The sequence below is a fragment of the Bos javanicus genome, chromosome 1, assembly GCF_032452875.1.
Source record: "Bos javanicus breed banteng chromosome 1, ARS-OSU_banteng_1.0, whole genome shotgun sequence".
NCBI lineage: Eukaryota > Metazoa > Chordata > Mammalia > Artiodactyla > Bovidae > Bos > Bos javanicus.
Genome location: NC_083868.1, coordinates 57,143,623 through 57,355,358, shown reverse-complemented (window position 1 = coordinate 57,355,358; position 211,736 = coordinate 57,143,623). Strand labels below are relative to the sequence as shown.

The window sequence follows — 211,736 nt, the reverse complement described above, 5'->3', positions numbered from 1 at the left end:
AAGACAATTAAAGCACCCCTAAATTATTATTTAAATTATTATTCTTAGATAGATTTGAGAAGATATTATTTCCTTAAAGTAGGAGGATAATTTGTAAAATTAATTTTAAATTATAAAAGCAATTCAGAATTATAAACTTGATTATCAAAAGAAGGAAACAGTTAATAAAGAGTTTGAAGGCAAATTTTAGAAACTTTCTCAGTAGTCTGAAGAAAAGGAAAAGAGACATTAATGTTAAAGAAAAAATAAAATCCAAACTAAATATTTTAATGGCCGCTTAATAAAGTTTATCAAAAGAGAATGTTATATGAATGGGGGGAAAGTCTCAAAGATATGAGAAGGTTGTCAGAGTTGAAGGATTTGAGTCTCTGGATTGAATGAACCTACCAAATAAATGCCCATCACATTAAAGGATTTTTAAAAAGACAACTATTAATAAAAATAGCACTAGAAAGTTTCAAAAGTCTAATAGTAGAAGAGCCTATGTTACCAATGAGAAGTAATATTTACTATCACAATTATCAGGTTGACATTTGGCTTCTTATCAATAACAACTGATAATCTGCCTGCGATGCAAAAGACACCAGTTCAATTCCTGGGTCAGGAAGATCCCCTGGAGAAGGGATAGGCTACCCACTCCAGTATTCTTGGGCTTCCCTTGTGGTTCAGCTGGTAAAGAATCTGCCTGAAATGCGGGAGACCTGGGTTCAATCCCTGTTTAACGGAGAAGGCAATGGGACCCCTCTCCAGTACTCTTGCCTGGAAAATCCCATAGATGGAGGAGCCTGGTAGGCTGTAGTCCATGGGGTCGCTAAGAGTCGGACATGACTGAGTGACTTCCCTTTCACTTTTCACTTTCATGCATTGGAGAAGGAAATGGCAACCCACTCCAGTGTTCTTGACTGGATAATCCCAGGGATGGGGGAGCCTGGTGGGCTGCCATCTGTGGGGTCGCACAGAGTTGGACATGACTGAAGTGACTTAGCAGCAGCAGCAGCAATAACAATAGATGGTCAAGGTAACAGAGAAATACTCTGTTCTGAGGCCAAAACGATGCTTAAAGTTGTATAACAAGCAAGATATCATCACATGTAAAAGCATTCTAAGACCATGGGATAGATCCTGTGGTCTGTTAGCATGACCAACAGAGTCACTAGGAAAACTGCTGCTTGTTCTAATCTACAGCATTGAGTTTTGAACTCAATTCTAGACTAGTATTCTAGTCTAGAATACTAGACTGGGCTGCCATTTCCTTCTCTAGGGGATATTCCTGATCCAGGGATTGGACCCACATCTCCTGAATTGGCAGGTGGATTCTTTACTGCTGAGCTACCTGGGAAGCCCTGAGTTTTTTTTTAATTCAGAGCTTGATGAGATTTCCTAGGCCTAAATGAGGTTATATTTAGCTCATCTGGACTGCTTACTAGACTACTCATTTCAATACTTTAACAGTTGGCTATATACAAAACTGTTAGATTTCCAAAAGATATGATGTCTCCTTCACTCATTCAAAATTTATGATTCAATATCACCGAAAGCTAGTGATGCTTTTGTTTCTTGGGTGGATGTGACAAATTATGGAGGTACTTTACTGTTTTCATCATTTTCTTGCATTTATAAAAACCAAAAATACAGATTATATTAAAGATATCTTAATAAAATAGAATAAGTAGGCTAACTAATGTGACTTACTCAATACTGTCACCAACTCTGAATATAACATTAAGTTATACTGCAAGCTGTCCAGTCAAATAAGATTCTGGGAAAGTTATTAGCTTGTGCTTTCTGCAAATGATATGCAGAGGTGCTATAGTTTTTTTCCTAAAATAATCTGTAATAAATGACTTGCCTTCTCCATGTGCATTTTGAAGAAAGAAAATATTTCACTCATTATAAAGCCTAGACTTTGAAGTACTACTCTCTGAATAGTGAAGTCGCTCAGTCGTGTCTGACTCTTTGCCCATGGACTGTAGCCCATGGACTTTAGCCTACCAGGTTTCTCTGTCCATGGGATTTTCCAGGCAAGAGTATTGGAGTGGGGTGCCATTTCCTTCTCCAACTCTCTGAATAGTAAACACTTAACAGTAGATTTCTTCTGTGAACTCTAGTTGGCAGATAAGCAAAGAGCCCTCCTCTTTCTGTTAAAAATATTTAAGGCTATGCAATGAGGGCAGGAAACTCCTTTTTTTAATTTCTGGAAACTTGAATCAAAGCATATTAATTCTTTATTGTGGTGACAAGACCCTGTTGACATTGAAGCTGTGGAAATGCAGCTATAAAAGATGAATAAATGATGGCCAGTATAAAACTTGATAGTAAGAGAAGATTTCAAGGATATATGTTACAATCTCCAAGTCAGCCACTTAAAGGGTATAGAAGTGTATAGGAATGTATAATTAACAAAGAGGGGGGAAATGAAATAAAAACAAATAATTAATCTAAAAGAATTCAGGAAGAGATAAAAAGAGACATAAAACTGGTCAGATAGTAAATAATAAGATGGTAGATTAAAATCTCAACATATCAGTACTTACACCAACTTTAAAGAGTTTAAAGATTTTAGTTTTAAAAGATTATCAGGTGGAACTTGAAAACAATTATTTAAAGTCTATAGAAAATTATGCTATTTTAATATTTAGAGAAGATTGCAGAGGAATAGGACATGGAGACCATTTTCTCCCCTACAAACTCATCGAAAGAACATTTCAACGCTGAGCAAATTCCACAAAACAACTTCTGAATGCTGGCAGAGGACATCAGGAACCCAGAAGGGTAGCTCATTGTCTTCAGAAGGAGGTAGGACAACATATAAAAGATAAAAAGAGAGACAAAAGAGGTAGGGACGGAGATCCGTCCAGGAAAGGGAGTCTTAAAAGAGAAGTTTCCAAACACCAGGAAACACTCTCACTTGCAGGTCTGTGGGGAATCTTGGAATCTCAGAGGGCAAAATAACTGGGAGGAGAAATAAATAAGTAATTAAAACCCCTAGATTACATGCCTAACGGAAACTCCCAGCACTTGCAGCCACCACCAGCAAGCAGGGGCTGAACATTGCTTAGGGTAAGGACTGGGCTGAATGCCCTGAGGGCAATCTGAGGGAACTAACCTGAGATAGCAGCCCAAACTGTGGTATAGCCAGAGAGAGAGAGAAAAAAAATAGAGAGAGAGAGAGAACTATCCTGCGAAAAGCCCTAACCTGAGGCACCGCCAGGCCCGCTCACAGAACAAATGACTGAGCAAACATCAGAGGAGAGCTAGCAGGCTGTGGACTGGCCCATCCCCCACTGGAGACAAGCAGGCATTGGGGTGGCGGGGGGGAGGGTGGAGCCAGAGCTGGAAAGGGGCAGTCAGGGCCCCAGAGAGGCATCCTCTACCAAACTGCAAACAGGCTCCATTGCTAACCAAGAGTTCTTGGGCTTCTGGACAGTTGACATCTGCTAGGAGGGTCACAGCGAGAGATCAGCTCCCCAGAAGAGACACACGGCACACCTGAGAAGGCACACCCATTGTACACCCAGAAAAATGAACGGGCTGGGATGTGGGAGGCAATAAGACACACTGCCCACCTGAGGGTGACTGCACTCACCAAGCACCTGGTCACCTGAGCTGCTCAGACCTGGGAAGGGCACAAAACGCAGGCCCAACCAAGTCTGCGCCTTTGGGGAGTACTCAAGAACCTGAATCTGAGCAGCTTAGACCTGGAAAGTGTACGCAACCCAGGGCCCACCTCAGACAGTTCCCGGCAGAGCAACCTAGAGGCTGAGAAATGTAGACCATGAAAGCACACACGCAGTGAGCAGAGGAAAACCCAGTGAGGCTGAAACACTGCAAGCACTCCCCGCACACGCCAGTGATACTTGTTTGCAGTGCTCCTCCCTCCCCACAGCACAACTGAACAAGTAAGCCTAAATAAGTGACCACCTTCACCCCCTTGTGACAGGGCAGAAATTAAACACTGAAGAGACTAGCAAACAGAAGAAGCTAAAATAAACAGAGGGAACCACTTTGAAAGTGACAGGTGCAACAGATTAAAACCCTGTAGTTAGCACCGACTACATTGGAAGGGGCCTATAGAAGTTGAGAAGTATAAGCCAGATCAAGGAACTATCTGAAACTGAACTGACCCCACACTGTCCACAACAGCTCCAGAGAAATTCCTAGATATATTTTTACTACTATCATTTTTTAAATTAAGAACTTTTTTTTCATTTTAAGTCCTCTATTACTCCTTTAATTTTCATTTTTATAATCTATTACCTTTCCAAAAAAAAGACCTTATTTTTAAAGCAAACTTTATCTATATATTTTATAATTTTTGTGACTTTGTATTTTTTTTTAATATTGTGTTTTTGAGAGTCTAACCTCTGCTCTAGATTTTTAATCTTTGCTTTTTGGTATTTGTTATCAATTTTATACCTTTAAGAACCCAATCTTCAGTACCCATTTTTACTTGGGAGTGTGATTACTGGCTTGATTGCTCTCTCCCCATTTTGACTCTCCTTCTTCTCCACCAGGTCATTTCTATCTCCTCCCTCTCCTTTCTCTTCTCTACCCAACTCTGTAAATCTCTTTGTGTGTTCCAGGCTGTGGAGAAGACTTAGGGAACTGATTACTGGCTGGATCTGTCTCTCTCTTTTTGAGTCCCCCTTTTCTCCTCCTGATCACCTCTGTCTCCTTCCTCCCTCTTCTCTTTGTCTAACTCTGTGAACATCTCTGAGGGGTCCAGACTGTGAAGAGCACATAGGGAATTGATTACTGGCTAGCTTGCTCTTTCCCCTTTTGATTCCCCCTCTTCTCCTCCTGGTTACCTCTATCTTCCTCCTCCCTCGTCTCTTCTCCATGTAACTCTGTGAACCTCTCTGGGTGTCCCTTACTGTGGAGAAACTTTTCATCATTAACCTAGATATTTTATCATCGGTGCTGTATAGATGGAGAAGTCTTGAGGCTACCGTAAGAATAATTTTGAAATCCAGAGGCAGGAGGCTTAAGTTCAAAACTTGAGAACACCAAAGAACTCCTGACTCCAGGGAACATTAATTGGTAAGAGCTCATCCAAAAGCCTCCATATCTACACTGAAACCAAGCGCCACCCAAGAGCCAACAAGTTCCAGAGCAAGACACAGCATGCAAATTCTCCAGCAACACAGGAACATAGCCCTGAGCTGCAATATACAGGCTGCCCAGTCACACCAAACCCACTGATATCTCAAAACTCACTACTGGACACTTGATTGCACTCCAGAGAGAAGAAATCCAGCTCCACCCACCAGAACACCGACACAAACTTCCCTAACCAGGAAACCTTGACAAGCCACCCGTCCAACGCCACCCACCGTGAGGAACCTCCACAATAAAGAGGAACCACAAACTGCCAGAATATAGATAGGCCACCCCAAACACAGCAATATAAACAAGATGAAAAGGCAGAGAAATACTCAGCAGGTAAAGGAACAGGATAAATGCCCACCAAACCAAACCAAAGAGGAAGAGATAGGGAATCTACCTGAAAAAGAATTCAGAATAATGATAGTGAAAATGATCCAAAATCTTGAAAACAAAATGGAGTTACAGATAAATAGCCTGGAGACAAGGATTGAGAAGATGCAAGAAATGTTTAACAAGGACCTAGAAGAAATAAAAAAGAGTCAATATATAATGAATAATGCAATAAACAAGATAAAAAACACTCTGGAGGGAACCAACAGTAGAATAACGGAAGCAGAAGATAGGATAAGTGAGGTAGAAGATAGAATGGTAGAAATAAATGAAACAGAGAGGAAAAAAGAAAAAAGAATTAAAAGAAATGAGGACAACCTCAGAGACCTCGGGGACAATGTTAAACATATCAACAATCAAATCATAGGAATCCCAGAAGAAGAAGACAAAAAAAAAAAAAGACCATGAGAAAATACTTGAGGAGATAATATTTGAAAACGTCCCTAAAATGGGGAAGGAAATAGCCACCCAAGTCCAAGAAACCCAGAGAGTTCCAAACAGGATAAACCCAAGGTGAAACACCCCAAGACACATATTAATCAAATTAACAAAGATCAAACACAAAGAACAAATATTAAAAGCAGCAAGGGAAAAACAACAAATAACACACAAGGGGATTCCAATAAGGATAACAGCTTATCTTTCAATAGAAACTCTTTAGGCCAGAAGGGAATGGCAGGACATACTTCAAGTGATGAAAGAGAAAAACCTACAGCCCAGATTACTGTACCCACCAAGGATCTCATTCAAATATGAAGGAGAAATCAAAAGATTTACAGACAAGCAAAAGCTGAAAGAATTCAGCACCACCAAACCAGCTCTCCAACAAATGCTAAAGGTTCTTCTCTAGACAGGAACACAGAAATGGTGTATAAACTCAAACTCAAAACAACAAAGTAAAGGGCAATGGGATCATACTTATCAATAATTACCTTAAATGTAAGTGGGTTGAATGCCCCAACCAAAAGACAAAGACTGGCTGAGCGGATACAAAAAATAAGACCCCTATATGTGTTGTCTACAAGAGACCCACCTCAAAATAAGGGACACATACAGACTGAAAGTGAAGGGCTGGAAAAAGATATTCCACGCAAATAGAGACCAAAAGAAAGCAGGAGTAGCAATACTCATATCAGATAAAATAGACTTTGAAACAAAGGCTGTGAAAAGAGACAAAGAAGGACACTACATAATGATTAAAGGATCAAGAAGAAGATATAACAATTATAAATATATATGCACCCAACATAGGAGCACCGCAGTATGTAAGGCAAATGCTAACAAGTATGAAAGGGGAAATTAACAATAACACAATAATAGTGGGAGATTTTGATACCCCACTCACACCTATGGATAGATCAACTAAACAGAAAATTAACAAGGAAACACAAACTTTAGATGATACAATAGACCAGTTAGACCTAATTGATATCTATAGGACATTTCACCCCAAAACAATGATTTTCACCTTTTTCTCAAGTGCACACGGAACCTTCTCCAGGATAGATCACATCCTGGGCCATAAATCTAGCCTTGGTAAATTCAAAAACATTGAAATCATTCCAAGCATCTTTTCTGACCACAATGCAGTAAGATTAGATGTCAATTATGGGAGAAAAACTAATAAAAATTCTAATAGATGGAAGCTGAACAACACATGGCTGAATAACCAACAAATCACAAAAGAAATCAAAATATGTATAGAAACAAATGAAAATGAAGACAAAACAACCCAAAACCTATGGGACACTGTGAAAGCAATGCTAAGGGGAAGGTTCATAGCAATACAGGCTTACCTCAAGAAACAAGAAAAAAGTCAAATAAATAACCTAACTCTACACCTAAAGCAACTAGAAAAGGAAGAAATGGAGAACCCCAGGGTTAGTAGAAGGAAAGAAATCTCAAAAATTAGGGCAGAAATAAATGCAAAAGAAACAAAAGAGACCATAGCAAAAATCAACAAAGGTTGATTGAAACACAAACTGAAATCAAGATTGCCGGGAGAAATATCAATAACCTCAGATATGCAGATGACACCACCCTATGGCAGAAAGTGAAGAGGAACTAAAAAGCCTCTTGGTGAAAGTGAAAGAGGAGAGTGAAAAAGTTGGCTTAGAGCTCAACATTCAGAAAACTAAGATCATGGCATCCGGTCCCATCACTTCATGGGAAATAGATGGGGAAACAGTGGAAACAGTGTCAGACTTTATTTTTCTGGGCTCCAAAATCACTGCAGATGGTGATTGCAGCCATGAAATTAGAAGATGCTTACTCCTTGAAAAGAAAGTCATGACCAACCTAGATAGCATATTCAAAAGCAGAGACATTACTTTGCCAACAAAGGTCCGTCTAGTCAAGGCTATGGTTTTTCCAGTGGTCATGTATGGATGTGAGAGTTGGACTGTGAAGAAAGCTGAGTGCCAAAGAACTGATGCTTTTGAACTGTGGTGTTGGAGAAGACTGCAAGGAGATCCAACCAGTCCCTTCTAAAGGAGATCAGCCCTGGGATTTCTTTGGAAGGAATGATGCTAAAGCTGTAACTCCAGTACTTTGGCCACATCATGTGAAGAGTTGACTCATTGGAGGGACTCTGATGGTGGAAGGGATTGGGGGCAGGAGGAGAAGGGGACGACAGAGGATGAGATGGCTGGATGGCATCACTGACTCGATGGACTTGAGTTTGTGTGAACTCCGGGAGTTGGTGATGGACAGGGAGGCCTGGCGTGCTGCGATTCATGGGGTCGCAAAGAGTCGGACACGACTGAGTGACTGAACTGAACTGAACTGAAACATTTATATACTTATAATGGTAAGGCAGATTTGTCCTCCATGGCTTCCATGTAGGAACACATTAAATAAACATTTGTAGCAGGCTTCATCTTCAAATGTCACCTCTTGGATAGTCATGAATGAGGAATTGGGTTCAATGGCCTTGCAGTGCAGCCGATCTGTGTATGGTGGAAGAATCTTTTCTCCGTATTTACAGTATATGTGCCAATATTTTGTGGCAAAGAATCTTGGATCTTCTGCCAGGTAATTTGGACAACATCTGCTGGAGTTGTTAAATTGCAGAAAATCATCACATTTTCTCCCAATAAGGCTGTCTCATTATTTTTGTGCTTTATCCTATATGGATAATATGAAAATAAAACCCAGTATGAATCAAGAGAAATGTACTTTCATATTACCCTATACGTGCCTGCTCAGTCGCTTCAGTCCTGTCCTACTCTTTGCAAAGCTATGGACTGGAGCTTGCCAGATTCCTCCATCCATGGGATTTTCCAGGCAAGAATACTGGAGTTGATTGCTATAACCTCCTCCAGGGGATCTTCCCAACCCTGAGGTCGAACCCACATCTCCTGCATTGCAGGCAGATTCTTTACCACTGAGCCACTGGGGAAGCCCTCATACTACCCTAGACTTACCCTTATCATAGCACTTATCTCTCTGTTTTATAATTATCTTTTTATTTCTCTCTCTTCCCCCATTAGAAAATGAACCCTCCTATCTTATTCACCATTGATAAATAGTTTCTGCTATATAATACCTAATCAACAAATATTTATCAAATTCAAAAGTTACAATATAAATTAACCTACTAAAATGAGTAATGGTAATTTCAATAAATTTCTGGAGGCTAGGTGTGACCTAGATAGGTGACAAACTACTCAGGGCCTCAGTCTTAGGGAAGATCACGATATTCCATAGGTTTCACCAGCAGAAATTCCACCAGGTTCTCATGATGAAGAGCCAAAAAAATCACCTCCTAATCTTTTGCAAGAAAAGAGGAAAGTCTCCATTTTAAGATAAGGCCACTGCATTTTCCATAAAAAGACCTTCTGTCCAGGGGAAAAGACTTTACCAGAGGCCTAGCTCATGTGGTGGAAGGACAATGACTTAATTCCAGTTTCCTTTAGCTTCATGCAAAAACAATTCAAAAAAGAAAAAAGTCTTTATAACAAATGAGGTGGTTGTGATACTTGGGTGTCTAATTACTTTCCTAGGGATGCCATAAGAAACTATTACACACTTGATTGATTAAAACAATAGAATATTTTTACATCTAGAAGTTGTTGTTATTGTTATTTTTCAGTTGCTAAGTCATGTCCAACTCTCTGTGACCCCATGGACTGTGGGACAACAGGCTTCTGTGTTCTCCATTGTTTCCCATAGTTTGCTCAAATTCCTGTCCATTGAGTCAGTGACACTATCTAACCATCTCATTCTCTGTTTGCCCCTTCTTCTGCCTCCAATCTTTCCCAGCATCAGGATCTTTTTCAATAGTCGGCTCTTTGGGTCAGGTGACCAAAGTATTGGAGCTTCAGCTTCAATATCAGTCCTTCCAAAGAACATTCGAAGTTGATTTCCTTTAGAATTGACTGATTTGATCTCTTCACAGTTCAAGCAACTCTCAAGAGTCTTCTCCAACACCACAGCTCAAAAGCATCAATTCTTAAGTGCTCAACCTTCTTTATGGGCCAACTCTCACAGCCATACATGACTACTGGATAAACCATAGCTTTGACTGTACAGACCCTTGTTAGCAAAGTGTTGTCTCTCCTTTTAATATGCTGTCTAGGTTTGTTGTAGCTTTCCCTCTGAGGAGCAAGTGTCTTTTAACTTCATGGCTGAAGTCACCATCTACAGTGATTTTGGAGCCCAAGAAAAGAAAATCTATCACTGCTTCCACTTTCTCCCCTACTCATTTGAAACGACCCTGATGTTGGGAAAGATTGAAGGCCGGAGGAGAAGGGGACAACAGAGGATGAGATGGTTGGATGGCATCACTGACTCAATGGACATGAGTTTGAGTAAACTCTGGGAGTTGGTGCTAGACAGGGAGACCTGGCGTGCTACAGTCCATGGGGTCGCAAAGAGTCGGACACTATTGAGTGACTGAACTGAACTGAATCTGCTGTGAAGTGATGGAACCAGATGCCGTGATTTTAGTTTGTTGAACATTGAGTCTTAAGCCAGCTTTTTCACTCTCCTCTTTTACCCTCATTAAAAGGCTCTTTAGTTCCTCTTCACTTGCTACCATTAGAGTGGTATCATCTGCATATCTTAGGTTGTTGATATTTCTCCCAGCAGTCTTGATTCTAGCTTGTGATTCATCCAAGCTAGCATTTCACAGGATGTACTCTGCATATAAGTTAAATAAGCAGGGTGTACAGTATACACCCTTGTCATACTCTTTTCCCAATTTTGAATCAGTCTGTTTTTTCATGTCTCACTCTGTTATTTCTTGACCTGTATACAAGTTTCTCCTAAGTCAAGGTGACAGCAGTGTTGGTTCCTTCTCTCCAAGCTTCTAATGGTTTCCAGTAAATCTTGGCATTCCTTGATTTGTAGATGCATCACTGTAACATCTGCCTCCATCTTCATATGCTGTTCTACTCTGTCTCTGTTTGTCCTATTCTATTCTTTAAGGACATCAGTTTCTGGTGTCCTTAACCCTAACCCAGGATGATTTCATCCTGAGATTCTTATTGCAAAGACCCTATTTCTAAGTAAGATCATGTCTAAGGTTCCAGGTAGATATAAATTTGGGAGTAAGGGGGTTGTTATTAACCTTTCAAAACATCAATATGCTAAAAAAATTAACAGACATCTAACTTTCACAAAATTGACTCAAATAGATTTACAGATCAGTAAAAAAATGCAGAGCTGTAAAACATCTAGAAAAAATAAGAGGAAATCTAGGTAATCTTGGGATTGGTGATGAGCCATTAGATACAATACAAAAAGTATGATCCATGAATGAAAAAAAAAATGGAAGAGTTGGACATCATTAAAATTAAAAACTTTTGTTTTGTGAAAGACAATTTTTAAAGACTATAAGGACAAGCCACAGATTGGAAGAACATATTTGTAAAATATGTATGTAAGGTAGGACTTTTTTCTTAGTTCTTTCAGGCTGCTTTAACAAAATACCACATACTGGGTGGCTTATAAACAACTGAAATATATTTCTCACAGTTCTGAAAGTGGAAGTGCAAGATTAGGGTGCCAGCATGATTGGGTGAGGGCCTTTTGTGGTTTGTTGACTTCTCATTGTATTTTCTTATGGTGATGGGGCCAAATTCTTTGTGGATCTTTCTTTAGTGTGCTAATCCCATGCATCAGAGCTCTACCCTCATGACCTGACCACCTCCCAAAGTCCCCGTCTGCTCATACCATAACTTTTGGGAGTTAGGATTTTAATATATGAATTTGGAGGGGGTCATGAACATTTAGACCAAAGAAGACTTGTATCCAAAACATTTTTTTTTTAATGAGAAAACAGACAACTTAATTAAAAATTAGGCTAAAGTCTAAACAGACACCTCATTGAAGAAGATATATTGATACAAATGGTAAATGAGCACAGGAAAAAATGCACAAAATCTCTTGTAATCTGGAAACTGAAAATTAAAACAATAGTGAAATTCTACTACAGAATTATTGGAGTGGTTTAAAAAAATTACAGTACTAAATGCTGGTGAGAATGTGGCCAAAAACAGGAGCCCTCATTCATTGCTAATGATAATGTAAAATGGTGTAGTTACTTTGCATGACAGTTTCTTACAAAACTAAAGATATGCTTACTATATAATCCAACACTTGTGTTTCTAGGTATTCACCCAACTTCTTCTAAAACACATATCCACACAGAAATATGCATGAAAATGTTTATAACCTCCTTACTTGTAATCACAAAAAATTGAAAACAACCAAGACGCCTTTGGTAGGTAAATGTTTAAAAAAATGACATTTATACTACAATATTTTTCAGCCATAAAAAGAACTGAGCTACTAAACCACAAAAGGACATGGATAAACTTTTCAAAAACCTAGACAGTGTTTTAAAAAGCAGAGACATCACTTTGTTCACAAAGGTCCACATAGTCAAAGCTATGGTTTTTCCAGTAGTCATGTAGAGATGTGAGAGTTGGACCATAAAGCAGGCTGAGCATCAAAGAACTGATGCTTTCAAGCTGCGGTGCTGAAGGACCCTTGAGGGTCCTTTGGATAGGAAGGAGGTCAAACCAGTCAATCCTAAAGGAAATCAACCCTAAATATTCATTGGAAGGACTGATGCTAAAGCTGAAGCTCCAATACTTTGGCCACCTGATGTGAAGAGCAGACTCATTGGAAAAGACCCTGATGCTGGGAAAGATTGAGGGCAGGAGGAGAAGAGGGTGACAGATACTATGTATATTTAACATGATATAATTAAAATGACGTTTTACCTTTGTGATCTTCCTCCCCAGAATTCATAACCCATCTAATAATGAGAAAAACATCAGACAAATTTTGATTGAGGGTAATTCTATGAAGTACTCGACCAACACACCTCAAGATAATCAAGACCATCAGAAACAAGTAAATTCTGAGAAGCTGCCAGGTGATAGAAGCCTAAGAAGAAACAAAAAAAAATGTAATGTATGTTGGATGGGATACTTAAGCAGAAAAAGACTTTAAATAAAAACTAAGGAAATCTGAATAAACTGTAGATTTCAGTTATGAACCATGTATCAAATTTGATTTAATAATTATTACAAATGTACCATACTAATGCAAGATGTTAATAGAGCAAACCTGGTAAGGGGTGTACATATACACACACACACACACACACACACACATATATATATCTTCAATAATTAAATGTAAAATATAAACTTGAAAGTACTGTTTGCAATACCCTCCATAAATTAAAAAAAAAATCCATAGGAATAGACAGATACATAAAGATACATAAAACTTCTTCACTGAAATCTACAAAACATATTTGAAAAATTAAAGTGGAAAGATATATTAGATTATAAATAGGAAAAAGCATAAAGATGCCAATACTTTCCAAGCTACTTTTTAGACTTTATACAAATCTGATATAACTTAAAGCAGTTTAAAAAAATTTTTAATTCTGGAAAATGACAAGTTGACTCTAAAAATGTCAAAGTAATAAACTGAAGACTTGCTATCCAGATATAAACTAAGTAATACAATGTGATACTGATTTAAGGATAAGCAAATAGATAAATATGATGAAATAAGTAAGAAATAGACCCAGACATATATAGTCATCTAATTGTTGTTGTTTAGTCGCTAAATCATGTCTGGCTCTTTGCAAGCCCATGTTCTATAGCCCACCAGGCTCCTTTGTCCATGTTATTTCCCAGGCAAGAATCCTGGAATGGGTTGCCATTTCCGTCTCCAGGGAATCTTTCCAACTCAGAGATTACACACGCATCTCCTGTATTGTCAGGTGGATTCTTTACCATTGAACCACCAGGGAAACCCATAGTATCTGATATTTATGACAAATGAAACAGAGAGTACATAGAATTGGGGAAAAGATGATCTTTCCAATAAATGATGTGTAAATTGGACAACTCTTTGGAAAACTTATATGTGAACCTCCATTGTAGACCAGAGGCAAAAAATCTATTTCAAATGCATTAAATATACGTGAAAGATAAAACAGAGCTTTAAAAATAAAGTGTTGTGAAGCATTTATTTGGCTGGAGTAGCCAGTGATTTCTTAGACAGGACACACATCATTATCTGATGTCTTATTCCATTCATAAGAATATAAAATGATAAAGAAATGAAAATTGACCCGTTTAAAAAATACATTTTCAGAAGTAAAAAGGCAACCCACAGAGTGAAAGAAGATATTTACTATATATAAAACAAAAAACTTGTATTCTAATGTATGTATACTTCTACAAATCAGTAAGACAAAGTCAAGCAACTCAATAGACAGTTGAAGGACTTCTGTGGCAATCCAGTAGTTAAGACTCTGCATTCCCACTGTAGGAGGCATGTGCTTGATTCCTGGTTGGGGAACTAAGATTCCATGTGGAGATGGCCAAAAAAATAATAATTATTATGCAAAATATTTGAGTATGCTCATCACAAGAGAGAATGTCTAAATGGCTGGTAAATATTTAAGATGTCTGGCTTCTTTACTCATCAAAAAAATGCAAACCAAACCCTGAACAACACCTGCACCAGAATAACTAACATGGAAGGTGGACAATATCATGTTTGGTAAGAGAGAGTTAATGACAGATAAAATGAATCCACAGTGTAAGCAGTTAAGACGGTGGCACTCTTAGGAGAGGACAGTGAAAGGGAGTGGGCAGGAGTAAGGCTTTGGGATGCTGTTAATGTTCTGTTCTTGATCTGTGCTGGATATATTGGTGTGATCACTATGCAAATGAATCAAACTATATCCTTACATTTATACACTTCCATGTATTTCTGTTTTACTGAAATGTGAAAGTTGAAAAAAAAAATCTTCATGTACTTTATTTACCTCAGGATATGTTCTCTGTTTTCATCTACTTCTCTTGATTTTTCATGTTCAAATTATGAACACATAATTTCAAAACTGTATTAGCCTGGAACTATGTACACAACATTGTAGAATATTTAAATACAGATAACACATTTGTTGCATACACAGTATTTCATCAGTCAACAAGAGACTGTGATGATGTCCTACCTGGGTTACTTTCAGGAAGTGTAGTCTTTTAGCATTTACCTTCCTGCTTAGGATTTTCATCTGAAAAAATGGGCTTAATGGTACCTGACTCACAGGGCATTGTGAATATCAAAAGAGAACATATAGATACAACGCCAGTTATAAATAACCATAGATATTTTAGTTATTATGGGTGATGTAGTCCCTGCCCTCAAGGAAAGACCCCTGCCCTCAAGGAAAGACAGAAAATACCAAGAGAAGTCAAAAGAGAAACATGCAAGAGTAACAAGCTAACTATCATTCATTCCGTAACACTCTATAATTGTGCTTAACACTCCCCTTCATTATTATTTTTTTACATACTGGTCACTAGATTCTGAATTATCTGGTGACAATCTTCTCCATTTTGCATTTTAGAAGCAGCAGTAAGTTAAGAAGAAGAAACCTTAACATAATGATTTCTTTACCTATCACACTTTTTGTCCTCAGCATGTCACCCCACATTCAACTTTTGATTAAACCATCTAGCTAAATTCAAATGATACTTCCCCCATGAAAAAATCCTTAACAAGAAGTTATCATGATATTTTTAAATTCTGCTGTTCCTTATAGAACATTAGTTATTGCCTTTACCATTAATCAAACTGACTTAAGATGGATTTGAGTTAAATATCTTTAATAAAATTATTTTTAAATGACCAGAAAACAACAGGTCTTGAGTACTTATTACATCATTCATGTGTTTCAGGTATATCTCAGTTTGTAATGATAAGCAAACCCACCAAAAATCCCAACAGATTTGACTACACAAAAAAATGAAGAACTTCTTAATGATCAAGAAGAGCCTAAGAACAAATCAAACTTAAAAGGCAAGTGAGTTGCAAGTAATAATACAAACCCAACTAACTAATGTGCAAATAATTCATTTGCTTCCAATAGGTTTCTGGCTGCCCAGTTTGAGTTACTTGGGCTCACTTCAGAAGCAGTGCTTATTACATTTCTTTCATTTTCTGTTTACTAAGTCACCATTTCAAATACATTAAACTTAAACTGCTAGTTACCAACAATTTGGATAGCTACATGGTTAACATGCAGACCCAAAAATAATGTCCTCTTCATCTAACCTTATATAGGTAAAGAGACTACAGGCTGGCATTTATTTGTCATTGATTTTGAGCCAAGTGCATTTGAGAGAAAAAGTGAAAAGTGACCTGATCCTTGTACCCAGAGGGGAAGCATGAGGAGCTGGATAACAGGAATGGAGTGGAAAGCCCATGAAATTTGATGATAAAACCTTCACCAGCATTTGGAGTATTTCATTCTCTGAATTCTGAAACTAAAAGGAGCATTTCCTGCCAAAAATGTTACTCAATAACCACTTGCAATGAAAATTCGTTAAAATGTAATCTTGATTTTTGAACTTCCTTGTGTGACAATTCTATTCAACCTCCGGTCAGTGCATAAAATTTTACTTAACCGTATCTGCCTGCTGTCCTGTTGCAGGATTTATATACAGGGTCTTAAAAGTTACCTGCTGACTTGCAAGAAAATTTAGTTAGCTCTTCTTTTGGGGGTGTTACTAACATTTCCCAGTCTTTATGTCCTGTTACTTAAGTATGCCATGCATATGTTTATCTACAATGAGATCAAGTGAAAAGACTGCTTTCCACAGAAGTATGGTAAATTTCTAAAAATCTTTCCTCTCAGCATCTAAATCCCTAATATCCACCTCCTCAAACAGCTGGAGTGGGAAAATTAAAAAATAACTTTCCTGTAAAATCATCAAGCAGTTTCAAAGTTAATACTATTTATGTATTAAAGTGAAAAAAAAAAAAAACAGACACAAATCACTTTGATCTTCCTATAAACTCATTTCTCTATGTACAATTTTAAATAGAGGGAAAGCACTTCTCACCTGGTGCTTATGGTTTCCATTTTTCTCCTTTAATGTCTTCTTCTTGTTGGAATCCTGGAAAAGCAATTCTCTATCAGTTCACAGCATAGTTTAAGATGAATAGTTCGTTTGAAAGTGAGTTCCTTCTTCACGTCTGTTATTGCTGGTCTATTTAGTGTCTTTTGGACTCTTATGTTCTGTCTTACAAGTTACGGTTGGTGATCTTTACCCAGAGCCTCCTAGAATTACACTTAATTAGCCAAATGGACCAGGGTTAGGGAACTGAAACCAGGGCTACCTAATCCTTGTACCCAGACGGGAAGCATGAGGAGCTGGATAATGGGGTGGAGTGGAATGGGCTAGGACTTGGGGCAAGTACTGTTCTCAGAAAAAGTACAGTTGGGCTTAGCTTCTCTGGAGTGGGATCATTAACCAGCCTCCAGTTACTACATACGTAGCCATTCCTCCCCACTCCCATCCACGCGCACATAATAATGTATTCACACACAAAACATATTTTGAGCACTAAGCCTTCTCTTTTCTCTTTTTGTCTCTCATGAAAGAAAGTGAAAGTGAAGTCACTCAGTCATGTCCGACTCATTGCGACCCAATGGATTGTAACCTACCAGGCTCCTCTGTCCAAGAATACTGGAGTGGGTTGCCATTTCCTTCTCCAGGAGATCTTCCCGATCCAGGGATCGAACCCGGGTCTCCGGCATTGTAGGCAGATTCTATACCGTCTGAGCCACCAGGGGAGTCTCTTCTCTTTTTGTCTCTCATGAATCTCTATAAAAATCACCTTCTCCTCTCATAACTTCTCCCTCAGCTCCTGAGTCAGGAAAATAAAAAGCTTTATTGGCATGGGTTGTCACCACTCCCTATCCACCCCCCGCCCCCACCACCTCATGTGACAATATTCATCTCTTTCCTATGGCTCTAGGTATCAAAAGTCTTCCCTGATTTCTCTTAGGACAGAACTTCCTTCTATTTATATTCCAGCTTCTAAGCCCACACTCAAGAGTCTGCTACCCACGTGAGTGATATTGCCTTGGTTAATGAGGCAGAGAAAACTCAGTTTTCAAAAGGAAATGGAAACAGATACTATGAATATATTATGCCTGGTTTTGGGAACTGTTTCTGAGATGGAGAAAGAATTCATTGTGAATAAAAGGTATTAGGATTAGATGCCCAGCAGTCTCTGAGTCAGTGAGAAGTACTGCTGCTATGTTGAGGAACAGGAAGCTTTCTTATGGTGAAAACCCTGCCCCTAATTCTTTTCTTGTGAGTAATAAAGATGTGAACACAAGCATTACAATTTTAAAGAATAACTGGGAAATCCCAGAAAAATATTCTAAAAGAAACCATGTCTAAAAAATTAAAGAAAAGTATATTAAGGGTGATGTATCACTAAATATCAATAAACAGGTAAAAAATTATAAAAAGGAATGTATAGAAATTCTGGATTAGAAAAGTATAACCAAAATGAAAAATTTACTAGCTCAACAACTGGTTCAAGGAGACAGAAATTAGAATCCATAAACTTAAACATAGATCAATTGAGATTACCCTCTGAGCCACCAGGGAAGCTTTATCTAGTCTAAGAAGCAGGGAAAAAAAGACTGAAAAAAATTAAACAGAACCTCAGAGATCTGTGATGAGACAGATAAGATAAGACAGCTTGGACAACTCAGGACACTCACCAGTGGGCCAACATCTGCTTTGAGGCAGCCTGAATCCAACAACCAGCCACATCAAGAACCAATCCTACCCACCAACAAGCCAATACTAGATCTGAGATTGTTGGCACCATATTCATGCACTCCAGAACCCATCTATTACCACCAGTAGATCAGAACTACACTGGGACTGCCTGAGGTAATGTGGCCAGCAGCCTTGTGACTCAACCCTGCCCTCTAATGGCTGGGAGCCTCCTCTGAAGGCAAGGCATGACAACCAACCAAATCCAGGGCCAGAAGGACCCACATAACCCAAATAAGGAGCACCTCTAAAATATATAGCTCTGGTGACCAGAGGGGAATGTGCTGCTGAGTTGCATAGGACATTTCCTACAAAAAGCCATTTCTCTAAGGTCAGGAAACACAACCAACCTGTTAAATATAGTCTATCTGACTCTTTGCAACCCCATGGATTATAGACTCCATGGAATTCTCCAGGCCAGAATACTGGAGTGGGTATTCCCTTCTCCAGGGGATATTCCCAACCCAGGGATCAAACACAGGTATCCCACATTGCAGGTGGATTTTTTAGCAGCTGAACCACCAGGGAAGCCCAGATAGACAGCAAAAGCAAGTTAGGTAAAATGAGGCAACAGAAGAAATAATCCCAAAGAAGGAAAAAGATAAAATCCCAGAAGAGGAAATAAGTGAAGTGGAGATAGACAATTAACTTGATAAATAGTCCAAGATAATGATAATAGAACTTGGGACAAAAATGGATGAACATGGTGAAAAGTTAACAAAGAGTCAGAAGATATAAAGAAGAACCAAACAGAGCTGAAGAATATAATAATTGAAATAAAAAATAAAGAAGTAGGAGTCAACATTAGATTAGATGGTGCAGCAGAATGGATCATTGAATTAGAGGACAGAATAGTTGAAGTCACTGAAACTGAGCAGGAAAAAATAATAAAAAGAAATGAAGACAATTTAAAGGAACTTTGAGACAACATCAAGCATACCAATATTTGCATTATAGAGGCCTCATAGGAAAAGAGAGAGAAAGAGACAGAGAACATATTTGAAGACATAACAACTGAACACATCCTTAACCTGGGAAATTAAACAGACATACAGGTCCAGGAAATACAGAGAGTCTTGAATAGAATCAACCCAAAAAGGAACTCACAAAAACACCTTTTAATTAAAATGCCAAAGTAAAGATAAGAGAGAATATTAAAATCTGCAAGGGAAAAACAAAAATTTACACACAAGGAAATTCTCATAAGACTATCAGCTGACTTCTCAGCAGAAAATCTGCAGGCCAGAAAGGGGTGGCATGATATATTTAAAGCGATGAAGAGAAAAACTTATAACCAAGAATACTCTACCTGGTAAGTATTTCATTGAGATTCAATGGAGAGATCAAAATTTTATAAACAAGCAAAAACTAAAAGAAGTCAACACCACTAAACCAACTTTACAACAAATGTTAAATGTTAAAAACAAAAAAGAAAAGGCTACAACTCAAAATATAAAATTTTACAAGCCAATCACAAAAGTAAAAATCTCATTGGTGAAAGCAAATATGCAGTAAAGGTAGTAAATAAACAATGTATAAAGTATAAGGAAGGTTAAAAGACAAAGGGGGTAAAATTATCTATATCCACAATGAGTAGTTTAAGAATTGTTGTTGTTTTAGTTGCTAAGTCATGTCTGCCTCTTTTACGACCTCATGAACTGTAGCCCACCAGGCTCCTTTGTCCTTGGGACTTCCCAGGCAAGAATACTGGAGTGAGTTGCCATTTCCTTCTCAAAGGGAATCTTCCTGACCCAGGGATCAAACCTGTTTCTCTTGCATTGGCAGATGGAGTCTTTACCACAGAGTTACCTGGGAGGCTATATTAAGGGATACACAAAACAAAATGGTGTAAAATATGATGTAAAATCTGCACACATTGTGAGGGAAAATGCAGAGTTGTAAAAATGCATTTAAATAGATAAGTAACTTAAGATAACCATACATATATCAGTTCAGTTCAGTTTGAAAGGTTGTTGTTGAATCACGCGAATACACCGGGATTCTTGGCCCCCGGAGGAGAAGAATTCAATCCGGGGCCAGAGACAAGGCTTGATCACTCAGAGCTTTTGTGTAATAAAGTTTTATTAAAGTATAAAGGAGATAGAGAAAGCTTCTGACATAGGCATCAGAAGAGGGTAGAAAGAGTACCCCCTTGCTAGTGTTAACCATGAAGTTATATACTCCAAAGAATGTCTGGAGGTTGTAAACACCTCCCATAATTTACATTTTAAGATAACAGAATTAGCCAGAAGGTTTGATCCAGAGACTGTCCTTAGGCAGGATACATTATTGTTATATAATCCTAAGGAATGTGGAGAAAGAAAAAAAGTTTGTCCTTTCTTCCTCCTTGAGAATTCCAGACCCCTCTCTCCTTGGGGACCCCTAGACTCCCTATCAACCTGCCTAGGAAATGACTCTCTCAAGTTCAGTTACTCAGTCATGTCCGACTCTTTGTGACTTCATGGACTGCAACATGCCAGGTCTCCCTGTCCACCACCAACTCCCGGAGCCTACTCAAATTCATGTCCATCGCGTCAGTGATGCCATCCAACCGTCTCATCCTCTGTTGTCCCCTTCTCCTCCCACCTTCAATCTTTCCCAGCATCAGGGTCTTTCCAATGACCCGGTTCTTCACATCAGGTGGCCAAAGTATTGGAGTTTCAGCTTCAGCCCCAGTCCTTCCAATGAATATTCAGGACTGATTTCCTTTAGGATTGACTGGTTAGATCTCCTTGCAGTCCAAGGGACTCTCAAGAGTCTTCTCCAACACCACAATTCAAAAGCATCAATTCTTCGGAGCTCAGCTTTCTTTATAGGCAAACTCTCACATCCATACATGACTACTGGAAAAACCATAGCTTTGACTAGATGGACCTTTGTTAGCAAAGTAATGCTCTGCTTTTTAATATGCTGTCTAGGTTGGTCATAACTTTTCTTCCAAAGAGCAAGTGTCTTTTAATTTCATGGCTGCAGTTACCATCTGCAGTGATTTTGGAGCCTGAAAAAAATAAAGTCTCTCATTGTTTCTACTGTTTTCTCACCTATTTGCCATGAAGTGCTGGGACCAGATGCCACGATCTTAGTTTTCTGAATGTTTAGTTTTAAGCCAACTTCTTCACTCTCCTTTTTCACTTTCATCAAGAGGCTCTTTAGTTCTTCTTCACTTTCTGCCATAAGGGTGGTGTCATCTGTACAACTGAGGTTATGGACATTTCTCCTGGCAATCTTGGTTCTAGCTTGAGCTTCATCCAGCCTGGAATTCTGCATGATGTACTGTGCATATGTTAAATAAGCAGGATGACAATATACAGCCTTGACATACTCCTTTCCCAATTTGGAACCAGTCTGTTGTTCCATGTCCAGTTCTAACTGTTGCTTCTTGATCTGCAAACAGATTTCTCAGGAGGCAGGTCAGGCGGTCTGGTATTTTCATTTCTTGTGAATTTTCCGCTGTTTATTGTAAGCCACACAGTCAAAGGCTTTGGTATAGTCAATAAAGCAAAAGTAGATGTTTTTCTAGAACTCTTGCTTTTTTGATGATCCTTCAGATGTTGGCAATTTGACCTCTGGTTCCTCTGCCTTTTCTAAATCCAGCTTGAACATCTGGAAGTTCACAGTTCATGTACTGTTGAAGCCTGGCTTGGAGAATTTTGAGAATTACTTTGCTAGCATGTGAGATGAGTGCAACTGTGCGGTAGTTTGAGCATTCTTTGGCTTTACCTTTCTTGGGATTGGAATGAAAACTGACCTTTTCCAGTCTTGTGGCCACTGCTGAGTTTTCCAAATTTGCTGGCATATTGAGTGCAGCACTTTCACAGCATCATCTTTCAGGATTTGGAATAGTTCAACTGGAATTCCATTACCTCCACTAGCTTTGTTCATAGTGATGCTTTCTAAGGTCCACTTGACTTCACATTCCAGGATGTCTGGCTCTAGGTCAGTGATCACATCATTGTGATTATCTGGGTCGTGAAGATCTATTTTGTACAGTTCTTCTGTGTATTCTTGCCATCTCTTCTTAATATCTTCTGCTTCTGTTAGGGCCATACCATTTCTGTCCTTTATCGAGCCCATCTTTGCATGAAATGTTCCCTTGGTAGCTCTGATTTTCTTGAAGAGATCCCTAGTCTTTCCCATTCTGTTGTTTTCCTCTATTTCTTTGCATTGATCGCTGAAGAAGGCTTTCTTATGTCTTCTTGCTATTCTTTGAAACTCTGCATTCAGATACTTATATCTTTCCTTTTCTCCTTTGCTTTTTGCTTCTCTTCTTTTCACAGCTATTTGTAAGGCCTCCCCAGACAGCCATTTTGCTTTTTTGCATGTCGTTTCCATGGAGATAGTCTTGATCCCTGTCTCCTATACAATGTCACCAACCTCAGTCCATAGTTCATCAGGTACTCTTTCTATCAGATCTAGGCCCTTAAATCTAATTCTCATTTCCACTGTATAATCATAAGGGATTTGATTTAGGTCATACCTGAATGGTCTAGTGGTTTTCCCTACTTTCTTCAATTTAAGTCTGAATTTGGCAATAAGGAGTTCATGGTCTGAGCCACAGTCAGCTCCTGGTCTTGTTTTTGCTGACTGTATAGAGCTTCTCCATCTTTGACTGCAAAGAATATAATCAATCTGATTTTGGTGTTGACCATCTGGTGATGTCCATGTATAGAGTCTTCTCTTGTATTGTTGGAAGAGGGTGTTTGTTATGACCAGTGCATTTTCTTGGCAAAACTCTATTAGTCTTTGCCCTGCTTCATTGCGTATTCCAAGGCCAAATTTGCCTGTTACTCCAGGTGTTTCTTGACTTCCTACTTTTGCATTCCAGTCCCCTATAATGAAAAGGACATCTTTTTTGGGTGTTAGTTCTAAAAGGTCTTGTAGTTCTTCATAGAACCATTCAACTTCAGCTTCTTCAGCGTTACTGGTTGGGGCATAGACTTGGATTACTGTGATATTTAATGGTTTGCCTTGGAAACGAACAGAGATCATTCTGTCGTTTTTGAGATTGCATCCAAGTACTGCATTTTGGACTCTTTTGTTGCCCATGATAGCCGCTCCATTTTTTCTGAGGGATTCCTGCCCGCAGTAGTAGATATAATGGTCATCTGAGTTAAATTCACCCATTCCAGTCCATTTCAGTTCACTGATTCCTAGAATGTTGACATTCACTCTTGCCATCTCTTGTTTGGCCACTTCCAATTTGCCTTGATTCATGGACCTGACATTCCAGGTTCCTCTGCAATATTGCTCTTTACAGCATCAGACCTTGCTTCTATCACCAGTCATATCCACAGCTGGGTATTGTTTTTGCTTTGGCTCCATCCCTTCATTCTTTCTGCAATTAGTTCTCCACTGATCTCCAGTAGCATATTGGGCACCTACTGACCTGGGGAGTTTCTCTTTCAGTATCCTATCATTTTGCCTTTTCATACTATTCATGGGGTTCTCAAGGCAAGAATACTGAAGTGGTTTGCCATTCCCTTCTCCAGTGGACCACATTCTGTCAAATCTCTCCACCATGACCCACCCGTCTTGGGTTGCCCCAGGGGCATGGCTTAGTTTCATTGAGTTAGACAAGGCTGTGGTCCTAGTGTGATTAGATTGACCTCCTCCATAGTTTGGCCTCAGATCAAGCAACAGGGAGGGAACACAGCCTGGCCCATCAACAGAAAATTGGATTAAAGATTTACTGAACATGGCCCCACCCATCAGAACAAGACCCAGTTTCCCCCTCAGTTTCCCCCTCTCTCCCATCAGGTAGCTTTCATAACCCTCTTATCCTTATCCATCAGAGGGCAGACAAAATGAAAAACCATAATCACAGAAAACAAACCAAACTGATTACATGGACCACAACCTTGTCTAGCTCAATGAAACTATGAGCCATGCTGTGTAGGGTCACCCAAGATGCACCCAAGGGTCATGGAGGAGAGTTCTGACAAAACGTGGTCCACTGGAGAAGAGAATGGCAAATCACTTCAGTATTCTTGCCTTGAGAACCCCATGAACAGTATGAAAAGGCAAAAAGGTATGACACTGAATGATGAACTCCCCAGGTCAGTAAGTGCCCAATATATGACTGGAGAAGAGTGGAGAAATAACTCCAGAAAGAATGAAGAGACAGAGCCAAAGCAAGCCAACAACCAGTTGTGGATGTGACCAGTGATGGAAGTAAAGTCTGATGCTGTAAAGAGCAATATTGCATAGGAACCTGGAATGTTAGGTTCATGAACCAAGGCAAAATCAAGGAAGTGGTCAAACAGGAGATGGTAAGGGTGAATGTCAATATTTTAGGAATCAGTGAACTAAAATGGACTGGAATGGGTGAATTTAACTCAGATGGCCATTATATCTACTATTTTGGGCAAGAATCCCTTAGAAGAAATGGAGTAGCCATCATAGTCAACAAAAGAGTCCAAAATGCATACTTGGATCAATCTCAAAAACAACAGAATGATCTCTGTTCTTTTCCAAGACAAACCATTAAATATCACAGTAATCCAAGTCTATGCCCCAACCAGTAGTGCTGAAGAAGCTGAAATTGAATGGTTCTCTGAAGACCTACAAGACCTTCTAGAACTAACACCCAAAAATGATGTCCTTTGCATTATAGGGGACTGGAATGCAAAAGTAGGAAGTCAAGAGCTACCTGGAGTAACACCCTACTTAGATAAATGGATAGATCAACCAGGAAGAAAGTAATAAGGAAGCACTTGCTTTAAATGACACATTAGCCAGATTGACTTAGTAGAATTATAGAAAATATTCCATCCAAAAGGAACAGAATATACATTATTTTCAAGTGCACTTGGAATATGCTCCAGGATAGATCACATTCTAGGATACAAAGTTTGTCTCAATAAATGTAAGAAAATTAAAATCATATCAAAAATCTTTTCTGACCACAATGCTTTGAGACCAGAAATCAATTGCAAGGAAAAAATACAAAAGCCCACCAATACATGGAGGCTAAACAATATGCTACTAAGCAACCATAGATTACTGAAAAAAATCAAAGGAATCAAAAAGTACCTTAAGATAAAAATAAACACACAAGGATCCCAAATCTATGGGACATAGCAAAAACATTTCTATAATGGAATTTTAGAAGATCATTCACAGTAGATACTGTAGAAACAAACCATAATTATCTTCCATTGAATTCCACACAAATAAAAAAAGAAAAAAGAATGATACAGGTACTTGTTCCTTGTAGTTTTAGGGGTGGAATTCAGTTGGCCTGGAAAAAGCGATAAAATACAGAGAACAGAAAATAAAATAAAAATATATTTCTCACAAGTAAATAGATATATTGATTGCTTCATTTATTAGTTTAATTCTAGCTGTAATAGAAGGTCTTCCCTGGTGGTTCAGCAGTAAAGAATCTGCTTGCAATTCAGGAGATGCAAGTTTGATACCAGGGTAGGGATGATCCCCTGGAGAAGTAAATGGCAACCCATGCTAGTATTCTTGCCTGGGAAATCCCATGGACAGAGGAGCCTGGCAGGCTACAGTCCATGAGGTGGCAAAAGAGTCAGACACAACTTAGCAACTAAACAACAACAAAACAATCCTGCATGTGTTACTTATATTTCCACTTAAATGATTTACTCAGAAACAATCTTGTCTTTTATTTCATTAAAACATTATGTGAACTTTATCACTTTAAAAAGCTTTACTTAGTTTCTTTTGATTAACCATCCCCAAAATGGATTTACATGGTTAACTTTAGGAAGATTATTTTCTTCAACAAAGACTACTGTTTTGTGGCCACTACAAGTACACATATGAAGGTTCTGAATGCTTTTCTGCCCACCAGAAGGATCATTTGATCAGCACTTCTTTAGCTTTTACTTCTGTCTTTGATGAGTTCACGTTTCACTCCCTATTCTTTGACCTTTCTTCTCTGCACATCCCTTTTGTAGCCATCCAAAGAGCCTCACAGACTTTGAGTGAGTAGAATTATAAAGAAGTATCACACATGCCAAATAAGTATTTAATTTCAAAATCATTCCAGTATTCCTCCCCAAATATTTTACTATGAGAGTGGGAATATGAAAATTTGCTCTATGGTATTGTAACTAAGCAATTTCAATGAAAATATCCTTTTCATAGTATGTTTAGAAAAAAGAAATGGGTCTATTATTATTCCTAAAAATTTCCCTAGATAAGGAACTGTGGGGAGTTAAATTCTATCTTGCCTGTCTTGATTGCATTCTCCTACATGGCTAGAATGGGATTTCCCTGGTGGCTCAGTTGGTAAAGAATCTGCCTGCAATCCAGGAGTCCCGAGCTCAATCTCCGTGTCAGGAAGCTCCCCTGGAGAAGGGAATGGCTGCTCTGCTCACTCCAGTATTCTTGCCTGAAGAATTCCATGCACAAAGGAGCCTAGCCGGCTACAGTTCATGGGCTCACAAAGAGTCAGACAGGGCTAAGTGACTAACACTTTCACTTTATGTTCATACGGCTAGCAGCTAAGTCGCTTCAGTAGTGTCCTACTCTGCGCGACCCCATAGACGGCAACCCACCAGGCTCCTCTGTCCCTAGGATTCTCCAGGCAAGAATACTGGAGTGGGTTGCCATTTCCTTCTGCAATGCATGCACGCATGCTAAGTCGCTTCAGTCGTGTCTGTGTGCGATCCCATAGACCGCAGCCCACCAAGCTCCATCCACAGGATTCTCTAAGCAAGAATACTGGAGTGGGTTGCCATTTCCTTCTCCATCATACAGCTAGACTAGCCACTCTCTCTCTTTCTCGTTTCCTAATTCAGCAACCTGTATCTTCATATTTCAAATTTTCTACAACTCTATCTTATCTAGGAATCTCACTTCCACTAGAATTCTGGGAAAACAGTGTTCATTGGCTCTTTGCCACTAATCTACTGTTCCTAAGCTTTAAATTAATATAGCAACACAATTTCTAGAGTTTCCTTTTCACCCTTGCTTAGGTACTTACTTATTTTTAAAATACAACAGGCTTAATACTTCAAGGATTGCCACAGATGTTCAGAGGTAATGATGCTGTGTATCTTCTATGGAGAAGGCATCGGCACCCACTCCAGTACTCTTGCCTGGAAAATCCCATGCACAGAGGAGCCTGGTAGGCTGCAATCCATGGGGTCGCTAGGAGTCGGACATAACTGAGCGACTTCACTTTCACTTTTCACTTTCATGCATTGGAGAAGGAAATGGCAACCCACTCCAGTGTTCTTGCCTAGAGAATCCCAGGGACGGGGAAGCCTGGTGGGCTGCCGTCTATGGGGTTGCACAGAGTCGGACACGACTGAAGCGACTTAGCAGCAGCTGCAGCACTTTCTAAGACTGTACTGTGTCAGCCAATCAAGTCATGGGTTGTGAACCTAAAGCCAATGGGTGCAGGCCAGGGGCGGGGCTTAGAGCAAGTAACTGTCAATGAGGTTGCAGTTGGTTGTGGCTGTTTCTGGATGAACAGATTAGCTACCTTCCACCTATCACTTACATACTACATAATACTCCTCCTGAAGCTCTGGATGGTGAGTCTCCTTTAGCTTCCCATTCAGGAAATTGCCCTTCCCCGCTGGTACTTTGTTCCTCAAAGAGGAAACAAATGCTTTCACAGTATTCCAGCTACAGATCCAGCAACCATTCGTCTTGTAGTTTCCACTTTTTCTATGGCAGCCAATCACAGACTTTCCCGAAGATCAACCAGCCTCTCCGTGTGACTTTCTGTTCCTTAGCCCCTGCCCCTCCTCCATTACACTTCCCGTATCAACTTTCCAAACTGCTCACCTACCTAGTATTTATTCCCTTTGCCTTACAAGGCACTAAGAGGAAACCACACTGTCGCCGTGGCTAATCTTAGGTGTATGGAGCAGAGCCGAGAGCAAGGAAGGGCTCATTCTAGTGAAGAAATCCTAGGAAGGCAACAGACCGCCTACTTTCACAGCTCTGTTGTGTGATCAGAGAGTCCAACTCCAGTTTTTTATCTGTCATAAATCCTGAGCACTTTGCAGCTTCTTAAGATTACTGGGCTTCCACAGCACTTTTTTCAGGATACTTTTGTCACTTAATTCCTGCAAAAAGTAGTGATTAAAAGGAAGAAATATTTACCATTTTCAGGGACAGAGTGAATCAGTATGATTTCCACACCATGAGAAAGAGAATTTCTCAAGGCTGACTGATGTTGGGGACAAATCCATGGGCCATTTGAGAGGACAGTTATTAACCTCACACAGAAAGAGATTTGAGGCATTATTTAATTTTCCTGATAAGTTAATGTAGGAAACCCATGTGGCAATTTTAAGACAAATCAGTATTTTTTTCCTTAATGCATGTGACATGGACTCATAAACTTATTCAAAGTTGTTTAAAGTCAATTTAAGCTGAATAATAATAATTGTAATTACATTGAAAGTCTGTTTAATCTAAACTGCTACTTCTTTATCCATATTTTTAAAAGTGTCTTGAATAATATTAGCATTTACATGCTAACTTAACATGAGATCATTTTGTGGGAGTAAAGTTTTGTTAGGTGAATTTGGAGTGGAAATTGAAGAAACTAATTTGAGTTTTCACAGCCAAACAGTGAAATTCTGCTGATTTTGATCTTATATTTCCCTAAAGTTCAAGTATAATTAAGATTTGGAGTAATTTTATTCTTTTATAAAAGGGTTTTATTAGAATTGAATATACAAACACTTATTAAGGTTTTCAAATAAGCTATTTTAGAAATGAGAAACCTGCTTATGGGATCATGTATCCCTGCTTTTAGTTTGGAAAACAATCGACTCCTTAACTGTATTAAATTCTGCAAGCATATAGGAGTATACAACTATGATGCAGAAAATATTTTCCTTTTTTGTTCAAGCCCTTTTGCTTTGTAACAGTGAGAAAATTAATAGGTGACATTGACAATATTTTACTAACCAGTTTGATTCTGAGAGCAAATACACCAGTCTTTCAGTGTTCTTCCCTAATGGCACAGATTTCTCCTAGAGCAGTGCTTCTAAATAGGCTGACTATTAGAATCACTGGGAAGCTTTTAAGGTTCCCAATACTCAGTCTGCACTTTATACCAATTAAATTAACCTCTGGGGATCCACCCAGGTAAATACCTATATTTTTAAAACAATCTGATTCTAATATGTAGCCAAGGTTAAAAATGTCTGTCTTAGAAGGATAACTGAGCTTACTCTGCTGTATCACTATACTATTATCAAGATCCCCTGGTCTACTTCCAGTTCTTAACATGTTACAATGAGGTTAAGGAATTTAGAAATTCTTCTAGGGAAAACGAAACCAACAAGTAAAAAAAAAAAAAAGCAGCCCCAGACACTGGGAAACTGGTCTGACACTTAGGGCTAGATATCACTCAGTGTTACCACAAGCTGGTGTGATGTTCACAGCTAGTCCATGTTGTTCTCTCATTTGACATAAATAATCTCACAGAACATCAAAATCAAATGAGGTCACTATGAGATGATAATAAAATTGGACAGAACAAGTCACCATGCAACCCATCCAATACCAAACACCTCTCATTCTTGTCTAAAATGAGTGGCTGCTGCTTCTGTACTCAATACAGCTTTATCCCCATTCCTGTTTGCTTTCCCTATAGATAAGAGTTATTGAGTACCCAACCACAGAATTGTCCTTGCTTTCTGACAGCACCCAAGTTAGAATAAAGTCTCACTTCCTTAGACCCTCCTTCTCCAATATTACCAAGATCCATAATTAGTTCTTTCTAATTTTTTGGGCTCCAAAATCACTGCCGATGGTGACTGCAGCCATGAAATTAAAAGACGCTTACTCCTTGGAAGGAAAGTTATGACCAACCTAGATAGCATATTCAAAAGCAGAGACATTACTTTGCCAACAAAGATCCGTCTAGTCAAGGCTATGTTTTTCCCAGTGGTCATGTTTGGATGTGAGAGTTGGACTGTGAAGAAAGCTGAGTGCCGAAGAATTGATGCCTTTGAACTGTGCTGTTGGAGAAGACTCTTGAGAGTCCCTTGGACTGAAAGGAGATCCAACCAGTCCATTCTGAAGGAGATCAGCCCTGGGATTTCTTTGGAAAGAATGGTGCTAAAGCTGAAACTCCAGTACTTTGGCCACCTGATGCAAAGAGTTGACTCATTGGAAAAGACTCTGATGTTGGGAGGGATTGAGGGCAAGAGGAGAAGGGGACAACACAGGATGAGATGGCTGGATGGCATCACTGACTCGGTGGACATGAGTCTGAGTGAATTCCAGGAGTTGGTGATGGACAGGGAGGCCTGGCATGCTGTGATTCATGGGGTCGCAAAGAGTTGGACACGACTGAGGAACTGAACTGAACTGAATATCCTTTAATTGATGCTTTTGAACTGTGGTGTTGGAGAAGACTCTTGAGAGTCCCTTGGACTGCAAGGAGATCCAACCAGTCCATTCCAAAGGAGATCAGCCCTGGGTGTTCTTTGGAAGGAATGATGCTAAAGCTGAAAGTCCAGTACTTTGGCCACCTCATGCGAAGAGTTGACTCATTGGAAAAGACTCTGATGCTGGGAGGGATTGGGGGCAGGAGGAGACGGGATGAGATGGCTGGATGGCATCACCAACTTGATGGATGTGAGTTTGAGTGAACTCCGGGAGATGGTGATGGACAGGGAGGCCTGACGTGCTGTGATTCATGGGGTCGCAAAGAGTCAGACACAACTGAGCAACTGAACTGAACTGAACTGAACTGACTATCCTTTTACTGAAACCCCCTACCACAGTTCCCCAGGGTGGATATGTCTCCCTCACTGAGACACATAATACACCAAACTTGTCAACTACAGATGTGTTTCTGGGGTCTTCACCAGAAGGACACTGATACCCTTTCTCAAAATACCTGACTCAAGAATATTGGAAAAAAATGTTGGCTTAGAGACAGAAGATTGAGCAAGGTTGCCTTTGAATTGGGTGAAGCACAGTGGTTACTAACCTTAGCTACACATTAAAATCACTTGGGGAGCGAGGCTGCCATGCAGACTGATTTAAATAGGAATCGTGGGGATAAGACTCATCACCAGTGTTATCGTATCTCCCCAAGTGATTTCAAAGAAAGTTATAAATACAAGGAGAGAAATTACACAGACTGGGAAAGTATAGAAATTAGAAAACCGAAGCCAACAGCAGGTTGCCCAGAGTCTTTTCTGCTGTAAGCCTCAGCCCAGCAGATCTTTGCATGTGGACACTCAGACCAGAGAGCTGCCGCTTTCACATTGGTGTTAATATGGCACAGTGTTTGCAAGGCTCTTTGATGCTGGTGATATAATACCATGTGGAAAGAAGCAGAAAGTATGATTAGATAAAGATGAACCCAACTGTGTAAATAAAATACAGAAGAGCCACTAGATGACATGATAGTGCAAAAATTTTTGCTGTTTTTGAAATGTTTGTTTATATATTTATTTCAAAAATGTTCACAATAAGCATATATTTAATTAGTTTTCTTTCAAAAGGTTGTTTAGATAGTCAGAAAAGAGCATATAAGAAAACGTATAAGTATATGAAATATGAAACTGAAAAAGTCATTGCTGGATCATGAGAGGAAGTTTAGTAATAACTAATTGATTGCTTAGCAAGGCAGCAAGGTGAGATGCTAAGAGATGCTAGAAAATGTTAAACCAATATTAGGAGAGATAAAATTGAAAGAATTCCCTCCATGAGGTTTAAGACCCTGATGTAAAACGTTCCTTACCATGGGGAGCAAGTGAGATTGGCAGACTGCAGCTCTCACCTATTTCTTCAGACCAAGACACATCATGGCCCTTGTTCTTCTTCCAAGAAGTAACGATGGAAAATGTAACAATTCTCCTGTTTTAAATCATTTTGGTTTCAATATTTTTCTTAGGTCCTTAGTTGCTATAAAAATATTTAAAAATTAGAGAAAACCTAGCTCATGAATGTCTTAAAGCAGATAAAATATTATTATTGAATATCATCATGGTCTATTGATTTCTCTCTGGATATAACAAGAAAAGGGATCAGAATATTCTGCCCCCTCCACCACTTTCCACTTTGGAATAGCTGCCTGAACGTGCTTTCAGAAGCTCAGATAAGTGAGGGCAAACCCCTCAGTTGTCCATCCTGAGAAAAAAGTAACTAAACTTTTTCTTTATTATTTAAATAGAAAACATCGTAGAAGAGGAAAGCATCCCTAATTTTGGCAAACTCTAAGAAATTACTGGAAATAAGGACAAATATAGGCTTTTTTCTTTATTTTTTTAAGAAAAGCTTTAGGAGGCCACCAAGAAGAAAAATCTAACTTTCTTTTTGTTCTAGGCAAGTTTTGCAGAGTCCTGAGAGTTGGATTCAGACAGCCTGTGAGAAACCACAGGATGGATGGACAAATTTCTAATCTCACTTTTCATAGGAAAGAGTTTACTGATGAATGGCTGGAAGTTTTTAGGCATTCATTCTTGGAAACTTCTCAGGAACTCCCTAAAATCATTCTAATATTGTCTTTGATCTGTATGATTGGAGGTAGGTGCAATTCTGTTTATTTCAGTGTATTCTGTGGGTGTATTTTGTATATGTCACCGTATAGAATTAAGGAAGGAGAAGGCAATGGCACCCCACTCCAGTACTCTTGCCTGGAAAATCCCATGCACAGAGGAGCCTGGTGGGCCGCAGTCTATGGAGTCGCTATGAGTCGGACAAGACTCAGCGACTTCACTTCACTTTTCACTTTCATTGGAGAAGGAATGGCAACCCGCTCCAGTGTTCTTGCCTGGAGAATCCCAGGGATGGGGGAGCCTCATGGGTTGCCGTCTATAGGGTCGCACAGAGTCGGACACAACTGAAGTGATGCAGCAGCAGCAGCAGCAGAATTAAGGAAGGTAACAATAGTAGGAAATTAGTGTTTTTTTTTCTAAATTCATACCTCTATCCCAAGATTTCCAATCAAATGAATCCAATAATAATCTGCCCCTGAAGGGAGACCATGTAAATCTGATTCATATTCTTCACCTCTATTGGGCTCAGAGTATTCATACCTTCTTACTTGCTAAGTTATGGTTAGATTTAAGTGATGTGGTGAATTGAATCAGATTAACAGGAAATCAAAGGTTAGGGATTTTATTGTTAACCTGTATTATCATAAACTATAGTTTCATCCATATTTTTAAGTTAGCTGTCCCACATCTTTCTTTACTTGGAAAAAGAATTTTCAAAGTGATAGGTCTTCTGAATGATTCAGTTACTTTTTAACCCCTTGGCAATGGCACCCCACTCCAGTATTCTTGCCTGGAAAATCCCATGGATGGAGGAGCCTGGTAGGCTGCAGTCCATGGGATCTCAAAGAGTCGGACATGACCGAGCAACTTCACTTTCACTTTTCCTTTTCATGCGTTGGAGAAGGAAATGGCAACCCACTCCAGTGTTCTTGCCTGGAGAATCCCAGGGATGGCGAAGCCTGATGGGCTGCTGTCTGTGGGGTCGCACAGAGTCGGACACGACTGAAGCGACTTAGCAGCAGCAGCAGCAGCAGGAGCAGCAGCAGGTGTTCTCTTGGGATTCCTGTGTGACACTAGTGATAAAGAACCCGTCTGCCAGTGCAGGAGACATGAGACTTGGGTTTGATCCCTGGGTGGAGAAGATCCCCTGGAGGAGGGCATGACAACCCACTCCAGTGTTCTTGCTTGGAGAATCCCATGGACAGAGGAGCCTGGAGGGACACAGTCCATAGGGTGCCACAGAGTCCGGTCCTATTGAAGCAGCTTAGCACAGCACAGCACAGATGTTTTCTTAGGTTTTATCCAAATAGTAACATATGCTGAGAAGAACAGAACACTGTAGAAATCAAAAGAAAGCACAATTTTTGCATCCTTTGTCCTGATTAAGAATTGTATTACAAAGAATTAGGAAACATTAAACTGAAGGAAATGCTGTGATATTGTTTATTTATTGCACTTTGAGGGAATGAACAAAGTTAAGCATTCATTATAGGTTTTCTAATAGGTAGTGAAGTGAAAGTGTTAGTTACTCAGTCATGTCCAACTCTTTGTGACCCCATGGATTGTAGCCTGCCAGGCTCCTCCATCCATGGGACTTTCCAGGAAAGAATCCTTGAGTGGGTTGCCATTTCCTTCTCCAGGGGATATTCCCGACCCAGGGATCAAACCCAGGTCTCCTGTGTGTAGGCAGACTCTTTACTGTCTGAGCCACCAGGGAAGGTAGCTAGATTTTCTCATTGTTATACTAATTCCTCATTGTTATATTGAGAATCAGCCAGGATATTTCATTTTAGTTATTTATTAATCCCTTATTGCTGGATTGCTTAAAAAATGAAAGCTGATTTATAGCATGTACATATATTACTATAAATATTTTAGTAGTAACCCAAGAACCAATGATTACTAGCAATGTTTACTAAAGACTCTAAGGAAATAATACACATCATAAAACGAGTAAAGCATGAGTTTAGTAGATTACCAATTATACTGATTCTATGTGTTTAAGTGTGAGGGAGGGCTTCAGTTACTGTTTCGTCACTTACTTGCTATATTTCTATATTTCATTGTCTTCATATTAAGAAGTCATAACAAATTAAAGTTCTGTTAAGTGTGATACCTCATTGCCTTTCAATAGACATATTTTTTGCAGCACTTTTGAACCAACACTTGAAAGACTTTCCAATTCCTCTCCCTGTGATATTATTTTTACTTGGATGCAGTTTTGAAATGCTAAGTTTTACATCTGACAAGGTGTGTATAGTAAATATGTGTATTTTATTTTTGAGTATATCTAAGATTCATACAAAGATGGCTTAAGAAAATTTATAAGCATATCTTTTTACTGCTGTACCAGTTCATATATGCTTGTGATGTGAATAACATTAGATCAGCTGTGTAGAAAAAGGACCCAGGTATGAAAGAGCTGAAATCCAGCTTAACATCGTCAGAACAGAGCCTAGGTCTCAAACTTGGTAGGCAATTCAGAATGAATACACACATAGCTACTGAGAGTGTGAGTAGCTGAGTATTTAATCATAATTCAAAACCTTAGACAAGAAATTGGCTAACAAGATAGAAACCCAGAAAGACTTTGAACTACTGATACAAGACTCTATTACCAAGAGAATTCTGACATTGAACCAATCTATTGCCTCAGGAATGTTTCATAGGTTTTCCATTAGAATGGAGGTTCTCTGTATGCTTGGCTTGGAATATATCAAGAAACATACATTGAACCTCTTACATGGAGTTAGAAGTGAGAGAAAAAGCAAACTATATAGCCAAGGTATCTACAGTAATACTAAATAGTTGGGAACAGCTGTAGTCAGGTAGAGAAGAGAGAATATACTTACTACAAGGAATGTTGAATGCATTACTGGCACATTAAATAGTCCTCTAGCCCAGGGATTGGCAGCAAAGTTTTTTTCTGTAAAAAGTCATATAGTGCATATTCTGGACTAAGCAGGCTGTATGATCTCTATCACAGCTACTCAATTCTGCCATTGTAATTTAAAAGCAGCCACAGACAGTCCATAAGTAAATTGGCATAGCTGTATTCCAATAACACTTCATTTACCAAAAACAGGCATTGAGGCAGATTCGTTCCCAGGGACCATAGTTTGCCAATACCTGCCTTAGTTAATGGAGAAGGCAATGGCACGCCACCCCAGTACTCTTGCCTGGAAAATCCCATGGATGGAGGAGCCTGGTGGGCTGCTGTCCATGGGGTCGGCGCTAAGAGTCGGACACGACTCAGCGACTTCACTTCCACTTTTCACTTTCATGCATTGGAGAAGGAAATGGCAACCCACTCCAGTGTTCTTGCCTGGAGAATCCCAGGGACAGGGGAGCCTGGTGGGCTACCGTCTATGGGGTCGCGTAGAGTCGGACACGACTGAAGCGACTTAGCAGCAGCGGCAGCAACCTTAGTTAATCCATATGTAAATAGGAATGTGTGTAAAAATGATTGACTTTCTCAAACAAATTATATCAGTGATGTTAAAAATGATAATGGAAACCATGTATCCAGGCAAAAATCAGAAGCAGGTTACTACATTTGTTATGAACAGGTTTCATAATCATATGATATTTTACATAAATGTTACTTTAAATACTTCTATAAACTTTCCTATTTGTCAACAACTCTTAAAGGAAAGGCCCCTATGTCTAGAACTGTGAAGGGTCTAAGATTTTACTCAGGTTTCGATCTAATAAATTAACTTGCCACAGTTTCCCAATCCTGTCAAAACACACGGGACTCCTGGGCTAGAGACAAAGTACTCTGTTACTCATGGCAATAGCAGAATCCAGAGCCTAGGATTTTCTTGTTCCATTCTATGAACCCCATAAAGAGAAGTAAAGAGGGCAAGGTGAAATCTGCATACGCAATGGGTTACATTATAAGAGAGGAAATCTGAGTTTAGAGAACTTGAGTTATTTTATGATGGGCAGTGAGCTCATCTTCCCCCTTGCTCCAGAGAGAGATATTATCCTTATTACACTGGACAGTGATAGTAAACCTGCCCTTTGTTCTGGAGGGAGACATTTACTGTATCTTCCAAAGCTGTTAGTACATACAAATATTCTTGAAAGAAAATATTCCTGGAAAAAAAGCGATCAGTGCCTCCACCCATAAGGTACAGAGAAACACAAGAGACCAGAGAAGAATTATGTTCCAAATACAAGAGTATCACCTAACCAGTAGGTACTCAGTGTTTCCTTCATGAGTGAATGTTGAATGGATGTGTTAATGAACCAAACTTATCTCTGCTCACCGTCAAGCAGGAAAGCCAATTTACTGACAGTGGATTGTGGTGAAGGAAAGCATCTATTATAAGGTGCCATACAAGGAGTACCAGACATCTAGTGCTCAAAAAGTCTTCGCTGATGGGTTTCAGCAAAGCATTTTAAACGCAAGGCAAATGAGGGGAGTCCCAGGGTATGTGATCAACTTATGCACAATTCTCTGATTGGTTGATGGTGAAGTAAAGTAAAATCATTGCAAATATTTCCTGGTTCCAACCAGACTCCTGAGGGGACATGTTTATTTCTTTCATTTGGTGGGGATTTAGCATCTGTAAAATAACTCAGCAGATATTCGTCAGACACTATTATTTAGATACTTCAGAGAGGAGCTAAAGCAGAGGCTATGAGGGAGGGGTCTATCTGGGGAAGGCCCCATAGAATCCTGCTTAGTTACAGACACCCATAATAAGGTTTAAAAATTGCAACTAAATATTTTATGATAAAGGCCACTAATTAATTATTTCATGAACTGCATTAACTTCCTAGTCTCTTATTCCTACTGTTCTTCCGTGCACATTTACATAAGCCATGGCTAATTATGTAGTTTCTGGAATTTGATGTAATTGTTTACTCCTTTGTGGATTTTGTGCATGATGATCCATCTACCCAAAATCTCTTCTCTTGTATGCCTGAAAATCTCCTACATATCCTTTAGTACCTATGTCAATGTACTTCCTATGTTTGTTCCTTAAAAAGAAAGACTAGACATAAAGATGTCCATTAACTTTTTGCTGTAGCTGGTAATGACCTGATGGAAAACTATAAAAATCCAACAGAGTTAAGACTTAAGCACTTATTATGTTGTGATGTGTCTTTTTATTTTTTGCTAGAGATAGGAATGCCTGACATGTATTCTATGCTAACAGACTAATGGGTAAATGAGAAAATAACAGTCTTATATTATTAGGTCCAAGAATATGCAGATGCCATACAATGGATGGATTCACACTTATTTTTTAATCTATTTACACCGGTAATCATCTTTAGTGTTGCATTTGATATGGATGTTTACCTGCTCCACAAGTTATTTTGGCAGGTAAGAAGTTATTTTGGCAGGTGTTATTTTCAATAATATTATTTACTCACAAACTACTACATGTTATATATGTTCAGGTTTTTCTTACATTTTAAAAAACTTAAAAAATTTTTTCTTACAAAAATTCTTTTTTACATTTAAAAAACTATTTTGAGATATAATTTACATGCAGTACTGTGCATACATTTTGAACATACAGTTTGATGAGTTTTGACAAATACCTGTGTAACCATCACCCAATCCAGATAAAAAATTTTCATCAACCTAGAGAATTCCCTCCGAATTTCTTTGAAGTCAGTCCCTTACCAATGTATCAGTGAGGCAATCCCTAATCCAACCTTTTTTTTTTAATGATTCAATTTAATTTGATTTATCTTAGAAATTTGTCCAAATATTGATGCGACTTTCAGCATAGACAGTAATTTGCAAGGTCATGGGGTACAAGTAGAAAGACTAATTTTCTCATTATTTGTTATTTCCATATACTACATTTCTTTTGAATATTAATTAATAATCAGAAAAAAAGTAGGATATGGTTTCTATAGCTTTATTCTTAAAGTCTCAAGTAGATGCCAGGTGAAAAAAATTATATAGTGACTTTTACAGGCATTATTTTCAAAAATCATTCCTAAGAAAGATAAATTATATTCAATCAAATTGATTTTTAAAAATCCATTACGTATTGTTTTTCGCTGGTTCTTCAATAATTACATAATAGTTTCATTGTCTTCCATGTATGACTTAGATTCATGATCAAAAATAATAAATCTCTGCTTTGGTACCAATGTAGTTTTCTTTTTTCTAAAAGTTTTTATTTTTGATAAAGTCCAATTTGTCCAAATATTGAAAATTTTTTCTTTTAGAATTTGTGTTTTTATGTCATATTAAAAAATTATTTCCTAATTCAATGTCACTAAGATTTTCTCTTATGTTTTCTTCTAGAAGTTTAATAAGTTTAGATTTCACATTTAGGCCTATGATCTAATTTGAGCTAATTTTTTAATGACATGAGATGCATGTTCAGTTTCATTTTATTTTTTCATTTGGACTTTCAATTTTTACAGAATCTTTTTTTTCTTCAGTTTTATTGCGATATAATCAACTTGGATCACTATATAAGTTTAAGGGTACAGCATAATGATTAATATTCATCATGAAATAATTATAATAAGTTCAGTGAATATCCATCATTTCATGCAGTTACAAAATTAAAGAAATAGAAAAAATATTTTTCTTTGTAATGAGAATTCTTAGGATTTACTCTCTTAACAACTTATATAACTTACAGCAATGTTAATCATATTTATCATGTTATACATTATATTCCTATTACTTGTTTATCTCATAATTAGAAGTTTGTAAGTTTGTATCTTTGTACTGTCTTCATCCAATTCTCCTTCTCACTTCCCCTGTGGTTACCACTGTCTCTGGTAACCACAACTGTGGTCTCCTTTTCTATGAGTTTGTTTGCTTATTTACTTATTTTTGAAGTATAATTGACCTACATCACTATGCTAATTCCTGTTATACAACATAGTGATTCAATATTTATATACTTTTCGAAGTGGTCATCACAATAATTCTAGTTACAGTATGTCACCATACAAAAATATCAGTTTTTGACTGTATTCCCCTCACTGTACATTTCAAACCTGTGACTCATTTGTTTTGTGCTGAAGGTTTGTACTTCTTAATCTCCCACAGCTATTTCTTTCCTTCTCTCAATCCCTTCTCCAGGTGGTTACCTGTTTGCTCTCTTTATGCTTCTGTTTCTGTTCTGCTGTTTGTTCACTTAGCATACTACCCTCTAGGTCCATCCGTGTTGTTGCAAATGACGAGATTTCATTCTCTTTTGTTGCTCAGTAGTCTTCCATCGTGTGCATATGTGTGTATACCTCATCTTCTTTATCCACCTATCAATGAACATTTAGGTTGCTTCATATCTTGGCTATTGTAAATAATGCCGCAATGAACATAGAGTGCACATATTTTTTTGAATGAGCATTTTCATTTTCTTTGTATGAATACCCAAAAGTGGAATTGCTGGATTATATGGTAGTGCAATTTTTAATTTTTTGAGGAATCTCCATGTCTTTTTTCCACAGTGGCTGCACCAATTTACATTTTGCAAATGGTTCATGAGGTTTCCCTTTTCTCTACATCCTCACCAACACTTGTTATTGGTTGTCTTTTATCATAGCCCTTTTGATAGATGTGAGGTGATATCACATTGTTGAAATCAGGGATTTGCATTTCCCTGATGATTAGTGACGTTGAGCGTATTTTCATATATCTATCGGTCACTTGTATGTCTTCTTGGGAAAAATGACTATTCTGATCCTTTGCCCATTACTTAATGGGGTTGTTTGCTTGTTTTTGATGTTCAGTAGTATGAGTTCTTTGTACGTTTTAGATCTTAACCCCTTATTGGGTATATTGTTTGCAAATATCTTCATCCATTTAGTAGGTGACCTTTTTCTTTTGTTGATGATTTCCTTCACTATGCAAAAGCATTCTAGCTTCACGTAGTCGCATTTATTTACTTTTGCTTTTGTTTTTCTTGCATAAAGAGACAAAGCCAAAAAAAAAAGATTACTAAGATTGATGACAAGGATCTTACTATCTATGGTTTCTTCTGGAAGTTTTCCACGTGTTTAGTCCATTTTGAATTTATTTTTGTGCAGGATGTGAGAAAGTAGTACAGTTTAATTCTTTTGCATATAGCTATTCAGTTTTTCAACACTATTTATCAAATAGGCTGTCTTTCCCCTATTATATATTTCTTCCTCCTTTGTCATAGATTAACTGACCAAAGATTAATTGCATATACAATAATTATCTTTTTCCTTTTCTCAGGTTAGGGAAGTCTTCCCCTGTTATTTCTTTAAATATATCCTCTGTCCCTTTCTCTCTCTCTCTTCTCCTTCAGAGACTATTATGCTAATGTTAGTATGTTTAATGTTCTTTCAGAGATCTCTTAAACTGTCCTTTCTTTTTGTGTGTTTTTCTTTTTTGTGTTCGGCTTCAGTGATTTCTAGTACTCTGTTTTCCAGTTCCCTGCTCCATTCCTCTGTATCTTCTAATCTACTGTCGATTACTTCTGCTGCTGCTGCTAAGTCGATTCAGTCGTGTCCGACGCTGTGAGACCCCATCGACGGCAGCCCACCAGGCTCCTCTGTCCCTTGGATTCTCCAGGCAAGAACACTGGAGTGGGTTGCCATTTCCTTCTCCAATGCATGAAAAGTGAAAAGTGAAAGTGAAGTCGCTCAGTCGTGTCCAACTTTTAGCAACCGCATGGATTGCAGCCCACCAGGTTCCTCCGTCCATGGGATTTTCCAGGCAAGAGTACTGGAGTGGGATGCCATTGCCTTCCCCGGTTGATTACTTCTACTGCATTTTTAATTTTAATTATTACATTCTTCATCTCTGATTCTTCTTTATACTTTCTAACTCTTTGTTAAAAACTTCCATCTTCTCACTCTATTCATTTAATCTTCTCCTGGATTCTTGGATCGTCTTTATCAGGTAGATTGCTTATCTCTACTTCACTTAGTTCTGAGCTTTTATCTTCTTCCTTCAAATATATATTTGGAACATACTCCACATGCTTCATTCTGCCTAATATACTATCTTATTTATATGTATCTGATAGGTTCATCGCATTTTCCAACCTTGGGGAAGTGGTCTTTTTTAGGAGAAGTCCTCTGTGCCACAGTGACACACTCCCCTCTCTTCACCAGGGCTACATCCTCTAGGGGTTCTTCTTACATGAGCTACATGGGTCCATCTCTTGCAGCAGGCTGACCACCGTGGAAAGTCTGATAGATGTGGCTGGCCCCAGTTCAGTTGGTTTCTAGGCTCTGCCTTGTGTGGATGCTGCCAGCTGCTGGTGGGAAGGGCCTGGACTCAGGCAGCTGGCTGCAGATCCCTGGGGGGTCCTGGGGCTAGGGCTGGCCCACTGGTAGGCAGAGCTGTGTTCTGGAGTGGGTTTCTGTGGGACCAGGGATCCTGTATCTAGTGTCTACCTGCTGGTTGGTGGGTCCAGTTCCTGACACAGCTGATTACAGGGCCTGGGGTGCTCCAAAGTTCATGTTGACCTGTTGGTGAATAAGGCTGAATCCCAGGGGTGGGCAGCTGAGGCATAGAAAGTGTCTTGGAGCTGGTATCAGCTTGATGATATGCTGGGTGGTGGGGGTGCCAGGGCTACTATTGGCCTGCTGATGGGCAGGGCCATGATCCAGGGGGGCACCTGGAGCAAGTGCTGTCCTGTTCATCTGGATGGCTTTGGTGCTCTTGTGGTTCCTGGGTTCATGTCTACCCACTGGTGGGTGAGGATGCATCCTGGAGCTAGTGCCAGCTTGATGGTGGGTGAAACTAGGTTCCTCCAGCTGACTGTAGAGACCCAGAGGATCCTAGGACTAGTGCCAGTATATTGATATATGGGGTTGGATCCTAGCCTTTTTGATGAACAGGGCTGTGTCCCAGGTTAGCTGTACACTCAAGGAGTCTTAAGGAAACTAGCCTACGGGTAGGCAGAGCTGTATCCTCACCCAGGTAGCTGCTTGTCCTGAGGTGTTCCAATACTTTTTCGAACAAGCAGGGCCAGATTCTGCAGATTAATAAGCTAGACGAAAGATTCCAAAATGGCACTTGCCAGTACCAGTGTCCACGTGGTAGAACAAGTTCCCCGAAATGGCTACCAGCTATGTCTATGTCTCTGGGGCATCATTCCACTCTGAAAGACTTTTCAAGATCAGCAGGTGGGTCTGACCTTGGCTCCTTTCAAATTATTGCTTCTGCCTTGGGTCCCAGAGCATCTGAGATTTTGTGTGTGCCCTTTAAGAGTGGAGGTTCTATTTCTCACAGCCGTCTGTCTATCCCAAAAGCAAGTCCTGCTGGCCTTCAAAGCCAAATGTTCTAGTGATATCATCATCATGGTGCAGTACCCCCAGCCCGGGGATCCTGACGCAGGGCCTGGACTCTTCACTTCTAAGAGAGAAACTCTGCAATTGTAATTCTTCTAGCTGTGGCTCACTCACTGTGGATATGGGTCTTGACTCCATAGTGTTTCTGGCTCCTCTTCCCATCTTATGGTGTGTTTTCTTTTCTTTTTTTTTAATATAGTTGATTTAAAATATTATGTTAGTTTCAGGTATACAATGTAGTGAATCCATATATTTTGAGATTAAAAGATGATGGCTATAATTCTCTGTGCTATACAATATGTCTTTGTTGCTTATTTTATACATTCTATCAACCCCATACACTTAACTTGTCCCTACCTCACTTACCTTTCCCTTTTGGTAACCCCTAATTTGTTTTCTATATCTATGAATCTATTTCTCTTTTGCATATATATTCATTTGTATTTTTTTTTAGATTCCACATATAAATGATATATAGTATTTATCTTTCTCTGATTGATTTCTCTAAGCATAATGTTCTCTAAGTCTATCCACATTGCTGCAAATGGCAGAATTTTATTCTTGCATTGATTGTATAGTGGTGAGCATAGCTGCCTTCCATTCTTTTTATGGCTGAATAATATTCTATTGAATATAAAAACCACATCCCCTTATCTATTCATCTGTTAATAGGCACTTGAGTTGTCATGGTTTCTTTATATCTTTAGTTGTAGATCTTTCTCCTAGTCTTATGGCCTTTCTCAACAATAGCTACTGTTTTAAATAGGAATGAGTAATCAGTATACTGTTGGCTGTATATGAAATACATTATTGCTGTTAACTGTAGTCACCATACTGATATTATGCCCCTATGCTTTACTTCCGAGAAGGCAATGGCACCCCACTCCAGTACTCTTGCCTGGAAAATCCCATGGACCGAGGAGCCTGGTAGGCTGCAGTCCATGGGGTCGCTAAGAGTCGGACACGACTGAGCGACTTCACTTTCACTTTTCACTTTCATGCATTGGAGAAGGAAATGGTAACCCACTCCAGTGTTCTTGCCTGGAGAATCCCAGGGACGGGGGAGCCTTGTGGGCTGCCCTCTATGGGGTCACACAGAGTCGGACACGACTAAAATGACTTAGCATGTTTTACTTATTTTATAACTGGAAATTGGTGCCTTATGACCAATTTTATGCATTTCACACCTTCATCTCCCAACTAACCTGATTACCTGCCTCTGTCAACCATGAATCTGTTCTCCAAATCTATGAATTTGTTTTTTTAGATTCCACACATAAGTGAGATCATATGGCATTTGTCTTTCTCTGCATAATTTATTTCACTTAGTATATGCCCTCAAGATCCACTTATATTGTGGCAAATGGCAAGATTTCCTTCTTTTTCTTATGACTGAATAATATTCCATATATGTATATATATATATACATAATGCATATTCCTTATCCATTCATCTATAGATGGACATTTAGATTGCTTAATGTTTTGGCTGTTGTGAATAATGCTGTAGTGAACATGGGAGTATATTTGTGAATTCTCACAGGTACTTTAAGGAACAATCAGCATATTTTCCCAAGTCTGTTTGGTCATAAAATCATGCTAAATAGCCACCACAGAATAAGAGAAAATAGAAGGCAACTTCCCACTAGTGGGAAGGCAGAAGGCCAGGTTCCACTTCTGAAATAATAGAATTTTCCTTCCTATCTTTTCCCTGGTCCTCTGCCATTTCCATGCACTCTTTCTATTATTTTGTTTTCTCTTTCCTCCCCTGACCCCCACTCTTTTGTAACCTCTTTCTAAATTTTTTTTCTTTTTTCTGTGTTAATAAACTATGTCTCAGTTTTTATCCATTGTTAAATGTGTATATATATTATACATATGTAACATATTGGAGAAGACAATGGCACCCCACTCCAGTACTCTTGCTTGGAAAATCCCATGGATGGAGGAGCCTGGTAGGCTGCAGTCCATGGGGTCGCTAAGAGTCGGACATGACTGAGCGACTTCACTTTCACTTTTCAGTTTCATGTATTGGAGAAGGAAATGGCAACCCACTCCAGTGTTCTTGCCTGGAGAATCCCAGGGACGGGGGAGCTTGGTGGGCTGCCGTCTATGGGGTCGCACAGAGTCGGACACGACTGAAGCAACTTAGCAGCAGCAGCAGCAGCAACATATAGTATATTTATATGGTATCTACCTTCACAGATACATATCTATATTCAATGTCTTTATCAAGATAATTAAAAATTTGTTTTTTCCTTTATGGTTTGTTACAGGATATTGAATATAATTCCCTGTGCTTTATAGTAGGACCCTGTTGTTTATCTATTTTATATGTAGCAGTTTGTATAAAAGTTGTTTTTTAATTATAATATTTCCTATAACTAGTATTTCTTAGATTCTAAGACTCTCACTGCAACTTTTTCCCTTATTTCCAGAGTTTCAAGCACATAGTTGTTAAGTAATATAATAGAAAATTTCCCTTTGATGGATTTAATGTGATTCTACATCTTCAGTATCCTGATTTTGCTTTTAAAAATGTAATACAAATGCAATTTGATTTTTCTATCTTTGAAATTTCTTTGCAGATAGTTTTCATTACGGTTCCTGGCTTTCTGATTAACTATACCTTAATCCTTTGGTATCTGGCATCTGTGAATAAATTGCTTTTGAAAACCACCCCATGGTTATTATTTTCAGCTATACTTGTGAGTTTAGATCCCATGCTGACTTCATCTGCTATAAAAGATCTGGGTAGGTATATTTCTCTCTTTTCCTATATTTAAAATATATTCCGTGTTTAAATTGTCTAGTTTTAAGATCTTTGTTCATTATAGCTTCTTACTATGTGAAGTGGGGTGCTGGGACACTAAGGTTTGAGCATAGAGATTCATTTGGTGATTCTTAGAATAGGATGAAATGCCAGTGGTGGGCTTACTTAGTATTTTAAGTCTTACATTCAGTTGTGGAATGAAAGTGAAAGTGAAAGTCGATCAGTCATGTCCAACTCTTTGTGAGGGCATGAACTATACAGTTCATGGAATTCTCCAGGCCAGAATACTGGAGTGGGTAGCCTTTCCCTTCTCCAGGGGATCTTCCCAACCCAGGGATCAAACCCTGGTTTCCCACATTGCAGGCAGATTTTTTACTAGCTAAGCCACAAAAGAAGCCCAAAGAAAATAATCTGCCTTTTGCATTGGCTGGGAATCAATCCCCAGCCTCCCATGTGGCAAGTGAGAATTCTACCACCAATGCCTTGTAAGGCAGGGCATTATTTGGAATGCTTGACTTCATGCATGTGTCTGCCTTGAGCCAACAGAATAGTTATGGAAGCATTATAATATTGTATGTATTTCATGGTAACATTTTTATTGCCCAACACCTCTTTTCTGTTGAAAACGCTGTTCTTTGGATAATGCTATCTGTAAAAAAAAAAAATTATCTTTTAAGTCTTTGTCACCATTAAGACCAAAATTCTAAAGAGTCAAAAACAATAAAATCATTAATGATATAGTGTTTTCAGTGTGCACTGTTTTAGGAGAAAGAAACCTCTTTTGAAAAGTAAAATACCAAGTCAGTGTAACCCAGAAAAAAAAAAAATGCTAAGACTCACATTCAAAAAAAAGGAAAAATTACCTAATTTATGTTTGCTTGACTATTTTTTATAATGAGAATGGAAACATTTGTTTTATAATAGAATTTTAATGTGGCACATACATGCATACACACCCTCACAAGAACACTTTTTAATGGACAGTTAAAAAGGAAAGAGCTATCTGAGGCAAGTAGAAGGAGAGTAGGGGAGAAATATCAAGTGTATCTATATGAATAAAGAAAAGTCAGATCTTTAAGACAAGGAGATTAAGATTGTATCAGCATCTATCCCCCAACCCTGCTGCTATGGGACTCTGTCAATTCCTGCTCCTTTTCATACTCATAAGATTTGGAGGAGTTCTGTACTACCTGAGAGAATTCCATAATCCTCTTAACTTTATAATCTTAGAGTTTATAAAGTCAAACCATTGACTTCCTGGTTTACCATTGTTGAATTTAAATCATTTCTTTGGATTTACTTACAAAGTTATTCTTGTAATCTTTGGTCATCTTGCCGTTACTTTTGGAATTTTGCTTTTCTCCTCATTTTGCATCATTTTTAAAGTATAAAACATTTATTTTTCTCTTGGAAATATTTTTGCCTGAGTTTTCACAGAAAGACTTTTATACATTTTTTATTTCATTCTCAACAATAAAATCTGGCCAGGCCTAATGTTTGGAGTACATGGATACATTCATATTGTCTTGAGCTTTTTATGATCTATTGACTCCTCTTATGCTCCTTGTCTTTATTTCCAAATATTCATTTTGTTATAGCCCTATTTTCTAAGATGAAATAGTTATACAACAGTATCAGTTAGGGTTTGTTTTTGTCTTTGCCTTTGACTAAAAATAACTCCAAAGGGTAGTGGCTTAAAACTACGATCATTTTTTATTTCTCATGAGTTTGGTAGCTTTGATGGTATGAACTGGGCTCTGCTGATCTTGGCTAGGCTCACTAATGAATTTGCAGTCAGCTAGAGGGTTATCTGGAGCTAAATGATCTAGAATGCCCTCACCCGGAAGATCATTTCTCCCATATTATTTCTCACATTCCTCCAGAAGAGTAGCCAGGAAATTCTGCCATGATGGTGGCGGGGATCTAAGAGAGTAGAAGCAGAAATCTTTCTCAAGCCTCTCCTTGTATAAAGTCTTATTTAAAAAAAAAATCTCTTTGGTGATATAAACTTCAGTCTTAATGCAGAAGGCATGAATGCAGAGACAGGTGAGGAATTAGATCATGAAGGCAATGAGTTTCTACAGGGACAGACTGCCTTGGCTTTGCTTCTTTTCCAGTAGCATACTTACTGTATTAGATTGTGATCAGAAGGATAGGCTGATTGGTTCAAGAAAGGTTTTTACCATTTCCTTAATAATATTTCCTTCCTATGGACATTTTGAAAGTTATTAAAGAAGTTCAGTTATAGTGTTGCCCCACAGGAACATTGAATGGCAAAGAAAGAAAGAAATAATAATTGATAGATATCTAAACTTGGAATAATATCATAAATGGAGGAGATTAAGATGGAAATATATCAGAATGCTCTCCATTAATGGAGTTTGATTTCTAAAATCATTAAAAGTGATGTATGAGAAAGTCAGACAATTACTAATTACAGTCTGACTACCTGGACAACTGCATTAATACTTTGGTTAGTTACCATGGTATAGAGCTTTGGTTTATAAGTCTGCCTTATCCCTCTACTATCATTTTTTTGTCTTGTCTTAAATGCATGGTGTACATATTTATATAGACCAAGGCTCAGAATTAAAAAATAATAAATTTCACATTTTCATCTGTACTTTGAAACAAGAAATGAGAGCTCTAGTTGATCATCTTACATAAAACAAGCTCCCCCTGGTGAATCAGTGGCAAAGAGTCTGCATGCCAATGCAGGCGATGCAAGTTCTATTCCCTTGGAAGATTCCTTGGAATAGGAAATGGCAACCCACTCCAGTATTCTTGTCTGAAAAATCCTATGGACAGAGGATCCTAGGACTCTTAAGAGTCTTTTCCAGCACTAAAATTCAAAAGAATCAATTCTTTGGCACTCAGCCTTCCTTATGGTCCAAGTCTCACATTCATACAGGACTACTGGAAAAACCATTTGTGTGTGCGCTTAGTCATGTCCTAGTCTTTGGTTCCTCTCTCCATGGGATTTTCCAGGCAAGAATACTGGAGTGGGTTGCCATTTCCTACTCCAGGGAATCTTCCCGACTCAGGGATTGAACCCATGTCTCTTGTGTCTCCTACATTGGCAGGCAGATTCTTTACCACTGTGCCACCCAGGAAGCTCCCTTATTGGAAAAGCCATAGTTTTGACTATACAGACCTTTGTCAGTAAAGTGATGTCTCTGCTTTTTAATATGCTAGGTTTGTCATAACTTTTCTTCCAAGAAGCAAGCATCTTTTATTTATTTATTTAATTTAAATTTATTTATTTTAATTGGAGGCTAATTACTTTACAATATTGTATTGGTTTTGCCATACATCAACATGAATCCTCCACGGGTGTACACATTTTCCCCATCCTGAACCCCCCTCCCACCTCCCTCCCCGTACCATCCCTCTGGGTCATCCCAGTGCACCAGCCCCAAGCGTTTTTTAATTTTATCATCTATATTGATTTTGGAGTCCAAGAAAATAAAATTTGCCACTGTTTCCACTTTTTCCCTATTTGCCATGAAGTGATGGGACCAGATCTTAGTTTCTGAATGTTGAGTTTTAAGCCAGCTTTTTCACTCTCCTCTTTTATGCTCATCAAGAGACTCTTTAGGTCCTCTTCAGTTTCTGCCATTAGAGTGATATCATCTGTATATCTGAGGTTGTTGATATTTCTCCTGGCAATCTTGATTCAAGCTTGTGATTTATTCAACCCAGAATTTTACATGATGTACACTGTATATAAGTTAAATAAGCAGGGTGACAACATACAGCCTTTGAGATACTCTTTTCCCACTTTTGAACCAGTCTGTTTTTTCATGTCCAGTTCTAACTCTTTCTTCTTTACTTAAATACAGTTTTCTCAGAAGGCAGATTAGGGGGTCTGGTATTCCCATCTCTTTAAGAATTTCCACAGTTTGTTGTGATCCAGAAGTCAAAGGCTTAGCAGAAACAATGAAGCAGAAGTGGATATTTTTCTGGAATTCCCTTGGTTTTTCTCTGACCCAATAAATGTTAGCAATTTGATCTCTGGTTCCTCTGCCTTTTCTAAACCTAGCTTGTATATCTGAAAGTTCTTGGTTCATGTACTGTTGAAGCCTAGCTTGAAGGATTTTGAGCATTATCTTGCTGGTATGAGATAAGCGCAATTGATGTATGGATGTGAGAGTTGGACTGTGAAGAAGGCTGAGCGCCTAAGAATTGATGCTTTTGAACTGTGGTGTTGGAGAAGACTCTTGAGAGTCCCTTGGACTGCAAGGAGATCCAACCAGTCCAATCTGAAGGAGATCAGCCCTGGGATTTCTTTGGAAGGAATGATGCTAAAGCTGAAACTCCAGTACTTTGGCCACGTCATGCGAAGAGTTGACTCATTGGAAAAGACTCTGATGCTGGGAGGGATTGGGGGCAGGAGGAGAAGGGGACAACAGAGGATGAGATGGCTGGATGGCATCGCTGACTCAATGGACGTGAGTCTGAGTGAAGTCCGGGAGTTGGTGACAGACAGGGAGGCCTGGCGTGCTGCGATTCATGGGGTCGCAAAGAGTCGGACACGACTGAGCGACTGATCTGATCTGATTTGATGGTAGTTTGAACATTCTTTAGCATTGCCTTTCTTTGGGATTGGAATGAAAACTGATTTTTTCCAGTCCTGTGGCCATCCTTGGGTTTTCCAAATTTGATAGTATATTGAATGTGGCACTTTAACAATATCATCTTTTAGGATTTTAAATAACTCAGCTGGAATTCTATCACCTCCAATAGCTTTGTTCATAATAATGCTTCCTAAAAGTTCACTTAGAGTTCACACTCCAAGATGTCTGGCTGTAGGTAAGTGACCACACCGTCATGTTTATCTGGGTCTTTAAGACCTCTGTATATTCTCGCCACCTCTTCCTAATCTCTTCTGCCTCTGTTAGGTCCTTACCATTTCTGTCCTTTATCATGCCCATTCTTGCATGAAATGTTCCCTTGGTATCTCCAGTTTTCTTGAGTGAAGTAAGCCAGAAAGAAAAACACCAATACAGTATACTAACGCATATATATGGAATTTAGAAAGATGGTAACAATAACCCTGTGTACGAGACAGCAAAAGAGACACTGATGTATAGATCAGTCTTATGGACTCTGTGGGAGAGGGAGAGGGTGGGGAGATTTGGGAGAATGGCATTGAAACATGTAAAATATCATGTATGAAACGAGTTGCCAGTCCAGGTTCAATGCACGATACTGGATGCTTGGGGCTAGTGCACTGGGACGACCCAGAGGGATGGTATGGGGAGGGAGGAGGGAGGAGGGTTCAGGATGGGGAACACATGTATACCTGTGGCGGATTCATTTTGATATTTGGCAAAACTAATACAATTATGTAAAGTTTAAAAATAAAATAAAATTAAAAAAAATAATCTTTCCCATTCTATTGTTCTCTCTATTTCTTTGTATTGTTCAGTTCAGAAGACTCTCTTATCTCTACTTGCCATCTCTGGAACTCTGAAATCGATTGGGTATATCTTTTCTTTTCTCCTTTGCTTTTGGCATCTCTTCTTTTCTCAGCTATTTGTAAGGCCTTCTCAGACAACCATTTTGCCCTCTTGCATTTCTTTTTCTTGGGGATGGTCTTGATCCCTGTCTCCTATACAATGTCATGAACTTCCTTCCATAGTTCTTCAGGCATTCTATCAGATCTAATCCCTTGAATTTATTTGTCACCTCCTCTGTACAATCATAAGGGATTTAACTTAGGTCATACTTGAATGGTCTAGTGGTTTTCCCTACTTTCTTCAATTTAAATCTGAATTTTGCAATAAAGATCTCATGATGTGAGCCACAGTCAGCTCCAGGTCTTGTTTTTGCTGACTGTATAGAGCTTCTCCATCCTGGCTGCAAAGAATATAATGACTCTGATTTCGATATTGACTATCTGGTGATGTCCATGTGTAGAGTCATGTCTGGTGTTGCTGGAAGAGGGTGTTTGCTACATCCAGAGTGTTCTCTCAGCAAAACTCTATTAGCCTTTGTCCTGCTTCAATTTGTATTCCAAGGCCAAACTTGCCTGTTTTTCCAGGTATTTCTTGACTTCTTACTTTTGCATTCCAACCCCCTGTGATGAAAAGAACATCATTTTTTTGGTGTTAGTTCTAGAACGTCTTATAGATCTTAATAGACTGTTTGAGTACAGCTTCTTCAGCATTAGTGCTTGGGGCATAGACTTGGATACTGTGATGTTGAATGGTTTGCCTTGGAAATGAACTGAGATCATTCTGTTGTTTTTGAAGTTACACCCAAGTACTGCATTTCATACTCTTTTGTCAACTATGAGGGCCACTCCATTTCTTCTAAGGGATTCTTGCCCACAGTAGTAGATATAATGGTCATCTGAGTTAAATTCACCCATTCCTGTCCATTTTAGTTTGCAAGAATACTGGAGTGGGTAGCCATTCCCTTCTCCAGGGAATCTTCTCAACCCAGGGGTTGAACCCAAGTCTCCTGCATTGCAGGCAGATTAGTTACCATCTGAGCCACCAGGGAAGCCCTTTCTTTGATGCCTAATCAACCACAATTAATTTGGTACTTACTCATAATGATCTAGGCTTGTAAGTTAATACATAATGAAATCTTCTTGAACAGATTTTACAAACATGACTAACGTATATTTAAGTATGTAGAAAAAGTACATGATATAAATCCATGGCTGAAAATATCATTCTACTTGTTGATAAATTCTGTTCTTTAATATTTATGAAAATTTTTCCCTCCTTAAAAAAATTTTTTTCCCTCTGTAGGTCTTTCTAGAAGCCTCGTCAGTTTAATTAATGGAGAAAGTCTGATGACCTCTGTAATGTCTTTAATTACATTCACTGTTATTGTGAATATTGACCTTAGCTTGCACAAAAATACGATCCAGTCCTTAGGTAAGAACCTATTTTTTCCTAATTTTTTAAAAATTAGAATCCCATATTTTCTGAAATCTTAATTTCTTAAAACTAGAATACTGTATTTTCTGACCTCTGACATGGATTTTATAATACCAAAATTACACTTATGCAAACATAATCATATTAGTATAATTATTGGCCATTTACAAAGAGGTAACAAACATCCCTTATTTAATATTGGTTATGGTTTTGTTGTGAGGCTAAGTTGGGACTTTTCATGAGGATGCCTATAGAAGCAACATTCCTCAGACCTAGACTGAACCAGAATTATTGATAACAAGAGTGAGAGAATTTTTTTACCTGCCAAAGATGAACTCAAAAGATGAGTTGAGTAGAGAATCCAACAGTGCCAAGGGGAGGTGTCTTCCCTTCCCTTTACTCTGTGACCATCTCCCTGCAGGCAACACAGAAAGCTGTCAGCTCAGGGAGAAAGTGTGAGTTATATGGCCATCTACAGGGCCTGAGCACAGTGCTTGTAAGCAGAGAGATTTTAAAATGTCTAGAAGTTCATTTGCCACATTCAAATAGTCCTGAACCATACGTATTTTGTGCTTTATCATGTGTATGTGCATGCATGTGTATATAAGGTAAGTGATGTATGCACACTGCAATGAGTGATTATAAAGTATACAGATGAGTAATTATGACTTGGGACAAAAAATACAGTTGTCAGAACTCCTGTGAGCATCTTATATACCCCTTCCTAATCAAAACCTCATCCTTTCAGTAGTTTAGAGTGTAGTCTCAACAAAATTGGAAATAAAGAAGTTATAATTGACACCACAGAAACACAAAGGACCATAAGAGGCTACTTACTACAGGCAACTATATGCCACTAAAATGGACAAATTCTTAGAAAGATACATTCTCCCAAGATCAGACCAGGAAGAAATTGAAAATATGAATAAACTGACTACAAGTACTGAAATTGAATCTGTGATTTCAAAAACCAAAGAAACAGAAGTCCAAGACCAGATGGCTTCACAGGTGAATTCTATGGAACATTTAGAAAACAATTAACACCTATCCTTTTGAAACTATTTCAAAAAATTACAGAGGAAAGTACACTTCCAAACTTACTCTGCAAGACCACCATCACCCTGATACCACAACCAGACAAAGATACTACAAAAGAGAGAAAATTACAGACCAATATCACTGATGAACATAGATGCAAAAATCTCAGCCAAACAATAGCAAACCAAATCAAGCAATACATTAAAAAGGTCCTATCAGTTCGGTTCAGTTCAGTTGCTCAGTCGTGTCCGACTCTTTGTGACCCCATGAATCGCAGCACGCCAGGCCTCCCTGTCCATCACCAACTCCCGGAGCTCACTGAGACTCATGTCCATCGAGTCAGTGATGCCATCCAGCCATCTCATCCTCTGTCGTCCCCTTCTCCTCCTGCCCCAATCCCTCCCAGCATCAGAGTCTTTTCCAACGAATCAACTCTTTGCATGAGGTGGCCAAAGTACTGGAGTTTCAGCTTTAGCATCATTCCTTTCAAAGAAATCCCAGGGCTGATCTCCTTTAAAATGGTCAACACCGAAATCAGATTGATTATATTCTTTGCAGTCAAAGATGGAGAAGCTCTATACAGTCAACAAAAACAAGACCAGGTGCTGACTGTGGCTCAGATCATGAACTCCTTATTGCCACATTCAGACTTAAATTGAAGAAAGTAGGGAAAACCACTAGACCATTCAGGTATGACCTAAATCAAATCCCTTATGATTATACAGTGGAAGTGAGAAATAGATTTAAGGGCCTAGATCTGATAGATAGAGTGCCTGATGAACTATGGACGAAGGTTGGTGACATTGTACAGGAGACAGGGATCAAGACCATCCCCATGGAAAGGAAATGCAAAAAAGCAAAATGGCTGTCTGGGGAGGCCTTACAAATAGCTGTGAAAAGAAGAGAAGTGAAAAGCAAAGGAGAAAAGGAAAGATATAAGCATCTGAATGCAGAGTTCCAAAGAATAGCAAGGAGAGATAAGAAAGCCTTCCTCAGTGATCAATGCAAGGAAATAGAGGAAACAACAGAATGGGAAAGACTAGAGATCTCTTCAAGAAAATTAGAGATACCAAGGGAACATTTCACGCAAAGAATCACCTTACTCATGTCTTTCTCAAGGCCTGGTCCAGGCCGTGGACAACTACCCAACTTTGGCATAAGAAGCATCTACTTTCAGCCTTGTTTTTTGTATCCAATTAGTTTACTCAAGCCATGGCAGTTTAGAATATCTGTTGTGATCCTAGAACTCCAGTTTAGCAGAACAAGGTACATCCTCTTTAAATGCTTCATATAACCTTTCTGTGGTGTGTGAGAAAACCAAACTACATACATAGAATATTTTCCAAAATGCAGAGTACAAAAAGAAGTGACAGAATACAGTACTCAGAGAGTTTTTACCATAAAACCTGCTGCAGATATGGCCTTCCCATAGAGGACTGAGGTGAGGAAAAAGGAAATGTTTATATTCAAAAGCATCTTAAAAGCTCAAAAACCATCCTTGGGGGAAACTGAGAAATGTAAAGTGTAGTCATACATGCTGGTCAGAAGGATCAAAGTCCAGCCTCTATACCTGATCTAGTATTATGTGCAAGCTGCTCAGTGATGTCCAGCTCTTTGCAATCCCATGGACTGTAGCCCATCAGGCTCCTTTGTCAATGGAATTCTCCAGGCAAGAATCCTGGAATGGGTTTCCATTCCCTTCTCCAGGGGATTCTTCCAAACCCAGGTATTGAACCCAGGTCTCCTGCATTGCAGGCATATTCCTTACTATCTGAGCCACCAGAGAAGCCTGATCTAGTGTTATATGAGGTCCCATTTAAGATAGTAAATACCACTCATATTACTGAGTCCAAGCTTACTCTGCTCACCACATAAATAAATCCAAGAGACAGGTATTGAGGCAAGGAATATGAGTATATTTAGAAAGCTAGCTGACTGAGAAGATGGCAGACTAATGTCTCAAAATAACCATCTTATCAAGGTCTTAATGCCAGGTTCTTTTACAGAACAGGAGTGGGGGGAGGTAAGGGGATAAAGTAAAAGGCCATTAATCTTACAGATATCTCCTGGAATGGCTAGCCTCAGGGAGTGAATGTGTCCATTTTTTCTTTCCTATAGCCATCCACAGGTGGACATGGTCCTAAACAAAGGCATTTTGGTTTAACATTCAGGCAGAGAGGCAGGGTTCCCTGAGGGAGGCCACTCCATATGAACAGTATCCTTTTAATGAATAAAAGTAGTGGGAAGCAATGGTTAAAGTTAAAGAAACAGATCCAACATGGAGTCAGTTCTTCCCTATAACAATCATAGAATTTCAGGGAACTTTATCAGAGATGATATCCACAATATAATCAAAAGAACTCTCTATTCACTGGGGAATGAAAAATAAAGAGACAAAGAAAAATACTTATGTGGAAGATAATTCATTCAATAACCCAACAATTATTTGTTGATACGTACTAAGTGATAGCTCCTATTGTAGGCCCTGATGTTTCAGCCATGAACATAACTGTTCTTGCTTTTGTAGAGCTTGTGCCTCACAATTTTGACAATAATCAATGTAATAGAATTTTGCTTTTGTTTAGGTTTCAGAGGAGTAAAAACTGTTAAGTAATCACTCTTAAAATAGTAATAGTAACAACGACAATAAAACAGAAGGTCTGCTCTAGTATGACAACAGTGAATTTATTTTCTTCACCATTCAGACTTTCTCTGAATTTTTAGTAGAAGAATTCCTCTTAAGAAAGATGTTTGATAAGTTTTACTGGTATTTTATTTATATCCATTGGCATAATTGTGAAACAGTAATTTTTCTAGTATTGTATTGTATTGTTTGGTCACTCAGTCATGTACGACTCTGTGACCCCATGGACTGTAGCATGCCAGGCTTCCCTGTCCTTCACCATCTCCTGGAGCTTGCTCAAACTGAGGTCTGTTGAATCAGTGATGCTATCAACTATCTCATCCTCTATTGTCCCCTTCTCCTCCTGCCTTCAGTCTCTCCCAGCATCACTGTCTCTGCTAATAAGTCAGCTCTTTGCATCAGGTGGCCAAAGTATTGGAGCTTCAGCTTCAGCATCAGTCCTTCCAATGAATATTCAGGATTGGTTTCCTTCAAAATTGATTGGTTTGATCTACTTGCAGTCCAAGGCACTCTCAAGAGTCTTCTCCAATACTGCAGTTTCTTAGTAATCATTATTTTATAACTTGTAATTATTTAAACAGTGTTGCTATATCTTTGAAAGTGTTAGTCTCTCAGTCATGTCTGACTCTTTGTGACCCCATTGTCTGTAGCCCACCAGGTTCCTCTGTCCATGGAATTCTCCAGGCAAGAATACTGGAGTGGGTAGCCATTCCCTTCTTTAGGGGATCTTCCCAACACAGAGATCAAAGTCAGGTCTCCCACATTGCAGACAGATTCTTTACAATCTGAGCCACCAGGGAAGCCCAGAGTCACCAGAGAAGCTCTACTGTATCTTTGAAGTGAACATGTTTCATAATAGAAAAAAAACAAGAAGAGCTATTGTACTCAGAGTTCTTACCTTTTCCTTCTTGTATGTTAGAAGATTAAGAACATTGTAAGAAATAATGGATTTGCTTTGAGGCATTTCCTGGCCTAGTAAATCCATCCAGTAAATATTTTACTCTTTAAGAGCTCTTTTGCTTTTTTAAAAGAGAAAGCATCTTTTAAACTTGGTCTTTTAACTCCAGTTCTCTGCATCTTCTGAAATCAGAGTCAGTATCCAGTGTATGTTTCATTTACAGGAGGCACTGGATTCCTAAAACTATCACCATAGTCAACCCCATTCCTAGATTGAACAGGACCTAGAGTCATTCATAAAATTCTCTCAATTCACACTATCCCTACAAGTGTTAAATTTTTCTGCTTGGCACATCTAGAAACCATGGCTCTCTTTCAGTCATAGGAATGAGACTAGGTAGAGAAGGAATTTGGGTAACCTCAGGCATCTTAACAGTGCCGTCTCTACCAGTGGACATCTATGATTAAGGATTCATAAAAGGATTTTTTCTTCTTCATTTCACCACCTCAGAGCACTGTTCTGGGATTTACTTCCCCAAATTTAGCCTTGTTTTTTGATGTGGTTGCTATTGCTGTTTTCTGTTGGCCATCCTTCGTTTTGGTTTTGTTCTTGCTCTTCTCATATTCTATTGAAGTTGACCCTTCAGGCTTTTCTGCACCTAAGATCCACTTTCATCTGTGATTTAAAACTTTTCTCCTTTCTTCCTCACCCTACAAAGATGAGAAGGACTTCCTCATCCACTGAAAATGCCTGATTCCAGCCATCAATGCCCTCAAGGGTTTAGGCTTCCTGTTTACCTGGGAAGGGCATCATAATGACTGTTGAAAGAAATTTGGCAAAACGTAACAGTATCAGTAAGGGATCAACTATCCATTAGTGTAGTAATTCCACTTCTGGGGCCTAAGGAAGTAATCAGAGAAGTACAAAAATGTATGTATAGAAATATACACCACACCATTGCTTATCGGGAGAAAAACTGGAAACAATGAAATGTCCAATAGTAAGGAACCAATTGGATTGGTTTGGCAGGCCAATACAATACAGGAGATTCACTTAGCTGTGACCCAAAGGCATTCCCCTTTTTTTTTTTAATTTCTTGTGTATATAATTTTAGACGTAGATTCTAAATTCCGTGAAGTTAGAGAGCTCTACTTCTTATTCATTATTGTTTTTCCAAAATGTATTACACATTTTGGAACTAAATAAATATATATTCCTGAATTGGGACTTAAAAAGCTCTTAAACTAAACTGATCAAATTTTATCAATTTAATTGTGACCTTTGACGTTTGAAAAGAAACTCTTTCAACTTAAGAATAAGAAAATACCCTATATCTATCCCAAAGGCTATGAGCTATTTTAAAAGATATGTCAGAAACAAAAGTTGAACCAGATTATCATTTGAAATTAAAAGCACGTACATTCTATTAATTATTTTTTAATTTATTCCCTTTTCTTTCAGCCTATATCATCATGAGAGAAATTTGGTTACATCTTATAGTAAGTTTCTCGTTTGGAATTGTTAGTTCAAAACTGATTCAACTATGGATGTCTACTGTTTTTGGAGAGGATGTCAATCATATAAGTCTCAGCTTTTCATTTCTGTACCTCATCTTTTATATTTGTAAGTAAGGGGACTATGCCTAAAATTAAATAATATAAAAAGGTTCAAATTAAAGATATAAAGATGTGGGAAATATTTACCAGGTAAAAAGCAAAAACAAAAACAAAAAACCACCATGCAACTGATCTAGAAGGAATATTTTTGTAAAAAATTTATCAAAAGACATTAAAAATATTAATGTGTATACAATAGGAAACAATGTACCAAGGTACATAAAGGCAATTATAATAAGAGAAACTTGACAAAACCGTAATTACAAGGAGAAACTTTAACAGGCCTTTCCTAAATAATTTCATAACCAATTGGATTAAAAAAATGACTATGGCTATGATTTATATGAAAACTTAAATGCTTGGTTCCTAAGATATATAGAGAGTTTTATCTTCCAAAACAGAGTGCTTATTCTTTACACATACCTATAGGCATTAACAGAAATCAACTAGACTAGAAGAACATATCAATAAAACTTCAGACATTATTCACCCACAGTGCAATTAAATGCTTACTTCAAAAGGAAGACCTTTAAAGATGAATATTCTAACTGCCTGAATTTGAAAAAAAAAAACTGTCTTGGTAACTCTTAGATCAAGAAGGTAATAAAAATAGAAGTTACAGATCAAGGAAGGCTAATATTAAAAATTCTATCACATTACTAATCCATTTACCACAACTCCGCTCTCACAGAGGTACAGCAGACAATGCTAACCATATCACTGTTTCCTGATACTGCCTCAGAATCACTTTCCATTCATCCCTTTAGACAGCTCTACAAATGATTTGAAGTTGGCATGTGTGATAATACCAACTTCCCAACTGACTCTTTATCTTTCCATTACACTTAAGAATAAGACAATGTTGCCTAGCCTCATATCCATGATTAAAAATAATTCTGGAAGCTCTAGTTAATATAATAAGAAAAAATAAAGTTTATACATATTTTAAAGAAAAAATGGTTGCATTAGTCACAACATTTTAGAGTAAATAAAAACCCAAGAGACTTAATTAATAAACTAAGATAGCAAGGCTCTTTAATGGTTTGATAAAAGATAAATATTTTAAAAATTTATAAATCAAATAGCATTCTTACAAACCAGCAGTAATTAGTTACAAGGGCTTCCCCTGTGGCTCAACAGGTGAAGAATCCACCTGCAATCCTGGAGATATAGGGGATGCAGTTCTCTCCCTAGGTCAGGAAGATCCCCTGGAGAAGGAGAGGGCAACCCATGCCAGCATTCTTGCCTGGAGAATCTCATGAAAAAGGAGCCTGGCAGGCTACAGTTCATAGGGTCAGAAATATTTGGACACAACTGAAGTGACTGAGCACACACACACACAACTAGTATAAAACATAATGAAAATTGAGTCTCTTTACATTGACAAAAAAGTTAGAAAATATCAAGTAATAAACTTAAAATTTGGATCCAAACAGAAAACTACACAAGTTTTCTGAGGAGTAAAAATTTCAGTAGAGACAAAGGAAAACTTCTTTGTAGAAATGCTAGAGCAATAGAATTCATTATTTTCATGTCTCAGAAAGGAAAGGCATAACATAGATATTTGAGGTTTCCAAACCAATCTGGATTTAAGCCAATTAAAATCTAGTGAGTTTACAGAATCCATTAATGACTTAATAAATAGTGACAGAATGATCAGCCAGTACAAATGCATTCACTATGCACTACCTTTTACATACCTAAACCTACAAAGCATATATTTCAGCAAATATAATTTCCTTTAACATCATAAAGTAAGTAAGAATAGCCTCAAGATTAAGGGTTAAAATAAATGATGAGAAACCTTCTTAGATTATACTGTATGGGTGAATGTTATTAATATAACTGTTCTAGAAATTACATGAAGTTCCAAAAAATCTGATACATCCTGATACAATGCTATTATAATTCTAATTATGCTAAAATGTTGTATGTCACAGAAATAACTAAATTTCCTTGTAACAACGCCATTGTAATAAACTCTCATCTGATCTTTAACCATTAAAACAGGAAGATTAAGGGTTATGCTCAAGGAAATAATTTTATTTATTTAATTTTTAAAATTGAAGTAGAGTTGATTTACAGTATTTTATTATTTTCAAGGATGCACTATAGTGATTCAATATTTTTATAGATTATATTCCATTTAAAGTTATTACAAAATAATGGCTATATTTCCTTGTGTGGTACAATAGACTTCCTTGTTGCTTATTTAGTTTATACATACTAGTTTGTATTTTATAATCCCCTACCCCAATCTCCAAAAAAATAATTTAAATTTTTTAGAGTCAAGATGTCTCAATAAATACTTTAGAAAGCAGATAATAAGTAAGTATAAATCTAATGTAAAAAACTTTTACTCTGGGCTGTCAAATAAATGAATATTTTTAAAAGTTATCACAATCTGAATCAAATAATGATAGAAATTTGGAGGGAAGTGAAGTTTTACAGAAAGATTTAAAAAATTCATCTGGAAACATAAACTGTGGGACTATGAATTAATCTGGAAACATAAACTGTGGGACTATGTTTATGACATATGTCATATGGCATGACAATCTATTTAAATGAAGGATTTTTCCTACTAAGTGGATAATAAACATTTAATAAGCCTATAATAATTAAAATACAACTGCTGTAACAGAGGAATACAAAGTAAACCAAATAAACGGATCCATTTGATAAACATGTGCTGTGCTCAGTCGCTCGGTTGTGTCTGACTCTTTGCAACCCTATGGACTATAGCCCATCAGGCTTCTCTGTCCATGGGGACTCTCCAGGCAAGAATACTGGAGTGGGTTGCCATGCCCTCCTCCAAGGGATCTTCCCAACTCAGGGACAGAACCCAGGTCTCCTGCATTGCAAGTGGATTCTTTACCATCTGAGCCATCAGAGAAGCCCAAGAATACTGGAGTGGGTAACCTATCCCTTCTCCAGGGGATCTTGCCCCACCCAGGAATTCAAACCTGGGTCTCCTGCATTGCAGGCAGATTCTTTACCCGCTGAGCTACCAGAGAAGCCTATGGAAAGTGGCATATCTACAATATTCTTTAATATTAAAACAAAATTTTAATTTGTAACTGTTATCTAGAGCAATGTCTGCTAAACATTAAGAGAAAAAAAATTAGCCCATTCCAGAACAGTATTGCTCTACAATCCCTCTTTGGGTGTGTGTTCAGTCATTCAGTCATGTCTGACTCTTTGGGACCCCATGCAATGGGGCTCACCAGGCTCTTCTGTCCATGGGATTTCCCAGGCAAGAATACTGGAGGGGGTTGGCATTTCCTTCCCCAGGGATAATCCCTCTGTAGATTTTCTTAATGTGTGACTTTATGTATATGTATGCTGGATATGAGCTTCTGTGTGTTTACTGGGTACTCCACTCCTACAATCTTGATCCAGTTATCCTAAGCTTCCAATAGACACTCTCAGTTGTGTCCGACTCTTTGCGACCCCATGGACTATACAGTCCATGGAATTCTCCAGGCCAGAGTACTGGAATGGATAGCCATTCCCATCTCAAGGGGATCTTCCCAACCCAGGGATAAAACTCAGGTCTCCCACATTGCAGGCAGAGTTTTTACCAACTGAGCCACGAGGAAAACCCAACCTAAAGATACCTCCTCAAAATTTCTGAAAGTTTCTGGAGTTTTCTTCCTCATAATCTCTGCTGCCTCCTCCTAAATATATAACAATTTCTGCTTCGTGGTGAACTTCAGTGAAGGTGAGAACAAGGGGAGCTCACAGAGAAAATTACATTGTGCAGTTCACAATTCTGAGATCTGACAGCTACCATTATCTCCTCACTTTTCTATATTTCCTGCTTAATTTTTACCACTTGTCTCCTGTATAGAAATTCAGCAAACAGCCTTTAATGCTTGGAGTTGCCTTTTGGGTCTCATACTGTACTCTCAAATAGTGTATCAAATGACTTCTTCTGGCAAATATAGTCCTCTCCTCAATAGAAATTTCAATCAAAATTTTCTTCAAAATTTTACCTGAATTCTTGGCAGTGGAGTTATGGGTGTTCCCTCTTTCTAATCTGCCTGCAATGCAGAAGACCCCAGTTTGATTCCTGGGTCGGGAAGAATCCTGGGAAGAATTCCTGGGTTGAGAAGAATCTTGGAAAGGATTTCTGGGTCAGGAAGATCCCCTGGAGAAGGAAATGGCAACCCACTCCAGTATTCTTGCCTGGAGAATCCCATGGAAAGAGGAGCCTGGCAGGCTGCAGTCCATGGGGTTTCAAGAGTCGGACAGGACTTAGCAACTTAACTACCACCTTTTTCTTAAAAAAATATATTATCTATACTGTACTATATTATTTGAATTTTTCACAATGATAATATGTCACTTTCATACTGTTCAAAACTGAAACACTTTCAAAACTGTTTTCCCCTCTAATTCATGAAAGTTGACAATATTTAAGAGTTTCCACAGTTTTTTACACCTTTCCATCTCAGACAGTAAGTGCACCAAACCATAATTAAACTGGGAAGCAGATCTGTATTGGGTTTCTCTTGGCTCTACTCTCTTAGCCTTGCCACAAAAGCAAACCATTTCTGTCCCCTGCTGTCTCCCAATAAGAAGTATGTGAAGTAGGCTAGTCCATAGCGAGCTCATCAGCTTACTTCCACTTAATTGATCCAGAGCCGCTCTGGAAAAATCAGACCTATGGAGGGTGCTCTAGCCTCACTGGGGTACCTGAAAAGATTTGAGTTCCACATTGTTGCCGATGATCAGAAGCCACAGCAGTGCAAGGTTGTCCAGTACAGACTTTTCTGCACGCTGAACGTGAATCTGAGGAGGAAGGACAGTGCATGGTGGTGATAATTTGTGACATTATTCAGTGGAAACCAAGTGGGATACCCTCTCTATGAAGTCCCTACTGTCAGATATCAGGATGTTTTCATCTCTGGGAGTATTGGTACCACTCTTGATGTTAAATTAATACTTTTTATTTATTTCCTTAAAAAAATAGGTGAGCTAACTGAAATGTCTGGAACATTTACTCTTGTCGTTATGGGACTTTTTTTAAATTCTACAAATTTTAAACCAGGAGTTGAAGCACTTATTCTTGAGTAAGTGACTAGCATACTTTACTTTGTTTTCATACATTGAAGTTATAATATTATAATTGTAACTACATCTACATGGCCAAAATAAGATACTGACTTGGAAACTAGCCAAGTGAAAATAAAACCCCCCTTTTAAAAACTCTATTGCTTATGTTCTCTAAACCTCTAATTTCAGGTAAAATTTGTAACCTTACCTTGAGTTCCCATTGACTGTATTTCACTACTAATTCCCTTACATCCCTAACCATATTACCCAATAGTGTCCAGTCTGATCCCCTAGACAGGGCCAAGGTTAAAATAAGGCAAGTGAGGCCCTCTTCTCAGACACAAAATCTAAGAGGATGCCAAAAGACTCAGTAATCAAGATAAATATTTTAATGCAATATTTAAAAATTGAAATTACTGCAAAAAATCCATGGTGAAAATACAAAATTTTTAAAGATCAATATTACTAATAGTTCCTTTTGCCTCAGGCTCCAATATGGATCAGTATGGCAATGCCTCTAGAATGAAAGACCAAAATTCTAAGGACAGTGAAGAGGCCATGCAAAGTCAATTAAAAAAGTAAACCAGGGCATTTAAATACAATTGGCAGTGTTAAAAAAGAAAACAGAAAAGTGCAAATGGTGCCTTGCTCGAGGGCACCTACCTGAGGGGTCAGTGGAGTCTGTGTTAGTCTTGAAGAAAGATACTTTGTGAAATGTTTCAATATATGGGATGGAAACTTGGCCTAAATGACACAATAGCAACATATGTGTTAACAGAGGCCTTGAACTTAATCAGTGATTTTTTTTGGACATTTGGGAGAACATTGTGAAAGATGAAATGAGTTCAGAAGTCAGAAACTTAAAAATACAGATTACAGGCTTTGAAAGCATGTCACTAAAATTTCATGTCAATTATAATGGAAGCCAGTTGTATTAGCAGCTAGATAGCATTAGTTGGGCCACCACTGTAGGAAGAATTAAACATGTATTTATATCTATGGGGAGTGATTCCGTAGGCTCCCTTCATTCTTGCTCTAACTGAAACCTGGATCTCCCCTGAAGATATGATTTCCCTTGTGTTCCTTAAAGGTTATAGTGTCTTTCTCACCTGCATCCCTGGTACTACAAGCCTGGAGTTGAGGTGGGTGATCTTCCTGTACCTCAGTCATTTCTCTTCTATTTTTCTTCTTCCCCAGAAGCAGCCAATTTTGAAGCTCATGGCATCAGATTATACCACCTGCCACCCTCTTGGTTGCAGTTATCTCTAGAACCCTGAATCACACTCTCCATTTTGTGATGATTGTGGCCCCCTCTCACTGTGACATTCCAACATCACCCCGTCAACATTCTTAGTGATGTCAGTCAATACACAGTTAATGCTTCTATTCCCTCACCTTTCAATTCCAGGACTTCTTCTCCTCCTGGGATCATATTTCCCACTCTGCTTCAGCCACCCACTTTATGCTCATACAAATAATCACTTCATAATTTCAATTTCAACAATTATAATATTTAAAATATAATATGTACCAGCTCCTACTCTCCAAGAGAGTAGAAATCTAAGATAATAATGGTAAATCCTACTAAACCCTACAGTGGTCTACACTGTCTCCCATCTTTTCAGTTTACCCCCCTAGGACTCCAATTCTAACAATTATATAGTCACACTGAGAAGACAATGCATTGATTCTATGCTATTTTCTGACCATCATCCACCTCACTCCCTCCTTATCCAGATCATTTCTTGTGTTTAAAATCATCTAATAACTTCTCATCTCATTTGGCTACAAACCAAGGTTGTTTTCATGGCAAACAGGTGATCTATCTGTCCCCTTGTTACTACGGTAATTCACTTCTGCCACTCTCACCCTCGCCCACTCTGCTCTAACCACACTTGGCTATTCCTCGTACATACCAAAGAGGGTCCCTGTTTGACCTTGTGTCCTTGTGCTTCTGCTCTTGAAATGTGCTTCTTTACATATTAGCATAAGTGGCTGCCTTACTTCTTTCATGCTTCTATTCATACTTCACCTTTTTAGAAAGAAATCCCCAAATAAGAGATGTTTCCTTGTCAACTTGTATAATCTTCTATTCCTGGAAAACTGATGTTCCTAAAATGTCCAGGCCATAAGGTCTTCTCAGTCCTCTAGGCTAGGGGCTATGCAACATTAAGTTATAAAAATGACACATATGCTTAGATCCATAATATCAAAATCTATGAGGGTGAAGCATGGGATGTCTGATTTTAAAAAACTCTTCCCAGATAATACTTAAATACAGACAGTGTTGCAACCCTTTGCTCCTATAAAAGATCTAGATTTGTTAGGACAACTCATGATCACCAAATAAAGAAAAGGGACTTTTTAAAACAATTCAGAAGCTTTTTCACTGCATGCCTGACTGATTGCACACATGCACACACATGTGTACATGCACAGGTCTATTAGATGGTTTTGGAGCTTGGTTATTCGGCTCATATATACTGTGAATATAATGGGCACTGATTCCTTTGAGGATCTGGTTTCCTCCTCATCCAATTTCTCCCATTAATTTCTACTACATATGGAAGAGTCTTAATAACTCCTCAATATTTGTTGCTTAATTGATTTGATTACATTTTGTGCTAATTAATGAGACTGAGTTTTTTTCCCCTTCAATGTTTCATAATGAAATTTTCTCTGGTAATACCTAGGTATTTGTTTTTCAGGGACAGAGTCTGGCAGCATATGGGTAAAACCAAGCTCTATTTCCTCTCATGAAATAATATTCATGTGCCCTTTTAAGCTTTTCAATTTATTTTGCCATAAATATAATGTCAAATTAAAGACAGGAAATATACAAAGAGATAACTAGAAGTAAGTTTTAAATAGCTATGATCTCAACACCCAAAATGACAAATAATGGTGTCTGAATGTGCTGCTTTTTCTAACTGTTTTGCCTGCAACTGTTGAGAGCATGAGTTTTGGGAATGATGTCATTTTCCTAGGCTCTGGAGTACTTGAATAAGCACAGACTCAGAAACCACAAAGAATCTTCAAAGGGCATTCACGTGAACAAAAGATTCATTCACATTCTCTAAGTGCTAGCTAGATTTTGGGCAAAGGCTTAATTCTATCACTGTGTAAATCAGACTAAGAGTTCAGTATTTCCCTTTAAAATAAACAATTTTAGCTCTTCCTACTGATATAAGGACTAGCTACTTGAACCATAGAATTTTCTAACTACTTGAACCATAGTTCCTGAATGAGTTTGGTCAAATAGCATAGCTACAACTTAACATGTCTTTCAAAGTCAACCCCAAAAAGAGATACTAATTTATATTCAGTGCAAACTGGTTAAAATTGCTTTAGAAGTATTTGTTTACTTATCTTAGTGCTCCTTTCTTCCCAGTTAAATTACAAACTCCTTGAGTGTTGGTGAATGTCTTATTCATCTTTATTTTCTTCATAATGCCTAGCACAATGCCTCACATAGATAAGCCTTGCATTGACTATGTTAGCTTAATTAACTATACCAACTATATTTAATTTTTTTCTAAAAATGCAGATTCTGGAATTGTCTATCATTTGTTGCTTTTCTTATGGTGTTTACTTTCACTGGACTTCTAATTCCTGCACATACATATTTATATATATCATTTTCTGATATATATTATTCATTAAATATCTACTTAACACTTATTATGTTCAGGTAAGAAAGCCATTTGAATTTTTCTATTTATGTGACATTGACTAAGCCTGAAGATATTCTTTAAATGACAGAAATGTTTCATTCTGGAATGAAGAATTCACTCAAATTTTCCAAGGAATCATCAACAAATTAACACTTAGTGTTTTCGATTTTTAACTGCATTTCAAACCAATGCAAGCATGTTGTAAAGTTTTTGAAAAAAAGAAAAAAAAACTCTCATAATCTTTACTACCTAGAGGCGAACACTACTAATATTTCACATACTTCCTCCAGAATTTTATATTGTTTTTATTCTATGAGGTTTCATGAAGTTAGACACCTATTATAAATTAAAATGTTAACTTGTTTTATTTGCTTAATATTTTATGACAGATAATTTGTATTAATAAAGTATAGATGGAAATAGTTTTTTAAAAATCAGAGTGGGACAAATTGGGAGACCAGGATTGACATATACACACTGCCTGATGAAGAAGGCCCAGGTTTGATTCCTGGGTTGGGAAGATCCCCTGGAGAAAGAAATGGCAACCAACTCCAGTATTCTTGCCTGGGAAACTCCATGGACAGAGGAGTCTGGTGGGCTATAGTCCTGGGGTCGCAAGAGTGGGACATGACTTAGCAACTAAACCACCACCACCAGATATAAAATAGGTAATTAATAAAGACCTACTGGATAGCACAGGGAACTCTACTCAGTACTCTATAATGGCCTATATGGGAGAGAATAAAAAAAAGAGTGATATTTACTGATTCACTTTGCTGTATACCTAAAGCTAACACAGCATTGTAAATCAACTATACTCCAATAAACATTAAAAAAGAAAAATAGTCTTTCTTTCCTCTTAAATGGTTATTCACTATTATTTCATATCATTTATCTGCTCTGTTCAGTGTTCTTATGATTTTGGCATTCTGCTGTGTTGTTACTTTTCACTAAGATAAAGTGTTGAAGATCAAGGTACGATTTTTCCAGCTTTGATTCATAAAATATAAAAATAAAATTATCTCATGTCTAAATAAATAAATAAAAATGAAAATCATAAGGAAGTCCTCCTTATAAATGTCATTTTTGCCTGAATAAGTTTTGTGGCCCCTTTTCCAATGTTAAAAGGCTTTCAGAAAGCAGTCTGCTTATGTAACTGAAAAGGAGATAATATAGAAGAGGAAAACCACTATAACAATTATATCACCCAAATTGTTAGCATTCTAGGAAAATTAGTTGGGACTCAACTTCAAGTTGGGCTTCCCTGGTTGCTCAGTGGTAAAGAATCTGCCTGTCAATGCAGGAGATGTAGGCTTGATCCCTAGGTTGGGAAGATCCCCTGGAGAAGGAAATGGCAACCCATTCTAGTATTCTTGCCTGGAGAATTCCATGAACAGAGGAGCCTAGCTGGCTATAGTTCATGGGGCTGCAAAAGAGTCCAACACGACTTAGGGACTAAATAACAACATTAAGTCAGCCAGTGCCAAGTAAATGGAAATTAGTCGCAAATTATCAGATACAATTAGTGTAAAATATAAGAATTATCTGTGACTGAAAGAAGAAATAGAAATGAATTAACTAATACTGGGAAAATTCAGTATGATTAAAATCTAAGAAGAAAAAGAGAGAACATTGTTTTCTCTCCCATTTATTAAATTTGTTTTTATTTGTTTCTGGGTCCAGAGTAGAGTAGATCTATAAAAATGTCTAACACTTTCTTTTCTACCTGAAGAAGCACCACTTAAGAGTGATATGGAATTATTCTACTGCTTAGCCAACAGAAAGAAAGAAAAAGAATAACCCCATTCCCTTGGCATGTTTGTGCATGGGATGCCCTTCTGCTTTCCTTTGGTGCAATGCCAAAGGTGTGTGAAAGATGGCTCATTCTTCTGAGAGTTGGCCGTTTCACAGGGAATAGATTGGAGTAGTATAGAATGAGATGGAAAGAAATTTCTATGACAAAAATAACTTTTTAAAATCTGTTTTGCCTTTTAGACTTCTGGTCTTTCTATTACTGAGCCCTCTTTTGTCTCGACTTGGACATGGTTTCAGCTGGCGCTGGGCATTCATAATGGTCTGGAGTGAAATGAAAGGGACTCCTAATATAAACTTGGCTCTTCTGCTTGCCTACTTTGAAAACTCTTATGGATCTGAAAGGGAGAAATCTCAAGTAAAGAAAGATGTAGTTTTTCTATTTGAATATTTTATGAAAACTGTTTCTGTGTACTAAAATATGCTTTTGTAGTAGATCGCTCAACGCTACTTGGACTGTGGGATTGATTTAGCTATGATGGGGAAACCAGGGAGGGGAAAAACAACTGGAAACTTTCCTATTCCTCATTCTAGTTTAGATATCCTTAAACTCCTTCATCACACTCCTAAAAAATAGGTTTATTGTGAAAGTTAAGGGAATTAAAACTTATAAATCATTTAAAATAGTACCTGATACAGAGTATGCACTCAACAAATGTTTCTTTTTTTAATTTACTCCTAATGCCTACTTAGGAGAAGGCAATGGCAACCCACTCCAGTACTCTTGCCTGGAAAATCCCATGGGCGGAGGAGCCTGGTAGGCTACAGTCCATTCACTTTCACTTTTCACTTTCATGCATTGGGGAAGGAAATGGCAACCCACTCCAGTGTTCTTGCCTGGAGAATCCCAGGGACAGCAGAGCCTCATGGGCTGATGTCTATGGGGTCGCACAGAGTCGGACACGACTGAAACGACTTAGCAGCAGCAGCAGCAGCAATACCTACTTAAAAGCAGAAACCTATTTATGAATGGCTGTATTGTATTCTGTAACTTTATAAAGCCACATCTAGAAACCAAAACATTATAATTATCAAGGGAAGTTATCTCTTAAGATAGATCCCCCAAACTCTGCCCAATAGAACATAAAGTGTGACTATCCCTCTACCACATCTCAAGATAATTTCAAGGAACTCTTTAAGAAATATTCTATGTAGACATCACAACACATCTAACACTTCCATTGTTAGTTTTTTTTTAACATAAATTCTAAGAGTAAAGGGAACCGTGTCAAGGTTATTATTATGCTAATGCTAAGTCACTTCAGTCGTGTCCGACTCTGTGCGACCCCACAGACGGCAGCCCATCAGGCTCCGCTGTCCCTGGGATTCTCCAGGCAAGAACACTGGAGTGGGTTGCCATTTCCTTCTCCAATGTGTGAAAGTGAAAAGTAAAAGTGAAGTTGCTCAGTCGTGTCAGACTCTTAGCGACCCCATGGATTGCAGCCTACCAGGCTCCTCCGTCCAAGGGATTTTCCAGGCAAGAGTACTGGAGTGTGGTGCCATTGCCTTCTCCAGGTTATTATTATGTATCTAAGTAAATAATAATCAAGCATTTTAAAAAACTAAATATTCAAAGACTGCTTTAAAACCCAAAATATCTAACATTACATGACCTCCTCTTTCTTTTAGTCATCCCTAGTGGCTCAGATAGTAAAGAATCCACCTGCAATGCAGGAGACTCCGGTTCGATCCCTGGGTTAGGACGATCCCCTGGAGAAGGGAATGGCAACCTACTCCAGTATTCTTGCCTGGAAATTCCCATGGACAGATGAGCCTGGTGGGCCCCAACTCATGGGGTTTCAAAGAGTCGGACATGACTGTACAACGAACACATTCACACCCTTCTTTCCTTTTAACTAATTTCCACTTTGTCTGGATAATCAAAATCAGTGTCATCATCATATATCCTGACCAGTGTAATGATGAACTTTGCACTTGGATCTGGGTTCTGAAATTTTTAATTGCTATTTATTGTGTGGTCATCCACAAGTTATTTAATTCCGATCCCCCACCCCATGCCATGTGTCTGTTTCCTCATTCCAAAGCAGTCTGCAATAGTACCAATGGTTTACTAGCAAATATTTAACAGGTAACTATCTTGGAAAGGGGGAGTGTTTGCCAAATTTCTGTTCCATAATCATTGGCACCAACAAAACATAAGTCAGCCTATAAACTTCCTGAAAATGTAATGATTGGCATTCACAAACTGGTATGAGCCAGACCTATCTGGCGATCTTACTGTCTCTACTGTCTCAAAGGGTTCTTATGAGAAATTGAAAATATACATAAAAAGCTTAACACATTGTTTAGTATCTAGTACTGCTACTGCTAAGTTGCTTCAGTCGTGTCCGGCTCTGTGCGACCCCATAGACGGCAGCCCACCAGGCTCCCCCATCCCTGGGATTCTCCAGGCAAGAACACTGGAGTGGGTTGCCATTTCCTTCTCCAAGCCTCTAGTAAATGTACAGTAAATCTGAGTTCTGATGACGATGACGATGATGCCATGTAGACATCTTTCGAAATAACACTTTGGTCAATCAAATCATTTCGAGGGATGTTTTAGTAGTGGCAACTAGGTGAGAAGAAATTAGCAGTCCTTCTTTAATTCAATTTGGGTGACTCCTACAGTTAATTTATTAATACTAAAAAAGAGGCATTACAATGAAAGCTTAAGTTATTAACTTAATCCTGTCTGTACTACTCACAAGTTAAGTGACTGGATTGAATATGTTCCAAACAAGTGTATAGAATATATGAAGCAAAAACGGAGAGCTAAGGAGAAATAGACAAACTACACTTGGAGACTTTAACACTCCTTTCCATAATTTGTTTAGTGAAGTATTTTTGTTTGTTTGTTTAGTCACTAAGTGGTGTCTGACTCTATTGTAACCCCATGGGCTTTAGCCCACCAAACTCCTCTGTCCATGGGATTTCCCAGGCAAGAATACTGGAATGGGTTGCCATTTCCCTCTCTAAGGGATCTTCCCAACCTAATTTCACATCTCCTACATTAGCAGGCAAATTCTTTACCACTGAGCCATGAGGGAAGCTAGAACTACTAAAAAATTAGCAAGGATATGAAAGAACTAAGCAACACCATCAACCAACAGGATCTAATTGACATTTATAGAATCATATCAACTGATGAAGAAAAATCACTTAGCAAACAAAAATCAATATCCATTTATGATAAACCTCTCAAAAAGTAGAAATAAGAGGGAATTTCCTAAAGTAGATAAAGAACACCTACAAAAAAATCTGCAAGTAACATTATAATTAATAGTGAAAGATGCTTTCTCCTTATAATTGGGAACAATCCAAGAATGTCTCAACTAATTAACGAACAATCAAGAATCTCTACCTTCATTCTTTTTACTGAGCATCATGATAGAAATTCTATCTTGCTCCATAAGACCAAAAAGGAGAAAAAAAACCATAAATATTCAAAAGGAAGAGATAAAATATTCCTATTACAGATAGTATGATTATCTATATAGAATTCCAAGGGTCTTCAAAAAGAAGAGGGAAAAAACCTTCCTAGAACTAATAAGTGAATTTAGTATGGCCTCAAGATATAAGTATAAATAATCAAATATATTTCTATATACCAGCAATTGATTCAAGGAATCAAAAATTAAAGACACAATGCCATGTACAATCATTCAATAATAAAAAGCAAAGGAACTAAAATAACAAAACCAATTTTGAAAGAAAAAAATAAATGGGAAGAATCAGTATACCCAGTTTTAAGGTATTATTACAGCCATGGAGATTATGTAGTATTGCCAGAGAGAGAGAGAGAAACATGGAACAGGATAGAGAACTCAGAAATAGATTCACACAAATATCCCCAACAATTTTTGATAAATATACAAAAGTAATTCCATAGATGATGTCTTAAAAATGGTGCTTAAGAATGGTACATTCATATATGAAAAAAAAGAGAAGAACCTAGACCTAAGTCTCACTGCTTCTACAAATATTAATTCAAAGTGAATCACAGAATTAAATATAAAATGTAATGCCAGAAAAATTTTTTTAAACTTAGGGTAAAATCTTTAGGACCTATCGTAACACAAAGATACCAAGAGCATAATCCAGAAAAGAAAAGAAAAAAAAAGAAATTACACTTCTTCAAAATTGAAAACTTTTAACAGTACAACACACAGAATACAGAAAGAGACATTTCACTGAAGGGGATATACAGATGACCAATAAGGATAAAAAAGGTGGTCAATGTCATTAGCCATTCAGTTCAGTCACTCGGTCGTGTCCGACTCTTTGCGACCCCATGAATCACAGCACTCCAGGCCTCCCTGTCCATCACCAGCTCCTGGAGTTCACTCAGACTCACGTCCATCGAGTCAGTGATGCCATCCAGCCATCTCATCCTCTGTCATCCCCTTCTCCTCCTGCCCTCAATCCCTCCCAGCATCAGAGTCTTTTCCAATGAGTCAACTCTTCACACTGGGGACATGCAAACTGAGAAAACAAAGATACCATCTATTAGAAGGACTAAAATAAAATATGGTGATGACACCAAATGCTGGTAAGGATGCAGAGAAACTGACCACTCATAGATTGCTAGTAGAAATATCAAATAGTACAGTCACTCTGGGAAAGAATTTGGCAAGCAACACAACATTGTAAAGCAATTATCCCCCAATTAAAAATAAATAATAAACAAAAGAATTTGGCAGTTACATATGCAACTACCATACAGCAATTGCTGTCCCGGGGATTTAGCCTGGAAAAGGAAAATTTATGTCTACACACACCTGTACATGAATTTTTGTAGTAGCTATATTTATAATAACCAGACATCTGGAAACAATTCAGATGTCCTTCAGTAGGTAAATCTTTAATACATTGTAGCAACAACTTTGATAAATCTCCAGAGAATTATTCAAAACAGAATACATACTTCATGATTTGAATTGTATAACATTCTTATGAAAATGTAGAAGTTGAGAACGGATGAGTGGTTGCCAGACAAAAATATAGAAATTGAGAACAGATTAGTGATTAGAATAGGAACTGAAGAGCCCCTTGATGAAAGTGAAAGAGGAGAGTGAAAAAGTTGGCTTAAAATTCAACATTTAAAAAACCAAGATCATGGCATCCGGTCCCACCACTTCATGGCATATAGATGGGGAAACAATGGAAACTGTGACAGACTTTATTTTATTGGGCTCCAAAATCACTGCAGATGGTGACTGCAGCCATGAAATTAAAAGACGCTTGCTCCTTGAAAGAAAAGTTATAACCAACCTAGACAGCATATTAAAAACCAGAGACATTACTTTGCTGACAAATGTCCATCTAGTCAAAGCTATGATTTTTCCAGTAGTCACGTATGGATGTTAGAGTTGGACCTTAAAGAAAGCTGAGTGTCGAAGAATTGATGCTTTTGAACTGTGGTGTTGGAGAAGACTCTTGAGAGTCCCTTGGACTTTAGGAAGATCAAACGAATCAATCCTAAAGAAAAACAGTCCTGAATATTCAGGACTGATGCTGAAGCTGAAGCGCCAATACTTTGGCCACTTGATGTGAAAAACTATCAGAAAAGACCCTGATGCTGGGAAAGATTGAAGGCAGGAGAAGAAGGGGACAACAGAGGATGAGATGATTGGATGCCATCACCGATTCGATGGACATGAGTTTGAGCAAGCTATGGTAGTTCATGGACAGGGAGGCCTGGCATGCTGCAGTCCATGGAGTTGCAAAGAGTCAGATGTGACTGAACTGAACTGAACTAGTGGTTGCCAGGAATAAAGAGATGGGGACATGAGGGAAATAAAAGTGACTATAAAAGGCAACATGAGGAATACTTATGGTAAAAGAACTGTTCTGTATCTTGACTGAGTCATTGTCAATATCCTGGTTGTGATACTCTACTATAGCTTTGAAAAATGTTACCTTTGGGGGCAACTGGCTAAACATTACACAGGACCTATTTCTTAAGACTGTATGTGAATCTACAACTATCTTAAAATGTTAAACATTAAAAAAGAACACGAGAGGGAGAAAGAAAGAAGAAACAAATGATTGATATCAGTCATGAAAAAGACCATAACTATAAATTGTACAGCTATTAAAGGAGTAACAAATAAAAACTATACAAAACTTTTGTCCAAATAACTCAACACCTTAGGTGAAAGTGGTTAAATTCCTCAAAAAACACAATGTACCTAAACTGACTCAAAAGAAAATATAAAATCTTAATAGCCCTCTATGTGTTAAAGAAATTATATATATAAATTAAAACTTTCTCATAAGCTATAAGCCTAGATGGCTTGACCAGTGAATTCTTCCAAACATTTAATGAATAAATTATAACAATTCTAAACAAACTCTCTCATAAAATAGAGAATGATGAAACACTTTCTTATTTCATGTGGCCAGCCCAGTGTGATACTAACCACCAACAATGATAATTACAAACAATAAACTGATTAAACCACTGATTAAACATGATGCAAAAATTCTTTAAAAATATATAGCCAATTAATTTTAAATATATAAGAAATATAAGACATTATGGTCAAGTATTCATCCAAAAATATGTTCATAAATTTTAGTGTAACATTCAAAAAAGTGTTTGTAAAATCTACAAAAACTGAACTCATAGAACGAGAGAACATATTAGTGATTTCCATAGATGATAAGTGGAGATAGAGGAAATGGATAAAGGCAGTCTAAAGGTACAAAATTCCAGTTATAATATAAATAAAAGTAAAATCTTTTATTTTTTACCTCACACCATATGTAAAACTGATTGGAGATGGATCATAGTTTAAATAAAATGAAAAACGCTAAAGCTTCTGGAAGAAAACAAGAGAATACCTTTGCAGCCTTGGAATAGACAAAAGGTTTTAAAACAAAAAACAGTAATAATTGGAGTTCTCAACTTTAAAAATGTTTGCTTATCAAAAGATAACTTTTGAAATGGATAAGGAAAGTGGTCACAAACTGAGAGGAAATACTCATAATACATATATCATATATCTGATATGCACATTTTCTGTAGCTTTTTTAGATTCCACATATAAGTGATATCATATGATATTTGTCTTTGATTTATTTCACTTAGTATGTTAATCTCTAGGTCTATCCATGTTACTGAACTTACTGTTATTTCATTCATTCTTATGGCTGAGTAATATTCCACCATATATATGTACCACATTTTCTTTATCCTTTTATCTGCCAATGGACATTTAGGTTGCTTCCGTCTTGGCTGTCATACATAGTGCTGCAGTGAACACTGGGGCACAAGTATTTTTGAATTTGAGTTTTCTCCAGGTATATATCCAGGAATGGGATTGCAGAATCATATAGTAACTCAATTTTTAGTTTTTTAAGAAATTTCCATACTGTTCTCCATAGTGGCCTCACCAATTTATTGATATATTCCCACCAACCGTGTAGGAGGGTTCCTTTTTCTCCACACTCTTTCCAGCACTTATTATTCATAGACTTTTTAACCATGGCTATTCTGACTGGTGGAGAAGGCAATGGCACCGCACTCCAGTACTCTTGCCTGGAAAATCCCATGGATGGAGGAGCCTGGTAGGCTGCAGTCCATGGGGTCGCTGGGAGTCGGACACGACTGAGTGACTTCACTTTCACTTTTCACTTTCATGCATTGGAGAAGGAAACGGCAACCCACTCCAGTGTTCTTGCCTGGAGAATCCCAGGGATGGGGGAGCCTGTGGGCTGCGTCTATAGGGTCACACAGAGTTGGACACGACTGAAGTGACTTAGCAGCAGCAGCATTCTGACTGGTGTGAGGTAATATGTCAATGTAGTTTCAATTTGCATTTTTCTAATAACTGGCAATATTGAGTGTCTGTTGTCCATCTATATGACAACACACTTCTATCCAGAATATAATTTTCAAAATTTCTACAATTTTGTAACAAAAAAGCAACCCAATTTTAAAAACAAGTAAAAGAGTTGAACAAATATTTCAAAAGGAAATGTATATACCACTAAGTATATTAAAATGCTCAACATCATTACTCTAGGGAAATGCAAATTAAAACTACAATGAAAAACATAATATTCAGCTTAATTGAAGGTTTTAGAATTGGTGTATCCCATCTATAAAAATAGAAACAGTGGTTGTCTCTTGTCTGGTGAGGATTGATTGGAGCAGCCCTGGGGAAATTTAGAGGATATGAGAATATTATACATCGTGAAAGGATTGAGGGTAATATGGGTGTATGCACTGTCAAAACTGATCAGATACACAAGTACATTTCATTCTGTGTAGATTATACCTTGGTTTTCCTAATGACCATTGTTGGGGTGGCCCCCTTGAGGAATTAAATCAGAATATTCAGTGACAGCGTCCTGTGCACCAGTATTTAAAATTTCTCAAGTAATCATAGTGTGCAGCCATGAAAGCCTCTGGTGTGTTTCACATTCTGTCTCTAACTTCCATCTGTAGCCAAAGAATAGAGGACTGGCTAAGAGTTTAAAATAAATTCTGGAAGTTAGATTTCCATAAATCAATGGAAATATGTAATATCAGACTGAGAAGTGTTTCTGCATCTGTCTATGGAGACTAACTTGAGATATAAGAGGAGAAAAAAAAAAGTGACAGCAAAGGCATCAACTGCTCCTCCCTTCTGGTAATGATGGTAAAGAATCCGCCTGCAATGTGGGAGACCTGGGTTCGATCCCTGGATGGGAAGACCCCCCTGGAGAAGGGAAAGGTTGTCAACTCCGGCATTCTGGCCTGGAGAATTCCATGGACTGTATGGTCCATGGGGTTGCAAAGAGTCAGACATGACTGAGCAACTTCACTTTCACTTTTTTTCTGATAATGAAGGGATACCAGAAAGGCAAAGTATGTGGTAGAACAAACATACCAAGGCCTTGTATTGTTTCTTCTAGGTGGAGAGAAATATTTAACACAGATGTGCTGGTAATGTTGAACAGAGAACTGCATGGCTATGTACATGGAAGTGTATGTGGTGGATGAGAATTGATAAAGTACAGGGATATTCCCAAGATGCAAGAAGTTCAGAAATTGAAATTAAGAACAAAATTTTTTTCCTAATGTCTTTATAAGTATATAAATACTTGTCAAAGCAAGTCATTATATTTCCCAAATATTGACACAGTACAACTTAGCTTAATTCACACTGGTAAATATAGAGTATATTACATGAAATTATGATGAAACTTATTCTGGTTTGTTTTTCTATTCCAGATATTATTTCATGGAGTGTCAGTATCCTTGATTAGCTTGATTGTTAATAGATTTATTTTGCCAATGGCAGTTACTAAACTTGGTAAGCCCTGCTAATTCTTGAGTAAAAAGAAAAATATTCCAAATATACTAAAGAATTGCTAATAATGAAGAAGGAAGCCATATAAATACAAATCAAAGGTGTCTAGTTGAAAAGGAAATTGGATCTCAATATAAAGTCACATGAATCATTAAAGCCGATAAGTTCATTAGGCCAATAAGCAATAATCTTATAAATAAGATTACTTATCTACATTAGTCCAGTTTAAGTGAAATAATACAATGTCTATTTAATTATTCCACAAACTTTTTATTAAGAGCCTCTTACATGCCAGGCACTATTCTAACTGATAGTGATGCATTATGAAGACAGACAAGTCTGAATTGTTGAAGATAATTGGAGAGAGGAGAGACAGACTGTAAGCAAGTCAAATAAGGTAATATCAGAATGTCATTTGTGCATGAAAGTACTCACACCACATACAAAGAAAGTAAAAATACAACATGTGGTAGATTCCTGAGGAAGTTAGAAACCAAGCGTGTTCAAGGAAAGAAGGTAAGGTTCTGGAACCTTCGAGAACTATGTCAACAGTGGAGGAAGTCCAGGTGGGAGAGGTAGGGAAAGAGCTAGATCATGAAAGATCTTGAATTTTAAGATTTTATTCTAAGAGGTAAATGGATTTCTTGGTTGGTTTTAAGCAAGTAAGTGTAATTTTATGAATAAGGTCCTTAAAAAGACAACTCTGGATAGCAGACTGGGGCCTATGAAGAGAGTAGAAGCACAAATACCAGTTTTAGGAGGCAACTGCTTTATGCAGTATGACTGTTTCAACCTCCTACTTTTTAACAATCCAAAAATTGAAATCTAAAGAGTTAAAATTCCTTGTCTAAGATCACACAACTCAGTAATGGCAGTTAACAAACTAAAAATAAATTCCTCTAGTGCTTTTAATCCACTTTACTCTTCACTGCTCTATCACCCTTTCTGTTTCATTCATGTGGCATTTTCTTAACCAATCTTAAATTTCATCTTTATGGGTAATATTGAATTCTCATTCTCATGTTTGCAACCATATCCTTTTTACCATTTACTTTTTCCTTTTCTGGGCCTTAACATAGTAAAATGAGAAGAACAGATTAAAGAGGTAACATTTTGCAGAGTATCAGATCCTGTCCATGGGATTTCCCAGGCAAAAATAGTGGAGTGGGAAAAAAAAAAAAAAATAATAATAGTGGAGTGGGTCACCATTTCCTTCTCCAAGGGATCTCCCCAGCCCAGGGGTCGAACCCACGTCTTCTGCATGGCAAGCAGATTCTTTATCACTGAGACACCAGGGAAGCCCTTCAGATGTTCTACTTAGTAGCTAAATAAACCTAAAATTCTTATTGTAGAGCATCTGTTTACTTGTACTGAGAAAAGTGAACATTTGCTCATGGAATATTATTGCTTTTCGAAGAAACTTCTATGTCTCAAAAAAAGGAAATCTGTGTTTGATAGTAAGAGTCCTTCAAACCTTAACGAGGTCTGTATATATAGTATATATTATCACTGATCCTTGATCAAAATGAATTTGAACTATGTCGGTCCACTTATAAGTGGATGTGAATTTTTTTCATATGTACTTCAGTACAATCCGAACCTCAGTTTATTGAATCTGAGGATGCAGAACCACAGATATTGAGGGAAAACTGCAAAGTTATAGGCAGATTTTCAACTGCATGGAGGGTTGACGTCCCTGAATCCCATATTGTTCAAAGGTCAACTATATATATCTGGAGATAAATAAATATATATCAAATATATATATGATCTTACATATACATAGGAAATAAATATAAGTGCATATATTTCTGTGTACGTATATGTTTATCTATACCTCCTACGCATGTATCTCCTACACATTTATGTGTGTATATGTGCATATATTCTGTACATACTATCAAAATGATATCCACTATTTATAAAATGTGTTCTTTTTATCAAAGGTCTTCGTGATGTCACATCAACAAAGTATAAATCACTGTATTATACATTTCAACACTTTCAAGAACTAACCAAATCCGTAGCCTCTGCACTTAAATTTGACAGAGATCTTGCTAATGCAGATTGGAACATAGTTGAGAAAACAATTATACTTCAAAACCCATATGCAGTAAGCAAGTAGTATTTTTTGAAGTAATGTCTTCTGTTTATTCCTTCAAAGTGGATATGATTCATCATAAGTATGAATGTTATAAATGTTAATTCAGAATTCTTAGGGAATTTTATGATCACTGTGAGACAAAGTAGAAGTGACAACCCTTTTGGGTATATGAAAGTGAAAAGTGGGTGTTAATTGCTCAGTCATGTCCAACTCTTTGCAACCCCATAGACTGTAGCCTACCAGGCTCCTCTGTCCATGGGATTCTCCAGGCAAGAATACTGGAGTAGGTAGCCATTCCCTTCTCTGTGGGATCTTCCCTACCTAAGGATCGAACCTGGGTCTCCTGCATTGAAAGGCAGATTCTTTACTGTCTGAGCTTGCAGGGAAGACCCCCCCACCCCTCCTCCCAACACACACTTTGAGTATATAGCAAATGTGTATTGTTTTCCCAGTAGTCATGTATGGATGTGAGAGTTGGACTATAAAGAAAGCTGAGCTCTGAAGAATTGATGCTTTTGAACTGTGGTGTTGGAGAAGACTCTTGAAAGTCCCTTGGACTGCAAGGAGAGCAAACCAGTTAATCCTAAAGGAAATCAGTCCTGAATATTCATTAGAAGGAATGATGCTGAAGCTGAAGCTCCAATACTTTGGCCACCTGATGAGAAGAACTGACTGATCAGAAAAGACCCAGATGCTGGGAAAGATTGAAGGAAGGAGGAGAAGAGGCATACAGAGGATGAGATGCCTGGATGGCATCACTAACTCGATGGACATGAGTTTGAGCAAGCTCTGAGAGTTGGTGATGGACAGGGAAGCCTGGCATGCTGCAGTCCATGCGGTTGCAAAGAGTCAGACACAGCTGAGTGACTGAACTGAACTGAATATTGTAAATTCAAAAGAAAGAATAGTATATTAGAGCTACTTTAAAAAGATAGTATAAAAAGAAAAGAGTGAGCTTTAGAAAACAGCTAGATTTTTTTTGCTAGACTGAGGATGGACAGCATTTATTCAGTATTTATTTAGGCTATTATATATTGAAGTACTTGCTAAGCCTTGGTTTATGGTTACTGTTACATTTTTATCATAAAATAGAATTAAAAGCTAGTATCACAGAGAGTCGGACACAACTGAGTAACTAACACACACACACACATCATAAGATATAGATATCGTGAAATATCACCTCCTGCTTCTGAGACATACTTTAGAATCTCCATGGTCAGACTTCTTATTCATATATGAGAACATAATTCATCAGCAGTCATGACTACTGGAGGAATAATAAAAGTTGTCCTGTGATCTGCTCATTGCTTTTTCTGGTTTGTCATTGCCTATCGTGTCCAATTTTCACTGCCATTTTTCTGCATCACACAATATGAGGGGACAACTGCTAAGAGTGTGGACATAATTGGTTGCTATGAAATAGGATTTGCAAAACTCCATTTTATATCCTGTAAGAGGTGCTTGAGGCTTCAGATGGAGGTCCAGAATCAAGTCCTATGTTTGTGGAAATATTGATAGGATTTCTGGTTAAGAAAAGTACCAAATCTAAGGATTTTTTTTATAGTAGTTCTCAGTATCTAACTCTGGCCTTTTGCTAACCTGGCTGCATTAGAATCACCTGGAAAGCTTATTCAAAATATGGAATCCCTGCTGGTTCAGCGGTAATGAATCTGCCCACAATGCAGGAGACCACCTGCTGATGCAGGAGACTCTGGTTTGATCCCTGGGTGGGGAAGATCCCCTGGAGAAGGAAATGGCAACCCACTCCAGTATTCTTTCCTGGGAAATCCCATGGACAGAGGAGCCTGGTGGGCTACAATCCATGTGATCGCAAAGAGTCAGATATGACTGTAGTGACAGAGCACATAGCCTTGATTTCCCAACCTCTGTCCAGGAGGTTCTGATGCAGTTGGTCTGAGGAATATGTATTTTTAATCCATTTACCTACCTAATTCTAATGCAAACTCAAAGTTAAGGTCAAACTCTGGTATTTGATCTGTTTCAGAAGGCAGATAAATAAACAACTACATTCTCTTCTTTATGATGCAGAGATGAGAGATATTCTAGTATTACAGATAGAATGTTGGCCTTGGACTCAGAAAACCTGGGTTCATATCTTAGTTTTGTTACTTAATAAATAGCTTTGTGATTTTTTATAAAAGGTGTATTTTATCTAAGCTTCAACTTTTCTCATCTATAAAATGGAGGTATCCATATTCCCATCTCCTAACAGCCACATTCACTTGTTATCCTACTGTGAGTGGTTAGTTTCAAGTGTTGTCACACTTTAGCTGTAGCAGAATCATGGAATGTGTTTAAAAAACACAGGACAGTTTCTGCTTCAGCAGATCTGTGGCAGGCTTTGAGAATGTGTCTTTCTAACAGTACCCAGGTGATACTACAGAGCTGGGGTACCACACTTTCAGAACCAGTGGTTTAAAGTGTGATCAAAAATGTAGTCGTTTTTGTAAACTTTTACCAGTGCCATGCAAAGGTAAAGATATGATCTAATTCTTTCCCCAACAAACTGGCAATTATTTAGCCTTCTAGATGACTGTATAAGTGCAAAACTCATCTGAACATTTTTATGTAACTAGCAGATTTTCTGTGAGTTCTTAAACCAAACTGGTATTTGAATTTCTTGAGGTTTATGCTAAATGATACATTAATGTCCATGTACTATTATTTGGTTTTGATCTGTATTTTATTTAGTTGGGCCAAGGAGAAACAAAAGAACATCAAAAAGTGAAATGTCAACACTGCAACAAGGAAATAGATGATAACCTCAACGTTGAAGCAATGGAGTTGGCCAACAGACGTCTCTTGTCAGCACAAATAGTCAGTATTTTATTACCCATTTTTAAAAATTATTGGCCTGTTGTTTATATCACTTGCAAATTTTTTTCCATTTAGTACATTTTTTCATTTTGTCAATGGTTTCCTTTGCTGTGCAAAAGCTTTTAAGTTTAAATTAGGTCCCATTTGTTTATTTTTGTTTTTGCCTTTGGACAGAGACCCCAAAATGTTGCTACAATTTATGTCAAAGAGTGTACTGCCTGTGTTTTCTTCTAGGAGTTCTGTGGTTTCCAGTCTTACATTTAGGCCTTTAATTTTGAATTTATTTTTGTATTTTATCTATGGTGTGATAAAATGTTCTAATCTCATCCTTCAACATACAGCTGTCCAGCTTCCTTAGCACCTCTTATCTTAGACACTGTCTTTTCCCCAGTCTTGCCTCCTTTGTCATAGATTAATTGACCATAGGTGCATAGGTTTCTTTCTGGGGTCTCTACTCTGTTTCTTTGATTTACTTGTCTGTTTTTTGTGCCGGTACTATACGAAAAATTTAAGTTATTAGCCAAAATAATACTTAAATTGAAGAAAGTAGGGAAAACCACTAGACCATTCAGTTATGACCTAAATCAAATCCCTTATGATTATACAGTGGAAGTGAGAAATAGATTTAAGGGCCTAGATGTGATAGACAGAGTGCCTGATGAACTATGGAATGAGGTTCATGACATTGTACAGGAGACAGGGATCAAGACCATCCCCATGGAAAAGAAATGCAAAGAAGCAAAATGGCTGTCTGGGGAGGCCTTACAAATAGCTGTGAAAAGAAGAGAAGCGAAAAGCAAAGGAGAAAAGGAAAGATATAAACATCTGAATGCAGAGTTCCAAAGAATATCAAGAAGAGATAAGAAAGCCTTCTTCAGCCATCAATGCAAAGAAATAGAGGAAAACAACAGAATGGGAAAGACTAGGGATCCCTTCAAGAAAATCAGAGATACCAAAGGAACATTTCATGCAAAGATGGGCTCGATAAAGGACAGAAATGGTATGGCCCTAACAGAAGCAGAAGATATTAAGAAGAGATGGCAAGAATACACAGAAGAACTGTACAAAAAAGATCTTCATGACCCAGATAATCACGATAGTGTGATCACTCACCTAGAGCCAGACATCCTGGAATGTGAAGTCAAGTGGGCCTTAGAAAGCATCACTACGAACAAAGCTAGTGGAGGTGATGGAATTCCAGTTGAACTATTCCAAATCCTGAAAGATGATGCTGTGAAAGTGCTGCACTCAATATGCCAGCAAATTAGGAAAACTCAGCAGTGGCCACAGGACTGGAAAAGTCAGTTTTCATTCCAATCCCAAAGAAAGGCAATGCCAAAGAATGCTCAAACTACCACACAATTGCACTCATCTCACACGCTAGTAAAGTAATGCTCAACATTCTCCAAGCCAGGCTTCAGCAATATGTGAACCGTGAACTTCCAGATATTCAAGCTGGTTTTAGAAAAGGCAGAGGAACCAGAGATCAAATTGGCAACATCCACTGGATCATAGAAAAAGCAAGAGAGTTCTAGAAAAGCATCTGTTTCTGCTTTATTGACTATGCCAAAGCCTTTAGCTGTGTGGATCACAATAAACTGTGGAAAATTCTGAAAGAGATGGGAATACCAGACCACCTGATCTGCCTCTTGAGAAATTTGTATGCAGGTCAGGAAGCAACAGTTAGAGCTGGACATGGAACAACAGACTGGTTCTAAGTAGGAAAAGAAGTTCGTCAAGGCTGTATATTGTCACCCTGCTTATTTAACTTCTATGCAGAGTACATCATGAGAAACGCTGGACTGGAAGAAACACAAGCTGGAATCAAGATTGCCGGGAGAAATATCAATAACCTCAGATATGCAGATGACATCACCCTTATGGCAGAAAGTGAAGAGGAACTAAAAAGCCTCTTGATGAAAATGAAAGTGGAGAGTGAAAAAGTTGGTTTAAAGCTCAACATTCAGAAAACAAAGATCATGGCATCTGGTCCCATCACTTCATGGGAAATAGATGGGGAAACAGTGGAAACAGTGTCAGACTTTATTGTTCTGGGCTCCAAAATCACTACAGATGGTGACTGCAGCCATGAAATTAAAAGACGCTTACTCCTTGGAAGGAAAGTTATGACCAACCTAGATAGCATATTGAAAAGCAGAGACATTACTTTACCAACGAAGGTCCATCTAGTCAAGGTACGGTTTTTCCAATGGTCATGTATGGATGTGAGAGTTGGACTGTGAAGAAAGCTGAGTGCCAAAGAATTGATGCTTTTGAACTGTGGTGTTGGAGAAGACTCTTGAGAGTCCCTTGGACTGCAAGGACATCCAACCAGTCCATTCTGAAGGAGATCAGCCCTGGGATTTCTTTGGAAGGAATGATGCTAAAGCTGAAACTCCAGTACTTTGGCCACCTCATGTGAAGAGTTGACTCATTGGAAAAGACTCTGATGCTGGGAGGGATTGGGGGCAGGAGGAGAAGGGGACGACAGAGGATGAGATGGCTGGATGGCATAACCGACTCGATGGACGTGAGTCTGAGTGAACTCTGGGAGATGGTGATGGACAGGGAGGCCTGGCGTGCTGCGATTCATGGGGTCGCAAAGAGTCGGACACGACTGAGCGACTGATCTGATCTGATCTGATACTGAAAACTTTCTCCCTTGTTTAATACATCTTGGTTATGCTCACCTGCACAGTTTAATAGATAGTTTACAAAGGTAAAGGGAAGTTCAGCATTGTCTTAGGAATTTGTTTCACTGCAAAAAGAAAAGGGGAAAAATCCACTCAAATTAGCTTAAGCATAAGGTGTTTTATTTTGAGGAAAATACAGTATTCAGGAACCCTTAAAATCAATGCAGGAGACTCCATTTTGAGTCTTGCTTTCGTTATTAATATGATATGCGGCTCAGAACTTATTATTTTTTCTTTATTTTCCCCATCTGTAGAAGGAGAAACATGCTACCCAAATGACCTCTTACATTCCCCCTCCTGTGATATCCTATGTTTTCTATAATACATGCTTTCTGTATCTTTTTTATTTATTCCCATTAATTTTTTCCCCTATTTCTACTATTACATCTTCGTTGATTTTGTGCTGTTAGGTCTTAATCCAGAAGTCCTATTTTCAAAGTGCATTGAGTCTCTCTGTTCTATTCTCCAGATCTCATCTCACCTTGTACATTTTTAGTCCTTCTTTGTACTAGATGTATTTTCACGTGTATCTTGGCTTGTTGATTTGATTTCTGCCATCTCCATTCTAATAGTCACTGCTCCCAACAGTTGGCTATTATAGTTTTCAAAGCTTTGAGAGTTCTTTGTTTAAATCTCAGCCAGTTCAGGTTAATGGGAGCAATATCTCCTCCGCTCCTGTACATGTGAAGAGGGAACATAGCATGGCAAGATGGTGGCGAAGGACAGACAGCACAGTATAGTCGGAGGAAGGGAGGACAGGCTTTCAGTTCAGAAAGAACTGAGTTTCTAATATGGTCTTGAGAAAACTACTTAACTCCTTGAGGATTCTCATCTTTCTCATCTATCAAATACAGATTTGATGCCTTCATCATAAAGCTGTTGCAAGAATTAAATAATTTTATGTAAAACAAAAATTATTATGTTAATCCAATAGTATATTAGGGAGCTCATAGATGGCAGTTATTTTTAGGAATCAGCCATTCTCTAAATTCTTATGAATTGGTACGAATGATCATTTAAGAATTAACATTTTTCTAGTATTGAAGTGGTCAATTACTTGTGTTGCTAAGCTTTCATGAGTTCCATATTACTTTCAGCTTTCTTATTTTCCTTACAGACTGCAGTGTTTGTCTTTGAGAATACTGAAAATATTTTACATTTACATTATTTTATAGGTATTTTAATGAAGTTTAAGAAGAAATGATACTCTATTGAATTCTCGTTATTATGGACAACTAGCTTGTTGATCTTTCATCCTAAAATTTAGTTCTATCCCTTTCTGGTATCCTCCAAGAGCAAAACATGTTTCAATGTTCATAGATTGTGCAAACAGAATGTCTTCTATGGAACCGGGAATCTTTAGTCATATCATATGTTCCAAATCAGGAAGTAGATTCTCAACAGTGCTCAGCACACAGAAGCTGAGTGGGCTGTCAGTATATGGCCCAAATGAATGAATGAATGAATGTATTTTGCACCATAGCAGCAGGTCATCTCATGCTGGGAATAGATTGGAGACAAGAGAGTTCTGTTGTCAAAATATTTGGCTAAGTGAAGTTAAAGAAAGACATAAACTAGGATCCCTTACTGTAAAACTTCTCAGAGGCTTTAAAATTCAAATATGTATTATAAACTTCTAAGGTGGGGGTAGTTTGCAGCAGTTCCCATGCTTATTTGGCCACAGAACTCCACTTATTTTTGAAAACGTAATTAACATCTATCAGGAACCTAGTTTCTTGCATAATCTATTTCACTCCACACAAAGCTCAGACGTACCTTCTGCACTGACCTCATGGTCTAGACTCCACTGAAAAAAAATTTTTTTAATAAAGATACTGATATTTGGGGGTTTTGACTTCTCTCTCATAGATTATTTTTCCATAAATTGTCACTCTGATCCATATTATATAACAATTTGGTTCAACATTCCTTTTAGGCGAGCTACCAGAGACAATACAGGAGTGAGACTCTGTCCCAGAGTGCAATCCAGGTGCTGGTAGGTGCAGCAGGAAGCTTTGGAGAGAAGATGGTAGAGTAAGTATGATTTCAAGAGAAAGCTCTATTCTAAGCCACTGCATTTAGGAAATTGTGCGAGTGAGTTTCCGCTTTTGTCTGGTAATCTGAGATCATCCAGTATGATGCATTCGAGCCACTGCCTGTTCTCCATTCCACCAGCAGGCCAAGCCACCTGCTTCCAGTTTCCCGGACTTGCTCCACTCACTCACACCTCTATGCATTTGAACAAGCTGCTCCTCTGACTGATACTTTCTCTTTCTCCTTTTGTCCCCCTCCTAAAGCTAAGCTGTTGTAAACCACTCTTCTTTTAGACACCTAGCTGAGGTCAAAGACTTCCTTCAACCCTCCAGGCACATCTTCCCAATGAACACCCTCTTTTGACATATTTATATTGATTTCTTTGGATGTGAGCCTCCACAGCCAGCAGTGAGTTCCTGAGTCAGCGTATTAGTGAGTGCCCTCGGATCATCCCCTGAGGAAGGAGGAAGGCTACATGGTTGGGCAGAGGGAAGAGTTAAACTGCGGTGCAGCTGCAGTAGTGACCACTCCAAACCCAGACATTCCTTCTTGTTCTAGATCTCTCTTCTGGTACCATGAACACCAAAATTTCCTGCTCATATGGTCCTAGGATTGCTTGGACCTTTCCCCTAGATCATCATCTTACAAGCAAACCAGATCTTTGGTGTCCACTCCTCAAAACCTAAGATGTGGCAGCCTGGTGTCTACTCACATACACTGGCTTGAGGTTTGTTGTTGTTCAGTCACCCAGAAGTTTCCAACTTTTTGCAACCCCATAGACTGCAGTACACCAAGCCTCCCTGTCCTTCACCATCTCCTGAAGTTTGCCCAAGTTCATGTCCATTGCATCAATGATGCCATTCAGCCATCTCATCTTATGATGCCCTCTTCTTCTGCCCTCAATATTTCCCAGAAATAGGGACTTTTCCAATGAGTTGGCTGTTTGCATCAGGTGACCAGACTACTGGAGCTTCAGCTTCAGCATTAGTCCTTCCGATGAGTATTCAGGGTCGATTTCCCTTAAGATTGACTGGTTTGATTTCCTTGCTGTCCAAAGGACTTTCAGATGTCTTCAGCACCACAGTTGAAAGCATCAGTTCTTTAGCATTCTTTGGGCTTGAGGTTTCGTAGTGAGAGATAAAGCCCTGTGTGGGAAGAGAAGCAACCAGACACTGGGGTATGTTCCCATTGCAGTGCAAGTACAGATTGTCAAAGAGCCTAAGAGTTTTAATTTCAAGCCTAGCCATACAAATCATTATCACATTATATTTCCGTATATGATACAAGAGCCCCAACCTACCTTCTTGCTCTGGGCCCCTCCAGAAGCTTAGGGGACCTGATGGATGTTAGTGAAGTAGAAGGAGAGGGTTGGGCAGAAGTGATCAATTTAAAACAGAGTCATACTTTAAAGACAGATGCATTGTGTACAGCAGAAATTTTTAAATGAATGGAAAATGACATCTGAAAGTGTTATCACTGCATTGTCCAGGAGAGGTTAACATGTATGGAACACATATAAAACAGTATAGGGCAGTTCAGTCCACTCCCTTGATTTTTCCTCTTAAAATCCACAAAGGCAGAATCAGCATCTGCCTCTGAGGACCCAGAGTAAATGGATACAAAAAGGAGGTAAATTGTGGGGAAAGGGGGTTAAGGGTTGAAATGGTTCATAGTAGACAACAAAGGCAAATTTTGAAATGTATTACATTTTCATTTGGACATATATGAGATAAATATTGAATCCTAAATGTGTGCAAAACTATATGCCAGCCCCGGGAATATTGAGATCAGTGAAATGGCTTTCAAATCAGAGCAGAAGTTTCTCTTAATTACTCTTAAGTTCAGTACTTGCTTCTTTGCTGGGCTGCCTTGGAGCTGATTCTACCATTTGCTGATTATTCCTATCTGTAACCCCATGCGTTGAGGGTGTCCTGTGACAAGGAAACAAGTCTAAAGATAAAAAGAGTAGGGAGTTTAAACAGAGGTTCCAGGACCTGTACTAAGCACCTGTGTAACTACCTAATAAACAATACTCTGAATAGAGATTATGTTTATGGTCTTATGTCACATACAGTTTTAAATATATTACATGTATTACCCTTTCAAGGTGGTAAAAATCCTATAAGCGCTATTGTTACCTTTATTTTGCAAATGGGGAAAGTGAGGCACAGGGAGATTAAATAATTTACCCAAGGTTATTTGACTAATTAATTACAGAGCCCAGATTCAAAGCCAGGCTATCTCACTATCCAGTTAAAGAGATCATACTGTTTTCCTAAATCAAGTCTAAACAGTGAACATGTTTAGAGCATATCGAATAGGAACCCAGGAGCCTGATATACACGATAGTTTAGTCTGTTAAAATATCACATGCACTGATATCACAGAATTTTAGGATTCACAGGAACTTGTGAAATGATCACATCTTAACTTAGACATTAATTGGGGTTTCCTGGTTTCCCAGGACTATATTAAACGGCCCCTGTGTGGATCCAGAGTGCCCTTCTCTTTATTACCTGTGCAGGACACTTACTACACTTAACTGCAACTGTTGTTGGCATATTTTTACTCCACTAGTCTTCAGAAGTCTTGCAAACAGAGTTGCAATTTTTTTTAATTTTTTAATTAAATTTTTTTAATGGTTTACCCCATGCATTTATCAAGCATAATAGGTGCTCAATCAAATATTTTAACAATCAGAACTGAATCAAGTCATATATACATTCATGATTTTCCATTGTTATATTAATCACATAAAACAGATTAACTTCCTTCTTTTTAATTATGTCAGTATCTCTGTAACAGAGAAATTGCCCACCTTTTAGGGTAAGAACATTATAATCTATAGGAAAAACAAGACCTTCCTTTGAACTTAAGTCACCAATGCCCTTCTATTAAGCTGCATTTTAAGGTAGGGCCTCACACCCGGGGATGGAGCCCTAACCTCCTTCTGATGAAGAGCAAGACCTAAATGTAGCGCACAGATCTGAGCTGTCTCAAAAAAAAAAACCAACAACAACAGAAAAAACCTACCGGCAACTTGGGGACAAATGTCTTTGATGGGTTTATGAGCACCAAGTCTTCCAAGTAACCATTTTTACTTTTACTTCACCACTGGTATTTCCCCCATAAATTCCCTGATTACTTGCCCAGAAGGTGAAAGAAAAGAGATGGGGGGATATGTGAGGTGGGCCGGATGCCTCCTGTAGACGTTCTCGTTTAATTTTCCCAGGCTGGCATTAGTCATTTTACCTCCATTCTACAGATCAAACAAGTTAGTGAGGTATTTAGTTCATTGGCACCCAGATAGTGGAGGGTCCAACATGAAAACCCATATATATTTGAATCCCAGGTATTTTAATCATGGTGTGCTTTCTCTTCCTGAAACATGACTTCTCTATTTTGAACCACTTTTTTATACTCTGATTAATAAACCAATTTTTATTGAACCTTTTTTTATACTCTGATTAATAAACCAATTTTTATTGAACCTTTTTTTATACTCTCTGATTAATATTGAACCATTTTATACTCTCTAGTTAATAAGTGAATTTTTATACTCTCTAATTAATTAATTAAAGCTCCACAACCTAACTTCACAATTATATAATCCACCTTTATCAACATCTTTGTGACTTGGATCTATGCCTATGAAAGTGTCTCACTTCCTGTCATCACGGAACAAAATAGTTTTCCTGCTTTCTGATAATTCTGCATTAAACTTATCTCAAAAATTTTAAAGCATGTTTAAAGATTTCTTCTTCCTTTTTTAAGGTATATGAATGCTGAGACAATAAAGAATTATTCTGAAAGCAAAAAAATTCTTGTCTTTACAAGAAAAGTATTGCTCAATTGGGTGTATAATACGAAAAAGGAAAAAGGGATCCCATCAAGGTCAGTGCTTTTAAACCTTACTAGACATGTTATTATATTCATTTGCCATTTCCTTTTAATTTATTTTTTTAAATTTATATCCTGGATACTTTGTAAAATATTTTGAGGTAGTTTACAACTAAGTTGTTTATATATATATATACAAAAGTTACCTAAAGAAAAAAGATACAGTGTAATAACTTTTATTATAGATGTAAATTTCATACAAGATTAAACATTAAACATTTTATAGTGTACCATTCAGTGTTATTTAGGACATCTGCAAAATTGGACAACCATTTCCTCTATCAAGTTTCATAGCATTTCAATTGCCCCAAATGTGAACCCAGTACCCATTAAGCAGACACTCCCCATTCACTCTTCTCCCCAACTGCTGGAGAGCACTAGTCTGCTTTCTGTCTCTATGATAAATTTACCTATTCAACTGTTTCATATAGATATACAACATAACACCTTTGGTTTCTGTATTCTTTCACTCAGCATAAGGTTTCTTCCATATTGTAGCATCAGTAGCATAAGGTTCATCTACTTCATAGCAATAACAATACTTTATTTCTTCTGATGGCTGAATAATAACAGTCCATTGTATGCACGTGCTGTTTTTTCTTTATCCATTCTTTGGTTGATGGATAGTTGAGTTATTTTCACCCTTTGACTATTGTAAACAGTACTCCTCTGAATATTTATTGTAAACAGTGCTCCTATGGTCCTATGTACAGTTATTTTTTTGAATTCTTGCTTTCCATCTTTTGGGTATGCACCTAGGAGGAAAATTGGTGGATCATATGAAAATAAAAATTATTGAATTAATTTATTGAGGAAACACCAAATTGTTTTCCACAGTTGCTAGATAACTGTGAAATCAGGAAATGTGAGTCCATCTACCTTACTTTTCCTTTTCAAGATTAGTATAGCTATTCATATAGCTATACCAATTGATATAGCTATTGGTATAGCTATAGGAAACTATTCATAGAAGAACTGTACAGAAAAGAGCTTCATGACCAAGATAATAACGATGGTATGATCACTCACCTAGAGCCAGACATCCTGGAATGTGAAGTCAAGTGGGCCTTAGAAAGCATCACTACGAACAAAGCTAGTGGAGGTGATGGAATTCCAGTTGAGCTATTTCAAATCCTGAAAGATGATGCTGTGAAAGTGCTGCACTCAATATGCCAGCAAATTTGGAAAACTCAGAAGTGGCCACAGGACTGGAAAAGGTCAGTTTACATTCCAATCCCAAAGCAAGGCAATGCCAAAGAATGCTCAAACTACTGCACAATTGCACTCATCTCACACGCTAGTAAAGTAATGCTCAACATTCTCCAAGCCAGGCTTCAGCAATACATGAACTGTGAACTTCCAGATGTTCAAGCTGGTTTAGAAAAGGCAGAGGAACCAGAAATCAAATTGCCAACATCCGCTGGATCATGGAAAAAGCAAGAGAGTTCCAGAAAAGCATCTATTTCTGCTTTATTGACTATGCCAAAGCCTTTGACTGTGTAGATCACAATAAACTGTGGAAAATTCTGAAAGAGATGGGAATACCAGACCACCTGACCTGCCTCCTGAGAAACCTGTATGCAGGTCAGGAAGCAACAGTTAGAGCTGGACATGGAACAACAGACTGGTTCCAAATAGGAAAAGGAGTTCGTCAAGGCTGTATATTGTCACCCTGTTTATTTAACTTATATGCAGAGTACATCATGAGAAACGCTGGGCTGGAAGAAACACAAGCTGGAATCAAGACTGTCAGGGGAAATATCAATAACCTCAGATATGCAGATGACATCACCCTTATGGCAGAAAGTGAAGAGGAACTAAAAAGCCTCTTGATGAAAGTGAAAGAGGAGAGTGAAAAAGTTGGCTTAAAGCTCACCATTCAGAAAACGAAGATCATGGCATCTGGTCCCATCACTTCATGGGAAATAGATGGAGAAACAGTGGAAACAGTGTCAGACTTTATTTTTGGGGGCTCCAAAATCACTGCAGATGGTGACTGCAGCCATGAAATTAAAAGACGCTTACTCCTTGGAGGGAAAGTTATGACCAACGTAGATAGCATATTCAAAAGCAGAGACATTACTTTGCCAACAAAGGTCTGTCTAGTCAAGGCTATGGTTTTTCCTGTGGTCATGTATGGATGTGAGAGTTGGACTGTGAAGAAAGCTGAGTGCCGAAGAATCGATGCTTTTGAACTGTGGTGTTGGAGAAGACTCTTGAGAGTCCCTTGGACTGCAAGGAGATCCAACCAATCCATTCTAAAGGAGATTTCTTTGGAAGGAATGATGCTAAAGCTGAAACTCCAGTACTTTGGCCACCTCATGTGAAGAGTTGACTCATTGGAAAAGACTCTGATGCTGGGAGGGATTGTGGGCAGGAAGAGAAGGGGACAACAAAGGATGAGATGGCTGGATGGCATCACCAACTCAATGGACGTGAGTCTGAGTGAACTCCAGGAGATGGTGATGGACAGGGAGGCCTGGCGTGCTGCAATTCATGGGGTTGCAAAGAGTTGGACATGACTGAGTGACTGAACTGAACTGAACTGATAGCTATTCAGGATCCCTTGCAATTACATATGAACTTTAGGATTAGCTTGCCTTTCATTTGGATTTTCATAAGGATCGCCATCTAACTTGTAAATTGTCATGTTAAAATATTAAACTTTCTGATTTATGAAATAGAATGGCTTTTCATTTATTTAGATCTTAATTCCTATTAGAAATATCTTATAGTTTTCAGCATACATGTCTTTAGTAAAATTTAATCATATGTATTTTTATGCTATTTTAAATAAAATTTTGTTCCTAATTTCTTTTTTGTACTGTCCATTTCTTGTGTATAGAAATACAAATCATTTCTGTATATTGATCTTGTATCTTGAAGCTTTGCTGAATTCATTTAATACTTTTAGTTGCTTTTTGTGAATTCTCTAGCATTTTCTATATTTAAGATCCTATCATTGAGAAATAATTTTACTTCTTCCTTTCTAATTGGGATGTCTTTTCTTTACCTAGATTCAAGAGAGGTTTTCCTCTTTTCAATAGAAGTATCAATAAATACACAATGGTTCTTTTAAAGCCTTCCATAGTGACTTAAGCTGCAACTATCTGAGTAATTATTTCTGTTGATGTGACAAAGAAATGGAGATTCGAAAAACTAGGATTTATAGTCAATCTACCTTTTAGGCTGTCTCTTAAGTATCATTCATCTCACAGTAGGTAGTAGAGATTCTGGAGTCAGGTGGGTTAATTTAGAATCCCAGTCTTTATTAAATCATTTATTAGCTGAAGGAGCTTTACAGGTCTGTTTTTTCACTTGAAAAATGGGTGAAGTAATATTAATATCTATGTCATATTCTGAAAGCTAACTGATACAGTTAAAGCACTTGATAAAGTAACTGTCACATAGTAGATACTAGTATATGCTAGTTGAGTTCTCCTTTGCCTACCTTACAGGATTGTTGTAAAGATTACATAAATTGTGTGTGTAGAAGCACATAGTCCAGAGAATAACAATAGCTAAGCACTTAAATATTACCATTTACTGGTAAGCGCTAAATAGTGTTCGATTAAAAATTGAATTCTTTAGCCAATGGATGAAGTCACTATCAAAGATGAACAAGCACACTAGAAAAGAAATAATCATGAAAGTGAATCAGCAGAAATAATAGCAGCAGATTTATATCCCTAAGACTTCAGTTATTAAAATTATCCAATATGGACTATAAGTATTACTGAAATGTTGAAATTAGCAAGTGATGGAATCACAAACATGAGCAAAGTCAATCACCAAAAGAAAATGAATAGAAAAACGGAAAATACATGTAATTCTTAAAATTAAAAATTCAGCTTAAGTTTTCAGAATTAAAAGATAATACGCTTGTGTGCTTAGTCACTCAGTTGTGCCCAACTCTTTGTGATCCCATGTAGTCCACCAGGCTCCTCTCTGCATTGAATTTTCCAGGCAAGAATACTGCAGCTGATTGCCATTTCCTGCTCCAAGGGATCTTTCTGACCCAGGGATGGAACCTACATTTTCTGCATTGGCAGGCAGATTCCTTAGCACTGAGCCACCTGATATATCTAATTGGATGGGATGCAGGTAGAGCTGTACAATGACAATAAATGCAGGGCCTCTGTATCAGTGCTGGGCCTCTGACAGGAGAAGATCAGGACTATGAGATCTGAAGTGGTAACACCTGGGTGGGCAAATCTGAAAATCTTGAACTTCCGCATTCTCGTGAATACCCTGGCTTGACAGAAGTAGCCACCTCTCTTCTGCTGGAGAACAATAACAATAACCTTTTATCACCTTTAAGTGCTGCAAAGACATCATGAGATAAAGCTTGTTCTTAGTTTCTACCACCTTTCATTGCTTCCATGGTAATTACCCAGGTCGAGTCTCAACATAGCTGGAGGGGAAAATATAGTGGCTGCTTCAGAAAAAGTACAACTTATCAACTGAAAGAATTACAGGACTTGACTGATACCAGTAAATACTAATAGAACATATAAGGGAATGGATCTTGAGGATACTGAACCAGAGAGCTGCAACATAAGGCCAGATTGGGAAGAAATTTATTGGCACAGAGTTCTTAGCCATAATTCAGTTTTCAACATTCTGCTGAGGACATTTGGAGCTGGTGCAATTATATTCCTGAGATGGTTCTTGTTTGGAAGAAGAATCTTGATTCTTGGAAAGAAGGTTATGACAAACCAGACAGCATATTAAAAAGCAAAGACAGGACTTCCCTGGTGGTCCAGTGGTTAAGAATTCCACCTGCCAATGCAGGGGACACGGGTTCAGTCCCTGGAGTAGGAAGACTCCACGTGCTACAGGACAACTAAGCCTATGAGCCACAACTACTGAGCCTGCGAGCCCTAGATAGAGCCCATGTTCTGCCACAAGAGAAGCCACTGCAAGGAGAAGCCCAAGCACGGCAACAAAGAGTAGCCACCGCTCACCACAATTAGAGAGAGCCTGCATGCAGCAACAAAGACCCAGAGCAGCCAAAAGAAAATAAATAAAATTAAAAAAAAAAAAAGCAAAGACATCTCTTTGCTGACAAAGGTCTGTATTGTCAAAGCTAAGGTTTTTCCAGTAATCACGTACAGATGTAAGAGTTGAATCGTAAAGAAGGCTGAATGCCAAAGAATTGATGCATTCAAATAGTGGTGCTGGAGAAGACTCGAGAGTCCCTTAGAGAGCAAGGAGAACAAACTCATCAATCCTAAGGGAAATCAATCCTGAATATTAATTGGAAGGACTGATGCTGAGGCTGAAGCTCCAATACTTTGGCCACCTGATACAAAGAGCCGACGCATTGGAAAAGACCCTGATGCTCGGAAAGATTGAAGGCAAAAGAAGAAGAGGGTGGTAGAGGAGGAATGGCATCACTGATTCAATGGACATGAACTTGGGTGAACTCTGGGAGATGGTAAGGGAAAGAGAGGTCTGGCTTGCTGCAGTCCATGGGGTCTCAAAGAGTCTGACATGACTTAGCGACTGAACAACAACATACCTGATAAGGGGTTAGCATCCAAAATATATAAGGAATTCATACATTGAATAGCAAAAAACAAGCAATCCAATTAAAAATGGTCAGAGGAACTGAATAGACATTTTACCAAAGAGGACATACAAAAGGCCAATACAAACATGAAAAGGTGCTTAGGGAAGTACAAATCAAAATCACAATGAAATATCATCTCATATCTGTTAGAATGCCTATCATCAAAAACAAACAAACAAAAAAACCCAAGAAGTAGTAAGTATTGGCAAGAACATGAAAAAGAGGGAACAATATTACACTGTTGGTAGGAATGTAAACTGGTACACCCACTTTGGGAAACAGTATGCTGTGCTAAGTCACGTCAGTCGTGTCTGACTCTGTGTGACCCCATAGACGGCAGCCCACCAGGCTCCCCCGTCCCTGGGATTCTCCAGGCAAGAACACTGGAGTGGGTTGCCATTTCCTCCTCCAGTGCATGAAAGTGAAAAATGAAAGTGAAGTCGCTCAGTCGTGTCCGACTCTTAGCGACCCCATGGACTCTTCTATCCATGGGATTTTCCAGGCAAGAGTACTGGAGTGGGGTGCGGAGGTTCCTCAAATAATTAAAAATGAAACTACCATATGATCTAGCAGTCCCACTTCTGGGTATATATCCAAAAGAAATAAAAACAACATATCAGAAAGAAATCTGCAATCATATTTTATAGTAACATTATTCACAATAGTTAAGATATAAAAATAAACTAAGTATCCATCAATGGATGAATGGATAAAGAAAATACAGTGGAGAAAGAAGGAATTTTTGTCATTTGTGACAATATGGTTGGATTGTGACAGTTCTATGCTAAATGTAAGTCAGACCAAAAAAGACAAATACTGCATGGTATGACTTATATGTTGACTCTAAAAATAAGTAAAATGAAATGAAATAATAGATTTTTAAAAGTCAACTAATAGAAACAGGCATACACACTGAGGAAACCAGAATTGAAAGAGACACGTGTACCCCAATGTTCATCACAGCACTGTTTATAATAGCCAGGACATGGAAGCAACCTAGATGTCCATCAGCAGATGAATGGATAAGAAAGCAGTGGTACATATACACAATGGAGTATTACTCAGCCATTAAAAAGAATACATTTGAATCAGTTCTAATGAGGTGGATGAAACTGGAGCCAATTATACAGAGTGAAGTAAGCCAGAAAGAAAAACACCAAGACAGTATACTAACGCATATATATGGAATTTAGAAAGATGGTAATGATAACCCTGTATTCGAGACAGCAAAACAGACACAGATGTATAGAACAGTCTTTTGGACTCTGTGGGAGAGGGAGAGGGTGGGATGATTTGGGAGAATGACATTGAAACATGTATAATATCATATATGAAACGAGTCACTAGTCCAGGTTCAATGCACAATACTGGATGCTTGGGGCTGGTGCACTGGGACGACCCAGAGGGATGGTATGTGGAGGGAGGAGGGAGGAGGGCTCAGGATGGGGAACACACGTATACCTGTGGCAGATTCATTTTGATATATGGCAAAACCGATACAATATTGTAAAGTTAAAAAATAAAATAAAAAATTAAACCAGTAAAAAAAAAAAAAAAAAAGAAACAGAGAGTAGAAAAAGAGGCTACCAGAGCTGAGAGTTTAGGGAAATTGAGCTTAGTAAAAGGTTACAAACTTTCAGCTATAAGGTGAATAAAGTCTGAAGATGTAATGTAAGACATGGTGACTATAAAAGAAAAGAATTTAGTCATACCTCAAAATAGTCACACATCATGTGAGGCGATGCATGTATCAATTAACTAGATGGGAGGAATCCTTTCACAAAGTATATATACATATATTAAGCCACTAGGATAGATAGTTTCAATATCTACAATTTTACATGTCAGTTATACCTCAATATGACTGAGTTTTTTTAAAAGAAAAGAAAAACAATCTGAAGAGACAGCTGAGAGGGAAGTGTTATCTTGAAGTTAACAAGGCTTACATTCTATGGGTCTCCCTCTCTCTGGCACTGCCTGAGACCTTGGAGGATTTTGCAATTTGATGACAGGATCATATATGCATTTATGATTTATCTCATTTTTATTAAATAGGGATCCAAATCATAAATATTGTAAAAATTTCAGGTCCTGCATAACATGGGTCTAACTTTAAGAATAATGAAGTAATCAGCACTCACCTGCTCTTTAGTCAATAATTGATTAATCATTTTGTTTTAGTTTTAGCAATAATAATGCATTGTTATACTACTTGAATAATTTTAAAATAAAATTAAAATTGCATAAAGTAAATCCTTTCACCCATAATTCTACTCTCTAGCATACTCAGTATAAAAATAATTTTTCAAAGCACATATGTTAATTTAAAGTTTTTGATAAAATGTGGGCCTATCGTGTTTGACTCCCACACATATTAGGATTTGTGCCAGATTATATGCCTTGACAAGGAAAAATGCTCATGATCCATTGCTAAGAGAAAAATAAACAGGTTATAGAACAATATACATGATATAGTTCTTTTTGTATTCATAGATAATGATTATATAAACAAAAATATTGGAACAATATTAAAACTGATAATAGTAGCCATCTCTGAGAAGTGTATTGATTAGAAGGTGGGAGAGATTTTTTTAAATTAATATCCCCAGTTTGAATTATCTCTGTTATATGATCTGAAGTATTTCTACTAAAAGTATAAGCAAAAATGAATGAGACCGTGAGGAAAGAAAGAAAGAAAGAGGGGAAACTAGCCTGAAGACATTTACAGAGGAGGAAATTAAAGGACCAGTATCTGAAGTAGAATGCCAGCAAGTGTTTGGTAGTGACGACTACTTCTCAGAATTAAGCAGGGCTTTGTGGCTATTGATGATTAGATCAGGACTGAGTATATAATGAAATTAATTCAGTGTAATTATTTTATCAGATAAAACTATCTCTTTTTTTAAACTTTTTTTTTGCAGACATTGCTTTCTTCGTGCATGCCATAAAATAGTATTTACTGATGAATTTGAGTACATCGGATACCTTATCATACTAATGAATATGTTTCCTATTATAATTTCTTGTATATCTGTGTTAAACGATATCTATGAGACAGAATTAGCATATGCTAACTACTCTTTTCTTGCATTTTATATCATGGAGGCACTACTTAAGGTAAAGCTAAATGTGCTTTTGTGTGTGTGTGGTACGTCTAACAGGGAGGTTGCATAACTTCATTTTTCACCCTAGGTGCCCAGACAGTTTTCTAAAATTCTCCCTCACTCCTCAAACAACTTTTTTTTTAAAGGTGATTTTTACGGTGACAATAATAAATATTCACATTTTAAGTACTGATTTTGTATTTGTAAATGCTCAAATAATGTGTGTCAAAGAAGTGCAGAGTGAGTTACAAGGGTATTGGTAATGTTGTTCAGCTTGGCAGAGTGGTGAGCACCTGGATGTTTAAAATTTATTTTTATACTAGATAAATAAACAGATGGATAAGTAGACTGATAGAGATTCATTTATACTTAAAAAACATTTCATAGTTTGATTTTTTTAGTTTAGTGTAAAGATAGCTGTTAAATGATGGAAATATATGTCCACAAACTGACAACAGTGTTGTGTTATATGGGGCTTCCCTAGGGCCTCAGCCGTAAAGAATCCACCTGCCAATGAGGGAGACATGGGCTCAATCCCTGTGTTGGGAAGATTCCCTGGGGAGGAAAACAGCAACCGACTTCAGTATTCTTCTGCCTGGGAAATCCCATGGACAGAGGAGCCTCGCAGTCCACTCCATGGGGTCGCAAAGAATCAGACACAACTTAGCAATTAAACAACAACAAATTGTGTCATATGAATCAAATTGTATATAAAATATTTTTATCCAGATGATTTAAATAGAGGAATTAAGTTTGATATTTGGACAAAATGGATGAATCTCAAATCATTACTGGAAAATTAAAATACTAGAGCTATGATTACTGGGGGGAGTGAAATGGATTCATATTCAATCATTGTATGTAATAAATTCCAACTAGTTGGAATAACCATAGGAGATGTCACAAAGTTAAGAAAAAATAAAGCAATTCGAGTTAGCATTAGTACTAGGGTGAGGGTGAGAGTCAAGTGTTCCCTAAAATCATTTAATATGTACTATAGTGGAAAGAACAATGAGCCCAGTTGCAGACCTGACTCTGACTTTGGCTTTCTCCAACAAAATGTTAGCTGTTCACCAAGTCACTAAGCTTTTTTCAGCTTCAGTTTCTTCTTCTGTAAAATATCAAGGTTGGCCTAAATCTTCATAGCTGAGAGGACACTCCCAACTGTTCAATCCTGTGTTTGCCTGTCCTTTCTGTTTAACTCAAGATTCATCTTCACTGCCCAGTTTACGAACTTGCCGTCACTTATTTTCTTTGCCCTTTTTTCTATTTAGTTCAGTTCTCCCCCCTTTGTAGTATGCCTTTTAAAATATTCATTATATCAATAACAACAATAATAAATGATCACTGAGGTGCCAGGTATTACTGCAATTATAACATTTCAAATCCTTGTTTATACTTTAATATAGATATTATGCCTTGCATTTTACAGATGAGGGACCTGAGTCTCTGAGAAGTTTTGTAACTTGTTTAAGGTCACACAGCTAATGAATAGAAGAGTTGGGATCCAATCCCTCAAAGTTTGTGTTCTTTCTTATATATAATTCTGCCTTAAACTTTCCTTCTCGTATTTTCAAACTTTCCCCCAATACTCCTCAACCTATCAGAGTAATGAATCTTTTAAAACTTTCTCAGAGGAAGGATAACTACTCTTCTGCATCAGAGTGCCAGAGGCTTTAACAACTTATTTGACAGATCTCTCTTCCTTTGAAGCTTGTGCTATCACTTTATACCAAGCTCTTCCTCTCCTAGGGCTGTATTCTATCTCTTTCTCTCTCTCTCTCTCTCTCTCTCTCTCTCTTTCTGTGTGTGTGTGTGTGTGCGTGTGTGTGCATGTGTGTGTTAGCAGCTCAGTCATGTCCAACTCTTTGCAACCCCATGGACTGTAGCCCACAGGTTCCTCTGTCTATGGAATTCTCCCAGCAAGAATACTGGAGTAGGTTGCCATTCCCTTCTCCAGGGGGTCTTCTCAATCCCGGGATCAAACCATCCTTTCCTGTGCCTCCTGCACTGCGGGCAAATTCTTTACCATCTGAACCCCCAGAGAAGCCCGAGTGGCTGTATTCTTTGACCTCCAAATAACTCCTTCGTGTTTCTGAATACTTGGTATCTAGATAAAAGTCTTAATATTTATAACAGTTCTTCCAAGCTCCTAAGAGAAAGAACTCACCTATACTCTGTTGCAACAAGAAGGAAATGAGACTTACAATAGCTAAATTGTGTCTTGCACAGAACCTGGATCTGATCTTCTGCTCCCTAGATTCAGACATTGACTTTCCTCAGCCTGGCCAAATGAGAGCACACTCAAGAGAAATGACCCTATACCATTAAACCCTCTACCACTTGTCTGTTTACAAACAAGTATGACAATTTCTTTGGCCACCTGATGCAAAGAAGGGTCATTGGAAAAGACCCTAATGCTGGGAAAGATTGAAGGCAGCAGGAGAAGGGGATGACAGAAGATGAGATGGTTGGATGGCATCACTGATGTGATGGACATGAGTTTGAGTAGACTCTGGGAGTTGGTGTTGGACTGGGAAGCCTGGCGTGTTGAGGTCCATGGGTTCACAGAGTCGGACACAACTGAGTGACTGAACTGAACTAATGACAATTTCTTAATTTACAATGAAGCTTTTGCTCTCCCTGGCATAAATATGTCTATCTCCTTCACTTTCTCTGAATTATAGTGAGTAGGAGGATTGGGTTGCTAAAAAGACAGATTAATCAAAATTATAAATCAGTATATTAAGTATTATGATTAAGAAATATACAGGGTGCTATTGGAAAACATGGGAATTCCTTATACAGAATAGTAGGGTTAGAGAAACAAGTCTATTAAGGAAAGGAGATGCTTGAATTGAACTTTGAATAATGAATAGGAGTAAAAGTAGAGACTGAACATGTAAGTATGGAGCAGAATAGACAACAAGAACAAAGGAAAACTTAGAAGTGCCAATGTGACACACACAGGGAACCCGACTCCCAATGACAGGAGCTTAGAGATGGATTGGTCAGGATGAAGACTGGAGAGATGTTAAATTTGTGTGGAGGATATGGAAAATAAAGCAAGAGACACGGACATGAATTATAAGATAGGGTCTCATGGGCCAGGCTATGTCAGTCACTTCTCTGGCATCAACTACCATTCATGGTCTGATGACCCCCAAACTTATGTCTCCTGCTTGGACTTTGTTCAAAGCCTCAGATCATATAAACAACTGATGACTGGGTCTCTACAACAAAACAACATCTCAAATAATTTATTCAAAATAAGTTTATCATCTCTAAACCTACTCTTCCTTCAAAGTTCCACTGGAAATCTAATTTCACAGGCTAGAATCCACAATCATTTTTGACTGTTCCCACTCTTAGTTACAGTTGTTCTTCAGTCACTAAGTCCTGTCTGACTCTTTGCGACCCCATGGACTGCAGTACACCAGGCTTACCTATCCTTCACTATTTCCTGGAGTTTGCTCAAATTGATGTATATTGAGTTGGTGATGCTGTGCAACTGTCTCATCCTCTGTCACCCACTTCTCCTGCCCTCAGTCTTTCCCAGCATCAAAGTCTTTTCCAATGAGTTGACTCTGCATCTGGAGAAGGCAATGGCACCCCACTCCAGTACTCTTGCCTGGAAAATCCCATGGACGGAGGAGCCTGGTAGGCTGTAGACCATGGGGTCGCGAAGAGTTGGACACGACTGAGCGACTTCACTTTCACTTTTCCCTTTCATGCATTGGAGAAGGAAATGGCAACCCACTCCAGTGTTCTTGCCTGGAGAATCCCAGGGACGGGGGAGCCTGGTGGGCTGCCGTCTCTGGGTTCGCACAGAGTTGGACACGACTGAAGTGACTTAGCAGCAGCAGCAGCAGCAGACTCTGTATCAGGTGGCCAAGGTATTGGTGTTTCAGCTTCAGCATCAGTTCTTCCAGTGAATACTCAGAGTTGATTTCCTTAAGGATTAACTGGTTTGATCTCCCTGATATCCAAGGGACTCTCTAGAGTCTTCTCCAGCACAATTTGAACATATCACTTCTTCAGCCCTCAGCCTTCTTATGGTCCAACTCTCACATCTGTACATGACTACTGGAAATACCATAGCTTTGACTATGTGGACCTTTGTTGGCAAAGTAATGTCTCTGCTTTTTAATATGCTGTCTAGGTTTGTTATAGCTTTTCTTCCAAGGAGCAACATCTTTTAATTTCATGGTTGCCGTCAGCATCCACAGTGACTTGGACTTCTTTGGAGCCCAAGAAGATAATATCTAACACTGTTTCCACTTTTTGCCCATCTATTTGCCATGAAATGATGGGACCAGATGCTGTGATCTTTGTTTTTTGAATGTTGAGTTTTAAGCCTGCTCTTTCACTCTCCTCTTTCACCCTCATCAAGAGGCTCTTTAGTTCCTCTTCACTTTCTGCCATTAGAATGGATATCATCTGTATATCTGAGGTTGTTTATGTTTCTCCCAGCAATCTTGATTCCAGCTTGTGATTCATCCAGCCTGGCATTTTGCATGATGTACTCTGCATATAAGTTAAATAAACAGGGTGACAATATAGAGCCTTGATGTATTCCTTTCCCAATTTTGAACCAGTCCATTATTCCATGCCTGATTCTAACTGTTGCTTCTTGACCTGCTTATTTATATAGTAAGATTTCAATAAAATATTTTTAAATAAATAAAGAATGAATGAATTAGTAGGTATTTTAAATATTTTCTGTCTTGGAATAGATGCTTCAATGTTTTAACCATTTAATTTCAAGTTGATGTGATCACTTGCTAGTATTTCAGACAAGTAGAGTCTTAAGGTAGATCAGAGAAAAACTTAACTATTCATGTTTAAGTTATTATGGAAAATAATGTTGTGAAAGCAAAAACAAATAAGGTAGTACAATTTCTTTTTAAATCAACAGATAGCAGCAATGAGGAAGGAATATTTTTTCCATGCCTGGAATCTATTTGAGCTAACAATTACGTTAGTTGGCATCATAGATGTAATGCTGATTGAGACAAATTCCATTAACTATTATATTTTTGATTTGGTCCAAATAGTCATCATTATGAAAATTGTTAGATTTCTTCGCATCCTACGCATTTTGAAGGTAAAAAACTATTAAATCAAACAGTTTCAAATTTCTCCTAACTACTTCATGAAATATGGATGAAAATCAGCTTACTAGTTTTGTGGTTTCCACTTTCTGTTGGGCTGATGTTTATATTTAGATTCTTTTGACAAGTTAAGTCTCATAACAGATTATATTATGAATATCTAAATTATATTAGAAATTCATTTAGCACACGAAAGTAAAGAAATACTCATCACAGCCTTTCCTTTTAGTAGAAAGCACATGGAAATCCCAAAGTAACATTTATTCTTATGAATACCTGAAATAAATGATAGGAATTAGCAAAGCAAATCATGTATGTTTGTAGTGACAATGCAAGTAGTATATATTCATACAAATTAAGGAACTGAAAAATACACACTTTGTGTTCTATAAACTTACAGTATTATGAAATCACAGCATCTAAAATGACCTTTAATTGTCTAATGTGTCTTTCTATAGCAATATAACAAGTAATTGTTTTCTGTATGAGTGTGGAGCACTGTGGAGTAAAGACAGGAAAATGTAGGGGTTGGCCAGTTCTGCTGAAGTTAGGAGACAGACAGTACAGTGGTGACAGATAAGCTGGAGACTTAAACCCGCAGCAAAGAAACAATGAGAAGTTAATTGTGGGGTCAAATAAGGACCATAGTTGTGGTGAGCTCTAACTCAATTAACTATGAAGCATCTAGTGAAAATTTTAGTGGGAGGTTTAGTCGGTAAAAGTGGCAATACTTCATAGACAGTCATTTTGTGACCTAAGCCCAGAAGATCAACCACGTTGTTTTCCAAGAATAAAACCACTTAAAATATCGTGCAATTCTCTACAATGGAAATAAGTGGAAAACAAAGTCTTAACTTCACATAGGCATCTAATATTATTAGTTATGGGGAAGTAGCTCTAGCCACAAAATTACAGAGATTCTGTGCATAAAATAACTAAGAATCTTGACAAGTTGCTATAGTTACCAGAGAGAATGTCATTTCTTATTACTACCTATTTTAAACTAGCCAACATAAAATCAACCATAATTTGTATAAATTTTATTAAATATAGTCTTGTTTTTTCAGCTTGTAACACCAAGGTTGCTGCAAATATTAGATAAAAGGATGAGTCATCAGCTGTCCTTTAGATATGCTATACTAAAAGGATATGTCCAAGGCGAAGCAGATATAATGACTATAATTGATAAGATTGCAAGTTCTAAACAGGTTAAACAGGTGAGGAAAACTTTAAATACTAAGAAAATGGTTTATTTCCCTCACTCCTCAGTTGCCCTCACCCATCATGTCTTCTTTCTATATATGTAGAGGTGATCTCTGACTCCTGGTTTACTGAGAAATTTTTGCAAAAACAGAAACTAATCTACATTTATATTACTCAGGTGACTCCTTACTGAAGTATCTATGACACATTAGCAAGTTATGAGGCTCCTCTAGGTCCATCTATGTTTCTGTAAATAAGAGTATTTTCTTCTTCTTATGGCTAAATAGTATTCCATTGTGTATATGTGCCGCATCATCTTTATCCATTTATCTGTCAATGGACATTTAGGTTGCTTCCATGTCTTGACTATTATAAACAGCATTATTCATACCAGCCAAAAAGTTGAGACAACCCACATGTCTATCAGCTGTTGAACTGATAAATAAAATGTGATGTAATTGCACAATGGAATACTAATATTATTAAGCAATAAAAAGGATGAAATATCAATACTATAGCATGAATGAACTTTGAAAGCATGCTAACTGAAAGAAGATAGTCACAAAGCACTTATAGTATGATTCAATATATAAGAAATGTCCAGAACAGGCAAATCTGTACAGACAGAAAATAGACTACTGGTTGCCTATGGCTGGGGGTGGGGGGTTGGGTGTGGATGAGGAGGAACTGTAATGGTTATGAAATTTCTTTTTGGAGGATGAAGATGTTTTAAAATTGATTGTGAGGATGATTGCACAATACCATGAATGTATTAAAAACCATTTAATTGTATACTTTGAATGAGTTAAAAAAAAAAAGACAAGTTATGAGCCTCTTGGAACACACATTTTGGTCCTTTTGGAGCTATCATGAAACCCATGTGCACAAATCAGCTTCTCTCAAAGCAAGTTTCAGGATCTATCAGGCTAAGATGCATTAAATAGGAAATACTGCAGGATGATAAGTGATGGCAGGATTGAGCAGACAGACCCTCCTCATAATTTCCAAAGCTCCTTCTGTTTCTCTATATGCTTGATTTTCCCACAGTAAATAGTAAAAATGAAGGATGGGGATCTGACAAGTAGAAAGAAGTACCACTAACTTATTTAGAGGGAAACCATATCTAATTCCCTCATTTTACAGATTGTCAGGGAATGTTTAACAGGAGGATTCCTACATGCTGTTTCTCACAGGTCCTTTGTTTCTTTTTAAGCAGAACAGCACGCTGCTCCCACGAACTGGGGTCATTGTGTGAGACAGGCTTGAATCTCCTTTAGTAAACATTCTCTATACGACAAAACTGCTTAATCTCGATCCCCTTTCTTGAGATATGGATTGTCTCCTGACCTTGTGACCATCATCATCCCTTGTTCCCTTGGTAACAGTTACTGTACATTTGGTTTTCTGATCTTTATCATTGATGAAAGAAACTTCTTGTACTACAGCCTATATATACTCACAGAAAAATCATTAAGGCACCTTTGCTCCATCAGAGCTTGGGTCCCCATGTCTGTCTGTCTTTCTTTCTTTCTTTCTTTCTCTCTCTCCCTCTCTCTCTCTCTTTCTCTTTGGCTGATTCCTTGGAGTGCAGAGACCTGTCTTGCTCACTCTCCTGCCCGGGCTTCTAAGACTTTCTCAAGAAGGCGCCCTGTGCCTTCACCCTGCCTCAAGAGGGTGCCCAGTGCCTTCATGAGAGATGCAAGTCCTGTGTTAAGGACTTTATTGGTTTTCTGCGTAAACCAGGGAGTGTCAGCCTCTTTCTCTCTCTCACTTTTTTTTTAAAATATAAATTTATTTATTTTAATTGGAGGTTAATTACTTTACAATATTGTATTGGTTTTGCCATACGTCAACATGAATCTCCCACAGGTATACACGTGTTCCCCATCTCAAACCCCCCTCCCTCCACCCTCCCCGTACCATCCCTCTGGGTCGTCCCAGTGCACCAGCCCCAAGCATCCTGTATCATGCACTAAACTTGGACTGGCGATTCATTTCATATATGATATTATACATGTTTCAATGCCATTCTCCCAAATCATCCCACCCTCTCCCTCTCCCACAGTCCAAATGACTGTTCTATACATCTGTGTCTGTTTTGCTGTCTCGCATACAGGGTTATCATTACCATCTTTCTAAATTCCATATATATGTGTTAGTATACTGTGTTGGTGTTTTTCTTTCTGGCTTACTTCACTTTGTATAATTGGCTCCAGTTTCATCCACTTCATTAGAACTGATTCAAATGTATTCTTTTTAATGGCTGAGTAATACTCCATTGTGTATATGTACCACAGCTTTCTTATCCATTCATCTGCTGATGGGCATCTAGGTTGCTCCCATGTCCTGGCTATTATAAACAGTGCTGCGATGAACATTGGGGTACACGTGTCTCTTTCAGTTCTGGTTTCCTCGGTGTGTATGCCCAGCAGTGGGATTGCTGGGTCATATGGCAGTTCTATTTCCAGTTTTTTAAGGAATCTCCACACTGTTCTCCATAATGGCTGTACGAGTTTGCATTCCTACCAACAGTGTAAGAGAATTCCCTTTTCTCCACATCCTCTCCAGCATTTATTGCTTGTAGACTTTTGGATCACAGCCATTCTGACTGGCATGAAATGGTACCTCATTGTGGTTTTGATTTGCATTTCTCTGATAATGAGTGATGTTGAGCATCTTTTCATGTGTTTGTTAGCCATCTCTATGTCTTCTTTGGAGAAATGTGTATTTTGTTCTTTGGCCCATTTTTTGATTGGGTCGTTTATTTTTCTGGAATTGAGCTGCAGGAGTTGCTTGTATATTTTTGAGATTAGTTGTTTGTCAGTTGCTTCCTTGGCTATTATTTTCTCCCATTCTGAAGGCTGTCTTTTCACCTTGCCTATAGTTTCCTTTGTTGTGCAGAAGATTTTAACTTTAATTAGGTCCCATTTGTTTATTTTTGCTTTTATTTCCAATATTCTGGGAGGTGGGTCATAGAGGATCCTGCTGTGATTTATGTTGGAGAGTGTTTTGCCTATGTTCTCCTCTAGGAGAAGGCAATGGCACCCCACTCCAGTACTTTTGCCTGGAAAATCCCATGGATGGAGAAGCCTGGTAGGCTGCAGTCCATGGGGTCACTAGAGTCAGACATGACTGAGCAACTTCCCTTTCACTTTTCACTTTAATGCATTGGAGAAGGAAATGGCAACCCACTCCAGTGTTCTTGCCTGGAGAATCCCAGCGACGGGGGAGCCTGGTGGGCTGCTGTCTATGGGGTCGCACAGAGTCGGACACGACTGAAGCAACTTAGCAGCAGCAGCAGCAGCAGCAGCAGCAGCAGGAGTTTTATAGTTTCTGGTCTTACATTTAGATCTTTAATCCATTTTGAGTTTATTTTTGTGTATGGTGTTAGAAAATGTTCTAGTTTCATTCTTTTACAAGTGGTTGACCAGTTTTCCCAGCATCACTTGTTAAAGAGATTGTCTTTATTCCATTGTATATTCTTGCCTCCTTTGTCAAAGATAAGGTGTCCATAGGTGCATGGGTTTATCTCTGGGCTTTCTATTTTGTTCCATTGATCTCTATTTCTGTCTTTGTGCCAGTACCATACTGTCTTGATGACTGTGGCTTTGTAGTAGAGTCTGAAGTCAGGCAGGTTGATTCCTCCAGTTCCATTCTTCTTTCTCAAGATTGCTTTGGCTATTCGAGGTTTTTTGTATTTCCATACAAATTGTGAAATTATTTGTTCTAGCTCTGTGAAAAATCCATTGGTAGCTTGATAGGATCATCACCTCTGGACTGCCAGGTCCCAGTCCATTAAAGGACCCCAACAACAGATGAGAAAAATGAAGCCAAGAAATGAAGCCAATTTAATGGTTATGTCCAAAGTCACATACACAGCTAGTAAACAGCAAACAGAATGCTAGGGCCTAAGTTCTATATCTTATTTTTCATTTTCTCAATTGAGTCAGATTAACACTGTGCCCCTAAGTTTATCATCGAGTGAAATTAGACAGTCATCTTTCAAGATAATTTAGAACATTTTAATGCTATATGTCATGTGCCCAAAGTTATGTAGTTGAGAACATTGAACACTCAATATGTAGTTGAACACAAATCACTGTATCTTTTCTCTATTCATCACCTGTAACTTTAAAACAACTTTGCTGAATTTTGTTACCTTTTATACTCACTCATACTGAGGATACACAGTAGGAAATACAAAAGAACTTGAATATTTAAGATATTGGCCAGTTTCAGTCTTCATTTCTGCTCTCACATATTTTGGTTAAAACTTCTATCTCATTTAAGGTTGAAAACCACATGTATTTCCTAAATTCAGAGATTCTCAAAAATTGAATGGGAAATACCTCACATGCCTGTATTTTTCAGAATCAACAGTATCCTAAAGTAAGTTACTTTAAGAAAAAACATATGACTTACCTTTGGGCTTCTCAAAATCAGCCTAGGTAATGCCACTTCTCATCCTCTCCACCACTCTTGCTGGAGTAAAATAAAATTCATTGCACAAAATTCTCAGGTGGCACTAGTGATAGAGAACCCGCCTGGTAATGCAGGAGACACAAGAGACATGGGTTCAATTCCAGAGTCAGGATGATCCCCTGGAGGAGGACACGGCAACCCACTCCAGTATTCTTGCCTGAAGAATCCCATGGACAGAGGAGCCTGGTGGGTTACAGTCCATAGCATTGCAAAGAGTTGGACATGACTGAAGTGACTTGGCACACATGCACAAAATTCAATTCTAATTCCAGAAAAGTTTCCATCATATTTTTCTTGACAGTTATTAATTTAGGTAAAAAATTAATCAATTGTTTTCCAATAGGAATAACATTTCTTTTGTTCCGTAGATGTTATTAAGGAGGGTAACGAAGAACACAGGACATGCTATGAAAGAACTAGGTAGGTACCTCTCACCTTAAAGATCTAGCATGACCATCTGTTCATCATCATTCCTTTAGAGAGGAAATGGTTTTGATAACTAAACTGGTCTTGGAGGAGATCTACTTATTATCAATAATAAAGTGAATAACTCCAACAATCAACATGATCGTATCTTTGACTGAATGAGAATAGTGTAATATTACCCCTCCACATTTGTTTTTTCTGCCTTATGTGACAATGAAGACCTTTTCGTTTCTGTTTAAAGAAAACACATTAGCATGCCATGATTGTGCATGTCTTTATCACACTATAAATTCTATTTTCTTCCAAACGTACTATCTTGAGCAACACAAGGAAAGAAGTTATTTTTTTTCTCCTGTTGCCACAGAGTTGCCATCTGAGGATTTAGGCTTTAAAATGAGTTGAAATCAGAACAGAATCTCATGGAATTGCTGGTTTGGCTGCTAGAAGGCTCAGTGCTCAAACGTAACAACAGCCTGTTCTCTGAATTGTGCCAGGTCATGGTCCTAGTGCAAGACAAATCCTGGGAGTGAGACAGACATCTCTACGGCATAGTGTTTATATGTTCAGAAAAGGGAATTTGGTACCAGATGGTGGACAGTAAAAGAACACAGCAAATCTGCAATGAGCCCAATCATGAGAGATCTTTCACAGCAGATAGTTGTCAAGCCAGACAAGAGGTCATGACCAAGAAAAACTCCTAAGTGGATGAAACTCTCATGGGCACCCAGGAATCCACATCATATTAGCAGAAGAACATAGATGGATGCATCATCTAGATGCCCAGGCAGGATGGGTGGAAATGACCCAGAATGAGTGAGAGGATTTGATCAGAAGCCATGTTTAAGCACACAATCTATCATCTGAAATCTTGATTCTAACAGAATAAAAAATTGGGTCATAAACTTTAGACCTAGAGCCCAGGAGAGCCTCTCAGTGTCCAGTTTAGGTGCATTAGTATAACTGTTAATCTTAGGACTAGGGTTGTCTGTCCTTCTTCATGGGCTTAGACAGAGTATGGGCTGCCAACAAGGAAATGTCAGGCAGAACTCTGCAATTATGGATGAATTTTGATTGTTTGCAGAAATCTCTTTAGGGAGAGATACATTTCCCTGTGATAAGGGTTGTGCTCCATGGGTTTAGAAAATAAATATTAGCTTACTGCCCACAGGAAATATTTAAGCAATGTCCTATTTCATTTGAAAATATTTTGTTATTTTTCAGGCTACTTAGAGTATGATCACCCAGAAATTGCTGTCACTATGAAAACAAAGGAGGAGATTAATGTCATGCTCAGTTTGGCTAGAGAAATTGTTAAAGTTTTCAGATTAAAAGGCATTCTTCATAAAATTGAAGGTTCTGAAATTAATAAGGTATGGTGGAATATTTTCAAAGCAAATACACTTACTTGATGGTCATTTAAGGTCCGGCTAGTCAAGGCTATGGTTTTTCCTGTGGTCATGTATGGATGTGAGAGTTGGACTGTGAAGAAGGCTGAGCGCCAAAGAATTGATGCCTTTGAACTGTGGTGTTGGAGAAGACTCTTGAGAGTCCCTTGGACTGCAAGGAGATCCAACCAGTCCATTCTGAAGGAGATCAGCCCTGGGATTTCTTTGGAAGGAATGATGCTAAAGCTGAAACTCCAGTACTTTGGCCATCTCATGCGAAGAGTTGACTCATTGGAAAAGACTCTGATGCTGGGAGGGATTGGGGGCAGGAGGAGAAGGGGATGACAGAGGATGAGCTGACTGGATGGCATCACTGACTCGATGGACGTGAGTCTCAGTGAACTCCGGGAGTTGGTGATGGATAGGGAGGCCTGGCGTGCTACGATTCATGGGGTCTCAAAGAATCGGACATGACTGAGCGACTAATCTGATCTGATAGTCATTTATGATCTTCAAACCTGCTTTCAGTCCTTTCCAATATAGGCCATTTCTGCAAGGTAAATGCATAACTTAAAATAATTGTCTAAAGAAAAATACCTACCAGAAGAGCTTCCTTCCTGAAACTCTAGTGGTCACCTTCTCTTTCCTTTCTTGTCGCGATGAGGGACCACATCTTTCTATGCTTTGTACCCAAAACAAAGGTATAATGAAATCATTCCTCATCCTAGGCTAGACTGGGTATTAGTATGTTCCTGGCAATTATCTGTGACACCGAAATAATTTTCCAATAGAAATTGTGATTTAAAAAAAAAAAAAAAGAAAGAAATTGTGATTTATAAGAACACTCAATTATAGGGTAAAAATTAATTAAATTTTCTTTCTTCAAGTTGTTTAAATGGTATTGGGAAATGTAAAAAGATATAGAGGGTCCCAAATCATTCTGTAAGTATAAAATTTATGCCCCAAATTGGGAATAGTGTAAGAAAAAAAATAAGGCTATTATACTTGTGAATACATATATAAAACTTTTTTATCATAATAGTAGCTAATTTAATCTGGCAGTATAGGCAAAGCATGATATGCTATAACTAAAAAAGTTTTGTCTCCCGAAATAGCTATATAACTCACTTATTGAGAGATCAAAGAAGACAAGTCATTTGATAAAATTCAACTCTATTCAGAATGTTCAAAGGCTAATAAAAGAAATAGCAATTCTTAACTAGATAAAGAATATATATTAAAATATGAAGCAAACATTGTATTAGATGGCAAAACATTAAGCAATATTTCCATTAAAGTCAGGAAAAAATAAGAATGAATAGTTCATTCCAAGAAGTGAAAGCTGTCTTTGTAGGTCTTAGCAGAAAAACAAAAGGAACTTGAAACATGAAAGTTTTGGAGAGTGGACAAAACTATTAGTTTATTCATTGTTTAATCTAAAACCCTGAGAATTAACTTCAAATCAATAATATGGGACCAATAAAATAATTCAACAGGGCTTCCAGAAATAAGATCAACATTAAAAATATTCCACAACTAAAGAAAAAGTGGAAAAATATTGTATTCACAGTAGTAATTAGAAACTCTAAATCCTTAAGCTTGAACTCAAGGTAAAATATATGTAACACACATGTAGCAGGAACTAAAAGGCATATTTAATCAGGTAGAAAAACAAGTCACCTTGAAAACAGGACCATGGAAATTATATTATGTGAGGAATAGAAAGAAAAAGATTGAAGAAAAGTGAACAGAGTCTAAGGGACCAGTGAGAAACCATCAGTGGACCAACATATGCATTGTAGATGTCCCATGAAGACAAGAGAGAGAGAGAGAGAAAGGAACAGAGAGGAAATTTAAAGAAGTATTGGCTTAAAACTTTCTAAACTTTATACCAAGCATGAATATTAACATCTAAGAAGCTCAGTGAACTTCAAGTAAGATAAAATCAAATAGACCCACACCAAGACATATTATAACCAAATTGCTGAAGAGAACTTTGAAATCAGCAAAAGATTAAAAACTCATCACATACAAGGGATTCTCAATAAGATCATCATCAGATTTCTCATTAGAAATTTTGAAGACCAGAAGAAAGTGGGCTGATATGTTCAAAGTACTAAAAGAAAAAAAGTAGTCAAGTAAGAGGGCTTCCCAGCTGGCTAAGTGATAAAGAAGTTGCCTGCCAAGCAGAAGACACAGGTTTGACCCATGGGCTGGGAAGATCCTCTGAAGAAGAAAATAGCAACCCACTCCAGTGTTCTTGTCTGGGAAATCCCATGGATCCAGGAACCGGGTGGGCTACAGTCCCTGGGGTCGCAAAGAGTCAGACACAACTTAGTGACTACACAGCAGCAGCAGAAATCAACTAAGAACCTTATATCCAGCAAAACTGTCTTTTAGAAATGAGAGGAAAATGAAGACATTCTCAAACAAAAGCTGAGGGAGTTCATTACCACTATACCTGCCCTGAAAGAAATGCTAAAAGATGTCATGCAGATAGAAATGAAAGGACACTGGACAATAACTCAAATCCATATGAGGAAATAAAAACCTCAATACAGGTAAGTACATGGGCAATTATTAAAGCTAATAGTGTTGTAATAACAGTGTCTGACTCTACTTTTTGTTTTCTACATGATTTAAGACGCAAATACATTTTAAAAAGTAACTCTTTGTCTAAAAGCTAGCAGTATTATATCTTTGACTTATAATGTTATACTTTGTTTTCTACATAATTAAAGAGATGAAAGCGTTTAAAAAATATTCGTTTATGTTTTGGATAGACAACATACAAAGATGTCATTTTGTGACGTCAACTACAAGGGGTAAGGATGGAACTGTTAGAGGAACAGAGTTTTGTATGTTACAGGAGTTAAACTGGTATAAATTCAAATTACAGTGTTATATTTTAGGATGCTAAATGTAATTCAACATCCGTTGGATCATGGAAAAAGCAAGAGAGTTCCAGAAAAACATCTATTTCTGCTTTATTGACTATGCCAAAGCCTTTGACTGTGTGGATCACAATAAACTGTGGAAAATTCTGAAAGAGATGGGAATACCAGACCACCTGATCTGCCTTTTGAGAAATTTGTATGCAGGTCAGGAAGCAACAGTTAGAACTGGACATGAAACAACAGACTGGTTCCACATAGGAAAAGGAGTTCGTCAAGGCTGTATATTGTCACCCTGATTATTTAACTTATATGCAGAGTACATCATGAGAAATGCTGGACTGGAAGAAGGACAAGCTGGAATCAAGACTGCTGGGAGAAATATCAATAACCTCAGATATGCAGATGACATCACCCTTATGGCAGAAAGTGAAGAGGAACTAAAAAGCCTCTTGATGAAAGTGAAAGTGGAGAGTGAAAAAGTTGGCTTAAAGCTCGACATTCAGAAAACGAAGATCATGGCATCCAGTCCCATCACTTCATGGGAAATAGATGGGGAAACAGTGGAAACACTGTCAGACTTTATTTTTTTGGGCTCCAAAATCACTGCAGATGGTGACTGCAGCCATGAAATTAAAAGATGCTTACTCCTTGGAAGGAAAGTTATGACCAACCTAGACAGCATATTGAAAAGCAGAGACATTACTTTGCCAACAAAGGTCCATCTAGTCAAGGCTATGGTTTTTCCTGTGGTCATGTATGGATGTGAGAGTTGGACTGTGAAGAAGGCTGAGCACCGAAGAATTGATGCTTTTGAACTGTGGTGTTGGAGAAGACTCTTGAGAGTCCCTTGGACTGCAAGGAGATCCAACCAGGCCATTCTGAAGGAGATCAGCCCTGGGATTTCTTTGGAAGGAATGATGCTAAAGCTGAAACTCCAGTACTTTGGCCTCCTCATGCCAAGAGTTGACTCATTGGAAAAGACCCTGATGCTGGGAGGGATTGCGGGCAGGAGGAGAAGGGGACGACAGAGGATGAGATGGCTGGATGGCATCACTGACTCGATGGACGTGAATCTCAGTGAACTCCGGGAGTTGGTGATGGACAGGGAGGCCTGGCATGCTGCGATTCATGGGATCTCAAAGAGTCGGACATGACTGAGCGACTGAACTGAACTGGACATTATAGATGAACTTCAGAAACATAATGTTGAACAAATGAAACACAAACAAGTACATTCACTGATTTCATGCAGATACCACTCGAAACTAGACAAATGCTAAACTATGGTAATAGAAGAAGAGTGTTACTTTGGGGTAGATGTAATGACTAGAAGAGAACATCAAGGAGGATTCTAAGGTGCAATAGATGTTTTTAATCTTAGTTATGGTTACGTAGATGTTTTTATGTTGTAAATGTTCTTTGAGTGGACATTTAGGATTTGTGCACTTTTGCATGAGAAGGCAATGGCAACCCACTCCAGTACTCTTGCCTGGAAAATCCCATGGATGGAGGAACCTGGTAGGCTGCAGTCCATGGGGTCGAGAAGAGTCGGACACGACTGAGCGACGTCTCTGCTGCTGCTGCTAAGTCACTTCAGTTGTGTCCGACTGTGTGACCCCATAGATGGCAGCCCACCAGGCTCCACTGTGCCTGGAATTCTCCGGGCAAGAGAACACTGGAGTGGGTTGCCATTTCCTTCTCCAATGCTTGAAAGTGAAAAGTGAAAGTGAAGTCACTCAGTCGTGTCCAACTCTTTTCGACCCCATGGACTGCAGCCTACCAGGCTCCTCCATCCATGGGATTTTCCAGGCAAGAGTATACTTCAGTAAAAAGATTTACTTTTAAAAATAATCTATGACTTCAGAATAATGATAACATAGAAAAATGCTTCAAGAGGGGATAGGTTGAAATTTTCCATGGAAGAACAGAAATCTCAGGAGATCAAGAAAAGGAAATGGTACAAAATCATAATTGTTTTAAACATTTCATTAACACCAGTTTTGTTCATCTACTTTTTTAACTTTGGTGGTTTTAGATAATAATGGCCAAAAAAAGAGACATACTTGATTTTCAACCTACATATAAACCTCTTACTGTTGAAGAAGCACTCTATCATATCCCATGGCTAGATAAAGACGAAGAACATATAAGCTTTATTCAGGTAATATTTGTATTCCCTCCTAGTAATATCTTTAATGTACCAATAAATGATCTTTTAAAAATTAAAGGTTTAGCCATGATACTCTTTGTTATTGTTGATTACCTATAGAGTAAAATCAAAATCAAAATCCCTTTGAATGACATGCAAAGTTCTCCCATAATCTGCCCCCTACCTCTCTCTCCATCTTTACCTTTAGTTATCCATATGTCATATACCCCAACTCAGAGGGTAAAGAATCTGCCTGCAGTGCACGAGGCCCAGGTTCAATCCCTGGGTCAGGAAGATCTCCTGAAGAAGGCAATGGCTACCCACTCCACTATTCTTGCCTGGAAAATTCCATGGACAGAGGAGCCTGGCAGGCTACAGTCCATGGGGTTGCAAAGAATTGGACATGACTGAGTGACTAAATACTTTCACTTTTGTTTCACTCATGATACCCCAAGAACTTTATGCTTTTTAAATTCCATTCCTCCGTGAGTGCTCTATACTGATCATAAAATGTTTTCACCAATGCCCCCACCCCCACCCCACCAAACTGCCTCTGCTTATTTCTTCTCTGGAAACATTCTCTAAAAAGCAGGCTTTAGAGTCAAATACCAGTAAAAAAAAGACCAACCTATGTTTGGAGGACCAAAGATGTCACCATTGCATCCAGTATACCCCTTTATTATAGCATAATTACATTACAATTATTACCTTTACACCTCTCCCCCCTTCTATAATTTTTACCTCATCAAACTTTTGACTACTCAGGGCCTATCATGTTGTACCCATACTGGGTGTTCAATAAGTATTTCTGGGATGAACAAATAAATGGATTTAACCTGTTCTTACTATATCTAGTAAGTTCCAAAAGACCGATTATATTTTTTTCACCTGGTTAAAATATTTTGAATGATTGAATTTTTATTACCTCATCAGCTGTTTAGAGCATGAGTATGTCTAAGACATATATGTACCATTAGCTTGTATTTGTCCAGATTATTTTTCATCCAAAGAAATATTTTTACCTTTCCATATATTCTAATTCCTAAATTAGATTGTTTTCTAATTTATGTATAAATACCCAATCTGAAATTACATATATTCATTAATATCTACTTTCTCTTTTTTAGTCATAATTTCTATTTTCTCTTACAAATTTATTACTAATACAATGTCTCAGATCTTTTTGAGTAATATTTACTTTAAAAGCATAAAACTTTTATTAAAATGTAAACTCTAATCACTGCTAAAACATTATTTATAGCTTATGTATTTGGTGACATTTTTTAGGAAAGATCCAGAGTTGTAACATTTGATTGTGGAAATGATATATTTGAAGAAGGTGATGAGCCTAAAGGAATTTATGTAATTATTTCAGGCATGGTAAAGGTAAGGCAGAGATATTTATAAATGCACTTGTGAGCATTAGTTAAAAACATTACATAATTGAGAATAAATATCTTTAAATGGTAAGAATTTTATTAATCCTTTTTTTAGGACAGCAGCTACTATCCAAACAACAATTATCTTCCTCAAACACAATGAATAACAGCAGCTATCACTTGTTAAGCCATACTTTCCCATAGATAACAAGAAACTTTAAAAGGATCAGCATTAAGGTTGAAAGTTATAAAATAAGCTGTTATTTATCTTATATTTGAGTTATGCATTTAGCTATTCTATGACAGGTATTTATTGGTTGAGTTGGTAGAATCAGAAAGATGAGAGTATTTAAGAATGTTGTTTCCAAGTCATCGCTAATTTAATAAATTCACTTTAAAAGTTATGAGTAATACATATTTTCAGGCAATATGTAAATATTAAAATTGTTAAAGGGAAAAGCCATAAATTAAACAGTTTTGGTAAGTTAACTGGTACATGTATTTTTTTTTCTTTCTTTGTTCTTGAACAGCTTCAAAGATCAAAGCCAGGTTTGGGAATTGATCAAATAATCTGGGAGTCAGAGGAGAAAGATTACCAGATAACTTATACAGACTTTGTGATCAGTGGAGCAGTAATAGGAGAGCTAAACTGCTTGACTAATGCACCCATGAAATATTCTGCCACCTGCAAAACTGTAGTAGAGGTCAGAAAATGTCACCTTATGTCTTATTATTATAGCTTGTTAAATATCTAGTACAAAATTCAAAGTTCTTTTTGTATTTGTATATGTTTGTAGTCTAGTGAAAATATTTTAAGAAATAGGAATAATAAAGAAATAAAACTTGTTACAGAATTTTATGTATGCAATGTAATGTCCTAGCAAAATGGTTTGCAAAAGTTAACCTACCATATTGAAACAAGGATTTAACCAGAGAAACTGGTTATATGAGATGTCTCATGGGAAATTAGATGGGATATGTTAAATGTCAATACCATAATTTGGAGGGTAAAGAAGGGAAAAAGTCAAAGAGCTGGGATTTATTAATAGAAAGTTGAGCACAGTGAACAGAAGTTTCTGACACACAATTCACAACAAGATCCTCAAAGCAACAGGGGCTCCCACTGGCCTAATGTGAATTCAGAAAGAACAATGACTGTAAGTAATAAAACCACAAACATATAAAAATTCCTAAGTTGATAATGCTATCAAGTTTTTTATTTTAAAAAGATTGCTAAGATATCAACTTATGTCTCTGAAAATGGATTGCTTATTTTAAAAAAGAAATCATTAAACATTTATCTTGCCTTTCCTCTATGAACTCTTTCAAGGAAACTAAAAAAAAAAATAAGATGAGGAAAATTATTCTGATAGAAGAATTCAAGCCAATAAATGTAGAATAAGAGAATTAAAATATCTCCATTTAGTCAGCCTGAATGAAATAATGGACCTATGCAATAACCACCAACTGATACTAGAACTACTGAGTGGAATATTAGTGGAACACTTTATAATGAAAAAGCATGCTAACATCACCTACGGACAGTCTTAGCATCACTAAAATAATGGCAACTGGGCATCACATGCTTCATGATCTGATGCAACAGAAGTACTAGCACCATGGACTCTTCTTGCACAAGAAAAGAGAAAACCTGAATTCTAGTTCCAACCAGTTTACAGAAAATGCAGGAAACAAGTTAACTGACACCAAGAGAGAATAATTAGCTAAATCTAGAGTGTGGAATGTCAACAGGCCAATAACCCATTTATTTTTTAACAAATCAAAGGAATAAAAAGGGAAGAGGAAGGGGAGGAAGACGGCAAAGGAAAATTTTGCCTCTATCGTTCAACAATGCATATTAGAATATTTATAAGTGAAATTATATGATATCTGACATTTGCCTAAAAATACTTTAGCCTTTTGCTTCTGAATATAAGGAAGTTACTGAGAACATAGTGGCACACTTACCATAAATAACCATAACTTGACAAAATATATGAGGCAAATATTTTCAACCATCGGAAAACAGGCAGTGTTAAGTCTGGAAACCTCAAGAGCAGAGAAACTCATGAGATAAGCTCCACATCCACCTTCACCCTCTGACTGGGACAATTTCTGACCGCAGTTCAATAAGAATCCAAAAGGAAAATAATGATCCTGCTGCACTGAGATGGGAGAGATTAGAAATTGTGGCAACTAAAGTAGATTGGAATCTGTAGGGTGGGGCATAGGATCAGAGTTTACAGAGGGAGACCTGAGCAATCTGTGTGGTCCACAAGTCCTTGGTTGAGGGATAGGTTGCAAATGCACGAGGTGAGACAAAACTACATTACCAGATTGCTAAGAATGGAACAGAGATGTTAAAGGTCAAGGAGGGTCAGGGATTTGAGGTATTTTAAGGTTCTATCTTGATAGAAAAGAGAGACTTTTTAAAACCTCTGGCATGTAGGTGAGCACATAGGTGAGAGCAAATATCATGGCCTAGTGAGACTAACTATAAACTTGCTAAAACAAGCCTGAGAGCAAGCCCTGGCAGACTTCAGTTTGGAGGTTAAGTACCATGAAATTACACAATCATGGGAAATGCCTAGAGTTTTCTACTGATTAAACAAAACAAATCATAAAACACAACCTATACAAAGTCAAGGTTATCAGACAGTAAATGAAGGGGTCTACTGCAACAAACATCAACAATGATCACAGGAAGATAACAGAACCTGGAATATCAACAATTTATCTTCAGGAATCATGAATTACTAAGCAAGCAAAGAAACATGAAAATGTGACCCTTAATGTGGAAAGGGGGAGTGGAACAACCCTGAAATTACCCAGACTATGGACTAAATGAAGACACTAAGAGCTCAGAATAGATTCAAAGAACTAAAAGGAAACATGTTCAAACAACTAAAGAAAAATATAATCTTTATGAGAGAAGACATAGGAAATATTCAAGAAAGAATCAAATGAAAATTTTAAAACTAAAAAGAGTAGTTTGGGGATGGCAGTAAAAAAGGTCAAGAAAGGAACAATAACCCACTAGTAAAGGCGAATACATAGTAAAGCCTGTAGATCAGTCAATTAAGTTATTACAAGATTAAAAGACAAAAAAATTGTAAAGTTAACTAGGACTAGAATAAATAGTTAGGGATATGACATCAAAGACATAAAGCCTGGGAAAAGTAAAGAAAGTAATTTTAGGATATGTTTGAACTTAAATGACTATCTGTTTAAAACAAGTAGATCTAGTTACAGGTTAACATATATGAACCTGATAGTAAGCACAAGTCAAAAACCTACAATAGACACACATAAAACTAGAGAAAAAAGGAACAAAGCGTACCTCTAAAGAAAATCATCACACCACAAAGGAAGAAACTAAAAAAGGAGAAAGGGACAGAGAAGAACTGCAAAAACAACCAGAAAACAAGTGGCAATAAGCACACACCTATCAGTAATCATTTTAAATGTCAATAGACTAAATGCTCCAGTCAGAAGATATGGGTTAGTTGATTGGATAAAAAACAATGCTGATTACCAGAGACTCACTTCAGAGTTAAAGATATACACAGGTTGAAAGTGAAGGGATGGGAAAAAATATTTCATGCAAATAGAAATAAGAAAGCTGTGTAACAATATTAACATCAGGAATATAGACTTTGAAACAAAGTACTGATTTGTTAGGAATGTTAGGTCCATGAATCAAGGTAAATTAGAAGTGGTCAACAGAGAAGGCAATGGCACCCCACTCCAGTACTCTTGCCTGGAAATTCCCATGGACAGAGGAGCCTGGTAGGCTGCAGTCCATGGGGTTGCTAAGAGTCGGACACGACTGAGCGACCTCACTTTCACTTTTCACTTTCATGCATTGGAGAAGGAAATGGCAACCCACTCCAGTATTCTTGCCTGGAGAATCCCAGGGACAGAGGAGCCTGGTGGGCTGCTTTCTATGGGGTTGCACAGAGTTGGACACGACTGAAGCGACTTAGCAGCAGCAGCAGCAGCAGCAGCAGAAGTGGTCAAACAAGAGATGGCAAGAGTGAACATGGACATTTTAGAAATTAGTGAACTAAAATTAGTGAACGGGCAATTTTAATTCAGATGCCCGTTATATCTTCTACTGTGAGCAAGAATTCCTTAGAAGAAATGGAGTAGCCATCATAGTCAACGAAAGAGTCTAAAATGCAGTACTTGAGTGCAATCTCAAAAATGACAGAATGATCTCTGTTCATTTCCAAGGCAAACCATTCAATATCACAGTAATCCAAGTCTATGCCCTAACCAATAACACTGAAGAAGATGAAGTTGAACAGTTCTATGAAGACCTACAAGACCTTCTAGAACTAACACCCAAAGAAGATGTCCTTTTCATCATGGGGGCCTGGAATGCAAAAGTAGGAAGGCAAGAGATACCTGGGGTAACAGGCAAATTTGGCCTTGGAGTACAAAATGAAGCAGGGCAAAGGCTAATAGAGTTTTGCCAAGATAACGCACTGGTCATAGCAAACACCCTCTTCCAACAACACAAGAGAAGACTTTACATGTGGACATCACCAGATGGTCAATACCAAAATCAGACTGATTATATTCTTTTCAGCCAAAGATGGTGAAGCTCTATACAGTCAGCAAAAACAAGACCAGGAGCTGACTATGGCTCAGATCATGAACTCCTTATTGCCAAATTCAGACTGAAATTGAAGAAAGTAGGGAAAACCACTAGACCATTCAGGTATGACCTAAATCAAATCTCTTACGATTATACAGTGGAAGGGAGTAATAGATTGAAGGGATTAGATCTGATAGACAGAGTGCCTGAAAAACTATGGACAGAGGTTCGTGACATTGTACAGGAGGCAGGGATCAAGACCATCCCCAAGAAAAAGAAATGCAAAAAGACAAAATGGTTGTCTGGGAGCAGGGGGCCACCTTATAAATAGCTGAGAAAAGAAGAGAAGCTAAAGGCAAAAGAGACATAGATTAATAGAACAGAACAGAGAATCCAGAAATAAACCTATGTACTTGTGGTCAACTAATCTAAATCAAGGCAAAAATATACAATGGAGAAAATACAGATTCTTCAATAAGTGTTGCTGGGAAAACTGGACAGCTACATGTAAAAGAATGAAATTATAACTTTTTCTCACACCAAATACAAAATTGAAAATGAATTAAAGACCTAAATGTAAGGCTGTAAACTGTGAACTCTAGAAGGGATCATAGGCAGAACACTCTTTGACATAAACCTAGCAATATTTTTTTGAATATGTCTCCTAAGGCAAAGGAAACAACTGCAAAAACAAGCAAATGATACCTAATTAATCTTAAAAGCCTTTCCATGCAAAAGGAAACCATTGACAAAATAAAAAATCATCCTATTGATCAGTAGAAAATATTTGCAAACTGCATGATCAATAACAGATTAATATCCAAAACACATAAACAGTTCATACAACTCAATATCAAAACAACTCAATTATATAATGGGCAGAAGACCTGAATAGATATTTTTCCAAATAAGATATACAGAAGGTCAACAGGCACATGAAAAGATGCTCATCATTGGTAAATATCAGAGAAATGCAACTCAATATTACAGTGAGTTATCACCTCACCTCTGTCAGAATGGCTATCATCAAAAAGTCTACAAATAACAAATATTGTTGAGGATATGGATGAAGGGAATGCTCCAAGGTCTCCCTGGTGGCTCAGTAGTAAATAATCCACCTGCCAATGCCAGAGACGCAGGTTTGAGCCTTGGGTCAGGAAGATCCCCTGAAAAAGGAAGTGGCAACCCACTCCAGTATTCTTACTTGGGAAATCCCATGGACAGAGGAAGCTGGCAGGCTGCAGACCATGGGGTCACAAAAGAGTCAGACATGACTTAGTGACTGAACACCACCACCACCAACCTACACTGTTGGCAGGAATGTAAATTTGTGCCACTATTAAAAACAGTATGGAGGTTGCTCAAAAAAACTAAAAATAGAGCTATCACATGATCCAGGAATTCTGCTCTTAGATAGGTATTGAAGAAAATAAAAACATGAATTTGAAAAGATCCATGTTCCTCCATATTCACAGGAGTATTATTTATAACAGCCAAGATGTGAAAGCAACCAAAATGTCCATCAACAAATGAATGGATAAAGAAGATTTGAGATATATGTATATATCTCAAATACTGTGTGTGTGTGTATATATATATATATATACAGTATTACTAAACCAAAAAAGAATGAAATTATGCTATTTGCAACAACATGGATGGACTTGGAGGATATTATATTTAATGAAATAATAGAAAGACAGAGAAAGACAAGTACTGTAAGTTATCACTTTTATGCAGAATCTAAAAAATAAAACAAACAAGTTAATATGACAAAACAGAAACAGATTTACAGAAATGGAAAACAAAGTAGTGGTTATCAGTAGGGAGAGGAAAGGGAGTAGGACAAAATAGGGCAACCCACTTCAGTACTCTTGCTTAGGGCTTAAAAGGTACAAATTACCATGTGTGAAGGATATATTGTACAGCACAGGGAATAGAGTCAATACTCTGTAATAACTTTAAATGGAGTATAATCTATAATAATATTGGATCACTATGTTGTACACCTAAAACTAATGAAATATTGTAAATCAACTATGCTTCAGAATTTAAAGCTGGGCAATGGATTTGAACAGATACTTCATAAAAGAATATACAAATGGCCCATAAACATATGAAAAAGATGCTCAATATCATTAGTGCTCAGAGAAATGCATATTAAAATCATGATAAGGTATCAGTATATACATACTACATTGGCTAAAAATACATAGATTGAACACAAAGTATTAGCAAGGATGTCAATCAGCTGAAATTCTCATAAGTGGCTAGTTAAAGGGTAAATGTTACAGCCTCATCTGAAAACAGTTTAGCAGTTTATTATAAATACACATTTACTATATTACCCAGAAAACCTACTCATGGCTGATTACCGAGAGAATTTAAAACCAACAAACACAATCTCTTGTGTCTTCATAGCAGCTTATCCCTAAGAGTCAATAGTCTGATCATTGTTAGTATCAGAATTTTATTACTAACCAAAACATTTTCTCCCCCCAAATAATGTTTTTAGAAATACTTATGTCTTTAGTTTAAAAGGTTAAATGATATTTGAGTCTTTGTTTTCTATTTTTTTCAGAATCTATAAGAATAATAAAGAAGTCTCATTAAATCATACAGCCTTTTAATAGTTAGTATATGACAAGATTGTAAAAATATTTACTAAATAGATACATTTTATTAGGTTTCCAGGCAATAAAATGAATCTGCATAATTTAAATATTATTAGATTTAATGTTACATGTATATAAGAGAAAATCTCATTTCATTGAATCATGAATGCACAGAATGAAATAGTAAGTTGACATCCTCTTTTTTTCAGACATGTTTTATCCCCAAAAATCACTTGTATGAAGCTTTTGAACAATTTTATCCTCACATTGAATACAGAATGTGGCTAAAACTTGGACTTTCTATTACTGCCAAAAAAATCAGGGAACATTTATCTTATGAGGTAAGAGGTGCTTATGTGAAATTGTCCTTCTCTCTGAATGAAAATGAACTAAAGTATTGTTAGAAATTAACTCTTTAGGAATTTATATTAATCTTTATAAACAATAGACTATGAAATTGTATTTTTCTTATAGGATTGGAATTACAAGATGCAATTAAAACTCAGTAACATTTATGTAAAAGATATACCAAAGAACACCAAAACCGATATCTATGATGAAACAGTAATTTATGTCATCCTCATCCATGGAGCTGTGGAAGATTGTCAGTTACGAAAAGCTTATAAGGCTCCTTTCTTAATTCCTATAACATGTCATCAGGTAAAGAAATACTGATTCATATCTTCAGGTCAATATTCCATTTGTCCAACAATGAGTTAATAGTAGAAAAAGTGTCACTTTTCCACCTTCCCATTCTCCCCCATTCCCCTAACACTCCACGAACGCACACACAGCACACACACTCCCAGTTCACCAATTGTTTTGGCACTGGGTAGCCCAAACACCAACCTGTTCCCATTCACTATCAATGAATCAGGCCAAGCTATACATTTTGGTACAGTTGTAAATAGCAAAAGAGGACCTATTCAGTTCATGTACATATTGCAGGACTACTCTCTCTGGATTATATCAACAGTGCTGTAAAAAGGTTCTTTCAGTCCTAAGCTGAAGTGAGTATTACTGGTATTTCTTCAGCTACTTTGAAAGTGAATGTAAAAATAAAGGATGTTCTCATATTTAAGCTGTTGAGTTATGTGTGTGCTTAGTTGTTCAGTCATGTCCAACTCTTTGCAACCCCATGGATGTAGCCCAGCAGGCTCCTCTGTCCATGGGATTCTCCAGGCAAGAATCCTGGAGTGGGTTGCCATTCCCTTCCCCAGGACCTGGGTCTCCTGCATTGCAGGCAGTTTGTTTGCTGTCTGAGCCTCCAGGGAAGCCCAATTAAAATGAAAAGCTGTGCCATGAGAAGAAAGAGAGAATGAAGGAATATCGTAGTATATGTATGTGTTTGTGTGTGTATGTATGAGTACTGGGGTAGAGTAAGAGAGGTACATGTCTAGGAGAATCAGAGGACACATAAAATACTGCTAAAGAAAGTAAATTGAAAGAGAGACCAAGAGTTAATTAAAGTAAGCATATTTTTTATGCAACTATGACAGAAACAGTGCTAGATGCTAGAGTGATCAAAACAAATGAGTCTTGCAACTTACCCTCAAGAGATCTCTCAACCAAGCAAAAAGATATATATAAAAATAGACACATAAATGTTTACAGCTATGATCAGTTCAGTTCAGTCGCTCAGTTGTGTCCGATTCTTTGCCACCCCACGAACCGCAGCATGCCAGGCAGCCCTGTCCATCACCATCTCCCGGAGTCTACCCAGACTCATGTCCATCAAGTCGGTGATGCCATCCAACCATCTCATCCTCTGTTGTCCCCTTCTCCTCCTGCCTCAATCTTTCCCATCATCAGGGTCTTTTCAAATGAGTCACCTCTTTGCATCAGGTGGCCAAAGTATTGGAGCTTCAGTTTCAACATCAGTCCTTCCAGTGAACACTGATCTCCTTTAGGGTGGACTGGTTGGATCTCCTTGCAGTCCAAAGAACTCTCAAGAGTCTTCTCCAACACCACAGTTCAAAAGTATCAATTCTTCAGCACTCAGCTTTCTTTATAGTCCAACTCTCATATCCATACATGACCATTGGAAAAACCATAGCCTTGACTAGACTAACCTTTGTTGGCAAAGTAATGTCTCTGCTTTTGAATATGCTGTCTAGGTTGGTCATAACTTTCCTTCCATTCATGGCTGCAGTCACCATCTGCAGTGATTTTGGAGCCCAGAAAAATAAAGTCAGCCACTGTTTCCCCATCTATTTGCCACGACGTGATAGGACCGGATGCCGTGATCTTACTTTTCTGAATATTGAGCTTTAAGCCAACTTATTCACTCTCCTCTTTCAGTTTCATCAAGAGGCTTTTTAGTTCCTCTTCACTTTCTGCCATAACGGTGGTGTCATCTGCGTATCTGGGGTCATTGATATTTCTCCTGGCAATCTTGATTCCAGCTTGTGCTTCTTCCAGCCCAGCGTTTCTCATGATGTACTCTGCATATAAGTTAAATAAGCAGGGTGACAATATACAGCCTTGGTGTATTCCTTTTCCTATTTGGAACCAGTCTGTTGTTCCATGTCCAGTCATGATAGAAGTGCTTAAAAGGTAGATATGGGACACAAGAAAAATATATTGGAGGTATGAGGAATCCTGAGCTGAGAAATGGTCATAAGAAAAATTTCCACATGGGTACTACTAATCTGATAGCCAGTGAGAGGAAGTGAAACATTATTCTTAACTATGGTGCTTCCTACCTCTATCCCTGAATATGTGATAATAGAGCTTAGTTAGGGATGCTGGATTGGGAATTTAGATAACCAAGAAAGAGATTCTTTAGGCAATCCAAACCTGCCCAACTCTGTCTACTGTCCTGGGCATAAAGCTCTCCTCACTGTGGGTTTGGATTGGAAGATATCTTGAAATCCATTGACATTCAGACTTTCTTTATGCCACATAGAAAAATACTCTGGGCGATATTTTAAAGAGTCGTGGATGATTAAGTCTTCACTATTTTTCTCATTTGTAATAAAAATGGACAAAATAATTTAAAATCAGTGAGAGCATATAGAATATTGACTTTCACAAAGCTAACATACCCAAGTATTTGGCTATATCTAATGCCTATTTGGGCTTCCCTGGTGGCTCAGATGGTAAAGAATCCACCTGCAATGCGGGACACCTGGGTTCAATCCCTGAGTTGGGAAGATCTCCCGGAGAAGGGAAAGGCTACCACTCCAGTATTCTTGCCTGGAGAATTCCATGGACTGTACAGTCCATGGGGTCGCAAAGAGTCAGACAGAGCTGAGCGACTTTCACTTCACTTCACTTCAATATTTATTTACAATGTCAATTTTCAGGCCCAGATATTTAGAGAGGGTCTGAGATAGTAGCTTACTAGAGAACATTTAATTGTTAGATTTTTACTTAGAAATTAGCTTGTAATCTGTTGATTTTCAGATACAAGGCACTGAAGATTTCACAAAGGTAACAATTGTTCAAACTTCCATTTATTCAAAAAGATTCAGGTGGAACACTAGAAAGTATATAGCTTCACATAAACCAGCTGATCCAACAACATCAGGTATGTAACTTAGAATTCTTTGAATAATTGGGAACTTATTTTTCTTTTATGAAATAGTCCTATAGTATTTGGAAACTTGTATGCACTCTACCTAAAGTATTGAGGAATCTTTTAACTGCCATATTTGATATCCAATGTGTGAATTATGACTGACAATATATAAGTTATAGTTAGAAATTATTCTATATTTAATCTATAAAATAAGTACATAATTATAATAGGTATCATATATTATAAACATTATAAGTATATAAAAATAATATGAAGAAAAGATTGATGAGGAAATTTCTAGTTCTTTCCAAAAGTTAAAATATTTTATATAGCAGTAATAATGAAAATGCTGTTGTGTTGTCTGAATAACAGAGATATAAATCATAGAACTGAATAAATAAACTTATTATAAACCTATTCTCTGTACAAATTTTGCATGAATGAAACTGAATCATAATATAAATGATTATTTAATAACTGCTATAAGCTAGTGATTAAAATTTGAAAAATAAATTTGAGATAGTTTTAAAAATTGAGTTATATTTGAATTATGGAATAAATATTCTTTAATATTTTTCATTTCTCTGAAGGGAACATTGTTCTAAATTTAGAAATACAGAAATTAATTTTAAAATTCTGCATTGATAAGAATATTACCAATCAAGAGATCAACAAGGGACAGTTCATGGAAGAAAAGTTTTATTGAAAAAAAAATGTAGTCAAAAGTTCAACACTACTAATATTCAAAGAAACAGAAATTAAATGTTAGCCTATTTCATTCATGAGATTTTTAAAGAATTATAATGACTAAAGCTCAAAAAATGTAGTGAGTGGGAGAGAAGTTTAAGAGAAAGGGGGGATTATATATACTTATGCCTGATTCGTGTTGTTCAATGCAGAAACCAATACAACATTGTAAAACAATTATCTTCCAATTAAAAATAAATTCTAAAACTTTTAAAAATGTAGTTTTTCTGATATACATTCTTATCTTGACACCAATATAAATTGATCAAATAAGTTTATCACAAGATTCCAAAAGCCCTAAAAGTATTTCTATCCCTTGCTTAAATAATGTAATTTCTAAATATGTCAATTATATCTCAATAAAAATAAATTAATAATATAATTTCTAGATATTTATTGTAAATAAGTAAAGCAAAAAATAATTAAGGTAAGCATTATTTATAAAAATAAAAATTAGAAGTTATCAAATGTCCATACAATAGTAAAGATTAATAAAACTAAAGCTGGTTCTCTTGAGAAGATAAATAAAATTGACAAACCATTAGCCAGAATCATCAAGAAACAAAGAGAGAAGAGTCAAATCAACAAAGTCAGAAATGAAAAAGGAGAGGTTACAACAGACAATGCAGAAATACAAAGGCTTATAAGAGACTATTATGAACAACTATATGGCAATATAATGGATAACCTGGAAGAAATGAACAGATTCTCAGAAAAGTTCTATCTTCCAAGACTGAACCAGGAAGAAATAGAAATTATGAACAACCAAATTACAAGCACTGAAATTGAAGCTGTGGTAAAAATCTCCCAAAAGACAAAAGCCCAGGACCAGATGGCCTCACAGGAGAATTCTATCAAACATTTAGAGAAGAGCTAATGCCTATCCTTCTAAAACTCTTTCAAAAAACTGCAGAGGAAGGAACACTTCCAAACTCATTCTACAAGGCCACCATCACCCTGATACCAAAACCAGACAAAGACAACACAAAAAAGAAAACTATAGGCCGATATCACTGATGAACATAGATGCAAAAATCCTCAACAAAATTTTAGCAAACAGAATTCAGCAACACATCAAAAAGCTCATACAACATGATCAAGTTGTATTTATTCCAGGGATGCAAGGATTCTTCAATATATGCAAATCAACCAATGTGATACACCATATTAACAAATTGAAAGATAAAAACCATATGAAAATCTTATACATACAGAAAAGGCCCTTGACAAAATTCAACATCCGTTTATGATTAAAACTCTTCAAAAAATGGGCATAGAAGGAACCTACCTCAACATAGTAAAGGCCATATATGATAAGCCTAGAGCAAACATTATTCTCAATGGTCAAAAATTGAAAGCATTCCCCTAAGATCAATAACAAGACAAGGGTGTCCACTTTCACCACTATTATTCAACATAGTTCTGGAAGTCCTAGCTACAGCAATCAGAGAAGAAAAAGAAATAAAAGGAGTCCAGATCAGAAAAGAAGAAGTAAAGCTCTCACTGTTTGCAGATGACATGACATCAGATCAGATCAGATCAGTCGCTCAGTCGTGTCCGACTCTTTGCGACCCCATGAATCACAGCACGCCAGGCCTCCCTGTCCATCACTCACTCCTGGAGTTCACTCAGACTCACGTCCATCAAGTCAGCGATGCCATCCAGCCATCTCATCCTCTGTCGTCCCCTTCTCCTCCTGCCCCCAATCCCTCCCAGCATCAGAGTCTTTTCCAATGAGTCAACTCTTCGCATCAGGTGGCCAAAGTACTGGAGTTTCAGCTTTAGCATCATTCCTTCCAAAGAAATCCCAGGGCTGATCTCCTTCAGAATGGACTGGTTGGATCTCCTTGCAGTCCAAGGGACTCTCAAGAGTCTTCTCCAACACCACAGTTCAAAAGCATCAATTCTTTGGCGCTCAGCCTTCTTCACAGTCCAACTCTCACATCCATACATGACCACAGGAAAAATCATAGCCTTGACTAGACGAACCTTCGTTGGCAAAGTAATGTCTCTGCTTTTGAATATGCTCTCTAGGTTGGTCATAACTTTCCTTCCAAGGAGTAAGCGTCTTTTAATTTCATGGCTGCAGTCACCATCTGCAGTGATTTTGGAGCCCAGAACAATAAAGTCTGACACTGTTTCCACTGTTTCCCCATCTATTTCCCATGAAGTGGTGGGACCAGATGCCATGACATGACATAGAAAACCCTAAATATAGTCTCAGAAAATTACTAGAGCTAATCAGTGAATTTAGCAAAGTTGCAGGATATAAAATCAATACACAGAAATCACTTGCATTTCAATATACTAACAATGAAAAATCAGAAAAAGCAATTAAGGAATCAATCCCATCCACCATTGCAACGAAAAGAATTAAATACCTAGGAATACATTCACCTAAGGAGACAAAAGAACTGTACACAGAAAATTAAAAGACACTAATAAAAGAAATCAAAGATGACGTAAACAGATGGAGAGATATTCCATGGTCCTGGGTAGAAAGAATCAATATTTTGAAAATTACTCTACTACCAAGTGCAATCTACAGATTCAATGTGATCCCTACCAAATTACCAATAATTTTTTTCACAGAACTAGAATAAAAATTTGACAATTCATATGGAAACATAACAGACCCTGAATAGCCAAAGCAGTCTTGAGAAAGAAGAATGGAGTTGAAGGAATCAACCTTCCTGACTTCAGATTATACTACAAAGCTACAGTCATCAAGACAGTATGGTACTGGCACAAAAACAGAAATATAGACCAATGGAACAAGATAGAAAGCTCAGAAATAAACCCATGCATCTATGGGTACCTTATTTTTGACAAAGGAGGCAAGAATATACAATGGGGCAAAGACAGCCTCTTCAATAAATGGTGCTGGGAAAACTGGACCGCTACATGTGAAAGAATGAAATTATAACACTTCCTAACACCATACACAAAGATAAACTCAAAATGGATTAAAGACCTAAATGTAAGACCAGAAATTATAAAACTCTTAGAGGAAAACATAGACAGAACACATGATGACGTAAGTCAAAGCAGGATCCTCTATGATCCACCTCCTTGAGCAACGGAAATAAAAACAAAAGTAAACAAGTGGGACCTGATTAAACTTAAAAGCTTTTGCCCAGCAAAGGAAACTATAAGCAAGGTGAAAAGACAGCCCTCAGAATCAGATCAGATCAGATCAGATCAGTTGCTCAGTCGTGTCCGACTCTTTGCAACCCCATGAATCACAGCACGCCAGGCCTCCCTGTCCATCACCAACTCCCAGAGTTCACTCAGACTCATGTCCATCGAGTCAGTGATGCCATCCAGCCATCTCATCCTCTGTCGTCCCCTTCTCCTCCTGCCCCCAATCCCTCCCAGCATCAGAGTCTTTTCCAATGAGTCAACTCTTCGCATCAGGTGGCCAAAGTACTGGAGTTTCAGCTTTAGCATCATTCCTTCCAAAGAAATCCCAGGGCTGATCTCCTTCAGAATGGCCTGGTTGGATCTCCTTGCAGTCCAAGGGACTCTCAAGAGTCTTCTCCAACACCACAGTTCAAAAGCATCAATTCTTTGGCGCTCAGCCTTCTTCACAGTCCAACTCTCACATCCATACATGACCACAGGAAAAACCATAGCCTTGACTAGACGAACCTTTGTTGGCAAAGTAATGTCTCTGCTTTTGAATATGCTATCTAGGTTGGTCATAACTTTCCTTCAAGGAGTAAGCGTCTTTTAATTTCATGGCTGCAGTCACCATCTGCAGTGATTTTGGAGCCCAGAACAATAAAGTCTGACACTGTTTCCACTGTTTCTCCATCTATTTCCCATGAAGTGATGGGACCGGATGCCGTGATCTTCGTTTTCTGAATGTTGAGCTTTAAGCCAACTTTTTCACTCTCCACTTTCACTTTCATCAAGAGGCTTTTTAGTTCCTCTTCACTTTCTGCCATAAGGGTGGTGTCATCTGCATATCTGAGGTTATTGATATTTCTCCCGGCAATCTTGATTCCAGCTTGTGTTTCTTCCAGTCCAGTGTTTCTCATGAGGTACTCTGCATATAAGTTAAATAAACAGGGTGACAATATACAGCCTTGATGAACTCCTTTTCCTATGTGGAACCAGTCTGTTGTTCCATGTCCAGTTCTAACTGTTGCTTCCTGACCTGTGTACAAATTTCTCAAGAGGCAGATCAGGTGGTCTGGTATTCCCATCTCTTTCAGAATTTTCCACAGTTTATTGTGATCCACACAGTCAAAGGCTTTGGCATAGTCAATAAAGCAGAAATAGATCTTTGTACCCTCAGAATAGGAGAAAATAATAGCAAATGAAACAACTGCCAAAGGATTAATTTCCAATATACCCAAGCAGCTCATACAACTCAGTACCAGAAAAACAAACAACTCAGTCAAAAAGTGGGAAAAAAACCTAAACAAACATTTCTCCAAAGAAGACATACAGATGGCTTACAAACAAACACATGAAAAGATGCTCAATGTTGTTCATTATTAGAGAAATGCAAATCAAAACTACAATGAGGTATCACCTCACACCAGTCAGAATGGCCATCATAAAAATGTCTACACTCAGTAAATGCTGGAGAGGGTGTGGAGAAAAAGGAATACTCTTGCACTGTTGATAGTAATGTAAATAGATACAGCCACTATGGAAGACGGTATGGAGATTCCTAAAAAAACTAGGAATAAAACCACCATATGACCCAGAAATCCCACTCCTAGGCATATACTCTGAGGAAATCACAATTGAAAAATACCCATGTATCTCATTGTTCATTGCAGCACTATTTGCAATAGCTAGAACATGGGAGAAACCTACATGTGCCCATCGACAGATGAAGGGATAAAGAAGTTGTGGTACATATACACAATGAAATATTACCCAGCCATAAAAAGGAATACATTTCAGTCAGTTTTAATGAGATTGATGAACCTAGAACTTATTATACAGAATGAAGTAAGTCAGAAAGAGAAAGATAAACATCATATTCTAAGGCATATATATGTAATCTAGAAAAATGGTACTGAAGAAATTTATTTACTGGGCAGCAATGGAGAAACATAGATAATAGATTTATGGACATGGGGAGAGAGGAGGAGAAGGTGAGATGTATGGAAAGAGTAACATGGAAACTTACATTACTGTATGTAAAGTAGATAGCCAATGGGAATTTGCTGTATGGCTAAGGAAACTCAAACAGGGGTTCTGTATCAACCTAGAGGGGGGGGATGGAGAGGGAGATGGGTGGGGGCTTCAAAAGGGAGGGTATATATGTATACCTATGGCTGATTCATGTTGAGGTTTGACAGAAAACAACAAAATTCTGTAAAACAATTATCCTCCAATAAAAAAGTAATTAAAAAGTAATTAAGGTAATTAAGCATTATTTGTAAGAATAGAAATCAGAAGTTATCAAAACGTCTAATGATCAATGAATGGTTAATTAAATTAACACAATTGAATGCTTAATAAGCATTAAACAATTAATTTCCCAGGTAGAACCTTGGAAAAGACCAATGATACATGTGAAGTAAAAGTAGCACTGATACAACACTCTCTTGCTAATTTTAAACAAATTTTATCTTTATTGTGTTACAGTTATAAACCTTTGAATCCATGTGAACACAATACTGTCATTCCATGGGTCCCCACCGATCTTCACATTAAGCAGAAATAGGACATAGTATGGGAAACTTCATCATCTGCTCATTCTTCAGCCACCTTCCCTCCCCACAATCTAAAATGTGGCCATACCAAACGGCTAATGGTTCACATAATATAAGAGACCTCGTGGTCTCTCATTCCTGAACCTTTGCACATTTTTTCCCCTTCCTTCTGCCTAGAACCCTCTAAAAGTGCTTGCCCCCACATCTCCCCATTCCAGGGAGTTAACTTCTTATTCCTTAAATCTCAGCATCACTGATACATCCCAAATTCACAGAACTGCACTTTCCATGTGCTCCCATAGCCCATTATGCACACAGTCCTATTTTCCCATCATGTATTTTTTTATTCGTATATTTGCTGATCCGTCTTCTCCAAGAGAGCACGGATCATTACTCATTTGCTTTCTTATGTATCCCCATTGCTTACCAATGGGCCTGGCATGCTTAGTACATATTAATATAAAAGTACTTTGGGGATGGTGGGACAGTAAATGATTTTGTCTCTGTACTTTCCAAACTTTCTGCACATTTGTTACACAATCTTTATAATAAAAGACTTTTAATCTCTTTTTTTAAAGTGACCCCATTTCCTACCAACTAAAATTGCCACCAATTCCAGATCACAGTGACTTGAACTTGGTTGAATTGGATAGTTGGACTAGTTAATATGGTTGTTTGTTTCAGTGTTTGAATTAATGCAGTCTTTTCTGAAGGAGCTGAATCCAGAAGATGTGAATATCCCTTTCCAGAGGAGACACGTACTCAATTTGAAGCAGGTGAAAGTGGAACACGTGAAAATCTCTCTCAAGAAGAGACACATACTCAGGTAAACTGAGAAATACAATGAAAATACAGTCAGTTCTTCGTATCCTAGAACACAGAACATGTGGCTCCTGGGCCCTGACTGTACTATGTCATTCTATATAAGGGACTTGAGCATCCCTTGATTTTGGTATTCATGGGAAGAGGGAGTGCTGTCCTGGAACCAGGCCCCTGCAAATACCTAGAGACAACTGTACCTCACTAGATCTCCATCAGCCTATCTGAACCTCACTAGATCTCCATCAGCCTATCTGAACCTCACTAGATCTCCATCAGCCTATCTGAACCTCACTAGATCTCCATCAGCCTAACTGTAGACTGGATTTTAGGGAGTTCCAAGTGAGGTAGAGAATTTATTTTTATTTCTTGTCTTTTCCAAGCTGGTAGTATTGTCCCAGGAGATGCTAATTATAATACCCAGAATATGAGAAATATCTGCTACAAATGAATACATCAGAAAATTGTATATTTGGTTGTTAAAGATGTTTTACATCAATTCAGTCCACTTACTCTATTAGCAGAAGGCATCAAACTCAAAACACATTCTCCTTCTCCCCCAAAACTTGCCTCACGAGTATATATTGAATGAAAGCTTATTAAAGGTTCCACGAGGGACATTGAAGGTGTTTTCCTAATGTCCATGTTTAACTCAAATGTGTTCAAGTTCTCAGGTCTTGAAGAGCCCAACACTCTTCTTTAATATATAAGTTCTCATTCTACATAAAAGCAGGAATTTCAGTTTATCCTTGAGTTTCAGAGTCTTCCTGGGGAAGCTTTCCCTCAAACCCTCCCTAATTGTTGCCTCAAACTGCTGACCCAATAGCACAGGGGTTGAGAGTGTGGGATGTAGCATGAAAGTCTCTAGTTTGCTTCCTGATTCCATCACAATTAGCCATGAGACCTTGAACAAATTTCTCAACCTGCCTTAGCATCATTTTCCCTGTCTATAAAACTGATAAAATAATAAGTCATGTTCATATGGTGCTGCTATGGAGATTAAAGAAACGGGAGGCACACTACAAACTATTTCACACTGCTTCTTAACATTGTAAACTGCTTCTCCAAATGTCTTTTGCTCTTCCCATATTAACTTTCTTTAAAAAAAAAAAAACCATGAATATAGTCACCTCCTCTAATTCTCCCAAACATAGTTTCTGCTGAAGACTAGGAAAGAACAAAGGGAAATTACAGTTAATAAACAAACAAAAAATTATGAGGAAGACGCTTAAAATACAAGATGGCTCCTTTCAGCTTACTGATTAAGCCATCTTTCTCCTTAGCCTTGGTAGGCTGCCAAGCTTGTAGGATTTATCTTAATAGCGTGTTTGGGGGAATGAAGGGAGGAGCCAGGAAAGCTAATGCTCTCCCAGTACATAATGTCCCAAATTGCTGCTTTTACTTAATTAAAAAGAAAATGATTTGCATAAGAGTTGTTAACATAGAGGAAGCAGTTTGAAAGTGAGAGTCCAATAAATGGTAGAAACATCAGCTAGTTAGACATACAGAGAAGATCAACAAATTCTGTTATTTAATAAATGCTTGTTCTCCCTCATGTTAAATCTTGGTTGTGTTTCTGAGCCAACTCCCTTCCCTCTCCCCTCAAAGTTTTCCCTGATTACCACCAGCCCAGAACAGTAGCTTTACCTTTACATCATTAAAAACCTGTCACAACATTAAGTGGCTCCTTACAGAGCATTTTGATCCCCACACAGTGCTGCCACTGCCAGGAGTCCCAGCTGTAGGTCCCCCTGACCTACAGACCAGATTTGACACCAGCTCTGTTTTATAAATCTTACTAACCTTAACTCCTATCTCCATTTTTAGAATCAAGAGCCTACGAAATCAACTGCTAAGATCATGATGGATAAGAGCATCTATGGGAACGCCTCGAATAAGCCTAAACGGAAGTCTGGTAAGCTGGTTCCATTTTCCCAACATGAGTGGGAGCATACCCGTTCCTGGAGATGTAGATGGAAGCCAGTTTATTTGCCTTTGTGTGATAATATGCTTATACCACCTTCTACTAGCCAGAAGATTCTTCTACTGGCACTAATTCTAAATTCTAATTTGGAAAATTAATTCAAAATAAGATTCCTTTATCTGAATTTCTGAAAACTATAGCTTCATGGTTCCCTCTCTATATTCTGCCATTTAATCTCACATGCAACACTAGCTGCTCCCAGTTTGGTAGGTTGTTTTACAGGTAGCCATGTAATGTGGAAGATATAAGCAGACAATAAGCTATGACTTCATGTTCAAAAATTTATGTTCTAGTTAAGGAAGCAAAACATACCACACGGAAGGCAGTTAAATGACAATACAAGAAACACAGTGGACAGTGTCAACTGAAGTTAAATGAATTCAAAAACAGATAGCTACTAAGCATAGCAAAGTCTCTGTAGAGAAAAGAAGCTGATGCTTAGAACAGAAGACGCAAGAGACCAAGACTTTTAGGAAACGATGAGTAGACCAACCTGGCTGTTGGCAGTACAAAATGTCATGTCTGGGGAAATATTTGTGTTTATAAGTGCTTTATATGACCTCCAGATAAATTTTTTATCTCCATTTAGAAAACATTAACTGTTTAATACCACTTCCTATGACAAAGATCATATTTTAAAATAGACTTAAAGGCTAACAATACACCATGTAAAAAGTGTTTGAAAGAATTATTTGCAACACAATGAATATCTTTACCTGGGGAAAATGTGTACAAAATGATGAGGAAAATACTATGATACCAACAGGCAAACTTATAAACAGCCAATTCAGGGAAAAGACAATGCCCAAAATGTGGAGAAAATTAAAAAAGTAACACTAAACAACAACAAAGTATTAACATTTTTTAAAGAACTGTTTTTATTAAATGGTAGAATTACTTTCTTTGAAATAAATGAAAATAGAATGATACTTATTTTCTCATATTTAGCTAGTAGATAAGCAATTTGTCAACAAAAGTCATAAAAATACTCACACAGTTTGCCTCAGTGATTTCTCTTCTGAAAATCAATCCAAAGAAAGTAATACAAGGTATACAAGTAGACAAATGTGCAAAATGTCTAATACACTACTATTTCTAGTGACAAAAAATTTTAAGTAGCCAAAGTGTTCAACAGTGAAAAAATGTATAATTTCACTACAGAACATCCGTAGTACAAGGAGTGTCATACTACTACGGTTGAGTAGTTCAACATAAAATGTAAAAGCTGAATTCCATACTGTACATATAACATGTTTAGTGTAAACAAGGCCAGAAAAGATAAATCTAAATGATATAATTAAGAAAAGGGAGAATAGAGATGGTCTTCAGAGAAGGCAATGGCACCCCACTCCAGTACTCTTGCCTGGAAAATCCCATGGACGGAGGAGCCTGGTGGGCTGCAGTCCATGGGGTTGCTGAGGGTAGAACACGACTGAGTGACTTCACTTTCACTTTCATGCATTGCAGAAGGAAATGGCAAGCCACTCCAGCGTTCTTGCCTGGAGAATCCCAGGGACGGTGGAGCCTGGTGGGCTGCTGTCTATGGGGTCGAACAGAGTCGGACACAACTGAAGTGACTCAGCAGCAGCAGCAGCAGCAGAGATGGTCTTATTTACCCCTCTTGTTTTATGTGGCTTTGTTACTCATTATGAAAAATATGACTGTAAAACCATCAAGAATTATTCAAATATAAATTACTTGAAAGTTGTCTGTTGTCTTTTGTACCACACTTTACACTCAGAAATCCATAGTGTTAGGAAATGTGAAAGTGAAAGTGTTAGTTGCTTAGTCGTGTCCAGCTCTTTGCAACTGTAGCATGCCAGGCTCCTCTGTCCATGGAATTCTCCAGGCAAGAAGACTGGAATAGGTTGCCATTCCCTTCAGCTGGGGGATCTTCTTAACTCAAGGATAGGACCTTGGTCTCTTGCATTGCAGGCAGATTCTTAACCATCTGAGCCACCAGATAGTAATAGCCAGAGCCAAAATTCAATGAGTGATAATGACTCCAGTCAGTTATTCCCACAATGGTAAACCCTCCTCCTGCTGCTGCTGCTAAGTTGCTTCAGTCGTGTCCACTAGTCCATAAACTTCTGCACCCAGTTCAACAGACCCCAGGGGTTTCTTGGATTCATACTCCCAGTTTAAATCATGCTACCAACCCTTATGATGACAAGTGATTCACATTCACTTGCTCAGCTTCCTTCCTTGGTGTCATTAATAATGACCAGATATTTCTTGTGGGAATAAAACTGACGCTCTAGGACATCCTATTCTGGGTTGTGGGTCAGTGTTGAAAGATTCCAGAGCTCTTTTGCCTTGGATTGTTTTCCTTCATTTCCATTTCTTTTAGAAATGTTTGACAAGGCTGTTTAGAAGACTGACACATGTAAGAGCCCTGCTGTCATGAGATGCCTCCTGTTTTTGAAGCACGTTTCCCTACCTCAAGAGGGAGCAACTTTGAGCTGAATCCTATGTGGATCTTCTTGGTGCCACACTGAAAGAAGTTTGGACTTTGCAACTGTTTCATTCTGCAAAATTTCCTGGATTTAAAATATCTATTATTTAAAATATCTAAAACACCCCAGAATATCTTAGAGTAAGTTTTAGTTTTAGAACCAGAAAATAAGCTTGTGCTACCTGGATAGTTTGTATATTACTCTTAGAAAAAAAAATGGTTTGATTCACTTTATGAAAATTAAATGCTATTAAAAAGTATTTAAAATGTTGCTCTTGAACCAAGTGTTGATTTTTGTCATTCACTCAGTGAAGTGTCATTGCATTTCATTCATCCTGGAAGCCCTCAGTGATTTAAAATAGCAAATAGAAAGGATTTAATCCTTTCTAAAGGATTTAACCATAGAAAGACTTAACCATGTAACTTAACCTTAAATAAAACTTTTGGTGTTCATTTTCTTCATGATTATATTTACAATAGGCAGCACATGATTTTTTTAAATAATCTTAACAGTGAAGAGATATTGTACTGCTTCTGTATGCTGTTATATAACAAATGCTATACAGTTATAAACTTATGTAATCTTCATAGTAATCATATAAGGTAGGTACTATTATTTCCAATTTACAGATGAGTAAAGAGTGAATTCAGTACTTTGTGGAAAACCTCATAGCTAGTAAGAGGCAGAGCATAAATTTGAAAACAAGTCTACGATTAGCGATTATACCATATACACCTCCAGTATGGTAGGTCCTAAATAAGTACCTGAAGAATTAATAAAAATTTAAATATATATCTTCAGGATCATGCCTCCACCCGGGATTTGGGAAATGTTATTCCAAACTTTGTTCTTGCTACAACTGGTGGTAGGCACATTTTTCAAAGAAGCCAAGTGTAGAGATTCCATTCATAAAATCTGCTTGTGGAGGAGAAAGTTTGGTTTGTTGCTGTTGGGAAGTCAAATCAGACTGCTATTAGGCTTCTCAGGTGGTCCAGTGATTAAGAATCTACCTGCCAATGCAGAGGACGCGGGGTCAATTCCTGGTCTGGGAAGATTCCCCATGCCACAAGGCAGTTAAGCCCACGCACCCCAGCTACTAAAGCCTGTGAGCCCTAGAGCCTGTGTTCCACAAGAAAAGCCATCACAAGGAAAAGCCTGCACACCGCAACTAGAGAAAGCCCACGTGCAGCAACGAAGACCCAGTACAACCAGAAATTTAAAAAAAAAGAAAAACTGCTATCACTTCTCTCCAAAACTAACCTCAACAAGTTTCTTTCCAGTGCTAGTTACATGACAGCTATTTTAATACCTGAAGGACTTTTTTTATTACTGAGGTGTAGTTGATGTACGATATTATATGTTACAGGTGTACATCATAGTAATTCACAATTTTTAAGGTTATATTTCATTTTTAGTTATTATAAAATGTTGGATACACTTCCTGTATTGTAGCTTATTTATTTTTAAACATAATAGTTTGTATCTTTTAGGCCCCTACCCCTATATTGTCCCTCCCCTCTCCCCCACCTCACTGGTAACCACTGCTTTGTTCTCTATATCTGAGAGTCAGTTTCCTTTTTTTTTTATAGTCACTAGCTCATTTTATTTTTAGATTCCACATATAAGTTATAAGTATTTGCCTTTCTCTGTCTGACTTATTTCACTTAGCATAATACCATAAGGATCTTATTAATGAGTACCCTTTCCTGAATTCTAAACCAAGTGAAAATTAAGACAAAGGATTGAGGCAATTAGAACTTAAAACACACATATCCCACCCTGCCCTCCCCCCACACACCTCTTTATTAGTGACTGAGTTGACTTACAATACATGGTTGCCTTTTGACCCCAGATTTGGACAGTTTTACTACTGTGAGCATTTGTCATTAAGCTTACTACATAGCTGAGAACAGCAAAAACTAAGGTTTCTAAGGGTGAGATCTCTCCCAAAAGAAATCAGAAAGAAGGGGTCAAATATGAACATCCAGATTCTGCTTCCAAATTCAACCTGATAAGCCACTCCACCTCGGCAGAATGAATGAGGAGGTAGTGACAGGCCAGAAATGTTAAGGCAACAGAGAGTGAAACCCTTGATCTGGAACCAGACACCAGGAAGGAGAAGGGCTGTCCAACAGTAGTCACCACTGGAAGTGAGAGTAGTGTGCACTGGATACTCTTCTGAGAGCTTTGCCCTCATTTCAGCTTGGGCAATCACTACACAAACTGTGGGTGGTAGGCACTAGTAATGGAGCTTAAAGAATTCAGAAAATTACTCAAAGTCACAGCTAGACGTGAGGACGTTTGGACTTATATCCCCCGAATGAATTCAGAATAATTTACAATGTTTTTTAAGTTCTCTAGGTTTTATTTTGGAAATCTAAAATCACTGCAGATGGTGACTGCAGCCATGAAATTAAAAGATGCTTACTCCTTGGAAGGAAAGTTATGACCAACCTAGAGAGCATATTCAAAAGCAGAGACATTACTTTGCCAACAAAGGTCCGTCTAGTCAAGGCTATGGTTTTTCCAGTGGTCATGTATGGATGTGAGAGTTGGACTATGAAGAAAGCTGAGCGCCGAAGAATTGATGTTTTTGAACTGTGGTGTTGGAGAAGACTCTTGAGAGTTCCTTGGACAGCAAGGAGATCCAACCAGTCTATTCTGAAGAAGATCAGCCCTGGGTGTTCTTTGGAAGGAATGATGCTAAAGCTGAAACTCCAGTACTTTGGCCACCTCATGCGAAGAGTTGACTCACTGGAAAAGACTCTGATGCTGGGAAGGATTGGGGGCAGGAGGAGGTGGGGACAACAGAGGATGAGATGGCTGGATGGCATCACTGACTCAACGGGCGTGAGTCTGAGTGAACTCCGGGAGTTGGTGATGGACAGGGAGGCTTGGCGTGCTGCGATTCATGAGGTCGCAAAGAGTCGGACACGACTGAGTGACTGAACTGAACTGAACTGAAGCCATTGGAGAAGAGAAGGATATACTCCACAAATATTAGTCATTGTCAGTGTCTGACTAGGAACATGTCCTTGAGTGTAAACATCTCCACGTGGAGAAATAAGCCTGCACAAGGCACTGAGATGTGAAATAAACTCAGTACCTTGCAAGGTGTATACCCACCCTGCTCAGCATCATATGATGGGTGTGTGCCCAGAACTCCTCCTTCACCAGAAAGAATGTAATGCAGGTTTTGGACTGAGAAGGACGCTTAGAGCTCATCTCCCCTAGACTCCTCAGAGGAAACCTACATGTCTGCCTTTAATATTTTCAGACAAGGGCTTTATTTGGTCTTTTCACACTTGGGACTTTACTTGTGGCTTACTTTTTAACTTTTACAGTGCTTAAGCCTAGTTTGTATTTTTTCGCCATGTATATAACTTAATTTTCCATATTCCATGTTAGTATTACTAATGAAAGATAGGAAACTTTGCATAAAAAACAACATTCTTCCCAAGGGTCATTCATTCTGAAAAAATAGTCCAAACAATGACAAGGAAGAGTCCTATACCATCCACCAGCTTGGGTACATTGTAGGAGCCCTCTCATTGAACTGAAAAAGTTCCCATTTTGTGTCTAAACCATTCCCTTATTATTAAAAATAATCTTTAGTGGTATTATTGCCACCAGGAAGTCATATGCTAACACCCCTTCACCAGACAGCAAAATTCCAGCCCCAAATTCACTTAGAGGGATTGGAACTGTGTTACTGCCTCCTTTTAAAAACTAGAATTGCCATCATTAAAATGTCTGCAAATGACAAAAGCAGAAGGTGCAGAGAAAAAGGAACCCTCTTACACTGTTAGTGGGAATATAAATTGGTGCAGCTACAATGGAAAACAGTACAGAGGTTTCTAGAAAAACTAAAAATAGAGTTGCCACGTGATCCAGCAAGTCCACTCCTGGGCAAATACCCAGACAAAACTATAACTCAAAAAGATATATGCACCCCTATGTTCATAGTAGCTCTATTTGTAATAAACAAGAAATACGGAACCAACCTAAGTGTCCATCCACAGATGAATAAAGAAAATACAAGGTCTTACTATATAGCACAGGCAACTATATTCTGTATCATGTGATAAACCATAGTGGAGGAGAAGATGAAAAAGGATATATATATATACACATGGGACTTCCCTGGTGGTCCAGTGGTTAAGACTCTGGGGTCCCAATGCAGGGGGTCTGGGTTCCATCTCTGGTCAGGGAACTAGACCCTGCATGCCACAACTAAGACCCAGTGCAACCAAATAAAAGTAATTCATGAAAAAAAAAGATATGTGTGTATAACTGAGTCACTTTGCTGTATAGCAGAATATAACACATTGTAAATCAACTACATTGCAACAAAATTTTAAAAAATAAAAACAGCTAAAAACTCCTTAATGAGGAATAATAGCAATTAACAGTCATAGTTTTCGAACACATAACTCTCTGACATTAGCCAGGACTCCTAATCAACTCATATTCTGTACCCAAAAGTAAATAGAAAATTGTACTCAGGAAGACGTCTCAGTATTAACCCATCACACAGCCTTCACTCTCTCTATGAGACTTTTTGAAGGAAGAATGGTGAAGTCTTAACTAAACTATTATATTCCTGACTCTACAAGCATTCTTAAATAAACCAGATCTTTTCCTGTAATAAAATGTTCCAAAATTATTTTGCTTAGCATAAATAGCTTTCCCAGCTTCTATCTCTAATCACAAAGTCTAAAAAGGACTACCTAGAGCTAGATTTATACCATCTAGTTTTTTGAGACTGAAAAGTTCAAAGAATCACTGTTATCCAAAAGGCCTCTAACCTGCCTTGGCAGCTAAAGTCAGACTGGAGTTGAAAGCGCCAACTAAAAGTCATTCGCCTTCTGGTTATGCAAGGATTGAGTCATTAGCCACTGCAGTTGCTGACCTTCAACACACCCTGAAAGGAGTTCAAGGTGGAGATCAAGAATAAGGTACTCTGTGCTCTGGGAAAGCTGGCATATTGAATAAATATTAAACCAGAATGTAATGAGGATCATTGGCTATCCACTAAGGAGATTTCCAGACCTCCCTGGTGGCTCAAACAGTAAAGCGTCTGTCTACAATGCGGGAGACCTGGGTTTGATCCCTGGGTCGGGAAGATCCCCTGGAGAAGGCAATGGCACCCCACTCCAGTACCCTTGCCTGGAGAATACCATGGACAGAGGAACCTGGAAGGCTGCAGTCCATGGGGTCGCTGAGGGTTGGACACGACTGAGCGACTTCACTTTCACTTTTTACTCTCATGCATTGGAGAAGGAAATGGCAACCCACTCCAGTGTTCTTGCCTGGAGAATCCCAGGGACGGGGGAGCCTGGCGGGCTGCCATCTATGGGGTCGCACAGAGTCGGACACGACTGAAGCGACTTAGCAGCAGCAGCAAAATGCACACTTGGGGTATACAGCTCTGGGAATCATGAGAAATGCATACAGTCATGCCTCCACCACCACAAGATACAGAACAGCAACAAAAAAATTCCCTGGTCCCAGAAGTTCAAACCTTCTCCTACTCCTTTTCCTGGGCACCACTGGTGTGTTTTCTGTCCCTACAGTTTTGCCTCATCTTGAATGTCACAAAAGATAGGCTTTAAGACTGGATTCTTCCACTCATTCTCTTGAGATTCGTCCATGTTGTTGTATATATTAGTTGCTGTTATTCAGTCCCTAAGTCATGTCTGACTCTCTGTGATCCCATGGACTGCAGCATGTCAGGCTTCCCTGTCCTTCACTATCTCCCAGAGTTATTCAAACTCAAGTCCACTAAGCCAGTGATTTCATCGAACAATCTCATCCTCTGTCGTCCCCTTGTCCTCCTTTGAATATACATTATAAAAAGTATAATATTAGTAGCCCATTCCTTTTTATTACTGGGCCAAAGCCCATTGTGTGAATGTGACATGGTTTGTTTAGACATTTACTACTTGAGATTATTTGGGTTATTTCCAGGGTTTGGTTTTATTTGGCAATTATGAGTAAAGAAGCTATAAACATATGCATACAAATTCTTAGAGTTCTTGATTTCTTATTTCATTTGGGTTAATGCCTAGGAGCTAGGTTGTATGGTAAGGCTATGCCATACTGTTTTCCAAAGAGGCTGAAACATTTTGCATTCCCATCAGCAATACGTGAGACTTCCAGATGTTCTGTTTTCCTTGTCAGCAGTTAATAGTTACCAGTTTTTGCTTTCATTTTCAACTGTTAGGCTGTCTAATAGGTGTGCAAAAGTATTGCTTTGTGGTTTTGGTTTAAATCATTACACCCGCAATGACTATGATGTTCATCTTTTCATGAATTTGTTTGTCATCTGAATATTTTCTTTGATGAAAATCTTTTCAAATATTTTGCCCATCTTATTTGATGTTTGTTCCATTCCTATGGGGAGAAGGCAATGGCACCCCACTCCAGTACTTTTGCCTGGAAAATCCCATGGATGGAGGAGCCTGGTAGGCTGCAGTCCATGGGGTCGCTAAGAGTCAGACACAACTGAGCGACTTCACTTTCACTTTTCACTTTCATGCATTAGAGAAGGAAACGGCAACCCACTCCAGTGTTCTTGCCTGGAGAATCCCAGGGACGGGGGAGCCTGGTGGGCTGCCGTCTATGGGGTCGCACAGAGTCGGACACGACTGAAGCAGCAGTAGCAGCTATTCCTAGGGAGTCTTGAGAGTTCTTTGCATGCTTTGGATAAAAATCTTTTTATCAGATGTATGTTTTGCTAATATTTTTCTACTGGTCTATGACTTGATTTTTAAGCTTTTTTGTTTTAAAACAAAGTTCTCCTTCTGATGTTTCTAGGACTACTACAAAGTGGTTTAATAAGCTTAGGCATCTGAAGTGAAAAGCCCTTATGACCTGTTTACAATTGCAGATGGGGCTTCCCCATTCTTTCAAAACCCTCACTGACTAACGGCTTCTGGTTAAAAGTAATAACTGGGTTCGTTCAGCCTCTGACATTTTAGGAAGCTGTGCCTGTGTGCACTTCTGAATCTCCTCCCCCGGGGGCTCCTCCTCCCCTCCTCAGAGGATACATTCCCCTCAGCTCCCTCTGCCCTGGTGGCCAGAGCAACGCAGCCCCGTCTCTAAGTCAGGAGCAGCCTGCAGAGGGGAGGGTGCCAAGAGGACTGAGAGGATGGGGAACTTGCTGCCAAGGGAAGACAGGTGAGTCCAGACTCCCTAAGGGGGAGCAGGAGAGATGGGTTGGGGCAACAGGGCCAGAAAGAGAAAAAGAGGTTTGCTCTTTGGGAGAAGGCAACCAGGTAAGGGATTGACAAGAATGAAGTGCCTACTACATGCCAGGGATCATGTTCAGTTCCTTATTGGTTGGCCTTCTTCCCAGAATCATAGTAACCACCGGTGCAGAACAGCTGAAAGGCAGGACTTTATCAAGGAAGTTCTGTGCAGGCTACTCTAAGAAACAGAGCAACTTTCTGGGGCAGGAAGGGGATACTCTTTTGAGCTCTTAATGCCCCACAAACAGCATAAAAACACCACCACCCTGGTAGCTCGGCTGGCCTGCAATGAAGGAGACCTCAGCCTGATTCCTGGGTCAGGAAAATTCTCTGGAGAAGGGATAGGCTACCCACTCCAGTATTCTTGGGCTTCTCTGGCAGTTCAAATGGTAAAGAATTTGCCTGCAGTGCTAGAGACCTGACCACCCACACCAGTATTCTTGGGCTTCCCTAGTGGCTCAGACAGTAAAGAATCTGCCTGCAATTTGGAAGACCTGGTTTTGATCTCTGGGCTGAGAAGATCTCCTGGAAAAGGGAACAGCTACCCACTCCAGTACTCTTGCCTGGAGAATGTCATGGACAGAGGAGCCTGGCAGGCTACAGTCCATGGGGTTGCAAAGAGTCAGACACGACTGAGTGACTTTCACGTCTCTTCACTTCAAAGCTTGAAACAGCAAGCTTTCTGATAGTATAAGACCTTAGCTGGTATACAATCCTTGCAATGGGTGAGCAGGGGACATTGAAATTGGTAGGGAACTTGGCTTAACTTTTCTAAACCTTAGTTTCATTATTTTAAATGGAATTAGTAGCACAGTACTTACTTTGGAGGATTCTAGTGTGTGTGATGCTAGCATGGTACCTGGTATGTCAGTTCAGTTTAGTTCAGTCGCTCAGTCGTGTCCAACTCTTTGTGACCCCTTAGACTGCAGTATGTCAAGTTTCTCTGTCCATCACCAACTCCCAGAGCTTGCTCAAACTCATAGTACACAGTCAGGTTCAGTAACTAAGAGATACTAGTTAGTTTGACTATCACCTTCATTAACAGCAGCCACTATAAAAATGGCTTCCTTGGTGGCGCAGATGGTAAAATTGACTGCTTGCAATGCTGGAGACCTGAGTTCGATCCCTGGGTTGGGAAGATCCCTTGGAGAAGGAAACGGCAACCTACTCTAGCACTCTTGCCCGGAAAATTCCATGGATGGAGGAACCTTGTAGGCTACAGTCCATGGGGTCGCCAAGAGTCAGACATGACTGAGCGACTTCACTTTCTTCCTTTTTCTTTTACTGTAAAAATTAGTATCACTCTAAACAAAGGAGTCCCTCCAGTACAAAGTGAGATGGTGAAAATCAGTTAGCTGGGGAGGTGGAGGGTGGTCTTTACAGGATTATGTTTGGTGTCCCAGAGCTCAGTTCATGCTACTGAGATCTTGAACGTAGGATCCAAAAAGCTACCTGGCAAAAGGAGTCTTAGCAAAGCCATGGAATGTCTCCTGGCCCTCCATGAGGGTCAGTGTTTTCTAGGACTTCTCTCCAGATACTCCCAACCCTTTGTCAATCTGAAACTCTTGCATTCTTCTATCTGATTATAAATCCCTATTTTTATGTCTAGACGTGAGGTCGTCAAAAGTAGAGACTGTTTCTTATTCATCTTTGAATTTGTGTTTTCTAACATTGTTTCTGACATAGAAGAAGCACTCAATAAATGCTGAATGAATGCTTGTAAACCTAAATAAATGTCTTGAAAATAAAAATAAAATAAAATACCGATATGATGGACAGAAAGTTAAGATTGATGTTACATCTCTAATTTTGTTCTTTAGACCCTTGGTAAGACGGCAAAGGACTGTGACATTAATACATGTTTATTGTAAAAGAAATTGGAGAATAAATAAAATATAAACAAAAAAAGTAAACTGGAAAATTGAAGAACTACTTACAACATTAGAAGTGTTATCTTTATTTTACTGTCTTTATTTATCAGAGATTTGTATTTCTTCATCTATGAAGGGCTAGTATGCCTTCTGCCAATTTTTGTTTTGGATTTTGGTCTACTTTCTTTTATTTATTGTAAAAGATATTTTTACTTGAAGAAATGAGCATTTTTTCATAAATATTACAAAAAATTATTTTTCCAGTCCATGTGTCTTGTGTTATACAGAATTTTTGTTATTCTTGTATATTTAAACATAATTGCATTAAATCTAGAAAGCTTTTTGCTTTCTACCAATTTATGCTTTAAATTATTTCCTCATCCCAAGATAAGACAGATCCACAGTATAATTTTCATAGTTTTATTGCCTTACATTTTAGCATCATACACTTATTATATGATGTCAGATAGAAATACATATTTTTCCACATAATTACTCAGTTGGCCCAGAATCTTCATTTTTATACTGATTGAAAATATCTCCCTTAATATACTCAAAAGTCATATTTACTTGGATCTGATTTTCAACTTCACCCTTACTGCCTGGTTATCATCCAATCAGCACACTCCACCTTTTCTCTCCAGATCAAAATTGTTACAAAAATCCAGGAAATTCCCCCTCCTCAGGCAGAATGGCACCAATTCCCTTCATAAAAGGAGTTCAGAGTCTCAGAGGATGAGTCTGCCAGAAGTAAACTCAGTTTTCCCACTTACTCTCATTTATCTGTCCTCAGACAAGTTGCATAAGCTTTTTCATCTCAGTTTCTTCATGGACAAGACATAGACTCATAATGTCTACCTCATGGATTTATTCTGGGATTAAATGAAATGTAACATAGAAAATGTATCTGTTACTTACACTTAATAAGTAGTATGCTTAGTAAGTAATGTATATATAAAAACAAGTAGTATTTATAGGTCGTGTGCCTATATATATAGTAAGCACATAGTAAATTGTGCTTAATGTCTAGTTTCTTTTTCTCTATATCCCACACTCCCCACAAATCAAAGGACAGTTACACAGAAACCCAACCCAAACCTTGAGTCAATTTCTTTTCTTTATTTCATTCTTTCCTTCCCTTTTATTGTGTGCTCTCTGCCTCAGTACTTCTTGTGAAAACTGCAGTGTACATGAGACAAGGCCTGGGCCCTTCTCAGTTCCTGAGTGCAGTCCCTGAAACTGAGCTGAGCAGACAGGCCTCTCTGTGCACTGACATTCTCATGGTCATAAGGATGCCTGGATGTTTGGGAACAAATGATTGGGGCCTGGTTATGTACAGCAGTTGTTGGAGAAAATTGGCGGGGGGGAACTGTTGCAGGGGCAGTGGAGAAGAGGTCGAGTCAAGGACCGATTGGGGTGTTCCATTAACAAATGGAAGGGCAACAAGAGAAAGCCGAGGCAATGCCGGGGTTTTACCCACAAGTAGCAGAAGTGAGGAAAGCTGGAAAAATTATCAAGCAAGGTGGGAAGCCTGGAGAGCAAAGACTTAGCTCATTCTTGATATGCTGAGTTTCAGGTGGCAGCAGAACACTCAAGAGACACCCTGGAACCTGAGAAGTCAAAGCCCCAAACTGAGAATATCCAGGTGAGACCAAATCCAACAGCAATTCTCCCAGGCTTTACCTGTGAAGAATGAAGTGTGTTAGGTCTTGGGCTGCACACACCCCAGAATGGAAGACCTTGCTTCAACCCAACAGCAGTTGTAACAATAGTAAATGCAAAGACAAGACAAAAGACAAAAACACTCTGAACCTTTAGACAGGAGATGAGGCATTTTGCTGGGAACCTGTATAGCCCATAGAACTGGAAAGAAGACCCTTATTTCCTGTTGTCTCTTTATCTGTTAATCTTATGTCCCTTTCTTCTCCAGCCCCATTCTGGCCATTTCATTTTAAGCTCTGAGTTTCTATTTCTGAGGTAACCACATTCCCCACATGGCTACAGTTGTTGAAAGTTTTGTGGCGAGAGACACTTGTGATTACCATGATGCTCTTAAATGCAGTCTTCCTCATCAGTCCCTTCTGATCAGGTCTTTTTCTCCCCTTAATTTTATTTATTTGGCTTTGTTAAGTCTTGGTTGCGGTATGCAAACTATTAGTTGTGGCGTGTGGGATCTAGTTCCCTGGTCAAAGATTGAACCTGGGCCCCCTGTGTTGGGATCACAGAGTCTTAGCCACTGGACCTCTAGGGAAATCCCCTGACCAGGACTTTTGAGTGTCAAGGAATCACTAAAATATGAAATGAGTGTTCCTGAATCCAAGAATCCCAAAGTATGGTAGAGCCAGTTGTTCAGTGGCTTGAAGAGTTATCTGCACTTTTCCCACGGTTTCAGGAGAAGCTTTTGAAAAAGCCACTGCACAGTCAAAGCCTACATAGGCAACCCCCCCTAAAAAGGATGTTTTTCTTCAGTACAAACAAAGGCTCATATATTTGGTGTATATCACTGGACACATGCTAAAGTAATCAGTCCAAATGATGAAACAGACAAGTAGGGCCATGGGCATTATAAGGAGGGAGAAACTGGGCAGACTTCAGGGGCTAGGGAAGCTTTGTGTTAAGAGAGAGGAACCTGGAATTGCCAGCACATAGCCCACATTGTAGGACTTCCCACATGGCTCATTTGGTAAAGAATTCGCCTGCAATGCATGAGAACCAGGTTTGATCCCTGGCTTGGGAAGATCCCCTGGAGAAGGAAATAGCAACCCACACAGTATTCTTGGCTGGGGAATTCCATGAACAGAGGAGTCTGGCAGGCTATAGTCCATGGCATTGCAGGAGTCAGACACGACTTAGTGACTAAACCACCACCAGCCCACATTGTAGAGATTCATCTGGTTTCAGAGGAGGTTGTCTGAACCTAGCCTAGACCAAAACTCCAAACTGAAATGCAAAAATACATTGCAGAAAAGTTGACTGGGGGAAATAACCAGTTTAAAAATAGCTTTTGTCCATATTTAACTTTATTTGATCCTTACACTTAGGGCAATATATTTTTGCATTCTAGGCAAGAACACTGAAGTGAGTTGTCATTTCCTTCACCAGGGGATCTTCCCAACCCAGGGATTGAACCCCAGTCACCTGCACCGGCATGTGGATTCTTTACCACTGAGTCACCAGGGAAGCCCTTATATAGCTACCTTGGGGTCAGTAAGGCAGATCTGATGATCTGAGCCAGTTAGAGTTGCTCTGTTCTTAGTTACTCCTTCATTTATCACATACTTATTGAAAATATATTTACTATGTGCCGGACACTGTAGCATACGCTGGTAATCTGTGCCATGATGAACAGACAAATATGATCCCTGACCTTGTGACATTCATGTTCTAGTGTAGGATATAGACCAATGAGCAGACAAATGTTAATATAGTAGTTCAGTCACTCAGTCATGTCCGACTCTTTGTGACCCCATGGACTACAGCATGCCACACTTCCCTGTCCATCACCAACTCTCGGAGCTTGCTCAAACTAATGTCCATCAAGTCAGTGATGCCATCCAACCATCTCATCCTCTGTCATCCCCTTCTCCTCTTGCCTTCAATCTCTTCCAGCATCAGGGTCTTTTCCAATGAGTCCATTCTTCACATCAGGTGGCCAAACAACCCAAGTTTCAGCTTCAGCATCAGTCCTTCGATGAATATTCAAGGCTGATGTCCTTTAGGATGGACTGGTTTGATCTCCTTGCAGTCCAAGGGACTCTCAAGAGTCTTCTCCAACACCACAGTTCAAAAGCATCAGTTCTTCGGTGCTCAGCTTTCTTTATAGTTCAACTTTTACATCCAAACATGACTGCTGGAAAAACCATAGCTTTGACTAGATGGACCTTTGTCAGCAATGTAATGTCTTTGCTTTTTAATACGCTGTTTAGGTTGGTCATAGCTTTTCTTCCAAGGAGCAAGAGTGTTTAAATTTCATGGCTGCAGGTACCATCTGCAGTGATTTTGGAGCCCAAGAAAATAAAGTCTCAAAATTAATAAATATATTAAATATTAATATAAATTAATATTAAATTAATTTAAATAGGAGTATAAATAGGAGAAGTTCAGAGTGCAGCAGGATCCTATGTAAATATTGCCTAATCCATGCCTAGAAGAAATTTCTAAAATGTCCACACACTTTTACTTAGACTTCCTGGGGATAACTGTGTACCCTTCCTCACAAGAGGCCACATAAATTACTGGAACTGGGGATGAGCAAACCTTTGCTAGGAACACAGCAGCAAGTTCCTTCTCTGATTAAGAGTTGATAAGGTCATATTTCCAAAGGTCCAGTTAGTGTCGTGGGAGGATGAAGGCATGATAGATGTGTCCAAGTCACCTAGAATGAATAGTGTCTTGGGGGAGGGGAAAAAACGCTCTTCCACAGAAATGACAAAGGGAAGGGAGTCACTGTAACAAAGTTGCAGAAACTAAACTTGTGATATGTATCATTTCTTGGGTATTTTAGATGCTCGGACTGCCACATCGCTGAAGCATGTTTCTGCCTTCCGTGGTGAGTGGAGAACTCTTCAGGGGTTATTTTCTGTAAGTGTAGTTTCACTGTGGTGTTTGCTGTAAGTTACCTGTGAATTTCCCACTGTCTGTGGCCACAGTGGAAGCAGGCACTAACATCTGAGAGTCAGTCAGAGAAAACCACACTTCAAGTTTGGTGAGAAACAGGAACAATAGTCTTATGGGTGGTTACACACCCTTTAAATGGGAAAGCCTCAGAAGCAAGGATGAAACTGGCTACCGAAGTAGAGAAGCCCCTTAATCACACTGCACATCCCAGCGAGCTCCTGGGACAGAGGCACAGAGAAGGCGTAGCCAGGATGGTGTATAATTCATTGTCCAAACCAGAAAACTTCTGCAAATGAAAAGGAGGCTAAAAATAGTTTAGGGTCACTAAGTGATTGATAATGACATAACTAAACTGTCTATGCAAACCAGGACGTATGGTCATTCTCCTTTGAGCACATGTTGCCCTTGTTCCCTGGGATGATAACTGGCTGCCATGATATTTACACTGTGTTTTTCTGAGGGCTCGTGTGGGAGGTGTTGGCTTGCTGGCTTGATTGTTTGTTTGGATATCACAGATTGAGACTGAGGTTGAGATTGTATATAACAATGGCTCCTTAATATAAGAGAAATTGATATTTTGTCAGGAAAGAAAACTCCAAAAATGTTACCTACATCATCACCATAGTTCTCTACTTATAAGTCAATTCCATACCAGCCTGAGAAAAGGGAGAAGGGAGGTGAAAGAGGGAGAGAGAGAAACACAAAGGAGTAGATTTCTACTCAGTCTTGTTTCCAGTTTTCCTTTTTTCCTATCCTCTTATTTCTCTGGCTGAAGGAGGTGTTATAAAAGCCTTATAACTTAAATGAATTAAACATGAGCTTTTATAGTTGAGTATAACTCCCTTTGAGAGTTTCTGAATAATAAAACAACCAATTTATTTTCTTTTTCTTTTACAGGAAAAAAATACACATTTTTGAAGCAAGACAAGATTCCCGAAAGCAAAGTAAGTCATTGCTTTCACATCATTTTTACTTTTGACAGACTTAGCTTTTCTTCTTCCCTCTGCTCCCAAAGCACCTTGGGCATACATCAGGTATAATACTTACACATTTGCTGCCGATTGTCCAATTGCATGTCTATCTCCACTGAACCGGGAGCTCACTGAGGGAAGAACTGACTTGTTGATCTCCATAGCCTTCCAATATCTCCTGAGGTCTGCTGGCTGAAGGAGTTAAATGGGAACAATAAAAGCCAAAAGTGGAGGCACCTGTAAGAAACTGCAAGGAGGCCAGCGCAGGCACAGAGCACACTCAGGAGGAGCAGGATGTTGGGATCAAGTTTCTTGTTAGGATCTTTTCATCTTGAGAGTTACAGGAGGCGCTGAACGACTTTAAACAAGGGCCAAGTATGATCATATTTGCATTAAAGACATCACCCAGTCTTCTGTTCAGAGAACAGATAATAGTAGAGAGTGGCATAAATGGATGCTGGAAGACCACCCAGGGAGCCAGTGGTGATGGAAGCAGGGTTGCAATGAAGGAAACGAAAGCATTCGAAGGAGAGGGCGGTGAATGACTGGTGTCCCATCTAACTGGGAGATTGGGGACGGGGGGACAAAGTACAGGCAGGAGGACAAGGCCACAGTGTTTCTAAAGAAGAAAAGGAAACGAGTTTTGCTTTTGCCTTCCTGGGTTTAAAGAGGAGAGCCTGGTTCATTCACCTTGAATTTTAAAAACGAGCCCTGTAGGTGTGTAAAAAAAAATAGTACAGCCCTCCCATCTCTAGCCACTTCACCCAGGGGAGCTGCGGGTGTCAGGAAACCCCAGTCTCAATCAAAGCAAAACAGAAATAGGAATCGACCTCTAATGGTAGAAATAAGACCTCTAATGCCAAAACTCACAGACACTTTTTTTAAAATGCTATTGAAGTTGTTGACTTACAACACTGCATTAGTTTCAGTTGCATTTATTTTTACACATCAAGATGATCTAGTTCCTCTCTGTCTGTCACCATACAGAACTATTAATGCTATAGTTCTAGTCACAGTATTCCCTATACTGCACAGTATGTCCTCATGCCTTATTTATAATTGGATGTTTGTACCTTTTAAGTTCTGTTACCTACTAGCTCGTACCCCCACCTGCTTCCCTCTGGTAACCACCAGTTTGTTCTCTGAATCTATGAGTCTGTTTCTGTTTTATGGTGTTTCTTCATTTGTTTTTATTTCTAGATCTACATACGAATGAAATCATATGATATTTTTCTCTCTTTGACTTCACTCAGCATAATGGCATCTAGATTCATCCATGTTGTTGCAAATGGCAAAATTCCATTCTTTTTATGGCTGAGTAATATTTCCTTGCATACACATATACCACATCTTCCTCATCCATTCATCTATCGAGGAATACTTAGGTTGCTTCCCTATCTTGGCTTTTGTGAATAATGCTGCAATGAACTTTGGGGTGCATATATCTTTTCAAATTAACACTTTTGTTTTATTCATATCAATACTCAGAAGTGGAATTTCTGGATAGTATGATAGTGAAGTGAAGTTGCTCAGTTGTGTCCGACTCTTTGCGACCCCATGGACTGTAGCCTACCAGGCTCCTCCGTCCATGGGATTTTCCAGGCAATAGTACTGGAGTGAGTTGCCAGTTCCTTCTTCAGGGGGATCTTCCAGACCCAGGGATCAAACCCAGGTCTCCTGCATTGCAGACAGACGCTTTACCCTCTGAGCCATCAGGGAAGTCCTTGTATGGTAGTTGCATATTTAATTTTTTTAGGAAACTCCATACTGTTTTCCATAGACACTGCAGCAATTTACAATCCCACCAACAGTGCAAAAAGATTCCCATTTCTCCACATCCTTGACAACAAGTGTTATTTGTTGTCTTTTTAATAATAGCCAGAATGATAGTATCATATTAATATTAGTACCATAGTACTACTATATCAATAGCCTGTTGGTAGTGGTTTTAGTGCTAGGTACTGTCCAACTCTTGGGACCCCAGGGACTGTAGCCTGCCAGGCTCCTCCGTCCATAGGACCTCCCAGGCAAGAATTCTGGAGTTGGTTGTCATTGCCTTCTCCAAGGGATCTTCACAACCCAGGGATCAAACCCGCATCTCCTGCATTGCAGGTGGTCTCCTGCATGACAGGGGGATTCTTTACCACTGAGTCACTAGGAAACCCGCAGCAACATAGTATAGTAATATAGTCTAGTTTGAAATCACTGACCATGATACCTCCAGCTTTGTTTTTTTGCCTCAAGACTGCTTGGCTATTCTGTACCTTTTGTGGTTTCATACAAAATTTAGGATCTTTTATTCTAGTTCTGTGAAAAACAGTTCTTCCAATTCATGAGAACAGTATATCTTTCCATTTTTTGTGTGTCATCTTCAATTTCTTTTATCCATGTCTTATAGCTTTCAGAATACAAAGGTTAGATTTATTCCTAGGTATTTTATTCTTGATACAATTGTAACTAGGATTGTTTTCTTAATTTCTGATAGTTTGCTATTAATGTATAGAAATGCAACAGATTTCTGTGTGCTAATTTTGTATCGTTGCAACATAATGAATTTATCTGTTAGTTATAACAGTTTTTTTGGTAGAATCTTTAGGGTTTTCTATATATAATATTATATCATCTGCAAAGAGTGATAGTTTTATTTTTTCCCTTATAATTTGCATGCCTTTGTCTGTTTTTCTGTTCTGGTTGCTGGGGCTAAACTTCCAGTATTATGTTGAATAAAAGTGGTGAGTGTTGGGCATATTTGTATTGTTTTTGATCGTAAGGGAAAAGACTTCAACTTCTCATCACTGAGCATGATGTTAGCTCTGGGCTTGACATATATGGCCATTATTATACTGAGGTATGTTCCCTCTATATTCAGTTTACTGAGAGTTTTTATCATAAATGGAAGTTAAATTTTGTCAAATGCTTTGTTTGTAACTGTTGAGGTGATCATATGATTTTTATCTTTCATTTTGTTTATGTGGTGTATCACATTGATTTGTGTACATTGAATTATCCTTGCATCCCTGGAATAAAGTCCACTTGACCATGGCATATGATCTTTTTAATGTATTACTGAATTTAGTTTCTTAATATTTTGTTGAGGATTTTTATATCTATATTCATCAGGGAAATTGGCCTATATATTTCTTCCTGTGGTATCTTTGTCTGGTTTATGGATCAGGGTAATGCAGACCTTGTAAAATGCATGTGGAAACATTCCTCCATCTTCAATAGTCTGGACTAGTTTGAGAAGGCTAGGTATTAACTCTTCTTTAAATGTTTGATAAAATTCACTTGTGAGGCCATCCGGTCATAGGATTTTGTTTGTTGGGAGTTATTTTCTTTTATTACTGATACAATTTCTTTACTATTAATTTGTCTGTTCATATTGTCTATTTCTTTCTGATTCAGTCTTGGAAGATTGGATGTTTCTAGGAATTTATCCATCTCTCCAGTTAGTTTTAAGCTGATAGTCACTTAAGTTTGAATGTATTCTAAAAGCACCACATTTTTACCACTCCTCACCTACGGAGTGGTAAATGTTATGTTTTTGTCATCATATTTCACATTTTTATTCTGTGTATCCCTTAGTCTCTTACTGTAGTTGATTTTACTACTTTGGTCTTTTAAGCTTCATACGCGCTTTTTAAGTGGCTGATAAATGGCATTGCTATATATTTGCCTTTACCAGTGAGATATTTTCTTTTGTATATCATCTTATTTTAAGTTATCATCTTTTCTTCTCTGCTTAAAGAAGATCCTTAAATATTGCCTATAAGGTCAATCTAGTGGTGATAAACTCCTTTACTTTTTGCTTGTCTGGGAAATTTTACCTTTCCTTCAATTCTGAATAATAACCTTGCTAGGTAGAGTTTTCTTGGGTTGTAAGGTTTTTCCTTTCAGTAGTTTAAATATATCATGCCACTCTCCTTGAAAGTTTCTGCTAAAAAACCAGCTGATAGTCTTATAGGCGCTCCCTTGATGTGACTTCCTATTTTTTCTAGCTGCCTTAAAATTCTCTTACTTTTCCATTTTAATTATGATATGTCTTGGTTTGGATCACTTTGGGTTCATCTTGTTGCTTCCTGGACTGGGATACCTGTTTGCCTCCCCAGATTAGGTAAGTGTTCAGCCATTATTTCTTTAAATACATTTTCTGCCTCTTTCTGTCACTCTTCTCCTTCAGGGATCCCTAAAATGTGAATGTTAGTATGCTTGATGTTTTTTTCAGAAGTTCCTTCAACAATCTTCATTTTTTAAAATGGGCACACCTATCTCCAGGGTACAGTGATGCCATGAGGCTTCCATTGAATGCTCTTGTTTGCTTACTGAACTGGTGTATTTCCCTCTTTGCTGAGTGGCCAAAACCTGCTGGTTTTAAGTATATTGACTTTTTAGCAATCGGCCTGCTTTTGTTTGTTTCTGTCACTGTTCTCAAAAATGGTTTAGTTTGAGAGTTTCCTTTTCTGTAGAACTATTCTTGAGCACCAGCTTCTATTCCACCATCATCCCCTGTCACCTATAGCAGAAATAGCCTTCCTCTGCCTTGTGGGTCTCTCCTAGGTCCTTGTCTGCCTCCTATGCTAGCCTATGAGCGACTTGAGGACAGGATCTGTCTCTGATTCTTTTTTTTCTCCCTAATTCTTGGTACACAGTAGGCATGCCCTGGTGGCTCAGTCAGTAAAGAATCTGCCTACAATGCAAGAGATTACCTGCAATGCAGGAGACCCAGGTTCAATCCATGGGTCGGGAAGATCCCCTGGAGAAGGAAATGGCAACCTACTCCTATATTCTTGCCTGGGAAATTCCATGGACAGAGAAGCCTGGCAGGCTACAGTCCATAGGGTCACAAGAGTCAGACACGACTGAGTGACTAATCACCACCACCAGGCTCGCAATGAATTTTGGGTAAGGAAGGACAGAGAAGGAAAGGAGTGAGAAAGGGAGGGACGTGTGATTTCCTGTCCAAAACCCACTGAATGTCTTTCCTTCCACTTAGCCTCTCAGCACAGCTTTGAGTGTTTCTTGTTTAGATGACCCTGTTGCTCCCCAGGGATATGTTGAAGATCAGGATAGCCCAAGAAGGGCTACCCTAGCTGTACCTTGGTTTTCTGGTTGCTTATCTTTCAGTGCCCCTCTTCTCCCCTCCCAGAAATCTCCCCATGACCTGAAATTCATTAAGTGTATTTTCTTTCTCCAGATGAAGAAACATCATCTGCTCCCATCCAGGTAATGCAAACATCTCTGAGACTTTTTCTGAGATGACAGTAGAAATGTAGCCACTTCAAGTAGCAGGAGAAGACCTCCAAGACCCCTTATGACCTTAATATTGAATCCTTTAGATGCCAGTGCTTATGAGTCCAGGGACATATGCAGAGTCTGGTAGCAGAAGCTATGACCACTTCAGTTGCACAATTTATTGAAAGGAACTTATATTTATTGAGCATTTAGTTTATGCCAGGCAGTTTATGCCAGTTTATGCGGGCTGAATGCTTCACATGTATCATCTCATGTAATTGTCACAACAACACTGTAAAATTGGTACTATTATTTTCCTACCCATTTTATAGAAGGATTAAGTGATATTCCCTCAAAGCCAGACAGCTGACAAGATGGCAGGAGCATGGATCAAAAACAAGTCTTTCTTCCAAATCCATACTCCTTCTCCTGTCCCTTGCTGTTTTGCTGTTTATCTCCTGAAATTTCACTGAAGGAGACCTTCTCTTAAGTGAATTCTCCTTTAATAATGCAAATATCTCTAGAGTGGGTGGTTAAATATCATAACCCAAGCATTTTAAGCTGTCTTTAGATTGTTCTCTTATACAAGGATGGATGCCCTCACGGTCTTGAGACTTTGGGAATTATATAGGGAGGTCACTCTGGGACATGGGGAAGAGAGGACATGCCTGAGTAGGCTGAATTCTCTGAGTAGCATGGGAAGTCTGGCAGCTTGGGCTAGTGGTTGGGGTGGGGCAGCCATTTAAGAAAAATAAACAAGAGGTGAAGGGGAAGTGGTCAAGGAGGACAGACTTTGCCCGAGGCTGAGCCTGTGTTGAGATGAAGTAGAAGGAGAATGATGAGAGGCCAAGTCTTAATGCTGGCTCTCTTTTACCCAGCAAGAGAATGGTGACCACGGCTCCTCGGAGGATCTGTGCTACACCCTCATCAATCACAGCGTCCTCGGGAAAAGGCCGTCGGGAATCTCTGCTGAGGAATCTTATGAGAACGTTTCCCTGGAGGCTGAAAGGCCCAGACCATCACTGGGAGGAACCGAGACTGAGTACTCACTGCTTCGTGTGCCCTCCACCCGTAAGCACCCATCCTCCCCAGAGGACGAGTATGAACTTCTCATGCCCAACAGAATCTTCCCTCACTCCCTGAAACAGCCACATCCACTTGCGCCCCCTTCTCAGGCTCAGTTTTCTCATTTCTAATGAAGCGACTGGACCAGCACTTAATTTGTTGTTGTTGCTCAGTCACTCGGTCGTGTTCGACTCTTTGCCACTCCATGGACTGAAGCATGCCAGGGTTCCCTGTTCCTCACCATGTCCCGGAGCTTGTTCAAACTCTTGTCCATTGAGTCCATGATGCCATCCAACCATCTCATCCTCCGTCATCCCCTTCTCCTCCTGCCTTCAATCTTTCTCCGCCTCAGGGTCTGTTCTAATGAGTCAGATCTTTGTATCAGGTGGCCAAAGTATTGGAGCTTCAGCCTCAGAATCAGTCCCTCCAATGAATATTCAGGATTGATTTCTTGTAGGATTGACTGGTTTGATCTCCTTGCAGTCCAAGGGACTCTCAAGAGTCTTCTCCGACACAATTCAAAGGCATCAATTCCTCGGCACTCAGCCTTCTTTATGGTCCAACTCTCACATCCATACATGACTACTGAAAAAACCATAGCTTTGACTATACGGATCTTTGTTGGCAAAGTAATGTCTCTGCTTTTTAATATGCTGTCTAGGTTTGTCATGGCTTTTCTTCCAAGGAGCAAGCGTGTTTTAATTTCATGGCTGCGGTCACCCTCTGCAGTGATTTTGGAGCCCAAGAAAATAAAGTCTGTCACTGTTTCCAGCAATTAATCCCAGCAAATAAACCCGTGAGTGGGGAACTTTGGTTGAAGCAGGTCTGGGTGACAGCACTTTCAGCTTATCTCCCCCTGCTCCCAACACACACATAACAGCTCTTTCAATGGAGGTCCCTGTAGAAAGTGGTTTGCAAACCTCAAAGCCTCCTAAATCCTCCTCGATGTCCAACATCCTAAGATCACCCAACTATCCCGAATACTCACTCTTTGAGAAGGATGTGACCATCTTTGGTTCTACATGGCTTGGGATGTGGGCCATTCTACTCAGTGGTGGGAGGGACTCCCTGGTCCCCTGCTCCTTTGTTCAGGTTCTTCTTACAAAATGTCTGTGTGATTGTGCTCTGAAGTCACAGGGAAGATTCACCCCTCATATTAAAAGCCCCCAGGGATGGGGGAGCCTGGTAGGCTACCATCTATGGGGTTGCACAGAGTCGGACACGACTGAAGCGACTTAGCAGCAGCATGTTACCCAAAGGGCAACCTCATTCCACATATGTCTGTGTACCCAACTCCTCGCTTATAACCTTCCAAGTAGGTGCCCATGGCATTCCTCTCACTCCATGCCTCTAAGCAGTGTCCTTTGCCGTGGGGGAGGGGAAGGAGAGAGTGGAATGAATTGGGAGAGTAATAATGACGTATATACACTACCATGTGTAAAGCAGATAGCTAGTGGGGCCCTGCTGTAAGTGCAGGGAGCTCAGCTTGATGCTCTGTGATGACCTAGAGGGCTGGGACGGCAGCGGGGAGGAGGCTCAAGAGGGAAGGGATATATGTATATATATAGATGATTCACGTTGTCCAGCAGAAATGGACACAACATGGTAAAGCAACTGTACTATAATAAAAATAAATGTATATTAAAAAAATAATAATAAGTAGTGTCCTTTGCAGAGTGTCTTTGACTCATGGACCCTGGTGCCTTGGTTGGTTAAATTGGTAAGTTCCAGGGCAGATTTTTATATATACTTTAATCCATATTTTTTAACTTTGTATTTCTCCCTAGAATCTTAGGAAAAATCATAGCATCAGAGAAAGACAGACTAGAAAGGTCATTGGAGATCCTTTAATTCCACTATCTTTTTTTGGCCCAGAAACGATAAACTAGCTCACTGAACGCTGCAAGTGAGTGGCAGAACTTTACCTAGAGCCTGATTTCCTGGCTTCCACTTTGGCGCTCTTCCAATATACTACACAGAAGGGCTCTACTATACTGTATGTGTGTTGTATACTATGTCATGTATAAACTATGAATAAAGTGTCACACTGGAAAAATCTCACACACACACACACACACCTTCTCTAATGAGCATGTCTCCCTCTGTCTCAATTATTTACTTTCTCTTCTTTTTTTTAGTGTTTCTAGAATTATGCCCAGCCCTTAAAACAGGGTCAGCATACTATGGCCCACAGGCCAAATCTGGCTGACTTGCTATCCTGGTAAATAAAAGCTTGGCAGCTCACAGCCTGCTCATTTATCTAGCCACTCGCTGTGGCTTCTCAACTTCTGGAGAGCTGAATTGTTGTAATTCACACTGCGGGTCCTTCAAAGCCAAAAATATTTATTTGGGAGCCCTTTTCAGAGGGAAAAAAAAAAGTTTGCAGACCCTTTTCTTAAACAATCATATAGATAAACTAAACAAAAATGTGTTTTGGGTCTTGGTGTAACCATAAGAGTTGGTGCTAATAAAATGGCATGGAAATATTAAACCACAATTTAGGGTGAGAGCAAAAACAATCAGCAAATTAAACTATTTCTATATGCACACCTGTGCTCTCAACTTCCCGTTTTATTTAACCCATAACCATTGTCCTAATTTGAGGGATGTTAAAATAGTAAGAAGCTTGTTGAGACAAGTAGTAGATGCATTATGAGTTCAATCACCTTTTTGCTCCCCAGTGAACCAAAGTTAAACAGTGTTGCTATTTAAAATGTGCTAAGTGCCCTGTTGGGATAATCCAGTGACTTAAGGTTGGATGTGTCAACACAGGTTTGATGAGGTTTCAGTCAGTCCATGATCTTGAGCTAAGCCAATCACATCTTAATATCGTGTCCTCTGCTAACTTCCTAGTTTCAGCAAAATTCTTCCACATGGAATCCTAACTCGACCTTTGGCCGAGATACACTCAATTTCAAAAGGAGGCATGCATGGTAACGGAGAATACAGTACAAGATGTAACGCGTCTTAGGGCAAAGAGTGCGCATGCTAGAGTCAGACGATTAATGATTTGAGTCCTGGTTTCATCTCTTCCTCAATCTGTGAACTTGAGCGTGTAAGAGGCTCAGCTCCATCACCCACAAGCAGGAGGATTTCATTCAATGTGTGTACATTATCTGCCACAGATTACGAACAAATTTTGCCAACAAGCAAAAGGATACAAAAATCTTTATCATGTGTAGAGAAAAATTTGCATTGATGTGTCTGGTGATTCAGGGCCACTTGGCAGTCTTCCTTCAAGGCAGACACGTAATTACTGGGGTTTACACAGGGATTTTTCACTTAGAAATTGGACCACTGTGGAAGTTGATTAGTAAGTGTTTGTAGTTACAACATAATAAGTTATAGTTGTTTGGGTCTTACCCTGTAAAAGTATTATCTGTCCCAAATATGCTTTATTTGGGGAACATATTGAGTATAAATGCTTAAACAAAGAAAACTGTCTTATAATGAAATTTAAAGGAATTATGAAAGGGAACTATTTTTGAGTAAGAGAGTCTTTGAAATACCTACTATGGCTGTATTTAATGCTGATCTGTTTCCATAGATTTCAGGATTTCTAATGAAAGCAGTGTACTCTTTTTACCGAAGATGTACCTTCAGACACACACACACACACACAAATTTGTATACAGTTTCATTTGGGGATGCAATCCCTAAATTAAAGAATTCCTGTTCTTGATAAGAAACTAAGCCTGAAAATTTAAAATGCTCCCTTAAGTCACACATACAATCGGAAAACTCCCCTCCCCCATGCTGATCTTAAAACTACACATAGCCACAGTTCACAGAGGCATATGCAGTGTCTGCAGGCTTTGTGGTTTCTGCTTTATGCTCACACTAGTAGCTATAAATAATTTCTTAGTCTGTGAATAAATTCTTATGTTGGAACACAAGAGAGGTACAAGAGAAGAACAAAGATAGGTCAAGAAAATCTACCGTTGACAACAAATAAATTGTTTTAAATAAATAGCATTATTCAAATGCTAATGCTTTTAAGACAACCTTGGGTGCAGGGGCTTCAACTATGGAAGGAATGGAAGGGTGTAGGTAGAACAGGAACGTTGAGGCCCCAAGATTTCACAGGAGCCTTCAGAGGAAAAGGAGATTCTGTTTACATTTTATCTGACTCTGTTCTTTTCCAAGTCAACCTACTGAGTTCAGAAAGCTAGTTGTGAGCCATTTGATCTGAGTGTGCCTCGGATCTGTCAACTGTTAATTGGATCTGTGTAAGTTCCACTTTCCTAACAGAGGCACTTGGTAAAGTGTTGAGTGGTCATGATCACCCCAGAGAGTCTTGCTCAGTCTGATAACCCACCTCTCAAGCCATCGCCTTCCCTACCTCCTGTGCTCTTCATGAATTTCCAGAATGTAGCCAGGCCTGACCCTATAGCCTGCACGGCCCTGGAGTGCCCACCAGTTGGAGGCCATTGATCAGGTGTTTCCTACTAGCCTGGACTTTGCTCCCCACAACTGTGGGATTCTGGGCTGGTCCTTCCACCTTTCCGTACCTTGGTTTCCTAATGATAAGATGAGAAAACTGCCTTCTGCTGCTAAGAGGATAATGAACTCGGATCATAAAGGAAAAGTTGCTGCTGGCAATGTAGTAATTGTGTGAATAAGCTTATTTTGAAACAATAATGGGAGCCGAGAGGGGAAGATTTATAGAGACTTCTCCCATTTTTCACAGCACTAGACTTTGAATAAGGCAGGAGTCCATATCTAAAGGGAAAAGATGAAAACATGTGTCTCATCCTAAGACACAAACATGTAAAAAGAAAGAAAATGTGTCTACTCAAATCCCACCATTGCTTCAAAGTTCAGCTCCTGTCCTACTTGCTAGCAAAGCCTCCTCCAGTTAAACTAGACTTTTCACCCTTTTCTCTGACCATCACACAGTCCTACAGTTTATCTTTAAAATCTTGCTTTTCCCGCTGTTTCCTATCTCATCTGTGCAGAGCCTGACTCGCTAATAAGACCAGCAGTTTTTTTCCTTCTTATCATTCTCATCTTCATTAGTATATTCTGTAGCCTTCTGCAACTCACATCATTAAAAACAATCTGCAAAACTAAGTTAAACTGAAAGGCAGAAAAGAATGGGACATGGCTAGAATTTTCTTTGGAGATGGCTGTTGTGTACTATCTGTCTGTACTTAAGTGACTCCCAGTTTTTCTTCTCAAGTCCTTCAGTGAGAGATTTCCCTGTGGTCCAGGAGCTAGGACCCCATGCTTCCACTGAAGAGGGCTCAGGTTCGATCCCTTTCAGGAACTAAGATCCTGCAGACAGCACAGAGAGGCACCCCCAAAATAGTTCACTTGGAAATTCCCTGGCTATCCAATGCCTGGGTTCCATTCCTGGTAAGGGAACTAGGATCTCACAAGCCTCAAAAAAAAAAAAAAATGCTGTTATACCACAGATATTTGTTGAAACCTTCTTATGCACCATGTGGTATGAAGATGTGTGGGAGCCAATCAATTCATCTCCTGTAGCATAACAGCCCCCAAACACCTCAAAATGCTGTAATCACAAAGTTCATTTCTTTCCACACCATTTGGGCAGAAGGGTCAAACCAACAGAAAATCCTCTCTATGACTTTCAAGTGGTCAAAACCTGAGGCAAGGTGCTTGCATCTTGGTGGTTTCCAACAGAGAAGGGAAGATCAGAACCAAACCCAGTCCTGCCTCCAGACAGGAACCAGCCCTTTCTTCCAGCCCCAGGCTCTTCAGACACCTGGTCATGCCCACGGGGCCCCAAGGGAAGTGGCGAGAAGAGACAGCCCCTCTGCAACAGGAACAGGGAGAGGAGGACCCAGCCCAGGCGGGTTCAATCTTATTCACTCAGAAGGGGAAGCTGCCCTCATGAAAAGGTCGCTTCCAACACCAATTACTGCAAGGACACGCCAGTCCAAACCCAGGCCCTGGAGAGTCAATGCCTACAGAGCAAACATTAATACAGCAAAATGGCAGCAAAAAATAATTTATTGTCAATATTTTAAATCCTCTCCAAAGAAGTTCTTCATTATTTTCTTAAAAGTACAAACATGAAAGTTTAGGTTTGACATATAAAATATAAAGAGGAAGAAGGGAAATTCACCTGTTTCACTAGTTTGAGGAACAATGCTCAAAATGAGACACCGAGTTACAATAAACATATCTTCCAATTAAATAACAAAGCACATTCACATTATCCAGAGTCCTGGGTCTTAAAGAGCTCTACAAATCTAGCCTGAGATGCACACTCTGACACATCCCCTTACACAGCTGCCTTCCCCTGACATCATCCACCGGGGCCAGTTGAGATCCTGAGGCTATGAACCTCTCATTACATGACCACAGAACTTGCCTGGAAATTTTCCAGCAACGTTATTTTCCTAACAAGACACTCTGTTCCCTCTTGACAGGTAATTCTATGTCTGTAGGCGACCAACACAGTCCCTCTTGTTCCCCCCAACCCTCACCTGCCAAAGGATCTGGCATTAAACTTCCAGCAGTTTAGTTCTGAGAGTGGTTCTTCCTATTTCACAACCATCCTCAATAAGATACACAATCAGTGCTTGAAGACACTGAGTCCTACAGGAAGGCTAGTGACCCCAGATAACAAAAAGTCAACATGAACTACCTCTAGCAGATGGTAAGCAGTCTTAACGATTGTCTGATGGAAGCTGATGAAAATATAAATGGACAAACTATCCAAAATGAAGAGCCATGTGTTCAAAATTCACAGGGACCTGTGTCTCCAAAAGAGGTGTTCAGGAGACACAGTAATTATGCAGGGAAATAATTAAGAAACACACATCTCATTTCTGTAGTGCTACATAATGCAGTAACATTGGGTGACGTGCCAAGGCTGGTTTCCTGAGATGTGACAAGTCAACGTGTCTTGGAAGTAGACATGAACAATGTTAATTACCTTTGACAAAGTGCACGCCTTTTCCTCACAGCCTTGTCTGGAGGTAGGTCAAATGTAGGGTTGAGAGGGAGGACAGCGACTGGCTGAACTCTCCCTCGCTTGGCCTCTCCCTGTTCTCTCTCCTCCTGCCCAGGTTGGCGGGATCCTGCCTGAAAGAACCCCTTGCCCTAAAAACAGCATGTCCATTGTGGGTGGAGGGACCTCCCCCTGCAGGTCTGCCAGCCGCCCCACCACATCACCCTATACGGACCCAGCTGGGGCAGAGCTGGAGTACTGTTTTGTTAAACACTGAAGCAGACTCTGTAATTGTGCAGAAGCTGGAGAAAAAGGACCGCCTCCATGCCTCTCATCATTTTGAGTCCTTCCATGTTAATTCTCAGGATCTCTTCTGTAAAGTGGAATGAACTCTCCACATCCCAAAGTTCAGCAGAGTGCTACTGTCAGACATAGATCAACCTTCATCATTCTGAAAAGGAAATAGAAACAAGAGTCACCGTTTAAAAAAAGGCATAATTATTCTAAACATTTATGTTTTTATTTTATTTCACTGGGTTTGATTATGAACTCCAATGTAAAACTGGAATATTTGTAAACTCTTAACAGAGGAGATTTACTCTCCAGGTAACATACACACACACACAGGTTCACAACTCCTGAATTCCTTTCAAAAGGAAATAACAGATCGGGTTTAGACCTGGGTAGTTAAGTTGGGGATCCCCCCCTGCACTGGGGATAGATAAAATTTTGCTTTGTTTTTGATTTTTGCTGCTTTTTGTTTAAAACTAAACAGGAATGAGGAAAGTTGAGGGTAGGTAAGCTCTTTCAAAACTGTAAGACAACTCCCACCACATTTAAAAAAAAAAAAGGAAATAACACATTGTTTGCTTATTTACTTTGGCATAATTCATGATAAATAACATTTTGACGAGGGCTTTTGGATGCAAAGGACATTTTAACAGTCAATCTTTTTTCCATTGTCTAATCATAAAAATATTTCTAAATTTTCATTTTTTTTAATATAAGCACAATATACAGTGAGAAATTCTAATGGGGGAAATGGTGCAGAGCTGGCCTAAGGCCGAGGCATTTGGGCAATGACTGAGGACAAGACACGGGGAGCCCACATACTCCACAGTGGGCTTCTGGTGGTTGATGTTTGAGGCTGGATCTTCCTTTGCTGTCAGAATCTGTCCTGTGCTTTGTAAGAGGTTTAAAGAATCCCTGGCCTCTGGCATCCTAGATGCTAGGATCCCACATAACTCCCAACTGTGACAATTAAAATGTCTCCGGACCTTGCCAAATACCCCTGGGGGACAAAACTGCACTGATTGAGAAGCAATATTCTTTGGATAAACTCTGTGCTTTCTGGGGAATCTGTAAACAACCTCAATGGTTGCCCTTGACACCCCCGGTAGTCTTTTCAAGGGCAGAATGCACACACTGGCCTCTCTGCCAGCAGCCCATAGTTTACCCCAGATTTGTAAAACAAGATTCATCAGTCTCATTGCCTAGAACTTTTTCCTCTTCTCTCTCACAATGATCAGTTTTTGCTTTTGTTCCTTACTCAGTCTACCGGTTGACTCCTTCACAGGTCAGAAAACAGTACAAAATAACTACCCCATGTCCAAAATAACTCACAAGGTTCAAAATAAGTCATACAGCTGTTTTACACTGTAAAACATATTTCCCCTCCTTATCTCAAGACCCTACCCTCCACTAGATGAAGAAGCTCCAGGAATAAGGGGATGGGGAAGGAGCAATCCATCACCAAAAAAAAAAATTCCCTTAACCTTGAGGACATTATGCTAAGTGAAATAAGTCAGATAGAGAAAGACAAATATTGCAAGATCTCACTTACATGTAGAATCTCCAAACTCATAAAAAAAGAGATCAGATTGATGGTTGCCTCTTGAGAGTCCCTTGGACTGCAAGGAGATCCAACCAGTCCATTCTAAAGGAGATCAGCCCTGGGTGTTCTTTGGAAGGAATGATGCTAAAGCTGAAACTCCAGTACTTTGGCCACCTCATGCGAAGAGTTGACTCATTGGAAAAGACTCTGATGCTGGGAGGGATTGGGGGCAGGAGGAAAAGGGGACAACAGAGGATGAGATGGCTGGATGGCATCACTGACTCGATGGACATGAGTTTGAGTGAACTCTGGGAGTTGGTGATAGACAGGGAGGCCTGGTGCGCTGCGATTCATGGGGTTGCAAAGAGTCGGACACGACTGAGCGACTGAACTGAACTGAACTGAAAAGGCAAGGTGTGAAGGAGGAGAAATTGAATGAAGGTGGTCAAAAAACACAAACTTCCTGTTATAAATCAGTCCTGGGAACAAGTTCTCACAAGGGGAAAAATAGTTTTGTAACTTACAAGATGATGGCGATGGATGTTAACCACACTTATTATGGCAATCATTTCACGATATACGGGTTGGGTCACTATTCTGTAACCCTTAAACTTACACTGTCTTATTTGTTAATTATATCTCAATTAACACTGCAAGAAAATATAAATTTAAAAATTCCCTTATGACTATAATATTAAAGGAAGTTTTTCTTTGTAGAAGGCATCAAAATGCTTGCAGTTAGGTCAAGCAGTCATATTCCCCAATTAGAGAATGAAAAATACACAACCAATCCCTTAGGGATCCAAATTACAAGCTAATTTAAGGTTCAGGTTCTCTAGCACACACGTTGGAAATTCCAAGGAACTGCAGACTGGCCCCAGGGAATCCTTGGAATCCCTGAAATTGTAAAATTCTGTCCGGGGGGAAGAGTGTGTGCATTTTTTCCAGGGAGACATTACACGGCTATCTCCAAATTCTCTAAGGGGCATTTGAACCAAGCAATTTTAAAATCCACTCTGCCCTTTGTAGCACAGACTTGTGGCTGCCAAGCGGGAGAAAGGCTGGTGGAGTGATGGATCGGGAGTTCGGGGTTAGTGGATACAAACTATAATATAGAGAATGGATAAAGAACAAGGTCTTACTGTATAACACAGGGAACTCTATTCAATATCCTATGATAAACCACAATGGAAAAGAATCTGAAAAAGAACATATGCATATAAATAGATATGTGCTGTGCTTAGTCGCTCAGTCATGTCCGACTCTTTGACAGATAGATACAGGTATAACTATGTCACTATACAGCAGAAATTAGCACAACATTGTAAACTGACTATATTCCAATAATTTTTTTTAATGGCCAAAAAAAAAAAAAAAAAAAGAAGCTTTGCTCTTTGAAGAATTAGAACATGATCTTTGTGGGAAACCAGCTGCCTAGCTCATCGCAGAAGAGGCTACCCTGCCAAGCCCACAGTGCCTGGGAACGTGGGAGCCGGCCCCAGAAGCTGCCTAGCTCATCACAGAAGGGGCTACCCTGCCAAGCCCACAGTGCCTGGGAACGTGGGAGCCGGCCCCAGAACCCCAGGCCTTGCCGGTCCCTCCTGGGGCCCCTCTGGTTCCTGCCACCCCTCTCCGCCCTCCCTCTGGATTTGCCCTGAGTTGCCCCTCTGCCTCCCTGCCCTCTAGACTCTCTTTGTCCTTGCTTGCTTTCCAAATGGTCACTGTCTTCCCTTCCATTTGAGAGGAAACTGATACTCACACTCCTGAAAATATCAAACACTGTCCAGGCTCTGCAAAGAGGGTGTGGGGTCATGGAGACCCCCCCTGCCCAGGAGAAATGCCCGAGAGAAAGAGTGCAGTCTCCTTGAGAAGCAGAAATGCTGTTGCTCACGGGTGCATCCTGGGGGCCACGCAGAGTCTGAGGCTCAGCTCCAGGTCCGTCAGGCCTCACAAGCAACCTGCTTTGTCATACTCTGTGTGGACTTCCCAGCTTCATAATCCTCCTCAACTCTTTCTCACCCTCCTCCTAGGCCCTCATCTCCATTTGGAAAGAGCTGGGGACCACAGTTTCAGAGAGGAGGCTCAGAGAGTCCAGGCCAGTCACCACACAGCAAGCCAGAGGGCCTCTTCTCTCTTTCAGCTGTACACAGGACGGGGCTGAAGGATCCTTTCTTCCTCCCTCCTTCTCTCCCTCCTTTCTTTCCTTCCTTCTTTCTTTTTAGAATTCCTATGGAGGAGGCAGAACCTTTTCACTCCACACAATATGCTACTGGTCTGGCCCACAGACACACTCCATCTATTCAGATGCTCAGTGAGGAAACTCTTCACTCTGCGACTTTCCCAGTGAGCTAGAAGCTGGCCCTCTGAATGTCATTCCTTTTATTCATTTGGGGAAAAGAATGCTTTAAGAGCTGCTTTATATAACTCTCCGCCCTCCCAGGCCAAGGTTAGTCCACTTCTACCTCTCGTCCCCAAGAATCGAGTGTCATCAGAGTAAACACCTCTTCTCACACCGCGTGGGGATGTGTGTGCTCTATAATCTGTTCCACTCTTCTGACCCTTGGCAGCTGGCCCCATGCCTGCTGCTCACCACATCTCCTTCGTGACTGCCTTTTTCATTCATTCAACTAGGATTTACCAATGCTGATGTACAGAGTGCTTCTGATGGATTGTGGATTAGGAACCATCCAAAATCATTAGCATTATGGACTAACCAAGATCCAAAACCCATCCAAGTGAGCAATCAGAAGTGGAAAACAAGAATGGAAAGTAAGGTCAACAGTGCAGACCACAGGGAGGAGGTCTCGGAGGCTAGCGGTAATCTCAACTCCCACCTTCCTTCCTGATAGGTTTTGTATAGTGTTCTCAGATTCTGACAAGTGGGGTGTCATCTATGCTTATTAAATAACGTCCACTTCCTCATTCCATTCTTAAACGTCGATGCACATCTTGCTTATAATCTTCTAAGAAAGAGACAAGCTTGCCTTTTTATGTCCCTCTGTTAATATCTTAGACTAGTGGCCTTCAACAGAAAAAGGTATTCTCCAGATTGAACCATCTTTCAACAATTTAATATATCATTTACTTCCAATTCTTCAGTACTTGCTTCTCCGGTGAGACCACGGCGTTTCCATGAAGGCGTCTAATGATATTGTGACGTGGGATTCAGAGCTTTGAATGTGGGTGAACCACAGCGAGGAAACATGCAGCAACCCTCATTTTTATAGTTTGCTTCCATGACTTTTTTTTCCAGCTTCTCTATCTGCTCACAAAGGGTAGGGACTGGGTGACCTCCACGGACATGGAAGATCGCCTGCTCAGAAATCAAAGCAAGCTGTCTGCCCCACCTGGTTCCCCCGTTTACCGTCACAGCTCTGCCTTCCGGACGTGCTCAACTTATCGTAGGAGCAGAGGGATCCTGGATCAAGCCCCAGAGTTTCACAACCAGCCATGTTCTGATCATGGAAATCCTGCTGCAAAACGCCCAGCACGAACTCCTCACTCATCACATACTTCATAAAACTGTCATCTTCAGGAGGAACCCTGAAGTGCAGGCGGAAGATTATTGTGGCGTTTTCACCACTGAAAGGCAAACCAAACAGAGACAATAAACATATCAACAGAACCACACTGCAACTCAGGAAACTGATTTTAGCAAAAACATCTTTTGAGTTCTACATGCTCTCCCAGTATAAAAAAACAAAGAGTGTACTACCCTAGAAGAGCCCTTGTCAACGCACCTATCATACAAAATTGCAGTTATCCAAACCTCCTCCTTTCACCTAAAACTCAACCCCGAGAAGCCCGCCATGAGAGAGCATGCAGGAGAGGCTCCAAGAGCTGCCTAACACCACGCTTTGCCCAGAGGCAGGCCAAGGCAGCCCTTGTCTCCCTGGTCTCCCTTCTCCCACAGGTGCTTGTCAAAGCTATCCAGTTTAACCAGTTCATCACTTAACCTATAAAATGGCCCAAGTAGGGCCCAGAGCTCCCTGCATTGGCAGGATACACAATCCTAAGCTCCCCAGATGGCCCTGGGTACCTGCAGCATATCTTACCTCCCTGTTTTGTCCCCAAAGTGAGAAACTGTTTCTGTCCTGTTTCTACTTCCCACAGTTTTGCAATTCTCAGTAAGGGGACCTAGGAGAGGGAGTTTTTCTCTTTCTAGAACATATTCTCCTACTTCTAAAAGAAAAATAATCATAGGGCTATCCTCAGCTAATCAATGGTCTACACAGCTTGTTAAATGCTACCTCCCCATTTAGAATTATCACAATTATCCTTTGGTTCAAGAAGGCCAGATTTTTTTTTAAAGGCCTAGTTTAAGAGGTAGCAATAAAATATTTAAGAGTGATCACATGTGAGACTCTCACCCAAGGGTAAGTTTTGCAGTCAAGTAATGAATCAGAACATTGTCCCTGCCAACGACTGGCAAAGAGCTCCCTCTAGTGGCCAGAGATCACATAGCCCAAACGAACAGAGATCATTCTGTCGTTTTTGAGATCACATTCAAGTACTGCGTTTCGGACTCTTTTGTTGACTATGATGGCTACTCCATTTCTTCTAAAGGGATTCTTGCCCACAGTAGTAGATATAATGGTCATCTGAGTTAAATTCACCCATTCCAGTCCATCTTAGTTCACTGATTCCTAAAATGTCCATGTTCACTCTTGCCATCTCCTGTTGGACCACTTCCAATTTGCCTTGATTCATGGAACTAACATTCCAGGTTCCTGTGCAATATTGCTCTTTACAGCATCAGACCTTGCTTCTATCACCAGTCACATCCACAACTGGGTATTGTTTTTGCTTTGGCTCCGTCTCTTCATTCTTTCTGGAGTTATTTTTCCACTGATCTCCAATAGCATATTGGGCACCTACTGACCTGGGGAGTTCATCTTTCAGTGTCCTCTCTTTTTGCCTTTTCATGCTGTTCGTGGGGTTCTCAAGGCAAGAATACTGAAGTGGTTTGCCATTCCCTTTTCCAGCAGACCACATTTTGTCAGAACTCTCCACCATGATCCATCCGTCTTGGGTGGCCCTACCCGGCAAGGCTCATAGCTTCATTGAGTTAGACAAGGCTGTGGTCCATGTTCCAAATAGGAAAAGGAGTACGTCAAGGCTGTATATTGTCACCCTGTTTATTTAACTTATATGCAGAGTACATCATGAGAAATGCTGGGCTGGAGGAAGCACAAGCTGGAATCAAGATTGCCAGGAGAAATATCAATAACCTCAGATATGCAGATGACATCACTCTTATGGCAGAAAGTGAAGAAGAACTAAAGAGCCTCTTGATGAAGGTGAAGGAGGAGGGTGAAAAAGTTGGCTTAAAGTTCAACATTCATAAAACTAAGATCATGGCATCCAGTCCCATCACTTCATGGCAAAAAGATGGGGAAACAGTGGATACAGTGGCTGACTTCATTTTTCTGGGCTCCAAAATCACTGCAGATGGTGACTGCAGTCATGAAATTAAAAGACGCTTACTCCTTGGAAGGAAAGTTATGACCAACCTAGATAGCATATTCTAAAGCAGAGACATTACTTTGCCAACAAAGGTCCATCTAGTCAAGGCTATGGTTTTTCCAGTGGTCATGTATGGATGTGAGAGTTGGACTGTGAAGAAGGCTGAGCGCCAAAGAATTGATGCTTTTGAACTGTGGTGTTGGAGAAGCCTCTGGAGAGTCCCTTGGACTGCAAGGAGATCCAACCAGTCCATCCTAAAGATCAGTCCTGGGTGTTCACTGGAAGGACTGATGTTGAAGCTGAAACTCCAGTACTTTGGCCACCTCATGCGAAGAGCTGACTCATTTGAAAAGACCCTGATGCTGGGAAAGATTGAGGGCAGGAGAAGGGGACGACAGAGGATGAGATGGTTGGATGGCATCACTGACTCAACGGACATGGATTTGGGTGGACTCCAGGAGTTGATGATGGACAGGGAGGCCTGGCGTGCTGCGGTTCATGGTGTCGCAAAGAGTCGGACATGACTGAGCGACTGAACTGAACTGAACTGAACTTCATGCTTTGGGGTTAGGGAGTCCTTTTGGGTAATTCATGATGACTGTCCACCTTCAGAGAGAGACTGTAATACTCTACATTCTTACCTGAAGTCCATGACTTCAACTGAAGTGAAATAGCGGTTCAGAGCTGATGAATCACTGTACACGTGTGTAACCTAAAACAAACAGGGACAAGTTAACAACCACACATCACAGCCAGATCACACTGCATATCACCTGACAAAGCAAAACCACTCCTAGGTGATGGAAATTCCACCCTAGGGAGGAATGAACTTACCAAGAGGCTCTGGGTGAAGAAAGAGGAAGAGGGTGGGCCCCACACCAATCTAAATTCAAGTTGGCACTCATTTAAAGGGACCTCATTTGTAAGGCGGAGAAGGCAATGGCACCCCACTCCAGTACTCTTGCCTGGAAAATCCTATGGAGGGAGGAGCCTGGAAGGCTGCAGTCCATGGGGTCACTGAGGGTCGGACACGACTGAGCGGCTTCACTTTCACTTTTCACTTTCATGCATTGGAGAAGGAAATGGCAACCCACCCAGTGTTCTTGCCTGGAGAATCCCAGGGACGGCAGAGCCTGGTGGGCTGCCGTCTGTGGGGTCGCACAGAGTCGGACACGACTGAAGTGACTTAGCAGCAGCAGCAGCATTTGTAAGGACCAGGTGATCAGGCTGGGATTTTCAGCATCTCTTGCACGTTGAGCTGTGACTTGTGGTCTGACTGGTCAACAGCCTGAGCCCACACAGACCCAAGCACCACGGGAAGGAGAGAATCTCTAAGGGGCTGAGAAGACTGAGAACAGGCGACTCAACGGCCTGCATATCACCAGACAAAGGAAGGCCTCTTCTCTCCTTTCCCTGGAACTTCACTCCAAGGAGACACAGCCATGCGGTTTCTGGATAATGCAACCAAATGAGTGGTACAATTGCAAAGACACAAAGTCCTTATTTTAGCCAGCAAGTGTTGCAACCATAAAAAATAAGGACACCTGTGTTCCCACTACCCACATTTCATGCCTTCACATTTTACCATATGTAGCTGAGCCCTTTACCTGAAGAAACACAGCACAGCTAAAGTTATTCTCACACACTATTCCACTGTCCTCTCTCCCTGCCCACTACTAACCACTGTCCTGAAGCTGTCATGTATCTTTTCCGCTCATGTTTTTATGAATGTAACATTCCCTTGTGTAATCATAACTATACATAATTTTTTTTTTGGCTTCTCCACACAGCATGCTGGATCTTAGTTTTCCAACCAGGAATAGAACCCATGCCCCCTGCATTGGAAGTGTAGTCTTAACCACTGAACTGCCAGGGAAGTCCCCAAAGACTTGATCTTTTTAGAAATACATATATAAATTCAATGCATGTTTTTATCCAAATACATGAATAAAATGTACACCTTCTACACCTTCTCTGACTTGATTTTTTTCACTCAAATCACGTTTGCAGTTTACCCACAATGGTCCCTTGGAGAGCAAGGAGATCAAACAGTCAATCCTAAAGGAAATCAACTCTGAATATACACTGACAGGACTGATGCTGAAGCTGAAGCTCCAGTACTTTGGCCATCTGATTTGAAGAGCCAACTCACTGAAAAAGAAAAGACCCTGATGCTGGGAAAGATTGAAGGCAGGAGGAGAAGGGGATGACACAGGACGAGACGGTTGGATGGCATCACCGACCCAATGGACATGAGTTTGAGCAAGCTCCAGGAGATAGCGAAAGACAGAGAAGCCTGGTGTGCTGCAGTCCGTGGGGTGGCAAAGAGTTGAACACAACTGAGGAACTAAAAAGCCTCTTGATGAAAGTGAAAGAGGAGAGTGAAAAAGTTGGCTTAAAGCTCAACATTCAGAAAATGAAGATCATGGCATCTGGTCCCATCACTTCATGGGAAATAGATGGGGAAACACTGGAGACAGTGTCAGACTGTATGTTTTGGGGCTCCAAAATCACTGCAGATGGTGACTGCAGCCATGAAATTAAAAGACACTTACTCCTTGAAAGGAAAGTTATGACCAACTTAGATAGTGTATTCAAAAGTAGAGACATTACTTTGAAAACAAAGGTCCATCTAGTCAAGGCTATGGTTTTTCCAGTGGTCATGTATGGATGTGAGATTTGGACTGTGAAGAAAGCCGGGCACCGAAGAATTAATGCTTTTGAACTGTGGTGTTGGAGAAGACTCTAGCCCTGGGTGGTCTCTGGAAGGAATGATGCTAAAACTGAAACTCCAGTACTTTGGCCACCTCATGTGAAAAGTTGACTTATTGGAAAAGACTCTGATGCTGGGAGGGATTGGGGGCAGGAGGAGAAGGAGACGACAGAGGATGAGATGGCTGGATGGCATCACCGACTCAATGGACATGAGTCTGAGTGAACTCCGGGAGATGGTGATGGACAGGGAGGCTTGGCATGCTGCAATTCATGGGGTTGCAAAGAGTCAGACACGACTGAGCGACTAAACTGAACTGAACTGAACCGAGCAACTAAACAACACAATGTACATCTAGATGGAGGTCATTCAGTCTGACTCCTAACTCTGCAGAGATTCCGTGAAGTGACAGCTTCACCCCCTCTCTCCCCATCCTGGTGGCCATGTGCTTTGTTTCCGACTGTCTCCTGCCACGACTGTGCTGAGGTGATCTGCTTGAACATCCCTAAGCCTCTCTTCTCATACAGGTATGAGATTTCCTAGGCCATATACCAAGAGGTGGACTTGGGTCTAAGAGTTAGCACATCTCTACCTTAACTCTTTCTGAATTGCACTCCATTTCACTGCCTCCCAGCAATGCACAAGTGCCCTATTGCCCACAGCCTTGCCAGCATTTAAGGTTACCATATTTTTCAATTTTTGCCAATCTGATGAGTTTTCATTATGTTTCACACTGTCATATTGCGTTCTAGTGAGGCTGAGCATCTTTTCATGAAAAGATGGAAGGATGTCTGATGAAAATCCTTAACTCTGTGAGATTTCTCACCTTTGAATTGTCTGTTAGTGTTCTTTCTCTCGGGTTGCATTTTTCTTACCCAAACTGATTTACACTCTGGATACTAGCTGTTGGTTTTATGTCACAGATATCTTCTCCCACTCTTTGATTAGTCTTTCCATCATGTTTCAGAGATGTAAAACCTAACCTATAGTATCCCAGAACTTGTGGCTGAACATATTTACATTGCATCTCTTCAAAATTATTACTTTGAAGTTTAAATGCCTTGTTCTTAGCAGGCAGGACAGTGCTGGGATCTGGGTACACCCCCAGCACGAATCCAGCTCTGAGGCTGGAAGCAAGCCTGTAGCTAGATCCACTCCTGCTGGCCTGAAGCCTCAGCCTTAACGTCATTCTGGAAATTTCACCCCCATGGTTCCTCTGTGCTGAGCTCGGTGTGCCCAGCTGCACCCATCATGGCTTGTCGCCTCACTGCTTTATTCTGCAGCAAACAGCAGAACTACCCCCAAGGAAAACCTGCCGGTCGTCTCCCACCCACCCTCAGCAGAATCTCAAGGAGGCTGCATCCGTTGTTTGCTCCCACTACAGTCACTGGTGACAATCCAATTTCTCTGAGGCAGAGCGGAGGGGTTGAGAGCACTTCCCTGTCACTATGGCTGTCGTCTGCATAAGAAACTGACATAAGAGGCACTGCTATCTCTGCTCTCTGTTCCCTTTGTGCTGATTTAAAAAAAAAAAATTCTAGGCATTCAGGAAGGTTGCAAAACATGCCCTAGATCACTCTGCTAGTAAGGAATCTAGTCCTGGATGTTAGACACTAAGCCCAGCGTCCTCACGTTTTACCACACAACCCAGTGGAGATGGAGCGAGGAGGACAGTGTCTCCAGTACAAGGATGAAAGCAGCATAAAAAGTGTCAAGAACCCTGTGGGGAAAATGACTGGGCCATCTTAGAGTTTTTGAGCCCCAGAGAAAGTTGCCAACAGGCCAAAAGTCATTTAGAAAACCCGGAGGATGGAGCAGTCCCAGGACTGCTCAGAACAGGGAGGAGGATGAGGATGCTAGAGAGGGCATTTTTTCTCAAGAGCTAAAAATAACAACAATAACAACAACAATATCCCTCTCTTCCTTTTATTTTTTTAATTTCAATTGCAGGATAATTACTTTACAATATCATGATGGTTTTTGCCAAACATCAATATGAATTGGCCATAGGTATACACGTGTCCTGGTCATCCTGAAGCTCCCACCCACCTCCATCCCCACCCTATCCCTCCAGGTTGTCACAGAGCACCAGCTTTGGGTGCCCTGCGTCATACATCAAACTCCACCTGGTTATCCCTCTCTTCCTTTTAGACTGAGCTTCATTTGTCAGAAATTATGTCTGTCCTTCCTTCTTTGTTCCCTCCCTCTCCTTCTTCCTTTCATTAATTCTTAGGTGCCTAAGCACTGTGTTTTTTTGCACACTGATACTCAGAAAAAGTTTTAAAATTTCATGTTAAGAGATGGAGTGGTATACTAGGTCAATTTCAGTGTCCACTCTAACATTTTTGTTTGTGGCACCATCACCTACTATGATTAGGAAATATTTACATATTTAGGAGCTGTCAACCACGCTACTTTGGGATCAAAAAAGTGAAAAGAGGCGCTCCTCACCCCTTGCTCTGGTGTTTCCCAAATTGTGCCAGTGAGGCTGAATGCAAACGGAGCTTTGAGCGCAAGTGAGCTGATCACCAGAGTCAGGCACAGTGGCTCATCAGAAACCAGTTTCCATTATTTATAATGGGGCTTTCCAGGTGATCCAGTGGTTAAGAATCCACCTGCCAATGCAGGAGACTCAGGAGACAGGGCTTCAATCCCTAGGTGGGAAGATCTCCCAGAAAAGGAAATGACAACCCACTCCAGTATTCTTGCCTGGAAAATTCCACAGACAGAGAAGCCTGATGGGCTACAGTCCACGGGGTCACAAAGAGTCAAATACAATTGAACGCGCACACACACAATTTACTATAGCCAAGATATGGGCACAACCTAAGACTCCATCAACAGATGAATGGACAAAGAAGATGTGGTATATGTAGGCAATGGAAAACTACTCAACCATTAAAAAGAATGAAATTCTGCCATTTGCAACAACATGGATGGACTTGGAGGGTATTGCACTAAGTGAAATAAGTCAGAGAACGACAAATACTGCATGATATCAATTATATGTGGGATCTAAAAAATAAAAGAAATGAGTAAATATAACAACAAAAAAGAAACAGACTCACAGATGCAGAGAACAAACTAGCGGTTATCAGGGGAGAGCGAGAAGGGGGAGGGGCAAGATGCGGGTAGGGGCTTAAGCAGTACAAACTACTATATATAAAATAAACAGGCGATAAGGATATATTACATAACACAGGGAATATAGCCAATATTCTTTAGCAACTATAAGTGGAATGTGACCTTAAAAATTGTGAATCACTATGTCATACACCTGAAACATATAATACTGTGTGTATCAACTATATCTCAATTTTTTTAAAGTGATAATGTTAAAAAAAAGAAAAAAAAATCTTCCAGAGGAAGAGGATACGTCCCCTGCATTATCAGAGGGGCCAGCGCTGACTCTGGCATCGAGCAGGTAAGCTGAGCTATGACGCCGAGTAGCTACCGGGCTAGCTTAAGCTGAGTTATCGGCCCAACCCAAACAGAAGGAAACTGGCACTGAGATATGAGAGGAGCCAGGAAAACTGTGCTTAGAAAAGCAAGACAATAAAGCAAAACAGAGGGCGCAGTGTTTCAGTATCCATTTCCATTTACTTTCCAAACCTGGAAACTGGCCTAAGTGGAAGAAAAGGGTTCTCAATCTGACAGTAAGATAGTAATATCTCCAAGTTCCCCATTTTTTTTTCCTGAACATTTGTTGGGAAACCGGAGAGCAGAAGTTTCTTCACCTCACTGCACCTTATGTTTATCATCTGCAAATCAGATAATACTTTTTAAAAATGCCTTAACAAAGTTCTTTATATGCATCTGTGGGTATACAGGGAAAGTGAGGTGATTTCCATTTATCACAGTAGGAACCAACTCAAAGAGGCCTGTGGACTTGCCCCAGAGACCCACCAGTCCCTGTTCCTCAGCCATTATACCACGATGAACTAAAAACACCTGCAGAATCTGCTTACATCTGCTTCTATGACCAGAGAGACGGCTTGTGAGTGCCTGATGTCCATCTCCCTCTGACACAGAGGCCAGTCTGGAACAGTGACACCTGTGGATCCTGGCTCACTCGGTCTCTCCTCGGCCAATGCAAATCCCTCAATCAAAAAAGTGAAGAAGAGGGGACTTCCCTGGCCATCCACTGGTTAAGACTCTGCCCTTCAGGAAATAAAGGGAACTCACCCCGTTCAACCTATCTACCACAGGGACAAGAGTGACAGACAGCAGGCTGGTCATGCTTAGAGTTCTCAGAAACTTTCCTGGGTCTGACTGTGAACCACTCTGTCTTTGACAGGGTAACCAGGGCCGCTCCAACCAACCCTCGTGGTCTTACTGCAGAGCCCCCATAACACACAGAGGCTCCTTCTCCTGCATTCCCTGCTCCATGAATGATGTCACCATCCACCCACGTGGTCACCCAACCAGAAGTCTGGAGCCATGCTCTCCCTCAGCCCACATCCTACCAGCCATGAAGTCCTATTGAGGTAACAGACCTCTGAAATCTCACCTGAACCTCAGTTATCTCCCCTGACATTGCCCAAATTCAAGGCTCCCTCACTTGTCACCCAGATTATTGCAATACCTTCTAACTAAGCACTCCACCTCCAATGTTTTCCCATCACCAGAGAAAGACTAAAATGAGAAACTGACCATGTCAGCCTGCAGATTAAAATCTTCCAGGACCTCACCAAAGAACCAGGGGTCATGATCTGACCCCTTCCTTTCCATTCAGCCTCACCTCTGCATTTCCGCTACACAGCATGTGAAGGTCATAGCACACTGCTGGGCAGATACCCTTGTGTCCTCTGCTCTCTAATCTGGAATACCCCGACTTCACATTTCAAGACTCATCCTGAGTATCGCCTCCTCCAGGAGGCCCTCCAAGCCTCCATCCCTCCTCTGTGGCTGTAAATCACACTGTACATATCTCGGTGATGGAACATACCACACTGCTCATAACTATCTAATTGCTTCCTCTGCTTGGACTTTGAGCCCCCTTTGAGGGCACAGTCTCTGTGGCCCTGGCACTAAGCATGTTGTCTAGCACCTCACAGACCCTCAATAAAATTTCAGGTTGAATCAAACCTAAGACCAAAGTGAGGAACAGAATACTGTCCTCCAGGACACATTCAGCTGGAGACCAGGGCTCTTCCTTCCAGCTTTGCGCTACAGAAAATCTATTTCTAAGCACTGGTTTCTGCCAGTATCCAAAGAATCCAAGCTTGAAGCTACTTACTGGCTAGCTCTAACCCAGCTGCTCCAGAAGAATTCACACTCTAATGCTAAGAACTTAGTAACAATACATAAGGTAACTTACCCGCTTCTCAAGCATGTCAGGTAATTCCTCTTCAGAAACACACTGCTCTGGAATCTTTAGCATGACCAAGAATGTTTCATTTGATGACAATTCAAGTATTTCATTTTCATCTTCATCGATATAAGTTACTAAACAGAATGGGGGGGGGTGGGATAAAAAGCAAAAGTAAGCACATGCATAAAATAAACATTCATCCCATTGGCTGCTATACTTAAATAAACGAACAATGAGTATTCATCAAGCCTAATCACAGTAAGCAAGTATGAGCAGAAATGCTTTCTTTTTCTCGGGTAGGTTGAATAAACACAGGGGCTTGCTTCCATCACAATGAAATTTTGTTTCTTTATCTGATGTCATAGGGTGCTCAGATTCCATTGAACACAGACTGGGTGAAGGGAGCTGGAAGAGGTGGGAAGAACATGAATTTCTTTCTCAAACTGACTCTTGCAGCTTAGCTACTTTCACTGGTGTCAAGGCAGGTGCTAGTGATGGCCAACAAACAACAGGAGATGGGGTACAGGAGCAGAGCAAGGAATTTCCCTGAATCCCCTGTGGTTTTGTACCCACGCTGAGGACATGACATCATTGAGACCTGCTTCTGGGTTAGAATCTGAGCTAGTGAGCATGAAGTCATCACTCTCCAGGATGTCCCACGGGGGGAATGTTGACACACTCTGTTCGTAGAAGGAACCCAAACTGCACTCAGAGTCCCAGGGCCCATGGGACTTACATTCCTAAGACAACAGTTCTGTGCTGCTTGCGTTCCAAGGACTGTGAGCTAACTGATTTTTAAGTAGTTAGAGCCAAAGGAAAAACAAACAAAGTCGGCAGCCAGGAACTTGAAGCTGGCACACTGGCACTCATTAAGCTGCCCTGGCTCCCTGCCAGCACCACTTGGGGACCACTTCTCCAACCCTGAGAAGAGCGTGGGTGGGAGGAAGCAGGTGTTTGTGGGCCATGGACTTCTCTGTAATCCCGTGCCTCAAACATAACATTATCAGTCTCTTTACTGGACTTTGCAAAGGCCACCGTGGCATCGATTCTGGGTTTATGAGGCAAGTGAGAATCCAGGTCCTTATTCCCTGGGGAAGTCTGAAGCGTGAGCCACAAGGATCAAGGGAAGTTGCAGAAGAGTTAACAGAGCAGGTCGGAGGCTGCCAGCCTTGGCAAGGCCAGTGCAAGGTTTGACCCCTTACTGGAATCTGGAACTTGGATTCCCAGAGAATTCCCACGTTCCCTGATAAGAGTGGCTAGCTGTGCCTCAACTGTTTACAGAAACAGCATGCCGAGCCTCTCCTTTCCTTCTGGGAGTCTGGGGTTTTAGTAGGTGCCAGGCAGAGCCTGCCCATGTGACCAATCCCAATATAAACTGAATCTCTAATGAGCTTCCTTGGTGGACAAGACTTCACATGTTGTTGTCACAATTCATTGCTGGAGGAATTAAGTGCATTCTGTGTGACTGCACTGGGCGAGGATTCTTGCAAGTTTGCCCCTGGTTTCCTCTATATTTTGCTTTATATCCTTTAGCTGTAATAAGTCATAATCACCTTTATAATATATGCTGAGTATCATGAGTCTTATCAGCAAATTGATGAATCTGGGAATAATCCTGGGGACCCCAACACAGGGAATTATCCCTGCATCATTATTTGTTGTAAGTCATCATGTTATTTTGTCTGAGAATGAAAAGTTATGCCCTCAGGAATTTCCTGGTGATCCACTGGTTAAGACTTGGCACTTCCACTGCTATGGTCCTGCATTCAATCCCTGGTCAGGGAACTAGGATCCCACAAACCACCAGTCAAAAAAAAAAAGGCTTATGGCCTCAAAGCAGAAAACTTGCAAAGTATAGAAAACTGCAGCAAAGCAAAAAAAAATTACTAATAATTCTTTAATCAAAAGGTCTCCCCCTATATTTTATATATTTGAGGTCTTAATGAAAAGGTAATTTGTATATTGCTTTTTATTGTTTGCTGCCTTCATTGCTTCGGAGAAGGCAATGGCACCCCACTCCAGTACTCTTGCCTGGAAAATCCCATGGACGGAGGAGCCTGGAAGGCTGCAGTTCATGGGGTCGCTAAGAGTCAGACACGACTGAGCGACTTCACTTTCACTTTTCACTTTCATGCATTGGAGAAGGAAATGGCAACCCACTCCAGTGTTCTTGCCTGGAGAATCCCAGGGACGGGGGAGCCTGGTGGGCTGCTGTCTAGGGGGTCGCACAGAGTCGGACACGACTGAAGTGACTTAGCAGCAGCAGCAGCTCTCATTGCTTATCGGCTTGATTCTTTTGTTGCTGTTATAAACATATCAAAAGGCATTTCCCATGTGTTCAAAATTCCTTGCAAAGATTATTTTAATGGCTACATTATTGTCCTAAAATAATTTAATATTTTCAGCTTTCCAAAGTTATAAGTAATGCTGCATTGGGTATCTTTGAGCTCTACACCCTCCGTGTGCATTTCCAGAGTAGATACCATTACCTCAGAAAAGAATAGGGATGCCAGAGAATGGATACAGGAGTCACAGAACTGCTGAACTCAAGGGCACTAAGAAATGCCAAGTTCACCATTGTATACACTTGCCTCCTTTGCCATAGGCTAATTGACCATAATTGCATGGGCTTATTTCTGGCTTTCTATCCTGTTCCATTGATCTATATTTCTGTTTTTGTGCCAGTACAATACTGTTTTGATGAGTATAACTTCGAAAGACAGGGAGCCTGAGTCCTCCAGTTCCTTTTTCCTTTCCCAAGGTTGCTTTGACTATTCAGGGTCTTTCCTGCTTCCACACAAACTTAAAAAAATTTTGTTCTAGTTCTGTGAAAAATGTCATTGGTAATTTGATAGGGATTGCAGTGAATCTGTAGACTGTGTTGGACAGTATGGTCACTTTGACAATATTGATTCTTCTGATCCAAGAACACGGTACATCCTTCCATCTGTTTGTGTGTTCTTTGATTTCTTTCATCAGTGTTTTATAGTTTTCAGAGTAAGGGTCTTTCACCTCCTTAGGTAGGTTTATTCCAAGATATTTTATTCTTTTTGGTACGAAAGTAAATGTGATTGTGTCCTTAATTTCTCTTTCTGATCTTTGATAGTGTATAGAAATGCAACAGATTTTTGCATATTAATTTTGCATCCGATAACTTTACCAAATTCATGAATGAGCTCTAGTAGTTTTCTGGTATTGTGTTTAGGATTTTCTAAGTATAGTATCATATCATCTGCAAACAGTGACAGTTTTACTTTTCCAATTTGGATGCCTTCTATTAAGAAATGCTGAGATCAAAAAGAGGTCTCCGATAATAGCTCTACTGTAATAACTTGTATTTTCTGAATAATGACTCTGTACAAGAACTAGCTAAAGAGTTGTGTTTGTTAAAATAGTAACAACAGCCACAACAGGCTCACCCAGTCAGCAGAATCTTTATGTTATTAATGAGATTTAATCTGGACAGTGTTTCCAGGTAGAGAAAATGTCTTTTAAAAATCATAGTACATACACAAAGTACATTGCTGTTGTTGTTCAGAGTGGCCCAGTTGTGTCCAACTCTTTGTGACTCTGTGGATTGCAGCATGCCAGGCCTCTTTGTCCCTCACCATCTCCCAAAGTTTGCCCAAGTTCATGTCCATTGTTGAGATTTAATCTGGGCAGTATTTCCAGGTAGAGAAAATGTCTTTTAAAAATCATAGTACATACAAAAGTACATTGGAAATACACAAAAATAGCTCTTTGACAGAAATATAAGAAATGAGGCCAGAGAGGGAGGCCTTAAATGCCAGATGTCTTCAGGAGATAATGGAAGTTGTTAAATGTATCCCAGGAAGGAGACAGGGGAAAATCTGTTGGTGATGGGATGAAATGGAACTGGGGGAGATTGGAGGTAAAGAAGCCACTGGACACAAGAATAGGAAAGACAGATTTCAGTTGACAGCAGTAAGAAGAGGAAGGAAGATTTCAATCGACAGCAGTGAGGAGAGGGAAGAGAAAGACCAGGATGGTGGAAACAGAGCTGACTGTAAAGGCAGCCAGACTTAGTTTGAATTCCACCTCAGCCAGGCACAAGCCAAGTGACTTAAGTCATTTAAATCTCCGAAGCAGTTTGCTCAACAGAAATACCAATACCTACACTGCAGGTGACGGTAAAGGTAAGAACCACCACATTTAGCAGGAAGCCTAGAAGTAGGTGGGTAGTCAATGTTGAAAGTTACTATCAAGACACTAGGAATGATTGATAAGACCTAGTCATTATCTAGCTATAGGAGAGAAGAAGAAATCAAAAATGTTCCAAAGAATCAAGCGTGGGTAACAGAAGAATAATAGCTGCTTTATTAAGAGTTATACACAGACATCCTGCTATGCACTTGTAGTTTTTAACCTCATGTAATCCTCCAGTCAACCTTATGAATTAAATATTCATGTTTTCATTTTAAAATGAAGACATTCTTAGAAAAAAGGCACAATTTGCTTAGGTCAATTGAGCTAGTTTAGTAGGAGAGTCAGGGTACATTTATAGACACAGATTCAGAAATCACTTATATTTTACCAATGAGGAAACTGAGGCCAAGAACATTGAAGAATTTGCCTAAAGTTACACAATTGGATGATATAAACCTAGCTTAATGATTCACCATGAAAATATGAAGGGTGAAGAAGGGGATTCCCACAAATAGTAGTTTCAGATGAACAATGATAAAGAGGGTGATAGTTATTTCCAGGTAGAGAACTCCAGCAAAGAGCATGACTAAAACTCAGGAAAAACGTGTGCATGAACTTCTTGGAGTCATCTCCAAGGTGGGGATGGCCGCTGCCTTGGGACTAAACAAACTTCTCAAGGGAAAGAACAAATGAGAAAAGTCAGAAACCTGAAGATACGCCTCCTGCAACCACAACACAGAGGCCGAAAGCAGAAATAAAGCCTGGGAGTTCTGAAGGCCTGGAAGAGTACAACACAGCTGGGAGACCTGGCAGCTGCAAACAGGGCAGAGAGGGGAGGGAGAAAGACCACTGGGCTTCATCATGAGACACTTGCTATTGACCTTAGGAAGAGAATTTGGGACCAATGGATACAGTGGTTTAGGAATACAGATCTCTCTTTCTAGAAGTTTGCCAGTGAAAAAACAGAGAAAAATATCTAAATGAAGTAGCAAGATGCTGATGGAAGACTGCTCTGAAGGAGAGACTATGAGCACATTTGAAGAGGCCCAAGAGGATGCTTTTAGAGAGGGTGTGCAATATCTGGAAGTCCACAGGTCGGAAGAAGCTGGAGAGGACACTATGGAGAGCACAGGTGAAGAAGTTGGTCTTAGGAAGGCAGAGGATCATATGATACATGAGGGAAAGAGAAGCAGGGGAAAATGCAGAAAAATTTCAAGGTCCTGGACTGTGAAGTTCCTGCTCCCAAGGACCTTGCTGTCTGCCTAGGATTTTCCCAAAGTCACCCTATACCAGGGAGCAACCTGTGCGACCTGTTTATCTACCAGGACTATGTGATGTTGTAAGATGCAGTTCTTATTCCCAAGATCTGGTAAGAGAGCTGGGAGACATCACATAAGCATTTCTAAACTATTAAAAATGGTCACCTTTCAATCACATTTCTAAGCATCTACCTACTTGTCACAGTTTGCATTCTGTAACATTTAAAATATTTTTGCCCAAACCAAGGAAGGTTTTCACTAGTTAAGGTGTTCCTAGGATCGTTCCTCTGCCTGGTTGGGATAGATTAGTAAAGAAAGCAGAGTCCTTGAGGATGCTTAACTGATTCTTCAAATTATCCAGACAGGAAAGGACTTAGAGAGAAGAAGTGAGGGAGACAGAGATGAAACCTTCCCCTCCCACCCACCCCCACCACCTTTACTCTTCACAAGGAATTTATAATTTCTTAGGGAGAAAGAGAATCCATCAATATTTTTTTTTTTAGAGGTGGGACAAAACTAGCCTCTAGATTCAACAAGGATTCTCTGAGCTATGCCCCCACCCCAAAATTGTCTATTTTAAGAAGGTCTCAAAAAGAAATAATAATAATAATGATAAAGTTTCATTGTCTCTGTGAGCCTGGAGGAGTGTTAGCCTCTGCTCCACAGTATGGACACAGCCCAGGGTCAATGCCTTAAGCTGAGCTGTGATCCTAACTTTCCATCACTTCAGTGGCATACCAAGGGCAGAGTGGGGGGACAGCTCATCCCAGGTGCAGGCAAGAAGGGGTGCAGGGTCTGTACAGAATTAATAATAATGCAACTGACCACAGGATGGTCTGCCTGTATTATCACCACATCATAGCCATTCCTATCAATGTCAGTGACAAGATACAGCTCTCCCAGGCATCTCATTCTGGGTACCCTATTGTCCCCTCCCTAGAATTGGATACCCTTCCACACTGGGATACAGTTAATGTCCCCTCTTTGTCCACTCCAGCTCCATGGCTATTATCATCTTCATCTCTGAGCCTCAGTCTGGGGACTGCAGAGCCCCGAGACAGTAGAGTAAGGAGGCGGGAGGAAGGGAATGGCAAACAAGGTCCTGAGAAACTTCACTTCCGAATGAAGAGACAGCATCACTTTCTAACAAATGTATACTCATTCCTTTTATATATATATTTTAGTATAGTTGCCATACATATATAAGTTATGAAAAGAAAGTGAAGCAAAAGTGAAGGTTGCTCAGTCGTGTCCGACTCTTTGCGACCCCATGGACTATACAGTCCATGGAATTCTCCAGGCCAGAATACTGGAGTGGATAGCCTTTCCCTTCTCCAGGGGATCTTCCTGACCCAGGGATTGAATCCAGGTCTTCCGCATTGCAAGCAGATTCTTTACCAGCTAAGCCACAAGGGAAGCCCAAGAATACTGGAGTGGGTAGCCTATCCCTTCTCCCATGGATCTTCCCAACCCAGGAATCAAACCGGGGTCTCCTGCATTGCAGGTGGATTCTTTACCAACTGAGCTATCAAGAGTACAATGTAGTGATTCACAATTTTTAAAGGTTATACTCCATTCATAGGCATTATAAAATACCAGCTACATTCCCCATGTTGTACAATATATCCCTGTAGCTTATTTTATACCTAAAAGTTGGGATTTCCTTCCCCCTTACCCATATACCGCCCCTCCCACATTCACTAATGAAGGCACAGCCTTCGACTTTCCCAACGGCCCTTTCCCCAGGCAGCAGCGTTTTCCATAGAGTGCCAAGAGGTTCTATCAACATTCGATTCATATCAATGGGCCTGGCGCTTGAACAATGGCTTATTATCGCCGACTATCATCCCAGACACACCCACAGAGCTGCTCTGGGTGAGGCTGGGAAGCCTAGAGGGAGTCCTGTCCTTCCTCCTTCTTACCTACCGTACCCCCCACCACCCACACTAGACTCTCCCCACAGGCCCAAACCCTTGAAAATTCAGGTGCCAAGTAAAGTAAAAGTATTTCCCTGATTTAAAAAAAGTAAAAGTTTGAAAATCTCTTGGAGCAGCAACACTTTTAAACAATTTTACAACCAAATTAAAAAGAAAGTCTGCACCACAAGTGTTAAGAAAAAGTTCTTCCCTAAATCTGACCCTATAAACTCTCATGTCCCCTGAGAAACTATGGAGGGAGATGGAATCCTTTCCTCTGCAGGTTGTTCTTCATGATTTGAAGTCAAATGACTCTCTGAGAATGGAAGACAGCTCTTGGGTCTTGAGTCTTTGGGGTTTTGTCTGTTTTCTTTTTCGTCCACACATTTGGCGGGATCTTAGTTCCCCGACCAGAGATCAAACTCATGCATGGAGTCTTAACCATTGGGCCACCAGGGAAGTGCCTGGGTCCAGGGCTTTAGAATCCTGAATATCAAACCAACCAGATCTGTGGCATCATCCTCTGTTACAGGTGCCCGATGCTAGCAGATAGATCAGCCAACTTTCAGGCCAGCACTGGCTGGTCGTAACAGGATAAGATTGTGTGACTCAGTTCAGTTTCAACATCTACACGTGGGAGTTGATGGGAAGAGGTAGTACCAACACTCACACTAAACCTATTGTCCTCAGTGTGATGGAGGAGGGGCAGTGGCATCCCTTATCAGCTTCTCCCTACCTCAGGACCAGTCTGTGGCCACAAAGCCACAGCATCCCACCTAAACACTGCCCTAAGTTACTAAGCAGACATGGTGGCCGCCTGGGAGGCTCACATGCTGGAGGCTGGCACACCTCATCAGAGTTTTCCTATTCCTTCAAGCACCATAAAACCTTGAGACAGGAGATGAAAGGGTTGGGACAAGGTGGAACAGGAGGTGAATAACGAATGCAGTCCCTTAGGAGAATTCCCAGAGCCCCCTCTGGAGAAACTCAGGGGCCGCTATTCTTGCTCTCATTCTGTGACTGGGTTTGCTATGGACAGCCCGGCTCAACCTTAATCCTGTGGTGACCAGATCACTCTCATGATCCACTTCAGAGTGAGTATGCCCACTTCAAAAGAGCCCTCTCACACCACTGCAGCCTGCAACTACCCCTACACACACAATCAAAGCATTTTTCTTCTTTCTTTTTTTGAAACAGAAATCATTGAGTATCCCCGCTTCAGAAGAGCCCCTTCACACCCCTGCAGCCTGCAACCATCCCTACATAGAAATGAAAGCATTTTCTTTTCTTTTTTGAAACAGAAATGATTGCCCACTAGGGGGCGCTATATTTGTCATCATAAAAATCTTAATACTGATAATCATAAAAAAAAATAATAGCAACTACCTAAAAGACTTTTTCAGAGAAGGCAATGGCAACCCACTCCACTACTCTTGCCTGGAAAATCCCATGGACGGAGGAGCCTGGTAGGCTGCAGTCCATGGGGTCGACTGAGCGACTTCACTTTCACTTTTCACTTTGATGCATTGGAGAAGGAAATGGCAACCCACTCCAGTGTTCTTGCCTGGAGAATCCCAGGGATTGGGGAGCCTGGTCGGCTGCTGTCTATGGGGTCACACAGAGTCGGACACGACTGAAGCAACTTAGCAGCAGCAGCAGCAGCAAAAGACTTTTTAAAAGTGTGGAAGAGTACATCATGCAGTAATTTTAAATATATATATATATATATATGTTCACACATAACTTTTAATGAATTGTCAAACTGATTGCAATGTAACACTAAAATCTTAAAGTTAAGCTACAAAATTATAAAAAAAAAAAAAAAAAAAACTGACCTCAAATTAAAATGCAGGTAAGAAAAAAACTAGAGAAAAGTGTAACAAAATACTAATAATGTGGATGGGCTTTATGGGTAACTGAACATGTACTATTTTCATATTCAGAATAAAAGATAAAATGAGATAATATATGTAGAATACATAGGCAACACCACCACCATAAGAGTTTTTATTTTGCACACCCATAAACACAAACATAGTGATTTCTAAAAGAAGTTAAGATAATGACAGCTAGCAGATACATGCTTCTATAGTTGTAAAATGCTTTCAAATACATTATTCATCATTTTGTCATTACAGTGATGTGCCAGGTATATCAGATAAAGTTGGCTTTATACAATAATAACCCTTTATAATAATTATCTTTACTAAGTAAATTATTTAAAAAAATTTTCAAACACACATGTGTAAGATACAATAAAATATCAATTTATGTTTAAATAAATTAAAAATTTTGAGAAATCTTCAACATCCAGTGCATAGAGTTTAGGGCAAAACAATGATCCCCATAATTCTACCAGAGTTTATAAAACAAACACACAAACCAAAAGTAAAATTTAAAAAAAGCAAAAATCACATATATCGCCCATCTATACAACATACCCCAAAGCAGTTTTAAATTCATATTATAGTGACGAAGTAGCAGTGAGTATATCTTCGATTTCAGCATTTAAGTCATAAGCATTATTACATAAGTTCTTAAAATACATCAACTTAGTCACATTTAAAACTCTTACCTCCAGTTAGACATAAGCTTATGATGATGACTAGAATGAAACTCAGGAAAACAGAGGCAAGGACCATCCAGAGTTTGCACTTTCCAATCAACTTCTTATTACAGGAGCTCCAAGGGCTTTCCTTGTCAGCCTGGAAAGCAGAGGAAGACTGTGATGCAGTCATTTGGTCTCAAGAAACATTTTTTAATGCTTACTATGGGCCAGTGACACAGAAATGAAGGCAGCAGGATCCTGATCTCAAGGAACTCCACTCTACTGAGTCAAGCTCACAAAAGAACAGACGGAACCTCATAAAGAAGTTAAGGAGAACATGCTCTGGGGACTCTGAGGTGGGAAGAACAGGCAAGATTTTGAAAGATGAACAGAGAAAGGCAATCCAAACCCAGGAAAGAACATCCTCAGCATTGATTCATAATGAAATTGGCTAAAAGATTCATCTGATGGGAATGCAGGTTTCAGAGGCAAGTAATGACAGTTAAGATTGGAGAGAATGAAAGGTTGGAGCATCCCTGAAGCATCTTGAATGCTGGCAGAGTGGTGTAGACTTAATGCGGTCTGGACTGGGAACCCACTGAAGATTTTTGGTACACAAAAGCTGAGTAGAAGATTAAGAGAAAAATAATTAAAAGATGCTTACTCCTTGGAACAAAGCTAGTGGAGGTGATAGAATTCCAGTTGAGCTATTCCAAATCCTGAAAGATGATGCTGTGAAAGTGCTGCACTCAACATGCCAGCAAATTTGGAAAACTCAGCAGTGGCCACAGGACTGGAAAAGGTCAGTTTTCATTCCAATCCCAAAGAAAGGCAATGCCAAAGAATGCTCAAACTACCGCACAATTGCACTCATCTCACACGCTAGTAAAGTAATGCTTAAAATTCTCCAAGCCAGGCTTCAGCAATATGTGAACCGTGAACTTCCTGATGTTCAAGCTGGTTTTAGAAAAGGCAGAGGAACCAGAGATCAAATTGCTAACATTGCTGGATCATGGAAAAAGCAAGAGAGTTCCAGAAAAGCATCTATTTCTGCTTTATTGACTATGCCAAAGCCTTTAACTGTGTGGATCACAATGAACTGTGGAAAATTTTGAAAGAGAATACCAGACCACCTGATCTGCCTCTTGAGAAATCTGTATGCAGGTCAGGAAGCAACAGTTAGAACTGGACATGGAACAACAGACTGATTCCAAATAGGAAAAGGAGTACGTCAAGGCTGTATATTGTCACCCTGTTTATTTAACTTATATGCAGAGTACATCATGAGAAATGCTGGACTGAAAGAAACACAAGCTGGAATCAAGATTGCCGGGAGAAATATCAATCACCTCAGATATGCAGATGACACCACCCTTATGGCAGAAAGTGAAGAGGAACTAAAAAGCCTCTTGATGAAGGTGAAAGTGGAGAGTGAAAAAGTTGGCTTAAAGCTCAACATTCAGAAAACGAAGATCATGGCATCCGGTCCCATCACTTCAAGGGAAATAGATGGGGAAACAGTGGAAACAGTGTCAGACTTTATTTTTCTGGGCTCCAAAATCACTGCAGATGGTGACTGCGGCCATGAAATTAAAAGGTGCTTACTCCTTGGAAGGAAAGTTATGACCAACCTAGATAGCATATTCAAAAGCAGAGACATTACTTTGCCAACAAAGGTTCGTCTAGTCAAGGCTATGGTTTTTCCTGTGGTCATGTATGGATGTGAGAGTTGGACTGTGAAGAAGGTTGAGCACCGAAGAATTGATGCTTTTGAACTGTGGTGTTGGAGAAGACTCTTGAGAGTCCCTTGGACTGCAAGGAGATCCAACCAGTCCATTCTGAAGGAGATCAGCCCTGGGATTTCTTTGGAAGGAATGATGCTAAAGCTGAAACTCCAGTACTTTGGCCACCTCATGCAAAGAGCTGACTCATTGGAAAAGACTCTGATGCTAGGAGGGATTGGGGGCAGGAGGAGAAGGGGACGACAGAGGATGAGATGGCTGGATGGCATCACTGACTGGATGGACGTGAGTCTGAGTGAACTCCGGGAGTTGGTGATGGACAGGGAGGCCTGGTGTGCTGCAATTCATGGGGTCGCAAAGAGTCGGACACGACTGGGCGACTGATCTGCTCTGACTCCTTGGAAGAAAAGTTATGACCAACCTAGATAGCATATTCAAAAGCAGAGATATTACTTTGCAACAAAGGTCCATCTACTCAAAGCTATGGTTTTTCCAGTGGTCATGTATGGATGTGAGAGTTGGACTGTGAAGAAAGCTGAGCACCGAAGAATTGATGCTTTTGAACTGTGGTGTTGGAGAAGACTCTTGAGAGTCCCTTGGACTGCAAGGAGATCCAACCAGTCCATTCTGAAGGAGATCAGCCCTGGGATTTCTTCGGAGAGAATGATGCTAAAGCTGAAACTCCAGTACTTTGGCCACCTCATGCGAAGAGTTGACTCACTGGAAAAGACTCTCAAGCTGGGAGGGATTGAGGGCAGGAGGAGAAGGGGACGACAGAGGATGAGATGGCTGGATGGCATCACTGACTCAATAGGCGTGAGTCTGAGTGAACTCCGGGAGTTGGTGATGGACAGGGAGGCCTGGCGTGCTGCGATTCATAGGGTTGCAAAGAGTCAGACTGAATGACTGAACTGAACTGAACTGAATGTATAGTTTACACTAAGAAAAAGCTAAGAACCTACTGCTGTGGCCCAGACTCTACGTAATAAGGAAGGAACACCAGGAAATAAGCCTGCAATGTGTTCAGTGATGCAGAGGGTGGGGTCAAAGTAAATAATTACAACTGCTATGGTCTACAGAACACCATTTCACTTATCTAAACAGCCCTGCAAGGGACGTGTTGGTGTTGTTACTTAGTCGCTAATTAGTGTCCTATTCTTCTTCAACCCCATGGACTGTAGCCCTCCAGGCTCCTCTGGCCTTGGGATTTCCCAGGCAAGAATACTGGAATGGGTTGCTATTTCCTTCTCCAGGGAATCTTCCCAACCCAGGGACTGAACCCTTGTCTCCTGCATTGGCAGGTGGATTCTTTACTACTGAGCCACAAGGGAAGCCCTTACTTGAAGTTAGGATAATAGAAATTACATAAAGTGAAAACCAAAGAGAAAAGAGTGAATAAATAGCGGAGAAATGAAGAACTGTGGGACAGTATTAAACAACGCAGTCCAAAGATAACTGGAATCCCAGAGGGAGAATAAAAAACTGGGGGCAGATAAAATATTTGAAGAAATACTGGGTAAAACACATCCTAAGACTACAGACGGGCACAAAACTACATACTTAAGAAACTTAAGAGTCCAAACTTAGGGAAAACAAACAAACTGTACCTAGACAAATATTCAAATTGCTAAAATCCAAACACACAAAAAATCTTGAAGACAGCTGGAGGAAACTCATTTTACCTACCCTTATGGATTTAATGGTTTTATCCCAGGGTTCATATGTTGATGTCCTAAACCACCTTACCCACCACCCCAGTGTGGCTGTATTTGGACATGGGCCTGGTAAAGAAATAATAGAGAATGAAGTTCTAAGGGTGGGATTAGTGTCCTTATGGGGCTTTCCAGGTGGCACTAGTGGTAAAGAACCTGCCAATCCAGGAGACAGCAGATGCTGTTTCAGTCCCTGGGTGGAGAAGATCCCCTGGAGGAGGGCATGATAACTCACTCCACTATTCCTACCTGGAGAATCCCATGAACAGAACAGCCCGGTGGCCTATAGTCCATAGGGTCGAAAAGAGTCGGACACGACTGAAGTGACTTAGCACACACACACACCACGCAGTGTCCTTATAAGAAGAGATACCAGAGAACTCACATTGTCTCTCCACCTCGGTGAACATGCACCAAGAAAAGGACATGAGACGATATGCTGAGAAGGTGGCCTTCTACTGCCAGGAAGAGCGCTCTCACCAGAACCAACCACGCTGGCACCCTGATCTGGGACGTCCAGTCTCCTGGACTGTGAGAACATTAATTTCTGTTGTTTAAGCCACCTGCCCTGTGGTGTTCTGTCATGGCAGCCTGAGGAGACCATAACACCTACAAAGGAACAAAGATAAGTCCACTTCGAAGAAGCAGTTTGGGAGAGGTTGGCCGGGTTGGGGTTGTATCCTGGCTGAGTGTCACTGCCCCGTGCATGCGCTGTCTCTCTAGTCCACAGCCTCCCCGCATCAGTGTGTGAAGCTCCAGCTTACGTGTGTACCCAGCTTTCTCTCTCGGTACTGTAGCTAACCCCTAAAAGGTCCCATTCCTCTTCTCGTATGTCCTACATGAAAACCATGGGAAACAATAGAATATGATGGATAAAAAATGTGGATCTGGATCTGGATCCCAATCCCAGTTACACCACTTAAAGGCAGGGTGACTATCAGCAAACTACTTACTGAAACTCACTGGCCCCAAGGTTCACAACTGTAAAACATACTGAGTAATAAGTCTGGCTCACAGGACTGTTGTAAACACTAGAGATCATGCAGACGAAGCACTTGCTAAACGAGCAGAGTGGAGGTGGCGCTTTGGCACCCCTGAGTGCACTTGACATTGGCTCTCAACATGGGAGCCAGTGGGTTACACTGAGTGTTCACCTTCCCACCAAGCAGCAACAGGCACTTCCTGAATTGATGCCTTGTTAACTTCCTCTCCCGTGGTGACTTTAGCGGAAGCCATCAGGAAAGAAAACTGTCCACATTAGGACAATTCCGTTTTTCTTACTGAGTGGGTCCCAGCCCTCAGAATCTCCTGAAGGGGAATTTAAACAACACATACCTAGGCACAGATTATAGGGGAAATGGGCAGCCCCAGTTTGAAAATGTAAATCTCCCAACGTCAATCAACTGCTTTACCAGAGGTCGGTGGGAGGGCCCTGGTCTGGAGCCTCCTGCCCTCTGGAAACCAGGTAAAATCTCTCCCTTTTGTGGAGGCCTCCCTACCACAGAGAGGCCTCCCTTCCCTCAGAGAGCACCCAGTATATGAGCTATCCACACAGCTCATCTGCTGTGGCCACCACCTGCCTTGTCTGGTTTCAGGTCCAAATGTAAATAGATACTGGCCTTATTTACCTAGGGAAAGTGAAACCACCCAGAGTAAGGAGTGGCTCTTACAATTCCCCTGTTCTTATATCCCACACCTCATACAGGTAAGATGCAGTTAATAAATGTGTGTTCCTGAGTTACAATGGGTGCCCCAAATATTGAAAATGTACTTTGAAAAGTTCTAGAGTAGAGGTCACACTTTGGAGCCCCTGTGTGCACTGGCCCTTCAGGTGGTGTGTGGTGAGGGGATGGCGTAAAGGTCCCAGCAACATCTAGACAGAGGCAAACTCTCTTTGAGGTAAGGGTGTCTGGAATCCGAGCGTAAGCACCTCTCACTCTCACCTGAAGCCTGAGCACTGCTCCAAGGTCACCAAGGCTAGGGGCTCAACAAGGCACACGGCAAAGAGGAGCCCAATACAAGAAGCCTTGAACTTCTCAGGGTAAAACCCTATCTTCCTGTTAACAGAGGTCCTAAGACACATTTTTAGTTCTCAAGAGACAGCAGGGACCACAAGTCAGTTCAGTTCAGTTCAGTCGCTCAGTTGTGTCCAACTTTTGCGACCCCATGGACTGTAACACGCCAGGCTTCCCTGTCCATCACCAACTCCTGGAGCTTACTCAAACTCATGTCCATCGAATCGGTGATACCATCCAACTATCTCATCCTCTGTTGTCCCCTTCTCCTCCTACCTTCAATACTTCCCAGTATCAGGGGCTTTTCAAGTGAGTCAGTTCTTCACATCAGGTGGCCAAATTATTGGAGTTTCAGCTTCAGCATCAGTCCTTCTAATGAACATTCAGGACTGATTTCTTTTAGGATTGGATCCCTTTGCAGTCCAAGGGACTCTCAAGAGTCTTCTACAACACCAAGTTCAAAAGCATCAATTCTTCAGACCTCAGCTTTCTTTATAGTCCAACTCTCACATCCATACATGACTACTGGAAAAACCATAGCTTTGACTAGAGAGACTTTTGTTGGCAAAGTAATGTCTCTGCTTTTGAATATGCTGTCTAGGTTGGTCATAGCCCTTCTTCCAAGGAGCAAGAGTGTTTTAATTTCATGGCTGCAGGTACCATCTGCAGTGATTTTGGAGCCTGAAAAAATTAGTCTCTCACTGTTTCCATTGTTTCCCCATCTCTTTGCCATGAAGTGATGGGACCAGATGCCATGATCTTATTTTCTGAATGTTGAGTTTCAAGCCAACTTTTTCACTCTCCTGCTTCACTTTCATCAAAAGGCTCTTTAGTTCTTCTTTGCTTTCTGCCATAAGGGTGGTGTCATCTGTATATCTGAGGTTATTGATATTTCTCCCGGAAATCTTGATTCCAGCTTGTACTTCCTCCAGCTCGGCATTTCATACGATATACTCTGCATATAAGTTAAATAAGCAGGGTGACAATATACAGCCTTGATGTACTCCTTTCCTGATTTGGAACCAGTCAGCTGTTCCATGTACAGTTCTAACTGTTGCTTCCTGACCTGCATACAGATTGCTCAGGAGACAGGTCAGGTGGGTTGGTATTTCCATCTCTTGAAGAATTTTCCACAGTTTGTTGTGATCCACAGTCAAAGGCTTTGGAATAGTCAATAAAGCAGAAGTAGACATTTTTCTGGAACTCTCTTGCTTTTTTGATGATACAATAGATGTTGGCAATTTGATCTATGGTTCCTCTGCCATTTCTAAATTCAGCTGGAACATCTGGAAGTTCATGGTTCACATACTGTTGAAGCCTGACTTGGAGAATTTTGAGTATTACTTTGTTAGCATTGAGATGAGTGCAATTGTGCGGTAGTTTGAACATTCTTTGGCATTGCCTTTCTTTGGGATTGGAATGAAAACTGATCTTTTCCAGTCCAGTGACCACTGCTGAGTTTTCCAAATTTGCTGGCATATTGAGTGCAGCACTTTCACAGCATCACCTTTTAGGATTTGAAATAGCTCAACTGGGATTCCATCACCTCCACTAGCTTTATTCGTAGTGATGCTTCCTAAGGCCCACCCAACTTTGAATTCCAGGACACCTGGCTCTAGGTGAGTGATCACACCATCGTGATTATCTGGGTCATGAAGATCTTTTTTGTGTAGTTCTTCTGTGTATTCTTGCCATCTCTTCTTAATATCTTCTGCTTCTGTTAGGCCCATACCGTTTCTGTCCTTTATGTACCCATATTTGCATGAAATGTTCCCTTACTATCTCTAATTTTCTTGAAGAGATCTCTAGTCTTTCCAATTCTATTGTTTTCCTCTATTTCTTTGCATTGATCATTGAAAAAGGCTTTCTTATTTCTCCTTGCTATTCTTTGGAACTCTACATCCAGATGCTTATATCTTTGCTTTTCTCCTTTGCCTTTTGCTTCTCTTTTCACAGCTATTTGTAAGGCCTCCTCAGACAAACATTTTACCTCTTTGCATTTCTTCTTCTTGGGAATGGTCTTGATTTGGGCCTCCTGTACAATGTCACAAACTCTATCCATAGTTCTTCAGGCACTCTGCCTATCAGATCTAATCCCTCGAATCTATTTTGTCACTTCCACTGTGTAATTGTAAGGGATTTGATTTAGGTCATACCTGAATGGTCTAGTGCTTTTCCCTACTTTCTTTCAATTTAAGTCTGAATGTGGCAATAAGGAGTTCATGATCTAAGCCACAGTCAGCTCCTGGTCTTGTTTTTGCTGACTGTATAGAGTTTCTCCCTCTTTGGTTGCAAAGAATATAACCAATCTGATTTCAGTATTGACTGTCTGGTGATGTCCATGTGTAGAGTCTTCTTTTGTGTTGTTGGAAGAAGATGTTTGCTATGACCAGTGCGTTCTCTTGGGAAAATTCTGTTAGCCTTTGACCTGCTTATTTTTTGTACTCCAAGGCCAAATTTGCCTGTTACTCCAGGTGTTTCTTGACTTCCTACTTTTGCATTCCAGTCCCCTATAATAAACAGGACATCTTTTTTGGGTGTTAGTTCTAGAAGGTCTTGTAGGTCTTCATAGAACCATTCAACTTCATCTTCTTCAGCATTACTGGCCGGAGCATAGACTTGGATTACTGTGATATTGAATGGTTTGCCTTGGAAACGAGCAGAGATCATTCTGTCATCTTTGAGATTGCATCCAAGTACTGCATTTTGGACTCTTTCGTTGACTCAGATGCCTACCCTATTTCTTCTAAGGGATTCCTGCCCACAGTAGTAGATATAATGGTCATCTGAGTTAAATTCACCCATTCCAGTCCATTTTAGTTCACTGATTCCTAGAATGTCGACATTCACTCTTGCCATCTCCTGTTTGACCACTTCCCATATGCCTTGATTCATGGACCATGAACATGACTAGGTTCATGGACTAGGATTTGCCTTGATTCATGGACCATGAACCATGGACCATGAACATGACTAGATTCATGGACTAGGAACATTCCAGGTTCCTATACAATATTGCTCTTTACAGCATCAGGCTTTACTTCCATCACAAGTCACATTCACAACTGGGTGTTGTTTTTGCTTTGGCTCCATCTCTTCATTCTTTCTGGAGTTATTTCTCCACTGATTTCCAGTAGCATATTGGGCACCTACCAACCTGGGGCATTCATCTGTCAGTGTCTTATCTTTTTGCCTTTTCATACTGTTCATGGGGTTCTCAAGGCAAGAATACTGAAGTGGTTTGCCATTCCCTTCTCCAGCAGACCACATTTCGTCAGAACTCTCCACCATGACCATTTTGGGTGGCCCTACACGAAATGGCCTGGAGTCTCAAATGAGCCAGAGAATGAGGGTCATGTACCTCTCTGGTCTTTTGGGCCTTCATATATGCTGTCCCCTAGAGACCACAACCAGGACCCTAGTGGTTTGATGAGACCAATAGTCTCATTTCCTGGGTGAACTCGGCTCAGAATTACACAGCCCTCCTCTGTAGGAAATGCCTCTTCCAGTCCAGCCCATCACAGCCGTCCTACATGCAGCCCCCTTCACCTGCCTGCTGTCAGCTCCAAGGCAGAGACCACTATCCTTTGAATGACTCATTTTCACATCCTTTAAGTCATAGTAAAACGGTCAGTTAGCTACACACAAGACAACTGAGTACAGGGCTTCTCGGCTGTCTCTACATTAGAGTCAACCCAAGAATTCTTTTTAGAAGTGCCCCCAGGGGATTCCACTGGACCTTGAGGGTGCAGAGCCTCTGACACAAAAGATGTGCGCTACTCGTGCACACTGGGTCATGAAAACACACTGCCTCCTGCACTGCCTTCTTTAGTCCCTCTTGCCCAAATTCTAGGTCATGAGGAGAGGCCACAGGAAGTTTTTTCTCCAGAGTGACTTTCAAAGATTTTTACAAACTGCATCTTACATTCTATGATTGAAGTATACGGCCCAAGAATTTTTGTGATTTTCCTTTGCCTATTCCCCCAGATTTTCACATCCCACTTCAGATAAGGTTCAAATACATGACATACGGTCCTGCAACAATAGCAGGACTACATAGCTCTTGGATACAAAAGCTTTTTCTTCTCTTTGGCTCAAAGAGGAGCAGATATTATATGTGTGCATGCTCAGTCTTTTCAGTCAGGTCCAACTCTGCGATGCTATATACTGTAGCCCACCAGGCTCCTCCATCCATGGGATTCTCCAGGCAGAAATCCTGGAGTGGGTAGCCATTTCCTCCTCCAGGGGATATTCCCAACCCAGGAATCAAACCCATGTCTCCTGCAGCTCCTGCATTGCAGGCAGATTCTTTACCACTGAGCCACCAGGGAAGCCCAGATATTATATAGATAAGGGGGAAATTTTCTTAGCACACAGTAAAATCTATACTTTAATGTTCATTGTGGGGCTTAATCTACTTGTTGACTGAAGCACAAAAGAGCCAGTTGATCCTAGTCCTAAATTCTAAACAACACGTGGCAATAGGCTAATTTTTATCCAACTTATTCAAATCTGCCTTGCCCACCTCAAAACTCTCCATGTACTGAATTAATAGTTATTATTATCATGAGGCTACTATCCTTAAAAATGTCTCTGGGACTTCTGTTTAAAACCTGAGGTCAGAGTCCATGTAATAAACCATAAAAGAAAACTAGTCTTGGGACTTCCTTGGTGGTTCAGTGGCTAAGATTCCATGCTTTAAACACAGCCAGCCCAGGTTCGATCCCTCGTCAGGAAACCAAATCCACAGGCTGCAACTGAAGATCTCATATGCTGCAATGAAGATCAAAAATCCCACGTGTCACAACTAAGACTAGGCACAGGCAAATAAATAATTGATTAAAAAAAAAAAAAAAGCTAGTCTGGCTCAATTATCCCTGATGGCTTTTCCAGTTTTGACCCAACTACACTGCCCTATTTACACTGACAGTAGGCAAAGTGAAGTTCAATGGCTTACAATTTTTCCTTCAATTTCCAAACCCAAATTAAGAAAGGGAAAGAACTTCTTCCCATGACGCTTGAATACTCCCTCAGATATCCCTTCCAGGTAGGAAGATACTCCATGATATGGGATGTCTTCTTCCCAATGATGCCCAAACTGTTCCCTGCTCCTCACCGATTTACCCATCTGCCTGTAACTCCCTCATCAGTCCTGATACACCACTCAACTCTTCATATTTCACCTATGTTCCATCACTTACAGAATCAGTAATAGTATGTAACCTAGGCAGTTATACACAAATGAATATAAATTATGTGATTATGTCTATATATTCAAATTAGATGTACATATTAATATATACACACACACACACACACACACACATACACACAATGTGCTTCCCTGGTGGCTCAGATAGTAAAGAATCTCCCTGCAATGCAGGAGACCCAGGTTCCATCCCTGGGTCAGGAAGATCCCTGGAGAAGAGAATGGCTACCCATTCCAATATTCTTGCCTGGAGAATCCCATGGACAGAGGAGTCTGGTGGGCTACAGTCCACGGGGTCGCAAAGAGTCGGACAAGACTGAGAGACTAACACTTTTACTTTTCATATATATGCTGCTGCTGGTGCTGCTAAGTCGCTTCAGTCGTGCGCGACCCCGTAGACGGCAGCCCACCAGGCTCCCCCGTCCCTGGGATTCTCCAGGCAAGAACACTGGAGTGGGTTGCCATTTCCTTCTCCAATGCATGAAAGTGAAAAGTGAAAGTGAAGTCACTCAGTCGTGTCTGACCCTCAGCAACCCCATGGACTGCAGCCTACCAGGCTCCTCTGTCCATGGGATTTTCCAGGCAAGAGTCCTGGAGTGGGGTGCCATTGCCTTCTCCATATATATGCACACATATAAAATAAATCAACAAAACCAGCATAAGTTTGAATCCTAAAAGGCCTGAGTTCAATCTCAGAGCCAACGAACTTCAGGATTTTGGTAACTTCTCTGAACCTCAAGTTCTTCACTCTTTGTCAAATCAGAATGAAGTTAGTTGTGCTAATTAAATGCATTTATGTAGCAGAAGTATTTGACACATGATAGGTAAAAAACATATGGTTAATAAAAACACATGATCTTATGCTACATTTCAAAACCAGAAATCTTAATATACGGTATAGATCTTCACGACCCAGATAATTACGATGGTGTGATCACTGACCTAGAGCCAGACATCCTGGAATGTGAAGTCAAGTGGGCCTTAGAAAGCATCACTACGAACAAAGCTAGTGGAGGTGATGGAGTTCCAGTTGAGCTATTCCAAATCCTGAAAGATGATGCTGTGAAAGTGCTGCACTCAATATGCCAGCAAATTTGGAAAACTCAGCAGTGGCCACAGGACTGGAAAAGGTCCGTTTTCTTTTCAATCCCAAAGAAAGGCAATGCCAAAGAATGCTCAAACTACTGCATAATTGCACTCATCTCACACGCTAGTAAAGTAATGCTCAAAATTCTCCAAGCCAGGCTTCAGCAATATGTGAACCGTGAACTTCCTGATGTTCAAGCTGGTTTTAGAAAAGGCAGAGGAACCAGAGATCAAATTGCCAATATCCGCTGGATCATGGAAAAAGTAAGAGAGTTCCAGAAAAACATCTATTTCTGCTTTATTGACTATGCCAAAGCCTTTGACTGTGTGGATCACAATAAACTGTGGAAAATTCTGAAAGAGATGGGAATACCAGACCACCTGATCTGCCTCTTGAGAAATCTGTATACAGGTCAAGAAGCAACAGTTAGAACTGGACATGGAACAACAGACTGGTTCCAAATAGGAAAAGGAGTACGTCAAGGCTGTATATTGTCACCCTGTTTATTTAACTTATATGCAGAGTACATCATGAGAAACGCTGGACGGGAAGAAGCACAAGTTGGAATCAAGATTGCCAGGAGAAATATCAATAACCTCAGATATGCAGATGACACCACCCTTATGGCAGAAAGTGAAGAGGAACTAAAAAGCCTCTTGATGAAAGTGAAAGAGGAGAGTGAAAAAGCTGGCTTAAAGCTCAACATTCAGAAAACGAAGATCATGGCATCTGGTTCCATCACTTCTTAGGAAATAGATGGGGAAACAGTGTCAGACTTTATTTTTCTGGGCTCCAAATCACTGCAGATGGTGACTGCAGCCATGAAATTAAAAGACGCTTACTCCTTGGAAGGAAAGTTATGACCAACCTAGATAGCATATTCAAAAGCAGAGACATTACTTTGCCAACAAAGTTCCATCTAGTGAAGGCTATGGTTTTTCCTGTGGTCATGTATGGATGTGAGAGTTGGACTGTGAAGAAAGCTGAACACCGAAGAATTGATGCTTTTGAACTGTGGTGTTGGAGAAGACTCTTGAGAGTCCCTTGGACTGCAAGGAGATCCAACCAGTCCATTCTGAAGGAGATCAGCCCTGGGTGTTCACTGGAAGGACTGATGTTGAAGCTGAAACTCCAGTACTTTGGCCACCTCATGCGAAGAGTTGACTCACTGGAAAAGACTCTGATGCTGGGAGGGATTGGGGGCAAGAGGAGAAGAGGACGACAGAGGATGAGATGGCTGGATGACATCACTGACTCGATGGATGTGAGTCTGGGTGAACTCCGGGAGTTGGTGATGGACAGGGAGGCTTGGCATGCTTCGATTCATAGGGTCACAAAGAGTCAGACATGACTGAGCGACTAAACTGAACTGAACTGAACACATCAAATTCTTAAAAGTCTGTATCTCATGCTTATGCTACATTTGTTGACTTTTCAATTTAAAATACACTTCCACTGATGCTATGGAACCGAGGAGAATGATCAACACATTAGATGAGGATTTTTTTCTCTTTTCTAAAGTTTTTCCTCTTCAAGCATTTCTAGAATGTTCTCCAAATGCTGATGTAACCCTCATCTGCACACCATTCTGTTCCTCACACAGCTTTCCTATTCAGTGACTTACAAAGCTAGTTCACAAGGAAGTCTCAGATATCTGTATACACCTGGCTAACAAGGAAGTAATTAAAACATGAAAGAGCAATCTCTACCAGGTAGGTACTAAATGATAATAAAATACTGACACCCTATATATGTCCGGCTCCTCCACTGTCTTCAACGTGAATTCCCAGGCTCACAGAGAAGACTGGTTGGCCACATTACATTACCGTCAGTTGACAGCTGGGAAAAGAAAACATAGACCTTAGTTTCTTGCCTCGGGACACACCTTTTAGTAGGGAAGGTGTCACCAGAACTCAGATGTCTGGATTCAGTCCCAAACCATGCAGTCCCTGGGGTTCCTGGGTCTACCCAACACAAGGCAAGTACTCCCAATTCCCACTCCCTGACACTGCCTTGGAGGACCCATACAAGTCCACCCAAGCAAGTCCGCCATTACAACCACAAACACAGAGATCAAATCATCTTTCTTCAACATTCATTGTCCTATGGCATTCATCTTTCATTCAAATATAAAGTACCAAATTATTCTCCAGGGTACCTATAAAAGCAGACTTTACATTATTTCCAGGAATCAAGAAGAAGGCAAAAGCAATGCTTTCAACTTCTGAATTTCCTGTTTACCCCTTAAATTAACAGCTGAACAGTCAAGAAATAGGAGTGGAGGAGAGGGACCCAGAAAGGTCAGGTTGGAAGCATATGTATATACATGGGGAGGTCCATATACCTAGTAAACATCAAGTCAGTTTGAAGAGTTAATCAGAAGGTAGAATTCAAAGTCTCTGCTGTTTTACAAGCATTTGATGAGAATGAATAAGTTTCCTGTCACTGTTAGGGCTGAATCAGAAAAGAGTTCTGTCTAAACATCACCAGCGACTTTCTCAGAAACTGAAATGAGGCCAAAGCACGAACCTGGAAACTGAGTTAAGCAGGGCAAGTTCACTCCACCCCCACCCCCACCCCAGTCCTCTGTGCTAAGTGCTAAGTCGCTTCAGTAGCAGATTCTTTGCGACCCCTTGGACTGCAGCCGGCCAGGCTCCTCTGTCCGTGGGATTCTCCAGACAAGAATACTGGAGTGGGTTACCATTTCCTTCTCTTGCCTTTTTCTCCCTTCTCCCCTACATCTCTTTCTGTGAAACCAAATGGCCAGACTGGGCGAAGACATAAAGTGTGGACCCAGGGGATGGTTAGCAAAGATGGATGATAGTGGGCAGTGGGTGAAGGCTGGGGGTGAGGGAGTGGTAGGGGAACAAGTGGCAAGGCAGTATAGAAAAGGAAGGCTAAGAGATTCTCAAGAAAAGAGGACTCCAGTTATCATTTCTAATTCTTTGCACCGAGGTGTGGGGGGTGTGTATTTCTGAAAGTTAAAAAATTTTTCAAAACCACCTCTACCTCTGGTGATTCTCTCTCTGAAGAGAAGAGCGCACACTTCCCAGATAAAACTCTTTAGTTTCCCTGAGTCGGAGGGATCCGAGGGAAGGCTCAGGCTGGAGGGCATTTCGGTGTCTGCTCCATTCAGAACTTTCCAGAGCGCACCACGGACGCAGGGGCTAGGCTGCGCCCCGGGAGCTGCCTGGAAACCTGAAACTGTGTCCTGCCACACCCGGGTCCTGGCCTGCAGCCTGGCTTAGAGCCAGGATAACAGCGGCCAGCGCCAAGGAGACCTTACCTGGACTGGGCAGCGCTCCTCGGCTAAAGAAAGGATGCCCTGGACGGCTCCGTTGAGAGGCGTCTGCTCGTCTGGCCGCCCTTGGATCACCAAGAGCTCCAGCTCATTTCCTGGAGATGGGGGACTGGCCCCCTCCATGAACCGGCAGAGGGGGACTAAACAGCCCGCCAGGAAGCAGTACGCATACACCCGCGGGTGCAGAGTCCAAAGTGGCCTAGCGAGCTACTCACTCCACCCCCGGGCGGGGAGGCCTCGGGTAGTAGGAGGGGCCCGACGGGGCGGGGCGCTGCCTTTAGCGCGGGGGAAGCGCGCCTCGCTCCCTCCAGGCGCCAAGGCATTCCCAGTTGTGAGCTCAGGTGCACTGCGGAAGAAGGCTGTTTTTCTGGTTTGTTCAGGGCGCTGCCTGCTCTGCCGTTTTCAATTCGCACAATTCAATACAAAGCCGAAGCTGAGCGGGTGGCCTGATTGGGCTTTGGGCTTTGACATGGATGGACATTCCATCCTCCCCGAGGAGCTGTCTGTTGCCAAGGCTTGCTCCAGCTTTCACTGCCTAGCAAAATTTCATTCATTTAATCTGATCACTTAATGGCAAATAGATGGGGGAACAATGAAAACAGTATAAGACTTTATTTTCTTGGGCTCCAAAACCACTGTGGATGGTGACTGCAGCCATGAAATCAAGAGACTCTTGCTCCTTGGAAGAAAAGTTATGATAAACCTGTTGCCGCTGCTAAATCACTTCAGTCGTGTCCGACTCT

General features: G+C 39.6%; 3 protein-coding genes and 2 long non-coding RNA genes across 9 annotated transcripts; 2 read left to right on the top strand and 3 right to left on the bottom strand.

Annotated features, from left to right (window-relative positions):
* Positions 1–8,271: 8,271 nt before the first annotated feature.
* LOC133232665 (uncharacterized) lies at positions 8,272–12,815 on the bottom strand. The gene is made up of 2 exons (XR_009731430.1): positions 12,729–12,815; positions 8,272–8,622 (listed from the first exon to the last, which is right to left on the bottom strand). It is a non-coding gene; the product is annotated as an uncharacterized LOC133232665 (long non-coding RNA).
* Positions 12,816–16,881: 4,066 nt separating this feature from the next.
* On the bottom strand, positions 16,882–53,429 carry LOC133232625 (uncharacterized). Its single transcript, XR_009731414.1, has 3 exons — positions 53,339–53,429; positions 25,827–25,863; positions 16,882–16,940 (listed from the first exon to the last, which is right to left on the bottom strand). It is a non-coding gene; the product is annotated as an uncharacterized LOC133232625 (long non-coding RNA).
* On the top strand, positions 27,944–156,450 carry SLC9C1 (solute carrier family 9 member C1). 4 transcript variants are annotated; one of them, XM_061391820.1, is made up of 30 exons: positions 27,944–28,135; positions 32,910–33,110; positions 35,232–35,332; positions 38,295–38,423; positions 45,937–46,102; positions 52,886–53,014; positions 59,059–59,220; positions 64,192–64,291; positions 67,822–67,965; positions 69,944–70,118; positions 78,984–79,065; positions 81,009–81,175; positions 83,882–84,007; positions 88,637–88,734; positions 92,509–92,628; positions 101,131–101,326; positions 106,232–106,420; positions 107,495–107,644; positions 112,481–112,532; positions 113,760–113,908; positions 118,856–118,981; positions 120,257–120,355; positions 120,879–121,052; positions 127,776–127,907; positions 128,041–128,226; positions 130,975–131,098; positions 138,219–138,343; positions 140,164–140,251; positions 153,477–153,545; positions 156,405–156,450. In XM_061391820.1, exons 2-29 carry the CDS (start codon positions 32,966–32,968, stop codon positions 153,512–153,514), a joined length of 3,672 nt encoding a protein of 1,223 aa, XP_061247804.1. In that variant the 5' UTR covers positions 27,944–28,135; positions 32,910–32,965; the 3' UTR covers positions 153,515–153,545; positions 156,405–156,450. The 4 variants fall into 4 exon arrangements, with proteins under 4 accessions (XP_061247804.1, XP_061247888.1, XP_061247973.1 ...); XM_061391904.1 differs by having other exon boundaries at positions 27,948–28,135; positions 138,231–138,343; XM_061391989.1 differs by lacking the exons at positions 153,477–153,545; positions 156,405–156,450 and adding an exon at positions 142,671–143,055 and having other exon boundaries at positions 27,948–28,135.
* On the top strand, positions 147,713–163,935 carry GCSAM (germinal center associated signaling and motility). Its single transcript, XM_061392215.1, has 6 exons — positions 147,713–149,958; positions 153,477–153,545; positions 156,405–156,449; positions 157,415–157,461; positions 162,683–162,711; positions 163,599–163,935. The coding sequence occupies exons 1-6, from the start codon at positions 149,930–149,932 to the stop codon at positions 163,914–163,916; spliced, it is 537 nt and encodes a 178-aa protein (XP_061248199.1). The 5' UTR covers positions 147,713–149,929; the 3' UTR covers positions 163,917–163,935.
* A 5,801-nt stretch (positions 163,936–169,736) lies between these two features.
* On the bottom strand, positions 169,737–211,469 carry C1H3orf52 (chromosome 1 C3orf52 homolog). Of its 2 annotated transcripts, none has more exons than XM_061391605.1 (6): positions 210,979–211,469; positions 195,955–196,084; positions 186,044–186,171; positions 178,652–178,722; positions 175,892–176,126; positions 169,737–171,161 (listed from the first exon to the last, which is right to left on the bottom strand). In XM_061391605.1, the coding sequence occupies exons 1-6, from the start codon at positions 211,114–211,116 to the stop codon at positions 171,147–171,149; spliced, it is 717 nt and encodes a 238-aa protein (XP_061247589.1). In that variant the 5' UTR covers positions 211,117–211,469; the 3' UTR covers positions 169,737–171,146. The 2 variants fall into 2 exon arrangements, with proteins under 2 accessions (XP_061247589.1, XP_061247677.1); XM_061391693.1 differs by having other exon boundaries at positions 175,909–176,126.
* Positions 211,470–211,736: the final 267 nt, after the last annotated feature.

What these genes read in the sequence shown, in the direction of transcription:
- SLC9C1 (XM_061391820.1), top strand. Translation starts at nt 32,966, where the DNA reads ATGGATGGACAAATTTCTAATCTCACTTTTCATAGGAAAGAGTTTACT. An exon ending in GCATCCTACGCATTTTGAAG is followed by an intron (nt 106,421 to 107,494) that starts GTAAAAAACTAT and finishes TTGTTTTTTCAG; the next exon opens with CTTGTAACACCAAGGTTGCT. An exon ending in AACATATAAGCTTTATTCAG is followed by an intron (nt 118,982 to 120,256) that starts GTAATATTTGTA and finishes GACATTTTTTAG; the next exon opens with GAAAGATCCAGAGTTGTAAC.
- GCSAM (XM_061392215.1), top strand. Translation starts at nt 149,930, where the DNA reads ATGGGGAACTTGCTGCCAAGGGAAGACAG. An exon ending in GCATGTTTCTGCCTTCCGTG is followed by an intron (nt 156,450 to 157,414) that starts GTGAGTGGAGAA and finishes TTTCTTTTACAG; the next exon opens with GAAAAAAATACACATTTTTG. An exon ending in ACAAGATTCCCGAAAGCAAA is followed by an intron (nt 157,462 to 162,682) that starts GTAAGTCATTGC and finishes TTCTTTCTCCAG; the next exon opens with ATGAAGAAACATCATCTGCT.
- C1H3orf52 (XM_061391605.1), bottom strand. Translation starts at nt 211,116, where the DNA reads ATGGAGGGGGCCAGTCCCCCATCTCCAGGAAATGAGCTGGAGCTCTTG. An exon ending in AGGAGCGCTGCCCAGTCCAG is followed by an intron (nt 196,085 to 210,978) that starts GTAAGGTCTCCT and finishes TCTGCTTTCCAG; the next exon opens with GCTGACAAGGAAAGCCCTTG. An exon ending in GTTGAAGTCATGGACTTCAG is followed by an intron (nt 176,127 to 178,651) that starts GTAAGAATGTAG and finishes TTTGCCTTTCAG; the next exon opens with TGGTGAAAACGCCACAATAA.